The 288,358-nt window shown below is 39.5% G+C and overlaps 10 protein-coding genes, 2 long non-coding RNA genes and 1 pseudogene across 18 annotated transcripts; 6 read left to right on the plus strand and 7 right to left on the minus strand.

Annotated features, from left to right (window-relative positions):
* The first annotated feature begins 1,756 nt into the window (after positions 1 to 1,756).
* On the plus strand, positions 1,757 to 3,898 carry LOC134208995 (uncharacterized). The gene is made up of 3 exons (XM_062684973.1): positions 1,757 to 1,884; positions 2,217 to 2,688; positions 2,778 to 3,898. Exon 3 carries the CDS (start codon positions 2,816 to 2,818, stop codon positions 3,896 to 3,898), a length of 1,083 nt encoding a protein of 360 aa, XP_062540957.1. The 5' UTR covers positions 1,757 to 1,884; positions 2,217 to 2,688; positions 2,778 to 2,815.
* A 6,323-nt stretch (positions 3,899 to 10,221) lies between these two features.
* Positions 10,222 to 11,800, minus strand: LOC134208748 (putative methyltransferase C9orf114). The gene is made up of 2 exons (XM_062684644.1): positions 11,299 to 11,800; positions 10,222 to 11,195 (listed from the first exon to the last, which is right to left on the minus strand). Exons 1-2 carry the CDS (start codon positions 11,678 to 11,680, stop codon positions 10,267 to 10,269), a joined length of 1,311 nt encoding a protein of 436 aa, XP_062540628.1. The 5' UTR covers positions 11,681 to 11,800; the 3' UTR covers positions 10,222 to 10,266.
* Positions 11,801 to 12,122: 322 nt separating this feature from the next.
* LOC134208744 (condensin complex subunit 3) lies at positions 12,123 to 29,938 on the plus strand. Its single transcript, XM_062684635.1, has 6 exons — positions 12,123 to 12,424; positions 24,597 to 25,399; positions 25,468 to 25,659; positions 25,959 to 27,402; positions 27,640 to 28,551; positions 28,614 to 29,938. The coding sequence occupies exons 1-6, from the start codon at positions 12,266 to 12,268 to the stop codon at positions 29,811 to 29,813; spliced, it is 4,710 nt and encodes a 1,569-aa protein (XP_062540619.1). The 5' UTR covers positions 12,123 to 12,265; the 3' UTR covers positions 29,814 to 29,938.
* Positions 29,939 to 35,141: 5,203 nt separating this feature from the next.
* Positions 35,142 to 146,540, minus strand: LOC134208746 (lysophospholipid acyltransferase 6). 6 transcript variants are annotated; one of them, XM_062684638.1, is made up of 7 exons: positions 146,384 to 146,540; positions 145,074 to 145,383; positions 41,077 to 41,300; positions 40,672 to 41,014; positions 40,475 to 40,613; positions 39,121 to 40,295; positions 35,142 to 35,626 (listed from the first exon to the last, which is right to left on the minus strand). In XM_062684638.1, exons 2-7 carry the CDS (start codon positions 145,170 to 145,172, stop codon positions 35,576 to 35,578), a joined length of 2,031 nt encoding a protein of 676 aa, XP_062540622.1. In that variant the 5' UTR covers positions 145,173 to 145,383; positions 146,384 to 146,540; the 3' UTR covers positions 35,142 to 35,575. The 6 variants fall into 6 exon arrangements, with proteins under 6 accessions (XP_062540622.1, XP_062540624.1, XP_062540623.1 ...); XM_062684640.1 differs by having other exon boundaries at positions 146,394 to 146,528; XM_062684639.1 differs by having other exon boundaries at positions 145,074 to 145,405; positions 146,384 to 146,524.
* A 5,386-nt stretch (positions 146,541 to 151,926) lies between these two features.
* On the plus strand, positions 151,927 to 153,221 carry LOC134208752 (DNA repair protein complementing XP-A cells homolog). Its single transcript, XM_062684651.1, has one exon. It carries the CDS (start codon positions 152,264 to 152,266, stop codon positions 153,101 to 153,103), a length of 840 nt encoding a protein of 279 aa, XP_062540635.1. The 5' UTR covers positions 151,927 to 152,263; the 3' UTR covers positions 153,104 to 153,221.
* Positions 153,222 to 153,685: 464 nt separating this feature from the next.
* Positions 153,686 to 170,510, minus strand: LOC134208751 (protein tumorous imaginal discs, mitochondrial-like). Of its 2 annotated transcripts, XM_062684649.1 has the most exons (6): positions 170,076 to 170,508; positions 169,797 to 170,005; positions 156,090 to 156,697; positions 154,907 to 155,186; positions 154,777 to 154,840; positions 153,686 to 154,043 (listed from the first exon to the last, which is right to left on the minus strand). In XM_062684649.1, exons 1-6 carry the CDS (start codon positions 170,284 to 170,286, stop codon positions 153,919 to 153,921), a joined length of 1,497 nt encoding a protein of 498 aa, XP_062540633.1. In that variant the 5' UTR covers positions 170,287 to 170,508; the 3' UTR covers positions 153,686 to 153,918. The 2 variants fall into 2 exon arrangements, with proteins under 2 accessions (XP_062540633.1, XP_062540632.1); XM_062684648.1 differs by lacking the exon at positions 153,686 to 154,043 and having other exon boundaries at positions 154,132 to 154,840; positions 170,076 to 170,510.
* Positions 170,511 to 171,272: 762 nt separating this feature from the next.
* LOC134214457 (zinc finger protein 502-like) lies at positions 171,273 to 173,464 on the plus strand. The gene is made up of 4 exons (XM_062693826.1): positions 171,273 to 171,447; positions 171,511 to 172,588; positions 172,708 to 172,941; positions 173,014 to 173,464. Exons 1-3 carry the CDS (start codon positions 171,378 to 171,380, stop codon positions 172,928 to 172,930), a joined length of 1,371 nt encoding a protein of 456 aa, XP_062549810.1. The 5' UTR covers positions 171,273 to 171,377; the 3' UTR covers positions 172,931 to 172,941; positions 173,014 to 173,464.
* Positions 173,465 to 177,061: 3,597 nt separating this feature from the next.
* LOC134214458 (uncharacterized) lies at positions 177,062 to 177,895 on the plus strand. The gene is made up of 3 exons (XR_009979795.1): positions 177,062 to 177,495; positions 177,644 to 177,700; positions 177,771 to 177,895. It is a non-coding gene; the product is annotated as an uncharacterized LOC134214458 (long non-coding RNA).
* Positions 177,896 to 180,751: 2,856 nt separating this feature from the next.
* Positions 180,752 to 214,642, plus strand: LOC134208753 (uncharacterized). Its single transcript, XM_062684652.1, has 12 exons — positions 180,752 to 181,086; positions 181,156 to 181,289; positions 181,403 to 181,730; positions 181,800 to 181,933; positions 182,189 to 182,498; positions 182,564 to 182,688; positions 182,755 to 183,034; positions 183,106 to 183,236; positions 211,286 to 211,390; positions 211,477 to 212,061; positions 212,916 to 214,260; positions 214,325 to 214,642. Exons 1-12 carry the CDS (start codon positions 180,845 to 180,847, stop codon positions 214,548 to 214,550), a joined length of 3,945 nt encoding a protein of 1,314 aa, XP_062540636.1. The 5' UTR covers positions 180,752 to 180,844; the 3' UTR covers positions 214,551 to 214,642.
* On the minus strand, positions 203,617 to 204,539 carry LOC134214459 (uncharacterized). The gene is made up of 3 exons (XR_009979796.1): positions 204,399 to 204,539; positions 203,826 to 203,938; positions 203,617 to 203,753 (listed from the first exon to the last, which is right to left on the minus strand). It is a non-coding gene; the product is annotated as an uncharacterized LOC134214459 (long non-coding RNA).
* A 9,204-nt stretch (positions 214,643 to 223,846) lies between the features above and the next one.
* Positions 223,847 to 226,179, minus strand: LOC134208754 (zinc finger protein 90-like). Its single transcript, XM_062684653.1, has 3 exons — positions 225,926 to 226,179; positions 224,762 to 225,848; positions 223,847 to 224,148 (listed from the first exon to the last, which is right to left on the minus strand). The coding sequence occupies exons 1-3, from the start codon at positions 225,996 to 225,998 to the stop codon at positions 223,926 to 223,928; spliced, it is 1,383 nt and encodes a 460-aa protein (XP_062540637.1). The 5' UTR covers positions 225,999 to 226,179; the 3' UTR covers positions 223,847 to 223,925.
* An 18,207-nt stretch (positions 226,180 to 244,386) lies between these two features.
* Positions 244,387 to 265,042, minus strand: LOC134208755 (uncharacterized). Its single transcript, XM_062684654.1, has 3 exons — positions 264,355 to 265,042; positions 244,775 to 245,009; positions 244,387 to 244,688 (listed from the first exon to the last, which is right to left on the minus strand). The coding sequence occupies exons 1-3, from the start codon at positions 264,551 to 264,553 to the stop codon at positions 244,541 to 244,543; spliced, it is 582 nt and encodes a 193-aa protein (XP_062540638.1). The 5' UTR covers positions 264,554 to 265,042; the 3' UTR covers positions 244,387 to 244,540.
* An 18,369-nt stretch (positions 265,043 to 283,411) lies between these two features.
* Positions 283,412 to 288,358, minus strand: part of LOC134208996 (titin-like) — a 45,672-nt pseudogene continuing 40,725 nt past the window's right edge.

Consider the following 288,358-nt stretch of genomic DNA (forward strand, 5'->3'; position numbering starts at 1 on the left):
TGTATCAAGCAGGCATATTGGTCTATATGACGGCGGATCCCCCGGTGGTTTTCCCGCCCTTGGCAATAGGACCAAGCTCTGCCTTTTCCATGCTTCAGGGAAGACTCCCTCGTCCAGGCATCTCTGCATGACAGATCTGTACATCTCGGGAGCCTCAGCAATGACCGCTTTGATGGGCAGGTTCGGAATACCATCCGGTCCTGACGCCTTGCCTACACTAAGGACTGTGCAATCCCCGCAAGTTCCGCCACGGTTACTCTTCCCTCGTAGGCCACCTTTGCCCCAGGAACTTGGGTCATGACGTGATCCTCTCTGGCATCTCTAGAGACCGCTCTGTAAGGGCCATCGCCCCACGTGTCTTGGCCATTACGACCCTATAGGCGTCACCCCATGGATTAGCGTTGGCACTTCGACACAGGCCATCGAAGCAAGCTTTTTTGCTTGAGCAGGCGCGGCGCGGGTTCGCAATTGCTTGAGTCCACCAGTAAGCCCGTGGCCTCCCATTCCTAGGATGGACTTTCCTAGGCATGGTGGCATCGCATGCACGCGAGAGTACTGTTACCAGCTGCTCGCCGCTCAGACCGAGAGTATTGTGCTCGCGGCGGAGCGCTACCTTAAACACCTCGTCGTCGAAGTACGATGTCTCCCACATACGAAGGCTAGGCCTCGCCCCTTCTTCCGTCCGCTGAATGCTGGTCGTGTAGTCGATACTGTAGCGAACCGCCAGGTGGTCGCTGTGAATGTAGCCATCATCTATCCTCCAGTTCGAACTACTCGTTTGGCCAGGGCTCCAGAACGTAACGTCGATAATCGACTCGGCCCCGTTCCAGCTGTAGGTACTTTTGGTACCGACATTGACCAAGTCCACATCCAACATAGTCAGTGATTCCAGCAGGATCTGCCCTCGTTGATTCGTGGAACGGCTTCCCCATTCCACGGCCCAAGCGTTGAAGACACCAACTCTTACCAATTACCGTTCCTGGTAAGGATCCGCTATGATGGCGATTTCCGTCCCCCATTCAGCAACTGTCTGACACAGCAGTTGCTGGGCTGTATCACAGTGGTTCAGGTTTAGCTGCGTTACCTGCTTGCTGTTCACAGTTTTGCTGGAACAAGTCAAACAATTGGGAGGGTTCGTGCAGCATTGTGCCTTATGTCCCTCCAATCCACAGCGCCGGCAGAGCTTGCTTCTGTCAGGGCCTTTGCAGTCCCATTGCGTGTGCCCCGGTTCCAGGCCCTTCCAAGGACCGGGGACCGTATGCGAATATCCCGAACGCACAGTCCGTTAAGGGATTCCGGAACCGTTTAAGCTGAGTTGAGTGATTTTCGTACGTTTGGCCCTTGTCTCGAATACGTTTTCTTGAATATATGTACATATTTCCAAAATAATTTAAACGTTAATATAATATCATTTTGTAGAAGAAATCCAAAAAATATCCAAAACAAAAATTAAAAGCAAGGGGTACCGTGGCACAAACGCTCCCACTATTCTCCAATTATAACTTCAATATAAGCCTTATTGTTAGAACCTCTGAAAGTGAATTATATGTCAACCTCCTTGTAGCGGTGTAATCCACCTTTCAGATTCATAAAGATCAGTAACAGGAACAGTTACCTCGAATGAATATGATGAGAGTCGAGAGAGTAGAGAGTGAGCTAGAAGTCATAACATGTAACGAAATAGGACTGAATACACGAGATCAGAAGTTCTTAGACTGTGAACACGAACGCATGTTTTATTCTTATTTTAGCCGAAAGTACCAACCTTTTCAGTGGCGACGAGGACAAAAAAAAGTGAAAAATCTTAGTTAACTTTATCGCGCGTGAAAAGTGAAGTGGGTGTTTGGAAGGAATATTCCGTATTCGCGTGGAAAGTTCTTTCGCGTAAGTTGTTTTTATCGTGAATCCCACCACATGTCAGCGTAAGCTACATTACATCGTAAGACTGTTTGCAGTTTGAAATTTTACTCCAGACTTGTTTTGCCGTTAAGGTGGTTGAATATCATAAAATTCATTTTTCCTAACGAGCCGCAAAGCAATTTATCTGTGAGCAGATTCAAAGAGCATATTTAATTCGGTTAAAATAGAAAGCTTTTGAGAAAATATCTTTCACGAAAACGCCATTTTGGATCTAACAATAGGATTCCCTTTCATTATTTGGCCGTTTTTATTTCTGGTGTGTTTCTCACCATTTTGTATTTTACTTTTGTTTATAGTGAGCACCTATAGAGCGTCAACGCCATTTCTACCGCAAATCTGAGTGTCATCCTTTGGATACTTTACCTTACAAAAGTATACCGAGTACACCGTGAGAGTCACACATTGAACGGTTTTCCAGTGAGTACCAGTGAGTACAATTGTAATAGCACCGGTGGTGTTCCGTTTCCACGGTTCCTATCTTACCTAAAAGTGTGACGGTGGGAAGACAGGTGCGGTGCATTGTATGCATGCAAGTGCATCCGCAAGTGCTATCGAAGGTTTGTTCTGTGAGGTCGTATACGCGTTTACAACCAAAAAAAGGGGTGTTGCTGCTGCTGCTGTTTGTTTGCTGTTGTTGCTGTGGACCTGCTTCCGTGTTGTTGCTGCTGTATTTATCTTTTGCTTCGTGGGACCCTTGTTGCAAATATATCGACGTCGACTCATTCTGAGTAGGGTGGTTATACATATAATTGACATCGTTGTCATCAGGTATGTGGTTTTATTTCTTATATTGAATGCAATTTTACCTCAATACCCCAACGTAGTTCTATGCAACGCAAGTATTTTGTTATTTATAGTATTTTTTAGTGCCTCGCCTAATAAAAACAAAGACAAGATGTCTATTAATCCTACATCTGAGCCTTTTATCCCCGGTACTATTCCCTTTTCCCAATATCAAGAGCAATTAGAGTGGATGTTTGAGCATAATAACTATACGGAAGATAGATATAAAACCTCGTTTTTGGCTGTTTGCGGTACCGAGGTGTTTTCTCAGTTAAAGCTTCTGTTTCCAGGACAAAGTTTGAGAGAATTAACATATAAACAAATCACGGATAAATTGAAGCAACGCTATGATAAAAAGGACTCAGATGTTATCCATAGTTACCGATTTTGGACACGTCGGCAGGGGCAATATGAGAAGGCAGTAGATTTTGTTTTAGACGTTAAGCATTTAGCAGAACAGTGTGAGTTTGGCGATTTTAAAAGCAGAGCAATTAGAGATGTGCTAGTTATCGGCTTGAATGATCGAGGTTTACAAAAGAGACTTTTTGATGAGGATGATTTAACTGCGGCCAAAGCCGAAAAAATAATTGTTAATCAGGAGCTTGCTTCTGATAGAACACTGATTTTAAGTACCGATGATGATAAAAAACCTGGTATAGTAGCTCGTTTAGGTCGTAAAGATGATAAACCTTATCGCCAATCTAGATTCAGGAGCAGAAGTAGAAGTGACAGCAGAAGTTGGCCCAGTGATAGTCGCAGAAATGACAGATATAACAATAAGAACCATTATTCCGAAAAACAATTTGTGTGCTCTTATTGTAAGAAAAAAGGGCATGTTAGAAAATATTGTTACCGACTAAGAAACAAAAGCCCTCGCAAATCTCAGACAAGTGTAAAGTTTTTAGATTCTCCCAAACCGTCAAGTTCGGGAACTGATGGATTATTCAAGCGTTTAAAGGAAGATATGGAGTCAGATTCTGACGATGAACTGCCGTGTATGATGATTGCATCTGTGAATAAAATCAGTGAACCTTGTTATGTAGAAACAATAATTGAAAAGAAGAGAATAACTATGGAAATTGATAGTGGATCGGCTGAAAGCGTTATCTCCGAGAATATGTACATGCGGTGCTTTAAAAATCTGCCTCTAGAATCATGCAATAAGCGTTTAGTAGTTATTGATGGAAAAAGCTGAAGATATTGGGAAAAGTTGAAGTCTCTGTGCAGTTAGCAGGCACCCGTAGGAAACTATTTTTGGTGATTTTGCGCTGTGAGAATGATTTTGTACCGTTAATGGGACGTACCTGGCTCGATGTTGTTTACGAAGGTTGGAGGAATGTTTTTGGGAAATCGATTGCGGCTATGGAAAGGATCAATGCGATAAATGACGAAGAAAAAATTTTTGAAATAAAGCGTAAGTTTCCGATAGTTTTGACAACGATTTATCTAATCCTATAGTTGGATTTGAAGGCGATTTAGTTTTAAAAGATAACAAACCCATTTTCAGAAAAGCATATGAAGTTCCGCTCCGTTTACGACCACAGGTTCTAAAACATTTAGATAATTTGGAGAAGGACGGTATAATAACGCCAGTGGACGCTAGTGAATGGGCGTCGCCTGTTGTTGTGGTGATAAAAAAAAATCAAGACATACGTTTAGTAATTGATTGTAAAGTTTCAATTAATAAGGTGATAGTTCCGAATTCATACCCTTTGCCTTTAGCGCAAGATCTTTTCGCTACATTAGCAGGATCTAAAGTTTTTTGTTCTTTAGACTTGACAGGTGCATACACACAACTTTTACTTTCTAAACGATCAAGGAAATTTATGATCATTAATACAATTAAGGGTCTTTACGCCTACAATAGACTCCACAAGGAGCTTCATCGAGCGCCTCAATATTCCAAAAGTTATGGATCAAGTACTTCAAGGTTTGGAAGGTGTGTCGTGCTATTTAGACGACGTTTTAATTGCGGGAATAGACTACGAAGATTGCCAAAAGAAGCTTTATTTAGTTTTGGAACGTTTAGCGAAAGCTAATATTAAGGTAAACTTTAATAAGTGCAAATTTTTTGTTAAACAGTTGCCATATCTTGGCCATGTATTAACTGACAAGGGTTTGCAGCCTTGTCCAAATAAGATTGAAACTATACGCGAAGCAAAGGCTCCAAAAAATGTTTCAGAGCTTAAGGCTTTCTTGGGTTTAGTCACATATTACGCTAAGTTCATTCCACATTTGTCTACAAGGATCAAATGTTTGTATACCTTGCTGAAAAAAAATGTCAAATATGTATGGAGCAGTGAATGCGATACAGTTTTTAATGAGTGTAAACATTTTCTAATAAAGCCAAATGTTTTAGAGTACTATGATCCCGAAAAACCTGTGGTTGTTGTCACGGATGCCTGTTCTTATGGTCTTGGCGGAGTTATGGCACACATAATTGGAAGTGAGGAACGTCCTGTAAGTTTCACATCTTTTACTTTGAATGATGCTCAGCGAAAGTATCCCATTTTACACCTAGAAGCTCTTGCAGTTGTGTGTACTGTCAAGAAGTTTCACAAATTCTTGTATGGAAAAAAATTTACAATTTTCACCGACCACAAACCTCTCATTGGAATCTTTGGAAAGGAGGGAAGACAGTCACTATCTGTAACGCGGCTACAGCGTTATGTGATGGAATTGTCTATATACGATTATGAAATTGTATACCGGCAGTCATCAAAGATGGGGAACGCAGATTTTGTTCCAGGTTTCCGGTTGCTCATGAAGTGCCACGTGAACTAGCTCGAGAATATATTAAAAGTTTAAACTTCACTGACGAATTTCCGCTTAATTATAAGGAAGTGGCGAAGGAAACTTCCAGGGACGAATACTTACTGAAAATCATGTGCTTTGTTGACAAAGGATGGCCTAAACGACTCGATAAAAGTTTTTTAGATATTTATTCACATCATCAGGATTTAGAGATTGTCGATGGTTGTATCCTATTTCAAGACAGAGTTGTTATTCCTAGTGTTATGAAAGTGAAAGTTCTTGAAATGCTTCACATGAATCACTGTGGAATAAATAAAATTAAGCAATTGGCTCGTAAAACTGTCTATTGGTTTGGTATGAATAACGATATCGAAAAGTTTGTAAAATGCTGTAGAACTTGTAATGAGACAACAACACCATCTAAGAAACCACCTTATTCTCAATGGAAAGCAACTAAAAAGCCCTTCAGTAGAATACATGCTGATTTTTCCATTTTGAAAAAAAGTTTTCTAGTCGTTGTAGACAGTTTTACAAAATGGATAGAGATTGAACACATGAAATACGGAACAGATCACAAAAAAGTAATAAAGGTTTTCCTTAATATTTTTGCCCGTTTTGGTTTACCGGATGTTTTGGTAACTGACGGAGGTCCGCCTTTTAATTCTGATTTGTTTTCCAGATTTTTTAAAAATCAAGGCATTATGGTATTGAAAAGCCCGCCATACCATCCAGAAAGCAATGGGCAAGCGGAGCGTATGGTGAGACTGATTAAAAACGTTTTTAAAAAATTCTGATTGATCCAAAATAAGAAAACTAGAAACCGATGAGCAAGTTGCCTATTTTCTGATTAATTATAGAAATATATGCCTTGAAGATGATGGGAAGTTCCCTTCGGAGCGTATGCTGTCTTATAAACCAAAAATTTTACTAGATTTAATAAACCCAAAACATAATTATAAGTACAATTTGACAGAATCAATTGATGATCGACATAAAGAATATGGTTTAGATAAGTCATCTGACCATTTTACTGACCTTAAAAGCGGGGATCTGATTTATTATAAAAATATTAATCCAACTGACATAAGACGATGGTTACCTGCCAAATTTCTGAAACGGATCTCCACAAATATTTTACAGGTGTCGCTAGGGGAAGAGTGATTTCAGCTCATAAACGTCAACTAAAAGTAGTTCCTGCCTCTCGCCGGAAGGCCTCAAGGACTTTTGCTTTCCAAGGAGAGTGCTTCATTACAAGCTGGGAATGCTACAGCAGAACAGTTGTCAACGGAAAATTGTGTCGAAATGCTGCCAGCGGTTGCAAGCACCAGTAAACGTAGAAGAGAGGAGGATGACGATTCGAATTCGAGCACCGATTTTATGGCTTTGCTGCCGATTCATTTATCTTCTCTGGTGAGGATTTCGAATATGTCAGTCGGAATCGAACTGCGCAACCAGCTGAAGAGTTTCGGCGTTCGAAAAGAAGATGTGTGAAGAAAAGAAAGAAGATTATGTATACTATTGAAATTAACTGTTATCGAATTCTCAGTTTTAGACGTAAGTTGTTTTGTTTTGAATTTGATCTGTCGAATATATATTTATTGGTCTCTCAACTAAACGGTGAAGAAGTTGTAGCGGTGTAATCCACCTTTCAGATTCATAAAGATCAGTAACAGGGACAGTTACCTCGAATGAATATGATGAGAGTCGAGAGAGTAGAGAGTGAGCTAGAAGTCATAACATGTAACGAAATAGGACTGAATACACGAGATCAGAAGTTCTTAGACTGTGAACACGAACGCATGTTTTATTCTTATTTTAGCCGAAAGTACCAACCTTTTCACTCCTCTCGTATGATACATGTAAAATTGTGTTCGAGAAAGCAACCGATTTTGTTATTGTAACATAACTAAAATAACATATAACTTTTCCCATATTATAATTTGCTCAAAAACTATTTAGCATATTGTTAAAACAATTTAGTATATGTAGACGTATATGGTTACGATGGATAATCTGCACAGCTGTACCAGTATAATTTCGAATGGTTGTAAATTATATAGGAGGCAGTAATTTAATAGTTCAGAGCAGAGTGTATGTAATTAAGAGTGGCGACACTGTCAGAATTGGAACAAAATTCATCTGTCATTCCCATACAAATGCGTGTTCCAAACGAGCAGGAGACCTGTCAAATGCGGCACATGTCGCCACTCTTAATTACATACACTCTGGTTCAGAGGTATGCGGGGTATTAAACACCTCTAACTTGATTTTACTATGAGCCGAGCTGTCAATCTGTGGACTAACTGCCAAGCAGTCAAATTTCCAAAGACTTTTAAAATGCAGAGTGAATGTAAATAAGAGTGGCGACACTGTCAGAATTGGAACAGAATTTCATCTGTCATTTCCATACAAAATCGTGTTCCAAACGAGCAGGAGACCTGTCAAATGCGGCACATGTCGCCACTCTTAATTACATACATTCTGTTAAAATGGATTTCAAAAATCAAATTTAGGGTCTATGCAATGAGAATAGGGGTCTATGAGTGCGTGAAAAAAATATGCTGTAGCTCAGAAAAAGGGGGTCTATTAAATTAATAAAAAAAAACAAAATGTATATCAAAATTAAAAATAATCGTTTCTTACTTTCCGTGAATTCAGTTTTCCGTGCATACGAGGGATTTGACGCATAAATTGATTTATATAGGTACCGCTATAAATGAATAAACCATAAATGTCAACACAAAAAAAATCGGCACCAACATTTCAAAAGCGCGAAACTGCTTTTATTCGCGAAGTCGAAGCAAAATTCTTCACACAAACAATGACAGTTCTTTATTGCTACGTTTTGACAGGGCAAGTGAATTGAACAACTCAGTTGAATTCAATTGACTTGCCAAAAGTTGAACATGTTCAACTTTCTTTTCGTTCAGTGAACTGAATTAAATTGTTTACACGTTCAGTTTGCGTTAGATTCAAGCGACGTGCTCAATTCACTTGCCTTGTCTAAACGTAGCATATGGGTTTTTACAGTAGAGCAACAGAGAGGAGGGGATGGCGGCCATGTTTCACTCAAACTCTGACAGATAGCAATGGGATTTCCCATAGGAGGGAAGAGCAGAATTTGCTTCGACTTCGCGAATAAACAAGAGCTCACGTCGCTGGTGGATTAATTTGAACCCACCCACGCAATCCAAACGCCACTGGTGGAAGTAGCGAATCCTCTTCTCAGCGGTGCTAAATTGAATGGATGAGCACACCTTGGAGCACACATTAGCCTACCAGCGACGTGAGAAGCTTTCGTTTACACAATGCAATAATATTTTACTATATAGAAATATATAGATATATATATATATATATATATAGAAAACCCGCGAATTTCGCGACTGGAGGAGCAAATTCGCGACTGTTGTAACCGTTGTAACAGCCAAGATTTTTTTATGTACAGGTTATCCGACTTGTCAATATTCTAACTCAGCCATCTTGGATTTTTGTATGGAATTTATGCTCGTTTATTTACGTTTTGCACTGAAAATTTATGTTTCCCCCCGCCGCGCTGGTTATTCCCATCTACTGACGAAGTCGGAAACCTGTACATAAAAAAAATCTTGGTAACAGCCTTGCAACCCCTTTTGAGTAGTTTTGGTTTTAAGTGTATTTCTGCGGTACGTAATTTATGACGACCGAAAATGGTGTTTTGAACTTTTTGATTCCAAAGCACGAACAGAGAACAGATGTAAAATAATTTACCGTAAAAACGTACATTGTAAATTACAAATAACTTGAAGTTTACTAAATTTGTTTAATAACCATTGAAATGTAAGTATCTGAGCAATAAATCAACTTCTTACAGTAAAATAATATTCCATATAGCTAACTACTAGCCGATTGAAATAGTTTTTTACAATTTTCAACCCAGGTTAAAATTCTGATAGTTTCAAATTAATCAATATCAAATTTCGTTTCAAGATTACCGAATTTGACGAATAAATCTGTTACGTTTGAACCGCTTTCCATTTAATTTTGTTGGTGTTAAACATTGGCCATCCCTCGTTCAAAAGTGTAGTGTAAAAGTATTTTCTACTACAGAATTGCCATCAACTTTTTTTTGTGGCTCTACAACCCAACATGAACAATGCCTGCTGTTCAACTTATTGTATTAGCATTTCCTCAGTTATGAATTGAAAGCTTTTCTATGCCCAGCATGAGTATGTTTTTTGCGTGGATACAACCATGCCCAGGGAGTCGAGGATGCCCACCCGAAATCATCCTGGACCGGACCGAGAAACATACTCGTCATCCCCGGAACTGAAGACCCCTGTCATTAACTACCTACCTTGATTACTGCCAATAATCGCAATTTTATAAAAATTAGGCAAATGAATTCAGAGCAGGAGATATCAAGTTTATTCATTCTGCTTATTCTATTCACAGATGCACATCAACAACATGACCCAGCAACCGAATGGCGAGACAGGCTCAAACTCGAATCTCTACATGCGCTTACAGCAATCGCAAACCATTCGAGCCAACATTCAGAACATCTCCCAAATGCTCAACACCGGTCTGAGCCCGGAAGCTTTAGATCTGTGTGTTAAGCTACTGGAAACAGGTGTCCACCCGCAAGCACTGGCAGAAGTTGTAACTCAGATTCGACGCGAAATGGCAGCCCTCGAATCGGACACACAGTAACTTCGCCAAACTTGACCCTCATAGAAGGAGCGTTCTTTCCATAAATGAGATTATATGATGTTGAAGAATATATAGATTTAAAAATGTATATACTTACGTACTAACGATTTATTGATCCTAATCAAACCTTGACATATCGTCTTCTGCTGATGGAGCCACATTAGAATGATCTGTTGATTGCTTTTGAACCGATTCCGTGATAGGTGCTGGTTTTTTACGAGTGTTCTCATTGAAGGCGTACTGCTGAATTCCAGTGTCTTGACTCTGTGGAATCGCATCAAAACTTGTGAACTGTTTCGGTTTGATAACAGGCTCCAGCTTCTCTCCAAGAGCTGCCAGCGATATCAGAATGGCTTCTTCTGTTCGCACTGTTCTGGACCCCTGGCGCGGAACCGTGTTCAAATATTGATCGAATAACTGTTCCACGTCGTCGATGTTGAGCTTGTTGTCGTTATCTAATGCTGGTTCTAATCCAAGAACACCCCCAAACACTACAAGAGAATGCTTGTATTTCAAGCTATTCGGCTCAAGCTCTTGAACGTTGGTGCCTGTGTCGGATGTGCCAATAGTAAGGTCATATCCTCCCTTGTAGGGACTCTTCGTGAAAACCTGTGACAGGGAGTTAGCTATTCGAACGGTGTAACCCCAATAAATTCCGGTTTCCTGTCGCGGCTGCGACGGTGGTACCACTTTTGCTCGAATCTTTTTCGATTTCAAATCCACACCCGAGGGCATTTTAACTGTGACGCGTACCCCCGGATCCAGATGAGTGTCCACCAGCACATCGTTTAATAAACCCACATTGACGAACGAGGATTTATCGTTTTTGGTGGGTTTGTTGGTAACAATTCCCTCGCGGAACTGGAATTCACTCGCTTGACGGAGATGGTGTTGCGAATCAAGCGGATTGAGTAGTCCGCAAAATTTCAAGTCGTTGTGAATGGGGAAAAAGAACTTCCTCAGATATTGGGGACATTCTAGGTACTGGAGAATGCGAGCTAACTGAACGCAACAGCGGCGGGCAGATGTACTTCCTTCGGATGTGTCTGTAAGCATGTATGGTTATTTGTTACTCTACTTAGTAGAAAGTTCTTTGTGCCACAAAAAGGAACCTAATGTAAAAAATTAAGCACGTTTTTTAAAACTTACCAACTGTGCCCAATTTTTCCGTCGCCTGATCACCAGTTCCACAGTCATCAAAGACCACTACCTCATCAACTTGGAAGATGCATGCCGCCCGTGCAATCTGACCGGCCAGATAGGTTCTTAGCTCCGCCGATTGGGCATTGTCCAATATCGATCCGGGGACGGCAATGCTTAACGTTGAAACAAAGTCCTTCTCCGCTACCACTTCGGCTTTGACCTCCACCGCAGCGGCCTTGTCGCGCTCCACCTGTTCGAACTCCCGCTGAACCCGTTTTAGCAAACGATCCTGCTTTTTCTTCCGTTTGAATTCTTTCCGTTCGATCTTTTGCCGTTCCGTTAACTTCTTCGGAATGTTCTTATTTGAGGAATTCCCGGTTGGTTTCATTATTTTCAGCTAATTTAACCGAATCCAATTTAAAAATTTCGGGAAAATAATCCAAAAAGTTATTTTTTTTGTAAACAAGACATCAAAGCACGTGTGAGCAGCGATGCCAACCTTTCATATTTTTCATAACGTTCAAATAAAGTTGCTTCACGACAATCCAGGCATCGCTAATCGCTAAATTTACAATTTACTAAATTTACAATTATATAATTATGAAAAGAGCCGTACACATATTACGTAAATACTTATGGAGGAGAGGGGTCCATCGTTTTCTCACGCACCATATAAATAAAAAATATTTGCCTGAGAGTACACTCTGGTTTAAACAAATAAGATGGCATCCCTGATGTGTTACCGCTCCCTCGGCTGAGTTTGATGGAAATAAACCGCTGTAAACCAACACAAAATTTAAAAAATATCAATAAACCGCTATCAAAATTATAAACTGTCAAAACATAAGCCGATGTCGGACCAAAAAATACCGCTAACGGCGTCACTCGTAAATAAAATTTCTTTTATTTGACAAAGTTCATAAATCAGTATACTAATTTTAATAGAACAGTAATTTATCATAGTGAATATAATATGGCTCCCAGAAAACGTAAAATTAAAGTGGTCGTCCCGGTCAGTTCGCCTGACAAAGCAAAGTTTAGTGTTGCCGTAATACAGACCATTCTGAACGCGCAAGAAAACGAAACAAGCCACGCAAAGCTGATCAAGGAACTGAAGAACATCTATCCGTCGGTAAGTGGAAGCATATTATGCATATTACCGTGGAGGCATAATATTTGACGCAGTTGAAATTTTTTTTAAGAGAATCATTATTTTAAAAATAATCGCAAAATGAATTCGCTAAATATTCTACATAACAAGCTTTCTACTATTATAGAATGTGTTATTTGTACACAAACTTTAAAATATAAGTTTATTTCTTAGTTTTTTAATCTGCTTTTATATGGTACTTGATGTGCCCAAATTGACGCACTAATTTTACCATGTTCCTTTATTTGATGCAAAGTTGTTCCTATTTTGACGCACTCTGAAAGTATGTTAAAACTCAATCAATTAAGCGCCTTTCTTATACAACAAAGTTGTACCGAAGGGCTATCATTTCACTCCGAAAACGATCTTTTTATAAAGTATTGGAGACCCGTAGTGTTACATACCAATCGACTCAGCTGGACGAGCTAAGCAAATGTCTGTCTGTCCGTGTGTATGCACAAAAGCTACAAAAAACATTAGACAACTTTTCGTATAGTAATCCTCAACCGATTTTCTAGCAACAAGTTGCATTCAAAATGTGGTAAAGCCTATACTGCCGTGAATCGCATATTTGTCCCTTATGAATAGGAAGCCCTGCAAAGTTTGAACAGATATGCGATTCACGGCAGAATACTGCCGTTATACGCATAACTGTCCCATGTACATAAGAAATCCCATCAAACATGGGACAACTATCTGTATGACGGCAGTATAGTTGATCACTATTGAATTTGATAACGATCCGTTATAATGGCTTGTTTACATATTTGCTAGTTCTAGCGGACAATGCACTATCCGACAATACTAGCACAATGTAAACAGGTACTGTCTTTGCTAATAAGCGTTTACATTATGCTAATTTTGCGCTAGTATTGTCATATAGTGCAATGTCCGCTAGAGTAGCAAATATGTAAACGGGTCATTATTTAGGAAATTGGTACAACGAACTGTATCAGCGCCATATAAGGTTGGTGTCTTGGCTAAATGCGAGAAAGGCAGTATCACATCTCGGTGAATTAAGTTTGGTCTTTCAATAAAGATTACCCACAACTATTAACAAATATACTGCTTCTATTCGCATAAGCGTCTTATGTCAGTTTTCTTCAACTTGAGTAAGATGCCGCTGAATTTTTCAAACTCGTTCTACATGTAGAAATAAGAAAAAAATCTAATAAATTGATAATACCTGCAATCTTTCTAAAAATTTGGCATACTATTTTTTATCTGTATACATTGTTATTTTTGTTATACTCAACGTATCCCCGGGCCGTGGCCAATCTACGTTGTATGACACTAGGCAATACGTTATTACACTGCTGGCTTAAATTTCCAACGTGACGAATATATAGAAATATATAGAACTCATGAAATCAATGTGAACTCGATTCGTGGAAAACTTATTCCAGGTTATCCGAGGCTTGTGATAGACCCTTTATCACAACGGACCTTTCCATCCACTGATTGGTAGGCTCGAGCGTCCCGTCCTCTGCTTCAGACCCATAAGGGGTCCGAAACAGTTTAGTTTCAGGGTAGTAAAAATGTGAGAGAATAGAAGATAGAGAAGGAGAGTATGGAGCGGCTTATTGACCGCTTCCGGTTCTAGCGACTGCTATGGAACCTATTTATTAGAGAATTGTTTGTAGAGATAGAAACGGTTGTGTTTATGTACATGATAGATGTTCAGACAGTTCGGGATCGCTACGATGAAGTTTGTTATAGCTTAGAAACTTTTCAGAGGATTTATACCGTGATGTGCCCTAATTACGCGCGCGCCCTAACTTCGCGCATTATAAAATCATTTATTTTTTTCAATTTTTAGGTACCATAGTCAAAATTGAAAAATCTGGAGGATTACAAAATATCATTGTTGTTGAATGTTTTTCACGAAAAAATTTGAAAAACAAACTTGGTTTAGTACACCAAATAAAATTATTTCAATTTGATCCTCCCATCGACCGCCATATTTGCTTGTGCTTAGCACAGCGATAAAGAACATGACCAAAGTAAACAAATGATTTTACTGTACACAACTGGCTACTTTTTGGAAATATTTGTATCCATTATGCTCTGTTGGATATGTTTATTCGTTATTACTATTGAAAAATGTAAAATTTTATGTATTTTGTGTTTATTTAGACTTTTGCTTTGTGAGCGAAATTAGGTATATGAGAGTAATTATGGTGCCTAATTTCGTTTATTGTTGTTGCGTAGTTACATTTGCAACATTCTAATGAAACAAAAGCAATATAATACACAGCACAGTTTTACACTGAATAGAACCCGAAAAGTTCATTCCCATACGCTGTTTATCTAATTTTCAGGCGGATAACCACCGACATCGACTAATGTTGACTTGAAAAAAAAATCAGTGCCTGCAATAGCTACCAAATCCGATGTGTAAAATGATGCTAAAATATGCGATGTGTAAAATGATGCGGCAGCTAAAACTACAGCAGCTTTTTCGATAATGTATATAATATTGAAGATGTCTTGAATAAAACACATATTTGAAGATGTCCTATGTAAGAGATAGCGGAATTTAAGACTTTCTTTCATGACGTCTCGAAAATTTAAACTTTTTTTATACACCAGCTAAACATTGCTCATACAATGCCTTTTTTCTTAAAATATGGTTTATATTTCAGAAGCAAACGATATTTTAGGAATTATGACTTGTGTCAACTAAAATGCATGAAGTAAAATCTAAGCAAAGCTCCAGGGTCGAAATATAGGCACATATCATTTCGACTAAAGAATGGGTCACTGACGGCTGTCTGATACCGTTATCTGCATATTTTGAACAATGGATGCATGCTTCTATTGGTTAATTGATTATATTTCATCAAACCAATAACAATATTAAATTCCAAACATGAGCGAAGTTAGGAACACTTTTGCGCGAAATTAGGAACTATCCTATTTTCTTGCGCGAAATAAGGAGCATACAACGGTCTCGGATTCATACTCCAATTTTTTTTAAATAGCAGCAAAATTTGCAAGTAACATTTTTTTGAGAACCTAGAATCCTTCTACTACGTGATGCAGTAGCAAATGTTTCCAAATGGCCACTACATGTTTTTTAATGAACGTTTTAACTTTGTCAGATCTTAAGTGCGCGAAATTAGGGTACTTCACGGTACTTATAAAACGGTACTGGAAAAACCTGGAAAGTCAGGGAATTTCATTTTGGACCTGGAATGTCAGGGAATTTTAATTGAGCTGACCTTGGAAAAAAAATCACAAAACCCAATATTGAAAATTTATAGTGATTTTTTATTAATTCGAACAGTATACTAAACTTACTTATGACAATGGAACTCTGAACCAATTTTAATCTATTCAAAAAGGACCAATCAAGGTACTGAAACGTCGGATCAGAATTAATATAACGTTTTAGCTGTTCATCAGACTTCATAGCCGATAAACAATACTTCGAGGCAGTTACAGTCGAAAACCACTTTCACTATCAAGCTATAAAGCTTATTTTTGTGTGTGGCCGTTGGCAGTCTCTAGACTAAAAGTCTACTCCGGACCCTTTTCATGTTCCCCATGGTAATAGAGTTTGTTTCTATTAATCTCTAAGCAATAACAGCCACGTCCCAAAGCCACGTTGCTCAAATGGTCACTGTTGAGACCTGATCCATATTGTCCCCTTTAATATTAGATTATTTAGATGGTGTGGTTTTGTGTCGGAGTTGATTTGATTTTTTTGCAGTATCCTTATTATTAGCGTTTGAGTCATGTTCCCATCAACCAAGAAGTTCTGGAAGTTTGTTCAAATACTTAATCATCAATCGCAAAAGCAATTCCTTATCAAACTATGTTGTTGTATTTATGATATAGGAAAAATTCATTAAATGCGATCTATCTTGATAAATTCCAATTGCTGATTAGTAACCAACTCTAATGAAAAACCTAATATATCACATTACCTATTGAAGAAAATGTAACGCCCAAATATATCTAGTGAAAGCAGTCGAAACTGAATCAAATGGCTGAAATAGGGCATAGTTCAGAGCCGTTCAACAAACAATCACCAAACATGTTCAACCTACAACCAACAACTAGATATTTGGGAGCTTGTTAAAAGAAAACGCCGAATAGTATCTTTGTAGACCTGTGACGGCACTCCACAGTATCGGCATCATCTTCAAACAAGATTCTGTAGGTAACTTCCATTTGATGACGGGCTTATAAAGTCATTAGTCGATCCTCACGTCCTTAGGTGGACAAATTAATGGTCATGTAGAGAGAATGATAACGGATAAAAGCAACATACGGTCTACCTCATGAACGTAGGTGGCGATGTTCTCAATTAAACGTTACTCGATACTCCAAAATCATGCTCGGACGCAAGAGGAAGATAAAGTTGTTGTCAATAATAATGTTTCAGTTTCACATTCACAGCTTTTGATGTTTATAAAACAACTTTATCAGGAAATATTCTGGTTGATCTTTGAGAATTTTCTCCAGAAATTAATTCAGAATTCTCACTGAAACATAAATATAGATAGTTTTTATCCTGAAGCTCCTCGATGGATGTTCAGTAGATTTTTTCAAAAGGTCCGCTCCAAAACTTGGTAGATTGTATGGTGTTTACTCAAATTTGAATTGAATGTCTTCGTGAAGGGATTCATATAAAAAATATCCCAAGGAGATAAGAAAATTATTTTGAGCTTTTTAGTGGAATGTTTTCACCTGTCATAAGACGAGTTTGAACAATCCCATTGAATTCCACCACTTAATTGTATCCTGACAGATACGTATTTCGACCTCAACAGTAAGGCCGTCTTCAGTGTCTTGTCGAGTCGAGTCAAGTACAAGACACTGAAGACGGCCTTACTGTTGAGGTCGAAATACGTATCTGTCAGGATACAATTAAGTGGTGGAATTCAATGGGATTGTTCAAACTCGTCTTATGACAGGTGATGCCAAGGAGTCTTTGTTGCAGTTGTCTGCTTTTCTATAAATAAAGCAATACTGAAACTCCAAGACCATTTTTGAAAAACAACATAAAATCAATCAAATAAATGGAGTAGGTGTAGCTCCCCTTAGCATTTAAGACTAGTTATGCCACTAATCTAATCACGACCTAATATTCTATGCATATTTTGGATGGGACCATTGCTTTACGACCTGAGTGTATTCTGATCAAAATATTGAAAGTATTTCAGTGGTTAGAATATTTTGCTGTGCTTACTGTAAATGCTGCATAGATTTATGTGAGCTTGTAGGTATTGGTCTGTAACTTCTTTTAGCTTGAGCTTGAGCTTGAGCTTGATTGACTGCTCGTAGTTGCTACTCCATTATGACCAGATCAGCTGTTCTTGCACAGGGAACCAACAGATGTTTGCTTGGGACTAGCACACATCTTCAATGTACAAGTACTGGTGATCTCATTTGTTAGGTCATACTGGCGCCTGCCACGTCAGAATGCAAGTCAATGTAGGGAAGGGGGAGGAAATGATGATGCAATCACTCGCCCACTGCAAGCCGAATATACCTCTGCACTTGCCACGAGTTCATGCGGAATTTGTTGGAATTTATAGGTTGGGTTGGAGAGGCAGAGGTCCGTCTTGGTTAACGAGCTGCCAATGTGATAGATAGGAGAAGGTAACTGATGGAATTTCTAATTGGATGTAGGAAACGAGCTCTATAGTTCATTTCCAATTCTAGCAGATTACTGATAGAATACTCAAGTTGAAGGTATAGGAATAGTAATGGAAACGGTATGGAAGTCCATTTCCAGTTCTAGCGATGGCTAGAACATGAGAAATAAAGAGAAAGATACAAAGTAGTAGAATGGAACGGACCTGGGATTGAACCCACGACCTCCTGCGTATGAGGCAGAAGCAGTAGCCATATGACTACCAAGCCCGTTTGGTCTGTAACTTCTTTTAGAAGTCCAAAAACTCCACAGAGTGTGAATAAGAATTCTATACTTGAGAGCCAGTGGAGGTTTCTCGGTGTTCATGAAAATACCTAATCCGTAAAAATTTTAACGGCATTAGAAGGATATCTAGAAACATCCGACTGTTTGGAAAGAATTCATAAGTTGTGTCAAAAGATTTCACACAAATTTCCTGAATAATAAGGAAAACTTCAACGATTTGAAGTTGTCCGTCAATAGTCTTGGAGGTCTTTTGCGACTCAAGGGAGTCCGTGAGAATTCCCAATGGTAGATGAAGGCACCAGAAAAGTTATAACTTTAATTGGAGCCAATTTTAGAAAGATGTGGATTATGAAAATCTTTCAGGAGTTATGCGCATTTACTTGAAACTATGTGAACGACAAGAACTACCTACGATATTCTAAAAATCCTTAATGTTCTGTTTCTAGAAGTTATTAGGCTTCCAGTAGCTCAGGAACTCATATGGATTTCAAGGATTCACACATGAAGAGATTTTCATACGCTTCTAGGAATTGAAAAAAAAAAACATTTCTCATACCTGGAATTCTTAGAGGAATGGTCTGGAAAGTCAGGGAATTTGATTCTTAAATTTGAGTCGACACCCTGTATTATCACGTTGGTTTAAATTTGGAAACATAAAATAGAAAAGGAGGGGGCAGGAGGGGTGGGGAAACAAATACCTAACCATTTGACGCAGAAATTATTATTATTATTACCAGACTAAAGCCGGAGTGGCCTGTTCTGCACATAAAAGTCTTCTCCATTCAGTTCGGTCCATGGCTGCACTTCGCCAACCACGCAGTCTGCGGAGGGTCCGCAAATCGTCCTCCACCTGATCGATCCACCTTGCCCGCTGTGCACCTCGCCTTCTTGTTCCCGTCGGATCGTTGTCGAGAACCATTTTCATCGGATTACTGTTCGACATTCTGGCTACGTGCCCGGCCCACCGCAGTCTTCCGATTTTCGCGGTGTTAACGATGGATGGTTCTCCCAACAGCTGATGCAACTCGTGGTTCATTCGCCTCCTTCACGTACCGTCCGCCATCTGCACCCCACCATAGATGGTACGCAACATTTTCCTTTCGAAAACTCCCAGTGCGCGTTGGTCCTCCACGATCATCGTCCAGGTCTCGTGTCCGTAGAGAACTACCGGTCTAATAAGCGTTTTGTAGATAGTCAGTTTAGTACGGCGGCAAACTCTATTCGATCGGAGCGTCTTGCGGAGTCCAAAGTACGTACGATTTCCAGCCACTATGCGTCTTAGAATTTCTCTGCTGGTATCGTTATCGGCGGTCACCAGTGAGCCCAAGTACACAAATTCTTCAACCACCTCGATTTCGTCACCACTGATAGAAACTCGTGGTGGGTGGCTTACATTGACCTCTCTTGAGCCTTCCTATCATGTACTTCGTCTTTGACGTGTTGATGACTAGTCGAATCCGTTTAGCTTCGCTTTTCAGTCTGATGTAGGCTTCCTCCATCCTCTCAAAGTTACGTGCCATGATATCAATATCGTCGGCGAAACCAAATAACCGGTCGGACCTCGTGAAATTCGTTCCACTCGTGTCAATCCCTGCCTTTCGTATTACTCCCTCCAAAGCGATGTTGAATAGCAGACACGAAAAACCATCACCTTGCCGTAACCCTCTACGCGTTTCGAAGGGACCCGAGAATGCCCCTGAAACTCGAACTACGCAAATCAGCCGATCCATCGTCGCTTCGATCAACCGTATCAGTTTATCCGGAAATCCGTTTTCGTGCATTAGCTGCCATAGCTGGTCCCGATCGATTGTACCGTGGAGGTACCATATTCTGCGCATTTAAGAAAATTTTGAAATAAAATCGTTGTTATCGAAAAACCATTATGATTTATGAATACGTTTAGGTAGTAGATGTGTAACTATAATATACGGAAGAATATGAATCATGAAAATTTTGATTAAATTAACTAAGAATATATCAGAAAAATATATTAAGCTCGTTTAGTGGAATGTATTAAACCGTCTAAGACGAATTAAGTACTGTCCATTTAATTCCACCAGTTAATTTTCGTTATCTTTGCAGATACGTATTTCGACCACAACTGTGTGGTCGTCTTCAGTGTCTTGTACTTGACTCGACTTCGAGTCGAGTCAAGTACAAGACACTGAAGACGACCACACAGTTGTGGTCGAAATACGTTCATTTTTCAAAGCCATTGCTCGCCTCGCCATCGCCACAAGTTGCTTTCGACGATCCATTTTTTCCGTTAAGACAACTCTTCAGATCGGTTATTGTGTTCATGCCAATGGTCAAATCACTGTTTTGCCTTATTTACTAAAGTTCGCCATTAATGAAAAGGCAATTTTTTATTCCGATCAAATCGGATATTTATATGGAATGGAAATAAATGTAATCCAACGCGAATAATAAGACCAGTCATTCATAAATGCTAATATTGCCCAAAGTGCTATTTTCTCAAATGTCGGAACGCTAGTCCGACCTAAGAAATCACCTAGTGAGGAATTATGTCGATTTTTCAGGGAATATTATTCGTGCTAGTCACGTGATATACACATTTAGATTAGATAGGTACCTCGAAGTTTATAAAACGCTCAGTGGAGTTGTGGTGCGCAATGCCAAGTAGCAGATATCCCTTGTCTCTTTCCGGATAATCTATCTACGCATTTTTTCGCTCTTCTCGTTTTATTCCAGAATTTTGAAATATGAAATATAAGCTGCTTTTGCACTTCGCTTTTAAAAAAATGAGTCCGAATTTTTTTTTGCTCGAATTCGGGAAAAATTTGTTCACGTGGGTTTTAGCGCTGCTGCTAATGAAGGCCATTTTTTGACATTTTTCGGTTTACCGATTTTGTTTTTCTTAATATTCCCGTTATCAACGCTAATTTATTGCTTTATTATCTGCCCATGACAACAATAAATTCCCAACATTTTGATGACATGTAAGTAAATATAATAATAACAGTAAAGAAAATTTTAAAAAATGTAGTGTTAAAGTGCGCAGAATTAGGAGCCGCGCATAATTACTAATTAGGCACGCTCACGGTATCATATGCGGCTTTGAAGTCGATAAATAGATGATGTGTGGGCACGTTGTATTCGCGGCATTTCTGCAATACCTGACGTATGGCGAACACCTGGTGTGTGGTAGAGCGTTCACCCATAAACCCCGCCTGGTACTGCTCCACGAACTCTCTTGCAATTGGTGTTAGTCGGCGGCATAAAATTTGGGAGAGTACCTTGTAGGCGGCGTTCAGCAATGTGATTGCGCGGTAGTTGCAACAATCCAGCTTATCGCCCTTTTTGTAGATGGGACACACGACACCTTCCATCCACTCCTGCGGCAGAACCTCATCCTCCCAAACCTTGGTAATCACCCAGTGCAGCGCTCTAGCCAGTGCCTCACTACCGTGTTTAAACAGTGACCTCCTCCTTTGATAACATGCGCACGTTTTTCATAACAATCAATGAATTCGAAAGTGCACAGCGCAACTCTTAATAAATCATTTAATCATCATAAAATGTTCTGTGGAATTGATCTTTAACATATCAACTGCCTTTGTTGCAATTCTGTGCTCAATCGGGCATACCGAACCAATTTCCTTAACGAAGGAGTGATGGAGGTGTATTTTTCTATGCATTTTGGCTGAAACCACCATACAATCTTCAAATCAAATGCGCCAGCTTATGCAACAAGCGATTGAGCTGAAATTTTCAGAGATTGATTTTCTTACCCAAAGGCACAATCCTGGGGGGTGCCCCGTAGAATTCGACAACTTTTTTTTCTCCCCATGCAAGGCTGGGCCACTCTACTGGTGAGTCATCACAATCGTAAGGTGAGGTCATTTTATGCTTGTTTCTGGAAGAAAATCAAAATCGTCAAAAATCAACATGAGACCAGGGATTGAACTTTATTTCATTATCATTAGTATTCAGCCAATAACTTATTCCAGAGGCAGAATTCGGAACATGATAAAGAATTCGGAAATGATAAGTTTAATCCCTGCATGGGACTCTTATGCGAATCGCAGTAGTATAGATTATATAAGAAAACCAGGCATATATTTTTGATTTCCTATTCAATCAGGGTTGCACGACTAGCTGCTTGGATAGGGACAGAGTAACAAATTGAAAATGTGTTTATTCTTTAATACCCGCATGAAGTTTACCCGTAATGCTGGGTAGATACCTTTACGTGGTGTGTTACGGGGTAAGATCTACCACGGTTACATTGCCAGCTACAGGCAAATCCTGACCCAACGAATACCTTCCTCATTATCCAACTCCGTTGTACTTATGAGGGTGTCGCTAAGTCGGTGGCCTCTCGTTAAGTAAGTACTACATCAACACTTCCTTCCTCTCCCTAGTTACGGTGAAGATGGGCGTGGCCAGGAGTAGTAATCCTCATGCTTTTGTTATTTTTGTTTAAGACTGGAATGAAGGACCACTCCCCTTCTTGATTTCTGATAGCATTCTAGATAAGAATCTCAAAAGTAAAACATGAGTATCACTAGTGTCCAATCTACGAATTACACCGTAACAATGCTAATGCTAATGCTATGCTAAATACCCGCATGAAGTTTTATAATTGGGTCCTAAAATGAAGAATCGATATTCGATTTTCTTTCACGGAAGGAGAACCATCAATGCCTTAAAATAGAAACATTTTAATTTAGCTTTTCAACGTGGATCTATAAAAATAGCTCATAATAAGTAAGTAATAGCTCATAATCTGTACGAAATGGCAAAAAATCTACTATATCTACTAGAAGTCTATTTTTCTATCAATCAAAAAATGCCAGGGCAAGATGGGTCAAACAGCGGGGCAACATGGGCCACCTTTCACCTTTAAATTCAGCAATTAATATTGTTTTCATTTACAAAATTAAATTACATACAGATTAGTTTATTGCCAATGATTTTATTAAATAAAAAAGGATTTTAAAGCTTTGGATTAAGAAATAACACTATATTTAAAAATGTCTGCTATTTCTTATGAAAACAAGCCGTTCGTGTATTGCTTTCCTTAAGACAAAAAAATATACATTTCTAATTAACAAATTAACATCATTATGCTCAAAAGCAACCCTAAAATGATTTAATCAGCAATGGAAAAAATGTTTGGAATACGAACTATATTTTTCAGTGCTGACTCATTTTGCCCCATTTGCAAATTCATGTTAGAATGTCTAATTTTCGATCAAATTTATTTATTTCAACGCAGTTAGTACAACATCGCCTACATTACTTATGATACTTTCACTGTATTACTAAAAATGTTTAAAATTTTGATTGCTCGATGAGATTACACAAGAAACAATGCTCAAAAATATTTTACCTTGCCATACTCTACCAAAATGAAACTTTATCATCAAATCGAGTGACAATAAAGTAGAATCAAATTATTCATCCTTCAAAGTCATAATCTTCACAATAAAATGTATACGTTGCTCAAAAACGGCCCTGACCCATCTTGCCCCGCCTAACCCTACCAAATACTGTATGTAAGAAACGCGTGAAAAAAACGCATCTAAATCGATGACAGCGTAAGGCTTACTAACATGGGCTGGACACCTAGCGGAATAATCCAATGTTGACTAATATTCTAAGAAGTAGAGAGTTAGCTCAAATAAAATAAATACATATTGCATTTACTAAGAGTTTTATTTAGGTTTCTTAGCACTGCCTTGTCTATTTGTCTGATAAGATTAATTAAGAACATCACAATGCATTGTAAGCCTAATTTGACGCACAACATTTTGGGTCGAAAAATGCGTTCCAATGTTGCAATGTTCAGCTTAAAAGGGAAATCTTACTCATAATTCTCAGCTGTTTGTAGGTAGGGGTCAAAGATTATCACAAAAATAGTTTGCGCGAAAAAATGATCATTCGATCCTTAGCATCGTGGCTAAGAAAGCAAAAAAATGAGTATGACCTCAATATATTTTATTCGGGTACGTTGATTCTTCATCAATATGCTTTTTATGCCATATATGCAAAGAAGAAGAGGAAATAAAACCAATAAAGCTTGATTCTTTGATATATTTTTGGCGGAAATAAGTTTTATGAATCAGTTTATATGAAAGTGCGTAAAATTTGAACCTGCTTCAAATATGGTGCTTCCACGGTACGTTACTTATTTGACTCTAGCATGCTGTACTTCTTGGAACTGTTCTATTTGGGCAGGAAAATGCTAAACCACAACATAAGTACATATAATTCAGTATTTGCTTTGTTTTGCAGGTCGCCCATGAGTCTTTCATGAAGTCCTATATCCAATCGCTTAAAGGTGCCATGCAGCATGACGAAACCAACGAATACGCAAACAACAGACTTAAACTTTGTGCCAAATTCATCGCTGATCCCGATCACAGCGAGCAGGATATTACCCATCCGATTATCATAACGGCGTTTGATTGGTTACTAAACACCATTAGCCCTGCTGCAATAGTCCGTTTCCGTATTTGTCAGTTCGTTAATCTGGTGCTGAACGCTATGGGACCGGAAGCTTCTTTGGATGACGATATCTGCGATAAAATTCTGCGATACATGTTGGAGCGGATGCGCGATGTCGCGCCGAATGTGCGCGTCCAAGCCGTGCTGGCCCTGCAAAGATTACAAAACCCGGACGACCCCGAAGACTGCGTTTTTAGAACGTACATCTACCATCTGGATACAGATCCATCTCCGAAGGTTCGCCAAACGATTATTTCATCGCTGGGGCGCAACTACCGTACCATTCCGTACATCATCGAGCGGCTGTGGGATGTGGAAGAACGTGTCCGTCGGCATACGTACCTGCAGATGAGCAGCTACCCGGTTAAACAGTACAAGGTGGCGCAGCGTTTGACATTTCTGGAGCAAGGGCTGAACGACCATTCGGAAGCGGTCAGGAAGGTGGTCAAAAACGTGATGATTCCCCAGTGGTTCGAATCGTACCAGAAGGACTATGTGGCGTTTGTTAAGGCGCTGAAGATCGATGCCGACGAAAAGGAGTTGAAACGCTTCCGTACTACTGGGAAACTTGCGCTGTTTGAGATTTTCTCGTGAGTATATGTGAAAAAGTTATGTGATAAATAAAGAATTACTGAAATTATGATTTTTTCCTTTGCAGGAAATATGGAATTGCAGATGCTATGACCATGTTGGGTATGCGTGAGGACGATAAAACCGTCCCACTGGAAAACCTAACGATAGAAACTGCAGTTTGCTGGCAGGCTTTGTTGGAATTCCTTCAGAAAACGGAATCTGATGAGTTGGATAGCTTGATGGTCGATCTGTCTACGTTCTGCAACTACATCAAAGTGTAAGTAAAAGCATAAATACTAAGCCCTCACACTTAAAATATTTCACAGATTTCGGTGAAATTTCACCGGAATCTCAACAGCAGAAAGTTCGGTAATAAACAATCTGTAAAGTTCGAGAAAGTCACCTGTCAGAAGTACCAAATTGTCCTGTAACTTTTTTCGAATTCGAAAAATCGGCAGTTTTTGAACTCAATCAGCAAGTTCTTTCTAACGAGTCGCCAACTTCAGTGCTTCAATGATCGAATTCTCATTATCGTAGAAATGTAGTACAATTATAGCGCTGTCTTTATTATTACAGATTCGCCGAGACTCCTACTGCATGCAACTATATTCGTTTGCTGGCGGAAGATCCTTCTATGATCACCGACAAATTGCAAAAAATGTACTTCCAATCGATGTTGCAAATCCTGTTAGAAATTGTGGATTCTTATGATTTCGGTGATGAATTCGGTCGAGAAACGTTGAAGAAAATCCTGGCAGAGGTTCTTTGCTGTTGTGAGCTGGACGAGGACAATGTGAAAATCATTCTGTCGATTTTCGAACGACTGATCGGAGATGTTGAAACACGGTTCAAATTCTTTGTCGATTTAGTCAACAGCGTACTGGAGCCGTCTCGAACCGATGTGTCTAACTCGTCGCGTTCGCTGGTAGAGGAATATCTTGAAAAGAACCCTGACAAGAGCCTCCAAATGAAGATCTCTCGGCTTCGGCTGACGATTATGGACTTGAAAGAACAAGAGATGGAAAAGGTCAATCGAAAGGACTACGCTGGTGCACAAAAAGTAGCCGAAGAGCTGAATGTAGCAAACGAAGAATATGCCACACTGTTGAAACCAATTTTGTTGGAGGTTTCATCCACTAGCGAAGGAAGTTCCCTGTTTAGGGAATCAATGCTTAGATCTAAGAAGATCACTAATGCAACCATTAACAAATGCTTGCAGATATCGTTCTATCTCGTAAACAGCTCAACAGTGCAATCGCTAACGCCGATTGTATGCGACCTGTATAAAACATTCATCAATCGTTACGTCGAATCCGCTGAGATTGCCACCAGAGATTGGGCCCTACGATGTTCGGTTGCGTTCAGCATGTTGTACGATGGATTATCAAAAGAAACGTTCCAATTGTTGTACCATCAATTTTTCCGTAATCACTGTACAAGAATCTGGCAGACTTCGATTGAGGGCATTTTTGAGCTCATGGACCATTACGGATTCGAACATTTCGATGTCGAATCAAAGAAGGACGAATCAAGAAAAAACACGCGCCAACTCTACAACACAATGGACTATTTGGACCAGGAGGACGAAGCCAATACTTCGAGCACCGGAACGGGTGTAAATTTGATGCGCATGATGACTCACTTTTTCGAAACATGCGAGGATAATGTTATTTGCTCGGCCATCGTTGATGGTTTCTGTCGGTTGATTCTGCATGGTCACTGCACTTCGCAAGACATCATGTCAAAATTGTTGCTCAAATATTTCAATCCAACTACCGAACCGAAGACTCAACAAATCTTGGGCATATTTTTCGAGTGTTTGATCAAGAAGAAACGACAAGAAATTTTACAAAAGGCTTTGCTGCATACGTTGTTTACTATATTGGAGGCGCCAAACGACAGCCCCCTGCAAGAAGTAAAACCGGAACACGTGGTGAAGTTTGTCATCGACTCTACCAAGCCGGTTTTCTGCAGCCCGGGATTAAATCCGCACAATACGATCGCTATATCTTTTCTGCAGGTAAAGTTCAAATGATTCATCAGATTTTTTTATCCTTGGTTTTTTAGTCTCTAGAAGAATATTTTAATGAACGTTTTACGTATTTACTAACTGACCAAAAGAATAGAATTAATTTCTCCGGCTATTCAGTTAGATTGAAAAATTAGCGTAATTGACATTACAAGTTAGTTAGGTTAGGATCATTTAAATACACTCGACTGTTAAAATCTATATTATAGCTATAATTCATATTCGCAGATTATGCTGGACAATCTTAACTACAAGGATCTGTTAAAACTACTCAGCAAGGAGCTTTTAACTTTGGAAATATCAGACGACGCAGTACTTAAGAATGACATCATCCATTGCATCGATCAGATTCTTCAAGAGCAAACACTCGATCCTAAAATTGTCAAGAATCTAAATGACTTTAAAGAGATGCTTCATGGCACCTATCGCGAGTCACTGACATTCTCCTCATCTCGCGCACCACCGGCTGCTGCACCCGAAGAACATGATCCCGATCATCTTTCAGACCCTGATGAACCTCCAGAAGTAGCCTTAGATGAAGAGGAACAACCCAAAGACCCTAAAGAAGTGCCTCAGATCAACAAGTCTTCTCTTCAAAAAGATGACAGTGTACTAACACAATCTTCTCCGGCCAAACCAGCGACGGAACCTACCCCAGCTTCGCCGATCGTGCCACAAACTCCAACCACATTTGGCACTGACAATGCATCTGGAATGAAATCGCTGCGCAAATCGATGAATGTTTCCGATAGAAATGTGTCCAGGAACGTATTCAAAGTTCCGGACGCCAACGCCACTAAGAAGCTGCACCAAAAGAAACAGAAAGCAATCGCGCAAAAGAGTAAACCCGACGATGAATCCGAAACGGGCGGAAGCGACGAATCACCAGAATCGCCAGAAAGTGAAGAAGCTGACACCGCAATGGAAGAATCGTTTGCAATTCCTTCTACGCAGGACATTTCTGGAGTTTCAACCATCGATGGAGATAGCTCTATTTTGCACTTGGAAATTCCAGAGACGCAGCAACCCATGGAAGGACACAGCACTCCAACCCAGAGGACACCTTCGAAGAGAAAGATTTCTCACGGTAGTACAGAAGAGGAGGATGACGATGTTGTCGATACATCTCCAAATGTTGTGGTATGTTGATAAATTTATAAACGGTAGTGAAATGTTATTTATCTTTGTTTTAAAAATTTCAGACAAATCGCCGAGATCGTTCAATGATAATTCCTGCAGTTTCCGCCAAGTCGATGGCGAAGTCGTTCAGTGCCGCAAAAGCTGAACAACCGCGTACTCGCCACACTGCTCGTAAAGAAATAATCAACGCTAAGGTAATGACGCGCAAATCTCTCACGGATGTGACGACTGCCTCGCGCGGATCTAAACGGGGAAGTCTAACCGGTATCGAACCCTTAGAGCCGAGTCCCCCAGCCAGAAGAAAAAATCGAAGCTCTGCTAGTGATGAAAGCGGAACATCCAAGAAAATAGACGACAAGCTTACTCCATCAGCTGCTAAAACAAAACGATTAGAGACTAGTAATGAGAAAAATGACTCCGCAGAAAAATCAGCCTCAAAAGAACGGACTAACAAGTCTAAGAAATCCGATGATAATTCTAAAGAATCAGAAGAAAGGCCTAAGCAATCACTCCAAAAATCTAAGGCATCAGCTGAAAAGTCCAAAGAATTAGCTGAAAAGTCCAAGAAATCAAATAAAAAATCCAAGGATTCAACTGAAAAGCTTACAGAATCCGCTGAAAAATCTAAGGAACCTAGTGAAACGGCTTTGAGTAAAAACAAAACGAGTACAACTAAGAAAGCAGATAAAACTCGAACCGATTCCCCTGCTTTACGGACTAGCAGAAGAAATTTGAACAAGGGTGAGACGACAGCTCCTTCTTCATCCAAAAAAGATTCCGAAAAGGAACCAACTGCGAAAAAGGATCCCCAGGATAAGAGAAAGTCTGTTCCGGAAAGAGTATCAACTCGAAAGTCACTAGAGAAACCCAAGACTCCTTCTAGTGAGAAACCGGAGAAAACGTCCACTCGTTCAGCATCTAAAGCAGTCCCGCCATCTGCATCAGAAAAATCTTCCTCGACCCGCCAGAAAGCCGCACAGGGTTCACCCTCAACATCGACCCCTACGAATAAATCGCAAAGTGGCACCACCAAAAATCAAGTGAAACGCACCATTGCCACCCGCCGTTCCAAGGGCAGCATTTCCAGTTCACCGGCAGCAACGCTCTCGGTTTCCTCCGTTGGCAGTCAGGATTCGTCAACGTCAACGAGTCCTGTGCGAAACAAACGGGTAGCGGTGACGCCTTTGAGTGGCGAAAGTGCCATTACTACGAGGAGCACTTCCACCCCAACACGTCCTGCCCGGAAAGCGGCCAAGAAGTAGAAGTTCTAGTAGCATATCAACCGGTCAATAGTGTGCAAAATGTGTCATTTTGGAGTAGGTTAATCTTTATTGCTTGTAGCTGATGTTTTTTTGCTGTGGGAATACATTAATATATAATAGAAAAATGAATATTGTTTTGAATTACATTGACTATCACCATAATCTTACAATCTAAAATTATCTTTTCTTCGTGAGAGATGAACCAGTCCAAGGCTGCAAGTTTCTATAATAAGGATACAAAGGGTCTTCAATTTTCTCGGAACTGTGTTAAATGGGTACGTGCAGTTTCAACTTTCAAGATGATTCAAGTATCCCTTGAGGGTCTCCAGTTACCCTTGTGAGCAAAGGCATAGGATTGCCAATCCGAAGATGACGAGATCGATACTCCCGGTCTAGGATGTTTTAGGTGGGAAACATTCTCGACTGCTAATAGAATACTAAGTTAAAAAGCAGGACAGTTTAATTCCAGTTGGAATGTAGAGCCATAGAAGATCCGGGACGCACTTTTGACAATAGCTGTGAGGAAGCCTCTATTCCACTCAACGCAGTCGAGCCATTCCAGCCAGCGACCAGCAGCCGTCCCGGCCCTGCGTGTGAGTTGGGAGCCGAGGTCTTCCGGACACCAACTTTCGGCAAGTATGATCAACCATCATCTCTGTCTCCGTCTGAAAGTATTTCCAGCGAATCCACCCGAATGCCGTGCCTACAAGCATCACACAGTACTTCTGGACCTCATCCTCAAGCCGCTGCTGCAGCCCAGTCGTCAAATTTTTCACCGGGACGCACAATCAATACTAGCTGTAAGGAAGCCCCTATTCCTCTCAGCGCAGTCGAGCTTACGCTGCCAGCGACCAGCAGCCGTCCCAGTCCTGCGTCTGAGTTGGGAGACGGGGTCTTCCGAAATCCTATAACCGACCAGTACAATCAGTTACCAGTATCTTCTGTACCTGAGAGCATTCCGATTTCCAGTATTGCTAAACCATCTCCACGCTAGTTCTCCTCCATGTTACCGGATGTTTCCAGTGATAGGCATGCGGTTCCAAAATCTTCGAATGTCTTGATATATTACCAGAACGTCGGCGGGATCAATAGTTCTCTTGCCGATTATCATTTGGCCCTTAGCGATGACTGCTACGACGTCTATGCCTTCACCGAAACCTGGCTTAACAATAACAACACATTAAATCACCTCTTCGACGAACAACAGTAACAAAAACACTGGAGGGGGTGTTCTGTTAGCTGTTCGCTCCTGCTTCAAATCTCGCTTAGTGAGTCCTCCTGACAACTCGTTGGTTAAGCAATTGTGGGTCACTGTAACTACTGCTGATTCCACTCTCTTCATCTGCGTTCTTTACATCCATCCCGATCGAATCAATTATGCGGAGTTGATCGACAGTCACCATGCTGCGCTCAACTGAGTGGTCTCGCAATAAAGACCTAGGGACAAAATGATTATCCTCGGTGACTTCAACTTGAGCATAATCAATTTGCAGCGCCATAAGTCGGGATTTCTCTTCCCTATTGCTTCGAGATCCTTGATCGGCCAGATGTCTCGTTTGCTGCTTGACGCGTATAGCACAGCTGGACTGAACCAGATGAATGATGTGGAAAATGAAAACAACCGAATACTTGACCTGCTCTTCGTCAGCAACGAACTCCGCGAGAGCTGTTCGGTTATGCAGGCCCCATCACCGCTCGTCAAGATCGTCAGACATCATCCTCCCGTCCAGATGCAACTCAATATAAAACCGCTTCATAACTTCCACGAGCCGTCTGAAAGCATTTCATACGACTTTTGCAAGGCCATTTTTAACGGGATGGATGCCTTTCTTGCTCAAGTTGACTGGGATGCGGCTCTTCGATATTCTGACGTCAACATACTACTTCACACCATCGACCAGTTTGTTCCCGTGAAATCCATACCAGAACCGGTCAAACCAGCCTGGTCTAATGCTCATCTTAAGTCTGAAAAGAGTGAAACGGGCGGCCCTCAGACAACACAGCAAGTATCGTATAGACTCAACAAAAGCTAGCTATATCAAGGCCAACTCCGAAGATTAGCAACACAACGGTCATCTCTATAACGCCTTTCAAAATTGTCCTGAGACGACAGGAATAATCCCAAAAGTTTTTGGCCGTTCGTCAACGAACAACGGAAGGAATCTGGATTGCCCTCGACGATGACTGACGGTATATCCAAGGCCCAAACTACCAACGACATTGCTAATTTGTTCCGTACTCAATTCAGTAGTGTATTTACTAATGAGTATCTCGAACCGCAAGATGCTTTGTAGTTATTGCCACTAGGAATGTTCCCAGTCTTTTTGTTTGTCCAATCTACGAATTACACCGTAACAATGCTAATGCTAATGCTAGGAATGTTCCCAGTCTTCTTGCCTCTAGGCAGCCATTGGTCATCACAAACGATTCAATAATAGCTACTAGTAAGAAGTTGAAATACGTTGCGCAGAGTCGCTTGTCAGACCGCTTACTGCAGTATTCAACCTCTCGTTGACTTCTAAGGTGTTTCCGGTTTGCTTCCAGAGTCATATGTATTTTCGGTTTACAAAAAGGGCTGTAAGAGGACCGTATCAAACTACCGGGGAATAGCTGCGCTGTGCTCCGATTCCAAGCTATTTGAGTTGATGGTTCTTGGCGAATTGGCTTCAAGCTACGCCCATTGCATTTCAAACGACCAGCATGGGTTTATGCCCAAACGTTAAACGACCACTAATCTAGCGTGCTTCACTTCCTTTGTAATCAGACTTATTATTAATATTATTAAGGCTTGCTAACGTTTATCATCTTTTTTGCACGCGCACGGAGGGGATAGGATTTGTTTTCCCATCCATTTTGCACGCGTACAAGAGAAAGATGATCAAACGTCAGCAAGCTCTATAGAGAGTGGCCACCAGGTGGATGCAATCTCTACTCTATACAGATCTTTAAGCTGCATTCCACAAAATGAATCACCAGATTGCCATAGCAAAATTTGACAAATTAGGCATACATTATGCTTAATGTGACCAGATAAATTTTATGTGAGCGCGGGACAAAAAAAGTTCATAGTTTAATATGTTTTAGTAATACGCTTAAATCAAATCTTTCAATGTTTTATGTGTTACCAAAGCTTAGTTTGCTAACTATTTGATAAAAGGCAACTCATTTCAGAAGTCAAAGCTTTCTTCAAATGTTGAATGTGCAGCTCAATGTAGCTGCCATGGAGTTTCGTATAATTTTGAAGTTTAGCGGTTCCCAGTCAAATATCTGAAAAACTGTTACAACCAGTACTGCTAGTTTTCGTGACTGTCATGTGAAAGCGAAAACATTGCATTTTCATTTTCAAGAGACCAAATGAAAATGTAGCCGTCTCCCGGTCACCTGTCACATTACAAGCAGTCATGATGGGAATGTTACTTTGTTTTGAAATCTAAATTTCCAAATAGTTCTAATAGATCTGTGCAAATAACGATGAGTAGTCGATAAAATGATTGTATTGTTTTTGATTTTCGAGTTAGAAGTAACATTATTGAAGAAGAAACAGCTTGTTTACAATAGTTTGATGCGCTTTCATGAAATAAAAATCCGTGAAAATATAGCAGAATTCCTTTCATTGTTTATGTTTTCTTTGAAAACGGGAGAGAATAAAATGTAAATATCACGTGACCTCTCTCAATGAAAATGAAAATCTCAGTACTGGTTACAACTATCGAATTGCAGTTGAAAAGCGTTGCAGTTAAATGACTTTCAGCTGTTGATCGTCTAGTGTATAGAATGTTGTTAGATTTTTTTTGTAGCAATAGAAGCAATGATATCGAGCCTCGAAAATTGTTTTCCGAATAACCTAAATAACTCTTTTTAAAATACCTAACAAAAGTAGATACTGTGATTATAAATTAATTAGATCATATTTTTCTTAACCTTCCTGGACTCGCTTGGTTCTGGACTGCTCAGGTAGTTTCGCTTCTGTTGTGAACGAGAAGCGTGCTTTTTTCGAAGATGTACTATTTACAACGGCGCGAGTCCTCGAAGGTATTCGCCAAAAAAAAAAAAGATTTCGTTTCAAAAAGCACCAAACCCAAATAAAACCATATAAGAATCATGAACGATTCTCTGTGCCATGAGTCGGGTGATGTTTGACTAGCACTTGATTTAAATTTTGGAAAAGATTGAGGAATTTGAGTTCTTCCCAACACTGCTATCGCTAACTAATATCAACACAGTAAAGGACGTCTTCTAACTGGAGTAGATTTTCCGCAAGATTTTGGTCCGCATGGCATTTAAATGGAGTGGAATTTTGGACGTTCCGTCACATTAATTATGCTCAGCTGTCATATCTTTTGGACGCAAACACTCTCTTCTCCAGCATGAATACGCTTTGGCAGATAAACAGCTTCAACATGAATCGACAGTCAAAGACCTAGGTGTTTAGGTCGATACGAAAAAGACATTCAAGGACCACGTAGCATATAAAGCCTGTTCACGTTTAATTTCGGACACTGTGACAATGTCCAATTGATTTGTAACCATTTTATCACTTTGGATAAGAATGAAAACACGCTGAACGAATCACATAAAGCGGAGAGATTGAGCTGTCATTTAAACTGAGCTTCTCAGTGGTTTGTGAAAATTTTAAAAAATCACATTGGATGATGGGTGTCCGAAATTTAACGTGGACAGGCTTTATTGTTTCGAAAGCATCTTCACAGCTGGGTTTTTTTCCGATTTGCTTAGAAATTCCGGGATGTGTACTACTGCCTGAAATAATTGTTTTGCGCCACTGTTCGACCAATATTGGAATATTCCTCGGTCGTCTGGTCCCCGTATTATCAGTAACCGTTGCATGCTTATTAATCTTATTAATTAAGCTTGCTTCATCAGCTACCTTTTACAAGCATACATTGACTGTCCAACACTGCTTAGCATGCTGGACATCAACACACGCCGCCACAACCTCAATCTTCGTGCATCCAAAACTAACTATGGGCTACACGAGCCCATACGAATACATGTCTCGTCTATTCAATAGATGTTATTCTGTGTTTAATTTAAATGTGTCACGAGAAACAAATAGTGCACTAAGTGCAATTTCAGACGTGTTTTATGTTAATCTTGAACGACTGTTTCGTCTGTATCTGATGATGACTGCGACTTAACTGAAACCAATCATTTTGAAAATCATGCCTAGACAGAAATAAATAATAAATAATTCCTATGACATTAAAAACGACGAACACTAACATAACAATGTCCTTAACAGTGAGGATGAAATCATAAAAAATGGTATACACTACTTCTTTCATTATAGAAATAATTGAAATAATTAGGTATGGAGAAGAGGAGATACCTTTCTTGTAAATCATTGATACTTATCATTATCTATTGGTTCATTGTGCTAAAAGTTTACTTTAATTTTATAATAAGAATTTGTACATTCCGCCTATTCTACCAAAAATATAAGTTTTAATTTAAAACAGATTCTTTAAAATTGGATACAGATTGATTATTCACAAAAAAAGGACGAAACTAAAAATACGTCATAACTATTGTAGAGAAAATTCTCAAACAGTTCCTACATACACATGAATCACGAACTTGATTATTTTATCAATTTTTGCTACGTAATGTCTTAGATATGCAGTCTCTCAGTGATGGAAAACGTATGTTGTACTTGATTGATCCAAACGGTTGATTAGGTCGGTTGTCTATTGTGTATTGATGTGTCTCGCCAGTTTCGGCCGCAGCGTATTGTAGTATAAGCTTCATGATGTAATGTCTGTCTGGCGGTCGCCGTTTGTTGTACGTAGCAGTTGCTGTATCCATGAAAATATACAGATCAAAAATAAGAAATTATTAAATGCATAAGCGTATGTGATGAACTGCAAATTAAAGTGCTTTTCTGCGCCAAATGGCTTATCAAATCAGATGTTATTATCAGTGAACCATATGGGGCTGTTCACAAATTAGGGTGATTTTAGACCCCCTCCCTCTTCCTCGTAACATTTTTCATGGATTATTTAATCTATTTGTATGGGCCGTAACCCCGTTGCTTGCTGTGGCCAAATCCCTAGATATGGAGAAAGCTCCAGGACCTGATGAAGTACCAAACCTAACTCTAAAGGCAGCGATCATGGTAAACCATAGCATTGTCAGGACAGCCATTCAGCGATGCCTGAACGAGTGTACCTAGTTTCCCTGATAGTTGGAAGAGACAGAAACTGATGCTATTACCAAAACCTTCAACAGCTATTACTATTATCCAATAGCTCATTCTATCCTCAGATACGGTCTAGATTGGGCCTAGGCGTTTCGCGTCGATTGTAACCTTCAGAAGCTAGGGAGTACCGACCTATGTGTACTTCCTAGCTTCTGAAGGTTACAATCGACGCGAAGTCCAATCTAGGATGTGTCTTAGGATGGTAAGTGCGTACCGCACGGTATAACGGGATGCAACCTGCGTGATTGCAGGGACTCATACGGGAAAGCGAGAAATGTTTCGATATGTGTCAGTTCGACTGCTAAATGGCAAAAGGAATGTGATCTGATAACCCTTCTAATGGTAGGTGGACTTCCTGACAGGCCCTGGCTGCTTCAGGCAACACAGGTTTGGGCGTTCGAACTCTCCCGTCTACCGAGATTATCGAGAGGTCGACGAAACTATCGAGCACGTACCAATCGTATGTTCTCGTTTCGGCATGGAGTGGAGCGGAAAATTTGAAGTTTGCGAGAAGGAGACTATTACGGAGGATAATATTATCCAGAGGATGTGTCAAAGAGATGAAAAAGTGGGATGCGGTCTCGAGACCGCTACTACTAACTCAGGGTCTATCTCATTTGGAGAATTAAACTCAAATTAAACCCAAAGTAGCATCTGGTAAGACTTCGTCTTATAGGTCCCATGTTGCCCCTCAAAAACAAAACAATGAAAAAGAATTTACCGTTGTCGTCTCGCAGTTCAGTATTCATTAAGTACATCCACAGTTATCAATAAGGTTGGTGAACCAAGCTACTACTCGTATGTCACTTGGCTAGCACGAATATTCCCAGGGAAGAGATATTCCACCTGAATTTGTTTTTACTGTACGGTAAATCTTTCAAAAATGCCCGGAATACCAGGTCCCAACGCACCATCTGTTTATCGATTTCAAGGCGGCATACGATAGTATAGACCGCGTAGAGCTATGTAAAATCATGGACGAGAACAGCTTTCCCGGGAACCTTACGAGGCAGATCAAAGCAACGATGGATGGTTTGCAACATTGTGAAGATTTCGGGTGAACACTCCAGTTTGTTCGAATCCCACCGGGGACTACGACAAGGTGATGGGCCTGTTGTTCAATATTGTGCTAGGAGATGTCATGCGGAGAGCCAGGTGTAACAGCCGGGATACGATTTTAAACAAATCCAGTCAATTTATTTGTTTCGCGGATGATATGGACATTGTCGGCAGAACATTTGAAAAGGTGGCAGAAATGTACACCCGCCTGATTGGACTGGTAGTGAATGCTTCGAAGACAAATAACATGGTAGTGGGCGGAACCAAGCGCGACAGGGACCGCCTGGGAAGCAGTGTTATGATAGACGAGGAATTCCTTTACCTTGGATCCTTGCCGACGGCTGATCATACTGTTAGTCGTGAAATATGAAGGAGCATCATCTGTGGAAGTCGGTCCTACTACGGGCTTTAGAAGAAACTGCGAGCAAAAAAGATTCACAGCCGCACCAAATGTATCATGTGCAGAACGCTCATAAGACCGGTGGTCCTCTACGGACATGAGACTTGGATCATGCTCGAGGAGGACTTGCTAGCACTCGGGATATTCGAGAGATGCGTGCTTGGGACCATCTTTGGCCTAACTCTACGGAGAACCTAATATCCAGAAGATAGCTAAATCCAATAAGGTACGATGTCCAGAATGCCGGACAGCAACCCTGCAAAGATAGTGTTCGCCTTCAGGTACAAGAAGGTGTGGAGCGCAGCGAGCGAGGTGGGCAAACCAGGTACAGAACGACTTGGCAAGCATGGGGCGCAATCGAGGATGGAGAACCATGTATTGTGGCGTCAAATTGTTGATTCAGTGTTATCTGTTTAGATGTAAGGTAAATAAAGGAAATGAAATGAATCTGTAAAAACCCAGATTAATCCACCTAGCGGTGACGATGCCTTTCTCGATTCAATCCCTTGGCTTTGCCTTAGTGTGATACACATAATAAATAATTTCCTTCATTACGGCTCTTGCAAACGCTGTAAGGCGAATCAACCACCAACCGTATATGGTTCAACACATCATTTTCATCATAACTTTTGAACGCAATGAACGATCGTGATTATATTCAATAGTGATCAACTAGGGTATCTCCCCCGTCGAATGCAACTTGTTGCGAGAAAATCGGTTAAGAATTACTATATGAAAAAGTGGGTAATGTTTTTCGGTTTTCGTGTGCACACTGCTTCTGCTTAATCTGCGAGCGTCTATCTATTCCTACCGACATAATTGACGAGCAGTCACCTTCTCTCTTCTTCGCCATACGGATAGTTCTTTTATAGTTCTACAACAGACAACAAAACACCCTGCGAGAAGGGCGCTTTCTCTCGCTTAGTCACGTAAGTGTTTTATTCCACTTGTTATTTTAATCTCCCGGTACAACAGTAATTTGTATTGAGTTCTTTGTGTGATTTTTTTTTGCAGTGGCGAGTATCGCTAATTTCCATTCTCAAGTCGCGTCATGTTATGGTTCATATCAATTAAAATCCGTTTTGGTTTGATAAGTTCAAATTACACATTCCTTTCAGCTGTTGTGCCATATGCCGTCGTTCTACATGTGACCTCTTTCCCCATCGAGCATGTGTTTGTGTTTTATTTAGTTTCTGGTTTTTGCAAGAATTGTTTAGTACTTTTATAACGTTTGTTTTTTTTTTGTTGGAAATATCTAGTTACCATTATCATTATAATCTTAATGCGCACACTTATTGAAGTTACTCACTTGAATTAGGTTTGCTTCTTAGTTTGTATGTATTTGTGTATTTGTGTGGTTGTGTACTTCACTAGCGATTTGTTAAATCTTTATGATAAAAAGGAAGAGAGGAAAAATTACCTCCGTTTGAAAAATATAAAGAAATCGTTTTTGTTCGTGCGATCTCTGGATTCTGGGTTTTTATTTTGCGCGAATCTGAAACACCGCAAATCGATGTTCAAAAATCTTAGTGGTAAAGTTAAACATGCTCCAACTCGACTTGGTGATGCCGATGGCTGGAAGAATATTATTTGGCATGGCCATTACTAAGAACAGCCGGTAATACGTTTACCTGCTGAACAGCTGCATTGAGTGCGTCAATCTCCTTCTTGAGAAAGGCGTCCACTCCTCCTCCGGTGTGATCCGCGCCACTGTGAATCTCGGCCTTGTTCTGCTGGCGTTTGCGGAGTGTTTCGGCCGAGATGAATATCTCGTTGTTCTCGTTCATACGCATCAGGTCGTCCTTCAGTTCGACGATTCCGGTAACGGTTTTGTCGATCAGCTCTTCGATGTTGCGCGTTTCTTGTTCGATCTTTTCCTTGATTATATTTGATAGATTATCACTTTCCCTCTCAGTCTTACTAGTTGCTACAGTTTGATGTTGTTCGTTCATTTCAGAGTGACCGTTGACGGAGACGGCGGCTGCAGTAGCACTGCCATTAGCGGTGGTTCCGTTTCTATCGGCTGTGGCGGTAAGTTTCTGCCAACCATTCTCACCAGCGCCAGACTTTGTCGACGGTGGTAGGCATGCGGGTTCGATGACTGAGTCATGCGACGTAGCAGTGCCGGATGTAGCGCTGATGGTTGTGGCAACAGGAGAACGTTTCCGCTCACCGCGTGGTACAAATTTTGTTAAAATAAATACAGCGATCATAGCGACTAGATGAAGGCACATGAAAACATTCAGGTACATACGAAGACTAGCCTTAAACTCGAGCAAAACGAATGGAAATGTGGCGTACCCCATGAAAACACGCGTTACGAGACAGGTCAGAATGTCGTAAAATATCCTTTTAAATGCCGTATCCTGGAAGGGTTCACGGAATAACTTCCGTGCGACTCGTGCCGCCATCACTATGAACGCTCCCGTGGCAAATGTCATGTAGTATCCGGGGTAAAATCCGTGCCATAGGGCACTCAATCCAAACGTTAGCACCGTACCATACCGTTTTGGAACGCGCTCAAAAACCACCATTCGTAGCCACCGGTTCGTACCGGTATTCCAGGTGTTAATACAGTTGCGGAAGTTGGTTCCGAACTCAAACGCCCACACGTCGATATTGGACAACATGTCCCAACGTGGCGTCACGCCGTCCTTTTCATAACCATTAAATCCGAGCCCGGAGTTGTTGCAGATGGCGTCGGCCATCAGCCAGGCGAAATAATACTTGAAACGAACGGCCGTGGTGGTCATCATCATGTACCAGAACGAACTAAAGAAGCCGGAGGTTGCCATAAAGCCGTCATCTAGAGTTGGAAGAAAAACGGAATGATGAAAAATATGTGTGTGTTTTTAGACACAGCTCATTATCTTAGGTGAGCGAAATAAGGGCACAGCACGGTATAACTCTTTCATACCATATTACATAAAAAATAGACACAAACAAGGTGGACTGCGAATGATATGTTTTACCGAATATATTTACCTTTCATGGCCTTGATAGGATATATAGTCGCAAATTTCACGAAGATCAGCGCACAAACTAAACTGGCAATCACTTTCTTTACTACCGCTTTCACCGGTGATGGTTCGTGGACAATTTCTTTTTCGATATCATATTTTGCCTAAAACACAAAGTACATTATTAATCCGAGAAATTTTGTGAATTAAAGAAAAAAATACTTTGGAAACTGCCGTCTGCTTCAGGATGTGGTAGCCCTCGATGAAGTCGATATAGTCTTTGTAGAAGACCAATGGGCCTGCCATCAGGCCCTGGAAGTGCAGCGTATAGGAGAAAAACTCCAGCGCCGAAGGAAGCTTCTTGATTGCGTGCTCCTGCTGACTGCGAGAGAGATCTTTCATATCGCGTGTAAAGCCATCATGAATGCAGAACGCCAAGCTGGTCACCTTCTGGGTGATGATCATCAACGGTCCGGTAATGTCCAGCGAGTACGAACCGTAGTCATAGTACTGCCGGTGCAGGTGGATGCATGACAGGTATGCCAATGCGACCACCATAACGAGTCTGTAACAAAGTCAATGGTAAATTTATTTTCGTTTACTGATACATTATTATACATTACTTACCGTTGTACGATCTGTGGATTTTGTGTGCGTATGACGACATAGCAAACAGCTGGAAGTCCCGCGATGTGGATGGCCTGCTGGCCGAAACAAAAGTAGCCAAAAAACAGCCCGATGACTAGTCCGATGGCATGTCGGGTGCTGGCCGTCACCTTCGACGGGTGCAAATAGGAACGGAAGACTGATGCAAGGATCAGTGCCAGGAATTGTGTGATAAGAAAGTTGACCTACACATTGTGCCATTGAATCGTCATTAGTTATCCATCCGGGAAAAAGAGAAAGAGAAAAAAGGGAAAGTCACGATTAGACATACATACAATGCAAAGAAACACAGAGAAGCTTGGGTCAACCTTCGTATGAGAATAAATCAATTAATCAACGGTTGGAAATCCTTCGATTATGCCACGTGCCGATGATGAAGACGAGAAAAAAATATACAAGATGTTTTCACATCACGGTATAATCACTTTCTTATAGCTCCTAAGTTAGTCCAACAAAGACGATAATAGGCATTATAATATCTTTTCAGTTAAATGCTATAATACATGGTTTCCCAAACTGTAGGTTCCCAGGGGGGTCGCGAGCGGATTGTTGGTGGGTCGCGTAGAACAAATATTAATTGCAGCTCGAATGCCGAACCTTTTGATCATTTTTTCAGGAACATAATTTCAAGTTCGAACCGCATTTTATTTCAAATATTCATCACCACGCTGTTTTAGAAAACATTTATGCTTAAAAGCTGTCCCCTTAATGAAGTAAAATAAAAACATTTTGACAAACAATATCATGTTTGTCATTTTTTGCATTTGCACATGAAGGTAACGTGAATATTTTTGTAAAACTTGCCGAAACAGATGACATTCTGATTCAATTAATGCTTAATACTGTTGGAATATCAGGTAGTGTGCGACGCTTCGCTGTAGATCGAAGATGAATAGGAGGTAGGCGCCAGTTGGTTGTAGTTGTTCTTGGGTAGATTAAGGAATATTGTTATGGATGTATTGTAGATACCTATTTTTGAATAAAGAGAACTGCAGCTACTCTGGCAGAAGTATCAGTCAGTTGCCTGCCGTGGTGTAGAGAGGGAACTCTAGTATTTGTTATTCTTGGTGAGGGGGTTCTCTTCTCCGGCCAACAAATACTACTTGGTAAAATGCATTTTTTCTTAGGTGGGTCGCGAGACATATAGAATTTTGCTAGGTGGTCGCATACCCAAAAGTTTGAGAAGCTCTGCTATAATATGAATTTGATAGACATACACTGCCGTGAATCGTAAGTCAGTCCCATCAGAAAATTTCAAAGTTAGAATATACCTACTAAGTTTAAAAAAAATAAAACTAATGATGACATTGTGTAACAGATTAGTCTATTCATCTTTATTATTAAGAATTTGAATAGAAAAACCTAACAATAACAAACACAAGTGTAAAAGAACATAACAATTCATTCAATATGTGCTCATAGAATAAACGTCTATTTAGGTTTGGCTCACTTTTCAAACGCAATCAGGAGATGTAAATATTAAGTTGGATTCGCTTTTGCATATGCCTATGACAGCTTATAGCCTTCGCTGCCAAAATTTCAGCTCAATCGGTCATCGGGGAACAAAGTTGCAGCCTGTCAAAGTTGACCATTTTGTAAGAAAATTGGTGCCTGCTACTATTATTCCGATCGGACACCACTTCCCTCCTTTTTAATACGGGAATTTGGTAGAAAAAAGGTCATGAGATTTATATCATTACAAATATTGCCCTCCGCTCGCTTTGAAATCCACTTCTATAAAACATTTTTCATGTCTGCCGTATCCTAACAGAACTATCAAATCTATACGGGGCTGTCCATAAACCACGTAGACCGAATTTTCACATTTTCCATTCCCTCCCCCTAGTAGACTTTCGTAGACATTAACACCCCTCCCCCTTGAAGTCTATAAGTTTTAATAGCCGCACAGTAAACGCCAGGGCTTGACGATCCCTCCCCACGCCATCTGCGAGTTGTGGCGCCTGCCTAGGATGTGGTGGGGTTTGGCAGTGGGCCCTCTATAAAAACCTCTATAAAAAGCTGGATGTATCCGCAAGTAGGCTCCGCCAAAGCGACCGTGTGCCGCTCAAAGCGCACAAGCCCAAGTCCTGGTGTTAGGTGGGACGCTAAACAGCCCTGACACGACGGCCCTCCGACGAGACAGGAGGTTTGCGCAGGCCCAATAAGCCGCCTTTAAAAACAACTATTACGAACGACATAGAAGATAATACGACTCGATACAATCGGCAATTACCTAGGCGACGAATAAAGGATCACGATTGGAAGCTTGGAACATGGAACTGCAAGTCGCTAGGCTTCGCAGGTTGCGAAAGGATAATCTACGATGAATTACATCCCCGCAACTTCGATGTCGTAGCGCTGCAGGAAATCTGCTGGACAGGACAGAAAGTGTGGAAAAGCGGGCATCGAGCGGCTACCTTCTACCAAAGCTGTGGCACCACCAACGAGCTGGGAACCGGCTTCATAGTGCTGGGAAAGATGCGCCAACGCGTGATTGGGTGGCAGCCAATCAACGCAAGGATGTGCAAGCTGAGGATAAAAGGCCGTTTCTTCAACTATAGCATCATCAACGTGCACTGCCCACACGAAGGGAGATCCGACGACGAGAAAGAAGCGTTCTATGCGCAGCTGGAGCAGACATACGATGGATGCCCACTGCGGGACGTCAAAATCGTCATCGGTGACATGAACGCTCAGGTAGGAAGGGAGGAAATGTATAGACCGGTCATCGGACCGGATAGTCTGCATACCGTATCGAATGACAACGGCCAACGATGCATAAACTTTGCAGCCTCCCGCGGAATGGTAGTCCGAAGCACTTTCTTCTCCCGTAAGAATATCCACAAGGCCACATGGAAATCACCTAATCAAGTAACGGAAAACCAAATCGACCACGTTCTAATCGACGGTAAATTCTTCTCCGACATCACGAACGTACGCACTTACCGCAGTGCGAATATTGAATCCGACCACTACCTCGTCGCAGTATGTCTGCGCTCAAAACTCTCGACGGTGATCAACACTCGTCGGAGTCGTCCGCCGCGGCTAAACATTGGGCGGCTACAAGACGGTAGACTAGCCCAAGACTACGCGCAGCAGCTGGAAGTGGCACTCCCAACGGAAGAGCAGCTAGGCGCAGCATCTCTTGAAGATGGCTGGAGAGATATTCGATCCGCCATTGGAAGCACCGCAACCGCTGCACTAGGCACGGTGGCTCCGGATCAGAGAAACGACTGGTATGACGGCGAATGTGAGCAGTTAGTTGAGGAGAAGAGTGCAGCATGGGCGAGATTGCTGCAACACCGCACGAGGGCGAACGAGGCACGATACAAACGGGCGCGGAACAGACAAAACTCGATTTTCCGGAGGAAAAGCGCCAGCAGGAAGATCGAGACCGTGAAGAGACGGAGGAACTGTACCGCGCTAATAACGCACGAAAGTTCTATGAGAAGTTGAACCGTTCACGTAAGGGCCACGTGCCACAGCCCGATATGTGTAAGGACATAAACGGGAACCTTCTTACGAACGAGCGTGAGGTGATCCAAAGGTGGCGGCAGCACTACGAAGAGCACCTGAATGGCGATATGGCAGACAACGGTGGCGGTATGGTAATGAACCTAGGAGCACGCGCGCAGGACATGCGACTTCCGGCTCCGAATCTCCAGGAAATCCAAGAGGAGATCGGCCGGCTGAAAAACAACAAAGCCCCTGGAGTTGACCAACTACCAGGAGAGCTGTTTAAACACGGTGGTGAAGCACTGGCTAGAGCGCTGCACTGGGTGATTACCAAGGTTTGGGAGGATGAGGTTCTGCCGCAGGAGTGGATGGAAGGTGTCGTGTGTCCCATCTACAAAAGGGCGATAAGCTGGATTGTAGCAACTACCGCGCAATCACATTGCTGAACGCCGCCTACAAGGTACTCTCCCAAATTTTATGCCGTCGACTAACACCAATTGCAAGAGAGTTCGTGGGGCAGTACCAGGCGGGATTTATGGGTGAACGCTCTACCACAGACCAGGTGTTCGCCATACGTCAGGTATTGCAGAAATGCCGCGAATACAACGTGCCCACACATCATCTATTTATCGACTTCAAAGCCGCATATGATACAATCGATCGGGACCAGCTATGGCAGCTAATGCACGAAAACGGATTTCCGAATAAACTGATACGGTTGATCAAGGCGACGATGGATCGGGTGATGTGCGTAGTTCGAGTTTCAGGGGCATTCTCGAGTCCCTTCGGAACCCGTAGAGGGTTACGGCAAGGTGATGGTCTTTCGTGTCTGCTATTCAACATCGCTTTGGAGGGAGTAATACGAAGGGCAGGGATTGACACGAGTGGTACGATTTTCACGAAGTCCGTCCAGTTATTTGGTTTCGCCGACGACATTGATATCATGGCACGTAACTTTGAGAGGATGGAGGAAGCCTACATCAGACTGAAAAGCGAAGCTAAACGGATTGGACTAGTCATCAACACGTCGAAGACGAAGTACATGATAGGAAGAGGCTCAAGAGAGGTCAATGTGAGCCACCCACCACGAGTTTCTATCGGTGGTGACGAAATCGAGGTGGTAGAAGAATTCGTGTACTTGGGCTCACTGGTGACCGCCGATAACGATACCAGCAGAGAAATTCGGAGACGCATAGTGGCTGGAAATCGTACGTACTTTGGACTCCGCAAGACGCTCCGATCGAGTAGAGTTCGCCGCCGTACCAAACTGACTATCTACAAAACGCTTATAAGACCGGTAGTTCTCTACGGACACGAGACCTGGACGATGCTCGTGGAGGACCAACGCGCACTGGGAGTTTTCGAAAGGAAAGTGTTGCGTACCATCTATGGTGGGTTGCAGATGGCGGACGGTACGTGGAGGAGGCGAATGAACCACGAGTTGCATCAGCTGTTGGGAGAACCATCCATCGTTCACACCGCGAAAATCGGAAGACTGCGGTGGGCCGGGCACGTAGCCAGAATGTCGGACAGTAATCCGGTGAAAATGGTTCTCGACAACGATCCGACGGGAACAAGAAGGCGAGGTGCACAGCGGGCAAGGTGGATCGATCAGGTGGAGGACGACTTGCGGACCCTCCGCAGACTGCGTGGTTGGCGAAATGCAGCCATGAACCGAGCTGAATGGAGAAGTCTTTTATGTGCAGCACAGGCCACTCCGGCCTTAGTCTGATGATGAATAAATAAACAGTAAACGCCACTACCGCCGAAAGTATTGTTTATCCGGTACAAAGCAAGAAGATTTTATACACTTAAGTTGAATTTTTCTTGAGATACATGCAAATTATCTAACTTCGGAAGTAATGCGTTAGATTCGACAAAACATGCGCTAAACACAGCATTATTTAGTTTGACAGATAAAACTTCGGAAAAAAGTTCGATTCAAAAGTCCCTATTTCCGAGTTCTAATTTCGTACTACGCTGACAATATTTGGCATATCGCCGTTGCCGATTTTTTTGGATCAATGAGCCGCTGTTTAAAATCTGGCACGCAGCTAAACTATAATTTTCCACACCGATTCAAATTTGTAGAAATCCGGAAAACTGTCAATGCAAATTTTGAAGTACCGTCGTTCGGGGTGACATTGGACATTGACATAGGGGGTAAGATTGGGCCAAAAACGAAAAATGTTTCCACTCCTAATATCTCAGAAACTGTTACGATGAACGGTTCGAAATTATATTAAAATTCACGTCTAGGAAATCACAAAACAAATTTCAAGAACTAATTATGCTCGTACCATACTGCTTGGAATTTGAATATAAAACTATTGATCGAATGAACCCGTATTAAAATAGTGTCAGTAATGCCCCACAAATCTATTACATAACTAGTTTTTAGATCGATGGATACCTGGTTATCACGTTACGATAATCTGTTGTTGTTTTATCGAATTTTATGGATATTTAGTATAACCACAGACAAACATACATAACACTCGTCGAATTTCCATAGTTCACTGATTTACTGGTCAATTCAAATAATCATTAGTTGGTCAATCGATTACTCGTGGCGCGCACATCGGATTTGCTCTAGTTTGACGTTTGCTCACTGCCGCCATCTGGTTCGTGATTTGCCCAACTAACTGAAATCAACAGAGGCCTTTATTTTTTAAACGACGATGACTTTGATGAGTGAATGTTCAATGTGTTATGTCTGTTTGTCTGTGGTATAACGGTTCTGGTTTTTCGTAGCTACGAGCAATGCACGCTAAAAAGGGGTGAGATTGGGCCAAGCCTTTGGTTGATTTGCCTTACATAGTTGGTAAGAGTCATAATGTAGCAATTATTTTTAATGAACGATTGAATCGAGGCATTGTCACCGCTGAATTTTATTTTACTTGGCCCAATGTCACCCCCTGTGAGGGGTGAGAATGGGCCAATATTGAACAACACATAACTTTGAAGAATTTCCCTCATTTATTAATTTTTCCCCACACAGTGGTAAATTTATTATTCAAGCTTGTACCAAACTAATTAAAACTTGAATCCAATGTTAACTACTTGAGCTTTGTAACATTAAATTAGAACATACCACATTTTGGCCCAATGACACCCCCGTAGACGGTACTTCAAGTCGAAATTCCACATAATTGTCCGTGGAAAAGAAAAAAGAGTTTCCCGTTTTATATCTCTAAAACATCCTGTTGATACTCTAAATTCTCCGATAATTTCTTTAAAATAAATTCAAATTCTGATCAAATTCAAAGAACTTCCTTCTGAATCTCGAAAGATTTTCCGAGATAGTTTAAGAATTTTAGCGGATATTCCGAAATATTTCTCACGGAATTTTAAAATAACTTCCTTGGTACCAGCCTTGGCTAATAAAGACAAAAAAAAAACTTATTTGGATTTTTTTTAATTTCCTTTGCAAATTTTGAGCAATTTCCTGAGGAAATTACCAAGAATAATTGATTGTAGAAATTCTGGAGATTTTCCAGTGAAAATTTTGGTGAATTTCTCTTGAAAATATCGAATGGCACGAAATATTTTGTGGTCCTAGTTCTATGAGTTAGATATTGCGGAGAGTTAACATATTGAGAACAGTTAACAATTTCAAAAATCTCTACGCCAATTGGATTTTTTACTGGTAACAACGCTCATGTGAAGTAAATCAGATAAAAGCATTTTAGGCTCGAGTAATTATTTTCTGTCATTGCAAAATTTGATTTTCTCACCACTCAGTATTTGTACAGTTCGACCAACCTCGTTGGAGCATGAGCATGAGCACCGTACAATTCGTAGTTGCTACCAGAGTGTAAAATAATCGAAAGTTTTTGGTGAAGTCCACCTTTCTTCATTTGTCAGCTCACTTCCAGACACATTCATAGCCGGCTCTGCAGAGTCGGATTGTCAATATTGGGTTGAATATTAGTCATTGAATATTTATGCACATTTTACAAATTGATAAATTGAGCATGAGCATGATGACCGTGCATTTCGTAGTTGCTACTCCGTGATCAACCAGAACAATCGCAATTTCACCAATGGATGGAAGCATGGGATTTGCTCGCCAACCTCAATGTGCACAGTCCGAGAGCTCTAGTATTTTGGATAGTCGATAACGGCGCTGGCTACGTCCTCACGGTCATCGGGGATGGGAAGGAATTGATGACGCAGTCACTCGCCCACTGCAAGCCGAGAACACCTCTGCACTCGCCACGAGTTCCTGCGGAATTTTATTGGAATCTTGGGGTTAAGGTCCTCGTTGGATAGAGAAAGTGTAAATTTGTTTCGCGTCCAGTCATGTTTCTCCAGTAAGCAAAATAATCGGCCGGTCACCGAAATTTTGTTCTGCTTTGTGCGGATGAGTAAGTTAATCATAGTGAAAAATCAGTTCGCATTCCGTTGTGTAGTGCGGTCGAAAATTAAAATAATTAGCGTTCGTTCGATTGGTTTTGTTCAAAATCAAACTACAAGCTATACACGGCAGTCCGATTAACAAAACGAACCCTGCCACACTCCCTACCCCATATATCCAACATCCCAGTGATTTCTCGTGGAAATGCAGATGACTCGTCGGCTTTTATAAAAGCGTCAACAATTTCCAACGTATTCCTCAATTGACCTGCATTCGGACACGGCCGGCGCTGGTATTGCTTATTTTTGGGTCACCAGTTCTTACACATTGAAGATGATGTTGGTCCCAAACTTTATCTGTTGGTTCTCTGTGTAATTACGGCTGACCTGGCAATAACGGAGTAGCAACGGTGGGCGGTCAATCATGTTCATGCTCATGCTCAATTCGACCATCCTCGTTGGATAAAGATCCAAATCGTGCTTCTTGCAACTCGTATAAATAACTGTTACTAATTTGTTCAAAAAATGTGCCACCAACAAAAAATAATTCTTAAAATATAAAATAAAAACTTTCACAGTTATAAACTATAAGCCCTACGTCGCACAATCGCATATTTGTCCCAATGAATCCAGCAAAGATGGGATTAATATGCGATCATATGCAGTATGCTTCTATGTCAGGTAACTAGCACAAACATAAAATTTCCAGGAAAATCGAAAAAAAAAATTTGAAATTCAAACCAAGGAACAAAACTTGTGTTCAAAATAATAGCAACGGAAGTCGTTTTTCATAAAAAATGTCCTACTTTGACAAACTATAACTTCGTTCCCCGATGACCGATTGGGCTTAAATTTTGGCAGTGAACTACAAATATGCTGAAGTTTGAAGTACTGAAGTACTAAGGGATCGAATATATTGAACTAACTCAATTCTGTATGTCGTTTATGTTTAAGCCCATTTAAAATCGAATTTATTTTTAACCAGATAACGCACAAAGATTTGCGCAAAGGCGCGTCGTCTACTTTTTGTTACAATCTAGGAGGTCCCCAACCCACACAGCAGGTTATAAGTAGAGCAAAAAGCTATCGCACGTCGAAACATACAGGCTAGAAAGGTTATCAGCTCCTCGGCTACAACCGAAAGCATTCATCGTGGTGCAAATTTACAATTCCGATGTTGTTTTTGCGTTCTCATTTGAGGTCCTGCGTGGAGCTACAAACCAGATTGGCAGAAATAGAGTTCACGACTGCAGCCACAACAGCCCATGCAGATAACGACAATGGACGGAGGCTCACATGTTGGCTGTGATTGAGTTGAATTTCCCCTGATGATAAGGAGCTTATCCATGTGTGTATCGTTTCAGTTTTGCAGATTTCCGTCAATTGATGGTCGCCATAATTTATACTCAGTACTTAATGCTGATAGCATTCTACAGCGCTGTTGTTCAAGAAATTTGAAGCAATTTACCCCGTTTTAGCCTATTATCAATATTGCTTTTTATTGTTCAGTCTAATAATTGAGCGGATGACAATGGCATCAAGGTTACCGGTTGACATTGAGAATTCAATTGCGATTCATTTTGCAATTCACATCCTTCGATACACATGGTGTAAAAAATACAAACAGATTCTAACGAAAAGAATCTACATCGCACGGTTTCCAGATGGGCAAATCTCTGGCTTTATTTACAACTGAACTATGTATTGCTATAGCTATATTAATACGTGAGAAAATGTGTAATTTCCAGGAATAGAATGTGACAAACTCATTAGTGGCATATTTATCAATAGTAGGTACACGTTTTAATAGTAAACGAGACTGGGTTTCATATTCAATCAAATTATAAATCGGTGCTCCGAAGCTCGGCTTCTTATCGCGTGCGGTTACTAGTAGCACGTCTGTAAACACAGACAGAAATTTTGAGAAAAATGTTGTTTATTTTGTAAAATTTCGGAATTTATGAATTTTTTCAAAGGTTTTTTTTTTTCAAAAAGTTTTTTACGCGTTTTTTTAAAGGTCCGAGAACACATGGAAAACCGATTTTCGATGAAGTCGTTTTTACGCGGTATTTTGGGTCGTGCGAGTTTTCTTCGTGGTATTCGGGATTTATGCGGAACGTATCCCCCACATTAAACCCAACTTCAATGTACGTACATACTTGCTGATGTTGGTCGACGGGTACAGCAGCAGTGCCTTTACGCTGCTTAGTTCGTCTCCGAGGTGACTAAGTTGATCTTGACGAGAAGAACACAATGAGTAACCAGAAATTGTGAAATAAAATCATGATGAAATTGTTGATGTCATAAGGAAACTAGAGTCAGTACTCGTTGACAGAAACTCTGTCCGCGACGGAATATGAGATAACCGAATCACCATCAATTTGCCGATGAAAGGAGATACTTTTCCCTTCCTTCCTTTCTTCTCCTCCAATGATACTACATTCCCACTAGAACTTAATCTGCTTTTGAACTTAGTGAACTGTTATTAAATAAAAGCTTTCATATACCTGCCATTGCGTGAATATTATGACGATTAGTAGGGATTTTTCAGCTGAACACATGAATACGAGGGCCATCCTCATCCGTGCCGATGCGCGGCTACAAAGTACGACCATGCTGAAGGTGGCTTGGTTATGTTCCCGATCCGGTCTAGGAAATTTTCGGATTACAAATTTTCTTGCCTTTCCAGGGCATAAATATGTATCATCGTGCTAGCCTCATGATATACAAATGTAAAAATGGTAACTCGGTTCAGAAACCTTACAGTTAACAACTGTGGAAAAACTTAAACACGCTGTGAGGCGGAAATGTCCCAGTGGGGGATGTAATGCCAGTAAGAATACGACGATTAGTCGTCAATATCTTCTTTAAAAATAAGTGGTAGATTATTTGTCTTTGTCATTACATATTACTAAAGTATTTAAAACGCTGTCTATCGAAGTTTGAAAAAAAAGCGCTGAGGAACTAAAACTTTTATTTTAGTTGGTTTTGGAGGTACTTTGGATCAACCAAGAAAATAAGATTACTTTTCACACAATTATACTGCCCACAATCGCATATTTGCCCCATATGAATAGGAAATCCAGCAAAGATGGAACTGATATCCGATCATAGGCAGTATAGGTACGAGCTTATTTTTTTTGTTATTATATTTGTTTTGAGTGCTTTTTGGCAGCTTGATGTGAGAGTGAGTTCAAAAATTAATGTTGATTTTATTTTCCAAATTTTGGCGGAAAAAAAAGGCAATTTTATCCGAATGTTATATCATTCAGTAGCAAATTTAGTCATGATTAAGATACCTAACTCACAATAAGTACTTTTAATAACAGAAAATAATAATTAATTCATTTCTTGAAAATGGTGAAACTGATCAATGTTACCCCGGCGATTAAAGTCCCTTCGGATTACGGTACAGTTTTCGGGGGTAACAATGATTCAAGTGTAGGTGAAAACTGGTCATTGTTTTAACTACTTAGAATGCTTATAGAATAGATTCAATATATCTGAGGACGAGAAAACTTAATTGAAAGAGACCATTTTAAACGATTTTGTAATCCGACCTCGAGACTGTCGATGAGAGCGATTACCATTCTCATCCACCATAACGGTAGTAACATATTTCAATATAGGTTGCTGAACGGTACTGCTAAAAGCTGGACGAACGGATAGGAAATGCCAACGGATGGCTTCAACAGACTGTGGGAAAATATCCACAAAGCTATAACTACAACAGCGTTGAAATTGTTAAGCACTACACAGGGTGATTGTGGCTGTCACCTGCTCTAAACGGTTCAGCGTAGCAAGCGCAGAAGAGGAATGAATCAATACAGAAAGAAAAGGCAAACTAATACCGAAGAGAGTGTGATAGCTGAAGTGCATTTAACATGGATAGAAATGATATGCAGAGGTTTTACGCGACTGGTGTGAGGCATAAAACTACGCCGCCATATGCAATCATGTCATGTCGTCATGCACCCGTCATGTACTGCAATGACCGAGAGGGGAATTTGCTGACAGACACGACTACCACCTGGGGTACATATACCCCTGGGGGTACCTTCGCTGGCCCTAGGGGGTACCTCGGACAAAAATGCATAATGGCGGACATATTACAATTCCAATCAAAATTCATTGATAAAGTTTTGATAATTGTGTATTTTCTATTTCAAAAATTTATATTGTACATAATGTGTAATGCGATCAATAAATCCCAATTGAAACCTGCCTTCCACAACCAGCACAATGTATGAAGGGCTGCGGAACAAAAGATCAAACGAACAAAACGTCGAATGAACAAAATGATTTTTTTTTCATTCAAGCTCGGTTGCTTCGTTGCAAGAGGATTAGAAGCATCCTTTTACGCCTCTCGGAAGCCTTCTTCCAAGCAGCTCGAAGGCTTCCTTTTAAGAGGCTCGGAAGCCTCCTTTCAAGTGGTTAGGCAGCCTCCTTTCAAGAGGCTCGGAAGCCTCCTTTCAAGATGTTCGCAAGCCTCGTTTCAAGAGACTCGGAAGCCTCCTTTCAAGAGGTTCGGAAGTCTCCTTTCAAGAGGTTCGGAAGCCTCATTTCAAGAGGTTCGAAAGCCTCCTTTCAAAAGGCTCGGAAGCCTCCTCTCAAGAGGCTCGGAAGCCTCCTCTCAAGAGGCTCGGAAGCCTCCTCTCAAGAGGCTCGGAAGCCTCCTCTCAAGAGGCTCGGAAGCCTCCTCTCAAGAGGCTCGGAAGCCTCCTCTCAAGAGGCTCAGAAGCCTCCTCTCAAGAGGCTCGGAAGCCTACTCTCAAGAGGCACGGAACCTTCCTCTCAAGAGGCTCGGAAGCCTCCTCTCAAGAGGCTCGGAAGCCTCCTTTCAAGAGGTTCGGAAGCCTCCTTTCAAGAGGTTCGGAAGCCTCCTTTCAAGAGGTTCGAAAGCCTCCTTTCAAGAGGTTCGAAAGCCTTCTTTCAAGAGGTTCGGAAGCCTCCTCTCAAGAGGCTCGGAAACCTCCTCTCAAGAGGCTCGGAAGCCTCCTCTCAAGAGGCTCGGAAGCCTCCTCTCAAGAGGCTCGGAAGCCTCTTTTCAAGAGGTTCGGAAGCCGCCTCTCAAGAGGCTCGGAAGCCTCCTCTCAAGAGCCTTTCTAGAGGCTCGAAAGCCTCTTTTCAAGAGGCTCATAAGCCTCCTTTCAAGAGGCCCCGAATCCTCTTTCCAAGAGGTTTGGAAGGATCTTTTCAAGAGACTCGGAAGCCTCCTTCTGAGAGGCTCGGAAGCCTTCTTTCAAGAGGCTCGGAAGCCTCCTTTCAAGAAGCTCAAAAGCCTTCTTTTTTAGAGGCTTAAAGCTTCCTTTTCTAGAGACTCAAAAACCTCCTTTCGTGATGCTCGAAAGCCTTCTTTCAAGAGGCTCGGAAGCCTTTTTCCAAGAGGATCGGAAGGCTCCTTTCGAGAAGCTCGGTATCCTCTTTTCAAAAGGCTCGTAAGCCTGCTTTCAAGAGGCTCGGAAGTCTACTTTCAAGTGGTTCGGAAGCCTCCTCTCAAGAGGCTCGGAAGCCTCCTCTCAAGAGGCTCGGAAGCCTCCTCTCAAGAGGCTCGGAAGCCTCCTTTCAAGAGGTTCGGAAGCCTCCTTTCAATAGGCTCGGAAGCCTCCTTTCAAGAGGTTCGAAAGCCTCCTTTCAAGAGGTTCGAAAGCCTTCTTTCAAGAGGTTCGGAAGCCTCCTCTCAAGAGGCTCGGAAACCTCCTCTCAAGAGGCTCGGAAGCCTCCTCTCAAGAGGCTCGGAAGCCTCCTCTCAAGAGGCTCGGAAGCCTCTTTTCAAGAGGCTCGGAAGCCTCCTCTCAAGAGCCTTTCTAGAGGCTCGAAAGCCTCTTTTCTAGAGGCTCATAAGCCTCCTTTCAAGAGGCCCCGAATCCTCTTTCCAAGAGGTTTGGAAGGATCTTTTCAAGAGACTCGGAAGCCTCCTTCTGAGAGGCTCGGAAGCCTTCTTTCAAGAGGCTCGGAAGCCTCCTTTCAAGAAGCTCAAAAGCTTCCTTTTCTAGAGACTCAAAAATCTCCTTTCAAGATGCTCGGAAGCCTTCTTTCAAAAGGCTCTGAAACCTTTTTCCAAGAGCATCGAAAGGCTCCTTTCGAGAGGCTCGGTAGCCTCTTTTCAAAAGGCTCGTAAGCCTGCTTTCAAGAGGCTCGGAAGTCTACTTTCAAGTGGTTCGGAAGCCTTCTTTCAAGAGGCTCGGCAGCCTCCTTTCAAGAGACTCGGAAGCCTCGCTTCAAGCAGCTCAGAATTCTTCTTTCAATAGGCTTGGAAGCATACTATCAAGAGGCTCAGAAACGCTCTTTCAAGATGCAACGGAAGCTTCCTTTTAAGTGGCTCGAAAACCGCCTTCAAGAGGCTCGGAAGCCTCTCTACAAGAGGCTTGGAAGCCTCTCTACAAGAGGCTCGGAAGCCTCTAATAAAGAGGCGCGGAAGCCTACTCTAAATTGACTCAAAAGCTTAAAGGAGCTTCCCTTCAAAGGGCTCGGAATTAAGTTTTCAAGAGGATTGGAAGCCTACTTTCGAGAGGGGGTACCTCAAATCATGCAAAAGTTCCTCTCAAGAAAACGGTTGAGAACCGCTGATATAGGGCATAGTCGACGACGGTGTGGAACCACCAACGCTGAATAAGAATGACTAAGAAGGCTCTACATGAGCTGAAAAAAAGAAAATCTGCGGGGAAGGACAAGATCCTGAACGAACTGCTCAAACTAAGATCATTCAAATGAAAATGAAGAACTATCTACCTGCTAGTTAGATGGCATCATATTTATAAGAAAGGGCCTAAACTAATAGACTAGAGTGTGCCAAGTACAGAGGGAACGCTCTTCTGAACTTGGCGTACAAAGCTCTGTTGCGTAAATTCTGTTCAACAGACTGAGTCCCCTTGAGAAGTCCTTCTTAGGCGAATACCTGGCAAGTTTTCGTGATCCTTGATAAATGCCAGTAGCTTTATACGACCAGATAACATGAAGGATTCAAGCGTAAGGTGCTGCGGACAATAAACGATGGTAAACAGGAGAATGGCATCTGGCGGCGTCGCATGAATCACGAATTATACCACGACCACGTGTATGAACGGCTGGATATCCATAAGCTTATACAACACGGTAGACTATGGCGGGTTGGACCCGTTTTTCGTATGCTGGAAAAACGTCAAACGAAGATAATATATCAGTAGAAAACCAGGAAGATGCGGTAGGCCTCGTGGAAGGCCGCGTACACGATAGCTGTTTACAGTAGCAGTAGGTTTATTGAGGAGCTGTAGCTCTCAAGTAAGTAAGTATTCGATATGGGAAGCCAACCTTGAGTTTGCTGCCTGAGGTCGAAATTGAGTGAATTAAACCTCCAGTTAAGTAAATTGAACTTACGCTAGGTACTTTTTTAACATGAGAAGAAAAGAAAACTACTTCGACCCCGAAGTTGGGTGGATTGATCTCACTTTCGGGTAGTTTAGTTCTTCATTGTGGGATGTTGAGACTTGAGACAAAGTAATCGTTGTTGCCTTGGTAGAATGTTGTTCAATCACAGCGTCACGTGGCAACAGCTAGCGTGTCTGATAGGGCGTTTGGCTGATAATCAAAATTTCCTGATATCGAATAGAACAGAAAATTTTGATAATAGTTCTGAGAATGTGTCAAGAGCAATTGTTATTTATGGAACAGTTAAGCAAAGAATTATTATAGCATTTTTGTAAGAGGTCTTGATATCGATAATAACTTCCGTCATCGTGGGTGGGTGTGGAAAGAGCTCAGGTTCATAAGAAAACCGTTCAATAGGTCATACAAATCAGATTACAATCAATCTATGCCCAGGCGTTCCATTAAGCTGAAACCGATTCCTTGACCAAATCTTACTTCTCTAATCCATTGTCACCTCCGATTTCTGGTAACCTTCTTATTTAAAAAAAAAAAACCCTGATTAATCCACCTAGCGGTGATGGTGCCTGTCTCGTGCAAATCAAAAATAGTATTTTGTTCATTACTTCCGTGTCCATGCTAATTTTCAATAGGAAACAATGGGACAGAACTCTGCGTCAAATGCAAATAGTTGCGAGTGAATCGGCTGAGGATAAGTGCCCGAAACATTAGTGACACTTTTTACGCGATTATTCCATAAAAAAAAGTATTTTGGCCATAACTTCCGATTCCATAGTCCGATCTGGCCAATTTCAAATAGGAAATAATGGGATAGAAGTCTGCGTCGAATGCAAATCAGTTGAGGATAAGTGCACGAAAAATGAGTGACACTTTTGCTACATTTTGGTACGTGGGTGCTACACATACATACACACAGACATCACCTCAATTCTTCGAACTGAATCGATTAGTATATAACACTATGGGTCTTCGGGCCTCCTATAAAAAGTTCATTTTTGGAGCGAACATATAGCCTTTACGTATACTTAGTATACGAGAAAGGCAAAACAGACGGCAATATAGTTTTACTCAGTCACTGTGCAGATGAAAGTTCGAATGTTCCTGACTTGTTGCATTGGTTTTCACCCTCAAAGTGTGTCGATCTTACAAGAACCACAGCCAATTCAGTTCAAAAATGAACCGCTCCCTATTTTATAAAAAAAATCTAACTTTATCAAGAAATATTGTGGTGAGACCTCGAACTGGGGCCAAGTATGCTTCCATTCAATTAGTACGAAAAATTACTTTTAAGATTAGAAATCTGAAAAATATCCTAATGTATAGGTTTTACCCACTTCACGCTTTCAGGGGCACAAGTCTTTAAGGTCACTCCTGACGGAATCCAAGTTTCAAAGTGCTCGCGTTTTCGGGGGCACACCACTCGATACGGAAGCAACGCACAACTATCATTTTTATTATTTCACGTATGCTGTGACGCAGCAAAGCTAAATAAACAAAAATGACATTTGTGCGCCGCCTCCGTATCGAGTGGTGTGCCCCAGAAAACACGAGCACGTTGAAACTTGGATTCCGTCAGGAGTAACCATAAATGCAAGCGACAGGCAACAATCAAACTCAATCGATTATCAACCGTAATATCAATCTGGTTATCAAATTGTCATAATGAAAAACAGTATATCATTTGTTTTAAGAGATCATAACTTTTGAACTACTGGATAATCTATTGTCACGAAATGAATACTGAAGAAATTTCAGGTGGCCTATTCAATGTTACACATATCAGAAAACTGGAGATGTCGGTCAAGTCGTTCTGACTGAAGATACAATAAATAATAGTAGGGATGTAACGCCAGTAAGCACAAATATTATTTACCGGAGCTTGATTTTAACTTGACTATCATCTTATCGCTACAAGCTAACCATGAAAGCTCATATTTGACTTGCAAATTACCGGTCATACGAACAATAATCAACAAAAACTCAATTCAAAACGTTGATTATTTATATAAAGCACACCTATGGGTTAACAAAGTACGTCTTTGTCTGGCGTGTAAAAACAGGTGAACTATATTTACCATAGCAGTACCGCACCATCCACAAAAGACTATATCGAACTAGGAGCTAATGGACAAAGGTAGACATAATTACAAAGGACTTTGGAATCTAAAATGTTGCTTCTCTCGGCATTGCCTTTGTCGTTTAGTAAAGTAAAAAGTTAGTAATAAGCAAATCAAACATCAGTCTTGATTTCAGCTTCAATAGAAGGATGTTATAAACTGTCAAACAGCTTTCAGCCTTGTTTGATATCTATGTACTCAATTGTTGTAAATATACATGAATTTATCTTTCCTCGGCATCCAAACTCCAAAAGTTAAACGGTGAGAAAGGCGATTAAATTCCCCACCTCAATTTTCCACTCAAAACCTTTTGTGTTCGTTTACCACATCAACAAGAAATGTTATCATGCAAATCAAGAGTGAATAATGAGAAAAGCGTATAATCCCACATTTTTCTCATTATCAACTTATTAATTATTAACTGAACTGATACTAATCAGGATGGTGGGAGACAAAATGTTGGAAAAGGCTTACACTGCCGCACAAATGAAAGGCATGTCTAATATTTTTATTGGGGCACAAACAGGTGCGCATCAACATGGCTTTATCAACGCATGACGGTGGAAGAATCGTACGATCTGATAAAGAAATCATATGGAGTGTGCTGTGCGTCATACCAAAAATAAAATGATACGGCGAGCGAATTCACAAACAAGAGCTCACACCTACAATTCGTGAACGATAGGTACATGAAAATAATTATGATGACTTATCACTTTTGTTTTTAGGTATTTGACTTCTCGTGCCCATTTCGATCCCATGGGAGCTTAGCCTATCTTTAATTTAGTTATAAGACAATTCTCCCATTTACTTTCATTACAATCATTATGATTATGATATGATCAGTGTTTGTAGTGGAAGTAAATGAAAAAAATGTAAAGTCTTATAACTGTTTAACATTTCCCCTAAGATGCTCTTAAATAATTAATCATTTAATTTAATAATCTTATGGACATCTTCTCAAGGCGAGCATATTTTAAACTGGATATGGAATCAATCGACGGAATTGTGTAGTATTGTAATATTCTTAAAATTTCGTTAATAAAAGTGTATTTAGTCAATTTAACCGTAATCACCTGTAGTAGGAAATGGACAATTATATCAAACAGTTCATTTCCATGACTCATATTCCTAATTCACTCATATTCCGAATAATAGACTTGATAAAACTTGAAATTTACAAGTATAGAATAAATGAAACACGGTAGATTAGGTATTCCGGCAATTATTTCAAAATGACGTTGTATTTGTCGGTTTGCCTTCATAGTCAATATTGCGCACAACTGACAGGCTCAGCTGACATTCATGGCCACGGTCATGACTGGCAACCTACTACTGAGGGGCACGTGGAGCTTACACTAACATTGCATCATCCGATCCGTCACACCACACCGGTTCGGTTACTCGTTCAGCCAGCAAACTCAACACAACCGGGTATGTGCGCGGTGCACTTGATTCGAAACCAATTAAAGGTGAGGTTCACCGTGAATACATGCAAAAGTGATCGCGTATGTACTTATATCCTATCCATGCTTTGTAGATACAACTGCAATAGTTGTCGATGACTAGAAAGGGCAAATGGGGCCAATATAAATAAATGGGACAAAATGAATCTACATTTAATTTAGCTTGTAGTATACAACTGCCTAGTAAAATTGCACATGTCGAAAACAGTATTATTTTGGAGCTTGCAATTGTTCTCACAAAATTTTCTGAACTCCTAGTACTTTACGATTTAATATCCCATTTGTCATTAACAGATCAACTAACTTTTGAACAAACACCTTATTATAGCCCAAACCTAAAAATGCATAAAAACAACCTAATATAAAACGAAAACCAATACAATTTTACATGAGCAACAATTAACAAAATATTACAAAAAAGATTTTCAGTGTGCCGTGCACGTAAATAACACAAATACAAAATGTTATTTTTTCTCGCCCTCGATTACAACAACACGTCAAGCGTGACGCTTTTGAAACGTTCTACAGTTCACACAGCAACCGCACGTGCACAAAAGCGCCCTTCTTAATATCCAATCTGGTTTAACGTTGTTTGTAAGTACTTTCCACTTATTCAATTTAGGAAATTCTATGAACAATTTAACTCCCAACACTTGCCGCCGTAAGAGTTATTCTTGAGCAGCAAGGAATATTTTCACCAACGACGTGTGGTGCGTTTCCATCTCGCCTGAGCAGAGCAATTTGAAACTGTCAAACTGCCAACAAAGTTGATCAACGAAACCTGACCCGAGCAGAGACCTCTGATGTGCTGCCTGCTGTTGAGCTTTATTTTCTTCTCTCGGATGGTTTTCTCAATCTGGAACACATTTTTTGTCTGCACCATAACTTCTGCAACCAGGGGGTAGGAGGCATTAGGAAGTAGCAGAATATTTGACACATAGCTTTCCACTCGTGGTGGAAAGTTACACCACATATTTGCAGACTTTTATTGCCACCATCAAATATGCTTTCGTGCTGTGTTTCACTCGAACGCAGCGTAATAAGAAGTCTTGCTCCGACCGACGTCTTCAATATTTTATTGCGGATTACAGGCACTGGCAGCAACCAAGGGTGTCGAAAATGTTATTTTGAAAATTGAGATTGATTGATCTCTCGTTACTGAAACTGTAGTATCGAAAGGTCGACTAAAATAAGAACGGATAATTTAAAAACAAACAAAAAATGTTGAAAATTGGAGCATTTTTATTGATACAATACTAATCTGGAAAAGGCGTGAGGTTGGTCAAGGTTGTTTCCGGGTAGAAGTTGAAACAGAGGCCAACTTCCAGTTGGAATGTAGAGCCAATGAAAAAGAAGAAAAATATCGTTCTGAAAAATTGCACTCGATTGTATCAAATTGTGGGCGAAAATAAAATGTTGTTGTTATCAACCGTTTGCTACTATTGTTTCAGTAGATTTCTAATTTCTAATGAAGAATTTCTTTCGCTGCCGCCCTGTTATTATAACCTTCAAAGTCTCATCCAACAATTGAAATTCCAGAACAACACTGCCAATGTGCCCTTTTCTACTTTCAGAGTTGCCGACGCGATATAAACTCTTATTTACTGAATTGTATAATTTGCTCTCAATCACGGAGTCGGAAAAAGGCGGTGGAGCAATATGTGTGTTCCGTACGTCCTTTATTGAGACTGATTGAACTCCGCGGCTGTTGGCTAGCTGTTGGGAGTATACCGTTGCTGCTGCATCGGGTCCTTCTGAGCTCCAAATAGCCGTAAATAAGAAACAAACCGGCAGAATAAACAATCATGGTGAGAAGTAAAATAAAATTTTTAATCCACTCTTCGCTTGTTTTAATCCAATTATGGCTCGGGCTAAGGGCCAGAGTACATTTGTTCGACCGAATTATTGAGTTGCGATCCGGGTCAGCCTGCCCCAAGATAGAAATAAAACTTCTGTTTTATAGCTTCGAGTATTTACAAATACAATGGAGCAACTTCTCCTATTATCAACACAAGATGCAGTTTGCAATCAGAGCAGTTAAATGAGAAAAAACATTTATTTAAAGGTCGGGTGAACAACCTCGAACAATTAGCACACCATAAAATTGATTAGATTCCTTTTTTTATTGTTATTGTTATTGCATATACTCACAAAACCATGATGTTACGACTCTCATTTGATTACATACCTGAAAGAAAAAATAAAAGAAACCGTTATTTCAAATTAAAAAAAAAACAAGTTTGAAACGACAAATAGGGGAAATGGCGGCTTTGGCAGGTTTTTTTTTCTATTATTGTTAGGGTTTTTTGTCTCTATATATGCTCAAATTTAGCCTAAACATTTTTTGCATATCAAAGAATAATGTGGCCAAATTTCATAAAATTTGGCCAACAAAAACCCCCTGACAATAATAGCCGTCATTTCACTAATGCAAAAGCCCTCATTTCCCCAATATAAATATTTTATACTAAACACCTTATCACAAGACCGATGGAAGATATTCCGTAATCAGGGAAAATCACCCAAAACTAATTTAATGGGCTTATCAATTACCTCCTACGCAAGCAGAAGCTCGTGAAATAGTAACATAAATCTCCCACGCAATGTACCACAAGCATGAACCACTGGGCTACAACTCACAGTGCCAGAAGTGATTGAAGAAGCGTAGATCATTTACTCCATCCAGACGAGTGGAAGATATTCTACACCTAGCGTGATATTAATCTTCATGTATATTCCACTGATACAGCGTGCCGAGAGATTTCTGCAATATATTTACTCCGTCGGAACATAAACTATACGAGCTATGTGTATCCGGTAAATTTACTATACCGGCAGGACAACATTTCCGCTGCCGGTGATCTCGCGTGCCTGCACAGAGATAGCTTTATGGTTCAAAGGCCGCCATAGCCCGTGGACGAGACGACCAGAAGGAGTAATCTCATAAAATAAACATTGGCTCTCAGGATGATTTTTTGTGTCTTTCTCTGTATACCGCCATTATTGTATCCACCAACTGGGAAATTGCCGCCTCGCAGCATAGTGGTCGTTGAGTACTTCCACCACAGTTTACACGTGCGAGATTTTTAAACTTAATTTTTGATCATACATCCATGAAGTTTGCCACCAGCAAGTTTCCTAATCGAACCAAAATTTGAACCCAGTCTCGTCTTGCAATGTCTACTTGATACACACGCATCTTAACGCTGTGGTTGTACCAAAAGATTAGATTATTGTATTGTGGATAAACTTTTCCCTCTGTTTATATCAAAAGTAAAATGTTAGGTAATTTATGTATGATCTCTTCCGGCATGCTGCAGGATGTGTGGATATGTATAACGAACAGAGTGAGTATATTCATAAATATTACATAGATTCGTGTTTGATGCTTGAAAAATTGAACCAAAAGTGAAATTCATGCACCCTTGGATTGTAACACGTGAAAAGCTTTGTTGTTGGACTCTCTTTTTTGCTATCAGAAGCGTGATATTACAAGAAACACGCCACCACACTTCTCAATGGGATTACTGAAGCTATAGAAACGATTTTTCTGCACGCGGCAAGTTGCTGCTGGCATGGGTAAGGTCATCGATTTCGGCTTTCGGGTATACTTACATATTTAATCGCTCCAATGTCAACCAGATAGCCACGAGCCTTGTGGAGGATATCCATCAAATAATCCATTATGCGCCTTGAAACACTGATTTCTTCTATCGTTACAGGGCTTCAATGCTTATCCATTATTATTCATTGCCACTTATGCGCACCATTATCGTTATCGAATGGAACTATCACAGTTATTTTGAGGTAAATTATCACAGATTAATTATTGTTTTTTTTTTTCATTTGGTACAAGAGCGAACACTAGCGCGATGCTATTAAATTACGCACTGTCACTAATTTTAATAAAAAGGAATTAGCGAAAAGATGAGGTAAATCCATTACTGTTACTAATTTAGTCGTATCAAAACATGTTAATCCATATCGTTATATTGTTGGGCACAGAAGTTTGTATGAAAAATTTAGGCTGAATAATTTAACCATCATCAGCTTCGTATATGAAACGATGTATCGTGTGAATTTAAAACTGAATTTATTTATTATCAATGACAACTTGATGCATGTACCCATGGTTTCGACTTTTCGTTTCGATGAGACCAAAGCAAGCGTTTTTGGGCCATGGGAGAATCTATTTTTGTTGTTTATGATGAGGAGCATCTATCATCCATCAATCTTTCTTGGAGCTAGCTTTGGAAGATAAACGAAAATCGTGCCTCTTGATAAAAATCCTTTTTCGTTTCATCCCTTGTACCTCTCACTCACTTTTCACGAGAATTATCGCAAAACAATTATAAAATTGCATAGCCGCGGCGGGATTCGACTCAACTATAAACAAGCGACAAATGATAGTAGTCTACCATATTTCTGTTAAGCTCACTCCTCACGGAATCCAAGTTTCAAAGTGCTCGAGTTTTCGGGGGCACACTACTACACACTACACTACTTTCACATTTAAAAGTTTACTTACAATTATTAGTTTTGATCAGGGTAGAAATAATTCAAAGTCAATGCAGTGAAAAGCCTGGATCTGGATCATGTGAGATGACTGTGGTATTGATAAAAAATAATTGCCAGCACTAACCATTCAATTTACAATTCAGCCAAAAGCGGTCAAGTTGGTTCGTTACCGCATGGAAGTGGATGGTTCATGAATGGTGAATTTTTGTCATTTTCTGGATGAATGTTTATATTTTACTGTGGTGAATTTCATACTCGTGGCTCAGTGGGTGAATTGAGTTTACTCCTTTTACTTTACGAGAATGTGAGGATTATTTCAAAGAAGGAAGAGAATTGAAAAAAAAATGAAACTGAACAACATTACATATTTACAACCCTGCAATTCTTGAAAATTTTGTGAATAAATATACAATTTTGAATGTGTTTCGGCACAACGCTTCCAAACACTCCCACCGAGTTCAGCAGAATTTGCACCCAGTGGCTTTTATTGCAGCCCATCACTCTAACTCTCCAATACTCAGTGGCGTCTGAAGTCATCTCAGAAAAAAAATCATCTATCAGTCGTCGGTTGCTAGTGATTGAAAAGATGTGTCTTCAAAAATAAATCGGTCCTTTCAACAGGGCTGGTAGCGATCGAAGCCACTCAAAATAGTGACTTCAGCTGACCAAAGCTGACGAAAAAAGGGACCAAATAGTGACTTTCAGTTGCAGAAAAACTGATCAAATAGTGACTTCCAATTTTATGCAAGTTCGATGAGACGAAATCAAGCGTTTTTGGGTCGATTTTGGGTGATTTCTCGGTAAAAATCTGCGTGAATGGGCATTCTCTTCGCTTGAGAATGAGTGAAAATTACGATCATTGGATTAGCTGAACACCTACTTTAGAAAGATGCAGAGTATTATACGATTTGTCACTGGTGCCACCGGTCACTGGTTTCTTGAATTTTTTAGTCAAATTTTTATATGGATGACTAATGAGGAATCAAGTCTCCTCAAATTGAGGCAACAACTCAAAATCCAAAAATCCTGAAATTGTGGTAGAATGTTGGCATTTTTATCAATGAAGATAAGATATTTAAGCATATTAAATATTAAATTGTATAGATTTGTGCTGTGAAAAAATGAAAGCATTTAAGAGAAGTTGTTCAAATTTTGCGTGGCCACTAAAAACATATTTGGAGGAACAAAACACAGTAAATAATAGATTAAATAAGGCTGTCAATCAAAAAAAAACTCGCCACATAACGATCATGTGTCTAGAGGATCTATTATAAAACCATTCATGTCTCCCAAGGGGTCAAGTCTCCCCATCTTCCCCTACTGTATAAAGATTGAGTTTAAAAAAAAACTTGAAATCGACAGGTCTCCTGCTTGCATGACTGTATACCAATTTATAAATTGTGAAGTAAAATACCTTCAATTATCTACTGGTGAAATGCCAATAAGAGCAGCGAGTTAAATAGCTGGCGAAGTTTCAGAGCGATCCGCCATGAACAAAGCATCATCCGAAGGATACATAAAACTTGATCAATAGTTTCAAAATAGTTGAAAATAGTGACTTTTTGCGAGAAAAAGTTACTTTAGTGACTTGAGGTCGAAAAAAGAGGCTTTTTAGTGACTAGCCCGAAAAAAGTGACCAAGTCACTAAAAAGTGACCGCTACCAGGCCTGTTTCAAGGAACACAATTTACAAAGAAGAAGGTTTGATTTTCCGAAAATATTCTCCAAAGGTCTAAACAACCGCCTTGTGATGGAAATTCATTCATCAATGGCGTCTGATAGAAGCCCCAGTCGCAGTCGTCGGCGACAATCCGACAATTGCTTCAGAAAACTCGTCGTTGATGGCAGCACCACTTAAGTGAAAATTTCTCGCAGTTGATGTCAAACAATTTCTAAAATCGTTTAACAACGGCGTTGTAACTTAAAAAAATGCGTCTTCAGTGATTTGACGATAGATAATCGAGTGGCTATCGTCGGCGCCATCAGCACTCTAATGGAATTTTCTCGCACTGGGAAAAAGCATTATAGGAATTTATTCGGTGCAAAAGAAAATAGACTATTTTTTTGGAGGAAGATTCCAACATTGGTTTTATTGACGTTAGTAGGTAATTTAGAATGCGCATTATTGGATGTAATCGATTAAAAAAAAATAAACCCCACCGCTAAAAGGTGTTCCAATTTTAATTGAAACGACCGAATTAAAAATGAATTCAGAGTACCAAAAGCTTGATCTATCCTTACTTTTAGAGGTTTTACTTTTTGCGTTTTTCTCGAGTTTCTCGTTGCGATTCAATAAATCGATCCATTTCGTTGTTAATAATGCGCTTTTCTAAACATTACACAAACAGATGTCTGAATCTTGCGAAATAATTTCACTTTCTAGAGCTGAATAAATTTTCTGCGACAACTACCACTGACGGCTATCACTGATGCCATTGGAACTCTATCATTTCTATTTCATTTTGTCACTTCAAAGTAAACTCGTCTCAAATCAACTCTATTCCGTTAATAATTGTGGTTCTGAAAAAGACCGATTTATGATTCTTGGTGCATCTTTACAACCACTAACAGCAACAGCCGCATATGATACAATCGACCGGGACCAGCTATGGCAGCTAATGCACGAAAACGGATTTCCGGATAAACTGATACGGTTGATCAAGGCGACGATGGATCGGGTGATGTGCGTAGTTCGAGTTTCAGGGGCATTCTCGAGTCCCTTCGAAACGCGTAGAGGGTTACGGCAAGGTGATGGTCTTTCGTGTCTGCTATTCAACATCGCTTTGGAGGGAGTAATACGAAGGGCAGGGATTGACACGAGTGGTACGATTTTCACGAAGTCCGTCCAGTTATTTGGTTTCGCCGACGGTGTTGATATCATGGCACGTAACTTTGAGAGGATGGAGGAAGCCTACATCAGACTGAAAAGCGAAGCTAAACGGATTGGACTAGTCATCGACAAGTCGAAGACGAAGTACATGATAGGAAGAGGCTCAAGAGAGGTCAATGTAAGCCACCCACCACGAGTTTCTATCGGTGGTGACGAAATCGAGGTGGTAGAAGAATTTGTGTCTTTGGGCTCACTGGTGACCGCCGATAACGATACCAGCAGAGAAATTTGGAGGCGCATAGTGGCTGGAAATCGTACGTACTTTGGACTCCGTAAGACGCTCCGATCGAATAGAGTTCGCCGCCGTACGAAACTCACTATCTACAAAACGCTTATAAGACCGGTAGTTCTCTACGGACACGAGACCTGGACGATGCTCGTGGAGGACCAACGCGCACTGGGAGTTTTTGAAAGGAAAGTGTTGCGTACCATCTATGGTGGGGCACAGATGGCGGACGGTACGTGGAGGAGGCGAATGAACCACGAGTTGCATCAGCTGTTGGGAGAACCATCCATCGTTCACACCGCGAAAATCGGAAGACTGCGGTGGGCCGGGCACGTAGCCAGAATGTCGGACAGTAATCCGGTGAAAATGGTTCTCGACAACGATCCGACGGGAACAAGAAGGCGAGGTGCACAGCGGGCAAGGTGGGTCGATCAGGTGAAGGACGATTTGCGGACCCTCCGCAGACTGCGTGGTTGGCGAAGTGCAGCCATGGACCGAGCTGAATGGAGAAGACTTTTATGTGCAGCACAGGCCACTCCAGCCTTAGTCTGATAATAATAATAATAACAGCAACCAAACAATTATCCGAATCTTACGTGAATGTATCAGATCACTGGCTACTCGATGATTTACCACAATCTTCAAAACATACCAAAACCATCGGTGGGGATTAATTTTCTGCAGTAACCACGCCGACGGCCCCTTTGTTAATCGTTATGGATGTAAATATCATGTGCATCCATACGTTTAACAAAAGGGCGGGGCTAATGAGCTGGCTTTACTGGATACAAGAAAGCTGCTAGCATTTTTTTTTTCGAGATTTCGAGGAGAGCTGTCCCAGTAAAACCATTAGCAAGTGTTGGTCGTTAGAGTGGTTGATGCGGAAAATTCGTTCCTACGGTTTTTTTACAGTAATTTATTAATTGGTCGACCGGCAGCGACAATACTCAAGTGGAATTTTCAGAAAGTTTGGCATATGAAGCTGTTCATAATCGAGTAGGGTAAGGGAAGATCCATTAATTACATAACGCAAAAAATGGGCATTTTCAACCCCCCCCTCCCCCCTTTGTCACACTATTCGTATGAAACATCTGAAAATTTTGTATGGATCGTCACACTTCGACCAACCCCCACTCCCCCCTCTAAGCGTTACGTAATTTGTGAACGCTCCCTAACTGTAGTTTGGGCCACCCTAGTGCTCAATTTGACCAACCCTGTAAAATGCATATTTTTCAAAAATTATCGATCAGTTTCAACATGCGAAGAAGCATAAGGCATGTAATCTCCTGTGTGAGCCAACAAAACCCTCAAATTTGCTTTATTTTCGAAGTTATGTGAGAAGCTTATCAAATTAAGAACATGGCCCAAACTGGTATAGTTACCATAGTCGATTTCAGTTGTTAGCGATTGAGAAGGCGCATTATTTACAAAAATCAGTCCTTATCAGGACTAATTTGCCGGAAATATTCTTCAAAGGGCCTGATAATCGCATGGTAACGGAAATACATTCAACAACTGCATCCAGTAGCAGCCCCAGTCACGACCGTCGGTAGTGATTGCTGCAAAAAACTAATCAAATAAAGTTTGTTTGCATGCTGTTAACGATTGCAAAAGAGTATTATTGAAATCAATCAGTCACTTGCAAAACCACTACTTTATTGAACCGAAACAATTTGTCTACAAAGTACAGAACAGAATCTCTTGGTAGCGGCAGAAAGGACTCATTTACATATCACATAACGCTTTAGGAGAGGGAGGGTGTCAGTCTTAGCGTTACGGATAATTCAAACTTTAAAATCATCCCATACAAAGAAACGTTACAAGGGGGTGGGTGGAGATTGAAAATGGTTGATTTTGACGTTATGTAATTCGTGAATGAACCCAAAGTTCAATCAAAGCGGAACCATATTTGCGCGCGTCGGATGGAGAAGCTTAAATTTTCTCGCAAGATTCTGGTTTTGGCTTTCTCGTTGTTAGTGACTAGGAATGTGCATTTTTGAAAATATTTCGGATTACCATTTTGTACATATGAAACCTTTCAAAGTCCTATGCAAAAAGGTCCTAGCCCAGCTTCAGGAAAAGAGCGAGGCGAGCTTTTGGCAGGCCGCTCCGTAGCATTCTAAAGGAGGTCATCGCTTTCCAAGAGTCCCTCTAAATATATGGATTCCTTTCGCGACTACGAAGGTAAATTCTTCACGAACAGTCTGACAGTTCTTTATTTGACTTATACTGATCACCAGTGGCGTCGCGTAACCTCACTTTTTACCTGTGCACTGACCCAAAAAATGAAAATTTTGATATTTTGACAGTCCAAATGGAAAATAAATCTAGTAATGCTATGCGTTTCCGCACACCAATTCCTTAAATTTAAGTCCAGTGCACAGGTAGATTAAGGTTAGGGAAATGCCACTGCTGATCACTTAATCCAGTTCAGACAAAATGAAACTCAATGGGCTTGCGCCGCTGGAATATTTAGCAATGCGTGGAAACATCTTTCAAGACTTGGTTGATCGAGTAGATTTTTAGTAGAATTTTATGAACTCCAGGACGTTTTGGAGAAGCTAAAAAGTTTGTTTTGTAACTTGTAATGAAAGACTCATCACTTCCATGGACCTGTTGAGATATTTGGCGATGCACGGGTACTTCTTTCAGGACATGGTTGATCGGACAGTTTAAATGTTATGAACTTCAGGACATTTTGGAGAACCTGAAATATTTTACGTACTTTCAAAAGTCAACGATTTCATGTCTAATGATCACATAAAAATGTCGTATCTAAGGACATTTTATTCCTAGACCAGTTTTGGCAGTATCCTGTAATCTATGCGTTAGATACACGTAGTCCAAGGTCGTCCTGAAAGGGTCAAGTGATTTGCACAAGTTCGTAGGTGGTATTCGTTACCATAGATATTGGTTGGAGTCTAATCACAATCTCTATACGCAAGGCACACCCCAACAGCTAAGATCTGTCCTAGACATGTCCTTCACGAATTTTGAGAAAGGGGTTGGTGACCACATACTTAAGATCTATGCAGATGTAATCTACGAATTCTCATAGTTATAACAGTAGGAATCGTTTTGGAAGAACGTGAAACACAGATATTAAAAACGCAGTTGGGAAGGGACGAGCCTTAGCTTGAACGCAGAACCTCTTGCTTATAAGGTAGAAGCGAAAGCCACTAGACCACCGAGCTCATCACTTTTGGATAACTTATATAATGGACAAAACATCACGATCAGAGTATTAGAGTCTTTTCAAGAGATTACTACAGCTTTGAATGTGATCAATAAATGGAAATTAATTTGCTTTAGCCTTGTATAATCTAATAAAATATTGTAATTTTTGTCTTCACAATAAGCTTTCCTTACTCCAACGACTAGTCTCTATATCTTCCGTGGGTTTAAAACCTTTTCGTCATATGGTAGAAAACATATTTTTTGCACGCGATTTCATTTTTGGCGAGATCTGAGAAAACATAGCTCACTACATCCCTTCCCCCTTGGTTGGCGACGCGAATTATTGATTCAAACATATTTCGGTAAAGTTTATATAACCGAAATTCACGGCCGGTTCACGGAGCACCGGCTATCCCAACGAACACAGTTCAATCGTTTGAAATTCTAATGAAGCCACAGAAGTTTCTGCTGCATTCGCGCGCTTTCCGCTGATCGGTTGATTTATTCGACAACCCATGTCCAACCTTGCTAATTTCTCAAAACTCGATTTATTTTTAACACACACACCACACATCGTCTGTATGTGCATTTATGTATGAGCGAATGAATATGCGGAACGATAGTGTGGTGAATCACATCCTCGCCATCATATCGAATCGACCGCGGTGGTCTTTTGCGCGCGATTTTTGGCCTTTTCGAGAACGTAATTGCAGTAGCGCACCACCGTCAAAGCCACTAACTTACGTTGTTTTGGGTTGACAAATTTATAGTTCGAAATTAGAGAACTTTCCATTACCGGTTGCCGAACGAAATAAAAGGTTAACCACTGTACAATGTATGTTAGGTTGCATGAAAAAATACCGAACGAGTTTTTTGCATGTCAGGGAAGAATAAAGAATCAAATGGGACTGGATAGCGAAAAAACAGCATTGAGTTTGACGGACGTCGATACGTTGTGATGGGTTTGATATCGGTGGATTTGATAACAAAAAGAAAAACAAGATAACATTAGATAAGCTGAGCTTGAGCTGACAGGTCGGAATGAAAAAAAAAAGATTTAGCTATCGGGTTATATTTTTGGAATCGATAAGGGAAGGAAGAATTTTCTAGGATAAATTCGCTGTTGGGAGCAGATAGTTTTAAACAAAGGCTTGTTAATGTAATTTACGAAGCGAACACACAAGTTTTCATTATTGAGGAATTTCAGTAACCAAATTTTATTCACTATTCAAGTATATGGTTTGTGTATTAATCGTTCTTTGTGTAAATTAACTATCACTCCTATGCTTAACTACTACCGGACTGTTGCTTGACAATGAAATGAGGGCGAATCCAATGGTGCGGTTGGTTTTATTTGAAGTTCCACTGACGCTGCACATCTTTGGATGGTGACTAAATTATACCTACCTAGCGTGATGGCGTGATAGAAGGTGCGGTTCACCAAACTCGTTTCTAACGATAAAATAATTCCTCAGAATCATCATCGGTAGACGGTTTAATCTCTACTGAATGTTATTCTGAATTAAATTGATTCAGCCAGTAGGTTTATTAGCCACGGCTTTTCATAAACTGAAAGAAACATTCTTTTCAGGTTTATATTTCTACATCATTGTTTAGCAACGCCTACATCCACACCGTAAAATCCAATAAAGAATTTTCCATGGTACAGATTTGTTATTCAATCGACAGATACGGCCAAGATACCTCTTATTGCCAATCCAACTTGTTCTTTGTGGAAAACAATACACGTCCCATCCAGTCTGATTGCATTGTTCGTTACTCGATGGATAATTGCTACCGACAGGCAAAACCTTCCGGACAAATTGTGCGGTTCACTGATGCTGAAATCTTGTTTGCACTTCTTCGGAAAAAACCCTTAGTATCGATTCATCAATAAAGGCGTAGTCTATCGCGGATAAAGGTTACACCCCCAGGCCAGATTGAGTTCTTCCACACCAGTCAACTTAGGGTCGTAATTGAGTTCGAAGTTACCTAAAGTGCTACCAAGTAGACGCCAATCATTCAACTTTCCAAGAGCGTATGGATGGTTACTAGAAAAATAAAATATTCGTGTCAGGAAACCAACTAGGCCGCTGGCTTCTGACCCAAAAACAACAGACCAACCAACAGCCAAGTTAAATACCTACTAGTGAGAATGTGAGGCGGTGCCTCTAACTATGCATGGCAACGAATTCGCGGGGAAAACTTTGTGCAAATAGTGGGGCGATTGTTGACAGACGCGTATCCATTCTTCGGTAGCGAACAAAAAAATCTGTTTGACTAGCTGGCTGCTTCAAATTCTTTGTTCAACAAGCTTTGTGGTTTATTTAGTAATATAGCTGTTGACTTGACTAATCTTTAGTTTTAGCAATCTGTTAGTTTTCCATGCAACAGATCACTGAACGAGGTTTGACTTATCTCATCGATATTCTTCATTGACGTGACGTTTGATTCGAAGTTAGAGTTTTCACTATTTGTAAACAATTGGTATTCGATTGTGGTGAAAATGATCGATGACCTCCTGTAATAGCCGATGACCTCCTGTAATGACCAAAATGTAAGCACGACGTTTTATATTTATGTACTGTTAACGGATGCCACAAGAGTAATTACTAACTATACTAAAATCGGTTTACAGAATACGTATTTTCTGCTTCTATAATGACTGCTAATGCAAATGCCATTCACCTACATTCGTGGCGGACAGCGGATGCCAATTCGTTGCCACCACAGTTCAATGCATGCGCAAATTTATTTTTAATCCTACCACCAATCTCGTTGAGAAGAGTCAACACATGTGAACAAACTTCTGAATGAATGAAATTGGATTTGACCGGCAACGAAGCCGGTGATAATTGGTTTGCGCAGCAGTCAAAACGAAGATGTGTCATTTCATTACTTGGCACGTTTCCGCGAATTTCGGCAGTTTGATTAACATCGAATGATTTTTTTTCATCGGAAGACAAAGCTTTTTTGTTTTTATTCCTCTTATTCGTAGTTTTTCTTAACGATAGAAACAAATGCTGGAAATAATATCAACAATAAATTTAATATTCTGATAAAATTGATTTCGGAAAATAAATAACTAAAACACACATAGTCCAAATAGCACCTAATGTAGGGTTCAACTTTGCTGGAAATTGTTGCTCAATGCTGTGCTTTTGTGGCCATGTGAAAGTGAAGTAGTAATGCTATCCGCTAAGAACAGCAAAAGTTTTCAATAGTGTAGTGTATTCATCTTGCACCCAACGGTAATGTTTTACCAATGACTTGAGATGACCTCAAGATGATGCTATAAAGTCGATTACATGATCATTTTAGCCTTTCTCGTATACTAAGTATACGTATTGTACAATAATTTTCGTCGTCTCCTGTGTACGCCATGATAGTCCCATGGATCATTCTATTTTTCACGCCAACACCGCCCGCCCGTTTGTTCGATTACAGTTTAATACCCTAGCCTCCCACTATGAAACGCAGCGCATAATAGACGAGCGACGACGGTGAAGTAAATTGACTTTTCGGATGAAGTTGAGGAATTGGGTGTCCTGTGTCACCGTGTCTCGAAACGATGTGGCGGCGAACCAAGAATCTTTCTGGAAAACACTGACTGCTAGCTTCTCAGTGTTCATTACCGTGAAAAGATAAAATCCCTACTCGTTCGGAAAGAGCACGGTGTCGGGTGTATGACGTCGATCCACCAGGATAGATTTTGGAGTGAGAAACATGACAAGGTTCAGACCTCTACGACAACCGCCGGAATGTAGATTTTTCCGGCTCCATGAAACATAGAGCGATTATTTATCAGAGGCGTCGCCACTGCGAAGATAAAGTGGAACAGCGCAGTAATGCACTTCTACCCTTCCCGCCAATAAATGTCCCGCCCGAGCGAATAATGTATTACGATAGTGTTTGTGGTTGCAATCGGGAATGAACGAGCGCGGGGGCTGTCGGACGTGATGATAAATGATAATAATCATATTCTTGTCCGCCCCATGTGTGCGATGGTAAAACCGAGTGTACGATTTTGCAATCCACAACTGACTGCAGCTCAACAACAACAATCCTTGAGATGGTTGAGGGGGTTAAAGGGATGGTAAAGACCGATGGTTCGCGCTATAACGATATGTTTACAAATGGAAAAGCACAGCGTTTGCGAATGCAATTGAAAGCGATTTTTTTAATTATTTTTATTCGGCACAGAATAGTTTTAAAAAAATCATGTACTAAATGAGACATGAAAAAATAAGACATGAAAAGTAAAAGTGCGAAGAGAGGATAATGAAAAAAAGGAGTCTCGTTCCGACCGTCTTCCAGTGCGGTTGGTTTTCGCGCTCTACTTTTGTGCGGTGATTCGCACAGAAGTAGAACAATAGAACCAGTGCAGTGACCGCGGTCGAAACAAATGTGCAGGGGGCCATCCAGAAACCACGTGGTCATATTTTTGAAGATTTTCAACCCCCCCCTCCCCCCATGTGGCTTATCGTGGTCATTTGGCAGACCCCCCCCCCTCCCCCCCCTATGACCACGTGGTTTTTTTCAAGTACAAAAATTAAAAAAAAAACCTTATATAACTAAAACATATGGTTAATCCGATCAATTTTGAAGATGGACAAATTCAATTGATTCAAAATTAAACTAAACCCAGTATGGAAATTATAAATTTTCATGAAGTCGAAAATTTTGATTATGTTATCATGTTGTAATGTGTATCAGGTATTAGGATATCTAGAACTCGCACACCTTCAATGCATCAGGAGGATACAAAAAAATGTGGACTCGCGAATATCTTATAAAAATTTCGAGAAAAATTTATAATGGTTTAGAAATTTTCCAAAATATCCCTATATATATTTTTTTTTTTTTTATTAGTGTTTTTTTTTAAATAACAATAAAGTTCATCACTGAATATCCCTATAGATTCCTTAGAGTATTTGGGACCTTCCATAGCTCTGGAGCTACTGGAAATTCTTAAGATATTAACCTTAGCGAAACATCTGAACTGAAATCCTACAACGAAAAGTTTATCAGAGAATCACAAAGTTAATATGTAATCTTAGAGATGCAAATAAAACCTCCTACAGTTGTTTCTTTTGAGTAGCATTGCTGTAGAAATTTCAGTATTGTTTTCAGAATCATCAATATTAGAAATAAATAATCATAAAATAATTTTTTTAAATTGTTCATTGCTAATATTGATTTATTCATGAAAATTTTGTATTTTTTCGTTGAACATTTTGATTTCTTTATGGAAAATTCTTATTTCATAATTGCAATTTTTGCTTTTTCAAGTGCTAATTTATTATTGTTGTGTGCATTATTGTTCTTTATTGGCAATTTCCTATTTTATTATGGAAAATTTCTATTTTTTTCTCTACTAAAGAGATTTTCAATCCAGAGCTGGCTCATCTCTCAAAATTTCTAATTCTTCATTGAAATTTTATTTTGATATCGACTCGTGGAAGCCAATGATGCCATACTAAAAATATTTTCTCGGTCAATCTGATGGTTCCTTTGAATAATTTTCCAAGGAACTTCTATTCCACATCTCGAATATGCTTCAGTCAATGGTTCTTTCATAAGCGACTCATAGAGGAATGGATGTATTATAGACCAATTATTATTTTGGAGTTCGGATCATTCGATTTATTCAATTAACCAACTTATGAATAATGTATGATATAATATCCCAGTAGGTCCATTGGGTTGATATGACTTCAATTATTATTTATACAAGCTACTACAGACTTTTTAGGTTATACAAAACGTCCTGGAAGTCGTAATGTTTTAACTACTTGATCATTCAAGTCCGTGAACCCAGTTCTTCTAAGGCCCTACAAAAACAGTTTGCGAACAAACCTCATAGTCATTGTGCAACTTACTGTTGACTTAAGATAATTTTGGGTACCTTGTCTCTTGGATCTCATGTTGATGGAAATTAGGATCATATGCTTATTTCATTGGATATATTCCGATGATGAGAACATTGCAAATGTCTTGATTGATCTGGTAGAACGTGGGCTGAACTTGAGAGCATTTTGAAGTACCTTGAGCATCTCGTATTCCTGAATATTAATCACTGACTTAACGTTCAGGATGACCCATCTTATCTGACCACCCATCTGTTTAGAATGATTGAAACATTTAAACTTTATTTACACGCTCTTAGAATCGAAATCTTCCCAAGGTTTCGGATATCTGAGTTTTCATGGTCAGTCAAATTTGAGCTCCCATATTTTTTCTGTAAAGCCAATATCTAGATGAACAATTTTACTGAAGAAAATGGTAGCCTAGCTCTCTTTTGTGATTTTATAGACAATCTAAAATGCTGGGCATATATGACCCATCATTCCTGAAAGGGTTGAGATTTGTTTTGGAATTCAATTTCAATCGTTATTATAACACTATTTTTTATCCTAGATTGTTTTAGGAATTGGACAGTTTTTTTCTGGAACACTGCCCCTTTTTTCATACCGCAGGAATCTCCTTAGTTCTAAGACCCTTTTATGAATTTAAAAGCATTTTAGTTAGAATTTCATGTTCATTTTTTAAATGCAAGCTTCTCTATGTCATAACCTTTTTCATGCGCACTACTAGAATTTTGTGCATTTAGAACATTTAGGTGCATTATTATTTTTTTCGATCAATTATGATAATTATTCAATATCATAAAAACTAGGCTTCTTAACCCTAAATTATTGACTACATTTATTGCTTGGATTAATTTTAAATTCCAAGATCTTCTTAATTTTCAAGAATTATTATTCTGGAGTTGCAAGGGAAACCCTTCGAAATATTGATAAGAAATTTTTCGGAGTCTTCCCGGAAAATCTTTAGAATTTCAACGACCTTTTTTTCGAAATTCTGTGGAAGAGTTCCGAGAAATGTTCGGTAGAAAGTTTGAAGAATTAGAAGAATTTGTAGAAGGATTCGAAATGCATATTTACGATGAAAATTCCAATAAACATCAAATTCCGAAGAATTTCAAGTATAAAATAGAAAAAAAAATCCAGCTTACTTTTTTACAGAATCTCTAAAGATTTTTTTTCAAAATCCTGGGCAACTTTAATTAATCTTCAAAGGATTTTTTTCTAAGTTTCCAATGGAATTTTTTTTCGTTTTCCAAAATAAATTCTTAGAAATTTTCAGCGGTTTTTTTTAATTTTCAAAAGAAATAATTCGGAATATGCCAAAATATTTCCGATGGAAATTCCTAAGATTTTCCAGTTGAAAATCGAAAAAAGTTCATCTGAATCACAAATAATGAATTTCCCGAGGAAATTCCGAAGTTTTTACAAGTGGAAATAACGAAGAAATTGTACTTTTGTAGTACTTGTAAAGGTTGTACTTTTGAAGCATTTTTAGTAGGAATTCCTTAAAAAATTAAATCAAAATTTTGAAGATTTCCTGATGTGAAAATTCCTTAAACTTTCAAAATCATTTCCTGTGCATTTTTGCATGGTAAAGATTTAAAGCATTGTTTAGCTGAACCTACAAAGAAATCAAAATTACATTCCGAAGAAGAATGAATTCCCGATGAAATTTTGAAATGATTTCGGGTTCAAATTCAAAAAACACGAACCTTGAGAATTCTAAAGATTTATTCTTTGAAAATCCAAAGAATTTTTTGAAGATAATCCATAAACTCTTCCGTGGAAATTCTAAATAATGCCTTGAATAAAAACAATACGAAAATTTAAAAAAATGTGATAGAACTCACAAAGAGCGTTAAAAAGTATTCCGAAAATTTTTCATTTAAAAATTCCAAAATTGAAAAAAAAAATCAACGGAAATATCAAAGTGTTTCATGTGGCATTGGCTCCATATTCCAACTGGAACACCCGAAAACGTCCTAGACAGGAACGAGAATCAAACTGGCTAACTGGAGACTGAACATTTTGAAGTATGCGCTCCCAAAATGTTCGAAAAACTTCTTCAGATTCCCACGGGACTGTTTTTAATTTTCAGACAGAATTCACATGGATTTTTTTTCGGAGTTTTAAGGAAAATTTTTCGGAATTAACACTGGAGATGTTTTGTATTTTTTCTTTCATTATCAATTTGTAGCAAAATTTCCAAGCAAAATTTTTCAGAGAGAATTGTTCAAGAAAAATTCTGAATGCCAGCACTTCATGGAGCACGTAAATGGATTGTATGAAGTAATGTCAAAGTTTTTACAGGAAATTTCTTTACTTGATTTTTCCTGAATATTCACTTATGAATTTTTCTTCTTAAGATTTTTTCTTGGATTATTGTAAAAACATGAACATTTTTCAAAATTGTAGCTGCCGTCCGCTGATGAAAAAGTGTCAGCGGCGTGATGCCAAAAACCATCTGCGGCGGAATTTTTTAAAATATTTTTCCATTTTTCCTATCCAAATTATGTTGTGGAAATTGAGACTGAATCGCAACATGTTTTTTCGTTTATTTATGTATGGATATAGGATCTTAGGCTAAGATGGTCAAATAATGCAGATGTGCATCAGCGTTGCGACCGACGCTGCATTATCGATTTTTTTCAATGAACACCTACGTCTTTTTACGCTGAGTTGAAAAGACGCTACGTAGGCATTGGCCCTTAGATGCGCTTTGCGTTTAATGATTTAATCATTCAGTTTTAATGATTTGTATTTTTTACACCGCTATTGTTATTCACCAAAAGTTTTTCGTGTAAAAAAAAACCACGTGGTTCGAGAGCAACAGCCCCCCTCCCCCCATGTGGCTTATCGTGGTCATTTCCCAAACCCCCCCCCTCCCCCCCTATATGACCACGTGGTTTCTGGACGGCCCCCAGTGTAATAAAAGTATATATAAAAGTGCTACAAATGCTGATGACGCGGGCATGTTCGTGCATGCAAAAGCTGATCGGTTATTATCAAGGGCAATGCCCTTGCTAATACTGGGATCAAGCCAATTTGAATGCTCAAACATGTTCAGCGGCAAAATAACTAGAAAAGAGGTAAGGCTTTAATTATCTGTAAATATATTCAAACACGAAACACGCACCCACACACATTCACATATATCCACATATACATATACATAAATACGCACATACAAACATACACTGATGGACATAGTATTCGTCATGTTTTCATATTTATCTATATGAAAACATAACGAATGGTCTTGTCTATCGGTGTACATTTACAAACACACATACACACACATATACACACATACTCATATACATAAACACGCACACAATTTGTATTATATTTATATCAGGTATTTGGAAGCGTTTGGTACGGGAGGTCCACGCTTTCTTCCTTTCCCTTCGATTCCAAGCTATTGAGTGGCTTCAGGTATTCCTGAGGTCGCTCAATATCTAGGAGTCTTCTCTGCGGTACATACTGCGTAGTTGGCCTGGCCGTGTGAAAAGAAAAATGACGGAATTCAGAAACCGTCATTTTCCAGGATGCTTTCAAGTATTGGCTACGCAAGTATGAGATTAGATTAGATTAGAAGAGAGGATAATGAAAAAAAGGAAAAAAAATATGGTAAAAGAAAGAAAGAAGAAGAAAAGAAGCAAAAATAATGAAGAAGAAAGGCGAGAGGGAGGACAATGAAGAAACAAAGAAGATGGAAAAAGGAAGAAATGAGGAAAAAATAAAGATGGAAGAAAATAAGATAGAAAGAAAAAAAAAAGAAAAAGTAAGAAGGATAATAAGTGAGTAATGAAGTAATAAAGAAGGATAATGAAAAAAAAGGAAAAAATAAAAAAAAGGAAATAATAAAAAAAAGATAAAAGAAGTATAGAAAAAATGAAGGAAAAAGAAAAATTTTAAATAATGGGAGAATGAAATAAAAAAGGGCGCAGCAACACTAATAGACTGCGGTTCTCAACCTGGGGTACATGTACCCCTGGGGGTACCTTCGCTGACCCTAGGGGGTACCTCGAAAAAAAAATCGTAATGGCGGACGAATTACAATTCCAATCAAAATTTATTGATAAAGTTTTGATGATTGTGTATTTTTTTTATTTCAAAACTTTGTTTTGTACATAATATGCATGGCGATTAGTAAATCCAATAGAATCCTGCCCTCCACAACCAGCACAGACTTTTTCCAAGCAGCTCGAAGGCCTCATTAGAAGAGGCTCGGAGGACTTCTTTTAAGTTGTTCAGAAGCCTTTTTTTAAAAGGTTCGGAAGCTTGGAAACATTCTTTCAAGAGGCCTGGAAGCCTTCTTTCAAGAAGCCTGGAAGCCTATTTTCAATAAGCCTGGAAGCCTCCTTTCAAGAGGCCTGGTAGCCTCCTTTCAAGAGGCCTGGTAGCCTCCTTTCAAGAGTCCTGGTAGCCTCCTTTCAAGAGGCCTGGAAGCCTCCTTTCAAGAGGCCTGGAAGCCTCCTTTCAAGAGGCCTGGAAGCCTCCTTTCAAGAGGCCTGGAAGCCTCCTTTCAAGAGGCCTGGAAGCCTCCTTTCAAGAGGCCTGGAAGCCTCCTTTCAAGAGGCCTGGAAGCCTCCTTTCAAGAGGCCTGGAAGCCTCCTTTCAAGAGGCCTGGAAGCCTCCTTTCAAGAGGCCTGGAAGCCTCCTTTCAAGAGGCCTGGAAGCCTCCTTTCAAGAGGCCTGGAAGCCTCCTTTCAAGAGGCCTGGAAGCCTCCTTTCAAGAGGCCTGGAAGCCTCCTTTCAAGAGGCCTGGAAGCCTCCTTTCAAGAGGCCTGGAAGCCTCCTTTCAAGAGGCCTGGAAGCCTCCTTTCAAGAGGCCTGGAAGCCTCCTTTCAAGAGGCCTGGAAGCCTCCTTTCAAGAGGCCTGGAAGCCTCCTTTCAAGAGGCCTGGAAGCCTCCTTTCAAGAGGCCTGGAAGCCTCCTTTCAAGAGGCCTGGAAGCCTCCTTTCAAGAGGCCTGGAAGCCTCCTTTCAAGAGGCCTGGAAGCCTTCTTTCAAGAGACCTGGAAGCCTCCTTTCAAGAGGCCTGGATGCCCCCTTTCAAGAGGCCTGGAAGCCTCCTTTCAAGAGGCCTGTAAGTCTCCTTTCAAGAGGCCTGTAAGCCTCCTTTCAAGAGGCCTGTAAGCCTCCTTTCAAGAGGCCTGTAAGCCTCCTTTCAAGAGGCCAGGAAGCCTCCGTTCAAGAGGCCTGGAAGCCTTCTTTCAAGAGGCCTGGAAACCTTCTTTCAAGAGGCCTGGAAGCCTCCTTTCAAGAGATTCAAAAGGTCCTTTCCAGAGGCTCGGAAGTCTTCCTTCAAAGGGCTCGGAATTAATCTTTCAAGGAATCTACTTTCAAGAGGGGGTACCTCAATTAATGCAAAAGTTCGAAGGGATACCTCTCAAGAAATAGGTTGAGAACCGCTGTAATAGAGGAAAAAATAAAGCAAAAAGGAAGAATAAAGAAGAAGGGAAGCGGAAAAGGGAATGAGAAAGAAGCAAAAATGAAGAGCGAAAAAGAAAATGTTCGGCCTTCTCTATAATTTTTGCCTTCATTATTCCTCTTTCTGCCTTCATTATTCTAAGTAGAAATATTTATTATTTTTGGTCAAACTACCTATTTTAGTCACAAGCCATTCGGCCAAATATATTTTCCAAAGAATGAAAAAACTTTTCGGGAAAATTAAGAAGATTTTTAGTTGAAATTCAGAAACAAATGGAAAACTTGCTTTCAAAATTTTGAAGAAATGTCCATGAAAAGCAAACGAATTTCAAATAGAATTTTCCATAAAAACTCTAAAAAATTCCTGTAAGAATTCAAGATAAAAATCCCGTGAAAATTAAAAAATAAAAACCGAAATATTTCTGGGGGAAATTCGGGGAACTTTTCCGTAGAAATTCAGGAAAATTTCCAACAAATTGGATATTTGTTGTGCTTAAAAATTAATAATGTTTATGTTTTACCAGATGACCCGCCAGACGTTGTCCTGCAAAGTAGGCGAAAATGCGCATTCTGAACTGCCCATGAAAAAAAAAATTCCATACGATTCTTAATTTTAGTTTTTCACGATTTACTCAACTTTAGTAAGGATTTTCGCATAAGAAAATAACATATACACCAGTCGGAAACGTAAACAAACATAATTTCTGAAGAAATGAAGGAAAACCATCCAGCCGTTTTCGAGTTATGCATGCGGATACGAACACAGACTATTTCATGTTTATAGATAGAAATAGTAATGATTTGTATTCTCCAGTGTAAAATATGACAACTGCAAAACGCGCAATTATTTTGTGAATTTCTACTAAGTTTCAATCGCAATTCACAAATCCCTCTTCTTCGAATACAATTGAGGAAACTCTGTGAATAAGATTGACAAATATCGTAAAAAACAAAAACCAAATATTAATTTTTATTCATTTACACGTACATAAGAATAAATGTCAAACCTAATCCAAATCAAAATGGATTCAATTGACGCTACCTCGTTGAAGCCTCGCACCTCAAGAATCTTGTCCACTGAATTTTTCCCCTTTTTTTCAAAGGCGTGGGATTTTCAACCGACACCTCGGGAAAAGTTTTCGCCGGTTTTTTGTCCCCACATGTTTTAAATGGGACCGATTTTTTTCATTTTCCGTACCGAAATTACGCCAATCTCGTCCATTCGAAAATAGAATAGATGTACCAGTCGTGGCTAACACCAATATTTCTATATTCGCCGAATGACCCATCAAATACCCACAAAACATGTTCAGATCATTGAACACGTTTGATACGATAACAGCTTTGATCTCCTCCAAAGCAAATAAAATATAATAGTATAATGGATATAATAGAAAAAATCTAAAATGGGATTAACCATGATATGAACCAAAAATTAAAATTAAAATAGCTCCCATGTCCATCCCATCAGAAACCAAGCAATGAAAAGTCATTTGATTTGTTTTCTTATTTTTTTCCAGCAGTAAGCAGTGAGCACGCATGTTAGAAAAAACAAGCGACGAGATTGGTGCTGTATTTCTTTGTTTTGCGATGAGATGAATATATGTTCAATGAGATGGTAAACGGAACAGTTCCCTTAGTTGTACTTATTTAAGTATGGTGACGTTCTCATGGGGTGCAACCACCCCATGAGGACAAAATCCGCGAACCGAATTCCGGAGGCCTTGAAGGTTAGTTGTCATACTAGGGAAAAAAAATTGCCGGATTTCGATCCCAATATATTTTGAATGACGGAGATATTGATTTTCCATGTCAAGAACGCCACTTTAAAAACATATGAGAGAAAAATCTACAGACAAGATTAATTTTACAAACTAATCTTGAAATATATGACGTCATAAAATCCAATAAAAATTTTCCTAGGTGTGGAGCTACCTTGAACTGGTTTTTGTTCAGCTGATTTATCAACGTTTGTACATATCCGCCTTTAAAAACAAGCATTACGAATGACATAGAAGATAATACGACTCGATACAATCGGCAACGATCTAGGCGACGAATAAAGGATCACGATTGGAAGCTTGGAACATGGAACTGCAAGTCGCTAGGCTTCGCAGGTTACGACAGGATAATCTACGATGAATTACATTCCCACAACTTCGACGTCGTAGCGCTGCAGGAAATCTGCTGGACAGGACAAAAAGTGTGGAAAAGCGGGCATTGAGCGGCTACCTTCTACCAAAGCTGTGGCACCAGCAATAAGCTGACCATTCCCGCGGAATGGTAGTCCAAAGAACTTTCTTCCCCCGCAAGAATATCCACAAGGCCACATGGAAATCACCTAATCAAGTAACGAAAAACCAAATCGACCACGTTATAATCGACGGTAAATTCTGCTCCGACATCACAAACGTACGCACTTACCGCAGTGGGGACATTGAATCCGACCACTACCTCGTTGCAGTATGTCTGCGCTCTCGACGGTGTACAATACGCGTGGGAGTCGTCCGCCGCGGCTAAACATTGGGCGGCTACAAGACGGTAGACTAGCCCAAGACTACGCGCAGCAGCTGGAAGTGGCACTCCAAACGGAAGAGCAGCTAGGCGCAGTGTCTCTTGAAGATGGCTGGAGAGATATTCGATCCGCCATTGGTAGAACCGCAACCGCTGCACTTGGGACGGTGGCCCCGGATCAGAGAAACGACTGGTATGACGGCGAATGTGAGCAGTTAGTTGAGGAGAAAAATGTAGCATGGGCGAGATTTCTGCAACATCGCACGAGGGAGAACGAGCCACGATACAAACGGGCGCGGAACAGACAAAACTCGATTTTTCGGAGGAAAAAACGCCAGCAGAAAGATCGAGACCGTGAAGAGACGGAGCAACTGCACCGCGCTAATAACGCACGAAAGTTCTATGAGAAGTTAAACTGTTCACGTAAGCGCCACGTGCCACAGCCCGATATGTGTAAGGACATAAACGGGAACCTTCTTACATACGAGCGTGAGGTGATCCAAAGTTGGCAACAGCACTACGAAGAGCACCTGAATGGCGATGTGGCAGACAACGGTGGCGGTATGGTGATGAACCTAGGAGCACGCGCGCAGGACATGCGACTTCAGGCTCCGAATCTCCAGGAAATCCAGGAGGAGATCGGCAGGCTGAAAAACAACAAAGCCCCTGGAGTTGACCAACTACCAGAGCTGTTTGAACACGGTGGTGAGGCACTGGCTGGAGCGCGCACTGGGTAATTACCAAGGTTTGGAAGGATGATGTTCTGCCGCAGGAGTGGATGGAAGGTGTCCATCTACAAAAAGGGCGATAAGCTGGATTGTAGCAACTACCGCGCAATCACATTGCTAAACGCCGCCTACAAAGTATTCTCCCAAATTTTATGCCGCCGACTAACACCAATTGCAAGAGAGTTCATGGGGAAACCATATAACTGGACGGACGGAATATTTTTTATTTCAAAGGGATTGTTTTATTATTCATATATATATTTAAAATAAATGCGTTTACAATACATGACATACATATTTAACACATTCAAAAGATATGTGCTTCAAGATCCAATCTAATAAATAATACATTTGATTTCTTGATTACAACCTGTACGAGAGTGGACCAACAACAACAACAAAAATCCGCACCGAAATGGGTGCTTTGGGAGTTCTTCGATGTGTGAGGCGTAAATTGTGAGTGTGTGTTACAATCATTTTCTGCTTCTCGTTCGTACAAAGAAGGTCAACGGAGGGTTCATCGTATCTCCAATTTGTTTCCTTTTTCCCAAGCAGCGAAACGAGAGGTGAACTATACCAGAGGCAAGCCATCGAGTGTGTCATTTGTTTTTCCTCGTTGTGTATTCCATGGATTCGGACAGCAAGGATGCTGAATTTCGACGTAGGATTTAGAAAATTGCTTGGATCAGAAGCACGAAGAAAGCATTATTTTTCGTTTTTATACACACACAGACACAATCATGCTAAGGATAGTACTTTTTGATATTCCGTGAAACGATATCTTTAACTTGTTTGTCTGCAACATAGTACATTCAATATGCGTATATCAGAATCTAACTGAAGGTTGAACATTTTCGTTAAAACATAAAAGCTGGTGATGTTACTGAAACTATAATTACCATTACGCACGAAAGAGAAAGGCCGTTCAAGGGTCGTTATAAAGGTCTCAGCGCTCGCGAAACCTAGTTAAAAATATTTCTTTTGTACAAAACTGAGAATCTTCTACACAATTATATTACGCCCAACAATTTATTCACAAGGCACATTGTATCGCGTAAAACTTAATTTATGTATTTAAATTTAATGTGCCATTATTATCAGCATTCTTCCCAACCCAGAATAGTCCTTAAAAAGGGGACGTGCAATAAACGTTAAACTTCCTGACGACGTGCTTTCCGCGGCTTGTTTTTTTTTTTCATGAAGTGCCTTTTTGCTTTCCAATTTCTCGCTTTAATGTCCTAGCGTAAACCTGGCGAGCGAAAAGCAGAAATTAAATTCGCTTATCGGGACTTACTGCATGTCTGGGCAATAACAAAAAACAAGAGATGTGCAGCCGAGCTGTTCTCTTGTCATAATCGAAGTTATTGTCCCATGCGTTGCTGTTGCCGTTTATCATTTTCCGTCGCAATTGGGACTCATGTTTTCCCTGTGTATTATTTCTTTGTCATAATGAAAGCAAAACATTTTCCATCCTCACGTCAATGAACAAAAAGTCTTTCGGTGTTCCCATCGTTCTTGTTTGAGTGTGCCACTTCTCCTCACCCGTGGTTCCGATTGGGGGTACGTTAACCTCTGGAAAGATTTGGAAAACCTATCCTTTTGGCTACGTATGTAAATACGAATATGAGCTGTAGTCCTGAAGAAGGAAGGCAATACAATTTGAGTAACACTAATGCGGAATGATTCTCTTCTTGTTACTTCCGTGAAAAACAGAAAAAAAACATCAGTTTCAACAACATGTGTAAATATGCATGTCGGAGTACTTTCGTAGGTTCATCTGAACTACAGATATAATTTATGGAAATACCTTATTCTTCAACCATGACAGCCAAAGCCATGGTAGGAATGTTCTAATATTGTTGATAAACGTTCACCAGTCGTTCGTAACCTATATTAACTGGATCAACTAATCCTCAAACATGTGCCAAACTCGGTAGTCGGGCAAACTAATCTCGGTTCAAGTTTCACCGCAAAAACTTTTGACACTTGTAATCTTGTTTTGCACTTAGTACTAGTGCACAGTGTGAACTGGAGGGGGTTGCTAATCTTCAAAACACCTTTGGTAGAACTTATTCCACACACCATCCAGCCCCAAGATTAGATGACCAACTCAACTAGAATCTAATCGATTAGTTAAATAGGTCAATCGATTCACGTTGTACCTATCGACATCGTCGGTTGGAAAGCTTGCCTACACGACAAAACGGTCAGTAGCAGGGACTGTCCTCTGTCGGCATAATTTGTTCCATATGTCTATGTAGGTAGATGGCTTGGCTATCATTGTCCGGCATATGTAGGGGCCTTCCGGCTGGATATTAGGAGGCTCCATTGACGCTGGCGATCATCCGAGAGCGAGAGTGGAACCCGTCTTCCACAGCAGCAGAAGCTGGGTGTCACACTGGAAGATTATGTGAATGAATGAACATTGGCTTGTCGGGTTGTTTAACTTACAGAAGCAATGTGGGCAGTGTGCCTGGCGGATATTCCACTTCTGCATAAAGAGCTAGAACGTGGGAGGAAATTGAAATTCATCCACTTAAAGCGTGACGGCCGGCTTATATGTGCAGATAGGATTACGGGTCTCTTAAATATGCCCTTCAAATGTATATACAGAGGCTAAACGCACTCGATGAAGAAGGATATACAAAACTTGGCCAGAAAATAGATTAATGTGCGGAATATAGTGGAACCGATTTCTAAAATGCTCATACATAATCTTGTTTGCATCATTTTTGGAATGTGTGAATTGCTCTTTTTGGTAAAAAGAAATCCTTAAGATGATTGATTATATAATTAATTGCGTGTTGAATTTCGTGTTTGGGGCCCTCCTTAGCCGTGCGGTAAGACGCGCAGCTACAAAGTAAGACCATGCTGAGGGTGGCTGGGTTCGATTCCCGGTGCCGGTCTAGGCAATTTTCGGATTGGGAATTGAATAATGTTCATACAGTACTAAAATAAAAGTCAAATGATCGTCATCCCTCATAGGGATAATGCCACCTCGCAGCTTTGTATTCATTTAGCACTTCCACACTTATTAACTGCGAGGTTCTAAGCCGACATTCCATTTTTGCGTTCGTATATCATAAGGCTGTCCAGAGAAGTCCAGAGAAGTCGAGAAAACTTCCAACTCGAAAATTTCCTATACCGGAACGGGAATCGAACCCAGCCACCTTCAGCATGGTCTTGCTTTGTGGCCGCGCATCTTAACGCACGGGTCACAAGATAAAAGAGCTATTATCGCAAACATTGTAATTATAGGTTGAAAGTAACATGTCACATCTCTTTTATAAGCAATTCAATTTATAGACAGACATTAAAGTAGATTTCTGTTATTGCATTGGTGCCATTTACTGTTTGGCCGCACGTTTGTCTGACTCCACTTAAATTTAGGCCAGTTTTCCAAATTAGAAAATCTGGCTCAAGATAAAAATTGAAATCAGTGTAAAAAGTGGGATAAAAACTATTGGGTTTAAGCAAATCTTATAAAATTTAAAAATAAATGGCAACGCCGTCATTCTTGTTCATAGTTTGCGTACTTTTCGCTTCGATGAGACGAAAGCAAGCTATTTTCGGGCCGATGGAAAATCTTTTTGTCGTCATTTTTAGCGAGGAACATCTTTCACCCACCACTAGAAGGAACATGGAAAATGAACGAAAATCCTTCCTACTTGATGTTTCATCATTCTTACGCATCACTCGCGAAAATTGTCGGTGCATAATTATAAAAATGATATGACCGCAACGGGATTCGAACCCAGACCGAGGCCACCAACAAAAATGACGCTGGGTTGTGCTTACTCTCGCCACACCACCGCATCGACTGCTTATAGGAATTAGGTTGTTGGTTTCATAGAGGCTACTCTTGTTGGCATTGTCTAAGGAAGGCATTACATTGGAATTGAAGGCATTACACGAAGGTTGGCATTACATGAAAAAGATGAAAGAAGTGATAAAACGAGCATATCAACTTTTCACGTCACAGGAAATGGTTTCCTCAGTGTTATCTAATGTTTCCACTAATACAATCTCATGCTCTATTTCAAAGTATTTAGCTCAGTGATCCCCTTTTTATCATTCCCGATATTTCGGTGTACCGTAATCCGGGGGAAAATTGATCATTTTTTTAATTGTTTTCTAAATATTTCCCTCGTAAGTGTGAGAGTGTGTTCTAACTCAAACATCCCCATCAGAAATGGTTTAGAAAAATTGCGCTGCTCTCGAATGAACTTTCCAGAATGACCATTTTTACGGTCGTTCCGGATTATAGGGAAGGCCGTATGGTGGCCACCTACGGTTCTAGCAGAGTAAGAACTGTGGAATATCTCCAAAATCACCATCAGAAATGGTTTAGAAAAAATTTCGCTGCTCTAGCCCGAACGTCACAAAATGACCATTTTACGGACGTTCCAGATTTTCCGGAAGGCCGCCTGGTGGCCACCTGTGGTCATAGCAGTGTGAGAAATGTGTTTTAACTCAAACATCTCCATCAGAAATGGTTTGAAAAATTGCGCTGCTCTCGGACAAACTTTCCAGAATGACAATTTTTACGGACGTTCCGGATTATAGGGAAGGCCGTCTGGTGGCCACCTACGGTTCTAGCAGAGTAAGAACTCTGGAATATCTCCAAAATCACCATCAGAAATAGTTTAGAAGAAATTGCGCTGCTCTAGGACGAACTTCACAAAATGACCATTTTTACAGACATTCCAGATTTTCCGGAAGACCGCCTGGTGGCCACCTGCGGTCATAGCAGTGTGAGAAATGTGTTTTAGCTCAAACATCTCCATCACAAATGGTTTAGAAAAAAATGCGCTGCTTTCGGATAAACTTTCCAGAATGACCATTTTTACGGACGTTCCGGATTACAAACAAGGCCGTCTGGTGGGTGGCCACCTACGGTCATAGGTGAGTGAGAACTGCGAATTAACTCCAAGGTTATTATCAGAAATAATATAGAAAAAATCGCTTTACTTTAGAATGAATTGTTAATGAAATTAATACATAATTCGTTACTGGTAACTTTTCCCAGTGGACCTGAGCCTTTTATTTAGCTATATTTAACCGAGCCTTCTATCGAATCACTTTAATTATCTTTTCAATTGATGAAGAACTAATTTTTTGAGGAATACATGGTGGTTTGATGCAAATTGGTCAACTGACTAAAAAGATATCTCATTTTTACTCAATGTGTTGTACTTTTTACAACGATGCGAGTCCCGGAAGGTTATTTCTTTATTATCAGACTAAGGCCGGAGTGGCCTGTGCTGCACATAAAAGTCTTCTCCATTCAGCTCGGTCCATGGCTGCACCTCGCCAATCACGCCGTCTGCGGAGGGTCCACAAATCGTCATCCACCTGATCGATCCACCTTGCTCGCTGTGCACCTCGCCTTCTTGTTCCCGTCGGATCGTTGTCGAGAACCATTTTCACTGGATTACTGTCCGACATTCTGACTACGTGCCCGGCCCACCGCAGTCTTCCGATTTTCGCGGTGTGAACGATGGATGGTTCTCCCAACAGCTGATGCAACTCGTGGTTCATTCGCCTCCTCCACGTACCGTCCGCCATCTGCACCCCACCATAGATGGTACGCAACACTTTCCTTTCAATAACTCCCAGTGCGCGTTGGTCCTCCACGAGCATCGTCCAGGTCTCGGGTCCGTAGAGAACTACCGGTCTTATAAGCGTTTTGTAGATAGTCAGTTTCGTACGGCGGCGAACTCTATTCGATCGGAGCGTCCAAAGTACGTACGATTTCTAGCCACTATGCGCCTCCGATTTTCTCTGCTGGTATCGTTATCAGCGGTCACCAGTGAGCCCCAGTACACGAATTCTTCAACCACCTCGATTTCGTCACCACCGATAGAAACTCGTGGTGGGTGGCTTACATTGACCTCTATTGAGCCTCTTCCTATCATGTACTTCATCTTCGACGTGTTGATGACTAGTCCAATCCGTTTAGCTTCGCTTTTCAGTCTGATGTAGGCTTCCTCCATCCTCTCAAAGTTACGTGCCATGACATCAATGTCGTCGGCGAAACCAAATAACTGGACGGACTTCGTGAAAATTGTACCACTCGTGTCAATCCCTGCCCTTCGTATTACTACCTCCAAAGCGATGTTGAATAGCAGACACGAAAGACCATCACCTTGCCGTAACCCTCTATGCGTTTCGAAGGGACTCGAGAATGCCCCTGAAACTCGAACTACGCACATCACCCGATCCATCGTCGCCTTGATCAACCGTATCAGTTTATCCGGAAATCCGTTTTTGTGCATTAGCTGCCATAGCTGGTCCCGATCGATTGTATCATATGCGGCTTTGAAGTCGGTAAATAGATGATGTGTGGGGACGTTGTATTCGCGGCATTTCTGCAATACCTGACGTATGGCGAACACCTGGTCTGTGGTAGAGCGTTAAAAAATAAATCCCGCCTGGTACTGCCCCACGAACTCTCTTGCAATTGGTGTTAGTGTTAGCATAAAATTTGGGAGAGTACCTTGTAGGCGGCGTTCAGCAATGTTATTGCGCGGTAGTTGCTACAATCCAGCTTATCGCCCTTTTTGTAGATGGGACACACGACATCTTCCATCCACTCCTGCGGCAGAACCTCATCCTCCCAAACCTTGGTAATCACCCAGTGCAGCGTTCTAGCCAGTGCCTCACCACCGTGTTTAAACAGCTCTCCTGGTAGTTGGTCAACTCCAGGGGCTTTGTTGTTTTTCAGCCGGCCGATCTCCTCCTGGATTTCCTGGAGATTCGGAGCCGGAAGTCGCATGTCTTGCGCGCGTATTCCTAGGTTCATTACCATACCGCCACCGTTGTCTGCCACATCGCCATTCAGGTGCTCTTCGTAGTGCTGCCGCCACCTTTGGATCACCTCACGCTCGTTTGTAAGGAGGTTCCCGTTTATGTTTTTACACATATCGGGCTGTGGCACGTGGCCCTCACGTGAACGGTTCAACTTCTCATAGAACTTTCGTGCGTTATTAGCGCGGTACAGTTCCTCCTTCTCTTCACGGTCTCGATCTTCCTGCTGGCGCTTTTTCCTCCCGAAAATCGAGTTTTGTCTGTTCCGCACCCGTTTGTATCGTGCCTCGTTCGCCCTCGTGCGGTGTTGCAGCAATCTCGCGCATGCTACATTCTTCTCCTCAACTAACTGCTCACATTCGCCGTCATACCAGTCGTTTCTCTGACCCGGAGCCACCGTGCCTACACTACAAAAATTCCACACATTTTTATTGGCAAAAATCCATTAATTTAATTCATGATTCTAATTAGTGCACACATAACCACTCTCCACGCAAAGTACAAATATAATCTATAATCAAATAAAATGTATGTGTGGTCTCTAATATGCAGTTATTGAATTTATGTGTGGGTAAAAATTGCATATATTTGGGTCGCCAAATTGCAAAAAATTATGTGTGCGACAAATATATTCAATATAAAGAATTTTTTCGGTGTAGTGCAGCGGTTGCGGTGCTTCCAATGGCGGATCGAATATCTCTCCAGCCATCTTCAAGAGATGCTGCGCCTAACTGGTCTTCCGTTGGGAGTGCCACTTCCAGCTGCTGCGCGTAGTCTTGGGCTAGTCTACCGTCTTGTAGCCGCCCAATGTTTAGCCGCGGCGGACGACTCCGACGCGTGTTGATCATCGTCGAGAGTTTTGAGCGCAGCCATACTGCAATGAGGTAGTGGTCGGATTCAATATTCGCACTGCGGTAAGTGTGTACGTTCGTGATGTCGGAGAAGAATTTACCGTCGATTAGAACGTGGTCGATTTGGTTTTCCGTTACTGGATTAGATGATTTCCATGTGGCCTTGTGGATAATCTTAAGGGGGAAGAAAGTGCTTCGGATTACCATTCCGCTGGAGGCTGCAAAGTTTATGCATCGTTGGCCGTTGCCGTTCGATACGGTATGCAGACTATCCGGTCCGATGACCGGTCTATACATTTCCTCCCTTCTTACCTGAGCGTTCATGTCACCGATGACGATTTTGACGTCCCGCAGTGGGCATCCATCGTATGTCTGCTCCAGCTGCGCATAGAACGCTTCTTTCTCGTCGTCGGATCTCCCTTCGTGTGGGCAGTGCACGTTGATGATGCTATAGTTGAAGAAACGGCCTTTTATCCTCAGCTTGCACATCCCTGCGTTGATTGGCTGCCACCCAATCACGCGTTGGCGCATCTTTCCCAGCACTATGAAGCCGGTTCCCAGTTCGTTGGTGGTGCCACAGCTTTGGTAGAAGGTAGCCGCTCGATGCCCGCTTTTTCACACTTTCTATCCTGCCCAGCAGATTTCCTGCAGCGCTACGACATCGAAGTTGCGGGGATGTAATTCATCGTAGATTATCCTGTCGCAACCTGCGAAGCCTAGCGACTTGCAGTTCCATGTTCCAAGCTTCCAATCGTGATCCTTTATTCGTCGCCTAGGTCGTTGCCGATTGTATCGAGTCGTGTTATCTTCTATGTCGTTCGTAATAGTTGTTTTTAAAGGCGACTTATTGGGCCTGCGCAAACCTCGTGTCTCGCTGGAGGGCCGTCGTGTCAGGGCTGTTTAGCGTCCCACCTAACACCTAACACTTGGGCTTGTGCGCTTTGAGCGGCACACAGTCGCTTTGGCGGAGCCGACTTGCGGATTCATGCAACTTTTTATAGAGGTTTAACAGGGCCCACTGTCAAACCCCACCACATCCTAGGCAGGCGCCACAACTCGCAGATGGCCTGGGGAGGGATCGTCCCGCCCTTGGACCCTGCTGTCCCGGAAGGTTAATAAGGTTGGAAAACCTTCCCATCTCGAGAAAACGAGGACCAAAAGAGGCTTTTTGGGCCCACTTTGTTGACAGCGGTTGGTCAGACCATCAACATGACGCTTTTAGCGATTCCCCCTTTGGGTTTCGGAGGATATTCCTCGAGGAATAAAAAAAATATTTGTATCATCCTCTGAATATAAACTTCATGAAATTCAAAAATATTACTTTCCTTTCACCTCTTTTATCACTCCCTAGGCACTAAGACATATTTGTTTAATTAAACTGGGACGGTCGCACAGCGGTGGAAGGTCGGACAAAACCTCAAAAAAAATTCGTGATTTTCGTGAATCCCATATTTTTTTAATTTAACATATAACCCCCTATATTGAATGAGGTAATTTAAAAAAAAATTGATTGTAGCTTGTAAAATAAATTTTTGGTGTCTTATTGAAGTTCGTTCCGTAAAGTGTCTCCTGAACAAATATGTATGAAATTTGGCTAAACTTTTTTTGGGACAGATTCTGGTATTATGTATTAAAATCTATGTTTTTTTCTACTTTCCGGTGATTAATGTGGTGAATTGTGCATAGCTGCGCCAAAGCGGGAAATTGACTGGTGCAATGTTAGAATAAGGAAGCTGTCTTTGTTATAGATCCTAGGGCCTGGGCTTGCGGAAGCCCTTGGAAAGCATAAGGTATGTCGGATAACCATTTTAACCTCAAAATGAATTCAACGTTTCAAAATTACTCTGAGGTGAAGTTTTGAACGCAATCTCAGGTTTTGTCCGGGATTTGTATGAGGGCCCGCCACTGTGGGTCGGAACGGCCAAATTGAGTGGGATTAACAATAGGTTGATGAAAATATTCTGCAATGTTTTACATTTTTTCCCATTTCATGCTAATGGTGGAGATTCTCATCGATTTGTTTTCGGCGAAAAATGACAAAACAAAACTTTGCCGACTGTCCGGACGTTTCGGTCGATTTACTGGCCGACCATCTTCTGCGGACAAATCTTCCACTTATTTTCTAGCAGACTGTCATTACTACTAACTATTGACAATAGTGACAATAGCAGACAGCCATTACTACTAACTATTGACAATAGTGTCAATAGTTAGTAGTAATGGCTGTCTGCTAGAAAATAAGTGACTGGAAGATTTGTCCGCAGAAGATGGTCGAAGTCCAGTAAATCGACCGAAACGTCCGGACAGTCTGGCAAAGTTTTGTTTTGTCATTTTTCGCCGAAAACAAATCGATGAGAATCCCCACCAGCAATTTCGCAGCGATTGATCCATTGTAAACATTTCATACTAATGGTAGGTCAATTTTCCGGTTATTTTCACATTTTGATGCACAATATGCTATGTATGCTGAAGATTTGCATTTGTTTCATAAGGGTCCTCCTTCGTTCTTTAGAAAGCTCCAAACGCAGGGAGCACCCGTTCTGATGATGCATTTCAACTTGTTCTACACAGCTGTACGGTCCCCAACACAAAATGAGCGAGAATCATCACTTCTCTGTGGGGGCTGTCTATCCGATTCTGTTTTTTTTTCCCACTTGTATACAAGTTTGATGGATTTGTTATCTTGGCTTTTATGATTTTGAACAGCTTTTGCTTATCTTTTTCGTTGTTCGTTATCTATTGAGAGCGATTGCGCTCCAATATTGTATTTTTACAATTTTTCAAAAATTAAAACTTACTATTTTTTGTATTTATAAACACATAAGAGCCCAAGACGAGTCGAATGGTGAGGAAATCTTGGAAATCGCTTTTCCCGTTCGTGAGTTATATTGCCTCACAGGAAATGCAAACTCATTTTTATATATGGAAGATCAAAGAAAAGAATAGAATAAGATGAGAAGATAAAATATCAACTGTCGAAGTTGGTTTGGTGATTTCCCAGTTAAATTATAATTTACAGAACTAAAACTGTAAACATAAAGAGTGTACCTTTGAAATCCGCACACATTCAAATTGCTCTAACTTTTGATCCGTTGGGTAAAATTAATTAAAATTTTGCGTAGACATAGTTTTATGTACATGTAAACACTAGTGAGTTGATCCTGAGCAGAAGCCATGAACTGAATAACAAAACATGATATGGACTTGATTGATAAACAAGTTGGCCAATGCGGGAAGATACATTCATTTTATGATCTCGACCCCAGTGAGGTTATATTTTAATTATCTATCGGTGAAAGACAAGGACAATAATAATGTGAATAACTTACATATCGCTTTAGTAAGTTCGTTAACTAAACGTTATATTGCAGATTCTCACACTCTATATTATATTGAATAGTTGCAAAACTGATTCAGATAAAGAGCAAGTTATTTGCTTCAAGCACAACAATACTACCAGTAGTGAGTTTCTCCAATATATTGCAAACAATTCTGGAATTCCATAATGATAAAGTTTTGTCATTTTGCTAAAAGTACGAGAATGAATGCAAAACTAATTATTGAAGAATGTGTAATTATCAAACCAATCCAACAGTGAACACCAAAACAGTAGCGCAAAAACTCACATTGGAATGGGAAGTAATTATTAGCAGTCAACGAACATCCGTTCGAACCTGAGGAGCCATGTCGCACACAAGCATTCTGCTGTCTTGTTGTTTCGGGCAGCAGCGCAGTGACTGTAGGAACTTTGTAACCCAAGCGTAATGAAAATGAATAATGAACGAAAGAAACATGGAGATTTATCTCCTTTGTCGATACGACCACTACTAAACCATGCGGCGCTATGCTTTGGATAATATTTAATACGAAAATCCAAAACGTTGGTCTTGAACAAGTCAAACGCTTGTCGGTTGCTTTTTGCAGATACTTCTGTATAAGGGAGAGTAGTCATCGTTGAAATATAAAGAACTGTGAGTAAAAATCCATGCTGTAATGTTTTGAGACTTCAAAAACTGAACTATTATAACCGGATAGTCAGCTCTTGTCCTATGGAATACTCTTCATTGTTTGAACTTACTTTACAAAATGTATTTCATTATTTGCTGAAATGTTATATTTTATAATTTGTACTGGCGATTTTTGAATATGTGTTTTTTTGTATACCAGGGGTGATAAACAAAATGAAATCTTTTCTGAACAGTTTAACAATGTGGTGTTAAAATAAGTATGATAAAATTGAACATGAACAATTGCGTAGATATGCTCACTAAAGGCAGCCTCCCTTTTCACAGTAGGTTCTTGTGTTGTCTGCTAATGATGTTTTATTCCACTGCTGCAAATTCTTACTTCTGCCGATTGCACCACCCGAAATAAATGTTCGTGTTTGCGTAGAGTAGCAACTACGCACATAACAAATATGCAAATAATCTTCAACCAGTTTTTTCCAGTTTAGCTACAAGTCATTTAGCCCAGGGCGTTGACTATGACAAGCGTTCACATCGGCATCGATGGACGTCGGCGCGGTAAAATGCTATTCCCGACGAATGTAGAATTCAAATGATATAAATCTGGAACTGCATGCAACATTGTTGGTAATTATACAAAAAGTCTGACTCCTACAATTGTGATTCATAGTTGGAGACACAAAAAAATAAATGAATACGAATGATGATATGATCGACTGAATAAGTTAAAAAATTTCCCGTTTTCAGAAATATCATGCTGTGTACTGCGAGCTATGCTTTTCGTTACTTTTCTACGAAATACAAAGTATGTAACTCCATAATTCTAATCATAATCCTAAAAGTAATAAATTCAACTAATTCATTTCATTTAGATAGCATCCAACAAAGCACTAAAATGACATTTAAAGTTTTATATCATGAATATTTGATAGATAATATTCAGAAGAAAACCCGGAAGGCCGTAGGCTTCGTGGAAGGCCGCGTACACGATGGCTTTTTGCAGAAGAAGAGGACCTGAGGTCGTTAGTCCAGTGGAAGAGGATACTCCATTCGGCGTAGGTTTATTGAGGAGCTGTAGTCCATCAAGTATCAAGTAAATATCATGACTATTTTATATTGATTGGATATGCTTAATTTAAAAATCTATAAAACTTGAATAAATCCAAGACGTTTTGGGCTTCTAATTAGGGTTCCTCATATCCTAGGATTTTTATCATTAACAAGCGGAGTATGGGTAATTAAAATTAATTTCTTATCACAATTACTTTTCAAACATAATCCAATTTTAGTTTATGTTTATTACACATCTACCGAATTCCATGGAGTATTACGCAACTGAATCCTGGGACTCGAATTGACAAACTAGACGAAGCCATTCAACCCAGGAGAAGAAAAAAAATCTCACCATTTCTTGGAAGAATGATAATTTTCCGGCACCATTTGCCGCTTGCCGTTGGCGTCGATTTCCATTTGACCGGACGGCTCCATGAACCTGTCGAAAGGGAATGCTGCTTACTACATTCCTCCGCTTTGTCCGCCGGAGTGACCCTTTCAACTCTCAATGGTGTGGTGGCTGAGAGAGAATTTGCTTTTCATTCCAGTCATTTTCCATTCCATTGATGGCAACTGTTGAATGCCCCCAGCTGCTGGACTAGCTGCGGCCGGTCGGTCGGTCGACTCTGCCTGCGGGTGGAATCGCTGTAAACGGTATCTCCTCTATGGAATTCCCAAAGCGGATAGGAGTGCTCTTTGGCATGCTTGGTTACAACATTTCCACTCTGTTGATGGCTACCAAAATGCTTTAAATGTGATGGTCATCGTGGTCGTCATATTTCAAGTAGATAGTGCAAATGGTAGTTGTTTTGAATAGACACTGAAAAGGTTGTCGAGCAGCAGATATCATGGTTTTCCATCAGAATTGTCCTTATATAAATACCGCTTCTTCTTCAGTTTTAAACTTATTGAATCCGTATTTAGATATTCTTATCACTGCAACCAATTTGCTGATCTATTGTGATACATTGAAAGGTGTGTGTAATCTCCGGGCGACATTGCAACATTTATATACTACAATATTGAATAAGAATTTGATTCTTAAATTTTATAGGATTCCATCAGCCTTAGATGAAAGGCAAAACGTTAAACATTATCTTGATTTTTTTCAATCGGCATTGGAAGATAATGAGTCGGACGATAGTCTATTATGCGAGCCACTGAAACGTTCAAGGTGATAAATTTGAGACTAACTAATTCATCGACTTTTGCGTTCCCACCAGTTTTACAATCAATAAAAAAACGATAACATATGCGTGATAACATGATAACTGAACTCAAGTTTTGCAAATGTATGTTTTGTATCGCCAAGTCTTGAATTTTAAAGTTTGAATACAATACAGACCCCATTCGATTTTGGCAAAGAAAGTGGTTAGAGTCCGAAACCGACGTATAAAAATAGTAAAAAAAAAAGCGTAAAAAATTTTTTACGAAAAAACTAAAAAAATTAAAATCCGCTTAAAAATGGGCACAGTATATCTAAGGTCACAATAAGTGAAGAAATGTGAAGAATCATGAGAAAAAAAATATTCGATTTTGGAAACACAAATGCTCAAAATCGAATGGGATCTGTAATTAGAATGAGATTTTAATCACGAGCTGTATTAAGGATTTAAAGAAGAAAATATTATTAATCGCATATTATACGGCAGGTTTCTATGGGCTGGTCCCTAAAGTGGATGTCGGGAGAGAAAAAATATGAAAAAAACATTATTCTACAAAAAACTGGATGAAGACTGGCGATTTCTAGCGAGGCCACGAACAAACTGGCTGCACGGAGTAGATTCTGATCTGTATATCCTAAATGTGCGGGAGAACTGGGAGAACATTACTCAAGATTAACGATTACGGATACACCAGGGTGTAAAGACCATGTAGCTAACACCAGGTGTCCAAGTTATATTTGTTATACTTCCAGTTTAACCACTTTGGGAGTATCAGGAAACTTGGCAACTCGAATAAACAGTCAGATTAGTCACCGCCCCAAGATCCGGCCGGATATTCAAACCAAACGTAAAATCTGCATTACTATTTGTCAACGAAACCTGGCATGTATTAGTGGAGAACACTCAATGGCTGTACAAACATAGGTGTTCATCGACAGATGTCTACGATATAAAATTACTTGCATATCTAAACTGGAACTCAATCGTCCGTGTGATCAGGAGACAATTGCAAAGAAATCCGATAGCGCAGGATTGGAATTCAGCTGGACATTATTACAGAGAGAGACCCAAGGACACACGATGGTGTAGCCTTAATAGAGAAATAAACGAAGTCTGCATTAGCAGTAACAAGTGATTCTTCTTAGCCTTTTTATTCGATTAAATTATTAATAAAACACAATATTGTCAATAAAACTTGTAAAATGCTTATATGGTTAGATGTTATGATGAGATGCAGAACTGAGAGAGTAACTCTATATTTTTTTAAATACACTTTTTAGAGATAGAGCTTTTTAGAGCTCGATATTCTTGTCTTTCTCGTATTTCACGCCAGGTAACAATCAAGAAAAAACAAGTTACACAGAAAAAAATTATGAAAACTAATCCGTGCGTAAAAAATAAAGACGTGGAAAATTACACTCTTCTTTGCGTACATGGATCTTTTCCAACAAGTTCACCCTAAATGTATGCAATTTCTATAGTATGGCACTAAATCATAAGAAATTGCATACATTCAGGTTAAAATTTTGTTTATATTTACACTCTTTTTGGCATTTCCTTTATGTGCATTACTTTCGTAAATTTCAACCACTTCTATCTGTGTATTGTAGTCAGTATAACTCTCTATTGTTTCAGTCGATATATATATGAGATATTCTCATTTACAATAACACTTGTAATCTGCATAAAATGATCACCATATATGGTGTTTTTGATCGCTATCAGCTCCCCACATATGAATTTTAAAATAGATAATTTCAAAACTCAGTGTCATCATCTGAAATAAAAATGTCTCCCCACCGAACAGTCTCTAAGCGCAGAACTTTATCCAAATGTATTATTCACCATAGAAATAGTTAAATTTCGCCGAAAGCACCTCATTGTTTACCGTTTCCTGGTTCACTATGAACAAGCGCGAAACAGAAATCATCCCCATCCTGTGGAATGTCACTGAACGTCACTAACACGATGGGGACCACCAAAGTTTTATTAACTTTCCACATTTCCCCGAAATTGACTTCGAATAGGTACACGGTTCTGCTGTGTCCTCACTTGAGTGCCATCGTTTGCTTGTTTATGTTTTTTTTCGCCACCATAAACGCACTGAAGCATGGATTGTGCCACCGTTCGAGTTATAAATTCTAAACCAGGTTCCGCCAGTTTTAACTTCATTCAAATGTAGTGCTGGGCAACAACAGTTTGGTGTTTTGCACCACCATCGAACGATACCATTCTGTGATAGTGAAAACGACTGACAGAATCCATTTTATAAGGTTCAGGTGTCGCATAGAAGTGTTTGCACTAGTCAGGTGGTTACAGTTCCGTTCTCAAATGGGTTGTTAAATTATATCCCAATTCATAAAGCTCGGCTCGTAGAAGAGGTACAACCCGGGTGAGCGAAATTAATTCATTTCAATTTCAATTACTACCAATTGAAAAGGGTCCGTCCGTACCCCATACCGTGTTGGACTTTAAATGGCAGCAATCACACCGAACGGACGGTGCAACAAGCTTCGGGATGGGGCACGTTGAAGCCACTACAGAAAGGGACACACCACTTGGGTACACAATTCATTATTATGCATTACAGCGTAGATTATACAACGCGCGGACAATACACACACGGACACCGAAGGATATGTGGCCCCCATTGGGGTTTGTCATGGATTTGGTTTGGGAAAAACCAAAACCATGCAACAGATTATGGCGGTTGCGACCTATCTAACTATAGATACAACATGTGGCAGCTATTACTATCATGAGTGCGGTGCTTTCGGAGTAACATCTGTTGTGTTTTCTAGTGGCTCTAGCGGAAAACTATTGAGCCGTTGGGGGAAAAAGACAAGCAAACAAGTAAACAAGGCGGCAGAATGGAACAGTAATAGAACGGATGTTTACTATTCCGTAAGTGTCGTCAAACTTCGAGTATTTGTATCACGTTGGCGCCGCCGGAAGCATTTGGTAAACTTCAGAAACCAGTGGTACTTGTACTATCAACTCAACGTGTTTGAGGTGCGATGCTGGGTGCCGTTGGGTTCAAATACATCTAAGCTGGGCTGAGTAAACTAATTGAAGGGTAGGTACAGTGATGTTTGTATTAATAGCAGCAAAGGCCGATTTCAAATTTCAATACAAAATTGCCAACTTTGGCATGCTGTAGCTAAGTTCGTTCCTCGAGTACCGATTGAGCTGGCAAAGTGAACTACAAACATGTTGAAATTTGCTTACACCAAATATCAAATTTATTGAACAGATTGTTGAAAAATTACATACCAGGTAAATTTTTCGAAAAAATAGCTGTGCCTATTTTGATATATTGTCCAATTTAAATGTCATATTCCACAATTCATGTTATTTACATAATCTTCTAGGTATCACCTACAATCAAGTTAACTATTCATTCAGTTGTTTTTCAGATCAATAATACAGAACAAAAATTATTGTTTTGCTGCTAATAATACGAACACCACTGTACAATGTACATGCCAAAAGTTGCTACTCAGTTATTGATCGAAATTGGTGTAAAAAGTGCTATGATCCAAAAGAATATGATTTAAGACTCTCTACCAATTTTGAAAATACACGTCTCAGCTGTTTTAGTACTTCCATTTGCAACAGCGTCGTATTTTCAATTGTAACAACACGTGGCATGGGCCATCCATTTTACCTGTTCGAGCGTCTGATAGAACGTGAGCAAAGGAAGTTGTTGAGAGCTGATATTCAAATTCCAATTCGCAACAAATCCAAATTTTTCATAATTGATGCCAAACATCGTTCATGGAATAATTCTCAAAGGAATTCCAATGGTTTTTTATTGAAGATTGTTCTGCGGGATATTATACTATTCAATATCCCAGTGGATTAACTTGTTTTTCTTCCAATCAAAATCCTTCGACAATTGATTTTGTTTTAAAGGATTCAAGTCAGCTGTGTGGCCAATTGGTAACTCATGCTGACTTTGACTCTGATCACCTTCCTGTGACGTTTGAAATCTCACAAGAAGCCATTATCAATCCAATCAGCTTTACTTTTAATTATCATAGAGCTAATTGGGATTTATATAAAAGGTATATCGATAGGAAATGTTGATATTCCTCTCGATACCAAAAGTGATATTGATAATGCGCTATCTTTGACAAATTTAATTGTCGAAGCATTGCAATTCATAAATGTGAAATTAAATTCAACTCCATTATTATCGACAACGATGTTCAGCTTCTGATCCGTCTTAAAAATGTGAGGCGAACTCGCGATCCAACGATGAAAGTTATTTGGCGTGATTTACAAAGTTAAATTTAAAAAAAATTTCGCTATTCTTCGCTATTCGCCATTCAACTTTGAGAATAATGTTTCAAAGTTGGATCCCAGTTCAAAATGCCCAGAGAAGTCGAGACAATTTCCAATCCGAAAATTGCCTAGACCGGCACCGGGAATCGAACCCAGCCACCCTCAGCATGATCTTGCTTTGTAGTCGCGCGTCTTACCGCACGGCTAAGGAGGGCCCCATACTCATCACAAAACTTCCTGAGAGCTCTTTATCCTTTTTGGTTAATTTATTTGGGCTCATTCACAAATTACATAACGCAATAAAGGGTGGGTGGGTACATAATATTGCGTTACAAAATGTTACGGTTTGTCTAGGGGGTGGGTGGGTTTGTTTAGTTCTGTTACGGGTAACATTTATGATAATTAAATAATATAAAAAAAGAAATTTTAAATTAAATTCAAATTTGTCAGTATTATTATGTACTATGAAGGATGTTAATGAAGAGTTCACTAAAAATACCAATTTATCATTTTTGTGAAATTTTAATAAGATGTTATGCGTCACAGGTGGGGGTGGGTGGGTATGACGGAAATGTTACAAACAAGTCACGGAGGGGTGGGTGGGGGTTAAAATCCGTGTTTTTTGCGTTATGTAATTTGTGAATGAGCCCTTTAACAAATGTTTTCAATTGGCATACTTTCCAGATAAATTGAAAAACGCCAAAGTTGCTCCAATTTTTAAGCCGGACAAAAATCCAGCTGAGGCTTCTAGTTATCGCCCAATCAGTTTGCTTTCTTCAATAAGCAAACTGTTTGGAAAGATTATTTTAAATAGAATGATGATTCATATTATTGACAATTCTATTTTTGCTGATGAGCAATTTGGTTTTCGCCATAGGCATTCACCCACTCATCAGTTAGGGGCCCATATTGTATAACATTTTTACTTCTAACTTACCTGATTATTTGGGTGTCAAAGAATTTTATTTGGAGATGACACGGGCCTTTCAGCCAAAGGGCGTATAATTTGTAGTAGATTGCAAAACAGTTTGAACACTTTCTCCGCTTACTTGCAAAAATGGAATATTTCCCCAAATGCTTCCAAAACTCAGCTTATAATTTTCCCACATAAGCCGAAAGCCTCCAATTAATTGGTCTTCCTTCTTTTTCTTCTTCTTCAATGGGTCTACATTCCAACTGGAACTTGGCCTGCTCTTCAACTTAGTATTCTATTAGCATTTCCTCAGTTATTAATTGAAAGCTTTACTATGCCCGAAATTGAATGATTATGTACCTTGTGTGGCAAGTACAATGGATACACTATGCCCAGGGTGTCGAGAATGTTTCCAACCCGAAGACCGGACCGAGAATCGAACTCGCCATCTCCGGATTGGCAATCCTACGCCTTTGCTCGCAACGCTATTGGAGACCCCTAAAAAAATTAATTGGTCTACCGAAGCTAAATATTTAGGACATCTGCTAGATCAAAAATTAACTTTTAAAAATCACATTGAAGGCATTCAAGCCAAATGTAACAAATATATTAAGTTTCTATATTCACTAATAAACAGAAAATCAAAACTTTGTCTTAAGAACAATTTATTGGACCAGCCATGTTTTATGCTGCTGCAATACCAGAAATAAGGCACTTCAGAGGATTCAAAATAAAATTTTGAAAATGATTCTGAAATTGCCTCCTCCGTGCCGCGAATCACATATTTGTCCCATCTTTGCTGGGTTTCCTATTCATATGGGACAAATATGCGATTCACGGCAGTATAGTACTAGTGACTAATATTGAGACATTGCAACACATGTCCAATAAAATAATTTCCAATTTTAGACAAAAATCGTTACCGTCTTCTATTGCAAAAATTAGTTCTTTGTAAGCTTTGTATAAATTAGGTTTCTATTTATTAAGTTTAGTTTAAGTTTGAAACATTGTAATTAAAACATTACGGAAGAATGTAGCCGAAAACTGGCTGGGGCAAAAAGGTCTAGGACCAACAAAAACGCAGCTGGCAGCAAGAAATGGTGTAACTAGATTAAGGCAGAATACATCCTGCCGAAACGTCGGGCAATTCAAAATATAGCCGTTTTGATCAACCCATAGACTAAGAAAGACAGATCCTTAATGCAACAATTTTCCCAGTCATTAATTAATAACAACTAGATAGAAAGCTTCCTGTGTTCATCGGAAGGCCAGAAGATTGGCCATTATTCATCGGTTCCTTTGATGCATCCAACGAAGCATGTGGTTTCACAGACGTCGAAAACCTGGTGCGGCTGAAAGGGGATGGCATTGGAAAGCGTTCAGGGCCAGTTAATGTTTCCGAAATCCGTGCCAAAGGTGATCAGCAAGTTGCGACAGCTGTATGGCCGGCCTGAGCAAGTACTACATTGCCACTTGGAAAAAGTACGCAAGCCGAAAGCTGACAAACTGGCAACTTTCATACCGTTTGGTACAGCAGTGGAACAATTATGCGAGCATTTGGAAGTCGCGGGTTTGAAGCACCATCTAGTGAATCTATTGCTAGTTCAGCATCTCGTGAATAAACTTCCAACAAACGACAAAAGCGAATGGATTCGTTATAAAAGAATAAAGAAGAAGAAGGTTACTCTGCGTACTTTCGCAAATTTTCTGTCGAGTATTGTCGGCAAAGCCTGCGAAGCAAACGTGTCTATTGACATTAAGAGTCAAACGGAGTCAGACTTCGAAGATCTGACTCCAGCTGATCGTATTGAAGTTGTACGGGAGAGGAAAGTGTGTGAAGTATGCCTGAACGATCGTGGTGGTGAAAAATGTAAGCTGAGGATGAGATGTACGATTGATGGATATTTAGGAAGGCACGGTCCGCTGCTACACGAACGTCCTGAAGTAATTGTGACGAACGCTCACATTCGACTGAATAGTCACATGATGTTTCGAGTATTACCAGTGACGATGAGCTTTCGTGGTAGATCCATATCTACGTTAGCATTTCTAGATGAAGGCACCTCTGCTACTATGATTGAAACATCATTAGCTGATCATTTAGAAGCCAATGGTGTCGGCCAGCGGCTGGAGACTACCGTGCGGGACCGAAATCCGTACAGCACCGAAATCCGTCCACCTCATGAGATATCTATAAATTAAAGGTGGTTAAAGGCAATCAATGTAGAAATAATTTATCTTATCCTGTTCAGATACTTGGCAGTAAGCTTTTAGGGCATAGAAATGGAAAGAAGTCTTTGAAATTAAAACAACAAAAATCAAAAACAAATCTCCACCCACCAAACGCCGGGTTTTTGCCGCCATTTTGTTTTCGGGTAGCGCATAATTGCACCAAAAGTAACTGTGTTTCAAATGCTAATTGCAAATCATTACATAAGCTAAGTGGAAAACAAATCGAAGGGAAAAAGGCTTCTCGAGGTGCGCATCGAACTATTTACAGTGGTAGTGGTGGTCAATCAGACTGTTTCAATTTAAATATTTAGTTTAAAAATAGCTGTACGGATTTTGATCCTTTGATTCGAAATCCGTCCACGGTGGACGGGTTTCGAGTCAGAAGTAGTTGATTATATTCATTATTTTATCATGTTTTTTGTAGTTTTTAATGAGCAAATGTGAAACACTTCAAAAGTAGAAGCCTTTATGCTCCTGTATCAATGACAAACGTTTTATTTACATTTGATTTCTATTTTCTAATGACTTTTTCATATACTAAGGTGCTTAAGTGTACGGATTTCGATGCCCCACGGTAGATGTACCGGGAACGTAGCGCGAGTGAAAAAGGACTCAAAGCAAATCAGTTTAACCTTTTGTCTGTGCTCTGGGGTCAATATGACCCCAGGCCACTTTGAGTGGCTGCCATTTTTTTAGTTTTCAACCGATTCTCCTAATTTTTGGTAGTTTGGTAAAACTCGCCGAGATCTGTCTCCTAGGTGCAAATTCGCTTGAAAAATCTTGAAAATATGCGCTACAGTGTCCTTTTTTCAAAAAATTTACGTTGTCTGTGCTCTGGGGTCAAATTGACCCCAAATTGAAATTGCTATAACTTTTTTAATGTTTGGCCAATTTCGGATTTTTGGGGCTGTTTCGAAAGATAATTTAATTATCTTTCAGGTCGTTACCAAAGATTGACTATAGGTGGACGGGTACATCGCGGGGAGGGATTTTTGTAAAAAAGGGTACAAAAACAGTGATTTTTCATGCTTATTTTATTATATCTGAAAATCCTACCCATTCTGAACTGCACCTTTTCAAAAAGGTTATGCAGAAAGGCGTGTGCTTTGGCATGAGGCATTGATTAGTTTAGCGCTTGATCGCTAGGTGGCGGTATATTTGAATTCATTATTTTAGACTACTCAAGTAACTCCGATATATAGAATTTTCCTCATTGTAAATATTCTAATCGCACAATTTTGACATTTGTAAAGATGACGTCTGTAACAAAGTTCGTCTGATGGGAATAGACTGTCATGCGACGGAATAAAGACTAAGGAAATTTACAAATAGGCGGCGCTAGTGTACTTGCAATATTTTTGCATATATGAAATATTGCTTTAGCTTGAGATCCCTCATACTTACACCCAAGTTGTATTCGGCAACATTGTTCAGGATGTCTATCACTACAAAGCGGTGCTCAATATAATGAGCACTTCTTCCCATTTTAAATTTGTGCGATAAGAATATTTACACTGAGGAGAATTCTATACATCGGAATATCTTGAGTAGTCTAAAATAATGAATTCAAATATACCACCACCTGGCGGCCGAGTTCTAAGCTTATCAACGCCTCATGCCAAAGCACATGCCTTCCTGCACAGACTTTTTAAAAAAGTTGCAGTTCAAAATGGGTAGGATTTTCGGATATAAGTAAAATAATCATGAAAATCACTGTTTTTGTATCCTTGTTCACTAAAACCCCTCCCCGCGATGTACCCGCCCACCTATAGTCAATCTTTGGTAACGATCTGAAAGATGATTAAATTATCTTTCGAAACAGCCCCAAAAATCGAAAATTGGCCGAACATTGAAAAAGTTATAGCAATTTCAATTTGGGGTCAATTTGACCCCAGAGCACAGACAACGTAAGTTTTTTTGAGCACAGACAGAAGGTTAATGATATCGTCGGTAGGATCAGCACCAAAGTTACTGATGAATGATGTTAACACGGTAGAGAAGTTGGTGCTGTCAGAGCAGGAGTTAGATGCCCAAGAAATAGCAGTGCGATATGCGCATCTTCAAGGGATCCCTATTTCGTCATACAGCAAAGGTCGTCCTCAAATCCTGATAGGTTTGAACAATCTGCGTACAATTGCACCTTCAGATGCGAGAATAGGTGGACCAGGAGAGCCGATAGCAGTCGAATCGCCTCTGGGATGGTCAGTGTACGGTCCGAATTATGGAGTAGTGACTGGAGGTAATTCCGGAGTACCCGTTGTATGGCTACCGGAGTTACGGGCTGGGGATTGTTGGCGACAGTCGAGCACTAGCGGTAGCATGTATGATATTCATGCAAACTCACCGAGACGACAGAAAGTTGAAAGCTGAGACGTGAGAAATAACTGTATGCGTGACCAGTAGGGCAGTTCAAATTTCAAAAATGTTCGAAAATTCCAACTCCCATATGTCTATTAGCATCATTTTGATAATATAGGAGCCCTGGCAAAATTTCAGGCAATTCGGTGGCCATTTAGGGGTGGCGCGAAGTCAATTTATGTTTATATGGAAATTTGTATGGGAAAAACTTAAAATTTATTCAGGTCTCCCTACAACTGTCAAATCGAGATGAATTCAAATAAACATCCCCAACCTCCCTGGAATCTATATAAATGAGACCTCCGAATAACATATTAGTTATGACTGGATTGAACGGTTCTATTTACAGTGTGAATATAGAATAAATGGCTAAAATGGTGTAATTAGCCTCAACGTAGCAGTGCAAATATAAATCAAAATTAATGAGTTACCCACTGGTTGAGCTCAAATAGATTCCAGAAATGAAGGTAGAGGATGTTTGTTTGAATTCATCACGATTTAAAAATTGTAGGAGGATTTGCATAAATTTTAAGTTTTTCCCATACAAATTTCCATATAAACATAAATAGAATTCGCGCCACCCCTAAATGGCCACCGAATTGCCTGAAATTTTGCCAGGACTCATATATTATCAAAATGATGCTAATAGACATATCGGGACTGATTTGCGATTTGGGCGTAACTTATTTTGTAAACAAACATTGTTTTGTGAATTCCGTACAATGCAAGCGTTTTTCTCCAAAACTAATTCCATTATCTGCTAGAGGAAAGCCTATTCTGTTGGATACATACCGTGGTTTTCACAGGAAATGCTTGCTTTAGCGAGAATTCGCCTTCCAATGTTTGTTTACAAAATAAGTTACGCCCAAATCGCAAAGCAGTCCCGATATGGGAGTTGGAATTTTCGAACATTTTTGAAATATGAACTGCCCTAGTGACCAGTCAACAGCAGCAGGAGAGATCGTTGATGGAATCATATTGTCAACAAGTAAGTTTTGTTATAAGTTGTTTTGAGTACGCCGTACGTTTTGAGTATAAAAAAATAGTGAGCTTCTTCCAATCCCAAGCAAGAAGAGAAAAAATCACTCAAACGTAAGTTCAAAAATACTCAACGTTGTATACTTTTTCTCTTCCGTGTATGGTATTCAGCGTTGGTAAAAAATCAAATTCTCAAATCTCATCCATGATTCAAATCAAGCGCGAGTTAAACCTTTCCCGACTCATGTCCCAGAGCATCGTTCATGATTCGACTCGCAATTTGCATCATTGCATGATTTCTACGTGTTCTTCTCCGTTGAATTAATCGAATTAATCTCCGTTCAAACAATGGATAATAAATCCATAGGTGAATATAAAATACGATTTTATTTGGTTTTGGAGCTTTTTGGAGCGAAACGTTGCGATTTTACATGAAAAAATCGAGCGCGATGTTCTCCTTTCAGAACGGCAAGCTTCGATGATTTAGCACTGTTCTGTCAATACTGACGCTTCAATTTATTGTAAGGAAAACCTTCACATACAATTACATACATGTATACAAAGTGCGGATATATATTACGCTCTAATGACAAATTTTGATTTTTTTCAAACCTATCGAGATCAAGGCACAGATAAGCTATGTTATCGCTTCTCATATGCTGTTTTGATCGCGCTTGTATCAGGGTGCGAATCGTTTGTTTTTAAAACCAGAATGATTTGACCTCACTTGGCCGGAACAAATATTATGTCCTTTTAGTGTCCCTTTAGTCTTTCGATAACGAAGGGATTGGGAAATAAAAACCCAACTTAATTCACCGATACTACCTTTCTCGCATTTAGCCAAGACACCAACCTTATATGGTACTTTTATAGTTAGATTCCATTTTCTTAATAACTTTTAAACGCAATGGTCGATCGTTTCCAAAATCAATAGTGATCAACAAGGCTTTGTCCCCTCTCGAATGCAACTTGCGAGAAAATAGGTTAAGAAATACTATATGAAAAAGTGGCTAATGTTTTTCGGTTTTCGTGTGCACACATACATACACACGGACAGACAGACATTTGGTCAACTCGACGAGCTGAGTCGATTGATATATAACATCATGGGTCTCCGACACTTCTATAAAAAGTTCGATTTAGGAGTGAAATGATAGCCTTTCGGTACAACTCAATATTTTATTATTTTTCTAATAAAATTTTGAACTCTCCCCTCAATTAATAAAATAAAGCCACAAAAAATCGAGGGGGTGGAGACAGAAGAAGAAAATAAAATTTGTATCAGCCTTATTATCATTTGTGAGTAAAGATAGCCATTCTCATCAAAGTATTAGTTACAAGAAGCATGGAAAGCAAGCAAAAAAATATGTTTAAAAAAACCACAATTTTCAGCAGAAGCAAATATTTCACAATCAAATTTATTATTTTGAGGTAAACAAATTATTACTATCAGCATAATCGTATGTGTCTTGCTTTGCATTATTTGTTGACTAGAAAAATGCGTCAAGTTTGATTTGTTTGAAGAAATCTGGTTTAATTATTTTTCCAATATTTACCCACAATCAAGCTTCCAGTTGTAATTGTAAAACAGACTATGTCATGCGGCTCTTTTACCGCGAAAGCTTTATTGCTTTAGACCATGGCGGCCTTGAGGAACGCCAGACCCAGCTGAAAACGGTGAAGAAACATGGTCTCCAATTTTAACGGACATGCTGCGGCCGGTTAGATACGAACGAAGTCAAACAAGCATGTTTTCAGTCATGCCTGGTACGCTAGTAGTTTGTCAAACTTGGCAAATGCATTCAAATATGAGCAGAAGCAGGTCAAATTTGTAGTTGTCGAGTGTTTAGGCATTAAATCCATACTGTTCCGGTGAAATATAATTTGCGTAGCCCTGAGCCAGCTTATGTAGTACGATTAGCTTTTTTGCAGCCCGCTTCTTGCCCCCACACCAGAAAGCTTAAGCACCATAGAGGTGACAGTGAACGCGTCTATACCACGATAATTCGAAACAGTTTACTAACAGCATTCGATTCGATGGTTTTTGAGTTTTTCAAGAAAACGATTGAATCAGGTTTCAGGTTTGGTAGGAGCCTGCCGATAACTAGCAACATCGAGTCACAGCCCTAAAAAAGTGTTTTGAAAAAACTCGAAATCTCAAAACTCATGGACGATTCAAATCAAGCGTGAGTTGAAAAAACTCAACGCTGAATTAAATCATCGATTCGAATCATCGTAGATTTTCCTTTGTTTTCCTTTGTTAAAAACAGTGAATTAAACAAAGACGCATTGAACAAATTCTTGCACGGGTAAACAAAAAAAGTCCCCCAAAATGATTTTTTTGTCATTTGAAACTCAACCGTGATGCATTCCTTTTTGTTCATAAAAGAGTTCGTGTGCTCGGGAGTGCTCGATGATTGAGATTTGTGAATGTTTTCACCAAAACTGCCCTGAAGTGTGTCATTCTAGACGACATGTAAAAGGAAATCATTCATGCCAAAGAAATCAGCATTATCGCATTCATAGGAAATGCTTTCAGAAGAGTCGCGAAAATGCTGACAAGGGTTTATATTGAAAGTCATTGTGGCAGGTGTTTGATGCTTGCATATTTTAACAAGCGGCGGCTTAATTCATTGTTTATGAAGCATTTATCAAAAACTCAAATGTTCTCGTTTGCGATGTCCATCGTTTTTCCGAAAGTAACAAGACAATCAAGACTTAATGCACCAAGTAACTCTCGCGATGTTCGGCTGAGCGAGAAGAAACCAGGAAGAAGGAACCATAAGAATTCCTTTTCCAGAAAAAGGAACTCAAAGAAGATATCTCTTGGTGTCAGTTGGGAAGTGATCCAGTTGAGGGACTTAAGTTACATCTCGATTAAGTTATCGCCATTGACTCTATCAGGCATACACAGATCTAGAGTATGGCATCGACGGTGATGATAGCAACACCCGACTCATATTGGTCAACCCCTGGGCCGGATGAAGGATCCATCTTACGGGACTCAATGCCTAAATGAACAGCTCGTAGGACGCCACCCCCGATGAAGCATCAAATAACAAATTCGGCGAGGTGCTCTTGTTGAGCTAAGTTTTTGAAAGGCGCACAAATGTCGTAACTGCGTAAGCGAACTGTTGATTCCACAAACGTTTTTGTTTATATTTGGTTACTTTTATTAAGTATTGATCCTTCGAGCATTCTCAGGTTGGAAATAAAAATACATACTGTAAATGACATATAACATCGCCAATTTTACAAAACCCACAATCCTTCTAAGGGGATTTACATTGAATAAAATATGATTATGTATAAAGGTTTGAATCAATTTAGCGTATCACAGGCGGAGACCCTGTAAAGCTCCTTATACTGGAATATCGATTTTTCTAACAATACTCCTTCACTTCTGTTGAAAATGATAAAGCCCATTGATGTTAACAAGTCTAGAGAACAAAAGAGAATAAAACTTTTCATAGTTACTTCACTGAAGCAAAAAGTAGCTTCTACCGACATTACATGCTTTGTACCACACAAAATCTGCCGGTGGTCGGCTTTCGCATGCTAAAAGGCAATGTCATAGATAGACAGACATAAAACTCAAATATTGGAACTAATACATCTTGGTGTAGTCGAATCAGATTACTAGCTGACGCAACCAAAAATACGCAATTGATCATGACTTGGTCTGGTTACCTGTGATTCGATATTGAATGCCGTTAATTTTTCGTAGCACGATTTTTCTGCAAACTCTTACTCGACAGAAAGCCTCTAGCTGATGGCACACAACGCCGCACTTATTGGTTCGACCTTGGCGGGGGCGTTCGCTCATTGATGAGTGCAGACAATTCCAGTCGGTGTGTATGACGCGCTGCCAGTTATTTCCATATTAATTAGACTTCCGCCACGAACTACTCGCAGGGCGTAGTTGCTTATTGTATCGATGACAGTACTGACTAAATTTGCAGCTTATCGAGAAAAAAAAACCATACTGGCTTATACTGCATTGAAGAAATGTTTTGATGTATTCATTTTGATACAAAGAATCTCTTGGTTCAAAGTTGAATTCAATACCACCCTTGACTTGACAATAATATAACTTTTCTCAGTTTCACATCATTTCAAAAAGGAATGGCGCTTTTACCTTAATTATATATTTTTTGTTGTTAATATGTTTACTGTTAATGAATGTTCCTTTGAACTTGTCCTTCGAATAAAGTTGTATTCCTCGATAATTGCTGAATCAATTCTGCTTTATTCGGAAGTAAAACCGACACATTTTCAACGAGTTCTTTTTTATGTGTTTACGTTGGATCTACACCTAATAGCGTGATTTGTCAGCGTTACTATTTTTCGATACCACTTTTATGACAGACTTAGAGTAGGAATAATGTGAACAATCAAGTATAGCTATTATTAATGTTCGAGAGGTTTAGAGGAAAGTTTTACGTTCTAACACATTATTATGGTTTCATAAGCTTACTCTGGAGCAGTAATCCTATGTTACATAAGAATTATCGTTTATTCGTTCATTGTGCTTTGCCAAATTGGCTTAAATCCATCCTCATTTCTATTCCGGAATAGGAACCTTCAATTTCACCCACTTAAATGGACTCATTATCTGTATCGCCTGTTATGACAACGACGTGACTGCATCCGATATTGCCAACTACAGCAAATGCCGACTATAGCGGTAACCAAAGGATAACAAAAATGAAAATATTTTTATTTATTCTGACTCTTGAATGTGAATAAATGTGGAATAAATAATATGCTGTTACTTTTGAATATATTTTATCGAAGTATCCTCTTTAGAGAGCATCCACTGTAATTCCCTACCAGCGTGCAACAATGCTGACTTCACTGCGTGGCTGTAGTGGTTGATGCCCGAAGGAAACGATAGCCATCATCATCAACATCGTCCTCATCATGTACCGAGCCAATCCGCGCTAGACAGGGTTCGGAAAATTGAGCACAAAGCGATCGGAAAACCATTTATCGTACTTAATTTCCGCTGCTAGGAAAATGAATTTGCCGAACAACGATCCCATCTCTCAGCCGGGATACGGTTGATACGCTGTTGATGTCGGCTGCCGGCAGCTAAAGCTGTTCGGCCGAGTCGTATTTGCGAAGCACTTGCCATTAGATGTCCGACGTTTTGTTTCATCAAGATCCGGCCAACATGCCATCCTACGTCCTGTCCCCGTTTTATCCGATAGAGCATTAAAAAGGAACAATACCGGATGTTAGTCGGATTCATTGGCAGTTGTGCGATGAAATGTGAATGTCAATGTTGAATCTTAAGTTCAAATACCAAAGTCATCCAATTTTTAGTCATACTCATACAAGCAAATCAGACGTTCGAGTCGCTTTTCTAAAATGTTTTTTGAGGTGAAACCTGCTAGAACCAAATTTGGAAATTACTTGAATAGGAAGCACAAATTACAACAAAGGTAAAATCGGAAATGATTCTGTGCAGTATCCGAAAATTCATAGTTTTATACACAATTACACATGCTATATTTCGTATAACAGTCTGGATAGTGATTAAAAAAGTTGTATCACTACATGCAATCAACAACAATGCTAATTCGAATACTTAAGGATTTCTAAAAAAAAAGTTCTCTATTGACGTTCGACACCATATTGGCACTGCTGTTCTGTGTGCAAATGAGTGGCTAATTTGAATAAATGCTCGACCAACCATCGGTGCCCTTCCCGTCTAGAATACATCAGGACACTCTCTACTAATTATTTTTCAGTTGGTTCATAGCCCTCCATCGTCGTAATTACTTAATACAGGATTTACGTTTCAATAACCTATTGCTTACTCTGGCCGTAGCGAAGCAATGGTCCATTAGTTACTCGGTTTTTCAGCTTCCGCGCGTCGCCATCGCTGGTGTATTGATTTGATATCTTTTCAAATAATCCGTCGGCCAGCTCTTCTTCTGCCGACCAGTCCAGAAGTCGGTGAACGAGAGCAAACACATAAATCAATCAACGGTGATGGCCTATCAGCGTCGATGTTGGTTACTGCCACTGTTTCTCTATAGTCCTGTGTGAATAATTGCCTGCACCAGAAGCAGTTTCAATTTTTCACGAACTCCGATCCATTAGCATCAACTTTGGGTGCTAAATTTTCTCGTTTATTTCTCCCATACTGTGAGTGCTCCACAGGAAGGCTGCAGAAAAAAAATGGATGGAAATTTTCCATGATTGCACTGCTGGTACGGAAAATCTGATGAAGGTGGTCGAGAAAGACGGGGAAAGTGATGGGATGTGACGTTATCCGTTCAATTATCTCCGATTATTTTGTTTTTATTTACGTGTTTGCGTCAACTTTTGGGGGTAAGGACGTGATGAACGATTTTGTCGATGTTAATTGATATACGGATTCAAAAGCCATACCTATTAACAAGACCATTGGATATTGATTTAAAATCATACCAACGTTAAAGTAAAATTCTATATCGTAGATTTTTCAAACAAAAGAGTGTTATAGTAGATAGCAGGCAATAACATTTATTTGAAAATCAATGTGATAGCAATATGTATGAAATAAAAATTTTCAGGGAAATTTCGATTCCAAAATTTTCCTAAAATTTCTTTTTCAAATCCTAAAACAGGAATTTGGAATTGGAAAATTATTTTTCGACATAAGAACACCCGAAATGTTTCCAAATAAATCGTCAAATGTAACTTTGAATTTTTAACTTCTCAGATCAGAGAAGAAAACGAATCCTCAGATTTACAAAAAAAACATAGTAATAGTAGATCGATTGAACCGGACAGCATTGCTGTAAAATGCCGAACCGAACGTTTGTCAATGGTTATAGCTAAACAAGTTTTTTCAAGCTTATAGCTAGGATTAAGCGCCTTACGGAAATACATGTCTAAGCCCTATTAAAAAATATACCTCACATCAGTATCAACAAACTAAGTAAATAAACCGATCGTTCTGTTTTGGTTCCTCATTTGTTTTGATTACTTTACACGTAACATAAGAACGAACACTTTAAACAGCACCACTTCAAATCTTCTTTGAACTTCGATGAGTCACAACGAATACATCCAAACTCTTGTTTGGAACATTCAGGAAACACAAACGGCGCACCTGTCACCAAATTCAATGAATTCTTCTGTAGATGTACCACACCACGCCCAACCGAACCGATTAGTAAATTGAACAACGCAATATTGCTGCATCGAACAAAATTGGCCAACACTAAGTGCACTGCACAGACATGATTCGAACAATCGTACCACCTTCTAAAGATCGTGCCACCAAATGCTTCGTTCTAGTTTTTCCTCCGACAACAATCGAACGCGTTCCAAATCACGGGCGTCCGTTCTGAATCGTCACGTTTTTTCAAGCAAACCAGTTTAGTAGACGGCGACACGCGCGCACTCGCTAATCACAACCGGCCCGATCGCGATGGTGTTATGCGTTAAACTAGTTCCTCGCCAGCGATGCGCGAATATTCAAGCCAACGAATGTTTGCCGTTCCGATATTCTAACGAACACATGCAATAGGATTAGTATGGGAAAGGGTACTTAATTAGCTTCCGGAGAATATTCGATCCATATGGTCACCGGTTCCGGAGGAAAAAAGATCACTAAACCATTCGACAAATGTCCGAAATAGTTACGTCGTTCCAGTTGGCGAAAGTGAACGAAAAAGGTATGTTTAATTGAATATACCGAATATACACTCACACTGGTGATCGGTCCACTTAGTGGTGTGTAGTGTTCTGCAGTGGATGATGTCACTCGTTGCATCCATAATTGTCGCGTTTGTTGGAATAAGCGCATACGTCGCAAGAGGAATTCTTTTTATTGATTCCTTTTTTTTTTGAAAGACATTATTCACAAATTAGTTTCTGATTTATTTCTTCAGATCACAACAGATCGTAACGCGCAAGGGAACTCTTTCTTGCGACTTACGGCCTTATTCCTGTAACAGCTTAAGGTGATTATAGAATGAAGCCAGAAATCGGCCATTTTGTAAACCACGTGCTTTTCCAATATTTTTTTCAAGAGCACGAGATGAAAGAACCATAACGCGTATGGGGCTGAAATAATGGTAGATCGTTTGCTTAGTTATGCTGAACAATCATGATTTGAGTTTCGGCACTGTACGAAAACTATTATGCCAGATTTGGGGTTTTGGAAATGTATGTAGATAAACGTGTGGTGAATTTGAAATTCACCACGGGCTTCATTCTATAATCACCTTAAATTGGTGTCGTCTGTTGGTGAACAGTGTGCAGCACGAGTTGGAATGCGTCGTACGCCAACTAAATAAATAATCAAACTCTGGTACCTGATAGTGATGGTGAGGTAAAATTGTGATTTGAAAAGATTAAGATAGACGAAGTTGAACGTCCAATTTCCTATGGGCTTAATCTTTGGATAGAAGGTGCACTCACCTGAAAAAAGATAAAGAGAAAAACAAAGTCGATTAGGTCATTGATCACGCTGACTGTGAAGGATTCGATAGCTCGATGATATCATCCCATCAAGGGCGATTGATGTCTCAGTGTAGCAAGATGATTTCATCATGGAATCAAATAAAGTTCGAAGAATGTATACAATTATTATCAATTAAGTAGGACTTCGGAAATCGTGCAGTCTTCACGATACAATTCAATTATTCTACTTTTTGCAAATTTTTTTTTCTTGACATACATCTTCTGACTGAGACATTTTTCATCGCAATAATTTAATGTTTTACGCGTTTTTCGATTGTTAATTAAAACTTACAAAGCCAATTTCATAACATTCTCCAAAAACGAAGACAATTAATGAACGATATTGGGTCGCTACTCCTGGATTTCATCTAATAGCTGCTGTGTTCAATGTTAATCTCATGAAAAATCAAGAATTCGAATGGTTTATCATTTTTGTGAGCATGCATGTTAGTAAAGGAAACGAAGAAATTGATGCTGTATTTCTTCGAGATGAATATATATTCAGTGGATGAAAAACGGAACAGTTCCCTTTGTGAGAGGACTTAACTTTTGAAGCGCATTTTTTTTTCGTTGATTTTGTCAGCATCGAGCACAAAGAACGGAAAAAATAGTACGAATCGTTTGTTTGCGATTACGACTAATATGGGAGCATGTTATTAATGATGGAGCAGATTTCCTGTTTCTTCTCAACTGCAACAAGTTTCTACGATAAAAAATACACTTCTTAAAATTTGAGTACTGTGAGAAATGAGAAGCTAGTAATGAGAAATATAATGTGAGAACTAATAAATTAGAAGTGAGCAGTGGGATAAAAGAAATGAGAAGTGCTATGTGAGTAGCGAATCGAGATTTAAGAAGTGTGTGATGGGAAGTGAGAATGAGAATGAAGAAATGAGAAGTATGAAGGTGAAAATACGAATTGAGAAGAATCGCGCCGGGACTAAGACAAGGTGATGGACTTTCGTGCCTGTCGTTCAACATTGCGTTAGAAGGTGCCATGCGAAGAGCCGGGTGTAACAGCCGGGGTTCCATTTTCAACTGATCCGGTCAATTTATTTGTTTCGCGGATGACATGGACATTGTCGGCCGAACATTTGCAAAGGTGGCAGAACTGTACACCCGCCTGAAACTTGAAGCAACAAAAGTTGGACTGGTGGTGAATGCGTCAAAGACAAAGTACATGCTTGTGGGCGGAACCGAGCGCGACAGGGCCCGGTTGGGAAGCAGTGTTACGATAGACGGGGATACCTTCGAGGTGGTCGAGGAATTCGTCTACCTTGGACCCTTGCTAACGGCTCATAACAATGTTAGTCGTGAAATACGAAGGGGCATTATCTGTGGAAGTCGGGCCTACTACGGGCTCCAGAAGAAACTGCGATTAAAAAAGATTCGCCACCGCACCAAGTGTGTTATGTACAAAATGCTGATAAGACCGGTAGTCCTCTACGGACACGAAACATGGACAATGCTCGAGGAGGACTTGCTAGCACTCGGAGTATTCGAAAGATGGGTGTTTAAGATCACACCTTTGGCGGCGTGCAAGAAGATGGTTTGTGGCGGCGAAGAATGAACCACGAGCTTGTCCAGCTCTACGGCGAACCCATTACAGCCTAGGTAACCAATAAGCATTAAAGTAAGCACTATAGTAGCTTTATACTGGCAATGCATATGCTCCATGCTGTATATAAGCATTTCGAAAACCTGGCTGTTCTAAATAAGCATTCTCAAAGCTATCATGAGAGGCATAGTCTTAAAATAGCATTTGGAATGCACAATGTTGTTTTTCGTTAAGTGCAATGGAACAGCTACATTAGTGCCACTTTAAGGCCTGTAGTGTTCATACGTCAAACGTTTTCCAATATGGAACCATATAGCGGGGACTATTTATCCAATGAACTTACATTTGAAAATAGAAATCGGTACGAGCAGAATGTTTTTTCCATTCCGACCATTGACAGGAGTACTTGTCATTAACCTAACCCTATCACTAATTACATAGTTTAGCTACATTTTATTATTCCATTGCACTATTTTCGATGGATGCAGCACTACTGTAGCTGTTTCATTGCAACTGGGTATGACGTTTGTGACGGTTGCATTCTGAGATGAGTTAGATTTAGTTTCAATGTTCCTGAAGGGGATTTTATTTGTGTTGGGCAAAATTATTCTCACTACCATCTCTCTCTTATGGGCCAGCTGGTAAGGGCGATTACAACTACAGCGTCGAATGACAAGAGCGCGAGTTCGAATCCGGCTTGAAGAAAGTTAAAAAATTATATGCCATTTCAAATATGGAAATACAATAACGATATAATATGAAAAAAAACTATGTAAAAAAAGAATTAGAAAAAAATGCCATTAAAAAAACTTTTTTTCTTGTTTTAAAAATTAAGCATTTATTCAGAATTTCGGATGCTGAATAAATGCTATTCAGCAAAATTTCTATTTTATCGATAAAGTAGGATTGAGTATTTAAGCAGCCATATATTGGGCCAAAACCTGCATTAAAATAGCATTAAAGGCGACTACAGGGCTTATTGGCATTTAATGTTTTGCAGTAAAGGCGCATATAATGCCACTTAAATACTTTATACAGGCATACCTCGATTATATGGACTTTTTCGATGCAAAAAAGTCCATATAATCGAATTTCCCATATAATCGAAGCAAAAAAAAATCTCATAATATTTTTTAAACTATGAAAATAGTTTTAATACAATGAAAGAAATTATCTATTTATTGCCTTACGTATCTGCATGTTTGGGCCCATTCTATGATGATTCAGAAAATTTTAATTTTTAATAAGATTGTAACTGTTTTTCAGTCGCTAGTTTGCATACTGTTCTAAGATTACGTTAGTCATGATGACTTTTTTTCAATCAGTTCATTGATTTGGTAGGCTCAGTCGTGTGTGACAATTTGCGGAGCCACAATTCTCAAGTATGCTCATCCGGGCGTTTGACGTTGAAAACGGTTTTGCGTGGCGTCACGCTTGATTTTGGTTTGTCAGGGAGCATCTTTTGGTTGGCCAGAGCTTCGTGGTACACGGTACAGAGAAACAGAAATAATGAAGACTTCATCAAGTTTAATGTGGACACAAAGTTACACTTGTTTAAAAACTCTCAATACTGTGCCTGTTTTAGCCTGTTTTAGCAATCGAAGTAAACACTAAATGTACGGAAAGTTGATCGCAGCAAATTGAATTCGACGGAGATTTTTTCCCATTGTCTCCTATAGGAAATTGGCCGGATCGGATTATGAGCTCTGATGTTATGGCCTAAATACTTTATTTGCAAAAAACGCCTATAAACAATCACTCTTGTCTGACACTTTTAAACCGATCCGCTTGCAACAAGTTGCGGTTGATGGGGATTCTTACAATTAATTTAAATGCAGGTAAATAATATTTATTTTATATTTTGGAATATGTACATGGGTGCTTTTATTATTGGCAGTCAATTTCTAACTGAACAACGGAATGAAGAACTGTACACCGTAACCAGAAGTCACGGTTATAATGATTGGAAAATCTAACTGAGCATATTCTTGATTATATTGTCGCAATTGAATCCTTCCTATCAATGTAAATTCATCATTAAATTGAAATATTTCTTGCTGCCTGCACCATTGGTAATCTTCTTGTAGCATCCTAAGATGCATGTCTAACTTTTAAAAGAAATTCTCTTTTGAGGAAAGAAAGGATAACACGTCTGACTCATGCGATCACAGGAACAAAACTCATTTATTCAATACAATTACATATACTTAAATTAACTGCCTGTAGTAGTGTGGTTCGCTCTATCGAGAGGAATTCATAGTGAGATTCTACCGCACGAAGGGCATTGCCCATCTTGCCACTACACTTCTTTAAACAGAAATTCATTTAAGAACTGCTAACTTACGTTCCCGATATTCAATTTCTCTGCCTGCCTTTAAGCATCAGTATAATCCGCAAGCTTTGTGCTGAACGAACATAAATACTGGGATATTCGATAACTTTTTTTGAAAGTCTTCTTGTAGATTTTCGCGGCACTGACAGTGAGGGAAAAATAGTAATCTCTCACCAGGCCTTTTTTTCTTTCCCGCTAAATAATTTCTCGGCGAAAATATGCATGTGAGTGAGCATCTTCTGCTCGTGAATATAAGTGAGCACTACGATCGCTGGTAGCAGTCATTAAAAAAAATCTTTCAGTTTCCTGGACATACTGCTAAAAAAAATCAGTATCAGTGGATCAGATTTGCTGGATAGTAATGCGTCATCCATTTTTCTACACTCAATTCCACGCACCAAACGCAGAGAAAGGTTGGAAGTAAAGGTCTTACAGCTAAATACGGCAATCTCATCATGTCGTGAAGACACTTGCTTCCCATACTGCCAGACTGACAAGCCGGTTCACGTTTTCTTATATCAGAAATCACCTGAAATACATGTTATCTTTCCCCCACAGATTTGTAAGGACGTTTCCGTGGCTTTTGTTGATAAATGAAATACTCAATTACAATGAAAGTTGCAATGTAAAAATGGTGAATCGATCTAAGCAGCGGACCATATGATTTAGTATGCGATTTTATATATAGCTTCAAAAACATGCCATACTGGCCCTAATATTTCTCCAGTGCACCTTAATAAATATAGAATCAATGTAAAATATGACGTGGAATATTCAACAGCTTTTCAAACTCCCAAAACACGAAAAAAATTGAGCTGAAAAAAAATGTCCATATAATCGAAGTCCATATAATCGAGGGTCCATATAATCGAGGTATACCTGTATAATGCTTACTGGTTACCTGGGAGGTATACCTCGATTATATGGACTTTTTACCTCGATTATATGGACATATTTTTTTCGCTCATTTTTTTTGTTTTTAGCATTAGCATTAGCATTGTTACGGTGTAATTCGTAGATTGGACACTAGTGATACTAATGTTTTACTTTTGAGATCCTTATCTAGAATGCTATCAGAAATCAAGAAGGGGAGTGGTCCTTGATTCCAGTCTTAAACAAAAATAACAAAAGCATGAGGATTACTACTCCTGGCCACGCCCATCTTCACCGTAACTAGGGAGAGGAAGGAAGTGTTGATGTAGTACTTACTTAACGAGAGGCCACCAACTTAGCGACACCCTCATAAGTACCACGGAGTTGGATAATGAGGAAGGTATTCGTTGGGTCAGGATTTGCCTGTAGCTGGCAATGTAACCGTGGTAGATCTTACCCCGTAACACACCACGTAAAGGTGTCTACCCAGCATTACGGGTATTTTTTCGCTCATTTTTTTGTATATCCACAAAACTGGAAGAGTTTAATTCAATATGTTATACATAGAGTTTCAAATGGTTTTCCAAACCTTCTTGTTAGCAGTTCTTAAATCAATTGCTGCGTAACTGTTCAGCAAAGCATGATCCTGAAACGCTCATGCAAACTCGTTCATGCTGTGTAATGTGAGCGATGTGTTTTTCGTTAGTGTTGTACAAAATACAACATCGCGCGTGCTCTAGTGCAAAAGAAGTTTGCCAATGGTATAGGAAGTACGACTTTGAATTATTTTTGGTGTTGTTGAAGTTGATGCCGTAAAGTGTCTCCCGAACAAATATGTATGGGAAAATGAAATTTAGCCAAACCTTTTTCGGAAAATATTCGACAAGCTCTCAAGCTCTGGTAGTATGTATTTAAATCTATTTTTGCCTTTCTCGTACAACTAAGTTGTACCGAAAGGCTATCATTTCACTCCAAATTCGAACTTTTGATAGAAATCCCGGAGACCCATAGTGTTATATACCATTCGACTCAGCTCGATGAGCTGAACAAATGTCTGTCTGTCCGTGTGTGCGTGTGTGTGTGTGTATGTGTGTGCGTGTGTGTGTGCACAAAATGCCATAAAAAACATAAGCCAAATTTTCACATAGAAATTCTTAACCGATTTTCTTGCAACAAGTTGCATCCGACAGAGACTAAAACGCTGTTGATCACTATTGAATTTCATAATAATTGAAAATTGCAAAAAATACATAATATTAAAATAGTGATGAGACATAGTAACATAGAAAAATAATGTGTTATGAAAAATGCCTTGCATCTATGAATATTTCTTCCATTAAGAGTTTCATCGTACTATAAAGATGCTCGTGTTGCACGCATTTAGGCGTAGGTATGCTCTTCGTTCAGTTTCATATTACTATGAAGTTGTCCGAAAGTCAAAATTCGAACATAGGAAATTCGAGAAACTTTTGGCAGTGCCATCTGTCGTCTACTAGTGCAAATTTTCTATCATAACATTAGACGGTGTAACTGTTTTGCCTTTCTTGTACATCATCGAGGTGTAAGCGTAAAGGCTATATTTATTACCTTTTTGCGCGAGAAAGGCGCCATCACCGCTAGGTGGATTAATCTGGGTTTTTGTCTACTTTCCTGTGGCTGGTATGGTGAATTGCGCATAGCTGCGCCAAAGCGGGAAATTGGCTGGTGCAATGTTAGAATGAGGACGCTGCTATTATTCCAGATCCTAAGGCCTAGAGGTAGCCCTCGAATAACATAAATCATGGCGGATAACCATTTTAACCTCAACATAAATTCGGCGTTCTAAAATTACTCTGTGATGAAATTTTGAATGCAATCTCTGGTTTTGTCCGGGATTTGTATGAGGGCCCGCCACTGTGCGTCATTTTGATTTTCAAAGCCCGTTGAAAAATACAGCTAAGCTTAAAGGCTCAAGACTCCATCACAATGTTTTGAAAATTAATGACTGTATCCCTTGTTTGTAATAGTGATGCAATTGGTACAGAAAAGTTCAGCAGCGATAAATAAATGTTGTTTACAACTGGGGTGGGTGGAAATGGGGTGGTATAAATGTGCCAGCTGATGCATAATGTTGCCAGACTTGACGAATTGTTTATTTCATATCATAAGACATGTTCATGGTGTATCAAATATATGGGTATTTATGAGTGAAAATTAATATGGAAATGCCATGAATATATTACGATGGAGGGTAAGTCCGTAAATAGCCCCAAAATATTGAATTTAGTTCAAAACTTTATTAGTATTAGTGCGGATTCGAATAAAATCATCGTCATTGTCGGATTGATTACGGTTTATAGAGCCTTAATATACGAACATAGTCCAAAATAGCCATAACAATTTATTTTACATCCTTGAATATTTCACTTAGCAGGTGTAGGTGCACTGTGCAATTGATCTTTCCCGTCAACAATTCTTATCCGCTCAATCGATTCTTCAATTTCTTGAGGTCAACTTTCCCAAAGAACCCATACTTTTTGACGAATAGTGCTGGTTTCCAAGCTTGGCCTAACATTCGCCCGATTTTTAATTAAAATAAGGCCAATTCCAATTCTTCAAACGTGCGGCCGGTTCAAACGAGCGGCATTTTTCCGATTTTTTTTTTTTCGATTCTAAAAATAGTTACAGGCTTCCAAAAATATGAGTTCTGTGAAAAAGTTGAACAATACAATATAATATATAAAACAAGACACACAGGTGGGAAATGTCAATTGGTTCTTGTAAAAATTAAACTGATATGTGGATGGAGTCCCTTATAAACATTCATTTAAATTCTTTTTAAGAATATCAATCAAACGCAACTTGTTGCAAGGAGATCTGTTAAACACAAGTGTTAGAAAAGTGAGACTGTTTCTACGCGATTTTTGCATAAACAAATGCATTTTGGTCATATCTTCTGAGGTCTGAGGTCAAATCAAAAGAGGATAAGTATCAGTCCTCTATAGAAAGCTAGTTTTTGAATCGAACATACAGCTTTCTTGACCACTCAGTGTTCTCTTTGTTGCTGAAACAGGAAGGCACTGTAGTTAGAATTCGTGAACAAGTATATTAGTGTGCTCACATTAAGCTTAGCGAAGTCTTCATTACTAACGTAATCTTAAAAACTAGCGGCTGGAAAAAGGATACGTTCTTTAAAAAAATCATGATCTTCTGAGTTATCATAAAATGAGCCCAAACATGCGGATTAGACTGTAAGGCAATATTCAACTTTTAAGACTTATTTCATCGTGTAACACAAATTTCGAGAAAAAAAAATTTGCTTCGATTATATGGACTTTTTTGCATAGAAAAAGTCCATATAATCGAGGTATACCTGTATTCAGAAGGTAGCTGAAGCCGGAAGGGTACGATGGGCACGACATATTTCAAGAATACTGCAACCCTGCAAAGATGGTGTTCGCTTCTGATCCGGCACGAGGCAGCGTGGAGCACAGCGAGCAAGGTGGGCAGACCAAGTGCAAAACGACTTGGCGAGCGTTGGGCGCATTCGAGGATGGAGAGATGCGGCCTCGAACCGTGTATTGTGGCATCAAATTGTTGATTCAGTGTTAGGGGTCGTACACTTATTACGTATTATGGGATTTTTTTAAGAATGTAAGAATTTTTTAATACAAATATTTTTTATTTATATGGTACGTAAGAAAACGACAGACCACCCCAACCCCCATAAGTGCTTACGTAATATGTGTACGACCCCTTATCTGTTTAGATGTAAACTAAATAAATGAAAACGAATAATTCGCATTACGCCATGTTTGCAAAAAACTCACTCATTTTTCAGAAACTTAACCGATTTGCAACAAGTTGCATTCGACGCAGAATCATGTCCCATTGTTGACTATTTAAAATAGGCACGATTTTTTATAAGCAAAATCCGTGAAAAAACTCACTCATTTTTCGGGCACTTATCCTGCAACGAGTTGTATACGACGCAGAATCTTTTCCCATTGTTTCCTATTGAAAATTATCCAGTTCGGACTATGGGCCCAGATGTTATCGCCAATTTATTTTTACCAAAATATTTTACTTTATTTTATCGTGCAAAAGATTTTCAACCGATTTACTCGCAAAAAGCTGCATTCGACAGGGAATTATGTCTTATTGAACGAGAAAGACATCATCACCGCTAGGTGGATTATTGTTTTTGCCTTTCTCGTACAGCAAAGTTGTACCGAAAGTATCATTCCACTCCGAAAACGAACTTTTTATAGAAGCTTCGGATATACATAGTGTTATACAGGTCGATTATCCGTAGACTCGATTATCCGGAATTTTACACTCGATTATCCGGAGAATTTTTTTTCTTCGAATTTTTTTTATTTTAAATTTTAAATTTCAATAATATAATAAACAATATGATTATTTGAGCAATATGGGACTTATCAAGGTTGTTGGAGGGGGTTGAAAAGGGGCTGTTTTGTATATTGAAATTTGACTATAGGCTTGTATGTCAAATCCATGAATTCAAATGAATATATTACTGTCATATTCATACAAAATATGATTATTTGAAGAAACATGAACGTAGCTGAAATGGTGGGGACTGAAGTAGGGGTATTTTATATATTTAATCTTAAGTCCATGAATAAACTGTTTTCTCTTTAACACGTCCACATACTTCTCGCTTCAGGTATTTTCCCATGGAAGTCTGTTTCCTCTTTTTTCTTCCATGCAATTACTTGATCGATTATCAATTAAACTGTTGCATTTGAGACAAAATCTTTAGATCTGCTGTTTATATCAATCCAATGTAGTTCCAAAATTGATGAAGCAGACATTCATTCTACACATGAAAACGTAACCTCGCCGCCATAGTTTGAGTGCATAACAAGATGGCAGAATTCGCTCTTAATTTATATTATCGACGATAGACAAGAAGCCTTAAGTTTTTTTTCGATCATAACAAGACATGAAAAAAAATTGCACAACACCTGATACAAATGCGAAAGAGCAGAGAAATATTTCCCCCACCGACGTTGTGATAAAACGGTTCGTTCTACATAGTGCAATTGCCATTGAGGATCATGTGTAAAACAAGTAGAAATGCATCATCCGAACCGATGTCCTTACAATTGTAGGTTTTGTAAAGGAATTCTTGCAGAATATCCCCCTATAATCCATTAATTTCGTAATGTAAAAATCAACCATTTTCAACCCCCTCCTCCATCCCTCCCGAAAAACTTTTTATATCAATCATTTTAAAATTGTGTATGGATTGTCACACTTATGTAATTTATGGACGTTCATTTAGGTAAGCATAGTTTAGGTTTAGTTAACAACTTCAGCAAAACCAAATGACCCGTAACGCTGGGTAGACACCTTTACGTGGTGTGTTACGGGGTAAAATCTACCACGGTTACATTGCCAGCTACAGGCAAATCCTGACCCAACGAATACCTTCCTCATTATCCAACTCCATGGTATTTATGAGGATGTCGCTAAGTCGGTGGCCTCTCGTTAAGTAAGTACCATATCAACACTTCCTTCCTCTCCCTAGTTACGGTGAAGATGGGCATGGCCAGGAGTAGTAATCTTCATGCTTTTGTTATTTTTGTTTGAGACTGGAATCAAGGACCACTCCCCTTCTTGATTTCTGATAGCATTCTAGATAAGGATCTCAAAAGTAAAACATGAGTATCACTAGTGTCCAATCTAATGCTATGCTAAAAATTAACAACTTCAGCAAAACCAAATTGTTAGTTATGACTACGGCGACCTCTTCCAGCTTCCAGAGGTAATCTCCCAAATTATCTTAAAATGTTTAACATTCAGATAATTTTAAATTTTTAACATTATTTTAGATGGCTCGGAGGAGATCCATAGTATTATATACCGACCGTCTATGGTCGACGAATGAGGTGATGTCTTCGTGTTTGAGTGCACAAAATCTAACCCATTTTGCGGTACTTATCCTTATTCGATTTGCATCCAAATTATTGCATGGGAAATGGGAAATTCTGTTTCCTATTGAAGCATTGTTTCGTATTGATAATTTCATGGATAGGACTCAAAAGAAATAAAGGCAAACATACTATTTTTTGCACAAAAAACTTAAATAGTCTAGCTATTTTATTGGCACCTATTCTCAACATGCATTTAAATGAGAATCCTGTCTTATCATTTCATATCGAAAATTGACTGGATCGGACTATGGACTCAAAAGTTTTGGCAAAAATACTATTTATCCATATTATACCAGAATGTCATCAATACCGCTAGGTGGATTAATCAATATTTTTCTTGAATAAATCCTAACTACACCACTGCAAATAAAATAAAACATAAGTATTTTGTTCAGCCCAAGAATACGCGCAGCAGCTGGAAGTGGTACTCCCAACGGAAGAGCAGCTAGGCGCAGCGTCTCTTGAAGATGGCTGGAGAGATATTCGATCCGCCATTAGTAGCACCGCAACCGCTGCACTTGGCACGGTGCCCCCGGATCAAAGAAACGACTGGTATGACGGCGAATGTGAGCATTTTGATAAGAAAATTATTTTGAGCTTTTTAGTGGAATGTTTTCACCTGTCATAAGACGAGTTTATACAATCCCATTGAATTCCACCACTTAATTGTATCTTGACAGATACGTATTTCGACCTCAACAGTAAGGCCGTCTTCAGTGTCTCGTACTTGACTCGACTAAGTAAGTCGAGTCAAGTACGAGACACTGAAGACGGCCTTACTGTTGAGGTCGAAATACGTATCTGTCAAGATACAATTAAGTGGTGGAATTCAATGGGATTGTATAAACTCGTCTTATGACAGGTGAATGTGAGCAGTTAGTGGAAGAGAAGAATGCAGCATGGGCGAGATTGCTGCAACACCGCACAAGGGCGAACGAGGCACGATATAAACAGGCGCGGAACAGACAAAACTCGATTTTCCGGAGGAAAAAGCGCCAGCAGGAAGATCGAGACCGTGAAGAGACGGAGCAACTGTACCGCACTAATAACACACGAAAGTTCTACGAGAAGTTAAACCGTTCACGCAAGGGCCACGTGCCACAGCCTGATATGTGTAAGGACATAAACGGGAACCTTCTTACGAACGAGCGTGAGGTGATCCAAAGGTGGCGGCAGCACTACGAAGAACACCTGAATGGCGATGTGGGAGACGAGGATGGCAGTATGGTGATGGACCTGGGAGAACGCGCGCAGGACATAATCTTACCGGCTCCGAAACTCCAGGAAATCCAGGAGGAGATTGGCCGGGTTGACCAACTACCAGGAGAGCTATTTAAACACGGTGGTGAGGCACTGGCTAGAGCGCTGCACTGGGTCATTACCAAGATTTGGGAGGAGGAAGTTTTGCCGCAGGAGTGTATGGAAGGTGTCGTGTGTCCCATCTACAAAAAGGGCGATAAGCTGGATTGTAGCAACTACCGCGCAATCACAATGCTGAACACCGCCTACAAGGTACTCTCCCAAATTTTATGCCGTCGACTAGCACCAATTGCAAGGGAGTTCGTGGGGCAGTACCAGGCGGGTTTTAGGGGCGAACGCTCCACCACGGACCAGGTGTTCGCCATTCGCCAAGTACTGCAGAAATGCCGCAAATACAACGTGCCCACACATCATCTATTCATCGACTTCAAAGCCGCATATGATACAATCGATCGGCACCAGCTATGGCAGCTAATGCACGAACACGGTTTTCCGGATAAACTGACACGGTTGATCAAAGCGACGATGGATCGGGTGATGTGCGTAGTTCGAGTTTCAGGGGCATTCTCGAGTCCCTTCGAAACCCGCAGAGGGTTACGGCAAGGTGATGGTCTTTCGTGTCTGCTATTCAACATCGCTTTGGAAGGGGTAATACGAAGAGCAGGGCAATGGTACAATTTTCAATAAGTCCGTCCAGCTATTTGGCTTCGCCGACGACATAGATATTATGGCACGTAACTTTGAGAAGAAGACTGAAGACTGAAGAGGGAAGCTAAGCGGATCGGACTAGTCATCAACACGTCGAAGTAGAGATGGGCGTTCAGATCCGGAACCGTTCAAATGATCCGGATCTTCAATGTGAGTGAATGATTCGTAGATCACTTTTTAAAAGACCCGGTTCACCAGATCAGTAAAATTCGTGAGCATTTAAAGAGGAATGACAAATTGAAAAGAAAATTGTGTACTTTTTACATGTTATGTATGATTGTTAGCGAAAGAGGGAGGAAATATTGTAAGATTGTGTGAGCCTGAATAGCAGCCGCTACGCCATTTTGCATTTTTCTCATGTTTAGTTCAAAAGATCCGATCCGGTTCAAAGATCCGGATCATTAAAGTGAATGACCCAGATCTGATCCATTCAGTGGAGTGATCCGTTTTGCCCATCTCTATGTCGAAGACAAAGTACATGATAGGAAGAGGTTCAAGAGACGACAATGTGAGCCACCCACTGCGAGTTTGCATCGGTGGTGACGAAATCGAGGTGGTAGAAGAATTTGTATACTTGGGCTCACTGGTGACTGCCGAAAATGACACCAGCAGAGAAATTCGGAGACGCATAGTGGCTAAAAATCGTACGTACATTGGACTCCGTAAGACGCTCCGATCGAATAGAGTTCGCCGCTGTACCAAACTGATAATCTACAAAACGCTCATTAGACCGGTAGTCCTCTACGGACACGAGACCTGGACGATGCTCGTGGAGGACCAACGCGCACTTGGAGTTTTCGAAAGGAAAGTGCTGCGTACCATCTATGGTGGGGTGCAGATGGCGGACGGTACGTGGAGGTGGCGAATGAACCACGACTTGCATCAGCTGTTGAGAGAACCATCCATCGTTCACACCGCGAAAATCGGACGACTGCGATGGGCCGGGCACGTATCCAGAATGTCGGACAGTAACCCGGTGAAAATGGTTCTCGACAACGATCCGACGGGCACAAGAAGGCGAGGTGGATCGATCAGGTGGAAGATGACTTGCGGACCCTCCGTAGACTGCGTGGTTGGCGACGTGTAGCCATGGACCGAGCCGAATGGAGAAGACTCTTATATACCGCACAGGCTACTTCGGCCTTAGTCTGAATAAATAATAATAAGTATTTTGTTATTTAATTGCAAATTTGTTTTTTTTTTGTGGTGATTCGATTATCCGGAAGAGGATTCGATTATCCGGAGTGAAAATAAAATCGATACTCAGGGATAATCGAGTCCGACCTGTATTCAAATCGACTCAGCTCGACAAGCTGAGCAAATGTCTGTCTGTCTGTCTGTGTGTATGTATGTGTGTGTATGTGTGTGCACAAGAGCTAACAAAACCATAAGACAACTTTTCATATAGTAATCCTTAACCGATTTTCTCGCAATAAGTTTTATTCGACAGGAGCAAAGCCTAGTTGAGCATTATTTAATTTGATAACGATCGACCGTTGCGCTTAAAAGTTATAAAGAAAATGGTACATTGAACCATATTAGTGCCATATAAAGTAGGCGTCTTGACTAAATGCGAGAAAGGCAGAATCACAACTCGGTAAATTAAGTTGTTTTTTTTTTGTTTTGGCGTAGAGTTGAGTTGAACTTTTGTGGTATACCTCTCTTTACTATTCACCAGCTATCAGGGATTGAATCCTAAAGAAAATGAACAAGTCTCTCACTTATCATCTCTGTATACATATACGATATGTAGCATACCGCGAGAGACTCATCATGTGTCCGGCAAAATTGAATTTATAAAACTCCCTTGGACCTTTCCAGGATTCGAAGTCAAAATTTCTCTTGGTTACATAAGGCCACTATTCAGGAATTTGGATCTGCATTTGTACAATGCATAACTAGTTGCAGAGGTTCACGTAATTTGAAGCGTGCGAACCATAATTAAGCATTTAAACACGATTTCAGCGAAGTATTTTAATTAATAATAATTTTATAATTTTCGGTGCAAAACTTCATGGTTTATAAAAGTGTCTCCTAGTAAGCTATTTAGTAAAAGTGTCTTCGACATGCTTTGTTCACGGCTTCGCTAGGTTTATGAATAGTATGTGTTAACTTTGATCTCGGGCGAAAACATTTTCGGGCCAAAAAAAAAAGAAATAGTAGGGTAACGGTACCAATAGTGGAGGTACTAGTAGATCCACAAAAGAAAATATTTTTAAAAAATTGATAATTATGGGAAATTTACAGCTTTGATATCTTGGTCAATAGATAAACTCATAAATTTGCTAACAAAAATGAGATAGATGTCATTTAACATCAACAATTACCAAATATTGCTTGCACCACTATGGGTACACTGTTCCTTTAGTGGCGGTAAAAATTAATTTTAGTTCCTATAGTGGTGCTATCCATTGGTTTCTTATGAGACTCGCCACTATTGGTACAGTTGCACCACTATAGGTGCAAGGGAGTCAATTTTGTTATGAAAAATCATTGTTTTCAATAGTTTTTCAAGCGATATCTTAAGGTAAGTTGAATTTAACAAGATATTCAAAGCACGATGCATCAACTGAAACCATCGTAAAGTCTATAAATATGATAAATCTCATTAAAACCACACTACCTCCACTATTGGTGCTACCTCCACTAAGGGTACGGTTACCCTACATATGTTAGGATGGTATTCCGCACTATCAATTGAAATCAAACATCCCTCAGCGCTTCAAACGAAAGGCGATAATAGACACTGTATTTAATTCGACAAAATTGGGTCCAAGCCAAACTCGATAATAGTGTGTATGACGACGACTCGACAAAGCATTACACCCGATTCTTTTTTTACACGATTGGGTTTTAATCGATTATGACATATAGCGTCAATGAAAATATGAGTTCGCCCCAAGAAAAAAATCACAAAAAATCAAAGAAAATTTAAGAGGTATTTTGAAAGCTGTAAAAGTTTAGGGTATCCGAGAAATTAAGAAATACCAACCGTGTACAAATAATATTGGGTGTATTTCTCGAAGATACTCACACGCGATACTCACACAACTATTCGATTACCATTCTGTAAACGGACTACCATGGCTAGCAAGCCAGCTATAAACATTTAGCGGGTGGATTCCTAAGATTCAACGAAAACATTCAACTAACCTCATGTTTTCATTCTGTTTATTAATGGCCAACATGGCCTAGGCATTTCGCAAAAAAAAATAAATACCTGAATCTAAACGCGATCCTTCCAAAGAATCACGAACCAATGTTGTGCTCTCTGTGTATAATATGAATGAATGTGAATCGAGAGGGTGGTTTGTTGTTCTTATGTCATCCGCCAGCCTGGCACAACATTCAAGAAGACAAATTTCGGTTGCTGCGATGACAACGCCGCGAATCACACGATCACGCGCCAGACACAGATAGAAGGTCAACGATTTGAGTAACGATGTATGCGAAAATCAGAGAACCGCCGTGCCGTGGTAGCGTTGGATGATTAGTGTATTGCTAACGTGAGACAACACAACAAAGTTTGTCACAGTCCGTGCTCTCACTGCTCGGTGTAGTCACTTTGCTATAGACTGGTAGTTAGGGAGGATTGCAGATTCATAACGAACGTGACATCGTAGCTACTGGCATTATACTAAATCAAATGTATACAATATTATATTGTTCGAACGAAATAAATACTCTGTATCAATATGTACTGTGTAGTGTAAAATTGATTTTTAGGAACAACTTGAATGGCATTCCATAAAATTGCAGACGTGAATGACCGTTAGGGGTTAAAACGTCAAAAAAAAAAAAAAAAAAATTCCATAAAATTGAATTTGGATTAATTTAAATCCAATAATAATCAATACTTACTTAGATATTACGAATGGACATTTTTATTACTCTATATCAAACCGATACAAAATTATTGCATTCAAACCGTTGTAGAGTTTACTTAAGTTTACATCATTGAGAGTCGCGACGCGTTCCAAATTTGCAAACTCATTGTTCATTTTGCATTACTGTCTGAAAGCAACCGGGATCAAGTTTTCGCATTATGATGCAATTTTCCAATTTGTCCGACACCAAAGCACAGTGGAATAAAATTAGACAAAATGAGGTATTATATTGATATTTTTTGCTTATATACATGATTAGTATTCGTAGATTACTCGGTTACTACACTACACTGGTTACTGCTTCTGCCCTATGAACCAGGATAGATCTCGACTGTTGGAGAGCGCATTGTTTCCATCCAAAAGATATTGATTAGTCCCAAATCAATATCTGTGGTAACGAATGAAAGTGATGCTACTCTCATACAATAGTCTAGACTTGTACCACCTACGAATTTGTGCTAATATACATGATTTGTATTCTCTGATTTCTTAAAAAAAATTAAAATAAATATGGAAGGAATATGTTCCTGTACTTTAATCATTATCAATGTTGAACGCAGCCCCACTGTGCGGTGGCGAAAATCTTCTAAAACGTGATAATTAAGTCAAATTAATCCATATCCAGTTTGAAGCAGATCAAGGGGCATATATTAAACCCAGTTCACAGATCGATACTAATGTCCCCCAGATGTTAGTAAATCACATCTTTTGCCCAAAGCCAGTTCGACAGAGATCATTATCATAGTTTGTATTCCGCCTTTCTATAACGGGTTCGATCAAAAACTACCAAAATTTCAAAATATTCAAGGGATAAATTCCGACCATCACGTTACTATTAAAGAGTTTGAGTATTTGTATAAGTTGCAGTGGCGTTGCGTAACATCACTTTTTACCTGTGCACTGATAAAAAAAAACTTTGATATTTCTACAGCCCAAATGGAAAATAAAATTATCAGAGTCGTTTAAACTAAAAATCTAGTTATTCTATACATTTTCGCACGAAAATTCCTTAAATTTAAGTCCAGTGCACAGGTTGATTGAGGTTAGGGAAACGCCACTGATAAGTTGTAACATTTAAATAAAATGAGCCGATCTATAAATACATAACAATGATTTTAAAAATTAATTAGTTTTTAAATAACTGGTTGATAACGATAAAAGCGAAGTATAATTCATTCACAGCCGTAACAGCAACAGGTTACGGAAGCAGGTATCATACTCACTTTTTGATACGTATACGGGTCGAATAATTAGACGCATTGCGACTAATTTATATTTGACAATTTTTGTAACATCTCTCGAAACGCTACCTATCGTTAAAGCACACAGAAACAAACAAAAAAAAGTTTTCTGCGTATTTTTATTTTAATCCTTAAAAACAGTATTTCACGCACTCTCTATGTCTATATAAGCGTTCACATAGCGACTGTGATTGAATGTGTCAGGAACCTGTTTAGGCCGTTAGTAAGTCAAGGACGTCAATGCAGTACATATTGAATTGAGGCTACTGGGCTGTAAGTGAAGTTACCGGTTACAGTGGCGCTGACATTGATTATTGATGAAAGTTGTTGATAGCGGTTTCGAACTGGACTGCACTAGATTTTTCACGAAGGTGCCCTATTTTTTGACGTAGGATTACGTCTCTCCGGAACATTGGGGGGTCATTCTGCAGTTTCAAACTTGAGACCGTCACGAAAAGTGGTCAGGAAGTATGGGCTAATAACTCAGCCGTCTTTCAACCGATTTTAAAGATTTTGGTGTTAATCGATCGACGAACTCTTTAAGATTTTGCTCCACTATTGAAAAAATGCATTCACGGTGCTAAACTATTGAAAAATTGAATTTTACTAGGCACTTAAAAATCGGTAAACCAATCAATCGCGTTTGTGCATCGCAAGCACAGACATCAAAATCGTGCAACTTAAGGGCTCGACTCCAATCCTCAGTTCAATTAAATTTTCTCGTAGAGCGGACACAACGATGACGCCCGTAGCAGCAGTCTCAGCAGAAAGCGGAACATCGAGAGCCCATCGCCAAAAGCAACAATCTTCGGACTATCGTTTAGTTACTGTTAGTGGCGCATTGTGGAAAGAAAGTCGGTTCTTCTCAGGACCAAAATTTTATGAGAAGAAAGAGTTGATTGTTGATTAGAAAGGGGCATTGTGGATCAATATCGATTCTTGTCAAATCTATCATTGTACGCAAGAGAAGTTAGAGCCGAAATATTTTCTTCAAAGTGCACATCATAACCGCTTGGCGACAGTAGAAAGTTGGAATAGGTAGCAGTAAAAGTGCGGGAAGTAAACGATGATGACGTCTCACATCATTGAGTTGAATTAGCGGTCAAATGAGATTTCCCAAGATTCTGATTTCGGTATACTTGCTGTTTATTATTGGAAAGGCGCGTTATTGGAAACAAAATCATCTTTTTACACCATAGAAGGTTGAGCCGAGACAAAAATCTGCAAAAAATGCAAATCATAATCACTTGGTGATGGACAAAATTCTTTGTCGGTAGCAGCCCATGCGCTCCTTGCATGGAGACGTTGCAAAACAATGTTTTAGAATGGATGACGTCTATCGTGTTGCAGCGGCTAATCATAAATTGGCTGACAGTGGCATCAGTAGTGGAAATTCATTTCAAAATTTTGATTTCCGGCGTGCGCGGTACGAAAATTCTTCTCCTCTTTGAGTGGGACTGTGGCCCTGAAAAGGGCCGTTTTAAGTGAAGCTACTTCCTCGTTCAGTCACTATACGTAAAAAAATTTAATGTTATTTATTATTAAGGTTTCTAATACGTTTTTGCCAAAGCAGGCGCTTAATGATATGTATAAGAAAAAACTTATACATCGCATTAGTCACATACATTCCAAAACTTATACTTTTCATTAACTTATGAATGTTATTAGCTTTTTGATATGGGATCATTCATTTGGTGGCATAATGAAGAGTATAAGTATTTTCGAATGGCTTTTTGCCATAACATATAAGGTTATTTTTGTAGGAGCTGACTTACGACTGACTCCGAAACGGTGGGCTTCGCCAGCTCGACGCACACGAAGATGTCATTTTACGAGGTTGTTTATAATGCTCGAAGCCTTCGATGGGACGCTCTTGATGATGTTTCTCTGAGCCTTGCTGCCGCCGCTCGTAGCAATTATCGTCACTGCCGTCGCCCGTAGCAACCATCATTGCTGTTGCCTTCTCCGCAGCCTTTCCACCGCCGGTGATGTCTGGTTGGCACTGCGATGCAATTGTTCTGCCGATTTTCCGAGAAAACCAGACTACGGCTGGTCAGAATACGTTTGCATGGAGTCCGAGGCCCCTTCGGCAGTCGTATCATTGGCATCGGCTTGCTTGCTCCGCCTTTCGTTCGTTCGATGACAGTGCCTTCGTACATAACCAGGGGCCCTTGTTCTTCTTCGTGTTTTACTTCTTCAAAGTGCAAATTATTATCGCTAGGCGTCGGCAGCAGCGCAAGCGCTCTTCGGAGGGGGATGCTGCCAAAATTGATTCGCGTGGATGGTATCTATCGCGTTTTAGCGGTAACTTATCGAGTTGCTAACATTGGGGTCAGTATCAATGAAATGAAATTTTCTCTAGATTCTGCTTCGGTTTTGTCGCTGCTTGTGATTGGGAAGGTGCATTACTGAAAACAGATGGGTTCTTTTCAGAATCATAATTTCACACGAGAGAAGATTGAGCCGAGACAAATATTTTTCAAAGTACAAATCATAAGCTTTGTTGCTGCTTGTGATTGGATAGGCGTATTGTGGAAAACAAATTGGTTCTTATCATAACCTTCATATTACATGGGAGAAGTTTGAGCTGAGGCTAATTTTCTTCAAAGTGCAATTCATAATTGCTTGAGAGCAACAGAACAACGCCGTATTCAAATAAATATGAAAATTGCTAACAGCTGAGTAAATTTTCAATCGAATATCATCTTTAATCCCAGCACCTACTAATCTAAGAACCTACAGAGATTTCATTTGGTTCACTCGGAACGTAAGTGTGGAATGCAGGAGATACTGCACGTACTTCTCCTTCCGCTGGCCTATTTTGTCGATTCTTGCGGTATCCCGAGGTAAAACTAATGATTTAGAATTAAACATAGTTCTCTTCATCAGTTATGTTATTTTATTCTAGAACCAATGCCATCCCAGTGAAGTGAATTATCGTCACTGATCGTCGTTGTTCCGCTAGTTCATCTGCCAAAACGTTCGATTTCAACCAGAATGACCAATCATTGACATCAGTCGTACAGTCTGTAGCAAAAATAGATAATTGCTCCTGAAAATGAAGCTTGAGTATTTGGTAACTAAATTCATATTTGTATCTTAATGTATTTAATATGAAACATTCTTTCCGTTTTAATCTTTTCTTCATTTTCTACAGATTCAGCCTAACAGTCCATTGATACAGCCTTTAACATTCATCGGGACCACGGCGTACATCACTTCAAAAGGCTTCAAGCCAACATAAACAAACGGCCCTTTTCAGGGCCACCAAATATTCATGGAGGAAGTTGTTTACCGATCTTCTGTTTCTTTAACACTGTGCTTATAGTTATAAACCGAAATGAGTTTATAGTAACAATCGAGTTTTCGCGTATTTCAAGCAAAATTTTTCATAACGACGTATGTAACAAAAGTAAACAAAACGAGGTTTTTAATACAACTTGACAATCACATGCGGCTTTATATAATACGCATCGATTTTACTGATTTCAGATCTTAAAATTCTTTAATTCAATCTTTTTACGAATCGACGTATGTCAAAAATCAATTTTTGAAGTCTCACTGTTACATACGTCGCTTTAACATATGGAAACTAAGAGCGACCTATGTACCAAAAAAAGCAAAACAAAACAACTGCAGTTGCGTCAATCGTGCACTATGGGAAACCGACCCATGTACACCGACGTGCGTGCAGCATACCGGTGTATGTATAATTTTATCGTTTTTCACAGTGAATTTGAATGAACTGAGACTTGATGTGAAGCACGCTTATTACGTGTCATGTAATGTCAGCGGAAAAAAGTATTGAAAAAAGATTTAGTTTTAAAACAATTTTAGAAAAAGTTTTGCCAATTTTCTGCAAAGGATTTCTCGAATCCTCATAATTGTTACATACGTCGTTATGAAAAATTATGCTTGATTTATTTCCAGGATATGAGACATGCCGAGGATATTCCAACCCAGATTGAATTTACAGCCCCATTCACAATTTAAAAATAAAATCTTCACCAACACTACACGTAATCCTACGTCCATTGGCAGTCGTGTCTCGGATACAACCTTCAACTTTTTTATTTCGGCTTTCATTTGTTATATTTTTTAATCTTAACTGATCGTAACGAAATTTTTACTACTGAAATAGGTAAACAATTTTTTGTCAAAAGATGCGAAAACGGTCATGGGCGTAGTTAGAATTTAGAGCGGAGGCGGGGGCTGGTTGGCAAATTTTTAAGATATTCAGAATCGTAATTTTGACAAAAGCTACGAAAATGTTGTATTGGAATTATTGTATATTCTGATCTTCTATAAAAACTTATAAATATTAATGCTTGACACTATTTTCATCTAAGTTAGAAAAAGTTTGAAACCAAATCCACAACCAACAGTAACTGATCAGCTAAGGACAGAAGTGACTATCCGGCAAACCCATGATTGGCTAGCTATTAAGTAATCAAGGGTTTTCACGCTTCACGGAAAGACTATAAAGATATATCTAAAGATAGTCTTCTGAACTAAATTATACATTACAAAAGCAGTTTAAATGAACATTTAATCTTCTTCTTCTAGGGTAACGATGGTTTTTTGGACATCTGAATATATTTTGGACTTTTGGCTATATTTTGTTTATTTTGTTACATAAATGTGGTTAGAAATGTAATTATGAAAAAGGCCAAAGAGACACGTGATTCCTATTTATTTGAAGAAAGCTATGTCGAAAAACACGCAAAATATAACCAAAAGTTCAAAATATATTCAGATGTCCAAAATACATCATTTACCCTATATACATAAAAATGAATTTCTGTCTGTCTGAACCATATAGGCCGGGAAACAACTGAACCGATCGGCGTGAAAATTTGTATGCAGAGGTTTTTGGGGCCGGGGATGGTTCCTAAAATGGATCGAGACCCCTCCCCGCTTTGGAAAGAAAGGCTCTGGCTCCCATACAAATGAAACACTAATTTCTTCATAACTCGAGAATTGATCAGAGAGTAAATCAATTTTAGGCGAAACGAAATTCGTCGGGTCTGCTAGTATTTCATAAATAAGGATTCAACCAACTAATTATTTAAGTTACTTGCTATTTATGTATTTCGGACTTATGGTTTATGCAGTGGCGTTTCCTTAACCTCAATCTACCTGTGCACTGGACTTAAATTTAAGGAATTGGTCTGCGGAAATGCATAGAATAACTAGATGTTGATTAGTTTAAACGACTCTGATAATTTTATTTTCCATTTGGGCTGTCAAAATATCAAAATTTTCAGTGAGGTTACGCGACGCCACTGGGTTTATGAGATCAAATATTTCAAATCTCGGCTACAACATTTTTAATATAAAAAGAATCTCCATTTTGTTTCGTTTGCTGGAGTTACCGTTTAACATTGTTCAACGATCAATGAAAAAATAATAGTAATAAACATTTTATGATGATCATGTTTAAGCACAATAAACCAAAATATACCTACCATCTTCTTGCATATCTGCCAGAGACAAAGTTTTTTTTTTTCTATCAGCAGAAATAAATGACATAAGTTTTTAAGCAAGTGCACAATAAATAGGACAGTTAGGTAACCCGTGCATCGAATTCATTCGAAGCAGCTGAGATCAAAACAAATCGCTTCTTTTTTTTTTTTTTTTTTTTTTTTTTTTATTGCCTCGGACTTCACCAATGATGCAATGACGAGACGAGACGAGACGCGATCAATCAGATCTACATGGACTACACCCTTCCTAGGAATAACATTTTATTAATGATAAGTGAATGTTTGTATTCCGTACGTCAAATGTTTTATATTGTTTTATTTTGTAATGATGTTAAAAAGATATGGAGTTTTTACGCCATATTGAGTTAGCTACATGGGAAGTCGCTCAATATGGCTTTTCTCCATCAGGCTTCATTAAGACTGTACAGTCCGATGAAGTGAATACTAAATAAAGAAATAAAGAAATAAAGAAATAAAGTCGTTTCTCAAGCTTAAATCGTTCCAGCAATTTTAAAATGGCAATAACCTCCCTTCATTCTCCATTTATAGGCATTCGGCGCGGTTTTTTTTTTTTGTTCGGTCTCAAAACACAGCTGCCGCGATAGCGATCGTACGGCGGCTACAATGAGAAGGACGACGATCACCACCGCACCGGGCGGCGGTAGGAAGTGCAACATGTTTTTTAGCTACAAGGCACAGCGGATTTTCAAGGAGAACAAGTCTCGTTTTGCTCAACATTTCTTATTGCGATGGCTGTCAAGAACTAGCAATCGTTAAAATTCACAGTAATAAACCATAAAATAATAAACGCCCAGGATTGATTCAAATAGCGGAGAGCAATTTTTACACACGCTTAAAGTAAATTACACATCGCATGAATAATTTTCACACATGACGACGATGACACGAGAGAATAGCAATTTGTGTGAAAATTATGTGTAAGACATGCACAGTCGCTGTGTAATGTCTTTTATTCTTTTAATGTGTAAGAAACTTTGCTTTGAACATGTCAAGTCCATTTTGATCGCCATGATGGCGGTTGCGTCCGGCATGCATCTCAAGGAAAATGACTTTTCTTTGGATTTTCGTTATGTTTCGATACGATACAACTAAAATGTGCGACTATAAACATCGCACTTTAGTTTGGTCATATCGAAACAAATGGGGAACTCCTCTGAAATAGTATAAAAATGTTGCGATAATTTTAAATTTACATGAAAAAATATAATTGAGGTTAGGTCCGTTTTCCGACCGCTCTCTCACTGTGAAATGAACTCATCGGAAATCGTTAACCGTCAATTACACTAAAATGAGTAACATGGCAGTTACTCATAATATGTGTTGTTCCAGGTTAGGCCCGTTTTGTGTGAACGAAACACAAAATTGTGTGAATGACTTTAAGTGTGCAGGGTAAAATAAACTCGTGAGCGCCGACCTGCCGAACAATTTAATTATACGCCTTCAAATTCTCCTTCTCGTCATTTCTTCAGATAATGTTTACAAGCAAATTCACAAAAAGAAGTAGGGCCGCGACAGAATTTGAGCATAAAACAATAATAATAATTTTAAAATACAGTAATATCCCGATTTTATCACCCCCCTGGTGAATTTTGGGGTGATAAAACAGGGTATGTGACAAAATTGGAAAAAAAATATTTTCATTTTTTTAATTCATTCCACAAATATGAATCATTGTATGCCTTGGAAAGGCCAAATGCGTGAACGGTACCCGTTATTTCTTGTCGAAATTGCTTACAGAATATTTCCCAGGTACTCAGAAGTCGTTCGTAATAAACTACAGGCGGTGAAAGTTATTTCATGAAAATCAATGTTATTTTTGGTATTATTTACTAGAATAAGAAGAATGACAAAATTTTTGGGGTGACAAAATCGGGTCGGAAACGTGACAAAATCGGGACGTGATAAAATCGGGGGTAGACAAAATCGGGGAGTGACAAAATCGGGTCAACACTGTACTTTGAAAATGATTGAAAGCAAACAGAAAAATTGCCATATTGAATCTATTACACTAAACCCTAAAGTAAACTGCACTTCTTTTTATGCCACTTTATACTACGTCCTCCTTTCTACTACTTGTGGCTTTAAAAAGAATTTGCAGCATTATTGACATCCAAAAGTAAAACTATAAGAAGGTACTCTTAGGAATTGTTTTGCTTCTTCAATATTTTCCGTCAACTAGTGTTCCATTCCAGGTCAACCAAGAATTCCCTGGAGTCTACACGTGTGGGGTCTTAAATATACACGCGTAACCAAAGAGCTGATATATCTTTCAAAAACTAGTTCATGTCCTATTTGATCCATTAAATTAAACCAAATTGATTTTAGGTCTTCAATAGTATAGACCTTGGGGTGCAGTTATCACTTTTTAAAAGCGAATTCAAGTCCTATATGACCCATTAAACTAAATTGCATACGCCTTCAATAATTGTTCTGTTTCAGGTCATCCAAGAATACGCTGGAGTTTAGACTTTAGGGTCTGCAATCGTAAACAAATGGCTGTTATTTTCTTAAAGGTTTATTTCCTATTTGAACTATAAACCAAATTAAAAACACCTGCAATATCTGTTCCTTACCGGGTAATCCAAGAATTTCCTGGAGTAGTGGCCTTGAGGTGTACACAAGTAACCAATGGTCTGGTACAACTTTTTAAACGTGGTTTAAGTCCTATTTAATCAATGACTCATGATTTTGGTTGCTGGCTGGGATAGGATCCAACATGTTTCGGACAGCAGAACAAAGGGAACCGAAACACCAATCTTTCTCCGTAGTTTATATCCTCTTTTGCTGGATCCTCTTCAGGATGTTGATATGTTCCGTTCTTCACATATGCTTTATATCTGCGCGAGTCATCTATTCGATCTTGAATTTACAGTTGCTCTTAGGATTGGCAGAAATTTTCTTGAATGTTTTCAATAGAAGGTTTGAAAGGATTTTGATTCTGTCATTTAGCGCGGGTGTGAATCATTTTGACCGCAGTTTCCCGTAATACGCCTGAATTCAACAGCGCCTATCGCTCTCATTAACAGTCTTTAGGTAGAATAACAAAATCGTTTGAAAATGTCTCTTATATTATTCTTGTTCTTAGATAAAATGATTTCATTTTAAAAGCATACCAATTTGTTGAAACAGTGGCCCATTGTGACAACCGATTACGGTAATAGAAATTGAATAACTACATCCTTCTCTAAATCTGTTGTAACGAATTGGATTTGAGAGATATTAAAAAAAAATCAAATCTCTCTCTTAAATCTGCTACGTCAAAACACATAAATATTCGTGGTAAAACATTATCCATATTTTAATTTAAATAATATTCTATGTTTGGGAATCGAATACTTTATCATGGGAATAGAACCCAGTCACCTTCAGCATGGTCTTGCTATGTAGCCGAGCATCTTACTGATAGGCTGAACAACCACAAGTACAAACCCTATAATCTCCACACACTTACCAAATCGACCGACAGTCCGCACAGATCCGCAAGCCAGGTGAATACCCGGCTCCCATCGTAGTACACATTCGAGCCAATTATGTTGGCTATTTGTTGCATGGTTCCTTCTTGTGCTCCTTCCGGGGTCAGGCTAGAAGTGTCCTGCTCCTAACGGTGGAGCTTTCCTTCCCGGTGCCCTTCTTTGTTTGTCAATCCAGACAACTTTCACTAGCAAAACAAAAATCTCGAAGTGAACTTCACTTCACCGTGCTTGTTGACAGCGACCCCAACTTCTTCACTACCGATTTCGTGTGTTTACTTGATTTTTATGCTAAAAAGAACCACCAAAAACACTACTCAATAAATTTGATATTGCCATATGAAGCAACACTGACGACGCAACAACTCACAACACAAAACAGGATAACAAAGGATCGGATTCAGAACGTAGTTTTGTTTTTATTTTTCCTTTTTAAATCTATCTCGCTCTCAAACTCTCGGTCGAAAAAAAACCATTTTACGTAATCTTTGTGTTAGAATTTTCATTTCTCCAGAAAATAGAAACACTTTTCCCAAATTCTGACATTGAAACCAAAATCCATGATCATCAACATGCATTGAAAACCCCCGATTGGACCGAATAAAATCATTAACAAAATACCATCATCAGAAGTAAAAAAATAACACAAACAAAGCGATAGAAAAGGGGAGCTGTTGGAAACAATAGCGTGAAAAAAAAAACTTTTTTGTTTAGAAACTCCAAAATTTAAAAAAAAAATATGTCCTTGCTTTTATTGCCTGTTGTTTTTCTTGGCTTGAATAGTACCTATTTTGTAAAGTTTTATCAATAAATTTAAATTGTAATTTAACGAAGACTAAGATCAAGTTTTACATTATGACAATAAAATATTACAATTACAATGACAATAATAGCCAAATTATTGAATTATTGTATTAATAACTATTAAATACCTATTGTTCTAACCATTTTATGTAGTACTCAATAAATAGTCAAACTTAATCGAAATTAGTTAAACTGGCTAATGTTTGGTACATGACACAATATAAGGTGCAAAGTAATACAGCGATCAAAAATAAAACATAATATTTAAATTAAAATTTCTATCTGCGAGATTTCTCAGCCTTTAGGATGGCGCCACTATACAGATCTCCACTTCCCAATAGAACGACAACACTCAACTGGGAGGGCCTGAAATGTCCCTGAGTCACCATAATCCAGCAAGCAGGAGAAAAGTTCCGCAAATCTTCAAAATCCAATCTTTCTGCAAGCATTTGCACGGAACATCCCAAATCCACAAGGGTTCACCAACCTAGACACACCGATTTAGGGGCGCAACAGCGGAGGAAGCGCATTCGGAACCGTTTTCCGGTCGGACGCGATGGGCCGCGCGGCACGAATGGATTCACGCCCCAAGAACGAACCGCACTGTTCGGATTTTGCACTCGAACTGTTGTGCGTGACGAGACGAGGCGAAGAAGACAAAAACGAAAACGAACACAAACGGGAGAAAACATGAGTGGTCCGATGGCGATGGGCTGAGTTACTTCGTAGGTGTAAAATTGGGCGCTGCCGGCGCTGATGTATCGACGCTGAAGGATTTTTTTTATTGCGAGAAAAGAGAAAAATTCTAATTCTAGAGTGCTTTGAGAATAGGTCGTATGTGCAAAAGAGAGTCTCTCTTTGCCTCCATTCTCTTTCGAATATTACAGATTTATAATAAAGTTTACTTCAGATTTCTTGGCAGATATCTAAAGATTATAGCTTTGTCTAGCGTTCTGAAGTGAAAATGTGGCAAAATATGCAAAATTAGCTTATGTACAAGCGAAAGAGAGCGTGAACAAAGAGAGCCTCTCTTTTGCACATACGACCTATTCTCAAAGCAATCTAGAATTTTGCGGAGCAAAGAAAAATAAGCATCCCGAATAAAAAATACAGTAGAATAACAATACAATTTATTGTAACACTACTATTAATAACATTAAATTGGCAATAGATTATATTGTAAATGAAACCATAGAAATACATTAGAATGCATTGTTATGAACCATTTACTCAAATGTAAATGAAGTTTTCGCAATAGAATGTACGCATTGTTAAGTATCGTAACTATACAAAATCTGAGATTTTTCCATACATTTTTTTCGTCACACAATAGAGTGTATGGTTAATATATTGTTGAAATATCCGAACAAAACTGTTCAAAATACAATGGATTGTATTGTATTTGTATAGTAAAACAATACAATTTTTAATTTCTCAGTTGTGACAGCTTTACTGTTCAACAATGCAATTTAAAGGGAAAAAATACATATTTGGCGCCTTGAGGCAAATATTGTTATATAGTTTATATGCAATGTAAAGAAACGTTTCAAAAGTTATCAATGTATGAAACTTATGTACGAAAACGTTTCAAAAACAATTGCAAGTATAGTTACATTAGAGAAATATGCTGATGTATTGTATCCTCAGTGTTGATACAATCTGTGCAACCATCAAGAAACAATGTATCCTAATGTATACCGTACATTTTATGGTAATTCAATTGTTTACACTATTGAACCAATAGTACATTTTTATCCGGGCAGACTGAGTGTCGGAAACTTCAAAATGGCATGCACTGTACGAAAAGTGTTGATATTTCTTGATATCAAGAAGATTCGAGAAATCTAAAATGTTTCAAAAACACATAAATATATGACAAAATGCTTACAAAAAGTACCATAAAACTTGTTTAAAAATATAGCGGCATGTAACACTCGTTTAAAGTTGCATATTCTCGTTGATTTTAATAATCAACATTCACACCGAAAAAATAAACCAAAAATTTTTACCGTGCAAGAAGTGATTTGAATTTTGCGGAACAGCTTTCCGATAGTCGACCGTCGGACCCCGGTTCGAATTTTTTAATCTTCTGGCAATATTGCAGGTTGCAGTGGAATGTCAAAATGCATGGAATCGATCTGCCTACTTGGAATGAACACAGCTTGTTGTTTTAAAATTATCACTAGTTAATTCGAATGAAAAATGCAGCTATTCGTTTTGAAAGGAACTTGTTATTTTGAAAAACTTTTACTTGTCGAAATTTTTACCGAGGTGACATTTTTTGCATTAGTAGATTTAACAATCTTGTACTTTCTACTGAAAATCACTAACTAATTTTCTCAATTTTACCAACGATATTTTTTGTGTGTAGTAAAAGCATGTGCTGTCGTCTGCTTGGCGTGCCTGCTACTGCCTTAGTTTTGTTTCTCTGTGAATGCATGGATGAATGAATGAAAATGTCTATTCACATCCCTGGAGTCATGTCCCATTAGATTCTGCATGAGCTTTTTCTTGATTCGATTTTTCTGAAGATGCGGTTTCCTTAACTATTGCTGGTATATGCATTTGAAACTAATCCAAATCAGTTAGGACTGCTTGCAATAGACCTTTCCCGTGAAAGAATATTTTGAGGTTCCTTTTATTTTTCTGAGGCACTTTTCTCAAGAGACCTGTATTTTTTTCGAATGGAACTATTGAAAAACAATCAAATACTCAGTTCAATCAAAGTTACTCAAGCAACCAGAAGTTCGTATAAGAAGGGCTATTTTGGCTTAATCAGCTCTCATTTTAAGTAATTTTTAGTATGGTGGGAGCGTAAAAGTGAACTTTAAAGTTCCGTTAAGCATGCTTGGAACTTGATGTGAACCATAGTGAACCAATTAGTTCGGTTAAGAGTAAATTTAAGTAAAATCTGAACTTCTGATTGCTTGGTAATTTCCTATGTTTCGGATATTAAACCACCCGACTTGAACATTAATGTACAATGTTCTGAAAACTCAGATGTGAATATGTATTGCAATTTGCGTTGAGTTCGCCAAATGCACGAAGTTGCAGCAAACTTGCAAAAGATCTTGCATACAGTGTTGCTGGTTATTTTATCTTTCAATAAGAGTATGTTATAATCGAAGTTATGATTTGTCATGCTATTTGAGCAAAATATAATGAGCTCTTGCTCGATATTTATTAGAGCAAGATTACCGGTGGTGAGTTTAAGCCGTTTGGCAGCGCAGTATCATTACTTGACACTTTACCGGTCGCTACTAAACGCACTGCTATAACAGTAGCGCGACAGGTGACCAAATTTGGTAGCGCGATAAGAGCGCTGCTATTTGATGAACTGTCAACTGTCAAACGTCACCGGTACGGAATACAGCAACCAAATTGAGAGCCGAAAATAGTGACCGATACGAAAGTGAGTGACGAAACTAAAATGAAAGCGCTGCGCGGGTGATTAAAATGCTCGCGACCGATATTATTTTTTTGAAGAAAATTATGATAGAACTAATAAATAAAGTGGCAATGTTTAAAATAATTCCACTGAAACGTAAGTAAAATATTTCAGCACCACTGCTCCGATGTACACATCAAACTAAAACTAATATAAATCCGACGAATAACACGCCTAAAACAGACACATCAGCAAGCATTTTGACAGCTCGTTCCTGTGCAAGTTGCTTGCATGTTGTCTGCAATGCTAATTTTATTTGCAAATCGCAATACAACATCTTAAATTTGATTTGAAAAATGTATTGGAGGTAACCACTTTCCCTTCGATAGGACTCGAACCCAAAAGGTTGTTGAAAATCCTTTAAAGACTAAATTGACAACTCTTGAATTTCGTAGAGCGAATTCGTGAAAAATACAATATTGCGTTTTGCATTGAAACTTTTCGTTTCGTTGTTGAAGACAATGACATTTGTCTTCAGCGACTGTTTCCCCGATAGACCTTTTATACATGTTTTTCACTCATACATGAATAATACTGTCAAAACTTGCATTTGACAATGAAAAATCAGATAAAAGCTCTATTCTTTGACATCGGTGCACTCACACAAACAATCGACATTAATTGTCAAAAATCAGGGTTACCAACTTTATTGGCGATTAAATCACAGAGAACAGACATGGATGCTCGAACAAAATTTCGTTAAAAACTTGTGTAAAGATTTAAATCGCACCTCAGCGCCGCCAACGCAGGCTGCCCGACATAAAAACTCAATTTCACTAAGTGATGGCGTTGGCATACACTTCATAAACAATGTAGTGCTGCCACCTAGGAGCGAGCCTAGGAGCAATTCGGAATGAACACTAGCGCTAAAAAGTAAAACACGGCAAATTTTAACCATATTTATCAGCACACTAGCACCGCGCAACGGGGGCATAACGACATACTTTAAAATGACCAGTACAAACTTTTACACAAGTCCGCGAATGAAGATGAACGTCTGTTCTCTGTGATTAAATGTTGCATGAAGAGGAAGAAGTCGAAGGATGATATTAGAAAAATATTGCACGGGGAAGCATACGGAAATTTTTTTAAAACTCTTCTCAAAATTTCTAGAGTTTAATTAAAAACGGAAAGCAGTACGGGGTTGGACTTTTCTTATACTGTGTATCAAGTATGATATCATAAAATAAAATTTGAAATCGAAAAATTGCGTTCATTATGCAGTAGACGGAAAGTCCAACCCCGTACTGCTAACCGTTTTTAATTAAATTGCTCCTAGAATTTTTGAGAAGAGTTTTAAAAAACTTCCCGTATGCTTTCGCGTGCAATATTTTTCAAATATCATCCTTCGACTTCTTCTTCTTCATGCAACCTTTAATCGTCAATATCTTTCCCCTTGTCGCCGAGTCTTGCGCTGAGTGCTCGGCGCGGAAACCCAAAGGTGGGAATAAAATTTTGGGATTTATGCGCAATAGACGAATCCAAGTTAAAATAAGAAGAAGACACACGACGGTGTTAACTTTGACAGATCCTACAGCACATAGCATAGGAAGATCATTTTAAAATGCTTATAATAAATTCTAGACAAAATGATCAAGGATCAAGGACAAGGATCAAAGTTAACACCGTCGTGTGTCTTCTTCTTATTTTGACTTGGATTCGTCTATAATCGTTGCAACTCTTGTTGCAACTGTATTTGGATAAGTGATGGGTTGATTTGGGGTTCGCTTCTTTTAAGAATTATCGATACATATTGCAAGTATTCTCAATGCTAGCTGATGCTTTTTTAACAGCATAAAGAAGAAAATGAGTGATCTTTTTAAGCACTCACCACTCAGTAAACACAAAATTTATTGTTTATTAATTTTATAGTTGGCTGCTCATTAGGCTTTCAGCGATCGTGTACGTACACGCACGTTTCACTCACACTTTTACTCGGTTTGTTTGCAACCACGAGCAGCTGTCACGGCAAAATCAAATGGGATTGTTTGCAACCACGAACCTGCGTTCGTGTTGGTGAGAAATGTCGGCGAGACCCTAATAAGTGTGTTTGTCTAAAAATAACTGTTAATAGACCAATGCAAGATCTTGATCTAACCTCACTTATTTGACAGTTCACAGAGCTTGTTTACAAGGTGTTAGAAGAAAAATCGATGAGGAGAAAATTAAAATTCATATTTTTAGTTTAAAATTGCTGCGATCCGAATATTTCAATGATATTCTTTGCATTCAGCATGAAATCAATCGCAAAGGACATCTACATGCGAATAAAATGACGAAACAATTTTATCGGAAGCTTCGCCAGAGGCTAAGTCCCGGTGAAAAAGCTCTGTGAACTGTCAACCTACGTCATCATGCACTGGTCTATGTTGAATTCGATTATTTTGTAATTTTTTAAAGCATATAATAAATTGTAAGGGCATCTTTAGTAGAGTTATAAATTGTATGGGAGTTAGGAAATGTATTTGAAACTGTAAAAATGCCATCTTCAACAGACGTTATAGTTTCAAAAATTCGAACAGTTTCGTCGGGAAATTTATAACTGGAATACTGCTCAGTTGTATTTTTGCACGAATTTGCAACAGAATTTACTCGAGTTTTATTTCGTTCAAAACAATAGAAGATGACGTCATCAGCTACAAAAAATACTATTTCATCGACATCATAACAGTTTGACATTTGAATTGGCCTCGGAAGATTATTTTTACGTTTTCCAGTATAAAACATGTGCAGCTTATAACTGCTACTGAAGATGCATTTCTTGTTTTATATCTTTGACAGTTATAAAAAGTAAAACTCGGGAAATAAATATAACTATAACTGTAACATTACTAAAGATGCCCTAACTTTACATCGTGTGCCAGATCATGAAATTTTGTTGTATATATATTTTTTAATTAGCATCCCATACGCATAAAAATGGATGGTGTCAGTTCCACTAAATTATCCGACGCAGATCGTCGTCGCATTGAAGAGAATCGGCAGCGTGCATTAAATCTCCGTCAAGCGCGCCTTACAGCCCATCCTTATGGAGCTGCTAGCGGTGACAAAAAACGACCTCAGGAAACGGCTATTGCCGTTGGCAACGTTATAAAGGTCTCCGGCACGAAGTACATTGACAGTGGTGGCGGCTTCTTGATCGAACAACGAACCTGCGTGGATCCTAGCGAGCAGCAAGAACAGTCCGTAGATGAAAAGGAAGTAGAGAAGGATTCCGTTCCGGTGCCGATTGAGTTCGATGAATGTTTGGACTGTGGGGATCGGTTTGCGGATTCGTATCTGCTGGCTACATTCGACTATAAGGTTTGCGATGCATGTCGAGATTCGGATGGGAAGCACTCGTTGATAACCAGAACCGAAGCCAAGCAGGAATATTTGCTGAAGGATTGCGATTTGGATAAACGGGAACCGATGCTGAAGTATGTCAGTAGGAAGAACCCACACAACGTCCGTTGGGGAGAGATGAAGCTGTATCTGCATATTCAGGTGGAGGAGCGGGCGTTGGAAGTTTGGGGATCGGAGGAAAATTTAATCAAGGAAAAGGAGCTGAGAGAGGAGAAACGAGAGGTTACCAAGGTAAAGAAGTACAACAAACGCCTGAAGGAACTAAGAATGGACGTTCGGAGTAGTTTGTACGATAAGACGTCGCAGGCTCACCAGCATACTTGGGGCGACAGCGAAGTGTACAACGATGATGAGGATTCCTATACGAGGACTTGTGAAACATGCGGTCATAAGGAGACGTATGAGAAAATGTAACCTTTGCTTGACAGTGAAACGTTATAAGAAGCTGCTGGAGTTCGGTAGTACTCAAGTGTTCCTTTTTATCCCTGTATTCGAATATAGTACACAAATAGAATCTATCATTAAACCGTAATTTCATTGTACAAGTTTTTTTTTTAAATATACATACAACATACCATCTAAGCTTTTCTGCCTGGCAGGGTTTTATCTGTACCACCCGCAATATTAAATTTCTATAACATAAGCCCATTCAAAACGGATTACGATTTTGTGTCTTATTAGATGACCAAATCCTAGAGTTCTAGATCTGATTGAAGTCCAGTACTATAATGGCGAGAGACCAAAATTATTTGCTATTTCAAAATTCACTCGTAGTCACTCCTACAATATACTGCAGGCAGTTGAGGTCGAAAGGATATCTTGTTAAGATATTCCACTAAAAAATCGCATTATTTTTATACTAACAATGAATTACCAAGCCGTCAAGAGTTTATTGTTTTTAACCAAACTGAATTAATAATAAGTGTTTGTTCTCGTTACACATTTTGGAATTCTTTCTTACATGAAATCATCCACCCAATAAGGAAAACAAATAAATATTTTTAGATTATCATTAAAACAGATAATTCAATATACATTTTTCAAATTTTCTGTAATACAACATTTATCCCTTTTAGGAGAATGTAAGATCATTTTCAACCCTACCCTCTTGAAACATCCAGGCTAATAAATGAAGTGAATTATTTTGGTTTCCATTCTGCAACCAACGCTTCCTAATTTTGTGGACCTAAAGCTGTAGACTAAATAGTAGATTGCAATGAAAGAGGGACCTAATTAGTACTTCGTTCTTTCTTCTCTTCGTCTTCACTTTTGGGAGGAAGATTTTTCCGTTCTTTGATGGCCTCTCGCACGATGTCCGTCAGGTCTTGTGGTTCCGCATAGCACACTTTTCCACCTAGAAGAGGAGGAGAGATTAACTGCATTAGGATCCACGCAAGGGGAATGTTCTCTGAAGCAGTGGGCCAGATGAAAAAAAACAACGATTGTTAAGTGTTCCGAATGCAATCCGCATCGAATAAAAATTTTATTCATCTATTATTTTATAAGGTCTTAATTGGCGATTACTGGGTAAATATACAATTCGAACTGTCAAAAGAATTTGTAATTCTTGTTTAGCTTCAACATTGCATTCAAATAACCACTTAACAATCGTTGCTAGATCAGTTACTAATCTAACACAGCTCATTCCTAGTTGTAAAAGCATATTAATTTCCAGTGGCCACTTCAAGCATCGTCGAAAGGGCTCTTCTGGGGTCGTTGAGTTTGAGCTGCTCGTCGCTGCCTCTCCAGCGCCGCATCTCGTTCCAGTTCCAGCTGGTGTGGAATTTGCTGGTAGCTGTAATACACGTACCACACAAAGACCAGTGCCACTCCGAGAACGAAGTAGAATTTCGATCCTCCGAGTTGGTCTTTCTTGTGATCATGAGAACCGGTTTTATCATGCGGTTGGTAGTCGCTAAAATCATCTTCTTTCGGGCGCTGGGTAAATTTGTCCTCGATAGATTCATTTTCGTTCTTCGCCGAGGAACGAGACGATGAATTCGATGACCACGATGAAGACGTGGAGGAGGACGTTGATGAAGGATTTGGAGAGGAATTAGACGAACCAGATCCAGAGGAGGACTTACCATCGGTTTTGAACGTAACGCCCATGATTTGACCGGGGGTATCTTCTTCCAATTCAGCGTACGCCTAGAAATAAAATTCGTGGAGAAATTAATACACAATTGAACATATATCTAAACTGAACATCCTAACCTGTATCAGCGCTTTCTGCTTGTTGTTCAGCTTGGTCGGAATCTGGATTTTCACGTGTACGTAGTGGTCGCCGGTGCCATAGCTGTTGACACGTTTAAGACCCTTACCACGGAGACAGACGCGGGTGTGCGAAGATGTGCCCGGCACCACCTGGATGGTTTGATCTTCGTAGACGCCCTGCACCCGTATCGTGCCACCGAGAACCGCTTGAGAGAGGGAAATGTTTGCGTCAGTGTGCACATCGGCACCGTCTCGGCGGAAGTAGCGACTCTTCTCTACGCTGTGAATATAAAATTGTAACATAAATAACAAAGAGCCTTTGTTCCATTCTCCATCTAATGAAAACAACTTCATCGTATTAAAACAGACAAAATAGGAACCAATTTCTAATATGCGTGCTAAGAGATGCAAAATATCAATTTTGAGCTTGAGCTTGAGCTTGATTGACTGCTCGTAGTTGCTACTCCATTATGACCAGATCAGCTGTTCTTGCACAGGGAACCAACAGATGTTTGCTTGGGACTAGCACACATCTTCATCTTCATTTGTTAGGTCATACTGGCGCCTGCCACGTCAGAATGCAAGTCAATGTAGGGAAGGGGGAGGAAATGATGATGCAAATCACTCGCCCACTGCAAGCCGAATATACCTCTGCACTTGCCACGAGTTCAAGCGGAATTTGTTGGAATTTCTGGGTTAGGTTGGAGAGGCAGAGGTCCGTCTTGGTTAACGAGCTGCCAATGTGATAGATAAGAGAAGGTAACTGATGAAATTTCTAATTGGATGTAGGAGACGAGCTCTATAGTTCATTTCCAATTCTAGCAGATTACTGTTAGAATACTCAAGTTGAAGGTATAGGAATAGTAATGGAAACGGTATGGAAGTCCATTTCCAGTTCTAGCGATTGCTAGAACAAGAAAAAGATACAAAGTAGGAGAATGGAGCGGACCTGGGATTGAACCCACGACCTCCTGCGTATGAGGCAGAAGCAGTAGCCATATGACTACCAAGCCCGCATCGAGATACAAAATATCAATTTTCAAATTTATAAACTATGAATATGAATCTGGGAGCTATGAGCCCTATGATACGGAGAGGCGGTGAAGTAACCCTATACAATTTCCTAGAGTAACTTATTCTACCTTTCTTATAACAGTAATGTAACGAGACCTTGGCAACGTACTTGAATGTAATGAACAGTTCCTTGTTTCCCACGCTCATTCGTACCGTCTGTCCATCCTCAACGCCGGCCGGCACTGGAACGGTTACCCGCTTCCGCTGAACCGTCTGCCCTTTGCCGGTGCACTCCTGGCACGGATATTTGATGTACATTCGCGTACCCTGACAATACCGACAGGTGGAACGCATCACAAACGGTCCAGTAGATATCGTCTCCATTCCGGTACCGTTGCAGTACTGGCACTTGCCGGGTTTGGTGCCCGGTTCGCATCGTGATCCGGTACATTTGGGGCATGTATCCACCACATTAACGTCTATGTCTTTGTTGACACCGCGGGCCGCCTGGGCAAAGGTCAAGTTCATCATTACTTCCTGGGCACCACCAAAGCCATACCGCGAATCGGAGAAATCATCGAAACCGGCCTTGAATCCTCCGTCGCCGAAAATCTTACGGAACAGCTCCTCCGGATCGATCGAGCTGCGGAACTGCCAGTTCTGCGAGAATCCTTGTGGGCCATGCCCAGCCGGACCACCACCGCCGGCTCTGCCCATCTGCTCCGATGTCTGTCCGTAAGTGTCATACTCACGCCGTTTGGTGTCATCGCTCAGCACCTGACAAAATACGGAAAAATGAACATTCAAAATAACAATTATGATTCGCTTCTGGAGATTGTTTTACAAGGGTTACATTTTGCTAATAATAATCTGATGACCTAATAGATAAGAAAAAACGCAGTGCAGTGATATGCACTGCGCGACGACGGCAATCAAATCGTTCGATGTAGAACGCCAGCTAAAGCACATAAAGAATGAACCAGGATGATATGCGGAGGTTTTTCGCGACCTTTAATACAATGCTGATGTGACGCGGATATATTTGAATTGGTCGAGGAATTAGTTGTCTAGCAAATATATGCAATGCGGCCTTGAAAAACAGCTAAATAAGATAAGGACTCGTAATTACTGCTAGTAAAAACTAATGCAGATTAAATATCATGTCATACAAAATTGGGATGGATGGTAAACTATGACACTACTCTAAAATTGTATACAGGACCAAAAGTTATTCTGTTCCGCGAATTCAAGAACAACGAATCATCAAGCCCTCTCAAGACATCACAAGGTATTTATGGGACAGTAGACACAGCGACATCAGAAGGTCCAAGTAGTGCCCAGTTGGCTGCTCGACAAGTTATGCCATGTGATTTACCGAAATTCTGTGCGGATGCCGAGGATTGGCCAATCTTCTATAGTTCGTTAACGAACACAACGAAGGTCTTCGGGTATACGGATGCCGAGAACCTGGAACGTTGCTTAGGAGGCTCAGCATTGGAGGCGGTTAAATCTTGCCTGCTTATACCGGTATCAGTACCGTTCGTTATGGAAACGCTTCATAAACTCTATGGATGGCCGGAGATACTGATACGCTCGCTCTTGAAAAGTGTAAGAAACGCTCCTCCTCCGAAGTCAGATAATCTGAACACCATAGTGGCATACGGCTTGGTAATTCGGAACCCTGTTGACCATATAATTCTGTCCGACCAACATGCGCATTTATCCAATCCGATGCTGCTACAGGAGTTGATCGATTAATTGCCAACCTCCCTCAACTTGGCGGCCTATAATAGTTTTGTGTCGGAGCAAGTTAATTTAGCCTCTGAGTTGAACATAGGAGCGGAATCTGCACACACGCTTAAAGTAAATTACACATCGCATGAATAATTTTCACACATGACGACGATGACACGAGAGAATAGCAATTTGTGTGAAAATTATGTGTAAGACATGCACAGTCGCTGTGTAATGTCTTTTATTCTTTTAATATGTGTAAGAAACTTTGCTTTGAACTGTCAAGTCCATTTTGATCGCCGGTTGCGTCCGGCATGCATCGCAAGGAAAATGACTTTTTCTTTGGATTTTCGTTAAGTTTTGATACGATACAACTAAAATGTGCGACTATAAACATCACACTTTAGTTTGGTCATATCGAAACAAATGGGGACTCCTCTGAAATAGTATAAAAATGTTGCGATAATTTTCAATTTACATGAAAAAATATAATTGAGGTTAGGTCCGTTTTCCGACCGCTCTCTCACTGTGTGAAATGAACTCATCGGAAATCGTTAACCGTCAATTACACTAAAATGAGTAACATGGCATATTATCAGTTATGTGTTGTTCCAGGTTAGGCCCGTTTTGTGTGAACGAAACACAAAATTGTGTGAATGACGTTAAGCGTGCAGTATCACACCAGGCAATTCGCGAAGTCGAAGCAAAATTCTTCACACAAACAATGACAGTTCTTTATGGGTTTTTACAGTAGAGCAACAGAGAGGAGGAGATGGCGGCCATGTTTCACTCAAACTCTGACAGATAGCAATGGGATTTCCCATAGGAGGGAAGAGCAGAATTTGCTTCGACTTCGCGAATAACGGTTTGAAAAGCCCACACGCTTAAAGTAAATTACACATCGCATGAATAATTTTCACACATGACGACGATGACACCTGGTTCTGGCCTGGCTTAATTAACTCAGATAGTTGACGATATCATCAAATTGTTTCCTTCCGAATCGGCGAAATTCTCTCGCTGACCAGTGCGGACGAATGGAACTACGTGCCTTCGAATCGAGGCTTAATGTGGCGGACAGGGAATCAATTTTTCTGGGATGCGCATACGAAACAAGCGACAAAAGAGAACCAATGACAAAGCTTTGTTTTTGTCGGAGAAAATAATGACAAAGATCCGAAACATTTTGTCAGCAACAAAAAAGAAGACAATCTTGTTGCTAACTTTTCATCCCGTTATTTTGCATTATTTCTAGAGCAAATTTCGGTTTTATGTTATCATAGTGTCTGCTTTTATGGAAATATTCGAGAATCGAACAATGATTACAAAATTAGCATCGTATTATCGGAAATATCAGAGCATCCAAGGCAAATGATTCTTGTCATATTGTGTTCGGGTTCTGATAATGGTTTGTCGCTAGGTGCGTTTGTCAATAACAAATTCTGTTGATGACAAAGAGTATATTGTAAGGTGTTGCTCGAATCTTGATTCCCTGGTGGCGGATGATACAACCAAATGGAATTCAGGTCCATCGTTCAATCCAGAAAATATAAAGAATAATAAAAATATAAAGATAAACGTCGGGTATATGGCTCGAAGTCGACGGAACGATTGGTTCGACGAAGAGTGCAGACAGATTCTGGAGGAGAAGGACGCAGCGCGGGCGGTCGCGCTGCAGCAAGGTACCCGGCAGAACGTGGAACGTTATAGACGGAAGCGGAAACAGCAGACCCGCCTTTTTCAGGAGAAGAAACGCCACCTGGAAGAAGCGGAGTGCGAGGAGATGGAACAGCTGTGCCGTTCTCAAGAAACACGCAAGTTCTATCAGAAGCTCAACGCATCCCGCAAAGGCTTCGTGCCGCGAGCCGAAATGTGCCGGGATAAGGATGGGAGCATCTTGACGGACGAACGTGTGGTGATCGAAAGGTGGAAGCAGCACTACGAGGAACATCTGAATGGCGCTGAGAGTACAGGCAGTGAAAGTCAAGACAGCAGAGGAGATGACTACGTCAGTTCAGCGGACGATGGAAGCCAACCAGCCCCCACCTTGAGGGAAGTTAAGGATGCCATTCAACAGCTAAAGACCAATAAAGCAGCTGGTAAGGATGGTAACGGAGCTGAGCTCATCAAGATGGCCCCGGAAAAGCTGGCCACTTGCCTGCACAAACTGATAGTCAGAATCTGGGAAACCGAACAGCTACCGGAGGAGTGGAAGGAAGGGGTTATATGCCCCATCTACAAGAAAGGCGACAAACTGGAGTGTGAGAACTTTCGAGCGATCACCATCCTTAATTCCGCCTACAAAGTGATATCCCAGATCATATTCCGTCGTCTGTCACCATTAGTGAACGAGTTCGTGGGAAGTTATCAAGCCGGATTCGTTGACGGCCGCTCGACAACGGACCAAATCTTTACTGTACGGCAAATCCTTCAAAAATGCCGTGAATACCAGGTCCCAACGCACCATCTGTTCGTTGATTTCAAGGCGGCATACGACAGTATAGACCGCGTAGAGCTATGGAAAATTATGGACGAGAACAGCTTCCCCGAGAAGCTTACCAGATTGATCAAAGCAACGGTGGATGGTGTGCAAAACTGTGTGAAGATTTCGGGGGAACACTCCAGTTCGTTCGAATCGCGCCGGGGACTAAGACAAGGTGATGGACTTTCGTGCCTGTTGTTCAACATTGCGCTAGAAGGTGTCATGCGGAGAGCCGGGTGTAACAGCCGGGGTACGTTTTTCAACAGATCCAGTCAATTTATTTGCTTCGCGTATGACATGGACATTGTCGGCCGAACATTTGCAAAGGTGGCAGAACTGTACACCCGCCTGAAACGTGAAGCAACAAAAGTTGGACTGGTGGTGAATGCGTCAAAGACAAAGTACATGCTTGTGGGCGGAACCGAGCGCGACAGGGCCCGCCTGGGAAGCAGTGTTACGATAGACGGGGATACCTTCGAGGTGGTCGAGGAATTCTACCTCGGATCCTACCTCTACCTCTACCTACCTCTACCTCGGATCCTTGCTAACGGCTGACAACAACGTTAGTCGTGAAATACGAAGGCGCATCATCTGTGGAAGTCGGGCCTACTACGGGCTCCAGAAGAAACTGCGGTCGAAAAAGATTCGCCACCGCACAAAATGTGTCATGTACAAGACGCTTATAAGACCGGTTGTCCTCTACGGACATGAAACATGGACAATGCTCGAGGAGGACTTGCAAGCACTCGGAGTATTCGAGAGACGGGTGCTTAGGACCATCTTTGGCGGTGTGCAAGAAGACGGTGTTGGGCGGCGAAGAATGAACCATGAGCTCGCCCAACTCTACGGCGAACCCAGTATCCAGAAGGTAGCTAAAGCCGGAAGGGTACGATGGGCAGGACATGTTGCAAGAATGCCGGACAGCAACCCTACAAAGATGGTGTTCGCTTCCGATCCGGCAGGTACGAGACGGCGTGGAGCGCAGCGAGCGAGATAGGCAGACCAGGTGCAAAACGACTTGGCGAGCGTGGGGCGTATCCGAGGATGGAGAGATGCGGCCTCGAACCGTGCATTGTGGCGTCAAATTGTTGATTCAGTGTTATCTGTTTAGATGTTAACTAAATAAATGAAATGAATAAAGATAAAAATAAAAGAATAAAGAAAAAATCGTTGGTTTCTTGGTCCACAATTTTTACGACAACCAAAACAGCAGTGGCCAAGAAAATGGTAAGGCTGAAAAAATGCTTTGGCGCCAGGCCCAAGCACAGGCGTATTCAATGGATGTTTTTGAGTTAAACAAAGGTGGCAGCGTTGGTAAAAGTAGTCCTTTGCGGTCTCTAACTCCGTTCGTTGACAAAAGCGGTGTCATTCGGTTAGGAGGTCGAGTCGGAAGCGCCTCGCATCTGTCCTATGGAACCAAAGAGCTTGTAGTAATACCAAGGGATCATCGCATCACCTTCCTTCTCGTAGATAGCGTTCATCGACGGCTCCACTATGTCAATGGAGAAACAGTGTGCAATGAATTGCGACAAAAATTTCATATACCCAAGCTCAGAGTTCTCGTACGTACAGTCAGCCGAAGTTGTCAGTACTGCAAGGTAAAAAAGCAGGCTTTCGGCCACCTTTGATGGTACCACTGCCGAAGGTACGTCTAACACTTTTTGTATGACCGTTCACTTACGTCGGCGTGGACTATAATATGGAACCGTTTAAGGTAAAGGTTGAACGCAGCGTAGTTAAGAGGTGGATTTGTTTGTTTACCTGCTTGACAATACGGGCTATCCATCTCGAGCTGGTCCACAGTCCCACATCGAAAGCCTGCGTTATGGCCTTCAGAAGATTTGTTGCCAGACGTGGTGCTCCGCTGGAGGTATTTTCGAATAGTGGCACAAAGTTTGGTGGAGCCAAACGACAGTAGTCCGAAGAAAAGCAAAATATCCAAGATATCATTGAGGACTGCGCAGCAACATTCACCAACGCTAATATTCAGTGGACTTCAACTGCCAGTAGCTCCACACATGGGTGGACCATGGGAGCGTATGGTGCGGTCAGTAAAGGTGGCGATGATAGCTATTTCCGACAGCACACGCTATCCTAGTGGCAAGGTAATGGAGACAATCATGTTGGAGGCTGAAGCGATCCTCAACTCGCGACCGCTTACTTATGTTCCCTTGAATGTGGAAGACGAAGAGGCACTCACTTCAAATCATTTCCTGCTGTACGGATCATCTGGTATCAAGCAACCAATTACTGAATCTGTAACTGGAAACATTCTTCGGGATAGTTGCAAAATGATACAACATATCACTGACGAATTTTGGTGCAGATGGATTCGAGAGTATCTTCCGATGATAACGAGGCGTACGAAATGGTTCTATGCATTTAAACCTTTAGAAGTTAGTGATCTAGTTGTGATAGTGGACGACCAGGCGAAGAATCGATGGGAGCGAGGAAGGATTATGGAGACTTTCCCGGATAAAGCTGGACATGTGAGACGTGCTACGGTGCAAACAGCAAGGAGAGTATTTGCTAGGCCTGCAGTCCGGCTAGCTGGCAGTTCTGGATTGTGTCGGCGACGACAGTAGCTGACTGGGGAACGGAAGAAGTTCACTGGTCGGGGAATGTCGCCGATACCCCTCGTTGCGGCGAATCGATTGTGACCCAACTGCCCGAATCCTTGCGGCGAAACGAAGACAATAGAGGAAGTCTTGGGAAAACAAATTTGTACAATACGGTTGATGAGTTGCTATTTATATTCAATAGTAGAATGCAATAAAATAAATTACAGCAAGGTGTCAGGATATATTAGTGAGCTATTTGAATTTATTATTAAAACATTCAGGTATTGATTCGTTTAGAATTGCTGCCACGTATGTGAATGTGAAAGAGTTGAGGTATGTCGTAACTATCCCATTAATGCCCGCAAGGTTGGCAAAGCTTGCTGAATTTTTATATGAACAGTCATATTTGTAAAACACTGGGTTCATATAAATTAAAGCCTATGTCGCAATTAACAGAAAAGTGTCCATGCTAAAAATTCGTTAATATTTAGCTATAAAAAAAATTATATTTATATGATCATTGGCTTATTATAGCCTGATAAGCATAAGGTCGTTATTACAATTCCAACTGCTTATTCTAATCATTTGCCGAATTCTGATAACTATAATTTGCTTCGCATTTTTGATAGATAAATTTTATTTGTGGTTAAATGCTGTTGCTCACATTGGCAACATCAAAAAGGTATTGTATTACCATCATAGCAAGCTAGGATTTGAAATATGAATATCATAGCATGCCTGATGACGTAGACGTATAAAATAGTTCATGATGTATTCAGCTGTCAACCAAGCAAGACATTTTATTAAATTTGTTAAAACTTAAATAGTTGTTTAACTACAACAAATTGGCGACGAGAATATTTGAAGAATTTTCAATTTGCAACGTCTTAGAATCATGATGGCTGAAGGTGGAGACAGTGGATTTTCCGGTTCGGCGCAACTTTCAACGCAGCAGTTGATGAAGCAGATGGCTGATCAGAATGCACGGTTATTACTTCTCCTGGAGCACTTGGCCAATCCACAAGCAGTTCCGGCGACAACTCAGCGAAGCGCAGAACAGATCGTTGAATCATTATCATCAGCGATCAAGGAGTTCCACTACGATCCTACAGTAGGAATGACTTTCGACCGTTGGTTCAGCAAATTCGAAGATCTTTTCAGAGCAGACGGCAGAGGACTGGACGACCAAGCGAAGATTCGTTTATTACTGCGAAGTCTGAGCGTTACAGTTTACGAAAAATTTATCAACTACCTTCTGCCGCAGCACCCGCGTGACTTTACGTTCGACAAGGTCGTGGTGAAACTAAAGGTGATTTTCGATCAACAGAAGTCACTTTTCAGCAAACGTTATGACTGTTTCCGGTTAATCAAGATTGAACAAGATGACTTTGTCTCGTACGCCGGAAGCGTGAACCGCCAGTGTGAAGAATTTGAATTATCAAAGCTCAAAATCGACCAATTCAAAGCACTGATTTTTTTTGCGGACTGCAATCGTCAAAGGAAGCAGATGTTAGAACTCGCTTATTGGCCAAACTTGAATCTGAAGCTGCAGAAGACATCAATTTGGAAGCACTTGTGATTGAGTGTCAACGCATAGCAAACCTAAAGCATGACACGGCATTGGTGGAGAAGCAGTCATTTTCATCAGTACAAGCAATTCAAAATCACAAGCAGCAACTGGGATCCAAATTAAAATAATCTACAGTACCCCGTTCACCGTGTTGGCAATGTGGAAGGATGCATTTTGTGAAGGATTGCTCGTATTCCAATCATGTCTGCAAGCTTTGCAAAAAGCAGGGGCATAAGGAAGGTTACTGTAGTTGTTTCAACAAGATCAGTGTTTCAGCAGAGTCAAAGAAAAACAAAAAGAAGTCAGCAAGGTCAAACCACATTCGTTCAGTGAACCACCTCTGCATTCGTCGGAAGTATGTAACCGCCAAGATCAACCAAGAAACTGTGAAGCTACAACTTGACTGTGGCTCAGATATTACTATCATCTCCGAGCAGTCTTGGAGAAAGTGTGGATCTCCTGCTCTCTCAAAATCAGGACATCGAGCGAACACAGCATCCAGTGACCAGTTACCATTACTTGGAGAATTCGGTTGCACCATGGAGATTAAGAATGATGCAAGGCAAGGAACATGTTTTGTGACTTCCGTGAATGGACTTAATCTTCTGGGTCTTGATTTTATGGACGCGTTTGATCTCTGGAAGAAGCCCTTGGTGAACATCTGCAATCAAGTGAACTGCACCAACAACTCACATTCCGCTTCATTCAATGGATACTCAACATTATTTCCTGAGGTTTTCAAGGACTCACTTGGACACTGCACAAAAACTAAGGTGAAATTGTTCTTGAAACCGAATGCTCAGCCCGTTTTCAGACCTAAACGACCGGTTCCTTTCCACACAGTGCAGAAAGTAGACGAAGAGTTAGATCGTCTTCAACGTTTAAAGATTATATCACCGGTTGACTATTCGGACTGGGCAGCTCCAATCGTGTGTGTAAAAAAACCGGGAGGAAAGATAAGAATTTGTGCGGACTATTCAACCGGTTTGAACGCGGTTTTGGAATCAAATCATTATCCGTTACCGACCCCCGAGGATATTTTTGCCAAGCTCTCGGGAAGTAAAATTTTCAGCGTCATAGACCTGTCCGATGCTTATCTTCAGGTCGAGGTTGATGATGAATCAAAGAAGATATTGACTATAAATACTCATCGAGGCTTATTTCAATTTAACCGTCTACCCCCTGGTGTGAAATCTGCGCCCGGTGCCTTCCAGAAACTTACAAGTCAAATGATTGCTGGATTAGAAGGTGTGGACAATTTCTTGGATGATTTCTTCGTCCACAGTGACACGAAAGAAGGGCACGATCGTATTCTTGAAGCACTTTTCACACGAATGAAGGAATATGGATTCAGTATTCGTCCGGAGAAATGCTAGTTCTACCAGCCGGGAATCAAATTTCTTGGCATTATCGTCAACGCAGACGGTATCAAGCCCGATCCAGAAAAAGTTGCAGCTATTGCCGAAATGAAACGACCAACGGATTCAAGCACGTTACGTTCTTTTCTCGGTGCCGCTAATTTTTATGGTAAATTTGTACGAGAAATTCAACGAATTCGAAGGCCGCTGGACAAGTTGCTTAAAAAAGAAAACAAATTCATTTGGACTCTACAATGTCATGAAGCTTCCGATAACATCAAGAAGGTTTTACAATCAGACTTACTGCTTACTCATTATAATCCTTCTTTAAGGCCAGTATCGACTTAAAAAGTAGAGAGGTTACGGAATTTTGTTCAATATTACCAAGAGGAATTTTGACAACTGATCTGCATGGAACAAATTGTCACCTCTACTTACGGAATAATCGAGCAGAATATTTTTCCGAAAGTAAAGTGACAGCTCCCATTACTTTGCGTGGGAACCTTACAAATGCCAATTTTGTTTTTTGTTCTTTTCATGTGGATACTGCTGTAAGAATTTTGTTTCGATTCTTTACTTTTCCGATTCAGTGAACGGAATTTAACATGTGATTGAGATAGAAAAAGAAATTTCTTTTGAACACGATACCAACCTTTAGAATTGATTGTAGCCGGCGACGCACTGAGAAGTATTTCAGCCCAAATCCTGGCCAAAAGTCAAAAACAAAAATTTTGGATATTTCCATATTATTTTTCGTTTTTGAACTCTCAAATAGTAATACTAATTTGCCAAGGGATTTTTGAAACAATATTGTTTACTTGTAAGCAATGCTGACTGTCAAAATTTCAATGCTAGTTTAATCACAATTGTGCATTAAAAAATGTTAACGTTTATTCGTGTTTTTCTTGGTTATTAGTGATTTTGAAGATGAAAATCAATATAGGTATCAATGATGTGTAATAGGTATCAATGATGTGTGTGTGATCTGTAACCGTTTTCAGGTGATCCATAATCATGATATCATTTGCCAGCTTTTTTCTACCTTTTTACAATAATATGTTTTACAAAATAAAACTTTTAATTAGGTTCCAAACTCGTCCAAGCAACAAAATTTTCATCTTTGGAAAGATTGGAGTTTCCCTAAAAAGCTCCACAAAACACATTTCACGCATCCTCACGCAATCGTGATTTATTTGTATTTTAATAAAGTGAAGTTTGCTAAAAAGCTAGTCAAAAAGATAAATAATCTTGGTTTTGAGCCACAAAGCTTACATAAATTATGTTTTGCTTCCAAAAAAGAGTGAGGCCAAAAATGTTGTAAGTAATGATAATCAAAGAATGAAAAATAACATAAGAAAGATCATACTCAATGACGGATCCAGAGTTGGGCACCAGTCGTTGCAAGCACGCTGTAGTTCTCAAAGGCAGCGTTCTTGCGCCAAGTGATGCTTTATCAAATAACAATAACTGACGCCGTCAGTGGTCATACTGCACTGCTATGAATGCAAAAAGCATAAAAACGAAAAAATACACTTTGCTGTGTATATTTACAGACAATAAATTGATTGACATAGTTTTGGCCACGCTTTTACTCTGCGTACTCCTATGTGCGACGCTTCAAAAACTGGTATAGGCGCAGTTATTTTACATCGTTTTCCTGATGGACAACTGAAAGCAATTGCTCATGCATCAAGCACGCTGTCAGCAGCAGAGCAAAACTATGGCCAGGTTGAGAAAAAAGCGCTCGCGTTAGTATTTGCTGTAGCTAAGTTTCGTCGTATGCTGTTGGGAAGAAGATTCAAACTTCAAACCGACCATCAACCGCTTGTTAAAGTGTTTGGATCGAAAAAAGGAATTCCACTTCATACAGCGAATCGACTGCAAAGATGGGCCCTGTCACTTCTGGGGTACGATTTTGACGTGGAATATGTCTCAACGAATAATTTCGGATATGCAGATGTTCTTTCGAGGCTAATTTCAAACCATCAAAAGCCTGAAGAGGAATACGTCATCGCAGCCATCAATCTGGAAGAGGAAATCAACGACAGTTTGCTTGGAAACTTAGAATCGCTTCCAGTAAATTTCGAGATGCTCAAGGCCACCACCAGTAAGGATCCAATTTTGCAGCAGGTCAAGATTCATATTGAAAATGGTTGGCCACGCTGTAAAAACAGTATTTCATCACAGCTTCAATCTTTTTATTTGCGACGCGAGTCTTTGTCTATCGTAAATGGCTGCATTATGATGGAAGATCGTGTCGTCGTTCCAGATTTGTATAGTCAGCGAATTCTAAAGCAGATTCATCGGGGACATCAAGGAATCGAAAGGATGAAAGCTATTGCTCGGAGCGTTGTTTTCTGGCCAAAGATTGACATATATATTCAAGACTTTGTTCGTCGATGCAGTATCTGTGCAAGCGCTGCTAAGTCATTACCGCATTTCCAACCACAGCCATGGCCTCGAGCAGAAGGTCCCTGGAAACGCATTCACATGGACTACGCTGGACCGTTGGATGGAATGTTCTATTTGGTAGTGGTAGATTCTTATTCAAAATGGCCTGAAATCTTCCAAACGCGATCAACCACTACACAAACCACCATTCGCTTCCTCAAGGAAATTTTTGCAAGATTCGGTATACCAGAGACAGTCGTGTCCGATAATGGAACACAATTTACAAGCAGTGAATTTAAGCACATGTGTGACCAGCTTGGAATTATACACATCCGTACTGCACCATATCATCCGCAATCAAATGGACAAGCAGAGCGATTCGTTGACACTTTGAAACGGTCACTACGAAAAATTGTTGAAGGGGAAGAAGTACCATCTGCAGATGCTCTTCAAACTTTTCTTCAAGTTTATCGATCGACACCCAGTGCTATACTAAACGGAAATTCTCTTGCTCAAGAAATGTTGGGCCGTACTATGCGAACCACACTGGATTTATTACGACCAAAACCAAACCGTACCTGCTCCCAGTTGAATAAGCCTCACAAGAAGTTTTCAGCAGGTGCAAAGGTTTATGCAAAGGTGTATTCTACTCCAAGCAAGTGGAAATGGGTTCCAGGCACTATTATCGAAGCAATCGGTGCTGTAAACTACAATGTTCTTTTAAATCAGCAAGCAGGAAGGAGGCAACTGATTCGTTCGCACGTAAACCAACTTCGTCCACTATTCGAAGCTACCAAAGAAGATACAGTACAGCCTGAAGAACCATTAACTCCGTTTGACATCCTTGTGAGTGAATTTGGACTCCGCAAGAAAAATGTACCTATTCAGCTGCTAACCCCGATTCAACAACATCCACCATTGGAAGTTGTGCCATCTGAACCAGTTTTGATGTTGCCTTTATCAATCAGGATAGCTCAGTAGGCGAAGAGTTCTTTGAATCTTTTGAAAAAGACGCAACCATCTCAACAACAAATCAGCGCTGAACAATTAAGGACTCCGAGGCCAACAAGGATCATTCGACCACCTAGAAAATATCAAGATTATATTATCTAGCCAATTAAAAAAAGGAGATATTACTGTAGAGAATACGATCAGATATTATGCGAATGCAAAAAAAATAATAATATTTGAAGCATCTCCATAACATCATCTACAATGTGCTTGCTTGAACATGCTCTCAGTGGCTATACTTATTATTTGTATGGTCTCGATGGAGATAAACTTTATTATTTTTGGGTGAAAAATCGCAGTACTCTGTGCCTTATTAGACAGAAAATAAAATCAGTTTTATGAATATTGTTTAGACGAAAGGACGCAAGAAAAACGGTTACGAAACAACCATGAACAAAACTTTTCAAGTTTTTGGTTACTACAATTACCATCATAGCAAGTTAGGATTTGAAATATGAATATCATAGCATGCCTGATGACGTAGAAGTATAAAATAGTTCATGGTGTATTCAGCTGTCAACCAAGCAACACATTTTATTAAATTTGTTAAAACTTAAATAGTTGTTTAACTTCAACATATTGTATACTCCCGACATGTAACGATAATTAATATTTTTAAAGATTGTATTCATTTGAAATCGCTTTATAATTTAAAACTTTACTATAGTTTATTAAAAAACAACTCACAACCAGCCCTGTATTTAGTAAACAATCAGCAATCTGTCTAATCGATTACAAACCCTCCTTTTATATAATGCAAAACACTCACCTCGTACGCTTCAGAAACTTCCTGAAACTTCCGACTCGAATCAGGATCGCCCTTGTTTGTATCCGGATGGTACTTTTTCGCCAGCTGATAATAGGCTTTTTTGATTTCCTTCGCCGATGCGTTCTTCGCAACGCCCAACAAGTTGTAATAATCCTTCTTCAGCAGCGCATTACCGGTGCTGATCCATCTGGTCGTCTGGATGATGGTGCCTGCAAAGTACAAAGGAAAACAAATTGATGATGATGTAATCTGGAGGCAATCACTCTTTCAGCCATCAACCTCTATTTCTTTGCTTATTTGTGGCGAAGAGGGCCGAAGGCGGGGAACCAGAATTCAAGGGCCGACAATTTGTGCAGCATCCATGGCTAATGACACCGCCACCGACGACGGTCGCCGCTGAACCGAACTGCCGGGCGGTGGTGGCAGCAACGAGGATCTTCTTGCCGTTGATGATCCGGTAACTTTTCTGCAGCAACGCACGGGTGTTCATTTCGGTCCCAGGAGGAAGTTTTGCAGTTCACTATCACGCACGGTAAACCGAATTAGCACGGACTAAAGCGCACAAACACCCGATTGTTAAACGCAGCAAAAAAAAACTGGAAAATCGTTTCGGCCCGCACCGCTGTTTTTCACTGCTTTTGATAATTTGGGAAAACAGCACAGAAAAGTGTGATCTTGATATCTCCGCCTCCGGTTTCGAAAACTTGAGAACGAAACATGCGAGGAAAAGAGATGTCATTTAAAAGAAAAGTCATTTGACACACTTCTGTGAATCTAACGTCCAGGTTTTATCGCCTATTTTATTCCCTCCGTGTATTTTTTGGTCGGATAACGTCCAGCTTTTGGACCGTTTTAAAAAATAGGTGTGACTTTGTACTTTGTGACTATTTGGTACCGGTTATGAAGGATGGTGTCCGGCGAGCAGCCATTCTTATAACGGGGTGATTTTCTTAATTTTCGAACTGTCACTTTTAAGTTTAATTCTCCAAATGAGACAGACCCATAGTATCGGTATACACGGACAGATAAATCAACCCAAACTTTGAGTTCAATATACGTACTATTGAGAATATCGCAGAAAAAAATTACCCAAATTTGGGTAGTTTTCCCTTTCTTTCCCATGATTGCTATCAAAACTAGAGCAAGATGCAAACACCTCACCGAGATTGCTCAGCCTAATAACCCAAATTTGAGTAAATTCAGTATTCTCCATTTTGGGTTGATCAAGGTCCGCTTTGGATAAATTAAACTCAGCTTTGGGTGAATTGTTTACATGGGATTTAAGGCAAACTACCTAGTGCCAGAAAAGTCATTTTACTCAAATTTGGGTTATTGGCCCAAACCACGGTTTTGAGTGCAAACAACCCACTTTTGGGTAGTTTTGGTTTTCAGTGTAGGCCTATTGCGGATGACAGGCGTTTCACCCTCCTGGCTGATCGAGACTTTCGAGATTTTTTCCTTAAATCCGTGTAATGTCATTTGACGGATAGTCTGATTTTCCAAATAAATACAAAAATTAATTTTTGTTATGAAATCCTGTTTTCAAATTATATTTTATAAGAAGTAAAATTACAAATTAAAATGTCCCATGAAGTACCGGAGATCTCATGCCCTGATAATTCAACAATGTATGAGTCGCTGAATGATTCAGGTTCGTATTTATGTTCATCATTTTATTTAGTCTACAGAAGAACTTTCCATGATTCCCACTCAGATTTGGCCAACATAAAAGATGAAGCTGATATTAAAAATCCGCAGAATAGCAGTTCATGCCACATCTTCTGTACCTTATGTCTACGGAGCTGTGCTCCCCATATGCTGCTTGAATTCAGTTCCTACAATGACCACGGAGTTGTCAACGTACGCGTAGCTGAGCAAAAAGTGCATCATGCGATAGGATTGTCTCTGAAGCTGAAACAGCACGGCATGTGCCTCACTTGCTGGATGTTGATCGAGCTAATTACGGACTTTAAGGAATGCTGTGTAAAGGCTACCAACAAGCTTTCCGGGCTCTCAATGGGTTTGGCAAATGACGATGAGTGGAATTCTGAAAACATTCTTAATGGAATCGATAAAAACCGTAAAGTTATTTGGGAACATATCGCTCTGATTGATTCGCAAAACAAACTTGCTTCCTACAAAAGCTTAGATACGGAACAGAATTCGGTATCCCTTTCAGATGTAAAAGTAAATGATTTTATGGACGATGTTCGCAGTGATATGCGAACAAAAACTACCGTATTGAAAAGAAAATATCCTAAAAGAAAAAGTTCTGCCCGGAGCAAACAATCTGGCGTCGATGTTGATGTTGACGAACATACGAGGGAACAAACTCCAAACAACCCGACTGTAGAATCTGAACCCAGCGAACTGGAGAAAGATAACTACCAAGTAATGATTGCTTCATGCGACAGCTGTGTCAGAAAATTCGATGGCAAACGCGCTCTCAAAATGCACAAAGCGCATTGCACATTGGAATGTCCATCGAGCAGGAAATACTACAGCTGTCCGATTTGCACGGCCTCATTCTCCGAGAACAGCGGTTTAACATTCCACATGAACAAACACAAAGGCACGAGGCCATACAAATGCCGAAAGTTTTGCGATAGGACCTACGCTAGTAACTACTCCCGCATCAAACACGAGCGAGCATTCTGCGAGCAGGAAAACCGTATTTGTCCGATTTGCGGGGCATCGTTGAAGAACGAGGGTTGTCTTAATAGACATATGCAGCACGTACACGGTGAAGCAAAGTATGCCTGTGAAATATGCGGCAGAAGGTTCAGGAATCAGTAAGTTAAAAGTTTTCAAAAAGGAAAGACAAAGGATTGGGACATTTTTTGACACAATCACAAAATTGCTTTAAATGTACGAAAAATTCCTTCAATTATTATTGATTGATTTCTTCTAGCAATGTTCTGGCCGACCATAGACGGGTGCATTCAGACGAGCGAAAGTATAGCTGTGACGAATGCACCAAACGATTCAAGAGTCCGTTCGCGCTTAGAAATCACAAGCGAATTCACTCGCCGATACGGCCATTTCCCTGCCATGTGTGCGATCATGCCTTCTACTACAAGGTTCTTTTGAAGGCTCACATCCAACGACATCATGGTTCAAATGCTATTGGATAGCATCATCGACGGTAAATATGACAGACTGTTTTGAAAAATTGTTTTTAAATAACGTGCATTATTTATGATTATTCTACTTCTAGGTGTGAAAGACCTGGTGCTATGCAATATGAATTAGGTATTACTCCATTGATTTGATTAAATACCTTAAATCATTCAAACAGTATATAACAATATACTAATAATTATACGTGAGGGCTAATGGAAGCGGTGAGGTCTCCCGATTTCTTACTATAAATCTCACTGAAAAGCCGGAATAATCCCCTACGTAATCATTGTATCGGCCCTTGGTATTATCGCAACGATGCTCAGTCTGAGATATTATTTAATCAAATCAAATGCAGTAAAATAAATAAAAAATATAGATCTTAAACCATAGCTCATTCGAAAACATGCTGGGTACGCTTCTTTGGAAATTAAGGATTTGCGTTGACACTTCCAGCCAGATGTTTCGTTCGACCAGCCAATAATGTTTCTCACTACTATTGTCCTACATAAAATAAAATTGAAATAAATATGTACTGAACATGATAAGCCATTAGTGCTGTCCAATGAGCAGCTCGAAGTTGTTCCCGTTCTGCTCGTTCTTTTTTGTCAACAAATGGACATGAGAGGGATGGGAAAAACTTCGCGCTACTTCAAGCTGCTCATTGGACAGCATTATTATGAGACAGAGACAGTGCCGTAGTGCCGATCAGCTGATAGAAGTGGTTTGGGTGGTGGGTGGTGGTTTTGTTTTGTTAAAAATGCATCATCATTTCGTCATCATCATAATCATTTTGCTCCATTTTCGCAAGTGTTCCTTGTGAGGAATCGTTCAAAAATTACGTCAAAGGTTTGAGGGAGTTCTAGAATTTTTGACAGAGGAAGAGGGGGGGGGGGGGTCTCATCTTGTGTTACGCCCAACAGGAAAAAAATACCTTATTACATTTTAGAAACAATTTGATTAGCTAAAAAATATTTTTATTTGCTGTTGAGGGAGTTAATTAGGGTAAAGTGACCAATAGTGGACCCTCAACCAATAGTGGACCCTCCAGCCATTTATGCATTATTACTGCACAATGTCAACATTTCGCTATGAAATTCTATCGGAAAAACCTCCCGTATAGAAAAAAACCTCAAGTTGAATGGTGTGAACTGTACAAAAACAATTCAATTTATGGGAGACAATAAAAAATATTGTTTTTGTATTGTACAAATTCTTGTACTAATAAACCAATCTATTGTATTTACAATAAATTAACAATAATATTTATTTCTACGACAGAGTTTATTGTTCATACTAAAGATTTACAATATTTTCTATTGTCCATGAAAATTAAATGATAATACGATTTTCAAAATGGCTACACTGTTAGAAATCGAATGTTCAGGCACCCGTGCCAATTTTAAGTCTTGGTATGTTGTTCATTTTTTCAGTTTTCATGATTATATTAACTGTATTATTTTCTTTTCAATGGTCATCATGTTTAATTTTGCAAAGTGTCAGCTACGTTGTGGCATGGAAAATAAATACGACGGTCCAGGTCCAGGCCAAACCATCCAGATCCGGATCAATCAGTTTAGGAAGCTGCTGCTGTCTGGCAGCGAGCTGATGATGGAGCTGAGCTGGGTAACAATAAACGACTCTCTGGGCTATACGCAACGCTCAAATTCAAGACGACAGACTCGCAGTTGATGGAATCCTGCGATCAGGATGTGAACCGTAAACCTCGCCGTAAACCGACAATCGAATTGCAAGTCGTAATAGTGGAGGCCCTATTGTGTGGAACTTCAACGAAGATTAGGGTGCCAGTGGTAAATCCAGTTGGATATTCTCGTCGGTGTGAGAGTAAGTAACATCTCGTACCAAACTAACCTAGGGCCACCAGGAGCTCTATATCCGAGCGATTTGGATTTGATCGCCACGCCACAAAGACAGGCATCAACCGGTGTACAGATGTGAGTGACCGATAACAACAATCCGAAACTGCCTTCGAACAAGTGGCAAGGAATGTGTCTCCGGAGTTTGTCATTCGATACTCCTGTCTCGACTCCTGTAGCATGGTCAAGCAACGGCAATAATGTTCACGCTGGAGGAAACTTGTTGCAAAAATGTTGCCACTAGCACGTCAGGCGGGTCAGCAGCCCTTCATCTTTTGGAAAACCAGCACACTGACTAAGGCGATCGCCGCGATATGATGTAAATTCCATAGGAATTTATCACAGAAGTTTCCCATGACACTGCGGAACTGAACTTGATTACCAACGGGGTCGATATCAGTAGCAGTAGAAGTACCGTCGTAGGGGGTGACAATGGGTCGAATGGAGGTAAGAATGAGTCACTGTTTCAACCACTTGAAATGCTTGTAGATTAGATTGAATGCATCTGAGGGCCAGAAGACTAAAATATAAGAGACCTTTTTGAACGGTTTTGCTGTACGACTGGCTAGATACGTTGTATAAACTTTCAACTCGTGTGAAAAAAATATCCTTTTGCAAGTTTCATAAAGAACTATAGTTATGCATATCGTCGGATAGCGCTATCAAGAAGGCCTATTCCGGAGAAAAAAATTAAAATAGACTTAAAATTTTATTTTAACGATTTCGACACATTTTTGCATGTTTTCGATGCAATTAAGGTTATGGATGGATAAATAGTGCTGATTATGTGCTTTTAGGAGTTTTTGCTGCTTAAAATACCATAAACCTGGGAAATAGGAATAGAAATTGTGATGCATTTTTTTCGAACGGCATTTTCTCAATGTTTACGTTTTGGCTGTAGGCCCTTTTCAAATGTTACGCGAGATCTAGTAACTAAAATATCTTTTTATTTAATGGATCGTTTTCTTTGTAGGGTAAAATGCCCAATAGTGGACCCCCTAGTAGCGAAATTTTGCTCTTCCTGTCATACGGCTTAGAAATTTTCAAAATATTGACTCTGCTTGATAGGGTAAAGTGACCAATAGTGGACCCTCAACCAATAGTGGACCCTCCAGACATTTATGCATTATTACTGCACAATGTCAACATTTCGCTATGAAATTCTATCGGAAGAACCTACCTTACAGTCCTATGATTTGATTACATGCGTTGGAAATGCTATGGAAAGTCAAATTAGATGATTCTTTACAATTCTATAAAAAAAATAAACACGAGAGTGTCCATTATATCCAGTTTTCCGCGAGCGGTAATGGCCGCCAGCTTGCCTGCGGGTTAGTCTCTGATTTGACGTTTCTGGAGGTCAACTGCACCCACCATTCAAGCATTTTGATCAATGTGGCATATAAGAAGGCTTGAATTCACTGAATCAGCACCTTCTTATATGCAACATTGGTCAGAATGCTCGGAGCGGTGGGTGCAGTTGACCTCCAGACACGTCAAATCAGAGACTGAACCGCAAGCAAGCTGGCGGCCATTACCGCTCGCGGAAAACTGGATAGGAATATTTTGGGGGGTCCATAATAGGGAAGAAGAACGTCCCGAAACGGGACATGAAAATCAAATGAAGTGTCGACTATAGGGAAGCAATTTCCTATTATGGACCCCCAGGGGGTCTACTATAGGGCGAATTCAGTTAGACTTTAAAATGTTTATTTCAACGAATAACGTCGTGTATTTGGGTGTTTTATGTATGTATCGTGAAGAGGGGATGCAGAGCTTGTTGTTAGATATCAAGCAGAGTCAATATTTTGAAAATTTCTAAGCCGTATGACAGGAAGAGCAAAATTTCGCTACTAGGGGGTCCACTATTGGGCATTTTACCCTATATGTTTTTACATATTCTGAATCTGCATGAAAAACTGAGCCTAACCCAAATTTTTCATAATTTTTGGAGCCCCGAAACTATTTTTAATTTGCATTTTAAATTTATATGGGACTAAAAATTTGTTCTTATGCTGCAACTTTCATTCTATACATTTTGAAACACAAAACAATAATTTTTATTGTTTACTTATTGTCATAATTTCTGTTCTAAACAATAAAATGTATTGTTTCACAACTGTTTCTACAATTTAAATGGCTCATTATTAATTCATAGAGTTTGCTGACATATAATCATCTTTCTCTTTCAAGCACGTAGAAAGCATAGGCTAGAAGTCCTGTAACGGGTAGACTGCCGTAACAAATTAATATACTTATACACACACTTAAATCCCAAATTTCACCTCGGTAATGATTTTTACCGAGTTTGTCCAGTAATTCTTAATTTAAACCGGAAGCTCAGTAAAGAAATTCACAATTTACCGAGTTCCGTAGTAATATATACTGATGCCTCAGCACTCTAAAGTAAAATACTAGACTCGGTAATGTAAATTACCGATTTATTCGGTTTTTATTGAAACTTTCAATTCTGTCAAATAATTCTACGGAGCACTCGGTAAAAAAAATAAATTTTACTGATCATACGGTAGCTTATTAACCGACCTCTCTGTTTCCGAAAGGCTTTCGTGACGCTTGATGTGCCGCCATATTTGTCCACAAAAGTTTTCTTCGAGCTAGTGGTTTCAGCGCTTTTCGTTCATCAAAATTTGCAAATTTCATCCAGTTGTAATGGAAACAATTGCATTAGATCAACTCTTCCGGTAAGTTTCGATAATAATATGAGTATTTTTCGTCAGTTTTCATAAATAGAATATGAAATTGAATTCAGTATCAACATTTTGTTCTGATAGCCTTCTTTGGCATGATGTATTTGTATTTTAATTCCTCTAATTTTCTCTCATGTTCAAGGAATTCGTTTATTGTGCGTTGATAGTTCGTCCTCTTCAAATTTAATTAAATATTTCGGTAAGTTGAAGCTAAACACTCGCAACCTTGCTCGCTACCAACAAAAAATAAAAACGATTTGAATTTTCAGGAAATCGACAGCATCAGCATCCATTTTTTTGCCTCAGGTTGAAAAATTCTACATTTAAGTAGCACAAAATGTTTTTGTAAGGAAAACGCCCTGCCAATATAACTCCTCGTTATTATCAAATCGAAATCAATAAATAAGTGAGTTACAATGAAAAAATATATTGTTTTTCTTTTTTCCCTCTTACCAAAAAAAACGTGAAACTATACATTTAATTCGGTAATTGGTACTACGGAGGTCCGTATTTTTTTTACAAATCGCCCTGTATTTTTTTACCGAGTGTTCAGTAATTATTACAAATTAGCTCAGTAATATTTGACATTTCGTTATCGGAAGGGCAGAACCGAGGACTCGGTAAACTGTTGAACTTATATTAGTAGCTATTAGAGGATGCTATCGAAGGGTGTTAAAATTGAATTTGTTTACTTTTCATTGTAGGCCCTAATCAATTGTTAAGCGAGAGATAAAGATTGTCGCTGTCGTCGCTGTCCGGAACATCTTTTGCTGGCGAGGATAGGGGAGCTAAATGTCAAAGAAGGAAAATCCATACGATTTGACAGGTATGTACCTGGGTGGTGCGGATAGAATCGATTTGGTTGTCAAACTGAAGCCAAAATTTTCTATTGTGCCGGAGCCAAACATTGAAGATTGTGGTTATGTTCGTTTCTGATCTAATATTGAGAAGTATTGTTATTATTTTGGGAAAAAATAAAAATAAACTTTGTTTGAGTTTTGTATTCTTTGTAACAAATATTCTCACATTATATTTCGAGTGGAAAATAAGTGGGAATGCAATTAAAAAGCACTCGTTTCGAAATTTCTCAGCAGCTGATTGGAGCATCAATGTATGTAAACAATCGTAAAGTCATGTAGAGTCTAGTGCATTTCTGCGCCCTCATGCAGCGTGGAAAGAGAAATTCGAAGAGCGGGAAATGTTTGACAGCCAAGTAACTGCAAAATAATTTTGTTTATGGGAGTGATTTCAAAATATCCCTCTGCTCCAGCACCCAGGTATGTACCACACATGTTTCGGACAGCAGAACAAAGGGAACCGAAGCGACAATCTTTATCTAGTAACTAAAATATCTTTTATTAAATATATATTTCAAGACAAAATTTTCAAAACGACTTTCTGCTTTTGTAAACAAAGATTCAAACGACGATTTGACGAATCTGATAGCTCTCTCACGCAAACCAACACCACCAATAGGGTAAAATGCCCAATAGTGGACCCCCTAGTAGGGAAATTTTACTCTTCCTGGCATAAGGAGTGGAAATTTTCAAAATATTAATTCTGCGTGATATCTAATATCAAGCTCTGCATCTCCTCTTCACCATACATACATGAAACACGCAAATACTCGACGTTATTCGTTGAAATTAACATTTTAAAGTCTGACTGAATTCGCCCTATAGTAGACCCCCTGGGGGTCCTTAATAGGAAATTGCTTCCCTATAGTCGACCCTTCATTTGATTTTTATGTTCCGTTTCGAGACGTTCTTCTTCCCTATTATGGACACCACAAAAATATTCCTTTAATGGACACACTCGTGTTTATTTTTTATAGAATTGTAAAAAATCATCTATTTTTACTTTCCATAGCATTTCCAATGCATGAAATCAAATCATAGAACGGTAAGGTTGGTTCTCCCGATGGAATTTCATAGCAAAATGTTTACATTGTGCTGTAATAATGCAAAAATGGCTGGAGGGTCCACTATTGGTTGGGGGTCCACTATTGGGCACTTTACCCTAGTTTCGACCGCAACATTTTTTTGCGCACGGACAGATAAATCAACCCAAACTTTGAGTTCAATATACGCACTATTGAGAATATCGCAGAAAAAATTTACCCAAAATTGGGTAGTTTTCCCTTTCTTTCCCATGATTGCTATCAAAACTAGGGTAAAGTGCCCAATAGTGGACCCCCAACCAATAGTGGACCCTCCAGCCATTTTTGCATTATTACAGCACAATGTAAACATTTTGCTATGAAATTCCATCGGGAGAACCAACCTTACCGTTCTATGATTTGATTTCATGCATTGGAAATGCTATGGAAAGTAAAAATAGATGATTTTTTACAATTCTATAAAAAATAAACACGAGTGTGTCCATTAAAGGAATATTTTTGTGGTGTCCATAATAGGGAAGAAGAACGTCTCGAAACGGAACATAAAAATCAAATGAAGGGTCGACTATAGGGAAGCAATTTCCTATTAAGGACCCCCAGGGGGTCTACTATAGGGCGAATTCAGTCAGACTTTAAAATGTTAATTTCAACGAATAACGTCGAGTATTTGCGTGTTTCATGTATGTATGGTGAAGAGGAGATGCAGAGCTTGATATTAGATATCACGCAGAATTAATATTTTGAAAATTTCCACTCCTTATGCCAGGAAGAGTAAAATTTCCCTACTAGGGGGTCCACTATTGGGCATTTTACCCTATTAAGCTATCAGTACACTGTTTGTCATAATGACAAATATTTGTCAAGTCAGCCTGATATCCATGTCGATTTCTGGTCAGTCTGACAGATATCCGGATAAACTTGACAAATATTTGTCATCATGACAAACAGTGTACTGAGGGCTTTAGAGCAAGATACAAACACCTCACCGAGGTTGCTCAGCCCAATAACCCAAATTTGAGTAAATTCAATATTCTCTATTTTGGGTTGATTAAGGTCCGCTTTGGATAAATTAAACTCAGCTTTGGGTAAATTGTTTACATGGGATTAAAGGCAAACTACCTAGTGCCAGAAAAGTAATTTTACTCAAATTTGGGTTATTGGCCCAAACCACGGTTTTGAGTGCAAACAACCCACTTTTGGGTAGTTTTGGTTTTCAGTGCGTGTACAGGGGAGAGGGAGAGTCAGTGATTTGTGACAGAAGGGGGGTTGAAAATGCCGAAAAACGATGGACGTAATTTTTGAACGGTCCATAAAACTGTTTGAGAACTTGTGAGAACTGTCACAAAAGCTTTGTTGTTTTTAGCGTTTTCGGACTTTCGGTCCAGTTTTTTGTTTCTGCGATCTCCAATTTTAGAAAAACATTTTTTGACCCATGTTTTATTCATGATGGCTAAAGCTAGTGCCGGTTTCCCCAAGCGCAGCCAAAATAAAAGACGAAGCTTCTGGTCATCAGTTCAAATTGACCTGCTGCTCGAGTTGTGGGAGGACAAGATTGGAGCTCTTCGTGGGACGCGTAAGAACAGTCATGTATTCGAAGAAATACGGCAGAGTTTCAACGACCATGGCTACGATGTTTCGGCAACAGATATTATAACGAGGGTCCACAACCTAACAGCACGTTACAAGTACTGATTGCACTTTTAACTTATAATAAAATTTATTTTATATTCATACATATTTGTTTTCCCGAATAGGAGAGAAAAGGCTGCATTGGCGCAATCGGGCGAATCGCAGTCAGAGTGGCCGTTGTTCGAAAAAGTGAATTCCATTCTCGGCAGCTTTCAAAGGCCTAATGTGTCCTCTGTGATTGAGGACAATTCGAATGGAGGTAAAAAAACATTCTTCACAAACTAAATATTTTTTATGAACCACATCACATTTTAAATCTACATTTCATCATGCTAATTAAATTCCAATCATACACACAATTAACTTTTCTAGATAACAATTCTGCGCCATTGCCAAGACCAATTGACCATCCGAACAACTTGGCTTCTGATAATACCAAGCCTTCTGATGATATAATCGGTAACATTGATAAATCCGACGCCAGTTCCCCCAAGCGCAGTCGACATAAAAAACGAAGCTGGCCGCCAGAGCGAATAGACTTGCTCCTCGAACTGTGGGAGGACAAAATTGGAGCTCTTCGTGAGACGCGTAAGAATAGCCATGTGTTCGCAGAGATACGACAGAGATTTAACGAGCATGGCTACGATGTTTCTGCTGGAGATATAATAAGGAGGATCCACAAATTAACAGCACGATACGAGTACCGATTTAAATAGAATTTATTTTTTTATTTGCATTTATATTTATACACTTTCTTTTGCACGAATAGGAGAGAAAAGGCTGCAATGGGACCATCGGGAGAATCGCCTTCAGAGTGGCCGCTGTTTGAAAGGGTAAATTATATTCTCGGCAGTTTCCAGACCTCGAGTGTTCGCTTTGTGGATGAGGACAGTATGGATGAAGGTAAAGAAATAATAATTAACAATCTTTACAAACTAACACTGATGGTGAACAGAAAATAATAATAGGTATGTGATTGATTGAAAAGGGTGGTTCTGTAAATGATAAGCTAAGACTGGTTCTAATACTTCAGTGTGATTTTGTTTTCACTCTTTTGCAAATAAGTGCCAGAGGCTGACTATATAATTGTTTTGTATGGCGGATTGCTGGCGTGACGTTTTTCCTACAACGCGTGTTGCAAACATTAAACTTTTGCAGATAACAGTTGGCTACGACACAATGATTACTATCCGAACGACTTGGTGGCTTCGGATGATATAATCGGTACAATGGATAAAGCCGGCGTCGGAACTTCCAAGGACAACAAGCTTCAAAAACGTTCATTCTGGTCAGCAGCGCAAGTAGACTTGCTTCTCAAGTTGTGGGAGGACAAAGTTGGAGCTTTTCGAGGGGGGCGTCAGAGCAGTCGCGCATTCAGAAAAATTCGACGCAGTTTTATTGATCATGGCTATGATGTTTCAAAGAAAGATATAATAACGAGGGTCCACAACATCACAGCACGTTACAGGTATTCAATTGGTTGTTAATAATATTTGTTTTCTTATATTTATACACTTGTATTTACCCGGATAGGAGAGAAAAGGCTAAAATGGGACGATCGGGTGGAACATCTTCAGAGTGGCCGCTATTCGAAAGAGTGCATGGTATCCTTGGAAGTTCCCGCATGCACAATGTGAATGACGACAGTACTGATGAAGGTAACTTAAAAATATTTATCACACTTCGTCATGATAAAATGTCACGCACATGCTCAACTTCTCCAGATAGCAGCACCTCGTCTTTGTCTACGCGAATGGAAAACCTTCCGGACCACGATACAAGTGGTCCCTCCCAGAGCAACCGACATAAGAGACGAAGCTTCTGGACATCAGCGCAAGTAGACCTGCTCCTCAATCTGTGGGCGAACAAGATTGGAGCCCTTCGAGGAGCGCGTAAAAATAGTCACATATTCGAAGATATACGGCAGAGTTTTATTGACCATGGCTACAATGTTTCGGCAGCAGACATAATAACGAGGGTTCACAACCTAAAAGCACGTTACAAGTAATGATTGAACTATAATTCACCATTAATTTTTTGTGTACCTATTTATATATTTATGTTTCCCCGTGTAGGAGAGAAAAGGCTACGATGGCACAATCAGGAGAGGTTTCAGAATGGCCGCTATTCAGAAAGGTGCATTGTATCCTCGCCAGCTTACAGTCAACCAATTTTTCCCCTGGGGTTGAGGACAGTATTGATGGAGGTAAATTAAAATAATTGATTACACACTACACTGCTGATGGTGAACAAACAATGATGGACAAGCGGTATATAGTCAAGGATGTTATCGACCATTTAGTAATTTGCATTCGATCATTTAGTAGTTTGTCAATAATTCATTCCAAGAGTTGAATTTCAAAATGTGTTGGTGGACTTCTAGTGTGAAGGTTGTTCTACAACTCTGCCTAATGGTTCATTGTTTGAATTCCACTAGTGACGGATTTATAGCTATAGTTTCTGTAACTTAGACTAAATGAAAACAAAATTCCAATTATTTAGTTTGAGTTAGTGCTACTAGCGCTACCCCGTATTTGTGTGAGACTACCGCAAAGCATATCTTTGTACATGGCAGAGCTTCTCGCAATAGTGAGTGCAGTGCGTCTCATCAAAAATTCCCCTAGGGGAAAGTACGTTGTGATGACAGACAGCATGAGTGTCTTGAAAGGTCTTCAATCGAGAGACATTAATTCATCAACTCCAAAGGCCTGATTCGAAATTTAGGAAACAGTACACTTAACGGAGTCCGAGGGTTTTGGCATCACATTCTTCTGGGTTCCTTCTCACAGTGGCGTTGTCATGAATGAAGAAGCAGACGAACTGGCAAAAGAAGCGTGCATTAGCGGAGCGGAACAACAACATCAGCTGACTCATCTAGATATTAGCTAGGACTGCGTACTACGTAAAGGACTGGCAGGATACCTGGTCCGAAGGAACAAAAGGTCGTTTCTGCAATAGTATTCTGCGCACTGTCTCTCAGCAACCCTGGTTCATGGACGATCCGTTCAATCGAAGACAGGTAGTCATTCTGTGTAAGCTTATCAGCAACCACTCCCGCCTCCCGGTTCATCTCACACGTAACATGATTATAGACGACGACACGTGCTCTTGTGGCGAAGCGCGTGGTGATCCAAATCATGTGTTATTCGAGTGTGTCAGATTTGTAAATCAGAGACATAAACTTTGGGCAATTCTAACTAGAAAACATATAATACCAGATCTGCAAATTATACTTAAGAAAAAAGACATTAACATTCTTACTACTTTAACAAATTTTGTAATTGAATGTAATATTGATATGTAGTAGGTTGTAGCTAACACTAGCCAGGCTTTGTGTATATAAGTAAAGCCAAATAAAAACCAAAAAAACCCAAATTAATCCACCTAGCGGCTTTCTCGTGCATGGTAGAATAGAATGTACTGAAAAAATCACATAAGAAAGGTCAAAAAAGCACTTTAGGGGAATAGATCGCATATTTTCTATCATTTTGCATGTTTTTGAATTAATTACTATGCATTTCCACCATTCTTGAAAAAAAAAATTTACGATTTAAAAAAAAAAATTCCAGGGGAACCCTTGGGAAAAAACGATGATTTTTCAATAATTCCAAAATGCAATGTCCGATCGGGCCAATTTTCAATAGAAAACAATGGGACCGCATTCTCCGTCGAATGCAACTTGTTGCGAGTTAATCGGGTAATGCAAAGTTCCAAAAAGTGTGTCTACAAAATTTGTACACATACACATACACACATACACACACCCACACATACATACGCACATACAGACATTACCTCGATTCGTCGAACTGAGTCGATAGCCTCACGAGTCCTATAGCCTTTCGGTACAACTTTGTTGTACGAGAAAGGCAAAAATGCTACTAGCGCTATTTCTCCGTTATTAGTTGAATTCTAACAACGTACCATTAGGAAGAGTTGAAGAAAAACCTTCGCACTAGAAGTCCACCATACAACACATTTTGAAATTCAGCTTCTGTAATGAGTTATTGAAAAACTACTAAATGATCCATCGCAAATTACTAAATGATCGATAACATCCTTGTATGTATATAGTTATGTGTAGGTTATGTGCAAATCCATAAATCCGTTTGTTGACGCGTTGACCCGCTCATGAAAGTTTAATACAAACATCCATAGATTCGCCTACTACTGTCTGCCTGTAATTGCATGTCTGCCCCATTGCTGGGATTATTATTTTTTATGGGACAGATATGTGATTACATGGCACGGCAAATGCTGGGTAAAGCGTACCATTGCACAATGGTCCGATTCAGTTATTTAGCGGGAAAAAACTATTTTCCTCCGTTTTCGTTCTATTTAGACACTTGGTGTCTTCAGTGAAGTTGTTTATAATAAAATATTGCTTCTTCGGTCAAAAAGTTCGATAGGGTGGTCCTTATCGTTTCTCAAAACTGAAGTTAAACTTTTTTATTTCGGGTTTTTTGTGGATGACCTCTTCAGAAAACTTGCAGTAAACATTATTTGATGCAACTTTGCCGAAGACACCTTGTGTCTAGCACATAAATTGAGTTCAGTAAATGAAATTTTCGATTTTAACCTAGGGTGGCCCCAAAAAAATCAGTTTTTCTATCCTATCTTTTTTGTTTTGAGTTTTATGAGAATGCGGTCTTCAGAAGAAATGAAGAGCAAGTGATGGTGCATACTTTTGTTGAACACATCATGTTTATAAGTCTTACCCTTTAAAAGTTATATGCAATTTATACCGAAAAACTATGCAATCTCAAAATGCCTATATCTCATGGAGATGGTTCGATTAATTTTTTTGAAGGTGTTATCTGAAAGGGCACATATATAGTAACTTTTACTGCAAAAATTACGGGAACGTATTTTTTTTAAATTGAATAAATCGACTTTGAAAATTTCTTCGGATTTTTTTTTAATTTACTAGTATTTCACTATATATTAAAATTATGAGTAAATTACCTTCGGCAAAAGTTCAAATTTAAACTAAAAATACATATCCGATTATTATTATTTAATCAGACTAAGGCCGAAGTGGCCTGTGTAGTATACAAGAGTCTTCTCCATTCGGCTCGGCCCATGGCTACACGTCGCCAGCCACGCAGTCTACGGAGTCATCTTCCACCTGATCGATCCACCTTGCCCGATGCGCACCTCGCCTTCTTGTGCCCGTCGGATCGTTGTCGAGAACCATTTTCACCGGGTTATTGTCCGACATTCTGGCTACGTGCCCGGCCCACCGCAGTCGTCCGATTTTCGCGGTGTGAACGATGGATGGTTCTCCCAGCAGCTCATGCAACTCGTGGTTAATTCGCCTCCTCCACGTACCGTCCGCCATCTGCACCACACCATAGATGGTACGCAGCACTTTCCTTTCGAAAAATCCGATACAAAACTTTTATTAACAATAACGTACGCAACTTATTCTGCTTTGATTTCCTTCCGACTTCCGAAAATAGTTTCAAAGGACGCCCGCCCTTTCTGGCTTTTGTGGTTTCCTCTGGCGTTTGATCATTATTTTTGAGCCAAATTTTCTTACTCATCCAAGATGCATTCGATGAAAAAAAAAACTATTTTTCCATTTTCTGTTAAATTCAATGCTCATCCATCGAATTTGTTTCAGCAAAGCACTCTCATCAATTTTCCACACGGAAGACATTTGCTTCACATGCTTCAAAATTTGCACAGGGCTCTTCTTGTAATCGCTTCCTGTGATTAGCCAGTCTGTCATTTTTATTTTTCACGCATGCTACGACGCAGTTTTGTATCGGATTTTTCGAAAGGAAAGTGCTGCGTACCATCTATGGTGTGGTGCAGATGGCGGACGGTACGTGGAGGAGGCGAATTAACCACGAGTTGCATGAGCTGCTGGGAGAACCATCCATCGTTCACACCGCGAAAATCGGACGACTGCGGTGGGCCGGGCACGTAGCCAGAATGTCGGACAATAACCCGGTGAAAATGGTTCTCGACAACGATCCGACGGGCACAAGAAGGCGAGGTGCGCATCGGGCAAGGTGGATCGATCAGGTGGAAGATGACTCCGTAGACTGCGTGGCTGGCGACGTGTAGCCATGGACCGAGCCGAATGGAGAAGACTCTTGTATACTGCACAGGCCACTTCGGCCTTAGTCTGATTAAATAATAATAATCGGATATGTATTTTTAGTTTAAATTTGAACTTTTGCCGAAGGTAATTTACTCATAATTTTAATATATAGTGAAATACTAGTAAATTAGAAAAAAATCCGAAGAAATTTTCAAAGTCGATTTATTCAATTTAAAAAAAATACGTTCCCGTAATTTTTGCAGTAAAAGTTACTATATATGTGCCCTTTCAGATAACACCTTCAAAAAAAAATTAATCGAACCATCTCTATGAGATATAGGCATTTTGAGATTGCATAGTTTTTTGGTATAAATTGCATATAACTATTAAATGGTAAGACTTATAAACATGATGTGTTCAGCAAAAATATGCACCATCACTTGCTCTTCATTTCTTCTGAAGACCGCATTCTCGTAAAACTCAAAACAAAAAAGATAGGATAGAAAAACTGATTTTTTTGGGGCCACCCTAGGTTAAAATCGAAAATTTCATTTACTGAACTCAATTTATGTGCTAGACACAAGGTGTCTTCGGCAAAGTTGCATCAAATAATGTTTACTGCAAGTTTGCTGAAGAGGTCATCCACAAAAAACCCGAAATAAAAAAGTTTAATTTCAGTTTTGAAAAACGATAAGGATCACCCTATCAAACTTTTTGACCGAAGAAGCAATATTTTATTATAAACAACTTCACTGAAGACACCAAGTGTCCAAATAGAACGAAAACGGAGGAAAATAGTTTTTTCCTGCTAAATAACTGAATCGGACCATTGTGCATTGGTACTTCGCGTACCTGAAGGAATAAAATAGACCCCATCTCGCGGTCCTTAGCCTCTTACCCAGCAACTCCTATCCCTACCTCCCCGCGGTGCTGGCCGGGATACGAGCAACCTTAGGGAAGATCGGGTAACCAACCCCGGTGGGAACTATGGTCGTATGCTGACAGGGAAGAGGGGGTTTGCTCCTCTTCGGAGGTGCAAATCTTATTGAGCGTCTGTTCTCCATGTCAGGATCGGCTCACAACAGCGTCTGTTCTCCATGTTAGGGGCGGCTGATCATCGTCCGAGTGCCAGCGAGGGACTCTAAGTGAAACTGTGCACCATGGTCCACCGGAAATAAGGAGGAATGGTCCTCCGGAAATTTAGGGGGTTTGGTGTCAGGCCCTGCAAGCCAGGCCCTGCCTTTAAAAATCATAAGCAACGAACAATCAACAAGAGAGTACGGACCGGAACCATCGGCGAAGACCACTGCGACGAAAAGGGACTAGCGATTGGAAACTCGGTTCGTGGAACTGCAAATCTCTCAACTTCATCGGGAGCACACGCATACTCGCCGATGTGCTCAAGGACCGTGGATTCGGCATCGTAGCGCTGCAGGAGGTTTGTTGGAAGGGATCAATGGTGCGAACGTTTAGAGGTAATCATACCATCTACCAGAGCTGCGGCACACACACGAGCTGGGAACAGCTTTCATAGTGATGGGCGATATGCAAAGGCGCGTGATCGGGTGGTGGCCGATCAATGAAAGAATGTGCAGGTTGAGGATCAAAGGCCGGTTCTTCAACTTCAGCATAATCAACGTCCATAGCCCACACTCCGGAAGCACTGATGATGATAAGGACGCATTCTACGCGCAGCTGGAACGTGAGTACGACAGCTGCCCAAGTCACGACGTCAAAATCATCATAGGAGATTTGAACGCTCAGGTTGGCCAAGAGGAGGAGTTTAGACCGACTATTGGAAAGTTCAGCGCTCACCGGCTGACGAACGAAAACGGCCTACGACTAATTGATTTCGCCGCCTCCAAGAATATGGCCATTCGTAGCACCTACTTCCAACACAGCCTCCCGTATCGGTACACCTGGAGATCACCACTGCAGACAGAATCACAAATCGACCACGTTCTGATTGATGGACGGCACTTCTCCGACATTATCGACGTCAGGACATATCGTGGCGCTAACATCGACTCGGACCACTATCTGGTGATGGTTAAACTGCGCCCAAAACTATCCGTCATCAACAATGTTCGGTACCGACGACCGCCGCGGTACGACCTAGAGCGACTGAAGCAACCTGATGTCGCCACTGCATACGCGCAGCATCTCGAGGCAGCGTTGCCGGAAGAGGGTGAGCTCGATGGGGCCCTTCTTGAGGACTGCTGGAGTACAGTTAAAGCAGCCATTAACGACGCAGCGGAGAACAACGTCGGGTATATGGGTCGAAGTCGACGGAACGATTGGTTCGACGAAGAGTGCAAACAGATTCTGGAGGAGAAGGACGCAGCGCGGGCGGTCGCGCTGCAGCAAGGTACCCGGCAGAACGTAGAACGTTATAGACGGAAGCGGAGACAGCAGACCCGCCTTTTTCAGGAGAAGAAACGCCGCCTGGAAGAAGCGGAGTGCGAGGTGATGGAACAGCTGTGCCGTTCTCAAGATACACGCAAGTTCTATCAGAAGCTCAACGCATCCCGCAAAGGCTTCGTGCCGCGAGCCGAAATGTGCCGGGATAAGGATGGGAGCATGTTGACGGACGAACGTGTGGTGATCGAAAGGTGGAAGCAGCACTACGAGGAACATCTGAATTGCGCTGAGAGTACAGGCAGTGAAAGTCAAGGCAGCGGAGGAGATGACTACGTCAGTTCAGCGGACGATGGAAGCCAACCAGCCCCCACCTTGAGGGAAGTTAAGGATGCCATTCAACTGCTAAAGACCAATAAAGCAGCTGGTAAGGATGGTATCGGAGCTGAGCTCATCAAGATGGGCCCGGAAAAGCTGGCCACTTGCCTGCACATACTGATAGTCAGAATCTGGGAAACCGAACAGCTACCGGAGGAGTGGAAGGAAGGGGTTATATGCCCCATCTACAAGAAAGGCGACAAACTGGAGTGTGAGAACTTTCGAGCGATCACCATCCTTAATGCCGCCTACAAAGTGATATCCCTGATCATCTTCCGTCGTCTGTCACCATTAGTGAACGAGTTCGTGGGAAGTTATCAAGCCGGCTTCGTTGACGGCCGCTCGACTACGGACCAGATCTTTACTGTACGGCAAATCCTTCAAAAATGCCGTGAATACCAGGTCCCAACGCACCATCTGTTCGTTGATTTCAAGGCGGCATACGACAGTATAGACCGCGTAGAGCTATGGAAAATTATGGAAGCTTACCAGACTGATCAAAGCAACGGTGGATGGTGTGCAAAACTGTGTGAAGATTTCGGGCGAACACTCCAGTTCGTTCGAATCGCGCCGGGGACTAAGACAAGGTGATGGACTTTCGTGCCTGTTGTTCAACATTGCGCTAGAAGGTGTCATGCGGAGAGCCGGATGTAACAGCCGGGGTACGATTTTCAACAGATCCAGTCAATTTATTTGCTTCGCGGATGACATGGACATTGTCGGCCGAACATTTGCAAAGATGGCAGAACTGTACACCCGCCTGAAACGTGAAGCAACAAAAGTTGGACTGGTGGTGAATGCGTCAAAGACAAAGTACATGCTTGTGGGCGGAACCGAGCGCGACAGGGCCCGCCTGGGAAGCAGTGTTACGATAGACGGGGATACCTTCGAGGTGGTCGAGGAATTCGTCTACCTCGGATCATTGCTAACGGCTGACAACAACGTTAGTCGTGAAATACGAAGGCGCATCATCTGTGGAAGTCGGGCCTACTACGGGCTCCAGAAGAAACTGCGCTCAAAAAGATTCGCCACCGCACCAAATGTGTCATGTACAAGACGTTAATAAGACCGGTAGTCCTCTACGGACATGAAACATGGACAATGCTCGAGGAGGACTTGCAAGCACTCGGAGTATTCGAGAGACGGGTGCTTAGGACCATCTTTGGCGGTGTGCAAGAAGACGGTGTGTGGCGGCGAAGAATGAACCATGAGCTCGCCCAACTCTACGGCGAACCCAGTATCCAGAAGGTAGCTAAAGCCGAAAGAGTACGATGGGCAGGACATGTTGCAAGAATGCCGGACAGCAACCCTGCAAAGATGGTGTTCGCTTCCGATCCGGCAGGTACGAGACGGCGTGGAGCGCAGCGAGCGAGATGGGCAGACCAGGTGCAGAACGACTTGGCGAGCGTGGGGCGTATCAAAAGATATTTTAGTTACTAGATAAAGATTGTCGCTTCGGTTCCCTTTGTTCTGCTGTCCGAAACATGTGTGGTACATACCTGTCAAATCGTATGGATTTTCCTTCTTTGACATTTAGCTCCCCTATCCTCGCCAGCAAAAGATGTTCCGGACAGCGACGACAGCGACAATCTTTATCTAGTAACTAAAATATCTTTTGGCGTATCCGAGGATGGAGAGATGCGGCCTCGAACCGTGCATTGTGGCGTCAAATTGTTGATTCAGTGGTATCTGTTTAGATGTTAACTAAATAAATGAAATGAATGTGATTACATGCAGTTTAGGTTTAATTCCAGTAGCGATTCCAGTTATGATTGAGGTTGTGATTCACGAAATAAGGGGATTTTCATTAAATCAATTGATACTAATAATTTAACAAAACATCTTAATTATCATTTTTAGCTTAACATTAATAATGAATGTCCTGGGGGGAGGGGAGATTTCTGAAAAAAAAAATTTCGAAAAAAAAATTCCAAAAATTTTGTCTCTGAGGGGGGAGGGGGTTATGCATGCCCAAAACCGCACTCCCTACGCCTCGAGCGGCTACCTGCTACCAATGGGCCTTTTCATGAGACGTTTAAAAACAGCTGATTTTACCGTCAATTGACAGTTTTTCTATGAAAGTGACAGTTTCGGGGTTGCGGGCCTGTTTAGCGGTTGTAAACAAGTGCAGTCTCGGCAGTGTCACATGAAAAGGCCTATGAGATATGGGGACCGGTTTTATAGCATCGACGTTGATGTTACAATGAATTTTATTGTTTTTCTATCCAGCTTTCCACGCTCGGTAATGGCGGCTTGTCGGTGTGTAAAAATCAACCGGTCACTGTACTTTTTGACACTAGCTGGAGGAAAGCTCACTGGCGTTCCTGGGTGAGGGGAAGGGAAGAAAGGCCTTTTCGCCAGTGAGTTTTCCTCCAGCTAGTGTCAAAAAGCACAGTGACCGATTGATTTTTATACACCAACAAGCCGCCATTACAGAGCGTGGAAAGCTGGATAATATTTTTTATTCGGGATGTTATTACTGTTGGTACAATCACCGATAAAAAGAGGTTACGTAAAAAGAATTGTCGCTAAACCCTTTCAGAACGGCTTTTTTTACGCAGATTTTACGTACAAATTTGGTTTTTTTCATTGGATGCTGCCAAGACTAGTATAGAAAACCCAACTTAATCCACCTGAAGTGAATGGAACCCTTCTTAAGCCCCAAACGCAATACAACGGAACGGCGACGGAAACGGAAAATTTGACAGATAGCCCATATATTTTCTGTCAAATTTGCCGTTTCCGTTGCCGTTCCGTTGTATTGCGTTTGGGGCTTTACACTTTTGAAAGGTTGTGGGTGCAGTGCATAATATTACAATTTCTATGCATAAATATGAAAATTTTCCGCCGGAATTTGGTCCTCGTCTATTTAAAATGAGGCCGGGATTTTAATTTTCCGTGTCCAAATCACGAAAGCATCGCATATGTATAAACACATGGGGAAAAATGCCTCCGTTGACATTTAGCGCCCTATCCTCGTCAGCAAAATATGTTTCGCCAGTGACAATCTTCCTCTATATTGTCGATGCAGATAAAATCAAGAACATGTATGAACTTGTCTCAACTACGTCGCTGGTCGCTGGCGACCCTTTCCAGTAAGTGCTCCAGCGACGCAGGCAAATTCAATGCGTCGCTACAGCACCAAACTGGAAAGCGCTCGCTGGTTGAGCGACGCGACGGTCCAGCGACGTTCCAGCCGCATAGACAATCCAGCTTTTTACGCAAGCCATGCTATAAATTTTGAATCACCCCTTTTGACGTGTCCCGTGTCCAACCATAATCTTTATAATTTAATCAAAGTATGCTTAGGCATGTTAGAAAAATATTGATAAGTCCATGGAAACGTCACAAAACCAAATGTTTTCATTAACTATTGTTGTGTTTCTGGTTTTTACCAGGTTTGTACTACATAATTTGTACATTTTAGGCAATTCAAGGGCTGCGGACTGCTAACCGTATTATTAAATACGCCTTTAAAAAGGGGCAAGAGCGTTAGACTACATACTGTGGACGAAATTACCATTGAGAGAACAAAACCAGTGCCAATAAGGGTGAAATACGGTAACAATACAGCACGCAAGGTTAACTTGAGATGATTTGATTTGATGATGATACTACCATCTATTGTAGCAAGGCACCTGCCGATAGCACTGGCCATATCTGACAAACGATTTGATCATAAGTATATTATTGTTTGTATTTCATCAAACTCCTGTATGAAGGGCCAAAAATGGGTGGGGTGGTTCCATAAGCAAAGACACTTATGCGAATCCACGGGATGAATAGAGAATCTCCTTCCAGAAGAAAGTTCGTACATACAATAATATAATCTAGCCCTCGAATCCCAGACTGACCCAATAGATGGGGAGAAGAGCCCGCCCTTTATCCACGAGATGTTAACAATAGGAAGTTGGCGATTCCACTCTTCCTATCCAAATCGCTTCAATCGGGTGCCCTGATGGTTTTTTTATGTTATATATGTAATCATGTAGTTTGAATATCATTTGGTAAATATATATTATATAATGGAATTATCTCACCAAGTTTCAATTTGACCTTTCTTCAACACCAGCTAGTTTTAGATTTATACCATCTTCAGAGATGCAGAACCAACAGTTCGTCAAGAAATGTCCTGGTTTAAATCGGGGAATATGCTTCGTTCTGGTTTAACGATCGCGAAAATAGGCTTCTTGATTTCCTTCTTTGCTAAGCACGCAAGGTTAACTTGAGAAGCTAAAACTAAATCATTCTATTCAATGCAATGAAAAAGCTGAATTTGGGACTCCGAACGTATCTACGTCGGTGGTTTAATTTCCGTCGTGGGTACTAAAACTAAAAAAAACGCCACGTTTGGGCTACACTAAATCATAACGCTTCTTCTGAGCCTTCGTTGGGATACGGATGAGTGTCTCTTTTATTGGTTTTAGAGGGGATTTAGAATGCCGTCACCCTACTCTCTTTCTTTTCCCCGTAGGCATATGACTTCTCTAAGCTCATGATCTCTTACACAATAAAGTGCTCGACGGCACACTACCAGCCTTTTCCCGATCGAGAACCTGTTCAGAACATCCACTCCGGGGCGATGCATTCTCTTCAATTTTAAAAAAATGTGCTGATTTGAGTTTATTTATAGAAAAGATGATGGATTAATCTAAAATGGGGTAGACTGGGAAAAATTCAATAGAGGAGTCTCATGAAGAGTTTTCAGATTGTTTGGCGCAAAATGGGTGGACCACTAGCACTTGTGTAACTACTGAGTTCATTTTCTAGCGCTGGACTTTGAACACCACGATCGATTTGTTTTTATCAATACGACTATCCAGGTATTGTTCTAGAACGTATCGTTTTCTTCAAAGCGATAACGCTGGGAGTTGAATATAACATTCTTTATCTAAATCCTTACGATTGGCGCAACAAACTTGGCACTTTGTATCCTCACAGACTTTTCTAGGTACTTGATCTTGTTAATGCCTAAAATAAACAGAAAATTAGTTATTCATTTTATACATAAAAACTAACCAGTTCTGGAGATCCAGTCATTTTTTCAAAACAAAACTGAAAAGTCTGACAGTAGTTGACGAACAATAAAATCGATGGCTACTGAGACGTCGCCAAGAGCGTCGCCATAAGTTTGTACACAGCATACGTCAAAGTTGATTCACCCCTTGTTTATTTATAGCTAGCCTAAAAAGCTGGATAGTTTGGGTTATCTTTATTGTCTACTGACATGCTATCCAGTTTTTCGCGAGCGGTAATGGCCGCCAGCTTGCCTTTGGGCTAGTCTCTGATTTGACGTTTGTGGAGGTCAATTGCACCCACCGTTCCGAGCATTCTGACAATATGGTAATTAAGAAGGTGCTGATAGGTGCTAATGAAGTGGATTCACGCCTTCTTATTTACCACATTGATGAAAATGCTCGGAACGGTGGGTGCAGTGGACCTCCACAAAGGTCAAATCAGAGACCAGCCAACAGGCAAGGGGCTGTACACATATTGCGTAAGCACTTATGGGGGGAGGAGAGTCGGTCAATATCTTACGCTCCATATAAATAAAAATTCATTTGTATGAAAAAAAAAATCTTACATGGGGGGAGGGGAGGGGTCGAAAAACCCAGAAAAATTGCTTACGTAATAAGTGTAAGACCCCCAAGCTGGCGGCCATTACCCCTCGCGAAAAACTACATAGCATGTCAGTAGACAATAAAGGTAACCTAAACTATAGAGGAAGATGGCGTGACAGTTATGGTCCCAAGTTACGGTGAAGATGCGCGTGACAGGGAGTAGTAACCCTCATGCTTTTGTGATTTTTATCCTAGATTGAAATCAAGAACCACAGCCATCTTGATTTCTGATAGCAATCTGAATAAGGATTTCAAAAGAAAACCTTGAGTATCACTATAGTGTCCAATCTACGAAGTACAGTAGACGTTCGATAACTGCAAGTCATTTAACTGCAATGCTTTTAACCTGCAATTTTATAGTTGCAACAGTTTTGCAGTTATCGGATCGCTAAACTTCAAACTAACTGTCAAACTCAATGACAGCTGCATTGCACTGCCATTTACTTTCACTTTTATTGCATCTGACGTCGATTGACAACCGTTTGACGTCTAGAATGCGTTGCAGTTATTGAACGGCATTCGTTAACTGAAACAGTTTGCAGTTATCGAACGGCTACTGTACACAGTAACTATGCTATGCTATGCTATGGCCTCGGCTTAAAGTCACTAGACATAAAGTCTGGCGAAGACACTGACAGGTCACCAATCGAACTGTCATTTGCGTGATCCAATCGAACATGACGCTTCAAATGGGCTTGAAGCAATGGAGAGTATTGAGATAGTGCAAATAAATACATATATTGGAAAATTATTCCAAAAATATAAAAAGCTACAAAGTCCAAATGAAAAGGTAAAGGAATTCGTTTTTGGATTTACTAGTTGAACAACATTCTATTTAAACCGTCTAAGACGAATTAAGTACTGTCCATTTAATTCCACCAGTTAATTATCGTTATCTTTGCAGATACGTATTTCGACCACAACTGTGTGGTCGAAATACGTATCTGCAAAGATAACGAAAATTAACTGGTGGAATTAAATGGACAGTACTTAATTCGTCTTAGACGGTTTAATACATTCCACTAAAAGAGCTTAATATATTTTTCTGAACATTCTATTTGATTTTTCGCGAATAAAATGTGGAAAAAGTGTTTTTGCTTTGTGGAAGCAACATATAAAAGCTAATAGTCTAACTTTTTCAAGAGCTGCAAAAATCTAACAAGAATTTTTCTGATTGGAAAATCTCACGCTTTTCACTCCGCCAGACTTTATATCTAGTGACTTTACCTCGGCTATGGCCTATTTAGTAGACTGATCGGCATCGACCTTTTTTGCGATCAAAGAAATGCTGAACCCTTTGAAGCCAATATTCACGAGTTTTATAATGGATTTTTTTATTCATTCTGTTTATTTAAGGCTCACTCGCCGCATCCAGCTTTACCGAGCCGATAACACTTAATACTACTTAGTACTAAACCCCTTTCCATTTTTATTTCCCAATTTTTGTTTCACTTTCTCGAGGCGATGATAACTTCTCATTATTGTTCATCGGTGGGAAGTCGGCCTGACTGAACAACTCGTCATTTGAGGATAGCAGTATGGCCACTGTTGCAATTTTGCCATTCGCTCATGTACATGTTTTATTAGGGTGCGCTGCGTGATTGCACCGGCGACATATTTTCGGCTGATTATTGTAAGTTACCATGGTGTTATATTCTCCAATGGTTATGAACGATGGTATGTGTTGGAATAAATTTATTCGCACTACCAGTACACCGTTTGAAATCCCCGGAGAATAATGCTTCCATGTTTCGTTACGGATAGATATCACTTCTCCGTACTTGAACACTGTGGCTCACCGTCGGGGTAGATCGTGAACCCTAACGACTACCGCCTCGCTATCCACGTAAAACGGAATCTGATATTGCTTTTCTTTGCACACAATAGTTCGCATGCAATTGTGCTCTGATTGATAGCGCAAAGACTTCTTTGTCTATCAGCCCTATCAGACCACAATTGCGGGTGTTATTCAACTGAATGCTTTCAACATCCGCATAATTGATCTTTATTTGATTATCCAAGAAATGCTCCCAACGTCGGGACGAATTGGAAGCACACTAAAATCGACCACAAGTGTGTTTTCCCGGGCACTTCCCATTGTGTTTTATGGTTGCGAATTGTGTTTAACGAAAGATAGAGAACAAGAACGCGTCCGCCGTTTGCGATGGCAAAATATGAACTGATTTATAATGGATTTAACGGTTCTCTGAATAATAATCGTTTTGTGTGAGATCGATTTTTAATAATGAATAAGACGATCCCCACCGATGTGTATCCAAATGAGTGCCTAATATAGGAACGAAATGCGTTCATATTATATTTATGCACTTGTTCTCGCACCGGTTGTTTCTATCAAGGTTGTTGAAGTGCAATCATGTTTCGCACCGATGGTGAATATCCGATTGCTATTGAGGCAAACACGGAAATAAATAAAATCAGGAAAAAAAAATATGATTTACTTACAAATCTTTCAAAACGCGCTCCAACTTTTGTAATATAAGTATGTGCGTAATGCATTTTGTGATTATCAGATTAGCTAGACACACATCTGCGAGGTGGCGCTAGCTTATATGCAACAATTTAGTGAGGTGGATATCTCGAGATCTAGAAACTTAGAAACTTTTGTCTTCTTCAAAGTTGTTCGGGTAGCCATAACATTTATGATGGAGAATAGTTTAGTTCGGAATTCATACACATAGCGGCGCTAGTGTATGAGAAATAACCTGTTAGGTTACATATATCTAAATCTGTTAGAGTTAGAAAGTTGCCATCTTCTACAAAGTTATCATTTGTTAGATTAGTTAAATATTATGTAAGATTTAGAAGGGTAGTCAAAACCATTCTGATGGAAGCAAGTTTAGTTTGAATCCGCAATACTCGTTGGCGCTCAAGTTGAGTCGAATCGAGTCAAGTACGAGACACTGAAGATGGCCTTACTGTAGAGGTTGAAATACGTATCTGTCAAAGGTACAACCAAGGGATGGAATTAAATGGAATTGTACGAACTCGTCTTATGACAAGTAACTTTGTAGAATACGGGAATATTCTGAAAATTCCAGATTTTAAGATATTTAACCTATCAGTTTATTTCTGAAACACTAGCGCCGCTAAGCGATTGTGTTTAAAACTAAACTTGCTTTCATCATGACGGTTTTGACCACCCGAACGACTTTGTGGAATACGGCAATATTCTAAAAATTTCAGTTTTCGAAATATCTAATCTATCAGGTTATTTCTTATACACTAGAGCCACCAAGCGGTTATATTTTAATCTAAACCTGCTTTGGTCATGATGGTTTTGACCAACCGAACAACTTTGTAGAAGACGGCAATATTCTAAAAATTCCAGATTTTGAGATACCTGACCTATCAGGTTATTTCCAATACACTAGCGCCGCCAAGCGGTTGTATTATTAACTAAACTTGGTTTCGTCATGATGGTTTTAATCATTCGAACAACTTTGTAGAAGACGGCAATATTCTTAAGATTTCAACTATCGAAATATCTAACCTATGAGGTTATTTCCAATTCACTAGCGCCGCCAAGCGGTTGTATTTCAAATTAAACTTTTTTCAAATTAAAGTTTTCGTCATGATGGTTTTGACCACCCGAACAACTTTGTAGAAGACGGCAATATTCTAAAAATTCCATATTTCGAGATATCTCGAGAAAAATATTATACATATGAAATAATAAAAAATATTATTTCACTAGTCGACCCGGCAGACGTTGTCCTGCATAGTAGGCGAAACTGCGCGTTGTGAACTGCCCATGCGAAATTTTCATACGAATTTTAATTTTAGTTTTTCACGATTTACTCAACCCCACTAATGATTTTCGCATGAGGAAATATCATATAAACCCGTCGGAAACTATAATGAACGTTTCTGCTGAAGGAATGAAGAAAATCCATCCTGCCGTTTTCGAGTTATGCGGATACGAACACAGACCATTTCTCGCTTAACTTTTCAAAAGGACCTAAGTAACATTTTTTCCATGAATTAATTTGAGTACTGCAATCAAAAGCTTTCATGTTGTTATGTTGATTGCGCTATTCAAATTAATTCATGAAAAAAATGTTACTTAGGTCCTTTTGAAAAGTTAAGCGAGATTTCATTTTTATTATATAGAAGATATGCACTAGCGCCGCCAATCAGTTGAAATCCAAACTAAACTGACCTCCATCACAATGGTTTTGATGATGAATAACCGAACAATTTTTCAGAAGACGGCACATTTTTTATTTATGCGTTAAGAGCTGAGCAGAATGGGTACGTTTGCGTGCGTTTTGACAGTTTTGCCATGGAAAAACTGTCAAAACGCACGCAAACGTATCCATTGTGTTTGGCCCATTACTCTATATTTCCGTGTGATGGTTTGGCAACGGTTGGAGCGGGTCGCCAAATTTGCCAACTCGCTATTCACCGAAGGTTGCGTTTACATTTCCCAAACCCGTTTACCAACGACCGGTGCGATTTCGCGTCATGATAGAGGTTGCTATTTTGGCTTTATTTACGCACTGGTGGGGATCGTCTAATTTGACATTTTTTATCCATGAAAAGAAACAAAATATGAAATGTTAACTATAGATAGTGGAATATATAGAAGAGCGAAGATAAATCCGAGGGCTGTCAACTTACGTATTTACGATTCATCTGCCTGAATTGAAAAGGCGTATTGAGGAATTATTTTAAATTTACGTATTTTTTGTATTGAAGTATTTTTGTATTATAGTGTATTAAATTCATCATTAATTGTATTTTCCGCGTATTTTTACTATATGACATGTATTTTTCGCGTATTTATGATGGTATTTTTTCATTTCATGTTTATATCTGTCAAATTATCAAATTGTTTTCAAAACAAAGGCGTGAAGATCATTTTTTGGTCTCCTTGCGAACAAAGACGTAGGATTACTAATTCGGAGATGGCGAGTGCGATTTCGGTCCGGCCTAGGATGTTTTCGGGAGCGCAACATTCTAGAATCCCTGGGCATACCGTATCTATTATTGTACTTGACGCACACCGACGGTGCTTGCCATACAAGATACATAACTCATGCAATGGTGTGCATAGGAAACCTTTCAATTAATAGCTAAGGAAATGCTATATAATAAAATACTTAATTGCCTAAGTAATCCCAAGCACTACATTATCAAACAATCAATCACAAATCAGCATGCAGATTACATTAGATCGCTTTTATCTATGTGAAGATCTCGGTGAAGATATATTCATTTATCTGCTATCAGACAACGATATACTATAGATCAGCAATGCATTACTGATGCTCGACATGTCAAAGTAATGAACTATTATTTCGGTCATAAAAGTGCCTTTTTAACTTCAAGTCAACTTTAAGGGCTTTATTTATTCAAAAGCATATATATTGCTTCATGGTTATTTGGGTGAAAACCTGGCCAAGTCCATTTCCACTAGAACTTTTTATATTACCATAGAAAAAGAAAAAATGCTACGGTAACATCGAGATTAATACTCAACATGAATGAAACTATCTAAAATGTTTTGGCAACATTCGTATCATTCGGCAACTTATCTGAACGATTTCCGTTGGAAATCTAGGCAGCCCTAATAAACGAAAGCCAAAGCCACAGCCAAAGCCGGGTGCTTATTTTCGCTTATTTTGCCATAACTTGATAAAGATCAATGCACGGAGACTTTCTGAATGATATGTAGGAACATATTTTCACCATTCTTTTTTCGCCCCGGCAGTGCTCGTCGAACTGCTTCCAGTTTCATTATGTGGATTTCGATTTTCAATTTCAAAACAATAATGCCATCGCTGTCAAAATAAACTGGTTGGTATTGACGTATTTTTGGTGAGCTGGCGTATTAATCGGGTATTAAAATTGTACTTTAAGATGTATTGACGGATTTTTGGCGTATTGATGAATTATTTCGAATTGAAGTATTAATTTGAATTTTTGTATTTTTAATGTAATTTTTAATGGTTTTTTAGATGCAAGTATTTACAATTCAACTGATTTATAGAGATGAGTGACGTTTAGCGCTCGCACACTAATGTGCAATTCGTCATGTGTAAAAACATGTTTATTTTCCATCTGCTCATAACACCCAAAAAAATCTGCACGTTGTTTCCACCTGAAAAAGTACGTAGATTTTTTCCACCTGAAATTCACGTAACTTTTACCTGATTTTTCGATAGAATTTTCATTCTACGTGAGTTCTACCTGAGTTTTGGATAGAATTCACCGGACACGTAAGTTTCACCTGAATTTTTCTGAAGCATTTGCAGCTACGTGTGCACGTAAAATGTACCTGAAAATTCAGGTGGAAACAACGTTTAGATTATTTGGAGTGAACCTCAAAAATGATCGAGTCATCACAATGATTTCGAAAGAGTCAAAAAATATATGGAAATGTACTCATTTTTACCCAATCTTTGCTGAGTTGCGCCATTTAGGAGTGTTTGTTTTCCTTTTATCGCCACTCACACATTCGAACGTGAGAATCTCAATACAGTTGATTGCCCCTCGGATAAATCCTCTGTCTCCAAACGAACTGTCAAACGTGTCTCCAAAGTCCAAACGAGCATGACGTCACGATTTCAATGGAAATTTTAAGGGCTGTGACGTCATATGCGCGCGTGCACGGTCAAAAAAATCGACTCAGCCATGCTTTCGCTCATCTATTGACATTCTCACGTCAGAATTACAGTGACTATATAATAACAGTGTCGTCAAGTGTCAGAATTGGAACAGAATCGCTTGTCAGTTTCATACAAATGCGCATTCCAAACGAGCAGGAGACCTGTCAAACGTAACACTTGACGTTACTCTTCTTATAGGGCTCTATAGTCCGAATTATAGATAGTAGAATCTATAGATGAGCGAAAGCATGGCTGAGTTGATTTTATTGCCCGTGCACACGCGCATATGACGTCACAGCCCTTAAGGGGGAAACGCAATGGAGTGCGGCAACGGCAAGCGGTTTGTCGACGGTTTGTACTAAAAAAAATCCGCATCATTGCCGCAGTTGCAAAACGCAATGCATGCGGATTTGCCGGACAGATTATATATGACGTTTCAAGTTTTAAAGGAATTCTGATTTTTTCAAAGATGATTTTAATTATTTAATTTCAATTACCTATTTAAATAAACTTTTAAATTAATTCTAGTTGATTCAGTGACTGCTTTAAATATATCAGAACCTCGATCAGAACAGTAGGAATACTATTTTTTGATGTCTTGAACCGCCGGAAGTGCCTGCAGGAACTGCGGAGGCTCAGAAGTGTTGTACATAATTCCAATAAGAAAGCTACATCACCAATTTCTATAGAAGATCCACCATAAATCCCTTCGAAAGTTCATTCAGGAATTGCACCGGAAGTTCATCAAGAAATTATTTCGGAAGTTTTTGCTTAAATCGCTCCGGATGTTCCTCTGGAGAAACCTCCAGGAATTCCTTCGGAAGTTCCTACATGAAGATGCTCCAGAAATTTCTTCGGAAGTTCCTTCCAATTCACCAGGAAGTTTGTCTAGGAATTCCTCCGGAAAATCTTCCAAAAAATTCTCAGGAAAGTTCTTTAGGATGCTTCGTTTTGTTGTATGTACTTAATTGTGATGAAAAAAAATAACACTAATTAAAGTACTCCGGAAGGTCCTCCGTATTCTACAGAAAGTTCCTCCAATGATTAATTTGGATTTAATTTGGTTTCTCCAGCAATTCCTTCGAAAGTGCCTTCACAAATTCCTTCGGGGCCCGGATAAAAAATTTCATTAAAATATCATAAATTTTATTGTTACAACACCATTTAAAACATAATTTTTACCATTGAATATAATGGAATTTTGACAATAAAATCACATGAGAAATAATGGTTTTCCACGATAAAATGAATGGTAAATGGGACTTTTACAATTAAAAAGGGGGGTTGTTATGTATCTTTACAATAAAAAAATCGAAAATTTTCCATTACAAAATTCGGAGCAAAACAATTGATTTTACGGTTCTTCAATGGGATGATTTCGAGCGACAAAACAATAGAAAACATTGTGTTTTAAATGTTTTCAATTACTGTTTCTATTGTTTTACAATAGAAATACAACAGGATTTAGAATACATTATACTCCAATATTCCAATAAAAATACAATACAATTAATTGTTTTGCAAATTATTTTATTTCCTCCGGTTATTTAGCATATCTTTAGACGAATCCAGCGCACTACTTCCAAAGTTAAGTGGGTTGCCTGTATCTGGAGAAAAATCCAACATCGGTTTAAAAAGCGTACTAACTTTGTTCCGAATAGACAATACATATAGATATAAACCTGTGAAAAATGTAAATTATAAAAGAATGTCATTTTATTAGAAAAATACGTCTAGAAGAAGAAAAAAATTACCTGCATCAGTTCTTATTATATCCCGTTGGTGAGATTGGCCAATGGTAGCCACTGAACGATCTTCAATCAGTGACCAGCAAGCAGCAGTATTTTATTTATCATAAGCTTCATTTCTGTAAAGGAACAAGGATACATGTTACCAGGCATGTCATCAGGTATTATGATGATAAAATTTTCATTTATTTTTTGTTCGGGATGAACCACTGCGTTCATTATGTACATTGAACTTTTGTAGTATAAGATTACGATTACCGGTGGTGAGTATAAACCGTTTGTCAGCGCAGTATCATTATTTGACACTTTACCGGTCGCTACTAAACGCGCTGCTAAAACAGTAGCGCAGCTGACAGGTGACCAAATTGACCAAATAACAGCGCTACTATTTGATGAACTATCAAACGTCGAACGTCACCGATACGGAATGCAGCCACCGAAATGATAACCGAAAATACCGAAAATAGTGACCGATGCGAAAAATAGTGACTAATCTAAAATGACAGTACAGTGAGAGTGATCAATATACTTGCGCCCAGTAATGATGCTCTAACGCGCTTCAACACTTTAGATACTCACCACGGTACAGAAGCCATAGTGATCTACCGCTTTCCCAGCAGCAGAAACTGCAATGAAAAAAACACTTTCTGCACCATACAGTTTCATTATTTTCATCTCTTCACTAATTATAAACAAAACTGTACACGCTCAAATGAATCCAGCCATTCTCCGAGTAAAATTATAAGCAAAAGTTTTTGTTCCCTTTCATTTTTTTGAAATCAAATTTTTATTGCAAAACATTTTTAGACCTGCAACTAGACCTGCAATATGAAAATATATACTTGAGAACCGGTATAACATTTTTATTTATTTAACAAACAAAGCTATTGTAATTTTATTGTTTTCAATTGTTATTTCATCAATATAATAAATCCATGAAATATTCCAAAATTATATTAATTCAATAACATTAGACGGATTTCCAGATCATCCAACCCAAATACTTTTAAAAATTGTTTAGTTTTTGGATGAGCAATACTAAACATAAGCGAACAATAAAAATATAATAGAATATATCGGAAACATTTAAATATATTGTTATTTTAATGTACGTACAATAAAGATCTTTTACAACCGTGAACATTTTACAATAAGCATACAATAGTTTGTATTGTTTGCCACACAATCTATTGTATTTCAATGGGTTATGTCATACAAGTTACTGTAAATTTTTATCCGGGGGTTCTTCCAGCACTTCTTTCTGAAGTTTCTTCGGAAGTGGCTCCAGAAATTGTTCCAGAAATTCCTCCATAAGTTCTTCCAAAAATTCCTCTGGAAGTTGCTCCATGAATTTCTCCAGAAGCTCCTCCAGGAATTCCTTAAGAAGTTCCTTCAGAAATTCCTTCAGAAGCTCTTGCAAATTTCTCCGTTCCCCCAAGAGTTCCTAAAAAAACTCCGCATGGAGTTCCACCAGGAATTCCTCCGAAAGCTCCTCCACGAATTCCTACAGGAATTCCACCGGATGTTCCTCAAGATTCTTTCTAAAGTTTCTCCAGTAATTCCTTCGGAAATTCCTTTAGGAAATCCTTCGGAAATTCCTCCAAGAGTTCCTCTGGAAATTCCTACAGAAGTTCTTTCGGAAGTTCCTCCAGAAGTTCCTCCAGGAGTTCATCCGGAAATTCCTCCAGGAATTTCTCCGGAAGTTGTTGAAAAAATTCCTTCGGAAGTTCCTCCATAAGTTCTTCCAAGAGTTCCTTCGAAAGTTCCTCCAAAAAATCCTCCGAAAGTTCCTCTAACACTTCCACCGAATGCTTCTCCACGAATTTCTCTCGGAATTCCTCCGCAAGCTCCGCAAGATTCCTTCGGAAGTTCCTCCAGTAATTCCATCGGACATTCCTTCGAAAGTTTCTCCAGTCATTCCTTCGGAAGTTCCTCCAGTAATTCCATCGGACATTCCTTCGAAAGTTTCTCCAGTCATTTCTTCGGAAGTTCCTTCAGGAACTCCTTCAGAAGACCCTGCGAAAATTCCTTCGAAAGTTCCTTCGTAAGTTTCTCCAAGAGTTCCTTCGTAAGTTTCTCCAAGAGTTCCTCTGGATGTTCCTCTAAGAGTTCTTCCGGAAATTCCTCCAAAAGTTTCTCAATAAATTCCTAATGGAGTTCCACCAGGAATTCCTCCGAATGCTGCTCCACAAATTTCTCCGCAAGTTCCTCAAGATTTCTTCGGAAGTTCCTTCAGTAAATCCTCCAAGAGTTCTTCCGGAAATTCCTACAGCAGCTCTTCCAGAAGTTCCTCCAGGAATTCCTCCGGAAGTTCCTCTAGATTCCTTCGGAAGTTCAGGAGTTCCTTAAGAAGTTCCTCCAGGAATTCCCCCGGAAGTTCCTCCGGAAGTACCTCCTGGATTTCCACCGAAATTTCTCCTGAAGTTCCTACCGCATTTCCTCCGGAAGCTCCTCCAGGAATTTTTCCGGAAGTTCCTCCAGAAATTCCCCCGGAAGTTCTTCCAGGAAATCCCACGGAAGTTCCTCCAGGAGTTTCCCCGGAAGTTCCTCCAGGAATTCCTCCGAAAGTTCCTCCAAGATTTAACCTGGAAGGACCTCCCGATATTCCCCCGGAATCTGCTTCTGTATATCTTTGGAACGGAAGTTCTCCTTGGAATTCCTGGAGGAACTTCGAGAAGAATTCCTAGGGGAACTTCCGGAAAAAAACCCTGGATTAACTTCCAAAGGAACTTCAGGAGGAACTTTCAGGTGAATCCTAAAAAAACTGCCGGATGAATTCCTGGAGGATCTTCCGGAAAAAATCCTAAATTCCTGAGGGACTTCCGATGGAATTCCTGAATTCCTGGAGGAACTTCCGAGGGAATTCTAGGAGGAACTTCCGAGGGAATTCTTGGGGGAACTTCCGGAGGAATTCCTGGAGGAACTTCCAGAGAAATTCCTGGAGCAATTTGCGGAGGAATTCCTGGGGGAACTTGCATAGAAATTCCTGGAGGAACTTCCGGAGGAATTCCTTGGAGGAACTTCCGGAGGAATTCCTGGAGGAACTTCCGGAGGAATTCCTGGAGGAACTTCCGGAGGAATTCCTGGAGGAACTTCCGGAGGAATTCCTGGAGGTACTTCCGGAGGAATTCCTGGAGGTACTTCCGGAGGAATTCCTGGAGGAACTTCCAGAGTATAGATAGTAGAATCTATAGATGAGCGAAAGCATGACTGAGTCGATTTTTTTGCCCGTGCACACGCGCATATGACGTCACAGCCCTTAACGTTTCCATTGAAATCGTGACGTCATGCTCGTTTGGAGACACGTTTGACAGTTCGTTTGGAGACAGAGGATTTATCTTCGCTCATCTATATATTCCACTATCTATATTCCAGAGGAATTCCTGGAGGAACTTCCGGAGGAATTTCTGGAGGAACTTCCGGAGGAATTTCTGGAGGAACTTCCGGAGGAATTCCTGGAGGAACTTCCGGAGAAATTCCTGGAGGAACTTCCGGAGGAATTCCTGGAGGAACTTCCGGAGGAATTCCTGGAGGAACTTCCGGAGGAATTCCTGGAGGAACTTCCGGAGGAATTCCTGGAGGAACTTTCGGAGGAATTCCTGGAGGAACTTCCGGAGGAATTCCTGGAGGAACTTTCGGAGGAATTCCTGGAGGAACTTCCGGAGGAATTCCTGGAGGAATTTCCGGAGGAATTCCTGGAGGAACTTCCGGAGGAATTCCTGGAGGAACTTCCGGAGGAATTCCTGGAGGAACTTCCGGAGGAATTCCTGGAGGAACTTCCGGAGGAATTCCTGGAGGAACTTCCGGAGGAATTCCTGGAGGAACTTCCGGAGGAATTCCTGGAGGAACTTCCGGAGGAATTCCTGGAGGAACTTCCGGAGGAATTCCTGGAGGAACTTCCGGAGGAATTCCTGGAGGAACTTCCGGAGGAATTCCTGGAGGAACTTCCGGAGGAATTCCTGGAGGAACTTCCGGAGGAATTCTTGGAGGAACTTCCGGAGGAATTCCTGGAGGAACTTCCGGAGGAATTCCTGGAGGAACTTCCGGAGGAATTCCTGGAGGAACTTCCGGAGGAATTCCTGGAGGAACTTCCGGAGGAATTCCTGGAGGAACTTCCGGAGGAATTCCTGGAGGAACTTCTTCCTGGAGGAACTTCCGGAGGAATTCCTGGAGGAACTTCCGGAGGAATTCCTGGAGGAACTTCCGGAGGAATTCCCGAAGGAACTTCCGGAGGAATTCCCGAAGGAACTTCCGGAGGAATTCCCGAAGGAACTTCCGGAGGAATTCCCGAAGGAACTTCCGGAGGAATTCCCGAAGGAACTTCCGGAGGAATTCCCGAAGGAACTTCCGGAGGAATTCCCGAAGGAACTTCCGGAGGAATTCCCGAAGGAACTTCCGGAGGAATTCCCGAAGGAACTTCCGGAGGAATTCCTGGAGGAACTTCCGGAGGAATTCCTGGAGGAACTTCCGGAGGAATTCCTGGAGGAACTTCCGGAGGAATTCCTGGAGGAACTTCCGGAGGAATTCCTGGAGGAACTTCCGGAGGAATTTCTGGAGGAGCTTCCGGAGAAATTCCTGGAGGAACTTCCGGAGGAATTCCTGGAGGAACTTTCGAAGAATTTCTGGAGGAATTTCCAAAAGAATTCCTGGAGAAGCTCTCGAAGGAAGTGGGAATTCCTAGTAGAACTACCTAATTTATTAGAAACTTTTTTTTCAAATTATTTTTTTTAATTTCCATTCAGAGGAATTTCCTTCGGATTTTCAGGAGGTTTTCTCTTGATGTTTGAGAGGAATTCTATTGGTATTTTGTTTGGAATTTCATAGGAATTTTTCATTAAAAATCAGTGGAATTCCCTTGCAGATTCAGAATAATTATCCAACAAAGCTCAAGTTAATTTTCATAGAAAAATTAGGGAAAATTTTACATGGAATTTTTCTCGGAAATATAAGGGATCTGGGAACTCACAATTCCAGGGATTTAATTTGGATGAATAGTTCTCTTGAAATTGGATTTACTCGTTGGGTGAAGACAAGTAGAACGACGTTTTTATGATTAATAATATAATCATTATTGTTTCTTCGAGGTTTTCTCGATTTTCATAAACAATTTTATTCATTTTCAGCAATCCAGTTTAATCAAGTGGTCCTGATTATGCTTTCTATTAGCTTTCTCTGCTACTGAAAATAATACAAATTTGAATAAAATCACTTCATGCTAAAAGTAAACAAATCTTTCCGCAATACCGCTGCCGCATTTTTTGAAAATTTTCAAAAAATATGCGGTTTTAGTACATTCCGCATTTGCCGTTCCGCATCATTGCGTGCCGTTCCATATACTGCCGTGTATTCAAAAGTGACAGCTGCCGCATCCTGCCGTTGCCGTTCCGTTGCCGCACTCCATTGCGTTTCCCCCTTTAACGTTTCCATTGAAATCGTGACGTCATGCTCGTTTGGAGACACGTTTGACAGTTCGTTTGGAGACAGAGGATTTATCTTCGCTCATCTATATATTCCACTATCTATAGTCCGAATGTGTGAGTGGCGATAAAAGAAAAACAAACACTTCTAGACGGTGCTACTCAGCAAAGTTTGGGTAAAAATGAGTATATTTCCATATATTTTTTGACTCCTTTGCAACCATTGTGATGTCTCGATCAATTTTGAGGTTATGAGCAGAAGGAAAACAAACATGTATTTACACATGCCGAATTGCACATCAGTCTGCGAGCGTAAAACGTCACTCATCTCTATAGATTCTACTATCTATACACGCAAAAAAATGTTGCGGTTGAAACTACCATTCCGAGGGTTAATTTAAGAATACCCACCGACGATTTTCAGCCGACAACAAACCCGTTTGATTTTACCATGCGGGCAGTAAAAATCAACTGTGGTCGTGGTGGAATGTTGTTACATGAACTGAATCAGTGGTGAATTTGTCCGAATGCATGGTTAATTTAACTGAAAATTTGTGGTTGTTTTAAAAACATGGCGTAGTCTACAAAATAGCTGAGAGAGAGAAGACAGCTCGCTTTATCTACGTTCATCCTAATGTCACCGCGATCCAGTCACTGCGAACCGAAAAAGTAAACACAGCGATGCAACTTCAAATGGTCGTAACCAAAATTATTTATTTGGCGATTTATGTTCGCAACTTTTTTTGTATCTGCTACAGTGTATTGGACCCGTAATTATCCATGTGAATGATCCCGTATTATGAGAAATCGGTTTTGTTCCACGTTAGGAAGCTCATAACCATTAAAAACAGCTGATTCGAACAAGTTTTTACTGGAGTGGAAAATGTTGCTTCCGACGTTATGAAATGTTACTTTGATATGTTGAGTTTCCACAGTTTACACACAAATAAAGAAGAAGAAGACATAGTAAATAAACGATCTGTCAGTGAGCTGGCTTCTCTCTCTCAGCAAAATAGTAATTGTTACCATGGAATTTTTTTCTGTGTAATGTTAACCATTTGATGAATGGTTTTTGGTTAATTTTGATTTGGGTCGTTTCTTGAGTGAAAGTATTTATTTATTTACCTGAACTACCATGCAAACTCAAACTTCGGACGCTTAAGCACATTCTGATATACAATCATCCTGTTTACTCACATTTCAAATCACAACGTTCAAATCACCATTGCAATCACTAAGTATAGTATTCATCTTTGAACTATGTATTTAATATGTGCAAGGTATTGCGAAGAATGTTTGCAATCTATGAAAATGTCCGGCTTGTGTTCGATTCAAACCTCGGACACTGGCGGGTTTGAATTCATATTTCGGACACAAAGATTCAAATTTCGGACACTTGATTACTCAGTACCGGGAAGAATAATTGAAAACAATTCTCACTGACAGCTCAGCTGTCTTTTGATCATTTCATCGCATTGTTTTAACATGTCTTATTATAATGTTACTATACTAAAACAAGCTAAAATTATTGCTTTTTGCATTGAAACTTTTCGTTTCGTCAATGAAACCATTGACACTTGTCTTCAGCGACTGCTTCCGCGATAGAGCATTTGCACATTTTATTCACTCATACATCTATATTGCTGTCGAAATGTTCATTTGACAATTAAATTTTCAGCTAAAAGCTCTATTTTTTGACACCGGTGCACTCACACAACCATCGCAACCATTGCAATCGACATCAGTTGTCAGAAAATCAGGAGTACCAACTTGGCCACTATCTCCTTGTCGCCGAGTCTGGCGCTGAGTGCTCGACGCGGAAGCCCAAAGGAAGGAATAAAATTTTGGGGCTTATGCGCAATATTACTCCTTCCGATCCAGCTTGATGAAACATTTCGATGAAATATTTCAGAAAATTTCCCATACGAATTGAAGCGTCCGAAGTTTGAGTGTGTCCGAAATTTGATTTACCGGATTTACCACGGTATATGCTTTGTTTTGTCTCATCGTGTATAATGACATTTCTGGCAAACGTTCAACTTTTTTCAGGCAGCGGCAACACAGCGTCTTTGTCAAATCGTCTTGAAAACGAGCTGAATCGGTCAACAAATTCGATGGCTTCTGATCCTTCTGATGCATCAATCGATGCAATAGGTACGTAAATAAATATATTACAAAAAAGGCATCAATTTTGTGATACGAAAAGTTGATAAACTAAAGGAATCTTTTCTTACGTTTAGATATTAGCTCAGTTAAGATTGAGCCGGAATCGATGGATGCGGAGCTATCGTATATCGATGAGCTGCTAGCGCACAAAAATACCAGGAGACGAAAAGCAGTCAACTTTTGCGTTCTTTGTCTGCGAAAATATTCACCGAAATCACTGGTGAAATTCAATGCAAACGCTGCATTCCCACTCAAAAATGCCGTCGAACCGGCTGAAGCTCGAAAGAAACTCCATGAAACATTGGGAATTGATATGGATGTGGAAAATCGAAACATATGTGTGACGTGCTGGAAGTTGGTCCTATTAGTGGCAGACTTCAAAGAGTGTTGTTCGAAGGCTATGAGCAACCTAGAGTTGTTCCAGTTCGGTTTGGATGACTACCAGCGGAGTGAAGGGTGGATTTCGGAAACGAACTTATGCGGAATCGAACAGAACTGCAATGTAATTCGGAAAAGGATCGAATTCATCAATGAGCAGGTTGACACACATATTCAAAGCAATACGTCAGGGGCCGTTGATCGATCACCATCTAAGGCAGTTCCTCCCGTGGAAAAGGTTTTTGTTGTTTCTGATGTGGGGTTGAAAGCTGCTGAAACTGGTAGGTAATTTAGGATTAGAGAAACTTGTTTATTGTTTATATGTACATCTGTCAGTTTGTAAATCAATTAATAAGGTCAAGAATTGTATTCATCTTGGTCATAGCTAACTTGTGTTGGTCATTTTCAGTTTAAGCCAACACAACTGTTAGTTAACACGTTATGCGACGTACACACCAGTCAAGCAGTTTGACGAACATTGACACCGCCCCCAAGAAAACGCTTCGGTTGCTGCTTTGTTTGAACGTGTGTGAAGTTGTTCGAACAATCATTTGACAGTTGGCGGCTCGGTTGGAAAAAATAAAACGGTTTGATTTTGGTTTGAGTTGTCGGGGGTGGAGTCAAGGTTCACCGAACATGTTTGAGCATTTGTAGTGAAGTTGCACAAACCCCCATATATTTTTTGATGGTTGGTGCTCAAGTTGGCGCTTCGGTCGTTCGTGTGTGATATTGTTGGTCGAATAAATTGATTGTTCGTGCCGCTGTTGGTAAAACTTGATGGATGTTTGAATAAACAAGAGGTGGAGTCAATGTTGGTCAAACTGCTTGACCGTGTGTACGTTCCATTATGTACAAAAGATATTTTAGTTACCAGATGAAGATGGTCGCTTCGGTTCCCTTTGTTCTGCTGTCCGAAACATGTGTGGTACCTAACTGTCAAATCGTATGTATTTTTCCTTCATTGACATTTAGATTCCCTGTCCTCGCCAGCAAAAGATGTTCCGGACAGCGACGACAGTGACAATCTTTATCTGGTAACTAAAATATCTTTTTTATGTACCTATTGGTTCCAGTTCCACAAACATTTTTTTGCAATTTTCGGTGCCTTTTGTTCTATATCGTTTATTTGTTACAGAAAATAAGCGAAAGTTGTCTTCAACTGTAATCGACCCGTTGATGAAATTTCCTAAGGATCTGGTGGTGAAAAGGAGTAAAGTAGATCCAAGAAGTGATTCATGCGATTCGTCAATCGAAGTGGCACCCATCGATATCAAAAATGAAAATTTTGATTTCGAATCGGACAATGATCGAAATGAAAATATGGACATAGGTCTCACCTTACCCAAGAAAATGAGGTCTTCAAAGAATCGTATGAAAAGCAGTGCGGCAAAGGAGCTGACTCGATTGGCTTATATTGATCACGCGTTAAATATTCTTAATGACTCCAGCACCAGTATTGAGGATGAGGCTGCGGCGCTTGATTTTTTGGCAACAAACCCGGATCCATCAACATCGATCTCATGTAGCAAACCGTGGGTTAAAAAGAAAGCCAATCAAACCAAGACGTTATGCTCTGCAGAAGGTATTGCTGAACATGGAGAAACGGAAACAAAATCAGACAGTTCTAAAACTGTTGAAGCAGGTAACATAGAACAGACAGCATCAGTTTCGAAAAAAAATCCAAGTGAAACTATTACTTGCGTTGAAGATGGGGAAGCAATGCTTGACTTTTTGACAAAAAAACCGGAACCTCCAAAAACATTCACCAAGAGAGGTGTACTAACTAAAGAACATCAAGTCAAAGTCAACAATTTGTATGAAGTTCTGGATGTGTTAAGCACTTCCAAGATCAGCAAGGAAGATGAGACTATCGCGCTGGATCTATTGGCAACGAAAGCTAAAATAATAAATCCCAAGCAGAAATTGTTAAAAACAGTAAGACCGAAGCAGATAACCGACATAAACGATGCCACCGTTGATCATTATATGGCCAGTGTCCATGGCGATGCAAACTATACGCGCCGAAAAAAGTCGAAACCGGCTGAAGAGCCGATTCATCTGGAGGTAGACCACTACCCGGTTACAATTAGTACGTGCGACATCTGCAATAGGAACTTCGACAACAAACACGCCCTCTTCGTTCACAAAACGCATTGCAAACCGGAAGCTCCGTCCAACGATCGGTTCGTCAGCTGCCCGATTTGTACGGCCACCTTCCTGGACAACTCGGGATTAACGTTCCACCTCAATCGCCACAAAGGAATCCGGCCGTACAAGTGTCGAAAGTTTTGCGACAACACATTTTTCAGTAACTACACTCGCATCAGACACGAGCGAAAGTTTTGCGAACGGGAAGGCAGAATATGTCCCATATGTGGATCACACTTGAAGAATGAGGGCAATCTGTTGGCTCATTTGAAAATTGTGCACGGCGAAGCTAAACATATTTGCGGTGTGTGTGGGCAGAAATTTCGGTCACAGTGAGTTGTTTGTCATTGTTATTGAGAATATGCCATTGATTTAAATCTGTCATTGCGTTTTCAGGCAAATTTTGCGTGATCATGGACGAGTGCACTCGGAAGAGCGTAAATATGCGTGCACGCAGTGTGACAAAGCGTTTAAGGCGCCATCATCGCTCAAAATTCATCAGCGCATTCACACCAACTCCTTGCCCTTCCCCTGTCAGCTGTGCGATCAAGTATTTAATTATAAGGTTAGTCTTAAGAGCCATTTGGAGCGACATCATGGACCGAACCAGAATTGGGCATAATGAGCACTGGTATGTATTAATTTGTTTCTAATGTGAAAGCGTATCATATAAAGTACATATTTTCACCCTATTAAATCATTTTAATACGTCAAGTCGGAGTGAACAATTCTTTAAAAAACCTTGGGGCTGGACGCGAACACTAATTACGTAAGAAATGGTAGGGGAGAAAGTTTTTTTTTAAAATCATACTCATATTTCACTTATGTAGGGGTAATGACGGCTTTGGCAGGTTTTGTTCTTTTATTGGCAGGGTTTTATGACTGATTCTGCTCAAATTTGGCACAAACATTCTTTGCATATCAAAGAATATTGTAGCCAAATTTCATAAAATTCGGTCGACAAAAACCCCCTGCCAATAATAGAACAAAACCTGCCAAAGCCGTCTGTTCCCCTATTTCGTATAATTTGTAGTTTACATAATTTCAATTATTCAATTATACAAAAAAAAAACGATTTTATTCCCGATTTGATGACAAAAATTGGATACTTTCCTCATTTTGACAACGTAAAAATCTGGTCGTGTTGCCAAAATTGGAAATGTGACTGTATTGTCAAAGAACTCCGTAACCAGAAACGGCTTCTCCTCGATGAGCCTACGCGGAATGGAGGACTCGAGTATTCTACTCCACTCGACTTGAAGCCAATCGCTTCCAATCGCCGTGATCCTGCACGTCAGTGACTTGGTCGACTGTTGCTCAACAAGTAGTTCATTTCATTTCATTTATTTAGTTTACATCTAAACAGATAACACTGAATCAACAATTTGTCGCCACAATACACGGTTCGAGGCCGCATCTCTCCATCCTCAAATGCGCCCCACGCTCGCCAAGTCGTTTTGCACCTGGTCTGCCCACCTTGCTTGCTGCACTCCACGCCCTCTCGTACCTGCCGGATTGGAAGCGAACACCATCCATCAGGGTTGCTACCTTCTTTCTGGATACTAGGTTCGCCGTAGAGTTGGGCGAGCTCATGGTCCATTCTTCGTCGCCACACATCGTCTCCTTGCACACCGCCAAAGATGGTCCTAAACATCCGTCTATCGAATACTCCGAGTGCTGGCAAATCCTTCTCGAGCTTTGTCCATGTTTCATGTCCGTAGAGGACAACCGGTCTTATTAGCGTCTTGTACACGACACATTTGGCGCGGTGGCGAATCGTTTTTGACCGCAGTTTCTTCTGGAGACCGTAGTAGGTCCGACTTCAACAGATGATGCGCCTTCGTATTTCACGACTAACATTGTTGTCAGCCGTTAGCAAGGATCCGAGGTAGATGAATTCCTCGACCACCTCGAAGGTATCCCCGTCTATCGTAACACTGTTTCCCAGGCGGGCCCTGTCGCGCTCGGTTCCGCCCACAAGCATACTTTGTCATTGACGCATTCACCATCAGTCCAACTTTTGTTGCATCACGTTTCAGGCGTTTCAGACCTTTGCAAATGTTCGGCTGACAAAGTCCATGTCATCCACGAAACAAATAAATTGACTGGATCTGTTGAATATCGTACCCCGGCTGATACCCCGGCTCTCCGCATGACACCTTTTAGCGCAATGTTGAACAACAGGCACGTCTTAGTCCCCGGCGCGATTCGAACGAACTGGAGTGTTCGCCCGGAATCTTCAAACAGTTTTGCCGTCAACAATCAACCGTTGCTTTGATCAGTCCGGTAAGCTTCCCAGGGAAGCTGTTCTCGTCCATAATTTTCCATAGCTCTACGCGGTCTATACTGTCGTATACCGCCTTGAAATCAACGAACAGTTGGTGCGTTGGGACCTGGTATTCATGGCATTTTTAAAGGATTTGCCGTACAGTAAAGATCTTGTCCGCTGTCGAGCGGCCGTCAACGAAGCCGGCTTGATAACTTCCCACGAACTCATTCACTAATGGTGACAGACGACGGAAGATGATCTGGGATATTACTTTGTAGGCGGCATTAAGGATGGTGATTGCTCGAAAGTTCTCACACTCAGTTCGCATATAACCCCTTTCTTCCACTCTTCCGGTAGCTGTTCAGTTTCCTAGATTCTGACTATCAATTTGTGCAGGCAAGTGGCTAGCTTTTCCGGGCCCATCTTGATGAGCTCAGCTCCGATACCATCCTTACCAGCTGCTTTAGCTGTTGGATGGCATTCTTAACTTCCCTTAAGGTGGAGGCTAGTTGGTCGTCCGCTGAACTGACGTAGTCATCTCCTCCGCTGCCTTGACTTTCACAGCCTGTACTCTCTGCGCCATTCAAATGTTCCTCGTAGTGCTGTTTCCACCTATCGATCACCACACGTTCGTCCGTCAAGATCCTCCCATCCTTATCCCGGCATATTTCGGCTCGCGGCACGAAGCCTTTGCGGGATGCGTTGAGCTTCTGATAGAACTTGCGTGTTTCTTGAGAACGGCGCAGGTGTTCCATCTCCTCGCACTCCGCTTCTTCCAGGCGGCGTTTCTTCTCCTGAAAAAGGCGGGTCTGCTGTCTCCGCTTCCGTCTATAATATTCCACGTTCTGCCGGGTACGTTGCTGCAGTGCGGAATCTGTGTCAAAAGGTCGAAGGTCAAAAGGTCAAAGATCAAAAGTTCGAAGGACAAAAGGTCGAAAGGACAAAAGGTCGAAAGCACAAAAAGTTGAAGGGTCAAAAGGTCGAAGGATCAAAAGGTCGAATATGTGTCATAACGTCGAAGGTCAAAAGGTCGAAAGAACAAAAAGACAAGAAATAAGATGGGAGTTGTGAGTGAGATGCAAGATGGAAGTAGTGAGCATAGATAAATGAGAAGTGAGAAGTGGAAAGGAAGAAATAAAAAGTGCAAAATAGCAAGTGAAAAATGTGATGTGAGAAGTGAGAATTGGAGAAGTAAGAAGTGAGAGGTAAATAAGAAGTAAAAAGGAAAAACGAAGAAAGGAGGAAACACATATAGTAGGAAAGAGAGAGGAAGAAGAAAAAGAACAGAAAAGGAAAATAGAAAAAGAAAGAAAGAAGAAGAAAGATGGAAGAAGGAAGAAAAAAAGAATGAAGAAAAAAGGAAAATAGAAAATGAAAGAAAGAAGAAAGGATGAAGAAGGAGAGAAGACACAATGAAGCAAAACAAAAGAAAGAAGGAGAAAGAAGTAACAGGAAAAGAGAAGAAATGAGGAAGTTAGAAGAGAGAAATAAGGAAGAAAGAAGGAATAAAGAAGAAAGATGGAAGAAATAAGGAATAAAGAAAAAATAAATAAGGAAGAAAGAAGAAAGAAAGAAGGAAGAAAGAAGGAAGAAAGAATGATGAAAGAATGATGAAAGAATGAAGAAAGGAAGTAGGAAGAAAGAGAGAAGAAAGAAGGAAAAAAAGAGAAAAAAAGAAGAAAGAAAGGAGAAAAAAGAAGAAAGAATGTAAAAAACCCAAATTTATCCACCGGTGGTGATGATGCCTTTCTCGATTCAATACATATGTTGAATTCGAATTAATGTTGTAAATGCAGTGCTTATTGCCTACATCTCGGCGGTAAAAAGATTTGGTGCAATTCTAGTACGCTGCTTAAAAATTACTTACCGTGGGTTACCGTGGGTTGAGCCACGGCTAAAATGATTAATGATTCAATGTGCATTTGTGTTTTTGTTGATTAAAAAATAAAAATATAATAAAAACTGCTTGTTTCGTCCAGGGTGGGACGACCCTACGTTGTGTGATTTTTTGGCTGTGTTATTCCGGGCGACGAATGAAGGAAACTACTTCTTCAACTGAACTTCTGATTTATTGCCTCCGAGAGGCAGCGTGCCAGCTCGGAGGTTACGTTATGAACACTGTACAAGACATTCAATTCAGAGTCGCCTTTTATAGGCGACTCTTAGTACGGAAACAATATACACATTATTGGGGACGTGAGCACAAACATTCAAATTTAAAGTCTAATTAGATTTGCAGCGCGCCAAATGCAACGTATATAACGCAAGCAATTGGCGCGAAGCAAGTGAACAAAAAGATCACACAATTGAACGGCGACCTGCACGGTTCTCTGCTCGCTTGCCACGCTGCGATGAAGCGATGTGTGATCGAACACTGCTTGATTTATTAAAAAACAAAAACAATAGTGTCCAACTAGGAAATTTGCTCCGTCGAATGAAACCAGTTGCACTCGAATCTGTCAAGCCCTTCTATATGAAACGCGTTTAACAAAAAAAATATTTATGGGCTACACACATACACACTTTTGGAGTGAAATTATAGCCTTCTGGTACAACTTTGTTGTACGAGAAAGGCAAAAAAAGAAGGAAAAAAGAAAGAAAAAAGGAGGAATAAAAAAGGTGGAAAGAAGGAATAAAGACGGAAGAAAGAAAAAAGAAAAAGGAAGAAAGGAAGAAGGAAGAACGAAGAAAGAAAGAAGAAAAAAAAGGAAGGAAGGAAGAGAAAAGAAAGAAGAAAAAAAGTAGGAAAAAAGAAAGAAGAAATACGAAAGAAAAGGAAGAAGAAAGGAAGAAAGATGGATGAAGGAATGAAGAAAAAAAGGAAGAGAGCAGCAAAAAAGAAAGAGTAAAGAATTAAAAAAAAGGAAGAAAGTAAAAAGAAAGAAGGAAGAAAAACAGGAAACAAAAAGGAAGAAAAAAGGGGGAGGAGAGAAAGAAGAAAGAGAGAAGAAATAAGGAAGAAAGAAGGAAGAAAGGAGGAAAAAAAGAAGAAAGAAAGAAGAAAGCAAGTAGGAAGAAAAAAAGGAAAAAGAAGGAAGAAATAAGAAAGAAAACCCAACTTAATTCACCGAGTTGTGATACTGCCTTTCTTGCATTTAGCCAAGACACCAACCTTATATGGTGAATATGATTCGATGTACCATTTTCTTTATAACTTTCAAACGCAATGGTCGATCGTTTTAAAATTCAATAGTGATCAACTAGCCTTTGCCCCCTGTCGAATGAAACTTGTTGCGAGAAAATCGGTTAAGGATTACTATATGAAAAGTTGTCTAATGTTTTTCTTAGCTTTTGTGCACACACATACACACACACATACACACACACATACACACACACATACATACACACGGACAGATGGACATTTGTTCAGCTCGTCGAGCTGAGTCGAATGGTATATAACACTATGGGTCTCCAAAGCTTCTATAAAAAGTTCGTTTTTGGAGTGAAATGATAGCCTACAACTACAACTTTGTTGTACGAGAAAGGCAAAAAAGGTAGAAAGAAGGAAGAAAGATGAAGGAAGGAAGGAAGAAAAAAGGAAAAGGAAGAAAGAAGTAAAAAAAGGAAGGAAATAAATGAAGTAAGTGGGGAAAAGGAAGAAGAGAATAGAAGGAAAAGGGAAGAAGAAATAAGAAAGAAGGAATAAAAAAGGAAAACCTTTCGTCCTTTGTGTGTGTACAAACTAACCCCCACTGTCTGGCAGTGATGCTATGGAAGAAAGCTGTCTGTTAAAACAGTCAGATTTATTTCAGGAGTTAGAAAGTGCTAGCTCTACTGCAGCTCCAGTGACCCATTTCAGAATGCCTGGTATTTCATGTCCACTCTGAGGTCACTATCACTAACAGTAAGCCCCGCCTGATTATGCTACCGTTTATCAAATGGTTAAAGGTATCATAACCAAACTTCCGCATTCAACATATATAAAATATATTTTGAATCCAGCGTGCATTTAGTTTAATTCATTATAGGTACATATATTTTTAAATATCTGTTGTATCTTACCATTTCTATGTTCCTTACTTTTATTTACTGGTGATCCTTCTCGTTACACCCTATCCATTTCTCCTATTACAGGTATACCTCGACTATATGGACTTTATTGATGCAAAAAAGTCCATATAATCGAATTTTCCATATAATTGAAGAAAAAATTTTTTTTCTCGAAATTTGTGTTACACGATTAAATAAGTCTTAAAAGTTGAAAGGAAATATCCATATATTGCCTTACAATCTAATCCGCATGTTTGGGCTCTTTTTATGATAACTCAGTAGATGATGTTTTTTTTATAAGAACGTAACCTTTTTCCAGCCGCTAGTTTCTAAGATTACCTTAGTAATGAAAACTTCGCCAAGCTTAATAACACACTAATATACTTGTTCACTAATTCTAACTACAGTGCCTTCCTGTTTTAGCAACAAAGCAAACACTGAGTGGTCGAGCAAGCTATATGTTCGATTAAAAAACAAGCCAAAAACAAACCGATGGAAAATTTTGTCCTATTGTTTCCTTTTGAAAATTGGTCGGATTGGACTATGGGCTCAGAAGATATGGTCAAAATGCATTTGATTATGCAAAAATCGCGTAGAAACAGTCTCTCTTTTCTGAAACTTATCTTTAACAGATCTCCTTGCAACAAGTTGCGTTTGATTGATATTCTTAAAAAGAATTTAAATGATTGTAAATAAGGGATTCTATCCACGTATCAGTGTCATTTTTACAAGAACCAATTGACATTTCCCGTCAAAAATTGAATCTCGTTTTATTGTCTCAGTCAATTCTTTGACTTATTTAAGTTCAACTTTTTCACAGAACTCATATTTTCGGAAGCCTGAAGACTTGGAATTGGCCTTATTTTAATTCAAAATCGGGCGAATGTTAGGCCAAGCTTGGAAACCAGCACTTTTCGTCAAAAAGTATGGCGTTAAAAAGTAGGGGTTCTTTGGGAAAGTTGACCTCAAAAAATTGAAGAATCGATTGAGCGGAAAGTTGACACCTGCTAAGTAGAATATTAAAGAATGTAAAATAAATTGTTATGGCTATTTTGGACTATCTTCGTATATTAGGGTGACACGGGAAGCACAATCATCAAATCGTCATCATTTCATCATTCAATGCTTATTTTTTTTTTCTACCACAAATATGATTTTGAAAAAGTATCACCGGCGCGTGCTTACTCGCAATCTACATGCTGATACATTTACAGTTACATCAAACAACTGAAAACCGAAATACTCCGCTCCAAAATTACGAGGTGGCAATGCTAGAAAGAGACAAAAGATAGGAAAAATAACACGGTGTGTAGTGCCTCCCCGAGTCACCTTAAAGCAGGGCTGTATTTTGCAACGGGTTTTGAAATTCAAAACGACGTGTGGGTACATACTATTAAAACCGCTTTTTAGTTTAATTTTAGTTTTAAGTTTAAGAGCATATTCAACATTTTGTCGTCTTAATTCAATCCTATCTATCTAGTTTTCTAAAAAATGAATAATTCAAAGTCGTACTTCCTGTACCATTGGCAAACTTCTTTAGCACTAGAGTACGCGCGCTGTTGTATTTTGTTCAATACTAACGAAAAACACATCGTTCACAATACACAGCATGAACGAGTTTGCATGAGCGTTTCAGGATCACGTTTTGCTGAGCGGTTTAGCAGCAATTGATTTAAGAACTGCTAACAAGAACATTCTAGAGATATTCAATTTCTCTTCCTACCGTTAAGCGTCAGTATAATCCTTAAGCCTTGTGCTGAACAAATGTGAATATCAGGATATTTATTCAAACACAAAGACTGCTCGAAGATTTTTCAGTTTTTTACATTCAAATCATTATCAAGTTCGTCCAGAAGAAATAATGCCAGGTTTGAAAACCATTTGAAACTTTATGTATCACATATTGAAATAAACTCTTCCAGTTTCGAGGATATACCTAAAAAATCAGTCTCAGTGGGTCCGATGTGCTGGATGTTAATCCATCATTCGCCCCTCTATACTTAATTCCATGCACCAAAAGCAGAAAAAGGTTGGAAGCCAAGATCTAACAGCTAAATATGGCAATCTCATCTCATCACTTGCTCCGCATACTGTCAGACTGACTATTCACTTTCACGTTTTCATATGGCAGAGATCACTAAAAATACGTGTTATTTTTTACCACCTATTTGTAAGGACGTGGCCGTGGCTGTTGCGGATTAAAGAATTGTATATTTATCATTATATACAAGGAAATTTGCAACGCGAAAATGGTAAATCAATCAAGTCAATCGAACATATGACTCAGAGTGCACTTCCATATATAACATCAAAACATGCCTTATGGACCATGATTTGCCCCAATGTACCTTAATAAATGTAGAATCAATGTAAAATATGACTTACAATATTCAACATCTTTTTAAAACCCCAAAACACAAAAATAATTGAGCGAAAAAAAAATGTCCATATAATCGAGGTATACCTGTAGCAATTACTATAAAACGAGTTGATAATCAAATTATCGAAAAGAGTGTATATTGCACGAAACCGTCTCTTTGCGTCAATATTCATTAGTTACGAACCTACTTGAAGAAATGACTGCTATATGGAAAACATGTGAGGAATTTCCAGAATGCTCTTAGCCCCAACAAAGTGTATGTTTCACAAAGAAAATATAAATAAAAATCTTTGAAGGCAATTTTTTGAAACTAAGTTTTCGTTACTTACAATCGCTTCAAAAAGACAAGGCAAGATGGAAAGTGGAATGTACTATTCAATGTTCTATATTCTGATTGCGCATTTCGAATAAAAGAAAAACGCTGCTGAAGACGTTCATAAAAACCAGCATGTCCACCCCAAAACAAATCATCCTTTAATAAGACAGTTGATATTCGACTATTTACTAGTATTGTTTTGAAAAGTGTCTGTGTTAGAACTTAGTAGAGCCTGAGATCTTCCGTGTGCAAGCCTTTAAGCTTACCCTTTAAACGACGTTTCTATGGTCGATTCGATAGTATAAGAATCATGGCCTCATTCCAGTCCGGACGAATAATTGTCATAAGTCGAATTTATCCTTCGACCTTTTGACCTTCGACCTTTTGTCCTGCAACCGCAGTGCGACCGCCCGCGCTGCGTCCTTCTCCTCCAGAATCTGTCTGCACTCTTCGTCGAACCAATCGTTCCGTCGACTTCGTCCCATATACCCGACGTTGTTCTCCGCTGCGTCGTTAATGGCTGCTTTGACTGTATTCCAGCAGTCCTCATGAGGGGCCCCATCGAGCTCACCCTCTTCCGGCAACGCTGCCTCGAGATGCTGCGCGTATGCAGTGGCGACGGTTGCTTCAGTCGCTCTAGGTCGTACCGCGGCGGTCGTCGGTACCGAACATTGTTGATGACGGATAGTTTTGGGCGCAGTTTAACGGTTTTACCATCACCAGATAGGTTAACAAGCAGTTACGTAAGTTTATTAAGCGGGATATCATTAGTCAGTGGTCGTGCGGAGCAAGTTGGTTGTGGGATCTTCTCATCGACTTTAAATTTAGCTTGAACATTTCTTTGGTGATTTATGAAGACAACCAATCTTTCATATCTATTGCGGAAGAACCTTGTGACCAGAAACAGATGAAGCCTCTGGACATCCAAAAAAAAATTCATCAAAAAATGCAAAAACGTACTTACTACTAGCGGTAATGTAATAGTCCGTTTTCTATTTATTTTATTTTAAAATTTATAATCTTGGTAAAAAAATCACTTTCATCCGATGCTATTCGATCCATGGTATCGCTCGATGTGTGTCTTCAGAAGAACCTTGTAGTTGAAAGCCTGCTCGCATAGGTGACAGGCGAAGGGGTTCTCGTTCGTGTGAATACGCTTATGAGTGGTGAGCGCAAACGGGCTTTTGAAAGCCTTATCGCACACAGTGCAGGCATACTTCCGCTCATCCGAATGTACTCGTCTATGGTCGTAGAAAGCGCGCCTACGTTGAAATAAAATAATCGAATGTAGTTATTTTTATAAAATAATTCAAGATCATCAATGTACAAATAGACTAAGGTGAGATTGATAGAGTGATGTAAAACATCTTATAGTTGATGGTTCTCATGACTTTGTGAAGTTGGACGATCCATTTTTTCCCTTTATATACTCAATCCAGTTGAAACCCGGAATAGGGGGCTAGCGAAGTTGGATTTTTCTCACAATCCGTACGTTAAACCTAACTCGGAAGTGGTGTGCTGAATAGCGCTTCGCGATATGAAAACAGCGCACCACTTCCGTAGTTAGGTTTAACGTACGGATTGTGAGAAAAAATCCAACTTCGCTAGCCTCCACTTCCAGTTTTCAACTGGATTGAGAATATTTGACTGTGTGCAAAACTTGCGATATACAAAAAAATCCAATAAAAATCACCACGCTTTCTTTTTAGGTCGAAACTTACTCTTTAGGATACTGTTATCCAGATAATAACAATTCATATCGAAAAAAATCTACTATCAGAAATACTAACACAAATCTTGTACCTACACCAGAAAACTATAAGTATTGCTTTTCATTCTATTCGCATAATTTAGGTCAAACAAATGCCAACTTACTGACTCCGGAACTTCCTATCGCAGATTTTGCACTCGTATTTAGCTTCGCCGTGTAAGCTCTGCATATGAGAGTTAAGCGTGCTGTCATTCTTCAGCGACGCTCCGCAAATTGGACAGATACGGCCTTCCTTTACGCAGTACCTGCGCTCATGTTTGATGCGCGCAAAGTTGCTGGTGTAAGTTTTATCGCAAAACTTCCGGCACTTGAACGGTCGGACACCTTTGTGTTTGTTCAGATGGAATTTCAAGGCGTAGTTGTCCATAAACGAAGCCGTACAAAGTGGGCAACTGGTGTAGGATCTGCTCGACGGAGACTCCGTTGTGCAATGTTTTTTGTGCAGATATAGGGCACGATTGCCGTCGAAGTTCCGGTTACAGATTTCACAGGTTGCGATCGTTACCTGGTAATTGTCCTTTTCCATCTCATTGATTTCTTGTTCTAAAGTAGAATTGCTTCGAACTTTCCCATCGTCTTTAACTTCAGGTGATATTTTATCAACACCAGTTGATGCTCTGACTTGAGTAGAACTTTTTCTTATGCATCTTCCATCTGAAGTCGACTTCTTTTGAACTTTTGCTTTTTTGAGCGTCTGCAAATCGTACTCTGTTACATCTGGAAAGACACTCATTTGTTCACAAATTGTTTTAGACTCAAGGCTTTCGTAGGAAATCTCTTCACAATCCATATCAATTATAACTGCATGGTTCGAAATGATCTTACGATACTGATCAATCCCATTTTGTATATCGTCGGTATTCCACTCATCGTAACTGATCAACCCCGTTGGGATATCTTCCAGTTTATTGGTTGCCTTTATACAACATTCTTTAAAATCCGTTATTAATTCTATTAACTTCCAGCAGGTGATGCAAATGCTGCGTTGTTCCAGTTTCACTGCGAAACCAATCGCATATTGTACTTTCTGCTCAGCTACATCTGTTTCGATAACTCCTTGGTCTACGTAGGAACTAAAGTCAAGCAACATGTGCGAAGCGCATTTGCGCAGACAAAGCGTACAAAACATTTCTAATGGTCTATCATGCTGGGATTGTCCAATTTGAGGTTCTTCTTTTATTATAACCAAATCTAGATAAAAGTTAAAGAAAGTATAGTTTCCCCTTAAAACCAAATATGGATACGCAATAAACGAAGATAGGACAAACCTGTATAGTTGATAGCTTCACTATTTTTTGTTGATCTTTGAACGCTTGAATGTCCAGCTGTTTCTAACGACATTGCTTCGTATTGTTATTATTACAAATCGCTTGACAATTGTATTGTTTTAAATATACTGTTTCAATGAAATGATATTTAGTATTTAATACATAATGAGTATGACCGCGACGACACAATTTATTTATTGGTTAAGGCCAGTATCGACTTAAAAAGTAGAGAGGTTACGGAATTTTGTTCAATATTACCAAGAGGAATTTTGACAACTGATCTGCATGGAACAAATTGTCACCTCTACTTACGGAATAATCGAGCAGAATATTTTTCCGAAAGTAAAGTGACAGCTCCCATTACTTTGCGTGGGAACCTTACAAATGCCAATTTTGTTTTATGTTCTTTTCATGTGGATACTGCTGTAAGAATTTTGTTTCGATTCTTTACTTTTCCGATTCAGTGAACGGAATTTAACATGTGATTGAGATAGAAAAAGAAATTTCTTTTGAACACGATACCAACCTTTACAAATCAAAATGTTGATTTGTCAGAATCAGATGATTACACTGAAAACCAAAACTAACCAAAAGTTGGTTGTTTTCACTCAAAATCGTGGTTTGGGCCAATAATTCAAATTTGAGTGAAATGATTTTTCTGGCAAGTGTCTTTAATCACATGCACGGAAGAAATAAATTACCCAATAGTGAGTTTAGGCGCACGGATCAAGAAAGCAAGGGCTGCTTTTGCGAGTTTAAGAAATATCTGGAAAAACAGGCAGATAAGTGAACGCACCAAAATACGAATTTTCAACTCTAACGTGAAATCTGTGCTGTTATACGCTAGCGAAACATGGTTTGTATCAGTGGAGAACACTCAACGGCTGCAGGTGTTCATTAACAGATGCCTGCGGTATATAATTCGGGCCTGGTGGCCTCACAACTGGATCTCAAACAACGAGCTCCATCGTCGTTGTCACCAGAGGCCGATAGCAACAGAAATTCGGGATCGGAAGTGGGCTGGGTCGGCCACACTCTACGTAGGGACGGAAACGAAATCTGTAAACAAGCATTAGACTGGAACCCAGCGGGACATCGCAGCAGAGGCAGACCCAGAGGGTCATGGCGGCGAAGCCTCAATAAAGAAATAAAAGAAGTCGACCGAAATCTAACCTGGCAACAGGTTAAAGCGATAGCCGGGCAACGCTCAGGATGGAGATCTTTCAAGTCGGCCCTTTGCACCACCGGAGGTGTACAGGATCCATAATTCACCCAACCTCGAACATCCGTACGGGAAGCCAAAATAGAGTCGAAGAAGTTTGCCTTTACTCCCATGTTAAAAAAGTACTCAACGGAAAATTTATTTACCCAAATGTAAGTTTAATTCACTCAATTTCGACCTCAGGTAATAAAACTCAAAATTGGCTTCCCGTATTGAACTGGCGTCGTTGGATTGTTTGGCTCTTTTGTTTTTGACAGAAGAAGAAGAAAGAGTGGATGAAAGAGAAGAGAAAAAATAACTCAAAAATAAGTTAAAAAAACTCAACGCTGGGTACTTTTTTACGAGCTTTTTTTCTTCCATGTGCAATCAATTTACCCAACGTAGAAATACTACAATAATAAGAGATCGGCGAAGACGCCATTTTGTTTTCAATCGAACCGTCAAAAGCGGTTCCAATTCGACTTGTTTACATTTTGCATCCATAAGAAGCAAGCAAAAAGTTCAAGTGCTGCCAGTCATATTTTCACGATTTCATGCATTTTCATACGTTGCCATTTCGACAGTTTTTCACTCCGCCGGTCTCTGGTTATAGTGTTGCTAACCCAACGCTGAGTTTAATTTCCCGCATAGAAAAATATCTGTTGCGCCAGCGAACAGACAGGTAAATCAAAGAAATATTTCCGATTTTATAACAGTATATTTGTGGACGGTAGGTGAGGGTTAAAAAATCCCTTTGGAGCAAATGAAAAGAGACATACATATTGTATATCCGGAACAAAGTTAGACCGCTTTTTATTGCGACATTTACTCCTATTTAGACTTACCCTGAATAATTTATTATCACAGTCGAATTTCGCACACGATTTCGCAGTCCGTCAAGGTTACTGCATATAAAGGTTATCTAATTTTCCCATATCATATTTGTTTTTGAAATACCTAATTTTGATTAGCCTTGCATCTGGCAGTGCACAGTGGGGAAAAAGCGACCCAAAAAGGTACCTATTTCTTGCGGCTACTTGCTGCGGTGGAGAAATACCCTTCCTTAACGAAAAATTCACGACAAATCGATTGGTGCTATTTTCGTTCACCGGAAATTATGGGAACTGGCCGTTTTGCCCCATTTACCCCTAAAATTTTTTTTTTCTATGGGAGCTATACCTAAAAACCCAGATTAATCCACCTAACGGTGATGGCGCCTTTCTCGCGCAAAAAGTTAATAAATGTAGCCTTTACGCTTACACCTCGATGATGTACAAGAAAGGCAAAACAGTTACACCGTCTAATGTTATGATAGAAAATTTACACTACTAGACGACAGATGGCGCTGCCAAAAGTTTCTCGAATTTCCTATGTTCGAATTTTGACTTTCGGACAATTTCATAGTACTATGAAACTGAACGAAGAGCATACTTACGCCTGAATGCGTGCAACACGAGCATCTTTATAGTGCGATGAAATTCTTAATTGGAAGCCACGGATAAAATATTCATAGATGCAAGGCATTTTTCATAACACATTATTGTTCTATGTGACTATGTCTCATCACTATTTTAATATTATCTATTTTTTGCAATTTGCAATTATTATGAAATTCAATAGTGATCAACAGCGTTTTAGTCTCTGTCGGATGCAACTTGTTGCAAGAAAATCGGTTAAGAGTTTTTATGTGAAAATTTGGCTAATGTTTTTTATGGCATTTTGTGCACACACACACGCACACACATACACACACACACACGCACACACGGACAGACAGACATTTGTTCAGCTCATCGAGCTGAGTCGAATGGTATATAACACTATGGGTCTCCGGGACTTCTATCAAAAGTTCGAATTTAGAGTGAAATGATAGCCTTTCGGTACAACTTAGTTGTACGAGAAAGGCAAAAACGATTGCGGCTAACTACTCCTATGTTTACTAATGCTAATTTTGTAGAGAATACATATGGTAAACAATCCGGCCCTGGGTCGTGACTGGAAGGGGCTGTTTTGCCCCATTTTCCTCTGAAAAATGCATTTTTTCTATGACAGCTACTCTTTAAAATCGATTGCGGCTAACTACCCCTATGTTTTCTGATGCTATTTTAGTAGAGAATAAATATGGTATGTGGTCGACCACAACTCATGACTGCAAGTGGCTGTTTTGCCCCATTTACCCCTAAAAAACTTATTTTTCCTATGGCAGCTATACCTAAAACCCGATCGCGGCTAACTACTCCTATGTTTTCTGATGCTAATTTTGTAGAGAATACGTATGGTAAACATTCCGGCCCTGGGTCGTGACTGGAAGGGGCTGTTTTGCCCCAATTTCCTCTGAAAAATGCATTTTTTCTATGACAGCTACTCTTTAAAACCGATTGCGGCTATCTACCCCTATGTTTTCTGATGCTATTTTAGTAGAGAATAAGTATGGTATGTATTCCGATCCCAAATCATGACCGCAAGTGGCTGTTTTGCCCCATTTACCCCTAATAAACACATTTTTCTATGGCAGCTATACTTAAAAACTGATTGTGGCTGACTACTCATATGTTTTCTAAGGTTAATATTGTAGAGAATACGTATTGTATATCTTCCGGCCCTGAATCGTGACTTGAAGGGGCTGTTTTGCCCCATTTTCCTCTAAAAATGCATATTCTCTATGACAGCTGTGATCAGGGAATCAATTTTTTGTCGATGCGCTTACGAAACAAACGACAAAAGAGAACCAACGACAAAGCTTTGTTTTTGTCGGAGATAATAATGACAAAGATCCGAAAAATTTTGTCCATGACAAAAAAGAAGACAATTTTGTTGCTAACTTTTTATTTCGTTATTTTGCATTCTCTCTAGAGCAAATTTCGGTTTTATGCTAACGAAGTTTCTACTTTCATGGAAATATACGAGAATCTAACGCTGATTACAAAAATAGCCTCGTATTCTCAGAAATATGAGAGCATGTAAGGCAAATGATTCTTGTCATATTGTGTTCAGGTTCTGACAAAGGCTTGTTGCAAGGTGCGTTTGTCAGTAACAAACTCTGTTGGTGACAAAGGGTATATTGTTAGGCGTTGCTCGAATATTGATTCCCTGGCTGTGATTTAAAATCGATTGCGAATAACCATTTTTTTTCTTATGCTAATTGTGTAGAAAATAAGTATGGTATATATAAACATTCCGGCCCTGGGTCGTGACTGGAAGGGGCTGTTTTGCCCCATTTTCCTCTGAAAAATGCATTTTTTCTATGACAGCTACTCTTTAAAACCGATTGCGGCTAACTACCCCTATGTTTTCTGATGCTATTTTAGTAGAGAATAAATATGGTATGTGGTCGACCACAAATCATGACTGCAAGTGGCTGTTTTGCCCCTAAAAAACTTATTTTTCCTATGGCAGCTATACCTAAAACCCGATCGCGGCTAACTACTCCTATGTTTTCTGATGCTAATTTTGTTGAGAATGCATATGCCATACACACCGAATCTAAATCGCAACTGAAAGGGCCCGTTTTGCGCCATGTACCCCTGGAAAACGTATTTTTTCTATGGCAGCTATACTTAAAAACCGATTGCGGCTCACTACTTTTATGTTTTCTGATGCTTATTCGGTAAACAATACGTATGGTGTATATTCCGGCCCTACATCGTGACTGGAAGTGGCTATTTCGCCCCACTTTCCTCTAAAAGTAGCATTCATTCTATGGAAGTTACGATTTAAAACCGATTGCGTATAACTGATTCTATTTTTTCTGATACTAATTTTGTAGAGAATACGATTGGTATGTATTCCAGCCCAGGATCGTGACTGGAAGTGCACTTTCCTATAAAAATGCATTTTTCCGCGACAGCTGCATTTTAAAAACAATTATAATTAAGGTGATTATACAATCAAGCCATGTGGTGAATTTCAAATTCACCACACGGTTTTCTACTCCTATTATCAAAAGATCAAATCTAGCGTAATAATTTTCGTACAATGCTGAAATTGAAGTCGATTGTTTAGCACAAGTAAGCAAACGATCTACGAATGTTTCATCCCCATGGGCATTGTGGTTCTCTCAATTCGTGCTCTTGAAAAATCACAAGAAAAAGCATGTGGTTTCCAAGATGGCCGATTTGTGGCTTTGTTGTATTACTACCTTAATATCTTTTATGTTTCGAAATGCAAATGCAAATTCAGTGTTTATTACGAATGGTACATATCTTGTTATGTCTTGACTGAACTATTCGAAAACGGGTTGTCATGATCTAAGGCAGGCATATACACCATACGTTTCTCTACTAAATTACCATCAGGAAACATAGAAATAAAAAGTCGCATTCGGTTTTAAATCGTTGCTGTCATAGAAAAAATGCATTTTGTAGAGGGAAATGGAGCAAACAGCCACGTTCAGTTTCGATCTAGATCCGGAACGTATAACATATGTATTCTCTACAAATTTCGAAATTAGAAAACAAAAAAAAGTTAGTGGCAAATGGTTTTAAAGAATAGCTGTCATAGAATAAATGCATTTTTTAGAGGAAAATGGGGCAAAACAGTTACTTCTAGTCGTAATCTTGGACCGGAATATATACCATACTTATTTTCTACACAATTAGCATAAGAAAAAAAATGGTTATTCGCAATCGATTTTAAATCACAGCTGTCATAGAGAATATGCATTTTTAGAGGAAAATGGGGCAAAACAGCCCCTTCAAGTCACGATTCAGGGCCGGAAGATATACAATACGTATTCTCTACAATATTAACCTTAGAAAACATATGAGTAGTCAGCCACAATCAGTTTTTAAGTATAGCTGCCATAGAAAAATGTGTTTATTAGGGGTAAATGGGGCAAAACAGCCACTTGCGGTCATGATTTGGGATCGGAATACATACCATACTTATTCTCTACTAAAATAGCATCAGAAAACATAGGGGTAGATAGCCGCAATCGGTTCTAAAGAGTAGCTGTCATAGAAAAAATGCATTTTTCAGAGGAAATTGGGGCAAAACAGCCCCTTCCAGTCACGACCCAGGGCCGGAATGTTTACCATACGTATTCTCTACAAAATTAACATTAGTAAACATAGGAGTATCTAGCCGCAATCGGGTTTTAAGTATAGCTCCAATATAAAAAATATGTTTTTTAGGGGTAAATGGAGCAAAACAGCCACTTGCAGTCATGATTTAGGGTCGGAATACATACCATACTTATTCTCCACTAAAATAGCATCAGTAAACATAGGAGTAGTTAGCCGCAATCGGCTTTTAAGTATGGCTCCCATAGAAAAAATATGTTTTTTAGGGGTAAATGGGGCAAAACGGCCAGTTCCCATATTTTCCGGTGAACGAAAATAGCACCAATCGATTTGTTGTGAATTTTCCCTTAAGGAAGGGTATTTCTCTGCCGCAGCAAGTTGCCGCAATAAATAGGTACCTTTTTGGGTCACTTTTTCCCCACTGTGCAGTGGTCAAGATCGAGAGTCAACAACAAAAATAGTTTGTGTTCATCATCGCCCCAAAGCGTTTGACAGTGCGAAGTTCGAAAACGGGTGAGTAGGATTATCACAGAAATTTAAACAATTGTGAAAAGAGCAATATACCGAAGTTGGATTTTTCTCCAGATACAGGCAACTTTCCCAACTTCGGAAGTAGTGCGCTGGATTCGCCTAAAGATGTGCTAAACAACGCATCAATTAGTTTGACAGATAAAACTTCGGAAGAAAGTTCGGTTCGGAAGTCCCGACTTCCGAATTCTAAGTTGGTGCTACGCCGACAATATATAGGCTTTGATTGCACATTAGCGGTTTTTTTGACAAACTTGGGTCGTTTTAGTAGATTTAGGACCTTGTTTTAAATTCATTTTAAGCTGTTACTTACGTTTAGTATTTTTCTACCTATTCTTGTCTGTCCTACTAGCAATTTCGTCTTGGTTGTACCGTTGTTTTTGTTAATAAATTTATCGATTTTAATAGCGACCGCTACACTGCAGGAAAAATGCATTTTACGCCGTAACCATATTTCTTAGAAAAAACTGTTGTTCTACAAAATTGTTTGAAATAGGGTAAAATGCCCAATAGTGGACCCCCTAGTAGCGGAGTTTTGCTCTTCCTGTCATAAGGAGTAGAAATTTTCAACATATTAATTCTGCTTGATATCTAATAACAAGTTCTGCATCTCCTCTTCACGATACATACATAAAACACTCAAATACACGACGTTATTCGTTGAAATTAACATTTTGAAGTCTGACTGAATTCGCCCTATAGTAGACCCTGGGGGTCCATAATAGGAAATTGGTTCTTTATAGTCGACACTTCATTTGATTTTCATGTTCCGTTTCGGGACGTTCTGCTTCCCTATTATGGACCCCCAAAATATTCCTATAGTGGACACTCTCGTATTTATTTTTTATAGAATTGTAAAATATCATCTAATTTTACTTTCCATAGCATTTCCGATGCATGTAATCAAATCATAGAACTATAAGGTAGGTTCTCCCTATGGAATTTCATAGCAAAATGTTTACATTGTGCTGTAATAATGCAAAAATGGCTGGAGGGTCCACTATTGGTTGGGGGTCCACTATTGGGCACTTTACCCTAGTAAGGCCAGTAAGGTGCAACCAAAAAATAGGGTGGCCCATCATCATTTATCTCTCGGAATATTGACATGCTATGTTCTACAAAGTTGTAGCGCAGCTTATTCCAATCAATTTTGCTAAAAAAACTTTTTCTGTAGCTCTGAAGTTGGCTGATTTAGAGCAGTTTTACTTAATTGGATTAGGGTGTACCTAAAAAAATAGTATTTTTGATCTACTTTTTTTGTTTTAGATTTCTCGAAAAAGTCGTCTCCAGGTGACTTTTAGAGCTCAAAAAAATGCAACTTTTAATGGGTAAATATGCTTAATATCTTTTCCGATCAAAAGTTATAATCGTTTTTCTGTCAAAATTACATTTTTTTCATAAGTTGATATCTCCGGTTAGGGCAGACAAAACAAATATGTTTACACGGCATTTGAAAGAGAAATTCATATTCCTTACACACTTAATCGAAAATTTTCCTCTCGGTTAAATAAATTGACGAACATGATCGTTAAAGTATATTTTAACTGATATCTTGTTAATAAATATGACGTTTACACATGTTACTGAAACTCGGCAATTAAGTTTGCCACAGTTATCGGTGATTTGGAATTTATCCGAGGTTCGGCAAACCCATCTGTCAAACGTAATAACCTCTATCGTGATGTATCGTCGCGAAAACGAACACGTGAGAACTAAGAAAAATGGGAAAATTAATTACTTTGCCTCTACTTTTTTGTAAGTATTCAATACGATTCCTTTTATTTTGCTTAATGTGTTTAAATTTACTACATTTCACGTTAATTTTATCATAGAAAATATTTCAATAAATTTCCCTCTTACAATGTTTTCAATTCCAGCGGATTTGCTTGATCTGTATATCGCACTACAGAAAACAGACAAAATATTGTCGATGGAAAATATTGTCGTACGAAGGGGCCAAAACCGAAGCCAAAACTGAACATAGTGATAATTTTTTTTGGGAAGATGCTCACGAATATGCATATCAGGAATCATGGAATATGACTTCCGGATTGTATAATAATCGTTTTTGTGGACTCATAGGTTTCAAAGGTTTTTCTGTAGTGTTGATTATGAAATAATAAACGCCTGCAAATATATTTTACTACTTCACGCTTTTCATTTTTATTTTGATTCTTCTGAAAATAAAAAAATAATCTTTCACTGAATCTCGGTAAAGCACTTTACCGATCAAGTCGGCAATGCATTACCGAACGGTACGGTAAATTTTGACAGCTAGGTGGTTTCGCTAATTTTACGACTATTCGGCATTTTGAACTTTTACCGAGATTTTACTAAAATTACCAATTTTACCAATTTTACTAAAATCATGTTTTTTCAAATTAATTGATATAACTCGACAACGGAAAAAGATACAGACGATATTCTTATATCAAAACACACAAAAAGCCCCAAAAGTCTTCAGAAGGTGACTTTCGTGAAAAATGGAAAATAAAAAATCTACAGCTTTAACACTTTTTATAAGTTTTATCATTATCATCGTTTTGCAAGATTTAGGAGAAAAGATGCATTTTGGGCCCGAAGCATAATTTTGTGCTACAAAGTTGTTCTGGATACTTGGGCTCTTATTATAGAGTTACCGAAAAATAGGGTGGACCATTTTATAAAAATCTTAAATTTTATTTTTTTTTATTTTGCGAAATATTGACATAAAATGTTCTACAAAGTTGTAGCGCAGCTTTTTCCAATCAACTTTGCTATATAAACTTTTTATGTAGCTCTTAAGCTAACTTGTTGAGAGTAATTTTATTTACCAGGATTAGGTTTAGGATGAGGATCAAAAAACAATATTTATGATCTGCTCATTTCATTTTTTATTTTTCACGGATGTCACCTTTTGAAGACTTTTGGGGCTTTTCAAAACGCGTGTTTTGCTATAAGAATATTGTCTGTATCTTCTTCCGTTGTCGAGTTATATCAACTTGGCAGAAGGAAGGTCGTGTGATATGTGCCATCACAAATATTGCCCTCCGCTCGCTTTCAAATCGACTTCTATAAAAACATTCTTCATGCCTGCCGTATCCTAACGGAACTATCGATTCTATACTTTCGCCTCTAATGCTATCATGAACATGTACGTCCAAGTTTGGAAGATGATATTAGCATTTCCATATCATTGTAAATCGTTTAACTTCACGTAGAAGTAACACACGAAATCATTAATTTAGTGTACTACCTTTGGTGGGGGCATCCATCAATTCAGCTGATATAGACGAATCCAAGTAAAAATAAGAAGAAGACACACGACGGTGTTAACTTTGACAGATCCTACAGCACAGCATAGGAAGATCATTTTAAAATGCTTATAATAAATTCTAGACAAATTGTAATTAAAATCTGATTTATGTACGGTACGGAAAAAGTTCTGAATTACGTTTCTGAAAGCTTATCTCAATTTTTTGAATATTTTCCATAAATGTATCTATCATACAGTTCGGAACTTTTTCCGTATCATACATCAATCAGATTTTAATTACATTTTATCTAGAATTTATAATAAGCATTTTAAAATGATCTTCCTATGCTGTGCTGTAGGATCTGTCAAAATTAACACCGTCGTGTGTCTTCTTCTTATTTTTACTTGGATTCGTCTATTGGTCGACGGTACAGCAGCAGTGCCTTTCTCTGCTTTGTTCTCTCCGAGGCAGCCAAGTTGGTTGCGACGAGACGGACGCAATGAGAAAACAGAACTGTGCAATAAAAATCCTATTCGACTAAATGCTTATGTCATATTAGAAATTTGGAGACAGTACTCGTCGATAGCAAATCCTTCCGCACGCGATGGCATATGAGCAAGTCAAACCACCTTCCTTTTGCCAGTGGAGATATATCAGCTTCCACACTGATATTCTTCCCTCCCCCTTCATACGGGAGCTTGGCAGAAGGAAGGTCGTGTGATATGTGCCATCACAAATATTGCCCTCCGCTCGCTTTCAAATCGACTTCTATAAAAACATTCTTCATGCCTGCCGTATCCTAACGGAACTATCAATTCTATACTTTCGCCTCTAATGCTATCATGAACATGTACGTCCAAGTTTGGAAGATGATATTAGCATTTCCATATTCCCAATTTTTTGACACAGTAAGGAATATGAATTTCTCTTTCAAATGCCGTGTAAACATATTTTTTGGTCTGCCCTAACCGGAGATATCAACATTGCATTCTGAACCACCTTTGAGTTCGGACGCGCTTTTTTAGCGCTCGTGTATATAATTTTATTATTTTGACTTTTTTTATAAATATTATTAACTGACCGCGCGCGACCTCCGCGTTCGTTTTTTTTTCTCTCGTAAGTAAGTACCCGCGTGTGACAATGAAGTGTGGAATGGTGAACTGTGCACAAAACGATAATCGTTTTCTTTGGCGATGTCACGGCAGTTGCAGACGTACATTTCACGCAGCATGCGTAGGAGTACAGCGCAATCACGAGGAAGTATTGCGGACTTTCATGCTCCCACTATGTCAAGACTGTCAGGAAAAGTTCACCTTTGAACAAAACCTGCAACATTTAGCAGAATCCTTCTTTAATATCAAAGAAGACATTGAGCGCACTTTGTCTGCAAACCATAAATTGCTTTCTAACTACGAAAGCTTAGCTGCTACTCATGACGAAACGCTTGAACGCGTAGAAAAAATGTTTGGTACTATTAAGCAAAACATTTCTAACGTCGCCAACAGCAGCAAAAATAGTGCTACGGAAATAAAAAATAAATTATCAGCCCTACTTGACACACCTTCAGCATTCACCTGTACGACTGTGGAAAAGACCGCCAATTCGGCAGCAGCTGCAACAACAACAACAACAACGGAAGCAGAACACTCAACAGACTTGCTGCCGGACCTCATGAATGCAGTCAAGAGCGACTTGGTAACTTTAACCAAGTCAGCTGTGACTGCGGCAATAACTGAAATTACATCAGCAGTAGCAAAACGAAGCACAACTGGAGACTTCCCTCACTTAATTTCTTTGAGTGAGCAGCTTTTAGAGGAGGTCAGGTCAGTTTCTGCTGCTATTTCCAATATTGACTGCAGTACTGACAAAATCTCAACGCTCGCAAACAAGACTTTGGCGGATGAACTAGCAGAGGAATCCCAAGACAAAACTCCACTGAAAATAATTTAGTTGCTGGGGCTCACAATCCACAATCTCCACTCAACATCAAAGTAAAACAGCACCAACCAAACCCATCTCCTGCCCGGCAGAAAATTTCGCGTGATGCCATTGCAGAGCTTTTCGCTGAGCGACGCGCAAAAATGGCGCAAGTAAAGGGAAGTTGTGTTAGACACCTTAATAAAGCTGGTTGGAAATGCTTTCTGCCAGGAACCAAATGCAGCTGGGGCCCAGACTGGAAAAAACTGGAAGAATACCGGCAGCATGAAATCTCCAGAAACACCCTCACCAATAATCCACTGAATGAAAAGGCGACTAACAGTAAAAGACATCATAAACAAAAGCTCCACCAATAAGAAGCAAAACAACGTTACAACTTCCTACACCAGCAAAAACAACAACAATAACAACAAATCTACAGACAAACAGCTGCTCGTAATGGCAAAGCATCAATTTTCCGGACCCCCAGCATCTACAGACCACCCAATTGCAGCTCTCTCTGCTCCTGCTGCAAAATCGTTCATCAATTTCAAAAAAGGTGAAACGATAAACCCGGCCAAAAAACAAAACCCACACCTCCACCAATCCTCAACCAACAGAGTGAACCAAATATCGGAAATCTGCAAAGCCTTCAGCAACAGCACCAGCAACAACAACAACAGCATCTACGACAACAACAAGAACAAAATCATCAACAACACCAAATATATCAGCAACAACAACAACAACAGGAAACACAACGAATTCTGACGAATCCTGACAGCCAATTTGAGTTAGATCCGATGAGACCACCCATCGTCCGTCTGACTCAGCAATCCACCGAAGGAGACGGCCGTTTCCTTAAAGCCAGACTACGTGACCCGAGGATTATGAAGGTTGTCCGATTGTTTTGGCATACATGAAGGACCAGTCTGCTAATGTATGCGTCGAGGAATGACTCCAACGAGCATCAGGATGCTCCTTGCATCTGAAGGACTGCCGACAGCACCAGAACAACTACATCAAATATTCATCCAAGTACATCAGGAATACGGAATTGGGCCAGCAGAAGCTGCAGCTGATCTACAGTCATACCGACAATACCTGTCCAGCGAGCGGACACATCGCCTGCAGCAACTACGGAGAGCACAACGAGGTACCACTCTCCTTCCCCCGGAAATTTTCGCAAGTAAGGACGCCTTCTTCGGCTGAAGAAAATAGCACTATCTTATCGACCAACGGGGTAAATATTTTAACAACCAACGTGCTTCCAACAAGTTCTTCATCAAAACAGAATGCCACTGAAGTTTTGATTTACTGTCAAAATTTCAATCGCATGAAAAGCCCAGCTAAAATGAAGGAAATTCATATTAACATCTTAAGCTCGTCCTTCTCGGTTATTTTGGCAACTGAAACCAGCTGGGATGAAAGCGTGAATAGTGAAGAACTTTTTGGAAGCAGCTTTAACGTATTCAGGGACGATCGCGATTTCTTAGAATCCAAAAAAAGTCTGGCGGTGGAGTTCTAATCGCAATCTCTATCAATATTGATTCACAAATAATAACTCCAAATACATATAAGAACTTTGAGCATTTCTGGGTGAAATCTAACATTGCAGGAGAAACCCATGTTTTCTCCTCTGTGTATTTCCCACCGGAACATGCGCAAACAACATCTTATGAAAGTTTTTAAAACTGCAGAAGAAATTTTATCGGGACTGCCACCTGAAGTCAAAGTACATATTTACGGAGACTTTAACCAACGCACCGTTGACTTTATTCCGGATTCAGAGAACGAACAAATTCTACTTCCAGTCGCTGGGGAAAATGAAACACTTATGTTTATATTTGACAGAACTGCTAGCCTAGGACTTAACCAAATCAATCACATTAAAAATCAACAGAACTGTTACCTTGATCTCCTACTAACCAATATTCAAGAAGATTTCTGTGTGACTAAATCATTGAAAAAACGAAACATTCCACACGGCAATCGAATACTCTGTGTTCGTTCATGAATATAAAAAACCCAGCGACTGTGACTTTGAAGAAGTCCTTGAATACAACAAAGCAAACTATGACAACATAAGACATAAGCTAAGTAGATTTAACTGGAAGCAAATTTTAGAGAATGAAGGTAATATTGAATCTTCCGTTGATGTCTTTTATAACATTATTTTTGATATTATTATTGACGAGGTCCCAAAAAGAAGAAAACGACGGAGCGGAAATTCAAAATATCCAATTTGGTACAATAGGCAAATAAAAATTTAAAGAATCGCAAACAAAAATTACATAAAACTTACAAGCTAGACAAGACGAATGAAAATTTGGAAAAATATTTGAACATCTGCGATCAATTAAAATTAGCAATTGATGTAGCATTTGAAGAACACAACACGAAAACAGAAAACGAAATAAAGTCATGTCCAAAGAACTTCTTCAATTACGTAAAATCTAAATTAAAATCAGACAATTTTCCGTCAACCATGTATTTAGACGAACGCGTCGGTAATTGCTCGGAAGATATCTGTAATCTTTTTGGAGATTTCTTTCAAGAAATATACACCACCTTTTCGGAACAAGACCGCGACCTTGATTTTTTGCGCCTATCCCAAAATTCGCTAGGAATATCGGTGTTAATCAGATCATGGTGAACGATATTCTAAACGCTTTAAAAAACTTAGATGCATCCAAATGCCCTGGTCCTGATGGTATTCCACCGATATTTATGAAGAGTCTGGCTAAAGAGCTGACTGCACCTTTGTTTTGGCTCTTCAGATTGTCATTGAATCCGGAAATTTTCCCAGGGTATGGAAAAGCTCCTATCTTGTGCCTATCTTCAAATCAGGCAAAAATCTGACATTCGTAATTACCGTGGAATAGCCATTATCTCTTGCATTCCCAAACTTTTTGAATCCATTATCAATGAAAAATAATTTTCACAACTTAAAAACAGAATTACGAATAAGCAGCATGGATTTTTCAAAGGTCGCTCTACCGCTACAAATTTAATAGAATTCATTGACTATTCTCTTAATGCAATGGATAATGGTAACTACGTGGAAGCTCTATACACTGACTTTAGCAAGGCGTTTGATCGTATTGACATTCCAATGTTACTCTTCAAATTGCAAAAAATTGGAATTGAGCCAGGACTCCTTAGATGGCTTGAATCTTATCTCACAGACCGGCAACAAATAATAAAATTTAACGGAAAGAAATCCAATCCCATTCAAGTCACTTCAGGAGTTCCACAAGGCTCTCATCTTGGCCCTCTTTTATTTATATTATATGTAAATGACATTACCTTCATTCTCAAAAATATAAAGATTTTAATTTATGCCGATGACATAAAGCTATTTATGGAAATAAAAAAATGAAGACGACATAATCATATTCCAGAATGAAATACACATGTTCTATACATGGTGCAGAAAAAGCCTATTGCAACTGAATGTTAAGAAATGCAACATAATATCATTCAGCAGAAAAAGAATAACACCAAATACACAAATTGTATTAGGGAACAATACTGTAGAAAGACACGAAAGAGTTAGGGATTTAGGAGTGATTTTAGATTCGAAACTAACTCTTGTTGATCACTATAACACAATCATCCACAAAGCTAATAATATGCTAGGCTTTATCAAGCGTTTTGCTTCAACTTTCAGGATCCCTACACAATCAAAACACTATATATTTCATATGTACGATCTATACTGGAATATTGTAGCATTGTATGGTCGCCTTATACAACCACACATGAAGAAAGAATAGAGTCAGTACAAAAACAATTTCTATTATACGCTCTTCGTAAATTAGGTTGGACGTCATTTCCTCTTCCATCTTATGAAGCACGTTGCATGCTTATAAATATACAAACTTTGAAAGAGCGTCGAGAATGTGCAACGGTTTCATTTGTTAACGATATAGTTTCTCAACGTGTTGATTCAACTGAAATTTTATCGAAATTTAACTTTTACATACCTTCTCGGCTACTTCGACATAGAACATTATTTTTAACCAACCACTGCCGAACAAATTACGCCAAATTTGGGCCTCTCAACCGAATGATGGCCGTTTACAATCAACACTGCGAAACTATTGACTTAACAATGTCTCGGCATAACATTAGACAGTATTTCCAAAGAACAAACATTACAAATTCAGCAATATAAATTCAAAATCAAAATTATACATCACTTTACTAAAAAAACCTATTATTTAATTATACTATAGCATTACAAAAACAAACATGTATATGTATATGTACTAGTCTACGTTGGTTGACGAAATAAAATAAACAAAATTATGAAAAAAATGTAATCTTGACAGAAAAACGATTATAACTTTTGATCGGAAAAAGATATTGAGCATATTTACCCATTAAAAGTTGCATTTTTTTGAGCTCTAAAAGTCACCTGAAGACGACTTTTTCGAGAAATCTAGGAAAAGGAGGAGAAGAGGAGAGGAGGAGGAGAAAAAAGGAGATCAAAAATACTATTTTTTTGAGGTACACCCTAATCCAATTAAGTAAAATTGCTCTAAATCAGCCAACTTAAGAGCTACAGAAAAAGTTTTTTTAGCAAAATTGATTGGAATAAGCTGTGCTACAACTTTGTAAAACATAACATGTCAATGTTCCGAGAAATAAAAAAAATATTTTCAAATTTGTTTTTATATGATAAGCTATCCTATTTTTTGGTTGCACCATAATGATGGCCTTACAATTTCGAACAATTTTGTAGAACAACAGTTTTTTTTTCTAAAAAATATGGTTTTGGCGTAAAATACATCTTTCCGCGTAAATCAGTATCCTGGACCATAGTGCAATCACTCTAAATTTCAGCTTAAACGATTGTTGCATAAGCATTTGATTTGAAGTTTGTATGGGGATTTCAACCAAAATATATTAGAAAATATGCCTCCGTCACGTCACACATTCGATCTGAAAATTGGATCTGATTGCTCGCTTGAGCTCAGAATTGCAAAAAGGACAGTTGGTATGTTACCAGGGAATCATTTTTTTGGAATGCGCATGCGAAACAAGCAACAGAAGAGAACCAACGACAAAGCTTTGTTTTTGTCGGAGATAATAATGACAACGATCCGAAAAATTTTGTCAGCAACAAAAAGGAAGACAATCTTGTTGCTAACTTTTCATCCTGTTATTTTGCCTTATTTCTGCAAATTTCGGTTTTGTGCTATCCTAGTTTCTGCTTTTGTTGAAATATTCGAGAATCGCACAATGATTACAAAATTAGCATCGTATTTTCGGAAATATCAGAGCATGCAAGGTAAATGATTCTTGTCATATTGTGTTCGGTTTCTGATAAAGGTTTGTCGCTAGGTGCGTTTGTCAGTAACAAACTCTATTGAGGACAAAGAGTATATTGTTAGGCGTTGCTCGAATATTGATTCCCTGTATGTTACAGAACAATTTCACATAACATTGTACGATGCTTAAATAAACTATATATTTTGCAGGGCTTGCAGAAATCGCTCTCAATGGGTAACAAACAACGATAAAAGAAAGGCAAGAACTGTTCCGAATCATAACATGATATGATAACAAATTTATCAAACTTGTATACAAGTGCGAGAAAACAGAATCGGATAGGCAGTCCCCACACAGATGTGACGATTTTCACTTTGTTTTCGCTCATTTTGTGTTGGAGACTGCACACCTGTGTAGAACAAGTTAAAATGCATCATCAGAACCTGTGCTCCCCGCGTTTGGAGCTTTTTAAAAGAAATGTATCATGGGATATAGGGTAAATGATGTATTTTGGACATCTGAATATATTTTGAACTTTTGGCTATATTTTGCGTGTGACTCTTTAACCTATTTTATTATCACATTTCTGACTATATTTTCGTATTAAATAAGAGAAAATATAGCCAAAAGTCCAAAATATATTCAGATGTCCAAAATACCATCGTTACCCTAGCTTCCCGAATCAGTTCTTTATCATGACAGCATGCGAAAAAAGTCTTTTTCGGCGTGTTACATATCGTATATGTATCCAGAGACGATAAGTGGAGACTTTTTCTTTCTCTTTAGGATTCAAACCCTGATATTTTAGCTGAAATCCCCCTGGAAGTGTGAGAGATTGATTTTCTCACCCAAAGACACAATCCTGGGGGTGCCCCGTTGAATTCGACAACATTTTTTTCTCCCCATACTAAGCTGGGCCAGTCTAATCTACAACTTGAAGCATGTGATATTTGAACATGATGCAATTGTGTCCGGTACTACACTTTTCTGAATCTCCCCCTAATATTTTTTAAACAAAATTAGCGGTCTCTCCAACTATACCTGCCCGTTCTGGAAGATAACAAATATGTAATCTGAAAACCAAATCCTGGATAATCGTTACTTTCCTGATGAGAAGGCTGTTTATGTTTTGCTGCTTCCACAATTTCGCACGAAACAATGTCTGTCCACACGGAACTGCTATCGAGAAACAGGCCATTAATCTTCATTTGACTCCCAAGGACTTCTCGGATGTATTGAAGGCCACACACTTATCCAAAAACATGAAACCCCCAGGTGTAAGATGAAATGCTTGTCTTTATGTCTTTTCATGTATTGTAAGTTTCATACATCAGTTTCTCAAAGAAAATATATCAAAACAAAACATATTTACAAAAATAATAATTTAATTCACTCTCACTACTCAACATTTAATCTAAACATTTGAAACGCGTTAGTCTCGCACAAACTCTTTCTGATTCCGATCACACGCCAACCGCTTGGCCAGCTGTTTGCAGAACTGCACATCCCGGATGTAGTCGCCGATGAACACCGATAGTAGATACCACTGCTTCATCCCGGACGCTCGGACCTTGTAGTTCCTAAAATTGGATCGAAGAACAAAATAACAAACATAATTAGGTTCCGTTTTTCAACTCGTTAAGTAGGATTAAGATTTTGGTCAAACTTTAAGATATCGTTCCAGTCCGGTTGGTAGTCGCCGGCGGCACTGGCGGAGCGCGTCGTTCGAACCGCATGTAGTCGGCAAGGTTCCTCCTCTATGCATGCCTTCGGGCCAAACTCGTGCAGGATTTTACGTTCCGCCTGGGCAATGTCGACGGCCATCCGGGAGATTTCCTCCTCTGTTAGAGCACTGCCAGAATCGGTCAACGTTTCTCGCCGGCTGCGCGACTGGTAGGTCTCTGCGGAAGGAAGATGTTGGGGACATAGTTAGTTCATTTGAAACATATGTTTTTGAAAATGAGTATGTCTATTTATTTATTTTTTCCAGCAATTACTTATATTTAATATATGACCTGGAAGTCGCGAATGTTTCCCATCCTAGAACGGATCGAGAATCAAAATCTTTATTTTCGGATCAGCAATCCTACGCCTTTGTTTGCAAAAACATGTGGATACCGAAACCAGAAACTGCGTGATTACATTTTTTGGGATTATATTGGAATTCAAGGGGGTTAGAATGTGGTCGATTTGGTTTTCCGTTTCTTTGTTTGGTCATCTCCATGTGGCCTTGTGGATATTTTTGTGGTTGTCATTCGATACTGTAGGCAGACTGTCCGATCCGTTCACCGGTCTGTACATTTCTCCCCTTCCTACCTGAGCGTTCATGTCGCATGATGGCTCATGTCATCCATCATATGTCTGCTCCACCTGTGCATAGAACGCTTCTTTCTCGTCATCGGGTCGTCCTTCGTGTGGGCAGTGCATGTTGATGATTCTACAGTTGAAGAAACGGCCTTTTGTCCTTAGCTTGAACATCCTCGCGCTAATTGGCTGCCACCCAATCACGCGTTGACGTACCTTGCTCAGCACTACTCTAAATCATCAATCGTTTCTGCATCTCCGGTTAAGTAGCTCACACATCCAGAATCCAAATACCGACTATGGTTGTATTTCGTTTCAGAACTGCTACTAGCATAACCTCCTGCTGATACCGCGAAACAAATATTTCTGCCTTTGAGATTGGTTCTCTGCTCCTTAGACGCCAGATGACCTCGCTTCGGGCTCCCTTCGTCATCATCAGAATGCTCTGACTTATCGAGCTTAGGGCAGTCACGCCAGAATTGCCCATCTTTCTTACTACAATAGCAAACTGTCTTTTTGCGAGTTATATTCCGAATCGAAACTTCCAACGCTTTTTCAGAATCTGTATCGACATAATCGCATAGTCTTTTCCACTCATCCAAAAGCTTTCCCTTTACATATTCTCCGGGCACGTCTCCAAAGCTGCAAGTAATGCATCATAACTTCTCGATAGTAAAATTGCGATTATCCAATGTTCTTTCAGTTCTACGCCCATGGCAATTAATCGTTGTACGATCTCCGACACTTGGACCAGGTGTTCCACCATATGCCCACCTTCTTTCAACTGCATTGCAAACAGTCTACGCATTACATGGATCTTATTAGTTAACGAATCTCTCTCGTGACAGCTTCTCAGTGCAGCTAACATATCTTTTGCAGTTTGAGCAGCCATGACATGACACAACTGATTATTGCCCAAGGCGGAGTCCAATCGTAGCTCTGGCTGCTCCGTCCTTCTTATGCTAATCAGCTATTGGTGCTTCTGGTTTCGGTTTACTAATCACGTCAGACACTTGATCTTTGAACAGAAGCAAGTCCATTCTAAACTTCCAACTGGTCCAGTTGAAGTTATTGAGTCGCCCAAAGGATACAGTATCATGCTTTTGACTCTAACATGTCGATAATCACTTTTCACAACTAACATTGCCACATGGATGCTAAATGCAGGATTTGTGGTGGAACCTCTCACGCCAAGGACGCCTGTCCTGCGAGAGAAGATTCCAATAAATTTAAATGTGCCACTTGTGGGGGCAATCATAAATCCAATTTCTGGAAATGTCCTTCACGCAAAAAAGTTTTGAATTCCCGTGCAAAATTGATGACGGGAAATTCTAATAGGAACGGGTAAACATATTACAAACGCTCAAAATCCGAAATCATTTTTCGGTAGAGCATTTCATACCCACCACAATCAACGACAAATTTTGCTCCTATCTCTCACCGGGTAACGAACAGTTTGTCGAATTCTAATTTTTCATACTTACCTATGCAAGCATCGCTGCAGTCTGGCAAAATTTCATTTCAGAAAATTTACCGACGATGAATGATGTTCATATCCATTCTTCAACGTAAAATAACGTTCGTTCTGACGACTCAGGTAGCATGTCTGCTTCCGATTTTGATTTTTTAAATGAACAATTGCATCACATGATTGATCATGAAAGGTCAAAGCAAATACCAAAATTGGAACTGTTCCGGTTGGTATCAAATTTACTAAAAAAATTGTTATTGGACTTCGTTTTAATGGATCCAAATAATTCTTTGAACATTTTAAATTGGGTTGCCCGCTCTTTAAAGGGTAAGGAAGATGAATTATTTAACTTCCTATCAGTGCATAATGTGCACATTGCCATTATAACTGAAACATATTTGAAACCTGGTCTTTTCATCAAAAGAGATCCAAATTATTTTATTTACCGAAATGATCGTCTAGAGAGCGCCTGTGGTGGGGTCGCCATTGTCATTAATAGACTTATCAAACATAGCTCAGGTTGGCCAAGAGGAGGAGTTTAGACCGACTATTGGAAAGTTCAGCGCTCACCGGCTGACGAACGAAAACGGCCTACGACTAATTGATTTCGCTGCCTCCAAGAATATGGTCATTCGCAGCACCTACTTCAAACACAGCCTTCCGTATCGGTACACCTGGATATCACCACTGCAGACAGAATCACAAATCAGCCACGTTCTGATTGATGGACGGCACTACTCCGACATTATTGACGTCAGGACATATCGTGGCGCTAACATCGACTCTGATCACTATCTGGTGATGGTTAAGGTGGTAATACAACAAAGCCACAAATCGGCCATCTTGGAAACCACGTGCTTTTTCTAGTGATTTTTCAAGAGCACGAATTGAGAGAACTTCAACGCCCATGGAGATGAAACATCCGTAGATCATTTGCTTACTTATGCTAAGCAATCGACTTTAATTTCAGCATTGTACGAACATTATTACGCTAGATTTGAACTTTTCATAATATGAGTAGAAACCGTGTGGTGAATTTGAAATTCACCTCTTGGCTTGATTGTATAATCACCTTAAACTGCGCTCAAAACTATCCGTCATCAACAATGTTCGGTACCGACGACCGCCGCGGTACGACCTAGAGCGACTGAAGCAACCTGATGGCACCACTGCATACGCGCAGCATCTCGAGGCAGCGTTGCCGGAAGAGGGCGAGCTTGATGGGGACTTCTTGAGGACTGCTGGAATACAGTTAAAGCAGTCATTAACGACGCAGCGGAGAACAACGTCGGGTATGTAGGACGAAGTCGACGGAACGATTGGTTCGACGAAGAGTGCAGACAGATTCTGGAAAAGAAGGACGCAGCGCGGGCGGTCGCGCTGCAGCAAGGTACCCGGCAGAACGTGGAACGTTATAGACAGAAGCGGAGTCAGCAGACCCGCCTTTTTCAGGAGAAGAAACGCCGCCTGGAAGAAGCGGAGTGCGAGGAGATGGAACAGCTGTGCCGTTTCAAGAACCACGCAAGTTCTACCAGAAGCTCAACGCATCCCGCAAAGGCTTCGTGCCGCGAGCCGAAATGAGCCGGGATAAGGATGGGAGCATCTTGACGGACGAACGTGTGGTGATCGAAAGGTGGAAGCAGCACTACGAGGAACATCTGAATGGCGCTGAGAGTACAGGCAGTGAAAGTCAAGGCAGCGGAGGAGATGACTACGTCAGTTCAGCGGACGATGGAAGCCAGCCAGCCCCCACCTTGAGGGAAGTTAAGGATGCCATTCAACAGTTAAAGACCAATAAAGCAGCTGGTAAGGATGGTATCGGAGCTGAGCTCATCAAGATGGGCCTGGGAAAGCTAGCCACTTGCCTGCACAAATTGATAGTTAGAATCTGGGAAACTGAACAGCTACCAGAGGAGTGGAAGGAAGGGGTTATATGCCCCATCTACAAGAAAGGCGACAAGCTGGAGTGTGAGAACTTTCGAGCGATCACCATCCTTAATGTCGCCTACAAAGTGATATCCCAGATCATCTTCCGTCGTCTGTCACCATTAGTGAATGAGTTCGTGTGAAGTTATCAAGCCGGCTTCGTTGACGGCCGCTCGACAACGGACCAGATCATTACTGTACGGCAAATCCTTCAAAAATGCCGTGAATACCAGGTCCCAACGCACCATCTATACGTTGATTTCAAGGCGGCATACGACAGTATAGACCGCGTAGAGCTATGGAAAATTATGGACGAGAACAGCTTCCCTGGGAAGCTTACCAGACTGATCAAAGCAACGGTGGATGGTGTGCAAAACTGTGTGAAGATTTCGGGCGAACACTCCAGTTCGTTCGAATCGCGCCGGGGACTAAGACAAGGTGATGGACTTTCGTGCCTGTTGTTCAACATTGCGCTAGAAGGTGTCATGCGGAGAGCCGGGTGTAACAGCCGGGGTACGATTTTCAACAGATCCAGTCAATTTATTTGCTTCGCGTATGACATGGACATTGTCGGCCGAACATTTGCAAAGGTGGCAGAACTGTACACCCGCCTGAAACGTAAAGCAACAAAAGTTGGACTGGCGGTGAATGCGTCAAAGACAAAGTACATGCTTGTGGGCGGAACCGAGCGTGACAGGGCCCGCCTGGGAAGCAGTGTTACGATAGACGGGGATACCTTCGAGGTGGTCGAGGAATTCGTCTACCTCGGATCCTTGCTAACGGCTGACAACAATGTTAGTCGTGAAATACGAAGGCACATCATCTGTGGAAGTCTCCAGTGTTATCTGTTCAGATGTAGACTAAATAAATGAAATGAATGAAACATAGATTATATTCTTCTTTTGAAACCAAAGTTTTCGAAACCTTGAGAGCTTCTGTTGAAACAAATTTTAAACAATTCTCTTTTATTGCTGCCTACTTGCCTTTCCAGTGCAATGGGCAGTAAAGGAATTTGTTGAGAGCTGATCTTCAAATTCTAAATCGCAAAAATTCATTTTTTTCATAATTGGTGACATTAATGCCAAACATCGTTCATGGAATAATGCTTAAAGCAATTCCAATGGTAAAATTTTATTTGAAGATAGTTCTGCGGGATTTTATATTATTCAATATCCCAATGGACCAACTTGTTTTTCTTGCAGTCGAAATCCTTCTACAATTGATTTAGTTTTAATTGATTCAAGTCAGCTGTGTGGCAAATTGGTAACTCATGCTGACTTTGTGAGGCGAAGGCAATGATAAAGAACTCGTGATCCCGCGTTGAAAGTTATTTGACGAGATTTGCAAAATGAAATTAAAAAACGTTTCGCTATTCTGAGAAATACCAACTTTGAGAATAATGTCTCGAAATTGGATCCCAGTTCGAAATGCTTTTGGAAATTAACGAAAACTCTTAAAAAAACCTCAAAGGCCAATTCCAGCACTTAAGGAGGGTAATAAAATTTTATTATCAAATGGCGAAAAGGCTCAAAAACTTGCTCAGCAGTTCGAGAGTGCCCATAATTTTAGTCTAGGTCTCACTAGTCCAATAGAGGATCAGGTTACACAAAGCTTCGAAGACATTCTCAATCAAGAGAATGTTTTCGACCCTTCGTTGGGAACTAATTTGGATGAAGTGAGATCTATTACTAGAAAATTAAAAAAATATGAAAGCATCGGGCGATGATGGTATTTTATTTTCTACATACTTATCAAAAAACTTCCTGAGAGCTCTTTATCCTTTTTGGTTAATTTATTTAACAAATGTTTTCAATTGGCATACTTCCCAGATAAATGAGAAAACGCCAAAGTTGCTCCAATTTTGAAGCCGGACAAAAATCCAGCTGAGGCTTCTAGTTATCGCCCAATCAGTTTGCTTTTTTCAATAAGCAAACTGTTTGAAAAGATTAATTTAAATAGAATGATGGTTCATATTAATGACAATTCTTTTTTTTCTTATGAGCAATTTGGTTTTCGTCATGAGCATTCAACCACTCATCAGTTATTAAGAGTTACGAATTTAATTCGGCTAAAAAAATCTGAAGGATATTCAACTGGAGTTGCTGGAGCATTTGACAGTATTTGGCATGAAGGTTTGATTGTAAAATTGACGAATTTTAATATTCCTCTCTACATTATTAAACTGATCCAAAATTATTTATCAGAATTCTAAATTTGATAGATTACCTGTAAGAGCTGGTGTTCCCCAAGGCAGCATAGTGGGGCCCATATTGTATAACATTTTTACTTCTGATTTACCTGATTTACCACCAGGGTGTCTTAAATCTCTGTTTGCAGATGACACGGGCCTCTCAGCCAAAGTTCGAAGCCTTCGTGTCATTTGTAGTAGATTGCAAAAAAGTTTGGATATTTTTCTCCACTTACTTGCAAAAATGGAAAATTTCACCGAATGCTTCCAAAACTCAGCTTATAATTTATCCACATAAGCCGAGAGCTTCTTATTTGAAACCCTCTAGCAGACATATTTTCACTATGAATGAGGTTCAAATTAATTTGTCTAACGAAGCTAAATATTTAGGACTTCTGCTAGATCAAAAATTAACTTTTAAAAGTTACATTGAAGGCATTCAAGCCAAATGTAATAAATATATTAAGTGTCTATATCCAATTATAAACAGAAAATAAAAACTTTGTCCTCAAAACAAACTTTGGATTTACAAACAATTTTTTAAACCAGCCATGTTGTATGCTATGCCAATATGGACTAGTTACTGCAATACCAGAAAGAAGGCATTTTAGAGGATTTTAAATAAAATTTTGAAAGTGATTCTGAAGTTGCCTCGGTGTTATAGCACCAATGAACTTTATAGAATTTCTAATATTGAGACATTGAAACAAATGTCCAAAAAAATAATTTACAATCTTCTATTGCAACGATTAGCTCATTGTACCTTTAGTATAAATTAGGCTAAGTTTAGTTTAAGTTGAAAACATAGTAATTCTTACATGGTTCATTTCAACCAGAGGAAAAATCCTAACTGCCAGAGGCAATTGTATTAATAATAACTAAAAATGTAACATACCAAATGAGGATAATAGTATTAAGAAAACACGGAACACCTAGTCTAAAAGATGATTGCATGTATTAGATAAGAAGCAAATAAAATTAGTAATCACTGCGCGCCTGGGCCCATAACCTGTTCGGCGCCTTTCAAGATAAAATAATCACAATCGCGAAATAACGTAGCATTATTCGATACTGTAGGAAAAGCAATAAAGAAAACAGGAAAACATTCTTCACGGGCAGCCCTTGGACACGCTGCCTTCAGCATGTTATATTATCCAATAAACTTTCCATCTAATCGTTCAAATTTTAATCAATGTCTACGCTGTTCACAAATATCCATTAATGTGCCACCTCGTTCCACAGCATCAGCATAGAGCTCCAATCAAGCGATGGATTTGTCATGCTCGATCGACACGATCTGATTGATTTATTTATCTTAGAAAATAAAAACAAGGAAATACCGAACTGGGTAACCTATCGAACAAGCCGTTTTCCTAATGCAATAGCTGGAAGGCTTCCATTAGAAAATGCCGACTTCGATTTGTAATCACTCAGAGTTTATGTATACGCAAGTGTATACGTAATTTGAATTGGCCGAATTGGTCCACCAGAGACGTGACATGAAGATATTGATGTAGTATTCATTCGCACATTATATTTTAGAGCGTATAGAACATTATCTCAGAATCCACCTAGTTACTGCAAATATTTCTGTCTTGGAACTGATTCTCGTCTCAGTGTCCACCGTATCAAAGCATGCAGCCAGGGATGAAGGTCTAACACGGTCGACCTAATAGTAAAAAAGAATGTTGCTTTCGGATCTACGACGGGAACCGCACACGGAAGTACCTCCCACAATATCATGGAATTGAGGTTTTCCCAAACACACGCGACGCGATTCTATCGCTTGGCGCGTGCGATTCTGTCGCGGTCGGTTCGGAAGCGTAAATGCCTGCAGTGATCCAACGATAGAATCGCAGCGATTAGTTGTCGCCGTCGTGGCGATGAAATCGTTAATGTCTGGGGGAGCCTTTACTTCCACCATGACTAGGTATTCATTGTCCTATTGCGCAACATCGACGAATGTCACGGTGCTTTTTTATACATCAGTCAGCGACTTCAATAAAAGTGTATGAACGAACCCAAACCATCTAACAACCACCGCGAACCGCATGATGGAATCAATCAATCAGCATGACGGTGTTGAAGAGTTTAAATGCAATTTGTTTAGCTTTATTGACGGATTGGCACTCTCTGCCGGGCGAAGGAAAGTTATTTCCTGATGCACTTATTTCACACAATGGTTGACATCTGGTAAGCAAAAAAACATTTGTACTTATACCCGGAGACTGTAGAAGTTTTTACACCCGTACGCAGCAACTATGATTAAAGTTCAAATTTTATCGCCTTCATTTTTTCGGGATCCGTTTCACATTTGAATGGCTTTTGGCAGTCAGCGACGGCTAGTTCAAGATCACTCGTGCTGCTGGTAGTTAAAAGTTATCGGTTTCGGCCATGACGTGAGCTTATAGAAGAATATGGCAATGTATAGGCATCATTCATAATAAATTTGGGAATGGAAGTTGGATGCTGAACTAAGGTAGTGGAGAACACTACACTACGAAATGCAGTCTTTTTTTAAGTTAAATGTATACATATTTTTGTATTTTTCTCTATCTAATTTTCTACAATTTGTATGGAATGTGCCCCACAAGGCCCCACAATCCCCTATCTATGTACGTTTCAAATTCGTCATCATTGTTGCGGCCGCCGGCTGATGAAACACCCGCGATACTGGTATACTATATGCATAGCGGCCACCGGAACCTCAAGGTCAACTGGGTGGTGGTGGTTTGCAGTGACTTGTTAACATGTCCGAACACACTGGTGGAGCGCATGGCGCAAACGCAAGACCGGCACGGCCCGAGCGGGGCCGTAGCAAACGAAAGTGAAATTTATCACGTTCCTCTTTCCCACGACATTGAACTGGCTGTAGGAGTGTTTCAGAAGGAAAAAAATGTTTGCCGAGACTTTGAATGGTAAAAAACGCAAGGCCAATCCAGAAAAATGCGATAGGTGTATAACATATCAATAATCTAATAACTAATTTATGATATCTAGTTTTATTTGGTTCTTTCTTGATAACAAATCATGTTCTATTATCGACTATTATGGTAGGAAATATATATCTGTTGATACGAGCTACGGTAGTAGAAATAAATGAACAATAGAGTGAATTCTAGTAATGGGTTGTGGACCACAAGATTTTAAAATGCTTAGGCCGATACAAATATTTAAAATCTATTTTGTCTCCTCCCCTCGGATTTTTTTTTGCCAAAAAATAATGTTTTGAGGGGGCAACAAAATAAAATTCGGATAATTTTGAGGATTTTCAAAACATTCTTTAACAAATCCGAGGAGTTTTTTGTTTTTTTTTCATTTTAATATTTATTATCCCCCCTCTTGACCTTTCGGAGACCAGTAGGACAAAAAGTTAATTAAATATTTGTAACGGCCTTATTTTATTAATAAAATCTATAGTGGTTCTACGTATTTTATGCACGAAACATGTTCTGGTATCTGTAACATGCCACCGGATACTACAAAGCGAAACTCATTCGTGTGAAACTATGGAAATGAATTTGAGTCATTAATTGGGCTATTCCATACCAGCACACGATCATCCTTATCTCGTATTATAGCCTAAATCAATTCCTACGTTTATTTAAGTTTAGCTTTCCCATGGTTTTTAATGCCTCTAAGTATTTTAAAGATCTGAAAAAAAGAAGTGAAAAAGGACTGTAGTGCAAATCGGGCTGAAGAATTGGCCTGATGCTGAATCAAAATCGAGCGAATATCCGGATTGCAGCTAGGCTTACCAGATCAATTTATTTGAAAGGAGGAAATTTGATTCTACGGATGGGCAAAAAGGAGCATTCAAAAAAAAAAAATATTCGAAACCAAATAAAATATGAAAGTTCAATGTTGGTTCGTAACAAAAAAAAATTAGGTCTCACCTGATTCCAAAGAAAACGAAACAATGAAATTTTATGTTTTTCCGCGGAGAGAGATACATTATTACTTTATCGTTATGATAACATGAGAGTGGAATCAATGCAAACCCATACTTTACCACTGGGTAGTAAATAAATTATGCTCTTGAAGCACCGGAATGCACAGAGAAGATGCGAATTCTTTGAATTCGTCATACAACCAATTCTCATTATAAAAAATCAAACCACCTAGGGTCAAGGGAGGTCCTTTTAAGAATTGTGCCTTAAACATCAGTTATTTACAGCTCTATGGGCTCCTTTAGTTAATTGGAAACCGGTTCTTCTGATGCTTTGTTAGAAAAAAATACACTTGATGATCAGTGGTCACTTATGGGCTTGCTCTGCCAACTGTTTAGATGAAGTCCCTCGATACTTTGGAAGACAATTTTGTGGGTAGCAATCTAGGATCAAACCGTTATCGTACATTAGTTTTGCTTTCATAATGATAAAAAAATTATTTGAGAACCTAAAACGGAACCATTTGGACGACCAATTCGTGGCAGCTCCAGGGTAATTGATTAAATTTATTTCGGAATCCGAATTACCACTGAAGCAATTTTTAACGTAAACTACGTCTAAAGGAAAGGCTCGGATACAACGTGTAAAACGAAAAATTTCCAAATTTGAAACCGTTACAAAATTAGGCGATATTTCAAACGCTATTTCAAAGATCCTTTACCTTTTGGTGGATTTCCGAGATTTTCTTATCAATCGACTTGGAAACTGTCCTGCAATTTTTCAAGCCTATTGAAACTATTGATTATCAACATAATAAAAAGCCCACTGGCCGTTTTTAATACAAAATGATCAACTTTGGAGATCTAGATCTCGGTTGCAAGTGAACCAATTTTGCTGAAAATTTGATCAGAGCTCATATAACTTGACACCTAAGTTTGGACCATATTGATTCACAGGGTAAAAAAATATTGCGGTAATGCCAAAATGATTTTTTTGGTAACCCGCTGCAACCATTACCGACGCAAATTGGAACAAAGGAGAAGCACCCGCTACGAAGCCAGTCTAAATCTCCGATTGTAACTAAGTAAAGTAAAGCTGGGAATGGCGTTCGGAGATCATCCTAGGGGGAAGTTAGAGTAGACGCTATGCGACACGACGCGACATAGAAGATTGAAAGTTCCTTGCTTTGGACGTTACGTTCACTCCGACGGACACCTAGGAATCAGCAGAAACGAGACGAAGAAAGTTTCCCAGAGCGCATCTACTGCAGCAGCGAAGAAGATAACGAGCACCACCTCTACTGGCAGCAATAGACGTAAGCGAAAAGCTGCGTCAAACATCCCCAAGCTTTGGGAGGAAAACGCGTGTGAGTTAGCAGAAATAAACTGCACCAACTAAAAGCCCTGTAAGTTGCATTAATTTGACATCTATGTTTGGGACGCACGTGTGGGACTGGCAGGCCTGGTAGCGAGTCACATTTTAGTGACTTGGTCACTATTTTGAGTCTAGTCACTAAAAAGTCACTATTTGCATCCAAAAGTCACTAAAGTCACTATTTTTCGTAAAATGGTCACTAAAGTCACTATTTTGCAGTGCCTATTGTAAAAAATCAATTAAAAATCATTTGTATCTAATCTACTGTTGTTATCAACCAAATCAAATGTGAATCTGGTGGCAATATATAAAATTTGGGAAATATGCACCAAAAAAGTTCCAAGTGTGTTGTGAGGTTCGTGAGTTGTGGAATCTTGAGTTTGTTTCCGAATATGTTTCCGACTATGATCTTCTACTTCACGAATGGAGTTTGTTGCGAAAGGTTGACCTCGAGTATAGAGTACCGAATTGAGGAGTATTGGAACTAGAACTACGTCTGTTGGTGAGCGGTTTTACCCCCCGGTGACAAAGTAAAGATAGTGCACAACTTTGAAGTTCCAGTTGTTCTTTACCTGTCGTGTTCGACGCACGCGACTGCAGATAAGCTCTGCTGAATTATTCTCACTCGGTCGGTTTTTGGAGCTATTGTTAGCACATTAGCTTTGTTCTGGTTTCCGTGCTTGGTCATTTGGATTCCTTTTGTGGAGCTATCCAAAAAGAAACGGTACAACATGATTGAAATTATCAACACGGTGCAATTTTGCTTTCCGGCAAATTCCCCACGCCCGTCATGATGATGATGATGATACTACCATCTATTGTAGCAAGGCACCTGCCGATAGCACTGGCCATATCTGACAAACGATTTGATCATGATTATATTATTGTTTGTATTTCATCAAACTCCTGTATGAAGGGCCAAAATGGGTGGGGTGGTTCCATAAGCAGAGACACTTATGCGAATCCACGGGATGAATAGAGAATCTCCTTCCAGAAGAAAGTTCGTACATACAATAATATAATCTAGCCCTCGATTCCCAAATTCCCCACGCCCGTCATGGACCGAAATTGCAAATTTCGTGAAGCAACTGCTGGGTGATGTTTTGAGCATCGAAACGGTTTCGAAAATTGCGGACAATCAAAGTGTTTGTATTAAATACAAAACGCAAGAAGCGATGACGGAATCGTTGGTCAACAACGCGAAAGAAAAACAATTCGTATATAGTGACGGAAAATCGGTAGAAGTGTGTATGACGATGGCAGGTCAAAACGTACACTATGTCCGGGTATTTGATCTCCATCCAGAAATAACGGATGAAAAACTGTCTTCAGCTCTTGGAAGTTACGGGAAAGTGGACCGAATCTTACGTGAAAAATTTCCTGCTATTTTGGGCCTACATTGATCTTGAAAAGGAAATTCCACCATCGACTACAGTTTGCAACAGAAAGGGAAAGGTGTTTTACGACGGTTTGAAAGACAAATGTTTTTCTTGTCAAGCGGAAGGACACCGAAAGAATTCCTGTCCAGAACGAGTGATTCGGAACCAGTCTAAATCATATGCTGGAATTGTGAGGAACGTTGAACAGCACCAGGAATCGGATCTAATAGTTGATGAACTTATTGAAGAGGAAGCAATCGAGGATCTAATTGAACAGGAACCGAAACAATAGCTACACGCAAAAATCGACGACGAGCACATCTACCGGACATATGGAATTGCAAATGCTACTCAGCTAGTAACGACTTTCAACACTGCGATGGAGGAAGAAACCAGGAAATTAGCGGCGAGCCAGCGTTGGGCCCAATTCGCCAAATCGGGATCGACGGAACATCATCTACCAAGAAAAAGCTCTAGAAAGAGTAAAAAATAAAATTTGTTCGAAAATTGTTATATTTAGTAACTTTCAATGTTATAGCAATGATATATCGGCTCCGTAAAGTTTTTTTTAAAGCGCCTGAGCCTAATAAATAAACAATAGAGAGAAAAAAACTTTGAAGTTTAATTCTCCAAATGAGACAGACCCCAAATCCGCCTTTGGGAAAAGCCACGAAAAGGAAATTGTACAGCAAGTTATGTCAGAAGTAATTCTGGCCCAAGCCCAAGCTAGATGGCGTTTTGACCGTGCGTGAAAACAGGCTTTGAGAAAATGAGTTGCGGATCATATGCAGGAAGTCGTGATAGAAGAAATGCTTGTTTAATGGCTTCTTCAAGAAGAAAAGCAAAATGACACGACGCTGCTCATTTTTGCTAACGAGGGTGTTCATTTTTTACTATAATTTAGTGCCCCTAACTCCGGTAAGATTTGTATGGAAAAAGCTCTAAAATTAAATCGCCTTGAAAAAGGGATCATGGTGTAATTTAAAACTTTGAGATTGAAATTATTTTAGAAATATCTCATGTTTATAAAACTGATTTTGTTTATTAACAATTAAGAATAGCCAAAAAAACTAGTGTGGAGCTGAATGAATTTTTCGGTTTTTTAATCTAAAATAAAACAACAAACTAATTAGATTTAAAAGATTTTTTTTACTCGAGATTATTTGGCCACCCTTCTATTAACTTCAATACTGAAGTCGGCCATTTAGAAATTATAGTTTATTAGTTTATTAGCAAACACAAGTTTGCAATCTACAAATTATATCAAAACAATGGTAATGCAACTTGTAGCTCTATCCCCGGTTTAAAACTTCATGCAAAAGTCACTATTTGGTCAATTTTTCTGCAATTCTAAGTCACTATTTGGTTACTTTTTCGTCATCGTTGGTCACTAAAGTCACTATTTTGAACGGCATTCATTGCTACCAGCCCACTGGTTGAATTACCAAAACCGATTGCTGAAACTTTTCAATAGTCAATAATATATCAGGTTCCCTCCCTGACGATTTAACTCACGAACGAGTTAACCGATTTGCAAAATTTTGTGTAATCGATTCGTCTTGTAATCTGTAAGGTTCGTAGGGTAAGACGGTATAATGCGCCCCACCTGGCCAAAACGCCCCTCTTTGATTTCTAGAAAACTATAACTAACTAAGGGTCAAAATCAGTTGGTACCTATAAATATTTGTAGAACCATCGTACTATGTGAATGTGGAAGTATTTTTGTATTACACAATGAAAATAATAGCAAAATACAAAAAGTGACAGTTTTGATGTAACTTTTTATGTTTGTTTGCTCAACATTCTGGAGCGACGCTAGCATACTGTCCGCAAAACTTGCACGGGAACACTCAGTTGGGCAACAAAATAACTTTCCTCAGTGGTTAATATGATATAAAATTGCTTCCATCTTCAAAAACGTAACGATTTTCGAAAATATGTTTAACTGGCCAAAACGCCCCAGTGTAGGCAGGACGATATGCCCTTAGCAACTGGACACAAGCGCGGCGAGCTTGCAGCAGTTGCTTCCAAATTGTATGGAAATTATTGAAATGTAAATAAAACCTGATTAAATGGACTTATGTTGGTTTTTTAATGTCGAGCACACTAGGATTTGTAACCTTTTTATTATGGGATTGATGAAATACTAATGAAGGGCTATGGAACGTCTCTGGCTAAGGGGGGCGTATTGCCCAGGCACCTTTTGAAATCCATTTTTCACGACTTTTCAAAAAAGCATTATAACGTGTTATCTGTAATATTTTTATATGACTACTCACGGGCAATGCATTTGCGACTTCTTGCACTACTAAATAACACAAAGTTTGCATAAATTGCGATGAAAAGTAAAAAGTTATCAAGGTTTTGCCTTAAGGGGGGCATATTATACCGTCTTACCTAAAGACACTATAAACAAAGACGGGAAATGTTCCAATTGGAATACCAAATTTACTCTGTCAGTGTTATTCCAATCGAGCAAGAGACCTGTCATTCCAAAATATCGCGCGCAACATTTGGCAAGGGTTCATTTTAACCAGCACGAATAAATGTGTTTGTATTGTTATTTTAATATTTTTTTATGGATTTAGATAAAAAAGTGTTCGTATGTGGTTGAAAATCAATTAAACATGTTTATATTGCCGATTTCACCAATTTGAAGAGTTATGTGTAGATTGTGATTTGCCCGCTTCTTTTTCTCACACTCACTCTCATTTCGGGTTGATCGATTTTTGTTACTGAAAGTTACCCAATTATAACCCATTACTCGTTAGTCACATGTAAGCGTGTACACTAAATCGGTTCCCGCCATGATTTGACGTCTATTTGTTTTCAGATTGAGCACTCACACACAAATATTATACACGGAAAATCAAACTTTTTTGAGTGTATTGAGTGTGAGAAAAAGATGACTGTGAGAAAAAAAATCTCGCAGAACTCTTATAAAGTGCAAAAAGCGCAATAAATAAATATAATTTTCAACACAGATACATAAAAATGTCTGACTTGTCGCATTAACGACGAGATCTGGTTGAAAAATAATTTCAATGACCTGAAAATTCCGAAAAATCGCAAAAAATATTTCGAAAATGAAATAATCCTCATGAGTACGGATGTGGCTTTAGAATCAGACGATTTTCAGGTACGGCATATTTTGGGGCTTGATCTGGACACTAATGACACCGACCACATTGCTTCAAAAAGTAAAAAACTGATTGCATTAGTGAAAACGAGAGCTCGAAATAATTTTTAATGTTTTTTGAGGCTAGTCACTGTTAATTTGAAATTGTTCTAATTCTCGTCCGATTGCAATTATTTAATTTTCAAAATCCATAATGAGTGCCAAAAAACAGATCGTATGGAGTAAGTAGAAATATTTATGAAATATTTTGAGTAATAGCTAAAAAACATGTTGTGCAAAATCCTTAAACAATGGGAAGTAAAAATTCTAGAACATGATAAATATTCGAAACATTCTCGAATAGGTACTCGATGCTATATGGAAGTAAATAAAATTTTGGGCCATATGTAAAAATAAAATAATAGATTACTTGAAAAAAATTGGAATTATTCAAAAAAACAAAGTGTATTTATTATTATCGGAACGGTCTATGAGCCGCACTGAAGCACTTTTTTAATACGTATTCAATGAAGTGGCGAGATTCAATGGAATAGTACTAACTCGTCTATGATAAGTGAAGACATTCCTCAGAAAAGTGCTAAAATAATTTTCAATTCAACAGATGAAAACATTGTATTTATGAACAGTCACTTTGGTTTCCCGCTCGGTACCCTTACTTGGGTGAAAATAACAAAACATTGATACATACTTTTCTCACCGTGTTTGCGCCAAACCGGGTCAATCACCTTGACGATGAACAGTTTCTTCACTAACCGATCTTCGTATAGGCGTATGGCCACTTGCAAAAGCATCAAATGGTCACTTAATCGTCATTGTGGCTAACTTTAGCTTTCAACGCCACACTGATCAGCACCTCCATGTGAAGAGAGTGCAACGCACTGAAATGTGGAATTGTGTGTAAACACACAATTTTTCGATAATATTTTAACAAGTTAAGTAATTATAATCAAATTATCACACTTCGGAAAATAAATCTCCGATTTCAATCAGCTGTTTTTTCTTGTCTAATGCAATTTAGCCCCAAACGTGATGCATTGCGGTTTGCACTGCGCGCGGCGTGGCGCGCTAAGTACGCGAAAACGAAAGTAAAAGAGAAGGCCCAAAAGTAGGTCAATCGCGCATTTTCGAGGGATTGCAACGCGTGCCGTAGGCCTGCCTCCCCGTACCTACCGTAAATAGAGAACCTGTCGATCCCCGCCCGGCCCGGTAGGATTGGGCTACGTGAGAAAAATGCGCTGCTTTCGTGCAGTCAGCCCAGCAAGCGAGGGGGAGGCACTTGGTCTGGGCGGCATGCAGCTTACCCCACGCGCGATGAGGTAATTTGGCGTGTGTGCGGTCAAGGATTTTGACAGTTGCATTGCATTGTTTATTGTTCTCTAAATGATGGCGCGCTGTTTAGTAATTTGGTTGAGTGGTGTGCAGTATGTGAACTTCGTATCTAATTGATGTGTGATTAGCAAAACCGATCACGGCGTGGGTTTTAACGCAGACGTGAGGTGAGTAGCTAACGCTATGATTGCACTATATTGTTGTCGGCATGGTCCGACCAAAATCGAGAATGGAAAGGTTTTTCACCTCTGTGTTTGAGGCTGGAACCGGGGCCGTAGTAAGGTAAATGTAAGACCAGAAAAAAGTAGATTTCACGGCTACGTCAATCTCAGCATGGCAAAGTATGGATTCGTGAAGAAGAGTAACGTTCTTCTTTTCTGTTCATTCGTGTATACATCTTCCATTAGAACTTGAAAAAAAAAGTTATTCAGAATTATATTGCATAATTGAGTCTTGAGCTTGTATCGGCAATGGTGCTCTTGTCGATATTAGTTATCTATACCTTAGTTAACTAAAACTGTTAATTATCGTTATCTTCTTGCACACTTTGGCATTTCCCGTTTCCATATATTTCATCGGTTTCGCGTTCGCTGAAGTTGATTACGGTTAACGATCGTGGTCTTAGACCTTCGTAGACTAGCTGATCGTGTACAGCTTTTTCATCAACTAGGATAGAAGGTTGGATTTACGAATGATATGCGATTTTCCGCTTCTGGCTTGGTGGTCTATCTATTGATCTATAGTTGCTACTCTGAGCCAGGGACAGACAAAGTCACTTCAACTACACCCAAACAGCTGTTGGATGTCAACACAATCAAGTCGCCGATACAAATTTGAATGTGCGAATAAGAAGGACGGCATGTGCATGAACAGCAGCAAGCGTCGTCTCTCGGTGTCAGAATGGATCTTCAAACATGGCACATTGATATTCAATTTGAAACCTCAAAATATGAATATTATTTCATGCTGCAGTGCATGGATTTGTCGAAGGAATTGTCCAGAACACAAGGGAAGAATAATCTAGAATATCTGGGCTGAGGTAAGTAATTTGCCTGGATCATCGACAGATATATTCCTCCCAACTCCAGAAGGAGTTAAGAAAATTATTTTGAGCTTTTTAGTGGAATGTCTTCACTTGTCCTAAGACGATTTTGTACAATCCCATTTAATTCCACCACTTGATTGTACTTTGACCTAGAAAAATCATTGAAATTCGTAAGAAAATCTATGAAACAATTTCCTAACAGTTTTGTTGTTGAGACTTACTGCCCCTATTCGCATAAGCGTCCCATGTCAGTTTTCTTTAACTTGAGAAATTTGCCGTTGAATTTTTCAAACTCGTTTTACATGGAGAAATTGAAAAAAATCTAATAAATCGTTAAAACCAGCAACCTTTCTGAAAATTTGGCATAATATTCTTTATCTGTATACATTGCTATGGGGCTATTAAATGGACCATTATTACATTGATGTTTTGTGCGAGAGGGTATTAAAATCTGGAATGTGACTGTTATGCGAATAAATAGCAAGATGGGACAACACAAGTGGGAACAAAGACTATTATTTTATCATTTTTTCTTAAAGATGAGTTCATTTTAAGCTTATTTCTGAAAGAAAATCAAAATCGTCAAAAATCGACATGGGACTCTTATGTGAATCGCGGCAGCTTAGGTTAAATGCACAGGAATTGGTTCTAGACAAAATAGAGATTCCATTGTAAAAATATGGTAGAACAATTTTCGAGTAGCCCTACATCAACTAAATCATAAAATCTGATTTATTTAATCGCCCACCTTTTCTACGTGTCTGACAGCAACATGAGCGCATGGCGCATGGTTAGATAACAAAAATGCACCGAGAAAGAAGGAAAAAGCGCACTCTACCTCTGCCCTCCCAATGCAGATCTCTTAACATTGAGCTCGACGCGACGCGCTCGGCGCAAAAGGATGAAGGTGCAGATTGCGCAGCCGGTGGTGACGGCATAGACTTGTTTACGTTGCACAAGTGGCACGAGGTCAATTTTTGTTGACAGTTGACCGCGCTTGCGGCTGATTTTTAAAAGTTTGCGTCGGTACCTCTCCGATGGCTACCGAAAACTGGGTTGAGAGGTGAAATTCGCTCCAAGATGATTGACTATTTCACTGTTACCTGAAGAGGCTTGCTGACGCACCTTGACCTACTTGATGGTTCTTCAACCATTTACGCTTATTAAGTATGCACGTTGTTCATCATGAATTTCTACTCACTTGGATTGACTGAGTAAGCAAGCTTCTTGGCAAAGTTGGCTAATCTCACTGACAGAATAATGACAGGGAATCCAATCAGCTGTACCGGCAACTCAAACAGAGGTTCTTGCGCCTTGACTGATGTGCCACTGTAGCTTGTTATGGACAACAACGCAACGCAGAACAGATACACGGCAGGAACAACGTTCAGCACCTTCATTTTAGTATCAAAGAACACTTTCACTTTTACAAGATAACCAGAACTACTAATAACAAACACTCTCTACCGCTAAGTACTATTAGGTAGCACGCGTTCGATCGGGTCTACTGGCTATCACTGAACGAACCGCTCGGGATCGAAACTAGTTTATCCACAAAGAACAATCCACACTAAAAGGCCTCCCTCTAGCGGGCGCAACCTCGTGCTTTCCAAAGGGGTAGGGTGTGCGCTTGCCGTTGCTTATAATTCGATTTCAATGTCCCGCGCTTCGGTTATTGAGCAATTGCTGGATATTTTTGCGCACGTCGACGTCGTCTCCTTGAAAACGACGCTTCCCTTACATAATTCGGCAACCTGATCGACTTGATCGCGCAGTTTCTCGAATATTATGATATCGTGTGTGTCACCGGCGACGACCGTTGGTGGAATTTCAGATTAGAACCGACGAAAACGACGCTGTTCGTTGACCGAATGCTGGATCAAGACTGAGCCGCCATCCGAACCGTACCGTGCTGGAGTTGGTCCAAACCGAGTACCTACCAATACTCGCTGTTATGACAAATAGTTGCAGCAATAATGGCACGAAGGCTACCGCGGCGTCGATGGATCGTTGGGGTTTCTTGCTTCACTCTCGAGCAGGTCTTTTGGTTTTTGTTCGCCCCAGTACCCAACCGATGGTGGGTAATTGCTATTTGTGGGCATTTTGTTTGGATTGCATTTTCGATGAAGCTGCATGTCAACTTGCTGGTAGGTAAGGCATGCTCGCCTGGTCTCGGCAGAACATGAAAATAACGATGCTTTTGAATGGTATTCGATAGTGTGGAATGCAACAACTTTTTGTTTTCTGTCGACAAAATCTACAAAAATTGCGAAGTTTATAAAACATTTACAGAATTAAAATTGACAATTTTTCCAATTTTTCAACATTTAAATAAATAAAAAAAATTGAAAAACTGATAAAATTAACAACAAAAATTTACAAAATTTACAAAATAATCAAAATTTATAAAAATTACAAAATTTACACAATTTACAAAATAAACAAAATTTATAAAATTTACAAAATTTACAAAACCTACAAAATTTACAGAATTTACAAAATTTACAAAATTTAAAAAATTTACAAAATTTACAAAATTTACAAAATTTACAAAATTTACAAAATTTACAAAATTTACAAAATTTACAAAATTTACAAAATTTACAAAATTTACAAAATTTACAAAATTTACAAAATTTACAAAATTTACAAAATTTACAAAATTTACAAAATTTACAAAATTTACAAAATTTACAAAATTTACAAAATTTACAAAATTTACAAAATTTAAAATTTACAAAATTTACAAAATTTACAAAATTTACAAAATTTACAAAATTTACAAAATTTACAAAATTTACAAAATTTACAAAATTTACAAAATTTACAAAATTTACAAAATTTACAAAATTTACAAAATTTGCAAAATTTATAAAATTTACAAAATTTACAAAATTTACAAAATTTGCTAAATTTACAAAATTTACAAAATTTACAAAATAATCAAAATTTACAAAATTTACAAAATTTACAAAATTTACAAAATTTACAAAATTTACAAAATTTACATAGGGGTAATGACGGCTTTGGCAGGTTTTGTTCTTTTATTGGCAGGGGGTTTTTTATGACTGATTATGCTCAAATTTGGCCCAAACATTCTTTGCATATCAAAGAATATTGTGGCCAAATTTCATAAAATTCGGTCGACAAAAACCCCCCTGCCAATAATAGAACAAAACCTGCCAAAGCCGTCTGTTCCCCTATATTACAAATTTTATAAAATTTACAAAATCCTCAACATTTTTAAAATTTTCAAAGTATAAATAGTACAAAATTAACAAATAACTAACCATATTTCACAACCCAAAAAATTTGTAAATTTTTCAAAATTTTAATAGAGGGAATGACGGCTTTGGCAGGTTTTGTTCTATTATTGGCAGGGGGGTTTTTTATGACTGACCATGCTGAAATTTGGCATAAACATTCTTTGCATATCAAAGAATATTGTGGCCAAATTTCATAAAATTTTGTCGACAAAAACCCCCTGCCAATAATTGAACAAAATCTGCCAAAGCCGTCTGTCCCCCTAATTTTTTTTTTAAATTTGCATTTTTCTTCAAAAATCACAACTTTTTTTTTAATTAGACCGATACAAATATTTAAAAACAATTATGTCTCCCCCTTCTTTTTTTTTGCCCGAAAATAATATTTTGAGGGGGCAACAATTAAAAATTCGGACTATTTTGAGGATTTTCAAAACATTCTTTAACAAATCCGAGGAGTTTTAATTTATAAAGTTTATAAATCATATGTTCCAAAATTACAAAATTTACAAATATGTATTACAAACGATACATAATTGACATAATTCATCGAATTTAAAATATTTGCCAATATTTCGAATGTTACAAAATTTACAAAAAAGCCAAATTTACATTTTTTTTAAATTTATCAAATTTGGATGCGCAGAGTTGGATAACTTTCTAAAAACAAAAACAAAATTGAGATAAGTTACAAATTTAACAAAATTTAAAAAACGTACAAATTCTTTACAATTTATATAATTAAAAAAAAATTTACTCAATTTGAAAATTTTGTTAAATTTATAAAATTTGTTAAAATTACAAAGTTCATAAAAATTTCCAAAATTTCAAAATTTTCGGATTTTACTAGTGATACAAAATTAACAAAATTTACAAAATTACCAGAATTTACAAAATTTGCCGAAATATTTTAAATATTATAATATTTACAAAGCTAACATTTTTTTTTAAATCAAATTTTCCAGAATTGAATAAATTTTAAAAAAAATACTTGGCAAATAATGGCAAAGTGATATTACAAATGGTACAAAATATACATAATTAAAAAATTTACACAATTTTCAAAATAAAAAAAAATTATGTTAAAATATGTAATATTTATACCTTTCAAAAAATTAACAAAATCAATCAATTAAAAAAATTATAAAACTGCAAAGCTGGTTGCAAATAAAACTGCAAAGTTGGTTGCAAAGTTACAAAATTGACAAAGCTCACAAAGTTTACAAAATTTACATAAATTACATTTTTTTATCAAAACAAATTACAAAATATTCAAAATTTACTTTGTATTGAAGAAAAAACAAAATTTGCGGAACTTACAAATTAAAATTTGCTAAATTTACAAAGCCTAAAAAATATTTTTTTTTGGTTACAAAAATTACAATATGTGCAAATATTACTAAATATTCAATATATACACAATTTACAAAGTCAACTTAATTTAAAAAATTACCAATTTTAAAAATTAGATAAATTTACAGTTTTTAAATTATATTTACCAAAATTACAAAATTTCCAAATATTACTCAATTCATCAAGTTTACAAAAATCACAAAATTTACAAAGTTTGCTTATATTTCGAATGTTACAAAATTTACAAAACAGTCAAATTTACATTTTTTTTTAAATTAACATTTTTTTTTTAATTTATCAAATTTCCAAAATTCGATTAATTAAAAAAAATGCATAAATGGTAAAATTTACAAAGATCATAAAGTTAATAACAAATTTAAAATTAGTTTTCAGATATTACCTAAAGGGTCAACATTAAGATAATTTACAAAATTTACAAAATTCTCAAAATTTACACAATTGACAAAATTCATTTTTTTTTCAAATTGTTATAGTTGACAAATATTACAAATGATCAAAATTTACAAAATTCACAAAGTTTACAAAATAATTAAAAAAGTACACAATTTACTAAATATTCAAAGTTTACACTAAAAACTAAACTAAACTTACACTAAACACTCAAAGTTAGCGAAAAAAAAAATACAAATGTAAATTTACAGTCTATAAAGTTTACAAAAATGGCAAAATTTGGTAATATTACAAATGTTGCAAAATATACAAAATTTACAAAATTTCAAAAATTATTTTTTTTTACTTCACAAAATTTAAAAAAAATTACAAAATTTATTTTATTTTTAAAAACCATTATTTTTAATTTTTTTTAAATTTGCCGATACAAAAATTAACGAATTTTTTAAAACCAACAAAATTTTTTAAATTTAATAAATTTATAAAATTTTTACTTTAAATTTGCAATTTATTCAAAAGTTACAATTTTTTTAAATAAATAATGTTTCTAAAATTTACTACCTTTGGGTCGTACACTTATTACGTAAGCATTTTTTCTGGGTTTTTCGAACCCCCCTCCCCCCCGCGTAAGATTATTTCATACAATTTATTTTTTATTTATATGGAGCGTAAGATATTGACCGACTCCCTTCCCCCATTAGTGCTTACGTAATATGTGTACGGCCTCTTTCTTAATTAATCAGTTACAAAACTGCAAAATTGGATAAATTTGCCAAATTTAAAAAATTTACAAAGTTTACAAAATTTACAAAAATATCAAATTTACAAAGTTTTAAAAAATTACAAAATTTACAATATTACAAAATATTACAAAACATACAAAATATAGGGGGAGATCCCCCAGTGCTGGACACATAAGCCATTTAACGAAGAACTCTAATTATCCGGATTATGTTTACTTGTATGCCATATACACAAAATATGATCATTATTAATTTATACAAACTATATTTGATCATTTGAACTCGTTTTTCGACGAAGTATTTTGATGATGAATTTTGGTGAAAATTTTCACGGTTCAGAAAAGTGTCCCCAAGTACCGGACATTATTGTATCATGTTCAAATATGACCAAGTTCTTATTACATAAGTAGAATGATAATATTTTTTACTTGCTTCAAGTTTTAGATATTAACACGTGTTGGTAGAGCTTATTTGATTCTCCAGCTCATTTTCTTACTTCCTACTTAAAATTCCTTCCATTTTCAATGACAACTTCAATTTTTGTTTCTCAAGTTAATCAAAGTTAATTGCCTATTTCCGGGGATTAAACCACCCGACTTGGACGTTAATTTACAATGTTATGGAAACTCATATGTGAATATGTACGTTATGTGGAAGATATTGATTTGAAAAATGTATTGGAGGTAACCCTTTCCCTTCGATGGGACTCGAACCCATGACCCTACAGTACGCTAGACTGGTGCTTTAAACAACTAAGCTACGAAGGACCTCCGTCGGCCTTCGCAACCTAGCGGCTACTGAACGAGAGCTCGTTCAGTAGCCGCTAGGTTGCGAAGGCCGACGGAGGTCCTTCGTAGCTTAGTTGGTTAAAGCACCAGTCTAGCGTACTGTAGGGTCATGGGTTCGAGTCCCATCGAAGGGAAAGTGGTTACCTCCAATACATTTTTCAAATCAATATCTTCCACATAACGTACATATTCACATATGAGTTTCCATAACATTGTAAATCATTCATCAAGTTTTCAAAATTCACAAAATTTACAAAATTTTCCAATATTTCGAATGTTTAAAAATTTACAAAAGACCCAAATTTACATTTTTTTTTTAAAAGATTATCAAATTTTGCAGAATTGGATAACATTCTCAAAACAAAATTTAGATAAGTAACAAATTTTACAAATTTTTCAAAATTTGCAAAATTTGCCTAATTTGAAAATTATTAAAAGTTTTGTAAACAAAAATTATAAAATTTGCAAGTATTACAAATAATTCAAAATTTACATAATTAACAAAATTACCCTTGAAATTGGCCAGATCGGACTATGGGATCGAGAGTTATGGCCAAAATACAAATTTATACGAAAAAATCGCGTAAAAAATGTCACTCATTTTTCGGGCACTTATCCTTAATCGATTTGCTCGCAACGAGTTGCATTTGACGCAGAATCTTGTCCCATTGTTTCCTATCTGAAATTGGCCAGATCGGACTATGGGATCGAAAATTATATCATTTTTTATGGAAAATCGCTAAAATATATCACTCATTTTTCAGGCACTTTTCCTCACCCGATTTCCCGGCATTAAATTGCATTCAACGCAGAATGTCCCATTGTTTCCTATTTAAAATTGGCCAGATCGGACTATGGGCTTAGAAGTTATGGTCAAAATACTATTTATTGTAAAAAAGAGTGCAAAAAATCTGGCTCACTTTTTTAGCACTTAAATTTCAAGTCTTGTCCCGTTATTTCCTATAGAAACTTGGCCGGATCGTACAATTGGATAAGAAGTTATGGGGAAAATACTAATTTTAAATCCCATTGTTTGCACTTATGCTCATCCGATTAGTTTGCAACAAGTTGCGTTCGGCGAGAAATTTTTTTTATGCCTATAAACAAATAAGAAAAATAAGACCAATCCACATATTAGTGTTATTTTACATTTTTCCAAACCCTTTGAACGAACGAGAAAGGCACCATCACCGCTAGGTGGATTAATCTGGGTTTTTAAATCAAATTTTGCAGAATTAATAAAATTAGTTAAATAAAAAAAAATGCTTAAAAGGCTAAATTTACAAAGATCATGAAGTTGTCAAAAATTTCAAAATTAGGTGATACTGCAAATGGTACAAAATATAGGTAAGTTACAAAATTTACAAATCTTCAATCTACTAGAAATATAAAAAAATTACAAAACTTACAAAATTTACAAAAGGTTTTAAATTTATAAAATAAAAGTTTTTGAAATTTTCAAAATTCTATTTTTTTATTTTAATTTTCAAAATTTACAAGATTAAAATTCACAAAATTCACAAAGATTTCAAAATTTACAAAATTCTCAAATTTTCCCTTTTTTTTTCAAATGTCACATTAATTCACCATATTTTTAATACACAGGATTTTGTTTTTACACGATTTTTTTTCGCTCGTATTTTTGATCGTGTGACTTCAATTTCCCACCAAACTCTTCGCAACATGTTTCAAAAAATCCAGAATAAATCAAAGAAAAATCACATGTTAATTAATATACGTTAAACATTTAGGATGAGTGGAAAATTGAGAAAATGTAAATCGTGCAAAAACAAAATCCAGTGTATTCATCAAAATTACATTTTTTTTTTCAAAATTTAACTAAATTCACGAAATTCACTAATTTTACAAAATTTACTAAATGTACCAATCTACAACTACAAATCATTTACAAACATCAACAAAATTTGGAAAACAAAATTTAGTAAACTAGATTTCATAATTTTTATATTTGTTTAATATGCAAAAATAACAAAATTTCCAAATTGCGATTCCAAAATTATTCTCAATTCGCAGCACCGTACAGAATTGATAATGATACATTTGATAATGCAAACGTGTGACGGTTGGCCTTTTTTTTTCTCCAAATTTCCCATCTGAACCTGATTTGCCAAATCAAGATGCGGCCTAATGAATTGATGACGAAGGTTTGTCCAGCACTTGCATATGGCGTGTACGTGAGACTATGCAAACGATCGATTTCGTTACAAATCGCTGCGCTGCTGATCGAGAAACGAAAACGAAAATGCGGGTCATCTTTTCGATTCGGTTCAAGATCATCGTCGTCTGTCTGACCAGTTTGTAAAGACTTCCAAGCTGGCCTATCGCAGTTATAGTTATAGGCGACCTAGGCGCGCAGCCGACCGAAAATGCAAACAAATGTTATGTAATGCAACAACTGGAGTGACACATCGCGAAAATTGCGTTTGCAGTGGGGTGCAGAGGTTTTAAGGCGAAAAGGGCTACAGTGCTTAAAAAAAAAGAAATGAGTTTTACTCATTGCGGGTGTAACATTTTCCTTATCACAATAAGAATGACTAATAGCTATGCATAGTTCCATGAGTACTCACAAAAATAAATGCGAAATATTGTGTAAAAAAGAAAACGATTGATAAAAACAAAACATACAATAAAAGCTGATTCCTTATCAGCATTGTGTTTAATCCAAGAATGAAATCACATCAAAAGTTGCCGATGATGAATGACTGCACACCTCACCGTCCCACAAAGCGGTTCTGCCGGAGGGTGCGCTTTTTTCATGGCGATTGACAAAGTACACGGCTACCGAAGTTTGTTGTATTTCCTTGATCATAGATATTCTAAAAATAGCGTTCACTCCGTAAAGAAGTGCAACAATGCAGAGCAATATGGAAGCATCAAATTAGATAATTTGAAGGTAATAATGAGAGACTGAAAATGGCTTGGTTGGTATGGCGATCATCGTACCTTTGTTTGTTACGGTTTTGGTCGGTTGCTGTTTATGAGGTGATTTCAAGTGGTGTAACAAGTGATTTATTTAATAAGAGATGGCTAGTTGGATGGCAAAGGGGGATAATGACAGTGGACGACTACTCATGATGGCATATTTGTAACATTTAATTTCCAATCTGCAAATCACGATCTGTTGAATGACGATTTTTGGCCCCAACATATATTGCGCAGTTGATGCTAATCATGAACTAAGGAACTTGTGTTACTAAAGCATCAATTTTTGTGTTTTCTATTTTCTTTTGATTTTTTAGCAATATTTTTAATATGTATATAAATTTGGTCCTGTCCACGTTATATTTCGGACACTCAGATAATGTCCAATTGATTTGTCACCATTTCATCAATTTGGACGACAGCTAAAAAATTTACGATTGAAAAAACGAACTGAATTGAACATGATATCGATTGAACAAATCCTATTTTTAACTGCGTATTTCTTGATCTGAGTCTGACTCATTTAGGCTCTAATAAACCCGGTTAAATCTTATGCTTCTTTGTTATGATTTAGGCACGAGACACTAAAGGCCTGCATTTTTTCAATACTTAATATAGTGATTTTTTCTATATATGTATAGGAAGTTCATCACTTAAAGGCCTGCATTGAAATACATATGTAGGGGAAATGTTCCGTTTTTTATCTCACTGAACATATATTCATCTCATCGCAAAACAAAGAAATACAGTACCAATCTCGTCGCTTCTTTTGGCTAACACGCGTGCTCACTGGTGAAAAAAATCACAAAAATAAGAAACAAATCAAATTCCTTTTCATTGCTTTGTTTTTGATGGGATGGAAATATGAGCTATAAGATGAAGTGCCGAGCCGTTCCCCTATATGAAAAGTTATAATCAAGTGGTGGAATTAAATGGGATAGTACTAACTCGATGACAAGCGTGTACCGGGTATTACCACAATTAAGTTTTTTTTCCTGCAATTGCAGTGAGATCTGCACTTTTTTGTCAATTCAGTGTTGAGTTTTGAGTTTGTATTGCGCCAAACTATTATCCATAGTCGCTGGAATCACCCTAATGCACACATAATACTGTGCCTAATGGTTGTCCCATACTTACAAACATTATATTCGATTTTTCTAAACAGCACACTTCTGCTAGAGCACCATAGCGATCTTTTGTCGCCGCGATGAAACTAAAAGTTAAAGTTTTGTGCTAGAAAACCAAGTACCGCCAGCCAACCGTCCTACCAATAACATGTCTTACCTAATAGGCGGCGGCGGTGGTGGCGTCGCCAGCCGTGCGCCATCAACCGCGTGCGCACCTGCTTCTGGCTGGCAAGTTTTAGTAGCGATAGCTTTAACCGGTGGGGTTGAGCAACCGCTGGTAATGAGTCATGTTATGCATGCGCTTTCCCAAGAAGAAGGATCGTTTCAGAAGCTGATTGGTGCGTTATGCGGGTATAGAATAATTTGGTTGGCAAGGTTGTAGTTGCGAGACATGATGAGATTTTTTTGTGCTTTCGCGCTTTTATATGTGCATGCTATAAAAATAGAAATATGAAAATACGAAAGTATGAAAATATAAATATATGAAAACACGATCGCATAAACAACCGAAGATTACGAATACAAGATAATATGAAAATATAAGAATATGAAAATAATAAATTATGGGTGGAAATGAGATAAAATTAGAACGTGGTCATATGAAAATATATTTTGAAAAACATTAGAAAACAATGAAGACTGTAAAATATGAAATTATTAAAATATGCAAATATATGTTTGAAAAATATAGTATCATATTAATTAGCAGTGTATGACAGTATAAAAATGTATGAAGCAAGTAGAACCGGGAAATAAGTCGGGAATTGAAAATCACCGGGAAAATATCGGGAAATATGCGGGAAATGAGAACTGGGAAAGCTTGAAAGCATCATAATAAAACAAGTATGCGGTTTTAGACCCTTCCTTTTTTCGTATATATCTTCAATATCAACAAACACTCGTCCCAAATGGGCTGAAACAACATCCACCTGACAGCTATGTTGGGGAACAATGGGTCAACATTCAGTCCATTTCGGAGCTGCAATAGATGAAGATTTATAACGATAAATGTACTCAACCGCTGCATATTAGGCCAAGGTTTGAGCCATGTACCCTATACTGAAAACATAAACAAATTATGAGTCATAGATCCTAGAAATTAATTAATTATAAATTTAGCTTTGTGAGCATTTGAAAAAATCTAAGCTCTAATTCGATTTAAGCTTCCTCGTAATGGTTTTTTTTATTATGTCAGTTGATTCCTTGTGGGTTGTCGAATTTGAACAAATTATTTTGTTAAGTCTCGCAATTTTTTATATACATATTGCAACACTTCCAAAGGTATTTAAAAAAAGCTGAAAACTTTTATTTTCAACAATAATCTTGTTTAAGAAGTTGTGGGTATTCAAAGAAAATTATGAATAAGTTGTTGGGAATTGTTGGATATAGCACGACGACACAATTATTGAAAGCAACCTTCATTTGGGCAGCTTCAATGCTGGAATTCATTTTATTACAAATTATACATAAAATAATGATGTTTACACAAATTAACTACACTGGATTCTGTTTTTACACGATTTACATTTTCTCAATTTTCCACTCATCCTAAATATTTAACGTATATAAATAATCATGTGATTTTTCTTTGATTTATTCTGGATTTTTTGAAACATGTTGCGAAGAGTGTGGTGGCAAATTGAAGTCACACGATCAAAAATACGAGCGAAAAAAAATCGTGTAAAAACAAAATCATGTGTAATAGTAAACCTACATTTTGGTACTGGATCCGTGCAGTGTGAAATTCCACAACCTCCCATATTGATATAGATAGGATATCGCAGCAGTGTTACCAGTTTCACTAGAAAACTCTCACAACATTAGTGTTTCCCGAGATCATCAAGATGCACCAAGAAATTCTAATGATGTAAATTTGATAACAATTCTATACTTTAATAATATGTGACAAAGCCAGTAATGTTTTTAAAATGTAAAATTTATTTTCAATAAAAAAGCTCTTTTTTATTTTGACCAAAAGAACATTGTTGGTGTGATTTTAGAAAATTATGCTTCTTACCAAATCTACGACTGATTTAAATGAATGCGAGGGATGTTTGAACCGTACATTTTGTGCTAGGATGAGTTGAAAACCATACATTTGGTGTTACGTAATAAACTAAAGCTGTTACAACTTCACAAAGTATTGTTCACAATTCTTGCCAAAGAATTTTCAATGTGTGATAAGTTTCTGATTGAAATTTGTTCACAATTATTATTATTTATTCAGACTAAGGCCGAAGTGGCCTGTGCGGTATATAAGAGTCTTCTCCATTCGGCTCGGTCCATGGCTACACGTCACCAACCACGCAGTCTACGGAGGGCCCGCAAGTCATCTTCCACCTGATCGATCCACCTTGCACGCTGCGCACCTCGCCGTCTTATGCACGTCGGATGGTTGTCGAGAACCGTTTTCACCGGTTTACTGTCCGACATTCTGGCTACGTTCCCGGCCCACCGCAGTCATCCGATTTTCGCGGTGTGAACGATGGATGGTTCTCCCAACAGCTCATGCAACTCATGATTCATTCGCCTCCTCCACGTACCGTCCGCCATCTGCACCGCACCATAGATGGTACGCAGCACTTTCCTTTCGAAAAATCCAAGTGCGCGTTGGTCCTCTACGAGCATCGTCCTGGTCTCGTGTCCGTAGAGGACTACCGGTCTAATGAGCGTTTTGTAGATAGTCAGTTTGGTACGGCGGCGAACTTTATTCGATCAGAGCGTCTTACGGAGTCCAAAGTACGTACGACTTTCAGCCACTATGCGTCTCCGAATTTCTCTGCTGGTATCATTTTCGGCAGTCACCAGTGAGCCCAAGTACACAAATTTTTCAACCTCCGATGCAAACTCGCGGTGGGTGGCTCACATTGTCTTCTCTTGAACCTCTTTCTATCATGTACTTCGTCTTCGACGTGTTCATGACTAGTCCGATCCGCTTAGCTTCCCTCTTCAGTCTGCTGTAGGCTTCCTCCATCTTCTCAAAGTTACGTGCCATAATATGTATATCATCGGCGAAGCCAAATAGCTGGACGGACTTATTGAAAATTATACCACTCGTGTTAATCCCTGCTCTTCGTATTACCCCTTCCAAACCCCTTCCGATGTTGAATAGCAGACACAAAAGACTATCACCTTGCCGTAACCCTTTGCGGGTTTCGAAGGGACTCGAGAATGCCCCTGAAACTCGAACTACGCACATCACCCGATCCATCGTCGCTTTGATCAACCGTGTCAGTTTATCCGGAAATCCGTGTTCGTGCATTAGCTGCCATAGCTGGTCCCGATCGATTGTATCATATGCGGCTTCGAAGTCGATGAATAGATGATGTGTGGGCACGTTGTATTCGCGGCATTTCTGCAGTACTTGGCGAATGGCGAACACCTGGTCCGTGGTGGAGCGTTCACCCATGAAACCCGCCTGGTACTGCCCCACGAACTCCCTTGCAGTTGGTGCTAGTCGACGGCATAAAATTTGAGAGAGTACCTTGTATGCGGCGTTCAGCATTGTGATTGCGCGGTAGTTGCTACAATCCAGCTTATCGCCCTTTTTGTAGATGGGACACACGACACCTTCCATCCAGCGGCAAAACTTCCTCCTCCCAAATCTTGTTAATGATCCAGTGCAGCGCTCTAGCCAGTGCCTCACCACCGTGTTTAAATAGCTCTCCTGGTAGTTGGTCAACCCCAGGGGCTTTGTTGTTCTTCAGTCGGCCAATCTCCTCCTGGATTTCCTGGAGATCCGGAGCCGGTAGAATTATGTCCTGCACGCGTTCCCCCAGGTACATCACCATACCGCCATCTTCGTCTGCTACATCGCCATTCAGGTGCTCTTCGTAGTGCTGCCGCCACCTTTGGATCACCTCACGCTCGTTCGTAAGAAGGTTCCCGTTTATGTCCTTACACATATCAGGCTGTGGCACGTGACCCTTACGTAAACGGTTCAACTTCTCATAAAATTTTCGTGTGTTATTAGCGCGGTACAGTTGCTTCGTCTTTTCACTGTCTCGATCTTCCTGCTGTGCTTTGTCCTCCGGAAAATCGAATTTTGTATGTTCCGCGCCGGTTTATATCGTGCCTCGTTCGCCCTCGTGCGGTGTTGCAGCAATCTCGCCCATGCTGCATTCTTCTCTTCCACTAACTGCTCACATTCGCCGTCATACGAGTCGTTTCTCTGATCCGGAGGCACCGTGCCAAGTGCAGCGGTTGCGGTGCTACCAGTGGCGGATCGAATATCTCTCAAACCATCTTCAAGAGACGTTGCGCCTAGCTGCTCTTCCGTTGGGAGTGCCACTTCCAGCTGCTACGCGTATCCTTGGACTAGTCTACCGTCTTGTAGCCGCTCAATGTTAAGCCGCGGCATCCGACTTCCACGCGTGTTGTACACCGTCGAGAGTTTTGTGCGCAGGCATACTGTAACGAGGTAGTAGTCGGATTCAATATTTGCACTGCGGTAAGTGCGGACGTTCGTGATGTCGGAGAAGAATTTATCGTCGATGAGAACGTGGTTGATTTGGTTTTCCGTTTCTTGGTTAGGTGATCTCCATGTGGCCTTGTGGATATTTTGGCGGGAAAAAAGGTGCTTCGGAATACCATTCCGCGGAAGGCTGCGAAGTATATGCACCGTTGGCCGTTGTCGTGCGTATCGAACGGTGTGCAGACTATCCGGTCCGATGACCGGTCTATACATTTCCTCCCTTCCTACCTGTGCGTTCATGTCGCCGATGACGATTTTGACGTCCCGTAGTGGGCATCCATTGTATGTCTGCTCCAGCTGTGCGTAGAACGCTTCTTTCTCGTCGTCGGGTCTCCCTTCGTGTGGGCAGTGCACGTTGATGATGCTATAGTTGAAGAAACGGCCTTTTATCCTCAGCTTGCACATCCTTGCGTTGATTGGCTGCCACCCAATCACACATTGGCGCATCTTACCCAGCACTATGGCGGTTTCCAGCTCGTTGGTGGTGCCACAGCCTTGGTAGGAGGTAGCCGCTTGATGCCCACATTTCCACACTTTCTGTCTTGTCCAGCAAATCTCCTGCAGCGCCACGACGTCGAAGTGGCGGGGATGTAATTCATCGTAGTTCATCCTGTCGCAACCTGCGGAAGCTAGCGACTTGCAGTTCCATGTTGCAAGCTTCCAATCGTGATCCTTTATTCGTTGCTTAGGTCTTTGCCAATTATATCGAGTCGTATTATCTCTTATATTGTTCGTAATTATTGGTTTTCCAGGCGGCTTATTGGGCCTGCGCAAACCTCCTGTCTCGTCGGAAGGCCGTCGTGTCAGGTCTGTTTTGTGTCCCACCTGACACCAGGACTTGGGCTTGTGCGCTTTGAGCGTCACACGGTCGTTTTGGTGGGGACTACTTGCGGATACATGCAGCTTTTTATAGAGGTTTAACAGGGCTCACTGTCAAACCCCATCACATCCTAGGCAAGCCCCACAACTCGCAGATGGCCTGGGGAGGGATCGTGAAGCTTGAACTTGAATTGAACACAAAACATCATTTTACTTTAGCAAACAAATTACGATTGTCAGAATGACAGCATCTGTTATCTGTCCATCACCGAATGGTGCCCACAACTGAACCTCTTCTCCTATTATTCTTTTTTCTACCCTGGACGTAATATAAACGCTAAAGTACGATTTACACTATGTTCGCACTACAGCCTGAATAACATGTTATTCAAATTATCGACAAAAGAAAGCTCATCAAGATTGCCGAATAACATGTTACAAGTCCCTAGTACGAACATAGTATTACAATTAAAATCTAGAAAACTAGAAGTCATAAATTTGCTTTTTGTTAGGATTTTTTTAAACGAATTGCTTTTCGACGATATCTGGTGGTTACACAAATGACTTCTATATTCGTTTCATTGCACTGTATGAATGCTTTTGCCATCGAATGCATCGTGCTTATAAGGGGAAGCAAAGCAACTTTGTTTAAAAAAAAATGCGGCTTTCCTCTGGCGTCGGGATCGATCAGAAGGTACCAATTGGGGTATGGCATCCGGTCCTAAGGCATAAGTCCTACAGGGCTGGCAGCAAGTCACTTTTTAGTGACTTGGTCACTATTTTGAGCCTAAAAAGTCACTATTTGCATCCAAAAGTCACTAAAGTCACTATTTTTCGGAAAATGGTCACTAAAGTCACTATTTTCGCACCACCGTTTGTAAAAAAAAGTTCAAAATAAAAATCATTTGTATCTACCATTATCATCAACCAAATCAAAGGTAAATCTGTTAGCAAAATATATAAAGTTTGAAAAATTGCTCCAAGGCCGTCTTATGAAATGCAGAGTGGGTTCGAACCATGGACTTCGGGATCGAGAGACACACAGACAGACCACTCAGCGAAGCTTGGGCATACGTTTAGGCAGCGCCGTATATAAAGCGCAGGATTGTTACGACTACGAGGATTTCGCGATTTTCGCGGTTTTTGCTATTCTCGCGAATTTGATGCGGATTTACATAACGGATTTAGTTTTGGGTGGAAGTTTAATAAATAAGGAGCGTAGGGTTTTGTTTTCGATAGCAAAATGTCGTGCTTACCCAATTTTTTGGATATTTCCAAGCCATTATTGAATGCATTATACTCTTGAGCACTCGTTTAACAAGCATTTTAAGGGTAAGAACTTCACTTGTTGTCATTTTTATCGTTTCTGAATATCCATTTTTTGTCACGTCAATTTTGACATAATTCCGAGATATTTCTTAGTTTCTGATTGATTAACCCCTCTACGACGAATCACACAGCATGATATTGTCGGCGTAGCACCACATTAGAATTCGGACATCGGGACTTCCGAACCGAACTTTCTTCCGAAGTTTTATCTGTCAAACTAATTGATGCGTTGTTTAGCGCATCTTTAGGCGAATCCAGCGCACTACTTCCTAAGTTGGGTAAGTTGCCTGTATCTAGAGAAAAATCCACCTTCGTTATAAAAAGCTTCCTAACTTTGTTTCTCTTAGAGGAACTTTCACTGTAATTTCTGTAGCGATGACCGCATAAATCTTTATGCAAAATTCCGCAAAAATTCCGACTAGAATTTGGGAAATAATTTTCGGAAGGTTTTTAGGAATTCACCAAACAATATCTGAAGGAATTCTCAAAAGGATTTCTACCGGAATTCATGAAAAAATCCGCTTGTATTTGAAGGAGATTTTTTTTCAGGGATTCGCGGAGAAGTTTTTATAGTAATTGACGTGCAGTTTCCGCGGAAATTCCTGAAAGACAGCAGGAATGTCTACAAAATATTCTGCCTTGAATTTATGGTATGAAAGAATTTCCGGAAGTTTTTGTGCTGACATTCGCCATCGGATTTCCGTTTGAACTCCTGGAGAAAGATTTCATAAGGATTGTAGTATTTTCTGCACCATTTCTGAAAAAAAAATACCTAGAAATTTTCACAAGGTTTTCCACAGAAAATCTACTTCCAAGTTTTCCAAAGCAATTTCTGCATCAAATTCAAGATGTTGGATCACATTTTACGAAACTTGAAACTTAGGAAACATAGGTTCGGTAAAATTCATATTATATATGAGTTAATGTTTTTAATGAAACCGAGATCAGGGTCTCGAAAAAACAAATGGCAAATGGACTCCATATGTATTTAAATTTGTTTCAATTAAAAGTGTTATTTTTAAAATTTGTTATACTTCATTCTGCCTTTTTCATACACGAACTGCAGTTTCACGAAAAACTTCGGGCTCATGTTAAACTTTATTACCACAATGCTGTAGAACTTGCTTTAAAATCGTTGTTGAAATTATAAGCATGGTTTAGTGTAACAACTTGTAACTCGTTACCTGCTCCTGTGTGTTACGGAATATAGTTTACCATGGAGGCTAGCCTCTGGATGTCCCAACGAATACCTTCCTCAATATCCAACTCTGCGGTATTTATGATGGTGTCGCCAAGTCGGTTGTCCCCTGCTAAGATCCATCCTCTCCCTAGTTACGATGAAGATGCACACGACCCGCAGTAGTAAACCTCATGATATTGTAATTTTTGTCTTTTGTCTCTTGATTTCTGATAGCATTCTAATAAGGATTTGAAAAAACATGATATCTCTAGTTTCCGATCTACTACGAGTTACACATGACCAATACGAATGCAACTCAGCTCACTACCTGGTTAGTACTTCATATACTCGATTAAGTTGAAAACCGGAATACGGGACTACCTTGGCAGCACACATGTTCCACAAAGGTTAATGCATCTGATATGTGACTAGATTTCGTCACAATCAAGTTAGTGCAACCATTTTTGTCTAACTTGTGCTGCTCGGGTAGCGAAGTTGGATTTTTCTCGCAATATGTACGTTAAACCTAACTTCGCTACTAGCGAAGTTAGGTTTAACGTACGGATTGCGAGAAAAATCCAACTTCGCTAGTCCCCCATTTCGGTTTTCAACTTGACTAGGGATACAAAAGTCACTATTTGGTCACTTTTTCTGCTTCTGAAAGTCACTATTTGGTCACTTTTTTCGTCATCGTTGGTCACTAAGTCACTATTTTGAACGGCATTTATCACTACCAGTCCTGGTCCTAAGACTACCCTTATCGGACGTCGGCTCGACGTGTGTGATATCGTTTTTAGTTTTGTAGCTATAGTAGGTATAGTTGAAGACGATGATTTTACTTGGCAAGGTAATTTCCATTTTTTAATTGTTCTATGGCGAATGAACCACGAACTGCATCAGTTGTTGGGAGAAACATCCATCGATCACATCGCGGAAATAGAGATGTCGTAAAATCCCGATTAATCGATTAGTTACTAATCGATTACTCTTGATTCTTGTCGATTATTGAATCGATTAATCATTGTATAGTAATCAATTCAAAATTAATCGATTATCACAACGATGAATCGATTAATCGAAATAATCAATTAATTTTCGACATCCTTATGATGTCGTAAAATTCTGATTAATCGATTAGTAACTAATCGATTACTCACGATTCCTCTCGATTATTGCATCGATTAATCGTTGGGTAATAATCGATTCAAAATTAATCGATTATCACAACGATGAATCGATTAATCGAAGTAATCGATTAATTTGCGACATCTCTACGCGGAAATCGGACGACTACGGAGGGCTGAAAATGTAGCCAGAACGGCGAGCAGTATCCCTATGAAAAAGGTTCTTGATAGCGATCCGATGTGCACAAAAAGCCCAGGTGTACAGCGAGCAAGGTGGATCAACCAGGTGGAAGATGATTTGCGGAACCTCCGCAGATTGCTAGAATGGAGACGACTGAATAAATAATGATAATAATCATTTGTCATAAGACGAGTTTGTACAATCCTATTTAATTCCACCACTTGATTGTACCTTGACAGATACGTATTTCGACCTCAACAGTAAGGTCGTCCTCAGTGTCTCGAACTTGACTCGACTCAAGTACGAGACACTGAGGATGACCTTACTGTTGAGGTCGACATACGTATCTGTCAAGGTACAATTAAGTGGTGGAATTAAATGGGATTGTACAAACTCGTCTTATGACAAGTGAAGACATTTCACTAAAAAGCTCAAAATAATTTTCTTAACAATAATAATAATGTTATGTACTCCAGCAAAATGGGTTGTTTCGGTGTTGCTACTAACTTGAAAGACATATACGTTACTCGTTTCACATTTTATTAAACACACTGTTGGTGAACAGAAAAAAATATGTCGTTTCTTACAATTCAAATCATTATAAGGCAAAATGAGAGAAACTCAATCTTTCCATAATGTGGACACAAATATGTATTTTCCTGCGATTCTAGGTTCTTCGCTTCGACTGCATTCCTTGAGCATACTGAAAGCGTTGCTGGTCCGGCTATATTGAAGTTGTCGATTAATGTACGCACCTATATTAATCGTCTCCCTGATTTTCGGTTCGTTGCCATGGCCAGCTGCCTTCCGAGCGGATGTCCGGTGCCGGGTATCGCCAACTGATTGCAATCGATGCGCAGTCGATTCGTCGATTCGCAGTGAGTTTCAACATACAGAAGTTTACAATGTACTAAATATATAAAGATATGACCTACAAAAATCGTACAAAATGTGTTGAGAAATAGTTCTTCGAATTGAGTTTTGTTTTTCTATAGTTCTCGGAAATCCCACATTGGGTATTGCCTCTTCGTCTTCGTTTTGTGTCTAAAATTGGTTTGAAACTCTTTCGCTTTTTTGTCTCTTTGCATTGGTTGCATTTGGCTCTAGTAGCCAGTGGCCATTTTTTTTGTCTCTACAATAAAATCTCTTTCTGTATCACAGTTACATGAAACAAATCGTAGTCGTTTTCTCTTCTAAACGGCGAAATGGTCGATTAGGAGGTACCATTTACATACAACTGCAAAGCACAGGGGGCACTCGTGTATAAAATATTGACACAGTAAAGTTAGGTATGTATGGACTTCGTCTTATTTGCTATATAATAAAAGTAGTTTTTAAGGACTTTCTCCGGGATAGTCGACGCTCTTGAATGTGTACATCTTCTCAATCTACGCGTAATAGTTCAATAAAGTTAACGGATTTGAGCTAGTTTTTTTTTGTCTAAGGAATTGTTATCGCTCGACGCGTTTACTTGAATAGGCCTTTCGCGTTGGCCCACAGCTTGAAGAAGTACTCTCGCCTTCTGAGTAGCGTGTGTCGCGCGTAACTGTGAATGTCTGCGGTCATGTTGTGTTCCCTCAGCCAGGAGGACGTGTTCGTAGCGGATGGTTCCGTGAAGTCCCGCGTCGTTTCATCGTGGGTATCCTCGGGAACTGGAACGGGAAGAAATGGGTTAGTTTTCTGCAAGCTATGAACTAAAAATGAAATGGGATTTCTAAGTCAGTTATTACATATCCGAAAGATTCCCCGATTGGATTCGTAACACCGTAATCAGCTATCGTGTGAAACAAGATTAAGGGTCACAAGAAGAATTTTACTGGAACTACCTTTAACTAATTGTTCTGTGAATTTGAGAAACATATCTTTTCGCTAGTATACAAAGACGAACGAGTCTCTCATGATTGCTACACGCTTAAAGTCATTCACACAATTTTGTGTTTCGTTCACACAAAACGGGCCTAACCTGGAACAACACATATTATGAGTAACTGCCATGTTACTCATTTTAGTGTAATTGACGGTTAACGATTTTTGATGAGTTTATTTCACACAGTGAGAGAGCGGTCGGAAAACGGACCTAACCTCAATTATATTTTTTCATGTAAATTGAAAATTATCGCAATATTTTTATACTATTTCAGAGGAGTCCCCATTTGTTTCGATATGACCAAACTAAAGTGCGATGTTTATAGTCGCACATTTTAGTTGTATCGTATCGAAACATAACGAAAATCCAAAGAAAAAGTCATTTTCCTTGCGATGCATGCCGGACGCAACCGCCATCATGGCGATCAAAATGGACTTGACAGTTCAAAGCAAAGTTTCTTACACATATTAAAAGAATAAAAGACATTACACAGCGACTGTGCATGTCTTACACATAATTTTCACACAAATTGCTATTCTCTCGTGTCATCGTCGTCATGTGTGAAAATTATTCATGCGATGTGTAATTTACTTTAAGCGTGTACCTAAACAATACTCGGCGAGATAAATTTATTGCCATAGTAGTGGTTAGGTTATTTTCCACTTCTCGCCCCGCACTTAGTAGTAGTAGCCGGGCAATCAGTGGAGAATGTTGAAAGCTTCCAATATCTTGGTAGCCAAATGGCGTCAGACGGCGGTACCACGATCGACATAGGCGCACGGATCAAGAAAGCAAGGGCTGCCTTTGCGAGTTTAAGAAACATCTGGAAAAACAGGCAGATAAGTGAACGCACCAAAATACGAATTTTCAACTCTAACGTGAAATCTGTGCTGTTATACGCTAGCGAAACATGGCGTGTATCAGTGGAGAACACTCAACGGCTGCAGGTGTTCATTAACAGATGCCTGCGGTATATAATTCGGGCCTGGTGGCCTCACAACTGGATCTCAAACAACGAGCTCCATCGTCGTTGTCACCAGAGGCCGATAGCAACAGAAATTCGGGATCGGAAGTGGGGCTGGGTCGGCCACACTCTACGTAGGGGCGGAAACGAAATCTATAAACAAGCATTAGACTGGAACCCAGCGGGACATCGCAGCAGAGGCAGACCCAGAGGCTCATGGCGGCGAAGCCTCAATAAAGAAATAAAAGAAGTCGACCGAAATCTAACCTGGCAACAGGTTAAAACGATAGCCGGGCAACGCTTAGGATGGAGATCTTTCAAGTTGGCCCTTTGCACCACCGGAGGTGTACAGGATCCATAAGTAAGTAAGTACCCCGTACTTACCCGCTCCAAGCTGCGCTTTGTATGGTTCCTCCGACTCCAGCGGATCGCTGTTACCGACCTCGTTGCGCGCAATGATACGTATTAGGTATTCTTCGTCCTCGGCCAGATCCTTAATGTTGAACGACTGGCAGTCGGCCGGCACCCGCCCAACCTCCATCCACATGCTCTTCTTGACATTGCGAATGATGATATTGTATCCCTCCAATGGCGCACCTCCATCGGATTCGGGAATACCCCACTCGACAATGTTGATGTTTGGACCCAGATAGCGAATCTCCAGGGGCCCGGTCGGGGGTGAAGGTACCGCTGTTGTAAGAGGACAAAAAAGGTGAATATGTTAGTTGGTTCTCGATTGCTTTCATTAAGAAGCGGTTCGACATCGAACAGATATTTGACAGAAACATCGATCTTACTGGCATGTGATTTCAGTGTAACAGTTTCGGAAGTGGCCGGTGGACTCAGGCCAATGACGTTCTCGGCGAACACGCGGAATACTAGTTCAGACTTTTCTTTAAGGTTGTCGACGCAGTAACTGAGACAGTTGGCGTCCAGAGTTTTGATCTTGGTCCACTGCTGGGAAGAAGTGAGCCGTTTCTCGATTACGTAACCCGTAACATCGGAGCCGCCATTCGTTTCCGGCTGTTGCCATTCGAGTTTGATACTCTTGCTGGTGACGTTGACGATGCGCAGGTTTCGTGGCGCGGATGGTGGTGCTGGCATTACAAAGAGTGTGAAGGTTTGTGTGAATTGGAACGATTAGTCACTGATACGAAAGTGTGCACTTCTACATGCTACACAGAGCAGCTTAAGAGTCAGAAGACTGGACAATTTATCGCAGCAATCCCAGGCTTTCAATAGCTTGGGATAGACATAAATTGTTGAAGAGAAATAGAGGTGTTTGTTAAATGCACGGTGTGACATGTGATTTGTTAGATAGAAGACGTTGTAAAATGCGTAACATGAATTTCTCGATTAATTCAGCACAGAATATAAGCGTTAGCGTGATACCAATCTAATTCCCATGAATACTCACTTATTTCCTTTCCGGCAATAATCGACTCTTCCGTTTGAAGGGCTTCACTCGTTCCTATTTTGTTCTTTGCGAATATCCTGAAGTCATATCCTCGGCTGGCAGTTAAGTTCTCGATCAGCAACGACGTTTCACTAGCGCTAGTGCTTCCTGCGACCTTCCAAACCTTTTTCTTGGATTCCTTCATCTCTACGACATACTCGGTTATTTTGCTTCCTCCGTTATGCTCAGATGGTTGCCAGGATAGGGTGAATGAGTGACTTGTCATGCCGGCAGTCTCGATCGGTCCACGCGGTGGTGACGGTGGTTCCAAAACCTGCTTGACAGTAATGGTAGCACTTTCCAGAGGCTCCGAGCAACCGATAGGGTTCTGTGCAATCACTCGGAAATGATATTGGGTAGAATCCAGCAGCTTTTGTATGCAATAGGATTTGATGTTCTTCTGAACATCTGCGACCTTGATCCATGCATTCTTGTTGGTATCGTCGCACTTTTCGATCGAGTACTGCGAGATTTCCAAGCCACCATCATCTACTGGTGGCTTCCACTCGATCACGACAGCTTCCGGACTAAGTTCCTTCACAATAATTGGTCCTTCTGGTCTGCTTGGTTTGTCAATCACCTTCAACTGCAGTTCAACGCTTGCCGATCCAGCGGAATTTCGGGCTTCAACGACATACTTTCCACTGTCTGACCGGTCCAGGGTTCCAATAACAATTGTTGATGATTGGCTCACTGTTACAATCGTATGCTCAGAGGTTGATTCTATGATCTCGTCCTCGCGGTACCAAATAATATCTGGGACTGGATAACCTCCAAAGTTAGCCACCACTGTCCATTCATCTCCAACTCGCAGCTTCTGAACGATCTGTTTCTTATCCACGGTAATAGTAGGCTTTTCTTCAATCACTACCTTACAGCTGCTCTCAACGCTTCCAACTTCATTAACTGCTTTACATACGTAAGTACCGCTACTCTCCTTAGTGGTCTTGGTAATGATGTATTTGGCAGCGCCGTTTTCGTAAGTAATTGTCTTCTCTTTAAGCACGACTCCGTTACGATACCAAGTCACCTCAGGAGTTGGAACGCCGTTCACGATGCAAGTCAAGGTGACTGTCTGCTCTAGTCCAACGCGTACATCCTTGAGGTGTTCACTCACTATAGGAGCTTCCTTCTTTATTGGAGCGGCAATCTTATAGTACGGCGAGTTGGGCGATGCTGGACC

This window comes from Armigeres subalbatus, chromosome 2 (genome assembly GCF_024139115.2).
Source record: "Armigeres subalbatus isolate Guangzhou_Male chromosome 2, GZ_Asu_2, whole genome shotgun sequence".
In the NCBI taxonomy this organism is placed as follows: domain Eukaryota; kingdom Metazoa; phylum Arthropoda; class Insecta; order Diptera; family Culicidae; genus Armigeres; species Armigeres subalbatus.

Coding starts and splice junctions, on each gene's coding strand:
- LOC134208755 (XM_062684654.1), bottom strand. CDS start 264,553: ATGAAGGTGCTGAACGTTGTTCCTGCCGTGTATCTGTTCTGCGTTGCG. Junction 245,010..264,354: donor TGCTTACTCAGTCAATCCAA/GTGAGTAGAAAT, acceptor TTCCTTCCGCAG/AGACCTACCAGTCGCGCAGC. Junction 244,689..244,774: donor GACTGGAACGATATCTTAAA/GTTTGACCAAAA, acceptor ATCCAATTTTAG/GAACTACAAGGTCCGAGCGT.
- LOC134208744 (XM_062684635.1), top strand. CDS start 12,266: ATGGCTCCCAGAAAACGTAAAATTAAAGTGGTCGTCCCGGTCAGTTCG. Junction 12,425..24,596: donor TGAAGAACATCTATCCGTCG/GTAAGTGGAAGC, acceptor TTTGTTTTGCAG/GTCGCCCATGAGTCTTTCAT. Junction 28,552..28,613: donor ATACATCTCCAAATGTTGTG/GTATGTTGATAA, acceptor TAAAAATTTCAG/ACAAATCGCCGAGATCGTTC.
- LOC134208752 (XM_062684651.1), top strand. CDS start 152,264: ATGGATGGTGTCAGTTCCACTAAATTATCCGACGCAGATCGTCGTCGC.
- LOC134208748 (XM_062684644.1), bottom strand. CDS start 11,680: ATGAAACCAACCGGGAATTCCTCAAATAAGAACATTCCGAAGAAGTTA. Junction 11,196..11,298: donor GGAAAAATTGGGCACAGTTG/GTAAGTTTTAAA, acceptor ACATGCTTACAG/ACACATCCGAAGGAAGTACA.
- LOC134208995 (XM_062684973.1), top strand. CDS start 2,816: ATGTCTATTAATCCTACATCTGAGCCTTTTATCCCCGGTACTATTCCC.
- LOC134214457 (XM_062693826.1), top strand. CDS start 171,378: ATGTCCCATGAAGTACCGGAGATCTCATGCCCTGATAATTCAACAATG. Junction 171,448..171,510: donor TGAGTCGCTGAATGATTCAG/GTTCGTATTTAT, acceptor ATTCCCACTCAG/ATTTGGCCAACATAAAAGAT. Junction 172,589..172,707: donor GGCAGAAGGTTCAGGAATCA/GTAAGTTAAAAG, acceptor GATTTCTTCTAG/CAATGTTCTGGCCGACCATA.
- LOC134208746 (XM_062684638.1), bottom strand. CDS start 145,172: ATGCAACAAATAGCCAACATAATTGGCTCGAATGTGTACTACGATGGG. Junction 41,301..145,073: donor GCGGACTGTCGGTCGATTTG/GTAAGTGTGTGG, acceptor CACAATGTGTAG/GTCAACTTTCTTATCACACA. Junction 40,614..40,671: donor AGCAGACGGCAGTTTCCAAA/GTATTTTTTTCT, acceptor TTTGTGTTTTAG/GCAAAATATGATATCGAAAA.
- LOC134208751 (XM_062684648.1), bottom strand. CDS start 170,286: ATGAACACCCGTGCGTTGCTGCAGAAAAGTTACCGGATCATCAACGGC. Junction 170,006..170,075: donor AAATAAGCAAAGAAATAGAG/GTTGATGGCTGA, acceptor TGTACTTTGCAG/GCACCATCATCCAGACGACC. Junction 154,841..154,906: donor AGCAGAAAGCGCTGATACAG/GTTAGGATGTTC, acceptor TTTTATTTCTAG/GCGTACGCTGAATTGGAAGA.
- LOC134208753 (XM_062684652.1), top strand. CDS start 180,845: ATGATGGCTAAAGCTAGTGCCGGTTTCCCCAAGCGCAGCCAAAATAAA. Junction 181,731..181,799: donor AAATTAACAGCACGATACGA/GTACCGATTTAA, acceptor TTGCACGAATAG/GAGAGAAAAGGCTGCAATGG. Junction 183,237..211,285: donor TGAGGACAGTATTGATGGAG/GTAAATTAAAAT, acceptor AACTTTTTTCAG/GCAGCGGCAACACAGCGTCT.
- LOC134208754 (XM_062684653.1), bottom strand. CDS start 225,998: ATGTCGTTAGAAACAGCTGGACATTCAAGCGTTCAAAGATCAACAAAA. Junction 225,849..225,925: donor TGAAGCTATCAACTATACAG/GTTTGTCCTATC, acceptor ACTTTTATCTAG/ATTTGGTTATAATAAAAGAA. Junction 224,149..224,761: donor GATAGGAAGTTCCGGAGTCA/GTAAGTTGGCAT, acceptor ATTTCAACGTAG/GCGCGCTTTCTACGACCATA.